Genomic DNA, 288,358 nt, shown 5'->3' on the forward strand with positions numbered 1-288,358 from the left:
CAACCAAGAATTGTGTATCCAGCGAAATTAAGCTTCAGGATGGAAGATGAAATTAAAACCTTCCACGATAAACAAAAGTTTAAAGAATTCGCAGCTAGAAAACCATCTCTTCAAAACATCCTCGCCAAAGCATTACAGGAAGAGGAAATGGAAAATAACAATGAAAACCAACAGTGGGAGGTAGGACAGTAAAGGGGGGGAAAATAATCAAAGAGGAAAACAAACCATGTTTAGTAACAGAAATAAACAAATATGGCTGGAAGAACAACCCATATCTCAGTAATAACCCTAAATGTTAATGGCTTAAACTCACCAATTAAGAGACACAGGCTAGTAGAATGGATCACAAAACAAGACCCAACAATATGCTGCCTACAGGAGACGCATTTGATAGGAAAAGACATACATAGGCTGAAGGTGAAAGGTTGGGAAAAATCATATCACTCATATGGACTTCGGAAACAAGCAGGAGTGTCCATACTCATATCAAATAAAATAGATTTCAAGCCAAAGTTAATCAAAAGGGATAAAGAGGGACACTACATACTGCTTAAGGGAACCATACACCAACAAGACATAACAATCATAAATATTTATGCCCCAAACAATGGTGCAGCTATGTTCGTCAAACAAACTCTTCTCAAGTTCAAGAGTCTAATAGACCACCATACCATAATCATGGGAGACTTCAACACACCTCTCTCGCCACTGGACAGATCTTCCAAACAAAAGTTGAATAAGGAAACTATAGAACTCAATAACACTATTAATAACCTAGACCTAATTGACATATATAGAGTATACCACCCAACATCAAGCAGTTACACTTTTTTCTCAGCAGCATATGGATCCTTCTCAAAAATAGATCATATATTATGTCACAGGGCAACTCTTAGACAATATAAAGGAGTAGAGATAATACCATGCATCTTATCTGATCATAATGGAATGAAACTGAAAATCAACGATAAAAGAAGGAAGGAAAAAGCATACATCACTTGGAGAATGAACAATAGGTTACTGAATGATTGATGGGTTATAGAAGACATCAAGGAGGAAATTAAAAAATTCTTAGAGATAAATGAAAACACAGACACAACATATCGGAATCTATGGGACACATTGAAAGCAGTTCTAAGAGGAAAATTCATTGCTTGGAGTTCATTCCTTAAAAAAAGAAAAAAACAACAAATAAATGATCTCATACTTCATCTCAAAATCCTTGAAAAAGATAGCAAAACAACAGCAAAAGAAGTAGAAGGCAAGAAATAATTAAAATCAGAGCTGAAATTAATGAAATCGAAACAAAAGAAACAATTGAAGAAATTGACAAAACTAAAAGTTGGTTCTTTGAAAAAATAAACAAAATCGACAGACCCTTAGCGATGCTAGCGAAGAGAAGAAGAGAGAGAACTCAAATTACTAGCATACGGGATGAAAAAGGCAATATCACAACAGACATTTCAGAAATACAGAAGATAATCAAAAACTATTTTGAATCCTTATACTCCAATAAATTAGAAGATAGTGAAGGCATAGATAAATTTCTTAAGTCATATGATCTGCCCAGATTGAGTCAGGAGGATATAGAAAACATAAACAGACCAATATCAATTGAGGAAATAGAAGAAACCATCAAAAGACTACCAACTAAGAAAAGCCCAGGACTGGATGGGTATACAGCAGAATTTTACAAAACCTTTAAAGAAGAACTAATACCAATACTTTTCAAGCTACTTCAGGAAATAGAAAAGGAGGGAGAACTTCCAAATTCAATCTATGAGGCCAACATCACCCTGATACCTAAACCAGACAAAGACACTTCAAAGAAAGAAAACTACAGACCAATATCTCTAATGAACCTAGATGCAAAAATCCTCAATAAAATTCTGGCGAATCGGATACAAAAACATATCAAAAAAATTGTACACCATGATCAAGTAGGATTCATCCCTGGGATGCAAGGCTGGTTCAATATACGGAAATCAATAAATGTTATTCACCACATCAATAGACTTAAAAATAAGAACCATATGATCATCTCGATAGATGCGGAAAAAGCATTTGAAAAAGTACAGCATCCCTTTATGTTCAAAACTCTAGAAAAACTAGGGATAACAGGAACATACCTCAATATTGTAAAAGCAATCTATGCTAAGCCTCAGGCTAGCATCATTCTGAATGGAGAAAATCTGAAGGCATTCCCTCTAAAATCTGGAACAAGAGAGGGATGCCCTCTCTCTCCACTTCTGTTCAACATAGTTCTCGAAACACTGGCCAGAGCAATTAGACAGACGAAAGAAATTAAAGGCATAAAAATAGGAAAAGAAGAACTTAAATTATCACTATTTGCAGATGACATGATTCTATACCTAGCAGACCCAAAAGGGTCTACAAAGAAACTATTAGAGCTAATAAATGAATTCAGCAAAGTGGCAGGATATAAAATCAACACGCATAAATCAAAGGCATTCCTGTATATCAGCGACAAATCCTCTGAAATGGAAATGAGGACAACCACTCCATTCAAAATATCTTCAAAAAAAAATGAAATACTTGGGAATCAACCTAACAAAAGAGGTGAAAGACTTATACAATGAAAACTACAGAACCCTAAAGAGAGAAATAGAAGAAGATCTTAGAAGATGGAAAAATATACCCTGTTCATGGATAGGCAGAACTAACATCATCAAAATGGCAATATTACCAAAAGTTCTCTATAGGTTTAATGCAATGCCAATCAAAATCCCAACGGCATTTCTTGTAGAAATAGAGCAAGCAATCATGAAATTCATATGGAAAAATAAAAGACCCAGAATAGCAAAAACAATGCTAAGCAGGAAGTGTGAATCAGGCGGTATAGCGATACCAGACTTCAAACTATACTACAGAGCAATAGTAACAAAAACAGCATGGTACTGGTACCAAAACAGGCGGGTGGACCAATGGTACAGAATAGAGGACACAGAAACCAATCCACAAAACTACAACTATCTTATATTTGATAAAGGGTCTAAAAGCATGCAATGGAGGAAGGATAGCATCTTCAACAAATGGTGCTGGGAAAACTGGAAATCCATATGCAACAAAATGAAACTGAATCCCTTTCTCTCGCCATGCACAAAAGTTAATTCAAAATGGATCAAGGAGCTTGATATCAAATCAGAGACACGCCATCTGATAGAAGAAAAAGTTGGCTATGATCTACATACGGTGGGGTCGGGCTCCAAATTCCTCAATAGGACACCCATAGCACAAGAGTTAATAACTAGAATCAACAAATGGGACTTACTCAAACTAAAAAGTTTTTTCTCAGCAAAAGAAACAATAAGAGAGGTAAATAGGGAGCCTACATCCTGGGAACGAATCTTTACTCCTCACACTTCAGATAGAGCCCTAATATCCAGAGTATACAAAGAACTCAAAAAATTAGACAATAAGAGAACAAACAACCCAATCAACAAATGGGCCAAGGACCTGAACAGACACTTCTCAGAGGAGGACATACAGTCAATCAACAAGTACATGAAAAAATGCTCACCATCTCTAGCAGTCAGAGAAATGCAAATCAAAACCACCCTAAGATACCATCTCACTCCAGTAAGATTGGCAGCCATTATGAAGTCAAACAACAACAAGTGCTGGCGAGGATGTGGGGAAAAGGGTACACTTGTACATTGCTGGTGGGACTGCAAATTGGTGCAGCCAATTTGGAAAGCAGTATGGAGATTTCTTGGAAAGCTGGGAATGGAGCCACCATTTGACCCAGCTATTCCCCTTCTTGGTCTATTCCCTAAAGACCTAAAAAGAGCATGCTACAGGGACACTGCTACATCGATGTTCATAGCAGCACAGTTCACAATAGCAAGACTGTGGAACCAACCTAGATGCCCTTCAATAGACGAATGGATAAAAAAAATGTGGCATTTATACACAATGGAGTATCACTCTGTATTAAAAAATGACAAAATCATAGAATTCACAGGGAAATGGATGGCATTAGAGCAGATTATGCTAAGTGAAGCTAGCCAATCCCTAAAAAACAAATGCCAAATGTCTTCTTTGATATAAGGAGAGTAACTAAGATCAGAGTAGGGACGAAGAGCAGGAGAAGAAGATTAACATTTAACAGGGATGAGAGGTGGGAGGGAAAGGGAGAGAGAAGGGAAATTGCATGGTAATGGAAGGAGACCCTCAGGGTTATACAGTGGAGGGGGTAGAGAGAGAGGAGGGGAGGGGAGGGGAGAGGTGGGGAGGGGGGAGCGGGGAGGATGGGAAAGGCAGCGGAGCACAACAGACACTAGTATGGCAATATGTAAATCAATGGATGTGTAACTGATGTGATTCTGCAATCTGTGTACGGGGTGAAGGTGGGAGTTCATAACCCACTTGAATCAAAGTGTGGAATATGATATGTCAAGAAATTTGTAATGTTTTGAACAACCCACAATAAAAAATTAAAAAAAAAAGAATTTAAGGATAGCATTTCAAATGAGGAGAGAAAAGATGTATTATGACATATCTCCTAATGTTTAGGCAATTGGAATAATTGCCTAAACATTAGGAGAAATACAGAGTCCTACTTAAGAAATATAATCCAAAGTTTGAAAAGTTAAAAATTTTAATATAAAAAATTTAATTAATGCATAAATTCCTGAGAAAAATATAAAAATATAAATTCTCTTAGATTACTTATACAGTTATTAGCATAGAAAATCTTTTTTTTTCTTTTTGCAAAGCAACATAGGCCAGAAGAATAAAGAAAAATATATTATGCATTTGCCTGGCATGGTGACGCTCACCTTTCATTCCAGCTACTCAGGAGATTGAGGCTAGGATCTCAAATTTGAGGTCAGCCTGAGCAACTTAGCAAAACCTTCAGCAACTTAACTAAGCAAAGCTCTCTGCCACTGACTGAGCTACAGCCCTAACCCTGGATTTATTTTTTTGAACAAAATTTTATACTAGCACAAATAAAATTCTTCATTTTATATTTTATTTTTGTAGCATGATAATGAAGATGGACATTTTAACAAAAATGTGTATGAGGGTTTTACTAGCTTTCCCCAGGGCCTCTCGATTCTTTTATTTTGAACTAATTCTCTGGAAACAACTCTGCTGTCACCATCCTTCTAGATGTTTCTCTGTAGCTGTAGACATCTCCATCTCCATTTTGATATCTAAGAGTCTTGTCAATCTTAACCCGTTATGTCATATAATCATTTATATAGGACACCTATTAAAAAAAAAAAACTTAAATTGAGGGCTGGGGCTGGGGCTCAGTGGTAGAACACTTACCTAGCATGTTTAAGGCACTGGGTTGGAGCCTTAGCACCACATAAAAAATAAATAAATAAAGTTAATATAAGGAAAAAAAAAACTTAAATTGAGCAACAAATTTACCACTTAGGGTCACTTTGAAATAAATGTTTTAGAGTTCCACATTTTTTAAAAATTGTTGTTTTGTTTTTTAATGGACCTGGGGACTGAACCCAGGGGATCTTTACCTACATTACCTGCCCTTGTGTTTATTTATTTATTTGCTTGTTTATTTATTCATCCATTCTTTTTTAATGCTATTGTATTTTTTATATTTTTATTTTATTTATTTATATGTGATGCTGAGTATCAAACCCAGCGCCTCACACATTCTAGGCAAGTGCTCTACCACTGAGCCACAACCCCAGCACCCCCATTCATTTTTTAAAGAAAGTCTTGCTAAATTGCTAAGACCAGCTTCAAACTTGTGATCCTCCTGTCTCAGCCTCCTGAATCACTGGGATTAGAGGTAAGCACCATTGAGCCCAGCTTAGATTTCTATTGTTTTAAGAAAAAAAAATAGGTGAATGCATATATATATGTATATATCTCATATCATATCAACTGTAGGTTATGATTTCTAACCTATTTTAATGTTCCTGTGTCAATTGCATTGAAATAGTCACAGAATTGAAAACTTGGGACTTAGTGGGTTCATGCGTTCAAAACATAACCTCTTGATCCCAGTATTCCCCACCCCTCTTCCCTGCCTCCATCCTATATTCTTCTCTCCTACATCTGCTCAAGGTAAATATCTACAAGTTATCCTTGGTTATTTTCTCTCTTCCACATACTACATCCAATCCATGAGCAAGTCCACTGGCTTTGCACCTGGAAACCACTACCAAATTCTTGCTCCCTCCACCACTGCCTCCCAGGACCAGCCCTATCAGCTCTTGCCTGAACTACTTTAGAGGTTTTCCAAACACACTCCCAGCTTCTACTCTTCTTCTCTCTCTTTCTCTTTTTTCCTGTGTGTGTGGTGCTATGGATCAACCCCAGGGCCTTTCACTTGCACATGCTAGGCAAGCACTCTACCAGTCCCAGCTTCTTCGTTTTTTCTCTATAAACATGTTTATTGGGCTGGGGTTGTGGCTCATCGGTAAAGCACTTGCCTAGCATGTGTAAGGCACTGGGTTCAATCCTCAGCACCACATAAAAATAAATAAAGGTCCAACAACAACTAACAAAATACTTTTAAAAAAACATGTTTATTTGCTACTGAAAATTAAAATAGTATACCAAAATTTCCTTTTATTGTGATTCAAATTTTTAAAAAACTAGAAAACTAATTATTTGCCCTAATTATTATGTTCCAGTGAAACTCCCCAATGTTTCTCATTCTTTCCCCATAAGTTATTTTGCTTAAAATTCTTGCTGTTGAGTTTCATATCACTCAACCTCTAAAACACAGGGCCATACTTGAGATTTATTGGGCAACTTCTACTCTTATGTTCTTAAAATCCACAGAGCAGCCAGGGTGATTTTTAAAGGGATATTTTTTATTAGGTACAACATTTACATGATCCAGCACTCAACACACTATAGAAAAATAGCAGAGAAGTCTTACACCCCCTCCCACAATCCTTACCTCAACCCTCTGATGATAATCGTGTCCATCTGTTTTTTAATCCTTTTAGGGTGTTTAAGGCAAATACAAGCATATATAAACAAATTTTCTCCCACCTTATTACACAAAAGATAGCCTACTACATACACTCTTCTGTATCTTGCTTTTGTTCACTTACCAATATGTCCTAAAGTTCTTCCACATCCACACATGGAGATCTTCCTGGTTTATTTTTACAATTGCATATCATACCATCATTTATTTAATCAGGTCCCTTTTACTGAACATCACATTGGGTCCATCTTTTTTTCTCTGACAAATAGTGCAACAACAAACAACTCTGTACATGTATCACTTCATACACCAGGAGATGCATTTATGGGAGAGAATCACAGAAACATAATTACAAGATCATATATTTTAGTGTGAAGAATGAAAGATTTAGAGATAACTCTGATTGTTACTTCCTCTGCTTAAAGGCCTCCAAGATTTCTCATATTGATCAGAATGAAAAGGATTAGTGACACTCACAAGGCCCTTGTCTACCTCTTTGATGTCATCTGTTAAAAGAAAAACTTGAGACAAATTAAATTTAGCAGATTTTATTTGAGAAAAGAAGTGATTCATGGATGGGGCAGCAGTCTGGACCAAAATTAGTTGACAATGTCCCACCCCACCACTGTGTAGGCTATAATTAAAGCCAGAAAAATGAGTGACATACAGAAACAGCCTGACTAAATGGTAAATGCATTTGGCATTTACCTTATCCGTGGTCATTTTTTGGCAAGTTTCAGCCTCTGGTTGGCTGGAGGTTCAGCTGCTATGATTGGCTGAGACTCTGCTACTTTTGACAAGAGTCTACTTCCTGGTTAAGTTATAGTCTGTTTACATATCAAGTTAGGTTAGGCCTGCTGAACACTGCAGCATGCACCTATAATCTCAGCTGCTTGGGAGGCTGAAGCAAGAGGAATCCAAGTTCAAGGCCAGCCTGGGCAACTTATTGAGACTCATCTCAAAATAGAAAGAGTTAGAGATATAGCTCAGTAGTAGAGGCCTTAGGTTCAATTTCCAGTACTGCATAAAAAGCAAAACAAAACAACAAACACATCAAACAACAAAACCTTTTAGGCCAAACTTAAAATATAAACCGCACATAAGTCTTTTCCCCCTTTTCACTGTGGAATAAACATATTAGCTTTCCTTCATCAATATCATAGAATTCTGTACCTTTTGAAGATGGGCAGTTTCACTTGGTAGTTGATTTGTGTTGCATTTGTGCTGCATCATCAATGTGTATAAAAATTCAGTCATCAGCTAGAGATCTGACAAAGGAGCTGACTTGGAAGGGAGAAAGCAATGCTAATGTTTAATGGAAGTAAGTGTTTAAATTTTATAAGCAGTCATTTGACAAGTAAACATATCTAGGTTATGATGACTTCCAATCTTCTACACAATTTCAAATATCAAGGATTCTGATAAGGAAAGCTGAGATACTGTGGACTCTATCATTCTGCTGCATGGTGACCATGGATCTCTGAGACATAAAGATAAAACACTATCCTTCTATAGAAAGGTTAACAAGGTCAGGAAAGAGCATTGGGCTGGAAATTGCAAGTCCTGAGTCCTCTTGCAAAATCTGACACTAAGTAAATTGTGAGGGATGAGACAAGTCATTTAATCTTTTCCTGCTTCATTCTATTGTCTGAAAAGGAAAAAAAAAACGGAATTTAATCATGATTCTTAATTTTTTACTTCCAGTGGATTTATTTTATTTCTCCCCTCATTTCCATATATTGAGAAATTTCTTTCCTTTCTTTTTTATATTATTTGTTGATTGATTGTTTCTGGGGATTGAATCCAGGGCTTTGCACATGATAGACAAGTGTTCTACCTCTGAGTTACACTCCCAACCCAAGAAATTTTGTCTATTAAAATATGCTCATTTACTACATCAACTAATGTATGATCATTAGTTAACATGATTATTGTTCATTATTAACATTTTAATTGTTGATAAAGATGTACTATATATAATTTTAAATTCTACTTAGCATTAACAACCAATTGCCATTGGTTGAGCTGGTGTAATAATATCAATCAAAGCAAAGAAACTAAGTTTTAACTGGGGTGGTTTTATCCTGTTTAATTCCTAAAAATTGAGAAGATGCACGTTAGGAATCTGGACCCAATTGAATATAAATTTCCTTATGAGTCTGAGAGTCATGTTTTTTTATATTTACATTTTTTTCCATTATTAAAGTGAGATTTTGTATAATATTTTGAGCTAGCCTTATGTGTTGTCCTAAATTCTTCAAACATCTTATCTTTTTATATTTACATTTATATTCACATTCATATCTAGTTTGGTGGTTTTCAGGTGAAAGAGTGTCCTGGGGCTCAGCAAAGTGGGCGAGGAGCAGAAATGGGCATGAAAAGGAGGAAACTTAGTTCTCCCAAACCCACTTTATCTAGAGCAGCCTTTGTTCTATGTATTGATCTCTGTTTATGATTTTCTTTGAATAAAGGGTTTAAGGTATTAAAAATAATTAGAGAAAATGTAACTTAACAGTTATCTAGATGAGGAAAATTAGACTTAGAAATGTTAAGCAAAATTTGTCTGATTATAGAGATAAACAGCAGAATATTTACTCAGTCAACAAATATTTGTTGAACACCATGGAAAAAAAACTATAAATACAAAACTTTGATATTATCTTGATTTTCTGTTTTGGTTTAAAAATCCTATGTGAGTCACCATGGTATCTGATCAGAAGTCTTTAAGATGTAAAGCTCTTGTTTTCATAAATTGATAGAGAATTTGAATTGACATTATTTTGTTAGTACTGTTCATTAAAACAAGGAAGAGAGAATAGGAAAATATTTGCATTCTGGTAACTGAAGGAGAGTAAACAGAGGAAGAGCCCTGCTAAGAGACAAGCCAAGCAGGGCGCAGTGGTGCATGCCTGTAATCCCATCGGCTTGGGAGGCTGAGGCAGGAGAATTGCAAGTTCAAAGCCAGCCTCAGCAACTTAGCAAGGGCCTAAGAAACTCAGCGAGACCCTTTCGCTAAATAAAATATAAAAAAGAGCTGGAGATGTTGCTCAATGGTTAAGCACCCCTGGGTTCAATCCCTGCTCCCCGGTACCCCACCCTAAAAAAAAGAGACAGGCCAGATGGGTAAAAGATCTTGCTTCAGTTTCAATCTATGGTGGCTTTGTCAATAATTGTCACATTATTGTTCTTATTGGTATCACAGGGGAGCAATCAGGAGCCCTACTGCCACCCAAGATTAACCTTGAATTTTTTGTTTCATTTCTAGGATTAATCTAATTTATAAGATACACTTGCAAAAGTCAATTTGTTGGATTTGTTCAATTCAAGCTGTTAATAAATTCATTGATCATTAAGATAATTTACACACACCTGGGTTTTGATAATGTTCCCTTATTAACCTGGAAGCTGCAGATCCCTGGGTTCTAGCTTTCTCTTTTTAGACTAATTGAAATAAGGGATATCTATGATAGATTCAAATACAAACCCTCATTTTTTTCTTAGCATTGGTCAAGAGCCAGCCTTTTCTTAGGCATTGAGGATGCAGCAGTAAACATGTTGGAAAAGCTTCCTGTTTCCATGGAATAGAATTAGGTTGCTACAGATTGAACCCAGGATCTGATGCATGCTAGGCAAGTGCTCTACATTCCTCCACCTTTTAAAAATATTAGTTTGAAACAGGGTCTTGCTCAGGCTGGCCTAGAACTTGCCATCAAGTTCGACTGCCGCAGCCTCCAAATTGAATTTTCAAGTATGGCACATGCCCATCCTAGAATTGGGTCTTTTGATTTCTGGTGTCTTGATTTGCTATTTCCACTACACTGTGTAAAGGTGAAGGCACATTCTACCGTTCTGCAAGTACCTGTCATTACAGAATATACTTACATCTTCCCCACATAACTTATTCATTTATTCAACAAATATTTATTGAGTAGCTTCTATTATCAGACTCTATGTTAAGTGCTAAGCATCCTGATATGAATTAGCTCTCAGGGAGCTCACAGACTTATGGGAGATTTGTACACAAATTTCATATCAGCGTAACCCAGGAAAAACAAGGTAGCGACATAATACACAACAAGAGCAGATTAACTCCCTCTGGTATGATATTCAAATTTGGATTTGAAAGGTTAGCAGAGTCAGGCAACCAAAGATACGAGGAATGGGAATGGCACCCTGGAAGGTACAGAGGCAAGAGAGAACCTGGCATGTTCTGAGAACTGGACACTGTCTCATATGGAAGGAACACGAAGAATGAGGTTCAGGAGGCAGGAAATTGATGGGCTTTCTATGTAATGGTGTCTGTTTTCTTTGTGAAATAAGAGACTACATTTTTTTTTTTTTTTTTTTAGAATGAAGGAGGCAGAGCCCAGGTAGGAACTTTGAAGGGAGACTTAAAAGAGCTCCTGCATTGTTTATAAAATAGGATTGGGACAAAGTTAAAGGAGTCTATCAATAGAGGAGCGGTTTAAGCGATTTCAGTCCACTCACATGGTGGATCGCCATGTTGTTGGGGGGCAAGGCAGGTGGGGAGAAATGTACTAATATATTCTGGTATGAAAAGATCTACAAGATATAAATTGTTTAGTGGGAATAAAAGCAAGATCGGGACTGTATGTGCTGATCTGTTTTGTGCAAAAGGTGATAGGAGAAAAATAATATTTCCTTATAGGCATAAAATATCTCTGGGAGCATACACAAGGAACTAATAGCTTTGTCCACAGGTAGAGAAGCTGGATGGATGGGTGATAAAAATGAATTAAAATGAAATCACTAAAATCTTCTAGATAAAATTTTAAAATTTTTAGAAGAATAATTTCTAGGAACAATAGAAAATAGGTGCTGGGTGCAATGGCACACTCCTGTAATCCCAGTGGCTCTGGAGGCTGAGGCAGGAAGATCGCGAGGTCAAAGCCAGCCTCAGCAAAAGTGAGGCACTAAGCAACTCAGTGAGACCCTGACTCTAAATAAAATACAAAATAGGGCTGGGGATGTGGCTCAGTAGTTGAGTGCCCCTGAGTTCAATACCTGGTACCCCTCCCACACCAAATAAAATTAAACAGAATTTGACTTCATGACTATGTTCCTTGTAAACCTTGTACTTCAGCCTAAATTGGGTAGGCATAAAAGGAAATATTTCTTTTCATTAGGGGTTCCTATTTAGAAAAGGTGACTTGGTTGATCATGGGGACTAGAGTTAGAAAATATCTACAGAAAAACCAAGACTGCCCATTTGGCCCTTTATAGCCAGGGTCTCAGCTAGGTTCTCTTCGCTGTATTAGCCATATTGCTTTGGTTTATAGCAAAGCAGCACCTCAAAAAAGATTCTATTTGTTTTATTGCATTTGTTGGTACCAAACTATTGGTACAAGGTGAGTTAAAAACAGAACTCTGCTCTTTGGGATCTAGGAAATTCAAAAGACCCTAATTACCACATAACACATTAACAAATAATAACAACACTGACTTTTGCATGTGGATTGTTGTCTTGGATTCATTATTTTGTATTCACACCCTTTTATTGACAAAGAAATATTCCAGGTAATCAGCAATAGGCCTATGAAGTGTGGCATTTGAGCCAGATAATGTTAGCCAACAGCAATACAAGGACAGCTAAACCATGGTCCCTGTCATCTGGGACCACACAGGGCAGGAGAGAGAGAAAGAGAAAATTAGAATAAAATGTGATCTCTTAGAGAGGCATGAACAGAATTCTATGGGAAGTGAGGCAGGGGTCACTTGTCCTGGAAGGCATTAGAATGGTTTCATTGAGGAGAAATTATGCAAACCAAGTCTTAAATGAGGAGTCAAAGTTGAGGGAAGATAAGAAGGGTTTGGAGCTGGAGGCGATACTTAGGGGTACAGAACTCCCCTAGCCTGAAAGGCTCTGGATTTAATCCCTAGCACTGGGAAGAAAATAAATAAATAAATAAATAAATAAAAAATGTCTTTGTAGGCAAAGAGGATCCTGTTTGCAAAGGCTCAGAGCCCAAAATAACACGGTGTGCTCGTGGCATCCCGAGAGTTTGATCTAACTCCAGCATCAGGTGTTTTCAGGGAGTGGCAAGAATCAGGCTGGAAAAGCAGGTTGGGACAGGGTTATGAAGTACCTCATGTGTCTGTTAACAAGTTTAGACTTTGTCATGCCAGCAGAATACCATGTCTCAGCGCAATGAGAAGATCTGCCGTTGCTGTCCAACCCTTTTCAGGTAGGCTGTCCTTCCCTCAGCCTCCATAGTTTTGTTAGCGGCAGAAGGATGATAAGGAAGGCAGTTTGCAAATTTGGCATTACCTTCCCCATTCTTCCTTTGTTTTCTTCCTCCGCATCTAGTTACTAGTATCTGTGACCATTCTGTCATAAGCTCTTTGGTCTCAAATGACCCATGGAGACTGCACTTACCTGTTAAGGACTTTGTATACAATGTCTTGTTCAATCCTGAAAACTGCCCTGCGAGGTTGTGTTCTCATAGGGTTCTCAGTAACAAACAGCAGGTAACTTCAGAGAAAAAGAGTTTATAGGATGCTGTCAGGCAATCTCAGCAAAGTGGAGGGAGCCAAGAAAAGAAGCAGAGCACAGAGTTAAGATTCCATCTCAGGAACAACTACCCAGGACAGTTTTTATGCCCAGGACACAACAACTGCTATGTTTCTGGACCCTCCTGCCCACCACAGAGCCTTTCTCAGTTTCAAACTGACCATAGTACCTTTGCATGTCTACCTCCAAGTACAGAGAGGTGGTATCAACTGACCTGGCCTTACTGCCTGAGGCAGACAGAGGAATGGCTTGATTCACTCATATCAGAAAGGATGTTCAGATAACAGAAAACAGAAACTGACAAATTCTCACTCGTGTACTATTATTTTCTGCATTTTTGTGGATAAGGGAATAGATTTAGAGTAGGTAGGTTAGTTACCCAAGTAACACAGATAGCCAGTGGTGGAGCCAGGACTGGAGTCCAAGTCACTTTGTCTGCAAAGCCCACGCCGTTATGCAATCAACTGCATTCCCTTCTCTAACCCACTCTGGCTACATTTCCCACCCACGTGCTAGTCCAGCTCCCATCACCTCGTTTGCATTACTGCCTCCTACCTGGTCTCCCTGATTTGTGCTCCCCCATCTCAGTTCATTCTCTACCCAGTTGCTAAGATAATATTTTTCCGGTACCATCTATTTCATGTCAGTCTCTTGTTCAAAAAAAATCTGTGACTCATACCTTCAAGAACCTGCCCTGACTAACATCATTCCATGTTGATCTCTCACTCAGTAATCAGTCAGATAATGCTGCTGCTATGCCGTCACAGATGTGCAACTTATACTATACTATCTTATACTCATTAATAGTCTCTAGTGGCACATTTATATGTGACTTCACCCAGATCATAGAGCCCGTCTTCTGCTGCTTTTGCAGCTATGATGGCAAATAGTAGCATCTGACACTGTGACTGTCTCCTCTCCAAATGCCAAGAATTTTTGGATGATGATGATGTTGATGATGATGATTTTGGTACCAGGGATTGAACCCAGGGGCACTTAACCAGTTAGTTACATCCCAAACCTTTTTATTATTTTATTCTGAGACAGGGTCTTACTAAGGTGCTTAGTGCCTTGCAAAGTTGCTGAGGCTGGCTTTGAACTTGCAATCCTTCTGCCTCAGCCTCCTTGAGCCACTGGGATTAAAGACATGCATCACCATGCCTGGCTCATCTATATATCTATATATCCATATATATGTCTCCACATTTTTTTTTGATACCAGGGATTGAACTCAGGAGCACTTGACCACTGAACCACATCCCCAGCCCTATTTTGTATTATATTTAGAGACAGGGTCTCACTGACTTGCTTAGGGTCTTGCTAAATTGCTGAAGCTGGCTTGGAACTCATGATCCTCCTGCCTCAGCCTCTAGAGCCACGGGGATTACAGACATGTGTGCCATGGTGACCAGTGGCTCATCATTATTATTAATATTATCAATATTATTATTTACAGAGCACTTCTTTTTACTAATTCATTATTAGTTTCCTTAAAATTGCCCAATTGCTTCTTGTGTTTCTGTCATATACATCACACCCTAATAAGAGTAAGTGTATTAAAAAATTGATAATGATAATAATTTTGTTTCATGTTTTAGGAATGTTTGATTCTTTACCCTTAGACACTGTTAATTGAGTAGAGGTAAAAGCGGTATGCTTTTCTCAGAGCTGTGAGGTAAGAGGAAATAGTACGTAGAGTATGCTCCCCTTTTATCGTTTAGATCTTAAAATATCCCCCAAAGGCTATATGCTTGATCCCCAACTGATGGCGTTGTTGGAAGGTAGCAGAAACATTATTAGGATGTGGGGCCTAGTTGGAGGAAGTAGGTCACAGGGGGTTTGCTTTTGAAGGATTATGTTGTCCCTGGCCCCTTTTCTCTCTCTGTCTCTCTTTCCCTTTCTCTCAGCTTCCCTGCCTCCATGATGTGAGCAGCTTTGTTCCACGACATGTTTCCTGCCATGATGTTTTGCCTCACCAAAGGCCCAAAGGAATGGAGCCAAGTGTCCATGCACTGAAACCTCTGAAACTGTGAGCCAAAACAAATCTTTCTTATTTAAGTTGATTTCCTCAGACATTTTGTCATAGCAATGAAAATCTAATACGCCCCCCCCCCTTCTAATTTGGAATAATAAAAGTAACAAGCATGGAGCTTAATGTGCACTTAGGTGATCTGGTTGACCAAGTTACCAGCTTGAGGTTTCTATAAGGAAGCCTCTTGCCTGATTTCTGCCTTTATATAGCAGAGGGCATTACTGTCAATAATAATTCCCTACATCCTCAAAGACCTTTAGATTCTTCCACATCCATACGAAGGGGACCACAACTAGAGAGATGCTATTTTATTTCCAGTCTGTCTATATCCCAGTCTTCAATTTATTTTTTTGAGGACTCTTTCTTGAGTATATGATGTCAGAAGAGGTCACACATACACACAGTGCACACCACTTGGTAATTAATACCTCCAGGAGAACTAATAAAACCCACAATGTATTCAAGGGATACTTGTATATCCTCTGGTCATTTCATAGGTGCCAAGGATAAAGATAAATATGACAGGGTTTCTGTCCTCACAGAGTTAGCCTTATATCTGATGAGACAAATCTGTCCAACAAGCAGTTGATAAATGATGGGTGAAGGCAATTAATCAAATCCGTCCCAGGTATAAGAATGACACATTGGCCAGGCACAGTGGCACACACCTCTAGTCCCAGCTACTCGGGAGGTTGAGGCAGGAGGATGGCATATTCAAGGACAGCCTAGGCAACTTAGGAGATTCTGTCTTACAATAAAATAAAAAGGAATGTAACTCAGTGTTAGAGTGCCCCTGGGTTCAATCCCAGGCAGAGGAAAAGAGTGACACATAGGGCAGGGGTGATGGGGGTGTAGCTCAGTGGTAGAGTGGTTCACCTGGCACGTGTGATGTCTCTGGCTTTGATCCTAAAAATAAAAATGAATGACACACAGATGGGAGTGACCTGTTCTATTTGGGGTGAGAGATCCCAAAAGACTATACAGAAAATGAAATACTTGCGCTGGGATTGAAGGAGCAGTGAGAATTTTCCAGACCTCCTCACACCCTGCATCGGTAAAAGACCATCCCAGGGCAGGGAAATAGAACATTGCCTTACTCAGCAGTTTAGCTGTTGTGACTTAAGGACCGCCCCCCCCCCCCCCACTGCCCCGGCCCAAGAACAACTGTAAAGGAGAAAAAGGTTATTTAAGGGCTCATGGTTTCAGAGGTCTCAGTCCATATACAGCCAGTTCCATCATGGCAGAAGAGTGTGGCACAGGGAAGCAGCTCACATGATGATCATGAAGCAGAGAGTGAGGCCTCCACTTGCCAGATACAAATATATACCTAAAGCCACACCCTAATTCCCACCTCCTGCATCCACTCAGTTAATCCCTATCAGGGGATTAATTCACTGATTGGGTTAAGACTCTCACAGTCCAATCATTTCCCCTCTGAACCTTCCTGCACTGTCTCACATGAGAGCTTTTGGGGGACACCTCATGTCCAAACCACAGCAATCATGGACAAGAACAGTAAGTAGTTTGGATTCTGGAGTTGCTTGTTCAGCATCCATTCTCTCTTCCCCTCCAAGTTTCCCATCCAGAGAGTTTAGTATAACTGACCTCATTCCCAGTGTCAGGATGGGCCCTGATTGGCCTCAGCTAGTCAGGGTTGTAAACCATTCTCTTTGCCACAGCTGGTTCTCAGAGGCATGTCCTTGGGGACTAAAGCAAATTAGCCATTGTTTGCTCAGGAATATTAGTTCAGGGCTGGGTATGTCCAATCAGAAAGAAGCTAGGGCTTTGGTTTGGGGAAGAGACAGGCTAACTGCAACTGGGTGTGGAAGAGAAAGCATGGAACCCCCAAGAGCTGCTGCTTTTCATTTTGTTACCACAAGGGAAGCTAAACAGATGAGAAAGATGTCACAGAGCTTAGGGGACTGCCAAGAAATGGAGCCGATGACCTGACCAAACTCTGATGAAGTGGCTGCTGGTCTTCCCTTCTTAAATCATCAAATAGAATGACTTGCAACTAATTCATTCTACTCGGTGCCATGTCACCAATGCAGGGTATGAGGGGTAAAAGATGGGGAATGGGACTGCAGAGGGGAGGGGACTGTGGGCCAGATGATGAGTGATCTAGAGACATGGAAAGCTCTTGAAGGCTTTTAGGTCATGTTAGGAAGTAACATACTCTCACATGGTTTTAGAAAGATAACTCTAGTAGTCATGAGGATAGCTTGGAGGGAGCAGGGCTGGGGACAGTGAGTAATCTAAGTCACATTTCCTTTCCCTTTGGCACCACCCTCAAGAGTTCCACTTCTAGCTCTTTTTTTTTTTTTTGCACCAACATCAAAGGGAATTATCTTTTTTTAAAAAAAATTAATTCATGAATATATGCTATAGGATATGAATCTTTTTTGGATTTTTTTTAACCCTGGAAGGAAAGATGTATGTTTTAGAATCCCATAGGCTTTTTCTGGGATTTAATATAGAAGCTCAAAGTTTGCAGTATACTACCTGGTCACTAATAATATCTTGGCCTATTTCTGGTTCTCTGTAGGACTCAGAATTTGTTCTATACTCTAGCCGAATTCTTTTTCCTTACTTGTCAATACGGTTCTTTTTTTCCCCCTAATTGTTTTATAGGGTTTTGTTTGTTTGTTTGTTGTTTTTGCCCCCACCCCTATTCCAAGACACAATGGCAGTTACAGAAAAAAAATATATAACATTAAATCCTTCAGCACAAAAACCCCTTTTCCCTTGGTATTTGCTGCTCTTGAGGGAGATTAATCTGATCCTAACCAATTTTACTCAAGAGGAGGCATCTTTGGTAACAAACATTAGTCCTCTTCTCTTCTACCTCTATATGATCTGCAAGTAAATTCTATTGATATGAGAAACACAGGTAAATGACTGTACTTTATTTCTCTGGAATCTGTTCTGCAAAGATCCTAAGATTCCGTCTGTCCACGTATTTGTCATTAGTGAGCTCCCTCTTCATGCCCTGTGCTGTACTTGACGCCAAGGGAAGTCCAATAGGAGGAGAAAGATGGGTCTCTGTTTATAAGGCATTTATAACATGGAGTCTGAGGATGAAAAATGATTTTCCTAAAATCATGTTGTAAGATCTAAGCATATACAATGACAGCTGGCTCATTTGTAGGATGGCTATGCTGTGTTGACTTTTGAAGCTTATGAAAAGTTTACAAAAACTGTCATCAGATATATCCAAAGAATTCTGGATGCTATTCTCTCAGGACTCCAGTGATAACATTAGAATTTTGGTCATTAACCTCTCTGGCCTTCAATCCTAATCCTAGAGGAGAAAGATGAAATCATTTTTGGTTCAATGAACCATTTATCTCCCTCATGTGTACAAATTTTAGTGTAAAATTGAACAAAAACCAGGAACTTGTTGAAAAATATGTTATCCTCAAAAGTTGTCATAAAATTCAAATTGTCCATTTCTTAGTCAAGCAACTGCAGTTATATTTGTTTGCTTCCAAATGAATAAATCATTTTGCTGAAATGACAATATATCTCACACACCCCTCCTATTTAACTATTCATATGGGCAATCTTCATTCTCCTTAGGTCCCAGTTAATTCCTTCATACTTTCTATTAACCATTGTTGATGCAGAACACTTATAGCATCCCTGACCAAAAAATTAGGCACTACAAACTCAGTATAAACCTGACCTTGTTTTTAAACCAAATGCTTGTCACACTAACTCTTCCTCTTTGCTTGCTCATTGTGCAATAGAGCCTGAGGCCCTCAAACTTGAGAAACAACTGCTTTGAGCTCTGCCCTTGACTTCACAAGAGCTGTTAATCTTATCCAGCACCCAGCATACTCGCTGGCACATAGTAGGCCCTGAACAAATATTTTGGCGGTGGTGGGGGGGGGGACATGAGAGTGAATGAAGATAATGTTTATGGCATGATGAGTTAATTTGAGTTTCCTTGAACTAGACCAAGGACTTGAATAGATATAAGACCCTTGAATGGCAAAATGAGAAGTGGAGGTTTGCGGTCATGCTTTCAGTTAACCAACATTTTTTAAAGCCACTATGTTCTAGGAATAATAGATTCCCTTCCTCTTGACCAAACACACCTGTGTCTTCCCAGCTCTGTGTCTTCTAAGAAGCAGGCTTCATGGGCCACAGTCTTTGCCTCTCACTTTAGCCCAGTTCAGGAAATGGTATATGGGAGAGTCTGTAGTAATATGGAAGTTGCTAGTAATGGGAAAGAAAAATAAAGAAGGAACAGAAATGAAAACTCCCTTCCTTCCTTCCCTCTTTTTGTTCACTATTTCACACTACTGCCCTTTCCTTAAGGTTGGTTTTCACTCTCACTTTATTCTACCCTGCTCTGCTAGTTCTTCTGAAGAAAATTCTAGGACAGTTGGTTTGATGATTCCCCCCGCCCCCCCCCCCCCCCCAGAACTTGGGATCGAACACTCAGGGCCTTGCGCACACCAGACATGTACTCTACCTCTGATCTGCATCCTTAGCCCCTCCTCTGAAATTTAAATAAACCTAATTCTCATTCATTGCTGGTGGGAATGCAAAATGGTTCACACGCTTTGGAAGATAGTTTGGCAGTTTCTTATAAAACGGAACACGTTCAGTCTTACTGAACATCCAGCAGCTATGTTCCTTGGTATTTACTTGAATGAGCTGAAATCTTAGGTCTGTACAAAAGTCTGCACATGCATGTTTATAATTACTTTATTCGTAGTTGTTAAGACTTCGAAGCAACTAAGATGTCCTTCAGGATGCAAATGGATAAATAAATTGTGATACATCCAGACAATTGGAATACTATTCAGTACTAAAAAGAAGTGAACTTTCAAGCCATGAGAAAACATGAAGGAAGCTGGGTGTGCTGGTGAACACCTGTAATCCCAGGGGCTCAGGAAACTGAGGCAGAAGGATAACAAGTTCAAGGCCAGCCTTGTCTTACAACTTAGTGAGACTCTGCCTCAAAATAAAAATAAAAAATAAAAAAGGGCCTTGGATGCAACTCAGTGGCAGAGTGTCTGCCTAGCATCCATAAAACCCTGTGTTCAATCCCCAGTTCTGCTAAATAAAGAAATAATTTTAAAAATAATGTACATTTTTAAAAAATGGAGCTGAAAGTGTTTAGCTCAGTGGTGGTGTGTGTTTAGCATACTCAAAATCCTGGGTTCAATCCCCAACACCAAAAATAAATAAATATAAAGAAAGAAAGAGAGAAAGAAAAGATAGACCTTATTGCAGTCCTTTGTATGTATGGAGACTATCTTTGGCACACACTTGCCTGATTTAGGGAGAGTGGAGAAGACTGAGGAAGATTAAGAGAAAAACCTAGCAAAAAATTTGTGCCATCTTTCAGCACACGTGAGGAGAGGAAAAACCACAAGCCACTGTTTTGTTACTCTATGGGCAATAGAAAAGAAACACTGGTCTGGTTGGGAACACTCACTAACAGTAGAGAAGCAAGCAGTTTGGCTAGTACTCTACAAAGTGGCAAAGAAGGAAATGAGAGAAAATGTGCCACGCTTGGAGGCCACACCCTTCATACTGCTGCTGGTCACTCATTCTTCCTGCGCCCTTCAGTGGATTTTTCAGGGTTGTGGTTCTCAGACTAAGCATGAAAGGTCATGCGTTAAACTCACATGGAAATACATTATTAAAAAAATCAGGTTCTCAAGCTAAGCTCCCAGAAGACTAAATTCAATAGTTCAGGGAGTGGATACAGAAATCTGCATTTTCAAAAAGTCCCCAGGCATTGTGGTATGAAGCCAGACTTCAGAACCATAAAACCTTGTTTGCCGAGGGAGCCCATGTGACTGCTGCCAAGAAGGGAATGGGAAAGGAGGAGGAAGACAAAATGGAAAGATGTTTTCTGATGTTCCTGGTTGTAACTAAAAGATGTTCTTCCAGGGAAACAGTATTCATCAAGGTAGTTATATACCAAGGGGCTGTTGGTTCTGTACTGCAGGGATTTCGTGAGATGTCTGAGAGCTACCAACACACACTTGAGTCAGCAAGAATAGTCACTCAAGTTTAAAACAATGAATTCTAAAAAAATAGCCTACAAATACAGATGGAGGTTGCCTATAGTTCTCCATTCTTGGATATGGTCTGGCCCAGACTTGTGACCCAGTTCTGATCATTAGATTCCTCCCTTGGGTTGGGACGAACTTATGTCATCCCCAACCCTTTTCTTTGGTCTCCTACTGTGGTAATCTTCTAGTTCCTTTTCACCTTTTCTTTCTTCTTTTGGATACTTGCCAGACACTGGGTTTCTTCTGTCAAAAGAATGATCTTATTTATGCTTTACAACAGCTCTGTAAGATTGGTGCTGTGATTATCCACAGCTACAGATGAAGAAGAGGGGGTTCCAAGAGATTAAGCGATTTGCTGCAGGGTACCCTGTTAAGTGCTCTCCTCCTACCTTGTACCCTGGGCTCAGAACACCAGCTCCTTCAGCCCCAGGGCCCTGCACTGCTTTCTTAAGTTGTCACCACACATTTGAATCTTGCTCTTGAACCTCAGCCTGGAGGTTGGTGCACAGCTGTCTGTCAGATGTTTTTCTTTTGCTGACTAAAGGAACACCTCTCAGGGTCTCAGTACACTGTCTGCTCCTAGATTCCTCTTCTTGTGGGTTTCATCAGATGATGTCAGGAGCCCAGGAGCCCTATGCAGCCTTCTATTGCCAGACTAGGTTGCTGCAGATACACCAGAAAAATGCATGCTGTTTACTACTAGAAAGGGCTTTGGAGTCTGTTGTAGGTTTTCTCTCCCTGTCTCATATTCTTCCCTAATTAGCCTTCCAAGGGTGAGGAGTCTATCTAAAAGAAGTCATCTTAGTCCAATTATTAAGAATAATTCCCTTAATCCACCTCCTACCTCAAAGCTCCATCCACCACTGGAGCAGCAGCACATCCCCCCTCCCCCTTTCTGTTTCCTAGATTAGAGGAGTCCAAACTGTGACTTGTGTAACTGGTCTGTGAGAACTTTCTTGCGGTACTTCGACAAGCATCATTAGGGTAAACATTTCCAGATCCTTAACATTTAGAGGTTCTTTTCCCTAAAATCTATTTGTGTGAGGATGGGCCAATGTTTGCATCACATATCTTTTTTTTTTTTTTTTTTTTTTGGTACCAGGGATTGAACTCAGAGGCACTCAACCACTGAGCCACATCCCCAGCCCTATTTTGTATTATTTTTAGAGACAGGGTCTCATTGAGGTTCCTTAGGGCTAATTTGCTAACACTGGCTTGGAACTTGTGATCCTTCCACCTCAGCCTCCCAGGCCACTGGGATTACAGGCATGAGCCACCACCCCAGCCCATTTCATATCCTTTACCCACTCTAAAATGTACTCTGATGCTTTGCTCTAGGTTAGAGAAGAAAGCTTCCTCAGCAACAACAACAGAATACTAAAATGTTGATTTGGGGAAAATTTTGATGCTTAATGAGGCAACTTACCCTATAGAGCTTTCTGATGTTTTAGTCTTTTAGCTTTTCTATTAAGGGTATTTTGGCTCTCCTTGAGATGTTCTGAATTTAAAAATAAAGGAGAGTGGTAGAAGTAATGACAATTTTCGTTTAATGATTTTGCCTCTTCTATTATCAAAGAATGCATCATTCTGGAAGGAGAGAACTATGAAAGCAAAAGGAAGTGACCTGCGATTAGAAGATGACATGCTCAAACATCTTTTCTCATGCATTTTACAATTTTTTTCTTTTTATATATGACAGTAGAATGTATTTTGGCAAATCATACATACATAGAGTATAACTTATTCTATTTAGGACCCCACTCTTTTGTGGTTGTACATGATGCAGAGTTACCCTAATCCAATTTTTTTATTGGTGCTGGGAATTGCTTGTGTACCATAGGCAAGCCTTCTACTACTGAGCCATCCTCCCAGCCCTTTTTTGCATATTTAAACTGAGCAGCCTTTTCAGTTACTCTCAATACTTGTCCCTAGCATGAGTCCTTAACTAGAAAGAAAAAGACTGCAGAGAAACCCAAGTAGACAAAATTAATTCTTCTAATTATTTTCTGTACAACAAGAATATTTTCTGGTACTACCAAGTTTGCAAAGTACACTGAAAAACACCCACTGTTAAACTTGTTTTTTTTTTCAAATTTAGTTACTGTTATTCAGTAAGATGGTTAGAAATTGTTCATCAAATCATGAAATATTTATGATTAATTATAAAATGATTAATATTTTCTACTTCCTATTAGTAAAAAGCATATTATTATGCTAGTTCCAGAATATTCACTTTTTATTTTGGTGGTGCTAGAGACTTAAGGGCCTCATATATTAAGCATGAGCTTTACCACTGAGCTACAACTCCATTCAATCAGACTAGGTCACTTTTAAGAAGTACGTACCTCACTCTTTCATTAAATCTATGAAAAATTTGATTATGATTTCTAACCAAACTAATGGAATCACTTATGATTTTTATATTTGATTCCTATTTAATTATTCTCAAAAGTTCAACATCAAAGTTCAACAGATACACAATTATCATACATTTTATTGCTTGTTTCACAAAAGTTTATTACTCAAGCTACACATTATATTATACAATAATAAAAGCAGCTGGGCGTGGTGGCACACGCCTATAATCCCAGGGGCTGGGGAGGCTGAGACAGGAGAATTGCAAGTTAAAGGCCAGCCTCAGCAATGGTGAGGCACTAAGCAACTCAGTGAGATCCTGTCTCTAAATAAAATACAAAATAGGGCTGGGATGTGGCTCAGTGGTTGAGTTTCCCTGAGTTCATTCCCTGGTACAAAAAAAAAAAGAAAAAAGAAAAAAAGCCATATTGGTTTATTATATATCTTAGCAAGTTATTAATAATTGATTAATTATATTAGAACTACATTGTAATCTTGACATTTAATTATTCATCTTAAAAGATTTCATTATTTTTACAATATTTCTCAAAATATAGATTAAAATTTATTTGAATAGAAAAATGAAGGCAGAATTTTTTTGACAAAGTCTAATTTACCTGATTGACTTGACAATATAGCTTGATAATTAGGCTACATGCTACACTTTTTCCATAAAAATCTACAGCTCTAACATTTGGAGAAAAATTTATAGAGATATGTAATAAGATATAAACATTATATTTAAAAATGCAAATTTACCCATTTATTTGAATTTAAAAGTCTAAATTTTCACATTTTCCCCCTCAATATATAGGGCTAAACAAAGTGCCTCTAACTGAAAGAATGGCATGTAAAAGGAATAGTGATATAGTTTTGTACAAGTCTCAGAGATTGAGAAAATTACTTACTTTATGGATTGTATAAAAAATTCTTCCACAGGATAAGATCATAGCACCTTAATTTTAAAACATCATTGATTTTTAAAACAGCAGAGGGGGAAAATAGCAATAGTAAAATATTAAATAGTAAAATACATTACTAAAAGAAACCCATAATTGCTGAAAAATATGATAAAAATAATAAATATCATTAAAAATCCTTCCACAATTCAAGTATTTTCCAGTATTTTACTTTCAATAAGATTGTTGGAAATGCATCAGTCAGCCATCAAAAATAGGTTTGGATAATAGACACCATAATTCACATAGCATAATTTTTACCATTTAAAAGTGTATAATCCAGTGACTTTTAGTATATTCAGAGTTATGCAACTACCACAACAATCAATTTTAGAATATTTGTTTCATCCCAAAAAAATGCTGGTACCCCTTAAGCCAAGGTCCTCAACCCTTTTTATCCCCACCCCCTACACACTCACACTGGCAACTGCTAACCTGATTTCTGTCCCTATAGATATGCCTATTCTATAAATCCTTTAAGACTGGTTTCTTAGCATATTGTTTTCAAGATTCATCCAGGTGGAGCATGTTATCAATATTTTTTTTTCATTCTACTTTTTTTTATTGTTGTTGTTAATACCCCCATTGTACGGATATATCACATTTTATCAATTGACACATATTTGGGTTTCATCAATTTCTTGGCTATCAGGAATAATGCTGCTGTGGATATTCAAATGTTCAGGTTTTTGTATGAACCCAACTTTTTCATTTTTTGGGGGTATATATCTAGAAGTGGAATTGCTGGGTCATATGGTAATACTATTATTTACCGTTTGAAGAAATGTGAGATTGTTTTCCAAAGAGGTTGCACCATTTTACATTTCTAACTGCAGTGCATAATGGAGATCCAATTTCTCTACATCCTTGTCAACATGTTATCTGTATTCATTCTTGTACTGTTCTGATGAAATCACAGCTGTCCATTTTCTGTGGAGAAAACTAAAAAGGCTGGATTGCTTCGGAATTGGAAGACAGGACTAAGAGCAGACAGGTCTGAGTTCAAGTCATGGGGCAGGGCGGGGCTAAAGTAACCTTGGCCTAGCCATTCAGCTTTCTAATAAAAAGAGGAGCCTGACACTTCAGGTGGTCTCTAAGCTCTAAGATGCCTGTACGAGAAAGTCTCTTTTCCTATGCTTGGTGCACCATTAAGTCGGGCAACAGCCTGACCCAGGGAGTAGCGACGTCCTGCTCAATTAGGACTGCCCTTTACTTTCCAACCTTGGAGGCCAGTCCAAAGCTGAATTGGCCAATAGCTCCGGAGAAGCCGAGCTCCCTAGGCCCGGATCGCTGAGAAGTGGATGACAGGTCATTCCAGGACAAGGAAAGGAGGCTCCAAGAACTACAACTCCCAGGAGTCCGTGGGGGTGCTACCCAGAGGCCTGAGCCAGGTGCCCGCTAGGAGCACTAAGCAGCCACCCCGCCGCGCTTCATTGTTAAGACCACTGAGCCAGGTAACCCGAGCGCATGCCCAGTCACATCCCAACTAGCTCGGCTTCTTTCCTTCCTTCAGGCCTCTTCTTTTCCGGTACTGCAGAAGCGCATTACCCGTTCCACTTCCGCCCCCTTGTCAGGACATGTGGAGAGGGCGGGGACTCTGGCAAGCGCGTTGTCAGGGGTGTATACCCGCGCGTTCACGGGCGATTTAAGAGGGAGGGGACTAAACTTTGGGTGTGGAAGGTTTGAGACCGCGGTGAACGGACAACGCATGCGTCCGAGCAGTGCTGCCAAGCTCCAGGAGTTGGAAAGGGGCGGGGCGGAAATGCGCTGTTGGGCTGACGCTTGCGCATTGGCCACCAGTGCCCCGCCTCCTTTTACAGTTTTCCCCTCCTCCTACACCACCCTCCCGGAAGTGGAGCCGCCCTCGCGCCCACCAGCGGCCACCTCTGCGGCAGACCCTGCCCCCTGCCCCGCCCCTGCCCCGCCCCCTGGCTCTCCGCCCCTTCTTCTGGTGGTGGCGCCCGGTGGCATCCCGGGTAGTGGCGGTTTTGGTGCCCGAAGCCGGGAGCGCAGAGTCGTTCCCGGGCGAGGCGGCCAGGCTATGATTGCGGGTCCCCGGCGTCCCGCTCCGGCCAGCCAGCGTCCCTGTCTCAGCCTGTGCCGGTGCCCGTGCCCGAGCGATTTCCTCAGCCCGGCCCCGAGGCGCGGTTGTTGGCGGCGCCCCTGGCGCGCCCCCTCCTCCGATGGCGGCGGAAATCCAGCCCAAGCCGCTGACCCGCAAGCCGATTCTGCTGCAGCGGGTCGAGGGGTCTCAAGAGGTGGTGAATATGGCTGTGATCGTGCCCAAAGAGGAGGGCGTCATCAGTGTCTCAGAGGACAGGTACGGACTGCTGCCACTTGGTCGCGAGGAAGGCGGGACGGGCCGGCGGTCCCCGAGCGCGCGTGCCTCCACGTCGGCGCGAGTGTAGACAAGCTTTTCCAAGTTTTATTATAATACGCATCCTTGTAGTGCCTGTGTCCACCCGTAAGCTGCTGCATCTGTGTGGCTCCGCGAAGCAGAGACAGGACCCGGTCGTGCGCTCTGGCCTCATCCGCGGCCGGGTGGAGCCTGGGAGATCCGGGATGACCCTTGAGCTAACGGTGCGCCAGACACCGGACCTCGCTGCAGCTCTGGGCACGGGTGGGTTAGAGAGAGAAGCCGCTGGGGCCTGCAGGTGTGTGCCTAGGGAGGATGCTCCGAGCCGCCACCACAAGATAAACTAAAGATTTGGGAGTTGTTCTCTGGTACAGTTCTTAGGGCCCCAAACTGAGAAAGCAAATGCCAGTGCTTTCTCCTAGACATTCTCCCCTAATCCATACTTCCCGGACATCTTACCCTGAATTCAGGGAATATTATAAGTTGTGGAAAGAGTAACTTTGGGCTTCTGCGTGGTGCCTGCTCTCCTCTTATCTCTTCTAGCTTAAGGGGAAGCGCCTAGAACTTGCTGGGGACCACTGCTGCAAATAGCTTTTTGAGTTCCTTCCCTTTGCTTGCTTCCTTTATTTTTGCTTAATTTTGCTTAATTTGCAGAAGTGGAGCTGGTTGTTCTGCCTTCATTAGACTCCTTTGCATTGTGTTTTTACTTTAAGTTAATTCCCTTTAGTATGCAGAAATGAGGCTGAGGAAGGTAATTTCCAGAGGAATGCTGCTTGAATATTATAGTTATGGTAATGTATCTGGAAGTGTTACTCGGATGATATCTCAAGCATTCTAAAAATGTAACTTTGTAGAGATACAGGCAAGGATTTTTTTTTGTACCTTAAAACAGTAGTTAGGTCTTCTTAATAGAAGTTCAAATTATGCTGATGTAGAGAAAATTTCTCCCATGGTGGCTTCTGCAGTTGCACAGGTAAAGCAATAGTGTTCATTATTCTCTTTATGTTGATTTCAGCACTTTGTTTATAATGTGGCCTTAAAACTTTTGCTTGATAGATATGTTATATCTAGTTAAACTCACATGTGTATTATACATTCTAGTTTTCATCATGGCTCATACAAATGGCAGCTAACTCATTTCCCATCAATATCCAGTGGAAAACATTATAAACATACAGTCTGCAATGAATAGAAGAAATTCAGTGGCTGACTGGAATACATGATATAGGAGCCTTTTAAAATTCACAAACAGGTCTTAATAAGAATATCTAGTTTTTCCATAGGGGCAGAATTCTATTAAAAGAGATTGCTTCTGGACCTACAGATTCTATCTCATAGAACTATTTTATGGAATACATTCAATAAAATATATTGATGTCACTTTCTCACTATAGATTAAATTGATCAATTCCTAACTATTGTAAGAAAATTCTAAGTAAATTCATTGAAATGAGTATGAGAAGGAGAAAAGTAGTTAAATCTAAGCTCCTTTAATACTAGTTTTGAAACTTTTGATTTCCATTCCACTGCATTTACCTTAAAAGAAATAGCTTTAATGGTGTATATTTCAAAGTGTTTGGAGAAGCTAAAATTGTATGTATGGAAGAAGCTGTAGAATCAATTTCATTTTGATTATAGGATAAAAGAAACACAGTGTTTAACTATATTTTACTTTTCACTTTCCTAGTTTGTAATGTAAAGAATAGAAATTATTTTATCAGCATTACTATTAAATAAATAAGATCCATACAGAAATCCAGTATTGTTATTTAAAAAAAATTTTTTTTTTAGTTGTAGTTGGACACAATACCTTTATTTTATTTATTTATTTTTATGTGGTGCTGAGGATCAAACCCAGGGCCTTACACGTGCTAAGCAAGCGCTCTACCACTGAGCCCCAGCCCCAGCCCCTATTGTTCTTTTTTATATATTTTATTTTTACTCAGATTGGCAAGTCTGCTGCTTTACGTTATGCATTCAAGTCTGAAGACAACTGTAATTTAGAGCTGTTTCACTTACGGTTTTTATTAAGAAATTGATCTATATTCTTGCTTTTCAAAAATCCACTGTTAATGTCACCTGATATAATACTAAAGATATGAAGCTAGAATATTAATGTTCATGAAAACCTATAAATCCATGACCATAACTACTTCAGCTGGTAAATAGTCATCTTCATACTTGAATTATAAGGTTAAGCTACAAATAATGTCATACCTGAACACTGAATGTCTTATAAGTTCTTATGAAACCCTGGTTTTCTTTTTGACCTATGATTCCCTAAAAAAAAAACACTTAACATTTTCTGTTTTAAACAGTAATGTATATACTTCATGTCTATTTTATCATCTGTGAGTTCTCTAGGGAGTTGTGTGGGTTTATTCACTATAGTATCTGTAGGGCCCACACAGTGGCACAAACTCTAGGAGTTCCTGGATAAATGTTTATTGTTTCAGTGTAGTTTTTAGTTTTTTTTTTTCCCCCTGTGAAAGTGCTAAGATGTGGCGTCTTAGCTGTTGTAGACATTTAATTGGTATTTGTTGAATGAATATTTTGATGACCTACGAAAACCTTATACGGACAAATGTACACTGTGGGAAAAGTGTTGGACTGGGAGGCTTTAAGGTACCTTAAAATTCTGAAAGCCCACACATTACTTCATTTATTCCATCAATAAACATTTGAGTTCCTGTTGTGTTATAGTCACATGTATACACAATGATGAAAATGACAAAGTCTTTTGGGATGGTCCCAATACTAATTAGTGTGGAACATTTTATAATAATATTGTTTAATGAAACTCTAAGAGGTAGTATTGAAAGGAAATTTTTCAGATGGGGAAGAATGGCGGGATTCCATAGTCCTTATTGTCCTCTAAGTTTTACTTTCCTTTGGAGGATTATTTCATTTGGATTACCATTTTAACCCTCAATCAGTATCTTGGGATAATATTACTTAAATTTTCAAGCTCAAGAATGGATGAGAACTATTACCTTCAAGTTCACTTTAGAAAATTAGGACAACCTGGAACTTTTATTGTTATTAAAGGAGGAAACTTAAGGGAATATAAGAACTATAAAAACAATTTGAAATAATTAAAAAAAAAACAATTTGATACATGAGTAAAGATTTCTGGTACTACCATAACACAGAGCCTATTCCCAGAACTCACTGCCCTTTTCTGAGTTTGTTTTGGTTGTAACTATGGTCTATTTTCAAAGGATGCACCAAACTTTGGGTTCCTCATTTCCTAGCATCTTTTGGACTGTCTTTTCTGAGTAAATGCCATTTTACCATTCTGTGCTTAAAAACTTTATCTCAGACATCTTTGCCTTGTTTTGGTTAAGACATATGCTTGTAGTTTATCTGGGTCTTCCTTGTTTAGTGGCAGACTCTTAAGTGATAAAGCCAGGAGGGACTTCTCTCCAGGTGGGATCCAGCCCCATTCAGACCTTTATCTTTATTTATCTTTATAAGTTCTTTATTTGCTTGTCTTCACACAAGACAGCAATCTTACCATTCATACAGAGAGTTTCAGTAACTAGGTAGTTTCTATTGGACATTTATGGGAAATTTTTCTTTCCCCAGGAGATGACACAGTGCTCTGAAGACAGGTACAGAATTGCCTTCTGGAATTGCCAAAAAAAAATCTTCTCTGCTTGTGGTAGTTAGAGAAGACCAACAATCTCTTGCCCATATGGTCCTTGCAGGATGAGTGGGAGTTCATATGAAAAAGCTGGGATAATGGAAAGCAGTAAAATGCTAGGTAGAGGGGTCAAGAAAACTCCCATGTATTGAGAAGCATTGGAATGAGTTGATGATGACTGTAGACTGGAGCCATGTTTGTTTGGAACTTAGCTCAGCATTGTCACACTTTGAGCAGTGTGGAAAATCAGTGTCTCCAGGAAAGTAATTGGGTGCAAGGGTGCAGAACTTTTTCTGGAGAGTAGGTACTGTGAAGGGAAATGTTCTGAACCCCTACAGTAAATAAAAGGGGGTCAGATTTTCATCTTTTTTTGTTTGTTTTTTGGTGGTATAGTGGAACCCAACCCAAGAACTCATGCATGCTAGGAAGTGCTATATCACTGTGCTGTAGCCCTCAGATTTTCATCTTAATTGAAGGAGATCTGATGCTCAGTGCCTGGCATAAAGGAGATATGAAGTATATGTTCTTTTAACAAATCAAGAAACAACTGTTTGAATGGAAATGGGCTTGAGGCAGATGAGTTTCCATGAACAAGGACTCGTCAATTGAGCTTGAGAGAAATTTAGCAGCTTGCCTTGGGATAGAGATAGGCTGGAACAAGGAGGGGGTTGGATATTTTTCTCTCTATATGGCCTTTTGAACTACTATGATTCTAAGTGGCCATGCATACTTGACTATTTCTTGAAAAGATGTGTTAAAATTTCATTTTATCTTATAAATCTTGATAGTATTGGTTCATTTACCATTCACACTTCTTTTCATTGTGAAATTGTACTTAATTCTCTGCTTTAACTATTAGTTTCACTAATAATTAGATCTTGGCTCAATTAGTTTAGCTTTTGATAGAACTTTATGCACCATGTATTTTATAAGTTTTGCATAAATTTTTTAAGAAAGTAAGCATAGTTGTGAAATTGAGGACTTCTTGGAGTGACAGAGTGAGGTCTCTGAAATCAGCAAAATTAGAGCCCATCTAGATTAAATTTTGAGTGTGTGGAATCTCTAATGATATAAAATTAATAAATTTTCAACTCTGTATTTGAGACTTATCACTTAGCATTAATAATTGCGGGTTTCAAGGTTCTGAAGAGGGAACTTACCCCAAATGTTTTTTGAAAATCAGACTTTATTCTGAATTCAAGACATGCTAGTGAATCTGTCTTGAGACAGAATGCTTGTTTACCTTCTCTAAAGGTCAGCAAGAAATTTGACTTTTTTTTTTCCCCAATGGACCTTTATTTTATTTATTTATATGTGGTGTCGAGAATCGAACCCAGTGCCTCACACATGCTAGGCAAGCACTCTACCACTGAGCCACAACCCCAGCCCAAATTTGACCTTTTTTTAAAAGGAAAGATTACCGTGGGAAAGCTTGTTTAAGGAGGCTGAGTGTTGGAGGAATAGCTTGAGGTGATTCCAAAGTTCCCAGTGGTTCAGCATTTGTCACGTATGTGTTATTAAAAATGATTCTATGCAGGCTCTCATAGATCTCATTCAGTCTACATTCATATTTGAATATTGCAACACCATGAAAAATGTTAGAGTAGCAATTCTGACACTGACACTCCTAGAATGAGCAATTCTCTGATTACAACATACTGAACAGCTTATATCTCAGGCCCTACAAAACTTATATTGAAAAAGAAGAATAGATAAAAATCATAGATTGAAAGTAGTGGATAAGATTTAAGTAGCCCAGTAGCCTGGAAGAGACTTCAGAGAGGTAATCTTTTCCAAGCAAACAAAAGTCAAAATTTTTAAAAAAAAGGAAATCTGGCCAGGCGTGGTAATCCCAGTGGCTTGGGAGGCTGAGACAGGAGGATCATGAGTTCAAAGCCAGCCTCAGCAATGGTGAGGCTCTAAGCAACTCAGTGGGACTCTGTCTCTAAATGAAATACAATATAGGGCTGGGGATATGGCTTCCTGGTTGAGTGCCCCAGAGTTCAATCTCCGGTACCAAAAGTAAAAAAAAAAAAAAAAAAAAAAAAGGAAATCTGATATATTATTTGCACAGCATTTTCCCTGGCTATCTGTTTTCATTTTGCATTTGGCTGTGGGAGACATTTTTCTGTTTGTTGTTAAGAATCATCTTGATGTCATTAAAAATAATAAAAACATTTTGTGGCATTTAGAAATCAATAAGTAAATTGTGATTTAAGACTATTATAAGTAGTGATCTGTTGATATCTATGCCACTAAACAAAATTACATACATTTACCTGAGAAGAAAATGACCGTAAGACAAACTTTTCTTCCTAGTTATATCATCAGAATAGAAAAAATTCAGGAGGCAACGCTATTATTTTTATATGAATAGGTCTCCCAAGGAGAATGCTACAGTTAATCTAGAAATTCCCTAGCACAAAAAAAACAAAAAACCAAAGACCAAAAAACAAACAAAAAAACATCCTTGTGCAGCTTTAGAAAGCAGATTCTTTAACTAACTTTTTTTATTTTTGTTTCTGCCCTAATGGGGATTGAACCCAGGGGTGTTCTACCACTGAGCTGCATTCCAGCCCTTTTTATTTGTTTTATTTCAAAACAGTTTGCCAAATCTGGCCTGGAAATTGCAATCCTCCTGTTTCAGCCTCTAAGAAGTTGGGATTGTAGGTGGGCATCACCATGCCCAGCTTTTTTTTTTTTTTTAAAGGGCAAATGCTTAGTGGTCCAACACTTAATTTAGTCGTTAATGAAAATTAATTCAGAGGTGTAGAAACCAACCAATAAGACCAAAAGAGAAAAAAAATCATCTACTTGACCTTGGCAAGAAGTGCTGCTTTGTGCTCTCCAGTGGCTTTAATTTAAGATTCTTGGAAAAGAACTGGGACTAGGAGTCTCAGCCAGCTCTACTCTGCAGTGACCTTGGCATTCATTTCCTAGGGCATTTCATTGCTCAAACCCTCAGTTTCTTCATGTGGCAAAATAGTGAGTTGGACTTCATAGCACAATGATAAGTGTACATAGGGACTACATGAGTGTAAAGTCTCCGTAACCACGTCATCCTGCTATGTGAAGTGGAAGAAAGTGTGCAGAGTGCTTATGTGAAACTGTCCTTCTTGGCTCAGCCATAAAATGATGCTTCCAGAAGTCTTTGAATGGCAGTAGTTATTTGTTGCTGGATTTTAACAGAAGTATTAGTTTTGTACTAGTGCCTGATACCCAGTTGAACTGGATTCACTGCATTCCTGCTTCTAGATGAGTCCTTTATTTTCAAGTACTAAGCAGTTTAGCTCTGGATGGTTTACTTGCCCTGCATTGGTGTGTGGGTTGTCAAGAAAATGCTTTGGAAATTTTTTTGACTGCAAATCATAGTTAGAAATCTATCTGATGTTGTTACCTAAGACCCACATACTGTCACACATATGCACATGTATAACTGAAACAAGTTTTATGAAGTGATAGCCTTTTCATGTGACATGCACACTGAAGTTTGCTGTCCTTTTGTAGCCCATGTAAAATTCTAGTTAAAATCCTTTTCTTCTGGGTATGGTGGTGCATGTCTGTAATCCCAGCAGTTTGGGAGGCTGAGACAGGAGGATTGCAAGTTCAAAGTCAGCCTCAGCAATTTAGCAAGGCCCTAAGCAACTTATTGAGACCATGTCTCTAAATAAATAAAATACAAAAAATGACTGGGGATGTGGCTCAGTGGTTAAGCTCCCCTAGGCTCAATCCCCGGTTACAAAAAAAAAAAAAAAAAAAAAAAAAAAACAACCCAAAACTTATCAATTAAATCATAACACAATAATGGGTCATGCATTAGAGGATACAGTGCATATAGTACATTAGAGGAACTGTTAAAGTTTTGTGCCTTCTTTTTTTTCTCTCTATGTAGTTTTGGTTTTCCAGAAAATGGAAATGTAGTTTAACTTGGGGACTGACACCCTACTACCTTACCCAACCCCTGGCCTGCCCTGCCCTTTTGAAATTCCCACTGTGGTTATAGAATTGACCCAGTCTGACTGGAGGCCTCTATCCAAGTCAGGAGTTAACTATTCTAAACCTTTTCAGATCAGAGCCAGAGAATTCACAAAAAAACTAGGACTGCAGCAAAACTTAGTTGTTTGGCTGCATTTTGGCTTCCTGTGATATGTTCATTTATTACTGATTAAAACTTGAAAAAATGATGTATCTCATCTAAATTATGCATGTCATTGCTAACTTCTGTATGACACTCATTTTCCTTTTGACTGGACAGTTTATGGAGGTACTTGAAAATATTATGTGTTTCTATTAATTTTTAATTTTTTCTTCTCTTTAGTTTTCTAAGGATCAACTTAAATTTTAAGATATCATAATAATTCCTTTGGAGAATTGTTTACATTTTAAATAAAGATAATATAACCACAGTGAAGAATAACTGCTTATAAACCTCTCAGCATAATGCCTGTTAATATCATATATTACCTCTAGTAGTTTTTCTGATGCAGTTTTAAAATGTGATTTTACATAACTTATACTTTTAAATTCTTGTACCCACTTAAAATTGTATCAATAGCTACCTAATTTTTACTCATCTTTTAGGTAGGTGTATATTTTTCCTTTCCTCCAGTGTTTACTCATATATATTTAATGCTTGGACTATATGTACCTGTCCCTGGATCTCTCATCATGAGTGAAGTTTAGACTATATTCAAAGAATTTTCAATATAATGAATATGTTAGAATCTATCCATCCCATATTGTTGACTAGTTAGATCATTTTCAATTTTATAAATGCTATGATAAACATTGTTAAGCTTATAGACATCCTCCCTCCTCAATTAAAAAAATTTATTTTGGAAAGATTGTAAGAAGATTGCCATATTAGTTTTCAGAAGGCTTGTGTCCCTTTAAAATATTTCTAGTAATATGACACATGAAAATATTCATTTTGCCACACATGACTAACCATGGATATTATTTTTTTAAGTTCTTCATACTTGTTTAAAAATGGTGGCATTTCATTTATGTTTAATTTCTCTATTTTGACTGGCTACTGAATGTTTTTCTGTTTGTTTGTATACAAAATTGTTTTTCCACTTGTGAATCATCTGTTCCTGTCCTTTGTCTATTTCTCCATTAAAGTCTCCTGGCTCTCCTTAGCAATTTCTTGTACATATAGTCTATACATAAAGTAAGACTGTTGATCCCTATGCCTGTTGTATATCCAGAGAGATTTTTTCCACTTCTTTGCCTTTTATTTTTTATATAGAGAAGATTTACCATTTAGTTCTCTTTTTTTTTTTTTTTTTGCTACCAGGACTTGAATCCAGGGATTCTGGGGGCACTTATCCCCTGAGCCACATCTCCAATCCTTTTTTATTTTTATTTGATAACAGGGTCTCACTAAGTTGCTGAGGCTGGCTTTGAATTTGTGATCCTACCGCCTCAGCGTCCCAAGTTGCTCAGATTATAGGCATGTGACATTATGCCTGACTCTGTCCTTCTTAGTAATAGAAATTTGTTCCATCACTCCTAATTTTTAAAAGAATTCTTTCCCCAGAGATTCATCAAGTATTCATTTTCTGTTCATCATAGTTATATAATTTGATGAAAAATAACTTTTTAATTTATTTGCAGTGCATTTCATTGTGTGGCATAAATTGGGGATTTGTCTAAATTTGCTGTTGATTATTTGAACATTGCTTATTGAATGGTTATGTTTTCTTTTGTATGTATTTTTGAAACTACCTTTAATCACAAAATTAAGTTCTCATAATCTGCAGGACCTAACTTGGCCTCTGTTGTATTTTACGAATCTCTTTGCCCCTTTTAATACTAGTTCTACAATTTTAATTATTGTAGCTAATGAGTTATTCTTGACTGCTTGCCATTATGTGTCTGCAATAATAGCCTGAATCTCTCTGACATGGTCAGTAAGTTAATGGGAAATCATTTGGCTTCAGACATTGGCTCTTTCCCAACTTGATGATTTCACAGATCCATTTTCCACATTGGGAATAGTGATTCTTCTGAGGTTGTAAGAGATAATCTTCCTACAGCATTTGGAGGTACTTGGAGCATAGACGGTGCTCAGAAAAGTTTGTTTTATTCTTTGTTTATGATCCCAACACGCCTCTGGGTAGGTAAGTTTTTCTGTTGTGGTTCCAGTAAGGCTTGGCTGTTCTGAGTTACCTTGGATATACAAAGATTGAGCTTTTGAACTTTTTGTTTTTCACAGTCAGCCCTTTTTTGTCTTATCTAGATTTACAAAGGTGAGGTTAACTCCCTCACCCCCCTTTTTTTTAATGCTTATTTTTTAGTTGTAGTTGGACACAATACCTTATTTATTTATTTATATGTGGTGCTGAGGATCGAACCCAGGGCCTCACACATGCAAGGCGAGCGCTCTATCGCTGAGCCACAACCCCACCCCAACTCCCTCATCTTTTTATCACCACTTCTTAAACCTGTCCTGGGAAAGCCAGTGTTGTAGGTGGGCGCTGTATTCTTGGCAGCCTTCTCTGTCTCCATTTACTGTCTTGCCTGAAATAGTGTGCTCATTGTCCCCACAGGGCTCCTGGATGGCAGGTGCTTTATCTTCCATGTCTTCTATGGAAATAAATTTAGGGAGAGAGAAAGCTCTAACTAAACTTCAGTTGGAAGACTGAGCATTATAAATAGGCAACTAGACTTCAGTCCACTCTCAGATTTCGTGTGGTCCACACATAGTATTGTTATTTTTTTTCTATTTAGTTTATTTTTTATTCGTTCTTTTTAGTTATACATGACAGTAGAGTATATTTTGACATATTTATATAAATGTGGAGTACATCTTATTCTAGTTAGGATGCCATCTTGTATTGTACATGATGTGGAGATTCACTGGTATATTCATATATGTACCTAAGAAAGTTATGTCGGATTCATTCCACTGTCTTTCGTATAACTGTCCTCCGTCCCTTCCCTTTATTCCCCTTTGTCAAATCTACTGATCGTCTATTCTTCCCCTCCCCACCTTGTTGCATGTGTAGTGTTTTTAGTTTTGGGTTTGTAGGCAAGGTTTAAAATAATGGATTTCACATAAAAATCCAAATTGCCTGTTTCTTTTTTGACAAACTGGAAGATGTAGCTATGCCAGGCTGTGAATCCCCCTCCCTTGGACCCCTTGCTTTTTCTCTAGCCACTTAGGCTAAAGTCATCCTAGTCTGGCCCTAAGAGATATAACCTGTGCCACCCAGCGTGCCTACTGCTAAGAAAATGGCACATGAGACCCACAGAGTCTTCTCCAAGATCTAAAAGGCTTCCCCTTTTATGGAGTAAGTAGTTAGAGCTTTTTTGGCATTTTGGAAGAAGAAGAAGAAAAATGAAATATCAGGAAAGACTGTTTCTAAAAGTCTAAGTGCAGGTGAAGGGAGGAAGCACATACATTAAAAATTCAGACACATTTTATAACAGTTCCTGATGTTATACTCAGTAAATATATAAATAAAGATATGCATTGGTAAATTAGGGCTGGCATTTACCCTCCCTGTTTCTTCTCTGGAGTCTTTGTTTGGGGCTGGGCACTGGAGTCTGGGAATCCTGGGTTTGACATTTAGTTGCTGCCACTTACTAGCTAGGGGATCTTAGGCTAGTAAATCTTCTCGGCTGTAAAATGGAAGTTAAAATAATACCTACCTCAGAGGATTATTCTGAGTGTTCAGTTGTCCCACATTATAAAGGGTTGGCACCAAGCTAGTCTGTTAGTGTTCCTCCCCTTTCCTCCAAACTCTGTTTTTCTAATTCCTTAACTACTGTCTTACCTAATTCTTCTTTGTTCTTTGTCTTTAAATCAGTCCTTGTGTGCCCTTTTCCTCCCCACTCTTACCTTGTAAATCAGTACTTCTGGAAGAGTCCTCAGGCATCACACTTGTTCAGTGACCTTTTCCTTCATCAGTCCTCATCTGGAAATGACTTCGTACAATTTTTAAATGTAATTTTATTTATTTTTTTGCAATGCTGGGGATTGAACCTGCATGTTAGGCAAACGTTCTGCCACTGAGCTGCACCCCCAGCCCTTCTCCTAATAAATTGCATAATATTGTGAACATATTTTCTATATCATAAGGTCCTACAAATGTTAGGGATTGTTATTATTTAACTGATCATAAATATGGAAAATGAAAGCACATGTTTCTATCTTCATTTGGAAAGTATTTATGGATGTAATATTTAAATACATTGAAATTCTAATTTTAGAAAAACTTAAAACTACTTTGTTGTTTTTTATTTCCTAGATCTGGATTCATATTTTAATAGAGTCATCCCATGCCTTCCTCTTAGAATTTCATTAATCTGTTTTAGTGTTTATTGACCTTGTTGAACTTTGGAAAATGCTACCTGTTTAACATTTTAGAGGTTGATTTTGTTAGGGGAAAATGAATTGGGAATGGTTCATTTATTTCATTATATTTTGATTTTTGGAATAATTTTGAATGTATAAATGGAATGATAAATTCTCATTGCATTTTAAAGTTTAGATTGTTAAACAATTGGAGGAATAAATACTTTTTCTTCAGAAGGTAGAGTTAAATTAGGAAGGTTTCTTAGACTTAATTTGAATAGTTAATTGAAATAGCATGCTGTTTGGATGGATTAAATTGGCAAGGAATTTTGGTTGCAACATTACTTCTCTGATTTATTTTTCTTGCTGAGCTTCCATTTGGGAAGTTTCTGTTGTTATCAGACATGCATGATGTAGATCTTTGAGCTTTGACTGGATAGGTAAAGGTTGAAGAAACCAAGTTCACTCAATGTGAAAGGTTCTAAGTAGCCTAGGGAGAGGATGAGGCCCTGGCAGGTGTTCTTGAAGGTTCCGGAAGCATGTGTGGATGTGCCTGCAGTTACAGGTGCAGTTTCTTCTGAGTGGACTCCTCCCTCTCCCTATTTTAAGTTTTTTGTTACTTTTCTTTTTAACAGTGTTCTACCTCACTCTTTAATAATTTCTAATGATTAATTTTTAAGAGTTGCATTCTTGAAGTATCAGTATCAGTTTTGAACCCAGAAGAACTATATGTGCCCCAAAATGTTGATCCATTAGGTGAACAGAAGGTTTATTTCTTGAGATTGCTGTATATATTTCTTGAGATAGCTTCCAGTGGTCAGAGACACTTTTCTAAGTGTGCATAGTTTAATTGAAGCTTTTGCATTTTTGGATTAGGCTCTTTTTATTGCCAAATAAATACCGAGAAATCACATTCTTGAGCATCAAGAACTAAATTTGAACTTGAAGACTGGAAACAATGAACAGTTTTTATATTGCATAAATATGAAGTTTGTCCTTTTGGGGATGCTGCCCTGGTCAGTATTTTCAGTGCTCGGAATTGCTTATTTCTGCTTCTCCAAAACTTTCAATTACAAAATTGATCTGTCTGTTGCTTTAGTTGCAGACTAGTCATCCTTATATATGTGGGAAAATATGAGGTTAATGCTGGTGACAAATGCTTGATGAGTCAACTGGCAGAGAGAATGGGATTGAAATGACAGAAACACTTAGTTACTTGAAATGGAATTTAGCTAGGAGATTATTAAATTGAATATTAAATAATCATAGTTGAGAAGAAATATGGTTTGCAGGTTACAACAAGTTACTGTTTAGTAGTTCATGTCCCATGGGGATTAATTAATCCATACCATAAGTGAAGTTCTAAATATTTGAATAAAAAAAATCAGGTAAAAATAGGTAAGATACTGGCAGTTACATCTAAAAAACAAATAGCCATGCTTTTAAGTTGATAGTACATGCATATGTAAAATTCAAAAGGCTGTGCTGAGAAAAGGCAAGCTCCCTCTCTCATGGGCTTTAAGGTTTTATGAAAGAAAAACTGATAGGACTTGCACGTGTTCTGACCTGCGCCCTGGTGTAGATCTCTGTGGGCATTTCTGTTTTAACAGCTGCAAATTTTTTACTTAAAAAACTGCTCTGGGGATTAGCAATGCTTGTTGGTGTCCATCCTTCAGTAATCTCCTGCTCCCCCTCCTTCTTCCTGGTTCCTTCACTCTCTTCTCACTCTCTCCCATCCTCCTCCTTCTCCCTTCTCCATCTGCTGATAGCTGCATTCCCTCAGCACACTTCATGTGTTTAATTATTTATCTTCCGCTCTGGTGTTCTTATCACCCCCCACCCCCACCCCTCGAGTCTTCTAGCTTAGGATTTAAACCTAGTAGGCAAAATTGGAGACATATATTGGAGGTTTGCATTGTGTGAGAGATTGCTGTGAGGGAGGAAGTCACTGTGTAAAAGCATTTGTCTTCTAATGCTGTAGAGTGTTGGAGTCTCTTAATTCAATACAGAAACCAGTTCTTGAATTTCCTGGCAAGAGTCTCAAGTATCTTGCAGAATCTGAGGTCAGGGATGCATGTGAACCTTAGGAATAGAAATAAAGACTGGAGTGGCGCACAGTGGCGCACTCCTGTAATCCCATTGGCTCAGGAGGCTGAGGCAGGAGGATTGCAAATCAAAGCCAGCCTCAGAAACTTAGTGAGGCCCTAAGCAACTCATTGAGACCCTGTCTCAAAATAAAATACAAAAAAGGACTGGGGATGTGGCTCAGTAGTTGAGTGCACCTGAGTTCAGTCCCTGGTATAAGGAAAAAAAAAAAAAAAAAAAAGATTGGAGCACACAGAGAACCAAGGAGTCCCCTCCCCCTGCTACCCATTGGGTCCCCTGTATCTGCTTCATTCTTGTTTCTCTTAGTCACATTGACTTCATATTTTTCTTTCTTAGTCCACATGGCAGAACATGGCTGCCAGCTGCATTGAAATATCACATGTTACAGAATCTAGATAAGCATGGAGACACTGATGTTGAGTTCCCAGTCCTAGTTCTAGAATTCCTTAGGAAGGGACTTGGTGATCCAGCCAAGGTCAGCTGTCCACTCTGGGCTGTGATTAGAAGTGGGTCATGTTGGAGGAATATGGCAATTCCTGCTGCCACCTATGGATGGGGAGAGAAGGGAACGGGTGAGGCAAGCCTCAGAAAAGGGATATGGTCCAGGAGGTACACACTGCTAGGCTCTGTGGGCATGAGATGCCTGTGTTCTTGTAGCTTGGTTATGTTGGTTATTGCTCTGGTATCAGCAGGATAATGAATACTGACTCTTGCTTTGCTCCTGACCTTCATTGCTGTTTTTCTTGAAATCTCCTTTTGTAGCACTTGATATGTTCAGGTAGCCATTTTCTCCTATTGTGGATTTGACGTGTGGTCTACTATTTTCTTGTAATGACTATAAAATGAGGAAGGGTAGGTGTTTTACCATGAATGTATATCAAGCAAAAGCCATTATTATGTGACAGATACCACTCCTGTGTATACCACCTATGATAATCATATTTCCCAAACTCCAAATCAGAACACATGGCTCAATAAAAGGCCTTTTCCCCTGGATGGATGAACTTATTAAATTGCATTTTGTGATACATTTAACAAACAAACTGAAATTTTTAAAACAACATGAAACTAGGCTGTCAAGCATTATGGGCACAGTATATATTCTGTCTCAAGGAGAAGACTCAGAAACCTCAAGTTTAATAATACTTAATAGCAAACTTTTTCTGAGCATATACTGTGTGCCAGGCACTGTGTTGAGCACTTTATGTGCTTTTTAAAAATTTTTTATTTTTATGTATTTTTTAGTTGTAGATGGACACAATATCTTTATTTATTTATCTTTATGTGGTGCTGAGGATCGAACCCAGCGCCTCACACATATAAGGCAGGTGCTCTACCACTGAGCTATAGCTCCAGCCCTTATGTGCCTTTTTTTCATTGAATCCTTAAGGTGATTTTGTGTGTCTAGTATTTCACTCTGATTTTAAAGATGAGACAGATGGGAACAAGAAGAGGCACCATGGGGAAGTGGACTACATTGCTCTTCCATTCGCTGCTCTGTGCTTTGCTACCTGTCTATGATACTCTGCGGAAGAAGGTTCAGAAGGTCAAGAATGGAGGCTCCGTGGACATAACATTGTGTTGAAATTTTGAGGGAAAGCTAACAAGTCAGCTAACCAATCAGGATAGACACCACTAAGAAATCCCTTTTATACTCTTGCAACTCCCTTTTTTACTGGCTCTGAATTCAGTATTGGTGTTACAAAACCATAGTTGGGACTATGAATTACATCAGGAATGGCTCTGCATTTAGTGTCAGGTAGTAGGTTTTTTGAATGAGAAAAGCCTTCTAGGCTGCACTGGACCTTTATCAGTTAGATGTAATCAAGAAAAGAATTGATTTTTCTCACATACCAGAACATGCAGAGATAGGTGGTTTTCATATCTTTCTGTTCTACCATCGCTAGTATGTTGCTTTCATTCTTCTAGTGACTCTATGGTTGAAGATGACTCTTTGACCTTCAAAGATCACATCTGGCCATAAGTGTCACAAAATGGGGACATTTGTTTGTTTATTTTTAATTTTTAAATTTTTTTTGGTACTGGGGATTTAACCCAGGGTCACTTAACCACTGAGTCACATCCCTAGCACTTTTTAAATGTTTTGTTTAGAGACAGGGTTTTGTTGAGCTGCTTAGGGCCTCTCTGAATTGCTTAGAGCTTTGATAAGTTGCTAAGGCTGGTTTTGAACTCATGATCCTCCTTCCTCAACCTCCCAAGCTGCTAGGATTACAGGCATACACCTCATTAGTTTATTTATTTATTTATTTTAGCTGACTACAATGACAACAGAACAACTTGGAAACTGGGGAAAGTACTTATAGATAGTCCCTGACTCACTGTGATTTGACTTAATAATTTTTTTACTTTATGGTGGTGCAAAAAGATCTACATTCAGAAGAAACCATATTTTTGGATTTTGAATTTTGATCTTTTGCTGGGCAGCAATATGCAGTACAGTCCTTTCTTGGAGCAGGGTAGCTCCAAGTCAGCTAGTGTGAATCACAAGGTAATCACAAGGTAAATAACCACTACTGTACTGTGCTCCACCATTTTGTAGATACAGGTATTCGATAAATTGCATGAGATATTAAACACTTTATTATAAGCATTGTGTTAGATGATTTTGCCTGACTCTAGGCTAATGTAAGTGTTCTGAGCATACTTTTAAGTAAGACAGATATTTAATAGGTTAGGTAAATTATATGAATTTTTGATTGGTTGTATTTGCAATTTACCATGGGATTATTGGTGTGTAACTCCATTGTCAGCCCAAGAGAACCTATAGATTGATCTCACATGAGGCCTTTAGCTAGAGGAACTCCTGTGTTTACTTGGACCAATGCTGGCTTCTAGGTTTCAGCAGGTTTGTCTCCAAATGGGTCCCATTTGAATTTCATGCCCTGAAAAGTGATTATAACTTCTCCCTCTCCCCAACTCTGCCTTTTTTGGTTGTGTTGTGAGACTATCTTTGCTATTTGGAATCTATTCCCAAATTGGATGGAATGTTGTAATCTAAATCTGTATATCTGGGTACCTGTATATTCTTGGGTTCTTAGATGTAGGCCTGAGACTTCAGTAATTAATGTATTTGTATGTTTTGGCCGAGTACCACCCTGAAGTTCATCAGTTATTCTGTCAAATAGAATTAACAGAAAGTTGGCCAATTCATGACAGCCTTTAAGAATCACCAGAATTCACTCTGTTTTCTTCTTATTTAGACAACAAATATTAAATTGCCAAAAGATTTCTAGGTGTTAGCCATTGTATTTCTAACAGTATTTTCATTCCAGAACATCTGGAGTAGAAGTTCCTTTGAAGGGGGTCAGCCTTCAGGGTTGCTTGGCCCAGTCTGGAGCATCTGGAGTCTGTAGGCTGAGTGCTGTTTCCTGGGAGAAATTTGTCTAGCTACTTTAAAGGACTGAAAAAGGATAGAAGTCACCTCACTGGGGATACTTTTGGGTTTAATGTTACACATACAATAACAAAATCATCAACCTGGCCACATTTTCTCAGTGATATTTTGAGCAAGATAACTGAAGGATATTTTCTTTACATTATAATGTAAATAATTTGTCCACAGTTTAAACCACAGAATTGTTCTTGGGCTATTGGCAAGCATTGTGCTGTGGTTGAAAGAGCTTTGGAGAAGGATTTTAGGACCTGAGTTAAAACCACTCTGCTCTCACTTATTCTAAATCTTTCTGAGGGTCAACTTCCTAAATTATAAATCAGGAGAATAATATAACCTTCTTCATAGATTTTTGAGAAGAATTAAGTGAAACAATGGGTATGAAAATTCTGTTCTGGTGTGTGTGTGTGTAGTACTAGGGATTGAGTTTGGGGTGCTCTCCCACTGAGCTACATCACCAGCCCTTTTTAATTTTTATTTTCAAGACAGGATCTCACTAAGTTGCCAGCCTGGCCTTGAACTTGAGCACTCCTCCTGCTTCAGCCTCCTAGTAGCTGGGATTACAGGTGTGTTCCATTGCTCCCTTGAAAGGATTTAAGTTATAAGTGTTGTGAGACCTATGAAAAGTCTTTGTGAAGCATTATTAGGGGTTATAGACTGGTCACAGGGTGAAAGGCAGGTAACATAAAGGAGTGTGGTGGCATATTTTGCCTGTGTCAGAGACTGAAGAAGAAGTGGGGATTGTGGCATACTGGAATGCATGTTTGCTCTGTCAGAATGCAGAAACAGTGTCTCTAGATCCCTGGATTTTTCCAGAAGCGCTAGAAATCCAGATTTTCATGTGAAATCTTTTTTTTTTTAATATTTTTTAGTTGTACATGGATGCAGTCTCTTTATTTTGTTTATTTACTTTTATGTAGTGCTGAGGATCGAACCCAGTGCCTCATACATGGGAGACAAGTGCTTTACTGTTGATCCACACCCCAGCCAACCAGAAAATCTTTTGATTTTAAAAGTTAGTGCAATTTTGTTTTAAACATTTCACATCAAGCATAATGTAATAACTAGAGCCAGCCCTTTGTGTTATATATATTAATTTTTAAAACAATGCATTCCGATTTATAATGTTTATTAATAAGGTTTTCAGTTATTTAGAAAAGACATTTTTATTAGGGTCGCCTCCGTCATCTTGCCCCCTTAGAAGTTTCTGCTTCATATTTTCCTCTGAAAGGTATTCTCTGAATGTGTTGAGAAGAACATATCACTATGAAACTGATGCGGAGAGGCCATTTTAATAGTTAGGAAGCAGCCTAAGTCTTGATTTTTAGTTAAGAAACGGAATGTTCCTAAAGCCTTAGAAAAGGGGAGTTTATTATGAGCTCACAGAATAACTCCAGGAAGCCAAGGACAGAGGGAATGGGGCTAGGCCTTAATGAATGCCAAGACTCTGGAACAGAGATACTTGAAGACTGTGTGGAGTGATGCTATGCAATTATTTAAGTTTAAATTTAAATTGATTAAAATAAAAAAATCCTTTAGTGGCATCAGCCATATTTCAAGTGAAATAAATGTATTTCAAAGAGTTATGAGGATTAAGGGATATAATATATAAAGATGTAATAAGGGGCCTGGTAACTAGTAAATAATCAATGGATGTTAGCTCTCATTATTAGAGAGATATTAGAAAGATTTTCACCTTTCTACCCATGAAAGATGAAAGTTCAGTATTGAATGATAGAGAATCATGGTGGATGTGGATTGTGCAAATATGAACAATTTTTACAAAATATGTATGATTAAACCAAAGGACATTCTGTCAGAAATTTATGAGAAGAAAACAACTTTGATGTAAATGAAGAAGCTGTACTTTACAGTTATTACTTGTGGAATTCTTTGCAGGGCATTGTAAATATTCCTGTTAGGAACTAAAGTTACATAACTTATTGGAACTAGAACTCTCCCAGCATTTTTTCATGGTATATTGTTTCCAAAATGACTTTTTTTTTCATTATTACTCTGTAAGGTTTTTCTTCTCTTTTATTTTGGTATGAATTGCAAATTTTCATTTATTTTTTTTTTTTTTTAAATCCGAAAGCATAAAGCAGAGAGGGCAAAAGGTAATATTGGGTTGTGGACCAACCTGGATATTTCTGCTACTCAACCACTCACTGTGTGACGACTTCTCTCAGAAGTCATTTAAAAAATGAAGTCATTTTAAAAATGCATCATAGTCCTTGTGAGGATTAAAGGACAGAAGGAGTTTGTATGTATGTATGCTACAATTTTTAGACATTACAAAAATGTGTCCATTCAGATAATATTTGCAATTGAAAAATTTATATGATTTGGTTTTAGGGGGAATTTTGGGTCCCTAATTCCAGGTGCAGCATCAGGTATGTTTTTGTAAGCACTTATATGTTAAATTAATATTCCAGGAATTTATGGACTATTCATTGGAGACAAGATTGCCTGTAGATAAGACCATCATTCCTCTTGCTTATTTACCTTAGTGCTGTATCTAGGTCAAGTGTTTTTTATAACTAGATAATTGGGAAACAAACACTGTAAATGATAGCTTTGTAATAATCTAGAAACTGGATTTTAAAGCATCAGTGTAGAAAATTACCCTTCACAGTGGCACTGGTATTGGGTCTTTTGTTAATAATTATATTTTGTTTCTATCAATTGAATGTGAACAGGAAGGTGAAAAGGCCCAAAGTAGAGTATTCATAATAACACATTCAAAGCATTGACAGTTGATCTTGCCAAAATTATAGAAAGTGGATATAAGAACTAGAAACAGTTTTGGGATTTTTATTTTGAGATTTGGGACATTTAGTGTTAGGACAAGCAACCCTCTGTGTAGGATTATAGCTCCTGGGACATCTATATTTAAGCTATTCAGAAAAAAAAAATAAAGAGTTTAGCTTATATTTAAGGACACAGAAGATATTTTAGAAAGAGTTCCATAAAAGTGATAAGGGCTGGGAATTCGGCTCATCAATAGAGTGCTTGACTAGCATACATAAGGCCCTAGGTTTAATCCCCAACATCAGCAAACAAACAAAACAATTAAAAGAAAGAAAATTACAGTGTTCAAAGAGTCTTCTGTTTGTTACCTTGAGAATTCACACAAGAGATTGATTCAGTGTGCTGAGACGTCAAATATATGCATCCATTATATGGTGCATTAACCAACCCAGTTTTCCATCTTTAAAGGCTAAATTGATTCTAAAGGGAATTCCTCAGAGAATTTGTGTGTGTGTGTGTGTGTGTGTGTGTGTGTGTGTGTGTGTGTGTGCAGTACTAGGGATTAAACTCTGGGGTCCTCTACTTCTGAGCCACATCCCTAGCTCCCCCACCTTTAAATTTTTTTTCTTTTATTTTTAATTGGTGCATTATAATTGTACTTAATGGTTGGTTTCGTTGTTGCATATTCATCGGGCATACAATATAACAATATAATGTGGACAGTATCATTCCTCAGTATTTCCCCTTTCCTTTCTCCCCAGTCCTTTTATTTTGAGATAAGGTCTTGCTGAGTTGCCCAGGCTGGTCTCAAACTTTGCAGTCCTCTTGTTTCAGCCTTCTGAATAGCTGAGATTATAGGTGTGTACCACTGCATCTGGCTCCTAGGAGATTTGATTTAAGAGTAGCCCTGAAGGTCTACTTGTAGTTTGTTCTGTTTTGTAAACAACCCCAAAGGAGTTATTTTGAATCAGTGTTAATTGTTTAAAAATGGAATTGAATCGTAGGTGCTTATAATTCTTGTTTTTTGTCTGACTTATACCCAAGTCCAGAGGGTAACACTAAAATGGCAGTGACAAGTTCCTCTGTGTGAAAGGCATGATGATTTCTGGGTTTGGGGTGATGAATGCACAGGGCTGGTTGTGCATAGACAGAAAGGGAACATTTCTCTCCTCAAATAGCTAGAGCTGGGTATGTTCTCTAAGTTGGATTCTGGATGGTGTATCATCATTGCTGTTTTGTCCCAAATTTATTTGACCTTCTTTAGCCTAATAGTCAACTATCTTAATTCTTCCATTGGTGATTTTGTTGTTGTTGTTATTGAGATAGGTTCTTTCTGAATTGCCCACCCTGGTCTCCAGTCATGGGCTTGGGTGATCCTTCTACTTCAGTCATCCAAGGAGATGGGACTCAGGTATGTGTCACTATGTAAAAGGTCAGTGGTGATTTCTATGAATAGAAATTTTCAGGGATTTTGGGAGTACTAACAAAGTTAAAGATGAAGGCTTAAGGGGAGAGTAATAACAGTTTGCCAATTGATTCCCATTTAATTTGTTGTACATATTAATGGAAACAAAGAGAATAACTTTGTTGACACAAAGTAATGCTTTCATACTGTCCTCTACTTTAAACAGATATAGAGATAAGTTGGTATCACCTTGAGTGATTATGTCTAAAATTAAGTAAAGTGAATATCTTAAAATCCCTGCCGAGTGCTCATTTATTTAGGAAATTTATGGTTTTCCCCTAAATAAATGTGCAAAAGTAAGGCATTATGTATTACTTACTATTATATATTCATTACTTATTATGTACACATAAATGTGTATATGTATATATTTATATATGTGTGTGTGTATATATATGTATATGTGTATATATATAATATATATATAAATAATGTGATCAATATCATTCCCCAGTATTTCCCCTTTCATTCATATACATATATTTTTTATATATATATATATATATATATATATATATATATATATATATTGAACTTACTAGAGGAAATTTTCCTAACTAGAACCCGTTAGAATTCTCTTAAATAGATCCTATTTGAATTCTTGCTTATGCACATAAACTATTCTCATTAAAAAAAATTTTTTTTTAGTCGTATGTGGACACAATACCTTTATTTATTTATTTGTATGTGGTGCTGAGGATCTAACCCAATTCCTCACTGGGTTCACCACTGAGCTACAACCCCAGCCCAACTATTCACATTTTTAATCTGTGTACTTTTGTATCATTTAACTCATAATTTGCAGATATGAGGAACAAACAAAGTTGTTTGCATCCAGTAATGTTACTTACCTTGTTTTGGTGAGGATTAGTGTGAAAGTAACATACTACTTGTAAGATTCCCAGATAAAAGTAGAAAGTCAGATCTACTATTTACAGAAGGCAATCGTGGAAAACATATTGTTCCTACGACTGATTCTCTGGTTATCTGTATTTTGATTGCTTTTGGACTATAGATATCAGTGCTATTTTAGTTTCTGCCCTTTGCAAGAATCATTTTCAGAAATGATAGCTGAAATATGGCTCTGCCTTTTGGCTTTAGCCCAAAATTGGGAGAAAAAGACAATAGAGGAATCTGGTTAACTATTCCTTTGTTCTGTTGGTGAATACCTGTCAATTTTTTTAATAGATTCATAATTTTATTTTTAAGTGGTATAGAAAAGTACACAAAAACCAAAGTTATATAATTAATTTAAAATTATATGTGTTCTAATTTGAGTTCAACCTCTTGGTGATTAAGAGTGCTTGTCTTCAGGGGCTGGGGCTGTGCCTCAGTGGCAGAGAGCTTGCCTAGCATTTGTGAGGCACTGGTTTGATCCCTGGCATCACATAAAAATAAACAAATAAAATAAAGGTATTGTGTCCATCTACAACTAAAAAAATAAAAAATAAAAAATAAAAAGAGTGCTTGTCTTCAAAAGCACTTATATAGGTAAGTGTATGGTATAAGAACCAACTGCTTGCTATAGTATCCCCAGTGCCTAGAATAGTGCCTGATACATAGTAGATGCTCAGAAAATATTTGTCAAGTGGAAGTCTTAAGTGTACAATGGTTTTATAACCTATTGCTGATGCTTCATTTGCTCAATCTGCGTATATTAAAGAATGCATATATTAGTAGTTCAGACAATAATTTACTAGGATTGAATGACGGTCATTATAGTTTGCTATTTGTGATTTTTAAAAAAATTATTCTTTATTTTCAGTGAATCTATTTCAGCATGGTAATTTTGCTGTCAGGCATTTTTTGCAGTTTTTTTTTCATGCTTTATCATTTGATCACAGTACATATATACTGTGGTACTGTGTAGTAACAGGTCCCCAACCCTGTGGATTATCTGCTCAGTTGTCTACTTCATTCTTTCTGGCTGGTTGAACCCTAGTTTTGTTTAGGTGCCCACTCTGGTCCTACAGGACTCAGGACAAATCCTGATTAGTCCAAGCCTGTTATAGTAAGTTCATTTCCTTTGCAGGGAATTGGTTTAGGAGTAGGCACGTGACCAGCAACATGAGAGGGGAAGGATACTGGGGATAAAGGGAGGAGGTACAGGCTGCCTCCCAGTTTGAAAGGGATTCACTCGGAAAAAATGTTTTTCTGCTGCTTCTAGTCTTGACTGATTGTGACCACCTGGAGCTGCTATAGTAGTGTCACAACTGGGAGGAGAGGTAGCCTGGAAATAAGTTGACATGCTTAATTGGCAGAAAAGAGAGAAGAACCAGCTATCAAATTAGCCAACCTGGAAGTTGCCTTACGGCTTGACTTCTAGTTACTAGAAAATGAATTTTCCTTATTTCAGTTGAGAACATCCTATTTGGTATTGGCATCATTATTGCCATTTTACAGTCAAGGACACCGAGATATGTAGTGCTTTAACTGGAATGCTCATCAGTTGACATGAATTTCCTGTTGAAGTCAGGAGAATTGAAACATGAATACTAATTCCTAGTCTAGAGGCCTCCTTGTTCCACTTTGTAGCTTCTTCATAAACAACCTTGCTGCCCTATGTGGGAGGAACTGGGTTACCAAATTTAGATATTTGCATTTGAAATTAATTTTAGACAGTTCCTAATTTTTGGTGCTTGGTTACCTGTGACAGATATTGCTTCAAATTTCTGCTTTTCTGAATGTGGCTGACATAAATTAAAATGAAATCCTTTTACAGATAATTTTTTTCACTGTTTTCCACATACACATTTCAGAAAGTTTGTTAAACTCTGCCTAAGCTTATAGATATATATTTCAAAAAGTGTATTGAATTCTGAGAATTGATATGTGCCATTTGTAAAATGAAGAATTAAAATAATAATTGCCTACCCCATTGGACTAGATGGGAATAGGGACTTTATGGCTTGCTTTGGAGGCTGTGTTGATCCTCTTTACTATGGAAAGTTTATTGTTGACATGATATTTTATGTGCTGCCATTCTTTGTTGACTTTCTTCTCTGTCTTCCATTAGAATCTTCTCTCCATCTTCCTTACCCATTATGGGTAGAGGAAAGACTGTGATCAAGAGCATGTGGTACATTCCTTTGTATTGCAGAGGCAAATCAGTTCAGTATTCAGTCGGAGTAAAGAAGTTTTTTATTCATCGTTGAAGAATTTCTGTTAAAAAAAAGTCTAATGCCATGTGAAAGTGACTTTGATGGGGGGAGGTATTCTTGGGGGAAGACAGTGGTGGCTGCAAAGATGACTGTGATAGTCCCCAGCTTCCTGGAGCTTGCTGTTTGGGAACAGGGGACTCCCAGTTGCCTCCTTTTCCAAGCTGAAGCAACTGCCATGTTGGCTAAGACCTCTGTCCAGGGCAGAATCTGCTCTTCTTTGGGCCCTTTTGCCCCTTCTTAAGGGTTGGAGGCTGGCCAGCTGGAGTGAAGGCTGACACAGGGCTAAATTTTGCAAAACTTCTCCCCTAGAAGCAAGAGTGGTTAAATAGTTCCCTCAGCTTGTTCTTTTCATTCCTCATCTAGTGAAGTACTTTGAAGATTATGATCTTAGTGACGGGACTTTCATTTTGTACCTTCTGGAATATTTTCTGCATTGGAAATTGTTTAATGACAAAAAATTTAAAAATTCAATCTTGTGTAATTGTTAGGAATCCCTCATCAGGGCTGGGGTTGTGGCTCAGTGGTAGAGCACTTGCCTTACATGTGTAAGGCACCGGGTTCGATTCTAAGCACCACATAAATGAATAAAATAAAGGTCCATCAACCATAAAATTAAAAAAAAAAGAATCCTTCATCAGATGTGATTTTTTTTTTTCACCGAAAAATCTTATGTTCTTAAAAATTTGTCATAGCTAAAATAAACCATGTGGTATCCTAATAAGGGTATTTTCCCCCCAGTGCTGGGGATTGAACCCAGGGCCTTGTGCATTCAAGGCAAGCACGCTACCAACTGAGCTATATCCCCAGCCCCTGATGAGGGTAATTTTAAAACCAAAACTATACAGGTGACTCCCATATGTTGCTGATTACTAACTTCTCCTTAAGGGTGCTCTTGAATTTCTGTTTGAATGCTTAATGGTTTGACTTCTCGTTTTTGAATTAAATACATCTGTGAATGGAGAACTTGCCCTTCAAGCCAGTATAATTTTTCTTTGAGAACTTATTTCAAGGCATGAAATTGGAAAGGGTGTTTTAAAATCTATATGAAGATGTTGGGTGAATCTCTGTGTGTAGTTTAAATAATACATCTGCTTCAAGGAACAGAAAACCTGACTAACAGTGTCTCAAACAAGGGAAGGGGGTTATTTTCCTCTTGTAACAAGAAGTCCAGGGGTGGCTCAAAGAAGCCATCAGAGACCCAGGCTGCTTCTGTCTCTCCATTCAGCTATCCTTAGTGATCTTGTCACTTTGAAGTCTCATGGTGGCTGCTCTCCAGGCAGCATTGCATCTGCTTTCCAGGCAGGAAGGAGGCGGAGGGCAGATGGCAAAAGGCATGTACCAGCTGTGCCTGTTCTCTTTCAAAGAGCTTCCTGGAAGCTCAGTTCAGTGACTTCCGCTTACATCTCATTAACCAGAACCATGTCATTCTGTCACCCCTAGCTGCACACAGGCTGGGAAATGTTGTTTTGGATGGGTACATTGTCTCTCTGAACATCATTGGAATTCTATTGGAAAATATTTTGAAAAAAATCGTGTATCTCTTGTCTCTAAACCAATGGAACTCAGGAAGAATAAAATAAATGAATGTTTATTGAAAACCCACTACACACTGGGGGCCGTGTTGGTTGTTTTTGAGCAACTTAGCACTTAGACAGGTTATCTGTACATTGATGTAAAAGAATAAAGTGAGCTCAGGGTAGGGGTAAGGAGCTTTTAAAAAAAGTTCTTGGGTTGGGGCTGGCCAATTGCCTAGCCTGTGTGAGACCCTGGGTTCGATCCTCAGCACCACATAAAAATAAATAGATAAAATAAAGGTATTGTGTTTATCTACAATTAAAAAAATATTTTAAAAAAGTTCTCTTAACAGACACAGTAAGCTTGTGGTTAATTTAAAGGACCATTTCTTAAAAACCAGAAACTATAATGGGAAATTTTAACAAGTTTAACCATATTAATTAAGAAAAGGTCTATGTGTTGAAAGTCAGAATTCATAAGTGATGGCTTATAGAAAAACTATTTGCAACAAAGATTAAAAAGCCTGAATATTTATAATAAAAGTCACTATAAATACATAATTAAAAAACCCCTAACTTTGTTAAAAAAATAGGTAGGAGATAACTTTCCAAAGAAAATATAGAGATAATTTTTAAAAAGTTGGAAATAAATAATTAAAGAGAGAAATACTGAAATACCACTTTATGATTCCCATCCAGCAAATATTTTTTTAAAAAATTGTTAATATCCAATTTTGTAAGACTCTGAAGAGAAAAGACACTTTCATATACTGTCAGTACTACCATATTTTGGAGAGCAGTTTGGCAATTCCTATTGATTTGAAACATAACATACCATTGACCTCAGCCAGCCCATTTATTGGGATAGATTTTACATACATGCTACCATGGGTTTACATGGTGTTTACTGTAGCACTGCAATTAAAAAAACAAAACAAAACAGGTAGAACAAGCTCAAATGTCCATCAGTAGGGACATGGTTAAATTATGTCATGACCATACAGTATGGTTATTAACTTCAAAGTTGTCTTCAGACTGTTAAATATGACCATCTGTAGTGAGTACACTGTTTTTGTGGTACCTCTTAAAAAAAAAAAAAAAAAAGCTGTGTATATAAAAGAATTTGGGCAAGAGGTATGGTTATTATTCACCTTAATTGGCTATTAATGGAATTGTTTTGCAAGGGTGAATTACTGTTTTTTTTTTATGAGGATGAACCATTAACCAGCAATGATTTTATTTCAAAGAATTTTTGAAAATTAAAATATATATATTTATGACTCTTAAAATGTTAAAATGCAAATAGTGATTTTTATGACTTGTTGCTGGGAGAGAATGGGGAGCAAATGGTGTGTGAGGCAAGAAAACAGTCTGGGTTAGTAAAGAAGCTAAATTACAGAATATTCGAAAAGAAGGGCTGTCTTCTTTCTTTCCACTACCTACTCGTCACCTGTGTCAGTCAGGATGGGGTGGATTAAAGTGCAACAACAGGCAACTCCCAAATCTCAGGGTCTTAATGCCCCAAAGATTTATTTCCAATTCTTGGTCTGTGATTCTTCACTTATCTGTGACACAGCTGACAGAGCTGATGGGTTAAGCCATCCTCCATCAACCTGAGCATTACCACTCACCATGACAGGGAAAGGGATTTGGGAGATCCTACACTGGCTTTGTTCAAATGCATTTCCAGCTTTCTCTCCTTAGCTATGTTTGTAGGGTTTAGCTAAGTGTCCGTTATGAGCAAGGAAATCTTTTTTAGACAATCCAACACTCAAGAAGTCAAAGAACGGAGTTCTTCACTTATTGTGATATCTCTCATTTAGTAGAAAGTTGTCCTTATCTGGACATCATAAAGTTCCTCCTCCCTCTGATCTTCTTTCTTTTCTTTTCCCATAATACTTTCATTCTTTTTTATCTTGACCATACTGTTCTGCCAGGAGTGAGCAGACATTTCAAGACAGAACTTTCTCCTAGAATCCAGGAGGTAGGAAATCCCTCCTGCCATTTTAATAACGTGGTGGGTTGAGTTTCAAGAGATTTCAAGAAATGTGTCCATAGTTTGATTCCTTTGAGATACAGGCAGACTTTTAGGTGCTGAAATTCTGTGCTAACTTGTTGACTTACTGGTTTTATTTTTTTTTTTTATTTTAGACATCAAACTGAAAAAGCTCTTTAAGTATTTGCCATACTTAAAGAAACATGTTTATAAAAGATGAAGGTGGCCCATGTGTTTGTACTTATTGTTCATTTCACCTGCAATTATTCAGCAGTCTTGGTCTGATTATAAAGAGAGTAATCACACCTTTGTTGTTATAGACATGTACTTTAATGCCCAAATTTGGGATGTCTCTACAGTACCAGGGATAAGCACTCTCTGAATAGATTCAATAGATTTTCGTGTCATTGTCCTCAGCCCCTTGTGCTTAGTGTTACATTTTGGTAGCACTTCCTTTGAAGTATCAGATCAGTACAGAGAGGGCAGGAAAGAGAATTAGCATTTTTGTTTTTTGAGGCCTGACTATGTGTTAGCACTGTTATTATACATCTTACCTCATTAGAAGTTTGCTTTAGGCTAATAGATGGCCTAGCTCCTCACATTAGTGGCAATGCTACTGATAATAAATGGTACTTTTCTAATCTGTTTCAGCTACTAGCTTCTGAGCTTCTTGAGGATGGAGATTATATCCTGCTCTGATGTATATCCATAGTGGTGTTGCTTGGTGCGTAATCTGTAAGTTACAGATGTCCCTTGACTCATGATGGGGTTATGTCCCAGTAAACCCTCTGGAAGTTGAAAACATCTTAAGTTGAAGATGCACTTAATCTCCCTACCCTACTGACTATCCTAGTTTAGCAACACAGCACGCTGCAGAATGCCAGTTGTTTACCCTTGTGATCTGGAGGCTGACGTGATCTTGTGGCTGACTCTGTCTCTTGGCTGAGTCAGAGCTGCAGTCCCTGCTGCTGCCCCTGCTGCTGCCCAGCATCCTGGGAGAGGATCAGACTGCATGTTGCGTATCTCTGGCCCAGGAAAAGACCCACATTCAAAGTAGGGTTTCTACTGAATGCATCACTTTGCACCATTATAACACTGATAAATCAGGGATCATCTGTAGTTTTAATGAATGTCTATGTGAATGGATGAATGAATGGATGAGTGGACTTAGAGTCAGGTGTACTTCCTGGTCCTCAATCTGGAGAACTTTATCATTCAGAAATAATTAATGGATTTTGAAAATGATGGATGAATGTTTGAAGAGTTTCCTAATTGGTGCAGTGCAGTTTGTTACCTTGTGTAAAGTGAGCCTGCTTGTACCGGTCATTCGTGACACCATCCCAAACCCTCATTGTTAGTATATAGCATCAGACTGTGGCTGATGAACTCATATTCCCATCGAATGTTGCTGGAATTTCTCTGAACACAGAACATCACAGTTCTAGAAGAAGAAGGCTTGCCAGTGCAAAACAATGAAGGCTTAGAAGGCCTCCTCCCTGCCTGTCCCCATCCTGAATCCTGGAGGAGGGAGTGTGAGGAGGGAATGGGCAGTGCCACATACCTTTCATCCAGCAGCAATCACAAGACTGCTGGAGCTTATCCACCTTCAGTGAGGCTAGAGGAGTGAACAAAATGTGCAGTGCCTTTGGCTGGTGTAAAATGCTATTACTGTGATGGTGAGCTACAGAACTCAAAGTGGGACAAAGCAATTGTACCTTTTTATTTTCTTTTGCATACAGAGGATTAAACCCAGAGATTCATACATACTACTAATAATAAGCAAGTGCTCTCCCATTAGTTACATCCCCAACCCTCACTTTCTTTCTTTGACTCTACTTTTTTTTTGGGTACCCAGAGGCTTTTAACCATTCAGCCACATCCCCAGCCCTTTTTTATATTTTATTTAGAGGCAGGGGTCTTGATGAGTTGTTTAGGGCTTTGCTAAATTGCTAAGGCTGGCTTTGAACTTGAAATCCTCCTGCCTCAGCCTCCCAAGCTGCTGGGGTTATAGGTGTGTGCCACCAAGTCCAGATTCTTTGACTCTACTTTTTTTCTCAGCTGTGTCTTTTGTCTCATTGCAAGACCTACTTCTGCCATCTCCCCAAACAGGTAAATATAGAACTCCAAAATGTGTTTAGTAGAGATTCCTCTTGCCCCTTTCAAAATTAGATAATGGAAGTAAAGGCCTCCAAATAAGGTTGGGGAGTGTTTTCCTAGTTGTATATCATATTGTGAGCAATCAAAATAAGGGTCAGAATAAACAATAGTTACTTATGGAACACACAGGACAGAGAGAATGATTCCTTGTTTTCTAGTCATCTGGGCTGATCTTCCCTACAAGCTCTTTCCCAGCACAGATATACAGGGAGAGAGGCAGTGCTAACAGGCTCATTGCAATAAAATTAGTCTGATACAATCATTTCAGTAGTTTTTAGGTAAACGCTCCTTTTTTAAAATGACAGGTGCCCAGATTCTCATATATCCTCTCCCTCCACATTCTTCGCTAAGATGGTAGATATTTGGATGAGGGGTGTGTGTGTGTGTGTGTGGGGGGGGGCTGCAATCAGGAGACTATGGGTGGATAGACTCCATTGACTTATTAGTGACTTCTGGATCCTTTTTGGTTCAGCCATGGAACAGCTGCTCTGGCCTGTGGCCTGGATTCAAGATCACTGAGCGATGACATGCCTCCCTGATGCCCTCTGCTGAAGACTCCTGCTGGCTCTTGCCTGTCCCCATCAGGTCATGGCTGCTTATGCTCCTGGTCAGCTCCACTCCATTAGCTCTTGCAGCATGTTTCTTCCCTGGGTTTCTGTCATTCTGCTCATTCCTCATGGTTCCCCCCCCCCCCTTTTAGCTTCACTGCTCCCCTTGCCTTTGTGGACTTCAGGCATCCTGGCTGAATCTGCTCACTCCTACCTGCCCCCATTCAGGCAGGCTTTTGAATCTCGTGGAAACAAAAGCCAGGGCTGTAGAGGAAGGATAAATAAACTGCAGCCATTGTTCTGACTTTGCTGTAACATTGGGTTTTCTTTGATATGGCTGACCAGGAGGTGGTGTGGTACGCCCTGCCAGGCAATCTTTTCCTGGAATCTCGCCATAGCAGATGCCTTCTGCCCTCAGGATTTCTTTCATCCTGAGAGTGAGCACAACTTCCAGAAGGGAAGGGTAGACACACTTCTCTCATCCACTTGCTCCCCTAGTTCTGGCTTTTTCCTTCCTAGTCCTGTTAGCATCAATGATGAAGTTAAAGAGATTTAGGGAAAAAAAAAAACACATTTTCTTATGAGTCTTACCCTAGGCTTCCTTTCTTCTCCCTCTTCCCTTCTCCAGCATGTGGTAGTGGAAGCCTTGCCTAGGCAGATGAATACCCTGCATAGATTGGGGGTTGATTGTGTTCAGTACACATTCATACCTTTCAAAAATATTTTCTTATTAGAACTGGAAGAATTAAAGGGCATTGATTACCTGGGAAAGTCAACCTAAAAGCATGTAGGACAATTTTGAATTGAAGATTCCAAAGGACTTCATACGTTAAAACAGTTTTGAGAAATAAAATAGAAGCTGCCTCAGGTCTCTGAGTGAAAGTTGTGTGTGTGAGTGTGTTGGGGGGTAATACTGGGGATTGAACATAGACCTTTGTGCATTGAGCTACATCTCCAGCCCTTTTTAAAATTTTACTTTGAGACAAGGTCTTGTTAGTTGCCCAGGCTGGCCTTGAACTTGTAATGTTCCTTCCTCAACCTCTTAAGTTGCTGGGATCTTGATGTGACTCCATCACCAGGCCACTTTCACTTTGCTTATTTTAAATTATTTATTTATTTTTAGTTATTGATAGACCTTTATTTATTTATATGTGGTGCTGAGAATCGAACCCAGTGCCTCACACATGCCAGGCAGGTGTGCTATCACTGAGCCCCAGCCCCTTATTTTACTTTAATTTAGCCTATGTTCAACAAGTATTAATTGAGTCCTTGACTTTGCTCTGGGCACTATAAATGAAGAACCTTGCCATCGTGGAGCTTCTATGCTTCTAGACAGAAATGAAAGTCATGATCAACAAGTGATAAGCACTATGGGGGAAACAAAAACAGAGAACTGAGAATCTAGGTAGGAGTGGGGAGATGGTGACCTTTCTACTTTTAAAAAGGAATGGCCAGTGTACTTATTACTTCTCTCTTTGTTCAGTATTTGAAAAGAAATCTGAAGGAGGGGAGGAGGTCAACCATGATGTTATCTGGACATGAATCTTCTGGCAGCAGAGTCCTGGTGTTCAGCAGGGAGGCCTGTTGCCCTGGAGGAATCAGAGGGGAGGAGAGTGCTGGGAGGTCAGGGGGATGTCACAAAATGAAAGATGATGTGTGGATCATTGTGAAGATTTAGGCTTTTATTCTGGTAAAATAGGGAGCCAGTGCAGAGTTTGGAGCTGAGCAGCACTGAGGTTTCACTTGTTTAGTAGTCTCCACTGACCCTTGTGAGAATGGACCAGGTCTGGGCAGGATGGAGGTGGTGAGGCTAGCAGCTAGAAGACCAGATAGGAGAGGTGAAGGTGGCTCTGACCAGAGTGATGGTGGCAGAGGTGGTAAGGCTCAGAATGTATATACTTTCATAACTCAAACTTGACTTGGCAACTTCTGGTCAAGTTGTGGTATTGTGAACTACTGTATTTATTTGGTCTTTCTCTCATTTCTTGGCATACAATTGCTAAAACCCTGGGAATCTCTCAAGTGATAAGAATGTCTTGTTTGCTAATGGAATGGCTGGTGGTTATGGTTTCCTATATAGTCTCAGGATGGAGGCTGGTCACCAAAGATGAGATGTGCCACACCTAATCCATATTGGTGGATCCATCCACTGATTAGGTTAAGCTCTCATAATCTGGTCATTTCATTTCTGAATGTTCTTGCACTGAGGACTGAGACTTTTAGCCCCAATCCTGAACTTCCAAGAGGGGCTAAAAGTTAACTAGATCACCAGTGGTCAGTGACTAAACCAAACAGTCTTATGTAATGAAATCTTGTTAAAAACCCAAAGAAATAGGTTTCAGGGGGCTTCTGGATTGTAGAACATGTGGAGGTGCTTAGGTGCCTAGGGGTGGCATGCCCAGGGAGGCAGGGGACCTCTGCATGTCAGCTCTATGAATGCATCTGTTTTAGTCAACTTTGTGTCTCTGTGATCAAATGACCTGACAAGAACAATTTAGAGAAGGAAAAGTTTAAAAGTTTATTTTGGCTCACAGTTTCAGAGTTAGCTGACTCCTTAGCTCTGGGCCCAAGATGAGGCAGAACATCATGGCAGAAGGGCAGAAAGGTGTGACAGAGGGAAGCAGAGAGCTTTGCTCATCAGGGACAAAATATCAACCTCAAAGACACACCTCAGTGACCTCCTTCTTCCCACCACACCATAATCCATATCAGTGGATCAATGCACTGATTAGTGTAAAGCTCTCATAATCTAATTATTCCACCTATGAACATTCACACATGAGCTTTTGGGGGACACTTCGTATCTAACCCTAAAAGTATCTTTCCTATCACACTGTTCACCTGTATCCTTTGTAATGTCCTTTATAACATATGGGCAAAAATGAAGTGTTTCTCTGAGTTCTGTGAGTTGAATTAGCAAATTAATTGAACCAGAGGAGGGGGTTGAAGGAGCCCTGATTTTTAGCTGGTCCTGCAGAAGCACAGGTCATAACCTGAAGCTTAGGACTGGTATATGATGGAGGGAAGTGGTTTTGTGGGACTCGGCCCTTAATCCTGGCATCTGTCACTATCTCCAGATAGAAAGTGTTGAAATTGAACTCAGATGGTGTCTGCTGGAGAATTGTTTGTGATGTCAGAAGTGTTGTGTTGCATGACTGTGAAAAGAGTATGAAATACACTTTATTGTTTTCCTGTCTTAATAACTTAACACAAATATATTCTGGCTATACAGCATTTAAGCCATACACTTTCCTAGGGTGTGGTGTTTCCTTTTTAATGAAGAGGGCATGTAGGGTTGGGGTTGTATCAGGGTGGTAGAGAACTTGCCTGGCATGCCCAGCACCACACACACACACACACACACACACACACACACACACACAAAGGGCATGCACACAGCACTGTGTATGTAAATATTTGGGGGTGCAAAACACTTGTTTCTTGAATTTTAACTTGTTTTCTTTTAAAGCTGGAAAGAATGTAGCTATTCTTAGCCCCAGTTATGTAATAAAAAGGAGTACCTTTGTCTTAAAAGTAATACATCCTTTAAAAATATTGATGTTTATAATATTCAGAGCAAAATTGGTCTGCTATGGTCTGCCTGACCCTAGGCAACTACCATTAAAATTTGGTACCTGTTCTCAACAAGAATCAATTAAAGGAGTCTTCAATTTGGAGGTTTTCAGAAGTTCAATACAAAAATGGCAGTCATTTATAGAAAAAGTCTCTTTGGACTTGAGAGCTAAGCAAAAATATTACTGAGGCCAACTAAAATCATGTGGAATTCAGCCAAGATTATCTCAGAGAGCTGCTAGCCCTGGCTGGAGGTGGAATGCTGACAGGGCAGGGGTGAGAAGCTGCCAGGCCTGGAGAAGGAAACTGGTATCACTGGAGGGTATTTTCACCTGATGCAGCATTTAATACTTAGTACTCCAGCAAGTTACTTTTGTTTGGTTTAATATTGTTATACCTTATTTATATATTGATAAATAAGTCCAGATAAAGATTTTTAGGAAAACCTTCTATCACAGTTGTGTTGCATTCCACCTGATTAAAACACTCAAGGGTCACTCCAGGGGAACTGGGCTGCATGAAATAACCACACAAGAAACAGAAATACCTTTTTCTTTGGGGGTGCTGTGACGACTCCTCTGACCTTAGGGGTCCAGAAAGAGCGAGTGTGTGCATGCTGACCCCTTTTATTGAGGAGAAGCCATTCAAATGAGGCCAGGGTTCAGGTTTCAGGGGGCTGAGTCTAGCTTCTTGATGACATCTTAGATGTCAGCAGGTTGACTGACATCTAGGAAGGCCACACCCAAGGGCAGAGTAAGAGAAAGGGACACACAAAGGGCATTTCCATGGAACATTCTATCCCAAACAGGGTAAGGGGTAATATCACAAAGGAGCAGGTGAGAGTAGCTCCACCCATGGGGCTGTAGGAAGGCATGCCCATGCACAAAGACACATTTGGTTGCATTATTTCTACCCTCAAGATCTGGGCTACCGTCTTCAGCCACTTAAAAGTAGCCAAATCACCAGGGTGACCCATAGTGCCTCAAACCAATCAGGAGGGGACACATGACTTGAAGGCCTCACACACTGTTGGGTGGGCCAGAGCACCATGGTAGCCAGGTGTGACCTGTGCCTCGCCAGTGGTGTGTCTTCCAGTGAGGCTCAGAGCGAAGACAGATGCTGAAGAGAAAAGAATATTTTAGATTTTCACTTGGAGTCTCATACTCTTCAGTGAGGGAATGAGATCCAAGTTTGTATTTAAAACATAAATGATTCAGAAATAAGGCCCGAATCTTCTTCCATTATTAAGTACTTTTGGCAGTGTTTGTACCCTAGGAAGAAGGCACGGTTTGAGGTAATACTGATACGGTTCACGTTCAAGCTTCTCTTTCTGTTATCTGTGAGTCTTGAGCAACTTAACTGGCCAAGTGGCAGTTGTCTTCTTTGGAAAAGAGGGTTTTGAATATCTACGTGTCAGAAGCGTGGTAAGGATTGTACCAGGAAACACACACCAGAATACCAGAGCAGCTTCTATTGTGCAAGGCTCAATAAAAGAGCTCCTTCCTCTTTCTTCACCAGTGGGGCTCAAAGCATTAAGTTTGATGGACAGTTAGTATCTTAGATGTTTATAATTTGTGTAGTTTCATATATGAAGTATGTTACACTTAATGGATTACATGGTTAATGTGGCAGGGCCTAAAACAAAATGAAATAAATCTAACAAAAATTTTATGTTATTTAATCTTTTTGAATACACTTGGCTGTTTACAAGTCCTGTCTTTAATGCCCCCTGTCATGTTAGTGAAGACAACTGCAGTAACAAAACACGCAAACACTAGCTTCCATTCCTTGTGGGAGGAGAGAAGGATGAGCTAACAGAGCCTTTGATGCACCGCACATGCCGATTAGCTGCTTAACCCTATGCATTGCATTTAAGTTTTTAATTTTCCTTTTCCCTTTCTTTTCTTTCTTTCTTTTTCTTTTTGTGATACTGGGGGTTGAACCCAGGGCCTCATGCTAGGCAAGAGCTCTACTCCTGACCCCACCTTGCACATGATGTTCAACCGAACGGAGTTTTCTTACCAGAAGATTTCTAATATCTAGAGCCTTAGAAACTGATTGACCAACATTTCAACATAGGGTCACAGCTTTGAGATTGAGCAACAGGATACATTGTTGCAGGGTTCAGACCTCTTTTGAAGATGATATCTTTGTGTGCTCCATGGAGCATTTCTTTCTGCTATATATGTTTATTTTGATGGCTTTAAATTGTACAGTTTCCTTGGGTCTGAAATGAGGAGGTTGAATTGATTATTTCTTGGATGTTCCTCCACCTTTAAAATTGAAAAGCTGAGACCCAAATTTTTAGTTTTAAGCTGGAGAAGACAGACTTGGTCACCTTCTCTGAAACCATTGAAATAAGTGCTGGTCTGCTCGTGGGAAGTGGCTCAAGCTGTTCTCTCTGAGTGGAGAAGGTGAACAGAAGGAAGTCACTGGAGCACACTAAATGGATGGTGTGGGCTTCTTCCAGCCTGCTCTGGTTCCTGAACATTCATTTTGTCTCCAGTAGATTCAGGAACACAGATGGTTACTGGTATTAATTAAATATTGGAAAGATTGAGCTCCTTGGGAATTGATGCAATATATGGATTTGTTTTAATATTTCTGAAGTATGATGCATGCTACTGGGGCCGACTGTATTTAAGTTTTCCGATTTAATGTGACTGTGGGATAGGCCCTGAAATGATTAAAGTTTCTAAGTTCTCATCGCAAAAGACTTTGTCTATTTTAAGTTTCCTTATTCATCTATAAGGTCTATTGTCAGTAATGAAAAAAGGCATGTAAAATGCTTGGTGACCTGTTTGGTTTATACTAGTGTTACTCTATAGGTAGAGGATACTCATCAACAATACCGTGAGCTTCCTTTGGGTGGTGGAGAATTAGTGAACCTCATACAGACACAAAACAAATCACATATAAATCAACCTGAATGAATCCTAATTGGGAAACAAGGAAAAAATACCTATGACATTATGGCCAAGGAATAATTGAAGCCCTTCCTTCCTTCAGTCGGCACATCTCTTTTAGTTCACACACACAAACACACATGCCGCAGTCTGGCTGGGCACAATTCAGGAGCCACTTGTCAAAAGAAACAAACTTTATTTTTAGAACCACACAGGCCAAACAAAACAGCTCCTCAGGAAAAACCTTCAGAGCCCAACTGCCACCACCGGCTTCCCACCAGCCTCTCAACCACCCCCACTCCTCCTGCTCTTGAGGCCCATTGGCTGGGTCGCGTGGGCAGAGCCAAAAAAAGTCCCCCAATGAGTAGCTCCGTAGTCTGAAAGGGCGGGGAAACAGCCCAATGAGCATCACCGCAGAGGAGCCAATCAGCTAGAAGTTGCTGGGGCCTTGTGAGCCAATCATCAGCTGGCAGTCTGAAAAGTTTGCTGGGGCCCCTTCGGCTGTGACTCTCAACACACACATGCACACACACACACACACACAGAGTTTTCTTTTATAGTTTATACAAGTATTACATTCTTATGAAAACATGAAGAGTACAAGAAAAAGTATAAGAAGCAGATTATTAGAAACTATCCTTGATCATGCCATCTTGGTGCAACCACTGTTAGCAGCTTTCACTCTTTTTCTTTGATGTTAGTATATATCATATTTTATATACAGTCTTAAAAGCCTGGTATTCATATAACATGATGTCCCTCAAACTGTGAAGGCAACACAGTGGAAATATGGATTCTCAGTTATTAAGAGATTGAGTTACTCAGCCACTCTGGAACCACCTATCTTCTAGTTCTTATTTTTAAATCGTATCTTTTGTTTAAATCACTTAAGTTGAATATTATTTGCAGCCAAACAGCATCATAAACTGTCTTTAATTTATTAATTATTCCCAGATGTGAATGTTTTACAGATGTGAATATTAATAAACATCTGCAAGTAAAATTTTGGAATCAAAGATGATACCCTTTCTGTGTGTGTGTGTGTGTGTGTGTGTGTGTGTGTGTGTGGTGGGGGGTGCTGGGTTAAACCCAGGGTCTCATGCATGCTAGACAAGTGCTCTACTACTGAGCTCCACCCCAGATCCCTTTTTTTGAGGATTTCCTCACTTTTCCTGCCAGCTCATCATGAGACTTTAAAATATTTTTTATTTCTGTGAATTTTTTTGTAGCATTTCTTAGTTTTCTTTTTAAAAGTTTTCAGCTTACCACAGTGTCTGAAATGTTCTTTTCTTAATATACACTTTTTGAACAACTATGGCTGTCACTTTTTTACACATTACTTCATTTAATAATCCAGGAAGATGGTGGTATTTTGCTTTTTCACCCAGTTTGTGAGGCTTCTTGTTTTCGAGGGACATTTAACCATCAGTGTTAAGAACTGGATGTTCTTAACCCTGGCATCTTGTGTTAGGTTTTCAAATTGCTGTGTTTTCTTATTATTTACATTTTTTCTGAGTTTCGTTTCACTTTATAAGTTTCCCTTTTTTAAAGAAAGAAAAAAATTTCTGTATGACTTGAGCTATAATTTTTGTTACTCTTTTATTTTATTTTATTTTTTTAAAGAGAGACAGAGAATTTTTTTAATATTTTATTTTTTTAGTTTTCAGTGGACACAACATCTTTGTTTGTATGTGTGCTGAGGATCGAACCTGGGACGCACGCATGCCAGGCAAGCGTGCTACTGCTTGAGCCACATCCCCAGCCCCACTCTGGGACGTTTAAAATTTGAACTTCTTATGCAGTTGAACAGTATTTACGGAGTCCCCCAAAGCCTGATGAGCACCTCAGCTCCTCTCTTCCTTCCTCCTCCTTTTCTTCCTTTTATCTTTCCTTCCCTCTTTCTTCCTTCCTCTTATCTCCTATATTTTGTTGAAATGAGAAATATTTGTGCATACTATTTTCTTTTACAATACCCTCCTTTGAGCATCCTGTCTGAATAATTTCAGCCCTTTAGCATGCATTATTTTAGGCCACTCTAATTTTTTAGCTTTATTTAATATTTTTTTAAAAATATTTTTGTTTATAGATGTACACAATATTTTTATTTTATTTATTTATATGTGGTGCTGAAGATTGAACCCCTTGCCCCATGGGCACGTGTTAGGCAAGTGCTCTACCACTGAGCCACAACCCCAGCCCTTGTTAGCTTGAGTATGCCTGTACTTTTGTGTGTCTTTCTTGATTTTCCCTTATTTATTTATTTATTGCTTGATTGGATAGCCTCCCTTCCCTAAGAATATTTTTCCAGCTGGGATAAACAGAAAATATATTTTTGTGTCCTTTTATGACTATTAACATATTTCTTCTGCTTTATGGTAATAATGGTTACAGTATTGATAATTTAGTTAAATTTAAAATTCATAGGTCACACTCCTTTCCTTGTAGAGTCCTACAGATCTTACTGTGGTCTTTTATCCCTTAGTATAGTCTTGTTGGAGATCCAGCTGTCTATTGGATTTTTTTCCTCTTAGTCATTTACCAATTCTCCTGGGGTACACAGATCATTTTATGATGAATTCTACTAAACCCTGAGTGGAGTAATACTTTGTCTGAAATACTCATTCTTTTTGTTGTTGTTGTTGTACACAATACCTTTACTTTATTATTTTATTTTTTTATGTGGTGCTGAGGATCGAACCCAGGGCCTCACACATGCTAGACTTTACCACTGAGCCACAACCCCACGCCCAAGAAATACTCATTTTTAAGTTCTGTTTTCCCCATTATGTATTACTTCTCCTTTACTTATTATTTCTTATTTTTTCCCCTTTCTTTTTGAAATTCCTACTGTATAGTGCTGTGATTCAATGTCCCCTCAAAACACATGTTAAAATTTCATTGCTATTGTGACAGTACTAAGAGGTGGACCTTTAGAAGTGTTTTTGTTCTGAGGATTGCACCTCAAGAATGAATTAATGCTAATTCTAAACGAGTTTGAGACTGTGCGTTCAATCTCTTGCTCTCTCTTGCCCTTCTGCCTTCCATCATAGGATGACACAGCAAGAAGGCCCTTGTCACAGGCAGTCTCTTGATCTTTCTTGGACTTTACAGTCTCCAGAAACATGAACCAATAAATGTGTGCTCATTGCAGACTACCCTTGTATTCTGGTAATAGCAGCACCAAGCAGACTACAACCCACATGTATTTGATCTATATGTTCAGATGCTATATATATTTTATACTCTTTCTTGTTATTCCCTTTTCATCTTCCTTTATGGTAGCTTTTGTGTTAGTGAGGCAGAGTCCCTTTGAATCTCCCTGAAAATGTATACTTAAAAAATTGCAAATGTATCTTGTTTCTTGCAGTTATGCTAATTATTCAAATTTCCCCACATCTCTTAAAATACTGGGTCTTTTCTCCTGTCTGGTCTGCTAGCTTCTCTGTTTGCTCATCTGCCAAGTGAGGTCCTCATTGGTTTAAAATTGGTAACTGAAATATGCTCTGTCAGAGATTGTGTAGGTCATTGTTCAGTTCTTTTCCAGGCAAAAATGGGGGTAGATTTATTGTAATTTTTTGTTGGCAGCTTAGAGTTGTAATAGTTTGTGTAGGGTAGGGATGGGGCTCTAGGCAGTGGGAGACAGCTGCAGGCAGAGCATGCCTTTGTTCAGAAACAGTGTCCCTTTTGTGTCTGCCTTGGCCACTTGAAGCCCCCTGGGCTAGTCTCCCTTTCCTCCTGGATGGCTGCCTGGAGCAGAATTGCCAGCACAGCTGGTTCTCCAGCCTTGGTCTTGTACCCAGCTTCTGCTCCAATGGAGGAGCTGTCCCAAGACTCTGAAGAGGGGATCCTGGTGGACATGGCCCCTCAACATATAGTGGAGTAATTGAGTTTAAGCTTGAGTCTGATGGCCATTGTGTTCCAGTTCTGGCTTTGCTTCTTATTGGCTTTAAAACACTGGTCATTTTGTTTAACCTCTGAGGGAAGGTTTTCTTACATGAGTAATAATATTGAAATTTGTTGAAGAATGCAAGCACTTAGTAGGGTGTCTGGCTCTCAGCGATTGATGGATGGCAGTTTTTATTGTTTTATTGCTGATCTGGAACTGGCTGCAGAGTAGGCTTTCCACTCAATATGCTCCTTCCTGAACCATTCCCTGATGATTCTAGTCAAGGGTTCAGGTTTATGGATAAGGGTCTTGTTAGTGAGCTGGTCTGTAGTGGAGAATTTTCCTATCAAATTAGTTGTGTCATCTTATCCAGAAATGATGACACAAGAGAGTCAGCTATCTGCATCATCTTGGTTGCAGAAATTCATGTTATTCTTTAAAATCACCTGAAATTTATATTAATAAATGGGGTGAGGTAAAGTTCCACTTTTGAACCAAATAATTAAATGATGAAGGCAGCCCCTTTTATTGTATAACTCATCCATTCCCTCATTATTTGTAATAAATTTTTAGTATGCTAGCCACTCCATATACATAGGTCTATTTCTAAGCTTTTAGTTTGTTTGTATATTCTGTTTAATCCATGATATTTGGGTCTTATTCAGTGGTAGGAGAGAGTAGTTGTTAATGGCATGGGATTTGAGACTGGCTTTCTGGGTTTGAATTCTGGCTACTTTTTAATCCTGCGAGGTTAAGTAAATTACTTCTCTGTGCCTGTTTTAGCATCTCTAAATAGTGTCATTTTTTTTTTTTTTTTCCTTTGGTAGGAGGCGTTGAACCCAGGGCCACTTAAGCATTGAGCCACATCCCCAGCCCTTTTTAAAAACGTTTTATTTAGAGACAGGGTCTCACTAACTTGCTTAGGGCCTCACTAAGATGCTGAGGCTGGCTTTGAATTTGTAATCTTCCTTCCTCAGCCTCTGAGTTGCTGGGTTTATAGACCTGCACCACTGTGCCTGGCAATAGTGTCAATTTTTAAGAGTATTGTAAAGATTAAAACAAAGAATTCTCATAAAGTAATTAAAAGTGTATGTGGCTCTGTGTAATAAGAGCCTAATAAATATTAGTGTTACTACATTTCAAAATTTACTACCATGTATAACATAGACTTTTTTGGCAGGAGTAGGGTACCAGGGATTGAACTCAGGGGCACTCAACCACTGAGCCACATCCCCAGCCCTATTTTTATATTTTATTTAGAGACAGAGTCTCACTGAACTGTTTAGCACCTCACTTTTGCTAAGGTTGACTTTGAACTCATGATCCTCCTGTCTTGGCCTCCTGAGCCACTAGGATTATAGGCATGCGCCACCGCACCCGGCATAGAGTTTTGTTTTTGAGTCCAGCTCTCAAAGTTGAAGAGCAAAAAATTGTAGAGTCTCCTCTTTCATGATTTTCTTTCTGTTTTATTTCCAAGCAGCATCTATTAAATGTCTTTAACAACACCAAGAACTAATAGTGTAGGCTTGGAAAGCCCTGGTGTTTTTAAGAAACAGTAGGTGAAAATTTAGTTCTATGGACTCTTGTTTCAGGTTCACATTTTTTAATCCTTCCTTGTGTTTCTAATACTAGGTAAGTACTCCATACATACTTTTGAAAATGAAGGAAAAGCAATATTTCAGACTTTTAATAAAGATTTAAAAATATCATCAATCCAGGTAAGAGTTAATTAAGCTTTTGCATATTTACAATACCTGCCAGCACTTTCAGATTGGAAACAGCTGATTTTTCTTATACCTTGAGTACCTAGAAATAGCTTTACTAGAGCAAGGAGGATTTATTTATTTATTTATTTTTTGCTGAAAATTTTATGTTAAAAAGCAAGTGGGTGTGTTATGGTTGGATTAAGTGCATTTTATCCACACTGACAAAGCTCTGAGTTGGAGAAGAAGTATGTAGGGAAGTATGTAGAGTCCTTCCAATAAGGGAGCCCTAAACCTTTCAAATGGCATAAGAAGAGGTGAGAGGTAGATTATGATATGATCATCATTTTCCATGGCAGCCAATAAAGAACAGCAGCATTGTTTAACTGAGAGAATTTCACAGTGCAGTTTTTTGTTTTTTTTTTCTGTCTCCCGGACTTAAAGGCATATATTAGAAGTGATCAAATCCAGATTTCAATAATGTACTGAGCAAGGTGCTTAAATGCCTATAAGCCATTTTCTTGACTTCCTGGCTTCTGTTTTGTAAACAGTGAAAACTTTTCACCAGACTTCCTTCATTTTCACATTTGTCCTTCTGGTCTGAATTATTTCTCTCTCTAGGTATTCAGACAACTTCCAAAATGGAAATATTGCTTCTCTTTCATTTTCAAAAGCATGTATTGAGTACTTACCTAGTTTTAGGTAAGTACTGTGGTACAGGCTGAGCAATCTTAATTTAAAAACCTAAAATCCAAAATTTTCCAAAATTGGGAACTTTTTGAGCAGCACTATGATTCCATAAGTGGAAATTTCCACATCTGACTGTATGTGGTGGGTCACAGTCAAAATGCACATGACTAAAAATAGTGGTAAAATCACCTTCAGGTTATGTGTATAAGGTATATATGAAACATAAATAAATTTCATGTTTAAATTTGGCTCTCATTCACAAAATATCTTATTACATATATGGAAACATTCCAACATCTGAAAAGAACCAGAAATCTTAAAACAGTTCTAGTCCCAAGCATTTTTGGTAAGAAATGCTGCCTGGGGGTTAGTCTTGGTTCTTCCTGGTTCTGGTATGGGGGAGATCACAGGCAGCTTAGCCTCTCCACAATGTAGTTCTCATTTCTGAAATAGAAACATAAATAGGATCTCTCTCCTAGAACTTTTGTGAGGATTAAATGTAAAGCAAGTAAAGTAAAATGTGTCTTAAATAATGAATGTTCAGCATGTTGTTACTATTTCTTCTCCTACTAGTATTTAACTTTCTCCGCTAATACAGTGCTGTGGTCTGGAAGTATCCCCCAAAGGCCGGCATGTTAAAGGCTTGGTTATTAGCATGTGGCTTGTTTGGAAGGTAGTAGAACCTTTAAGAGGTGGGGCCTAATGGAAGGAAGTTACTTAATTAGGGCGTGCCTTTGAAGGGGCTATCAAGTATCCTGCCCTTTCCTCTTTCTGATTGCTTCCTGGCTACTGAGGAGGTGAATAGTCCTCCTCTGCCACATGCTACCACCATGATGGACTGTATTATTCTTTTTATATATATATGTATATTTTTTAGCCGTAGATGGACACAATATCTTTATTTTTATGTGGTGCTGAGGATCGAACCCAGTGCCTCACACACGCAAGGCAAGTGCTCTACCACTGAGCTACAGCCCCAGCCCTGGACTGTATTATTCTAAGTGTATCATCCATCACTCTTTATTTGTCCAAAATATTACTCCCCTTTTAGACTGTGAAAATGCCCACATATATTTTATGAGAATCTGTCTTGACTCTCACAAAGGAAGGGGTACACTTTTGACTTTTCCTAGGTTTTGCTTATTTTGGGGTCCAGGGTTTGCTGCAGCTACTGTTGTAAGCCATATTCATACCTGCACACTTGCATTGACACTCTTGCACTCACTCTTAGATTTAAAACTTTCCAATTTTGCAATTATCTTATTTGACCTTATTTTGAATAGTATAAAAAAAAAACCCTGGAAGCCATGATCATTATAACTTGGGACATGTCAATCCTAGCAGAGAGGGCGAAGAGGGAGTTAACCTTGACCCATTTAGGCAAGATGGAAAATAGTTGTTTGGCTTTGTGGTAAGAAAAAGTCTTGTAGTCATGGAAAGCAAAATCATTACAGCAATTACCCTGGACTGGTTAATTGAAAAGACTCACAAGACTTTGCAAAGTGTATTTACCTAAGGCTAATAAAGGCAAAGGATACAATAAAGCAGAGGAAAGAAAACAGGCAAACATCAAGGAGGCCAGCCAGGTTCCAGGTTCTCACTCATTTGCACAGACTGCTCTTTGTCTTTGGATCCTGAGTCCCATTGAGATACATGTCAGATTGCTCAGCCTAGGCAAATAGGTAAGTGGAAAAGAATAGAATGTAGAAAGAGACCCACACATATATGGTCAATTTGATTTTTTTGTGTATATGTGTATGGTGCTGGGGATCGAACCCAGGGCCTGTGCATGCCAGGCAGATGAGCCACATCCCCATCTCTAATTTGACTTTTTTAAAAAGAGAAAGGGCAATTCATGGAGAAAGGATAGTCTTTTTAACAGATCCTGCTGGAACAATTGAATACCCACTTGTGTGAAATGAACTTCAATTCAAACCTAATACCACCCACAGACATGAAAGCAAGTCATAGACTTAAATGTAAAAACTTACATTAAAAAACTTCTAGAAAAAACACAGAACAAAATATTTGTGACCAGAATCTGCAAGATGCCCAGCACATATTTATGGAAAAGAACAGCCCTATAAAGCAAGTGTTGAAGGATGTACTTATAGGCAGATGGAGAAAAATGGGGATGAGAGGTCAAGACTTTTCAGCAGATGGCCAGCAGATACAGGGACATAAAGGTATGATGAGTTGGGGAAGTGCTTTTTTTTTAATATTTATTTTTTAATTGTAATTGGACACAATACTTTTATTTATTTTTATGTGGTGCTTAGGATCGAACCCAGGGCCGCCTCGCACATGCTAGGCAAGCCCTCTACCATTGAGCCACAATCCCAATCCCTAGGGCAGTGCTTTTATTGAACAAGTTCATGTTTTTTACCAGTATGCAAGATAATGTGACATGCTTTTCATGTTTAAATTTTAACTTCTGGTTTTAAAAATTGTAAGATATGTCCTTCTTAACTTTTTTTCTGGTAAAATGAAAGTGGTAACATTGTGATTTTGTTTTTATAAATTTTTTTCCTTGGCAAATAAAAAGTTGGCAGTCTTACGTGTAACTCACCACCCTTTTAGTTGTTTTTCCTGACCTTCAGGATCCAAAAGCTTGGCAGCTACTGATTTAGAGAACTAAGAGCGGTTTGGTAGGGTCTGGAGCTTGTGGGGGAAGGGCAGGAAGAGCAGGCAGAGGTGAAATGCTGAAGCCCCTGGTAGAACACAGAGTTGCACTTGATCCTCAGGATCATTACAAGGTAATGATTATTACAAGGGCTGTAATGTAATTAGATTTACGTTTCAAAAAGATGATATAGTGGCTAGGTGCAAAAAGAATCAGAGAAAGGTGAAATAGGAGTTAGGAGTCCCTCTAGGAGACTTTTGCAGCTATATAGCAATGAGAGTGTAAACTAAGGCAGTGTGGAAGCTGAGAGAGGACAAGTTATAGCTAGATTAAGGAGGTAGAATTGACAGGGGTTAGCAACCTATTGAATGGAAGCAGTAACTATTTAAATTATTCTGACTTTAAAAATTTTGGTGAATTTAGTATGCCCAACTAAAGTCAGTACATTTCTTAAAACTTTTTCATGGATTGATTTAAATGACTATAGAATGATCAAGCTTCTGTGCAGTGTAGTCCCTCAAAGACAAACTCATTAAAATGAGATCAGAGTTAATCCATCTTTACACATAAGTGCCCATTCATGAAAAGCTATGCCGTGTGAGTCAGAAAATGCTGATTTCATTCATTTTATTATTTTATTTTTATTCTTGCGAGGATGCTGGCTAGTAAAAATCCTGGATACTGCTAAGCTTCTCAGACTTTTACTTTTATAGGCCTCAGGTTGATACTGGTGCATATTATGTAGAGCAGTAATTTACTTCTCAGGCTTACATTACAGAATGGCTTCTGATGGCATGGGACTGTTTTTTGTCAGCCATAATTCAAGATTCTTATAGATTTCAGAATCTTTTTGCAGTTTAGTAAAACCTTGAAGAGAATTTTAAGAAATAATTTAGTTGCAGCTATTTTTACCCCACTTCCCCCATAAACACATAAATAAAGGTTTATTAATAAATAGAAGCCTGCTTTTCTGTGCATTTAATCGATTTACTTTTTCTATAGGCACAGCTTAAAATCAAGGGAGGTTGAGATATAATGAATCTTTTCTGGTAAATAGACTTTTCTGACCAACATGGAGAAACTGTTTTATTGTAGATCCATATCCACTTTTTATATCATGTACTTTGACACATCAAGAACATCGATACACATTTTTGTAAAAGCTTATAGAGAAAGTTCAACATGGAAGAAAAGTTAATGTGATTTTGATCTATAGGATTTATTAATATTCATTTATTAATATAATGTCATGAGTAGACATTATATATCTCAAAAACTCACAGGAAGAAAGGTTGATTATGGGGGGGAGGGGATATATTGTAGTTTTTCAAGATAACAGAAGAATTTTAACCATTCTAACTCATTACTTTATATTAAGCAAAATTATAGAGGGTGTAAATAGCTACAGTTGTATTTTTTAAAATAATCATTTAAGCTTTTTATATGTATATATGTATATTTATTTATTTTTTAGTTGTAGATGGACACATTGCCTTTATTTTATTTATTTATCTTTATGCGGTGCTGAGGATCGAAACCCAGTGCGAGATGAGCATTCTACCACTGAGCCACAACCCCAGCCCCCAGTTGTATGTTTATTTGACTTGGCAGAGTAAAGATGCAGTATCATTGTCTTCTTGATTTTCTTGTTTTATATTTCCTTTGTAGTAATACAAAGCATGTCAGATGCATTTAAATTTGTGAAAAATATGATTAATCTTACTTAGTTTTTAAAATAGACTGAATTATAGCGGCTTTTGTGATTCCATCTAGAAACTCAGTACTTGTCTCTTTGGCATAAAGGAGAGTAGATGGATTTTCAAAACAATGTAAAATTATTTAACATGGAATCTGAGTTATTTTGAGCCACTTAGTGATATTCAGTTGTGAGAATTTAATTTCCCAAGAAAATATGTATGAGCCCTGCAGAAAGACATTTTCATGTACTCTACTAACTCCAAAGAAGCTCACATGCTATTGTTTTCTTTATATTGACATTTACTACTGTAATTTAAATATATTGAGAATATTTGACATGAGAGCTTTAAGAATTTCTGGCAAGATTATTCTGGTACAAATTTCTTAACATTTGGGCATAAATGCTAGGTAATTAACCTTAACTATTGGAAATTTTTAAAGCAAAGCCTATTCAAGGTTATTTGTTCTTTTTGGAGGAACAGAATTTGTTATCTATAATTGAAGGGCATTTCATTTGTGAACTATTTATTAATATCAACAAAAGATATTAAACCAATGTAAATTGCTAAGTGGATGCCAAGTGCTTAGTACTACTTGAATTAATATTTGCTACTTGTTTCTGTTCCTAATCTCTGTGCTCCCCAAAGAGGCTGTTTATATAGTTACAGACAGTGTTGATATGCATCAAGAGCTCAAGATTTTTAAAAACAGTTTATTATGGACAATTTCAAACACGTACAACATACAAAAGAGTGATATATTCATCACCCACCTTCAGTTATCAGCCTTTGCCAAACTTGTTTCATATGTGTACCCCCTCCACGTATTACTGGGTAGGGATGCTAGAATTTTCTTTAACCAAATTTCAGGGTCAGGGATATAGCTCAATGGTAGATAGAGCATGTACTTAGCATGCCTGAGGCCCTGGGTTCAATCCCCACTCCTCCCCTGCCAAATGTAGGTTTCAATGTTATTTCACCTCTTCATGCTACAGTATAATCTTATGTAATGGATAACTTATTCTGTGGACCACAGTGTCATTATCACACAGAACAAAGTTAACAATAATTTTTTAATATCATGTAGAGAATGTTTGAATTTCCCTAGTTTGAATGTCTTTTCATAGTTGTTGATTTATTTAAATCAGTGTCTAGTCAAGATTCACACACTAGACTTAAGACAGTGGTGTTTTGGCGTGGCTTTCCCCACCATCTATGTGATTTTCATCAAGTTGTTTAATTCTTTTAGAGTCCTGGCACCTTTACTCATTCACCAGGGATGATTATAGCTTTGCTTTTGCACAACTATGGGTGACTGGTAAAGAGTAAAGAAAACAGAGGAGGGGCAGTTAGATTGGATGAACTTTGTTTTCTGCACTGCTCTAATTTTATTAGTGGAAGTTATATCTTAAAACCATGTTCTGCCCCACTTGGGTCCATCTTATTCCTGGAGCCTTTCTAGTCACTACTGAGGTGATATTAAAAAATGTGTTTGCATGTTTCTTGGGAAAATAAATCCATAGCAAAGAAAAGTGGTGATGATCTAATGATACATGATTGGATTCCTGTTTTCCCTGATGAGGTCCGCATGCATTCCTAGAGAACATGAAGTTCCAAGGTATCAGGAAAATAGAAGTGTGACTAAGTTATGTCTTTATCATAGTCTGATCATTTCGTCCGGGAACGGAAATGATAACTTTGGCCTGTTCAGAGTGAATTTTCTGTTATTCATTATCTTCATTTTAGCATCTTTCAAAAATTTTGTAAGAGTCTGAGCCATTATCTTTCAACAGTTGCCTTTTCCCCCATTCTGTTATTTCTTAGAGCTATATGTATCTTAGATCTTCTCATTCTAATTTTTCACTCTATCCTTCATGGTTCTTTAATTTCATAGTTTCCATATTTTTGTCTCTGCTTAGGCCCATGCGTTAGATTGCTTTTCATTTATTTTCTAGTTTATAAATTCTCTCTTCAATTGTATCTCATTGTATAATGAGATACAATTATTTGTGCATTGAGATTTTTCTCCATTTATTTGTTTGTTTTAGATGTCTGTGGCAATAGAGTGTATTTAATTTTAATTATAGTTTTTTCCATTTTCAGAAGTTCTATTCTTTTCCATTTGTACCTGTTCTCTGTCATACTTTTAAGCTTCTCTTATTATTAAAACAAATGTGGTTATTTATTGTTCTATTTCTGTTAATTTTAGTTTCTTTGCCAGTCTCTCTTCATTGTCTTTTATATTCACTGGTTCTGACTCTGTGATATCCAGTTTCCTGTGGGTTTTGTCATTTGTTTGTTATTTAATTCATTCATTACCCTTTGAGCTTCTTTTGGGGAAACTCTTTTGGGGGTCTCTTTGAAGTTGACCAGTTTCTCTAAACTGAATTTGCTTTTGCTTCTTCTGGTTGCTTGAGGATATTAAGCTGAAACCACTTTAATTCTGTGCTTGAAACTTTTTAGATGATACAATTAAATTATACTGAACTTTTATGAGGGCCAACTTTGGGAAAACAGCTTCATTTTTTTCCTCCTTTTAATCCAGAAAAATTCTTTTTCTGTCCCTTTTCTTTGCCAGGAGTGGTGAGATGAGGGGTGGGGGGGTGTTATTTTTCATTCACGTTCACAGTAAGGGTTAGCCTTTTGAGATTTTAGCCTAAATAGATTAGAGTTCTTATCTTGATCTGGATGTTGGCCTTATCTTCTATATCCCATGCCCAATGTGATGTTAAAATGGATACCTAGGGGCTTGGGATATAGCTCAGTTGGTAGAGTGCTTGCCTCACATGTACAAGGTCCTGGGTTCAATCCCCAGCATCAAGGAAAAAAAAAGGAAGGAAGGAGGAAGGAAGGAAGGAAGGAAGGAAGGAAGGAAACCTGGGATCTCTGGGGTTCAGCCTGAGCTCTTAAGGTTAAAAACTTCAACATTGTTAAAAACTCACATTAGCTAGCATTTGGGGGGATCTGCAGATTCCTTACTTTCAAGTAAGTTTGCAAAATTTAAAAATAACAATTCAACCAAATTTCACTACATTTTACTTTGCATTTTGGTTGCTTTAATCCAGAAAGTCTTTTAGAGTATCTATTTTGTCACACTACTGGAAATCAATGAGATTTTTCTAATTCTCTCATGGAAAATTGATTTGACTTTGGGAGGCCTTTTCTTGTTTTTAAAATATGGGTTAACAGTGCTTGCTTAACATGCACAAGGGCCTGGTTTCAATCCGCAGCACCACCAAAAAATAAAATAAGGGCTAATGACATCTGTTGCAAACCTGCTTCTAGACTAGAAAGATTGTAACCACTTTTGGTTCCTTCCCCTTCTCTTGATTTCTTCCTAAAGATATATCCGGAACTTGGTTCTTCCTCTCTGTTCCCTTGCTACTGTTACATTCTAACACATTGATTACTATAGGAGGCTCTCAACCATCTTGCAGCCTTTAATTTTTCTCCTGCCTAATCCAAGTTGTCCACTACTGCCAAAGTAATCTTTTGAAAACATCCCCTTCCATTATGAAATTCAAGCTCACGTTTTAGAAACTTTCCTTTGTTCATTCCTTTGTAGTCCAATTCCTCCTTACAAGTTCCAGTTGAATTTGAATGCTGGATAGGTACCCGGTTGCCCTACCCTGCTGGACTGGACAAGTGAATTCCTTTCATATCTTAGTCAAGATGCCTTTTGTGAATTTGTTCCAGGGCCAGTCTGCCTGCAGCTGTCTTCTAATTGTTATGTCTTTGCAAGTGCTATGAAAAGTACAGTTTGAGAGAGGGAGTGTTTTTCTTTTGTTTTTAAAATTTATGTCTTTTAAAAAAATTTTATTGTGGATATATATGTATATAAAATAAAAATTACCATTCTAACAATTCTGAGTGTACTTTTCATTGACCAAGTATGTTCACAATGTTGTACAGCCATCCCCACTATCCACTTCCAGACCTTTTCATCATCTCAAAAAGAAACTGTACCCATAAAGCAATAACTCCCTCTTTCCCTCCCCCATGACTCTGCTGTGACTTTAAAGTGACTACCCTGGAAGAGTAGTTACCTGCAGATTCACAACAGAAGCAGCCTGGGGCACTTCTGAATCACTGCTCTTGACTGTTTCATGAAGTCCCTCCTGAGCATTTTTTCTATGTCTGCCACTGTAGGAATATAGTGGTGAGAAAGATGATAATGGCCATGTCCTCCCACTGTGTAGGGAGCCAAGAACAATATTTAAATCTATATTATTCCTCTGATGATGTCACCCATCTTCCTCCTATGGGATAATATTGATGCATACTCCCATATTGTTGAATTGCTTAGGCTGACAGTTTGCCGTTTATACTCACAGTTCTTTTGCCAGTGAGGGACTCTTACTGAGGAGCAGATGGCATCTCTGATGCTGATAACCAGGACCCCGTCAACCTCTGAGCCTCTGGTATAATGCTCCTAGTGCTTCCTTTCACCCATGGTGCCAGTGATGTGTTTATTTTTCTCTTTTATTTCCTGTTCTTTTTTCTTTCTTTTATGTATTTGACCTTTGAAAAACTATTGCTGTGTGCCAAGTATAAAAATCAAAGATGAAAATATTCAAGGTTCAAAATTTGAAAAATCCTCAAGGAATTATTTCTCTTTTGGGAGGATGGACTTGCTCTAACTAGTGTTGACAGTAACTTGTCATGTCCTAACAGGCTTGTGTAAGGTACAGTGTGGTACTGGGCTTAGTTTTGCCTGAGGAGTCCTGAAGGCCTCACAGGGGTGTTTGACATACAGGAGAAATGATATGCATGTCACACTGAAGAAAAGAAGGGACTCTGGGAAGCCTAGCTCCTCACTTACACAGGACAGAAACTGTGCTTATTCATTAGCCACAGAGTCAGATTACCAAGAAAACAAAATACACGAAAGCAAGTTCACAGTACAAGGACATCATCCATAGGCAGAATAGTGCTTATTACTGATAAAGCTGCTCAGAACTAAGGCCTAATGGGTTTTTTTTTGTTCTGTTTTCCTCTCAAAGCCCCGTTACTGACCAATAAAGACAATACAGGTGTTTTGTATGTGTAACTTTGTGTTTGGGTCAATTTTGAGGCTTTATTTTTTTATCCATTCAAAAAAAACAGTGAAAATAGCATCACTTTGATTGTGTGAATTCTAAATTGTGAAGATTTTCACAGCCTTTGAATTAAGAGATGTGACCCCATTGGTTAAAATGTCGAGGGAAAATATTTGTCATATGCATACCTTGCTGATTGCACATGACTGCAAGTGATCAGAAGGGCTGTTAATGTTTATAGAGCAGGAATGCCATTAAAAAGCCAGGCTCTGTGGTGCATGCCTATAATCCCAGTGATTTGGGAGGCTGAGGCAGGAGGATTGAAAGTCCAAGGCTAGTCTCAGCAATGTAGCAAGACCCTGTTTCAAAATAAAAAACTAAAAGAGATGGGAATGTAGCTCAGTGATAGTAAAGTGCCCCTGGGTTCAATCCTCCCCACCCCCGCCCCAAAGGAATGCCATTACAGCCCCAGGTGGCAGGACACATAACAGCCACATCTTTTCTCCAGCCACGGATTGCAAGACTGCTACAGCTATGAGAAAAAGGAAAAATAAGAAAAAGGAAGAAATCCAAGTGTCTGTAATTCAGCAAAGTTGTTTTGGCCTGTCAGAGCAGAGTCATTAATTTGAGAAACTGATTTGTTGGCAAAGGGGATCAGAAGCTGGACCCACTCAGCTTGAGCCCCTGTCCTTTAAACTCCTGGCTGCCTTAGTGCACTGAGTGTCCACACAGAAGCTTCTCTCTATCCATAGAGAAGCCCTGGATACTGAAGATATACAAGGTTTTACAGAAGATTGGGTTTATTTACTATATGTGATCTGAATATGTTTTTTGGCAACAACACAGTAATCAGAGAAATCTAGTAATCATAGAGAAATAAGCTTTTTTGTGGTTGTTGTTAATCATTCAGGTTTGTTTTCTAAGAATCTCTGCAATATTGTCTGCATTAGAAGCAATCCCCCCGCCCATAAACCAAACACTGTAAAAACTATAAAAAAAGGCATTGACTGACAATCTCTTGCCCAAACTTTTTCTTTTCATTTGTAGACAGCCAGCTAGGGGCTGGCTCCTGTTTGTATTGCTCTTGTGGTGTGGGATCTATTACAGAAGTATTCCCTGGAAATCCAGGATCTTCAAAACATGGTGGGATTCACTCCCCACCCCCTCACCCTAAGTTACTTCAGTGGTGGCAAAAATAACAATTGTCCCCTGGGAAATGAAGCTCATCGCTATGGTAACTAATGAAGGTTGCATCATTCTAGGGCACATTTTTAAAAGCCTGGATTTCAACATGGATAGACGCCCTGTCTTATTTTATTCAGTAGCTTAGCAACCTGTGGTATAGTGTTTGTCGCCACCCCCAACCTTCCCTTTTCTCTCAGAAAAGTGACCTATATAGTTAGTATTTTATTGTAGGCACATTTTCACTGTGAAATTGGTTCATTTCTTAGGTATGTTTATGATAATGATGACCTTATTTTCTGGACCAAAATAAGGACACTTTGTCTGAAGGATTGTTCTGTCGTTGGTGACCCACTCTAAAGTCTCTCTGCACACATTTTTCTTTTTGTGCCCCTTAGCTTTTGGTGCTATCCAAGGGTTTCTCACCAGTCTTCTTTTTTATTCTTATTCACTGATAGCTACTACTTTTGTGCTGTGACTCCCAAATCTTAATTTTCAGCTCAGGTCACATCCCTGAACTCCAGATAGGCAGTAGCCCTGACTGGATTGTCTCCAAAGATTGTCTCCAAACTCAGCACGTTCAAGATGATGAACTCAATGTTGCTGTCCACATAAATCACTTATTGACCTTTCAGGTGGTACCTGCAGCCAGTCGGCCCCCAAGCCCAGATTCTTCTACTTCCTGAGTGTTCTAAAATCTGTCCTCACCCTTCTTTTAAGGACTCAACCTTTTTTTTTTTTTTCTTTTAGATTTTTTCTTTTTTGTGAGACTAGAGTCTCACACCTGTTAGGCAAGTGCTCTAATCACTTACATCCAAGCCCCCTTGTCCTGTTTTGCCTGGGTTATTGCTCACTTCTCCACACCATTTACTTGAGGGTAACTAGGTTGTTTCCTGGCTTTCCCCAAACAAACAAATGTGATTGACTCCTTATCCTCAGTGATCTCACTGACCTTAAAGTGAAATTCCAACTCCTCTGCATGGCCTTCAAGGATCTTGATGGCCTTCTATCTGCTCTTTTGTCCAGGCCTGTTTCTCACTATTGCTGCTTGTTCTTGCCTCCCTGGGCTGCCTGTTCTGCTCTGTTACCAGGACCATGCTCTCATTCCCTCTCCACTTTCCACTGGCAAATTTTGATCCTGTATTTCTGATCCATCATCTCAAAGATGCTTCCTCTGATACTACCTGACCCCACCAGGATCCATCCTTGGAGTGAGACCTACATGTGCTCTTGTATTTTGCAGGGCCATCTCCCCACTGCAGCCCTTACCTTGTTTTGTAGTGTTCTGCGACCTGTCTCCCCCAGCAAGCTGTGAACTTCCTGAGAACAAAGGTAGCTTGTTTGTCTGTGGTTACAGTGTGCCATTTTTACCTATTGAATTGTGGTGAGCTTTATCCAACATATAATTAAGAGTATGTTCTTTTCAAAACAGCCCAACTGCCGAACTGATTGAGACCTCTATAAGGGTACCTTGTCTTGATTTTTTTTTTAAGATGAGCATTGCCTCTCCCCCAGTGTCTGCTTTTGCCTAGTGCTAGGAGCTTGGAAGAAAGGAAGAGGTAGGGGAAGAAGAAATAGGACAAGACAAAGTGGATAGTATGATAGGATTGGCGCTGTCGGGTTCCTGAGAATCCAGGGCATTGCCTGGCTTTACATGCATTGTTCTTCCTCAAGAAAATGAGATCCACTGACCTCTACTGGCTCAGGTATGTCTTGTAATCAGTTGTATCCTCACCTTCCAAACACTGGGCCTTACATATGCTAAGCATGTGTTTTTACAATGAGTTAAAGCCTTCTTCCTTAGCCACAATTATTTTCTGAAAAAATTTTTTTTTCAAGGAAAAAACTTTTCACTTACTATTGAAAACTTTATGTGGGGTTTTTAAAATATGTGTTCAGAAAAATTAAAACTTCTAGGCTTTGTACAGTGGAATTTACATCTACTTAGGAAATTTATAGCCATTCAGATTGTATTTTTTAATCTCAAGGATGCAGTATCTTTTTTCTTTTTTAAACTGCTGTTGTATCACAGGATACAAAAAAACAGATTTTTTAATATAGTTTATTTTTAGATGTAAAAATTTGTCAACTGCCCTTAATACAGGTTGGTTTAAGGAAGGCGGTTGAAGGTAGTGTTCTGTATATGTCTGTTGGTCTAATTGGTTTATAGTGTTATTTGGGTCCTCTGATTCCATATTGATCTTCTGTCTAGATGCTCTATACATCATTGAAAGTAAAGTACTAATGAATTTTATTAACTTTTGCTTATCTGAAAATGGCTTCGTTTCTTCTTCATTTTTGAAAGATAGTTTATCCAGATATAGAGTTCTTTCTTGACACTTTTTTTTTCTTAGAGTACTTTAAATATAGTATCTCACTGCTTTTAGTCCTCCATGGTTTGATGAGAAATTGACTTGTTCATGTTATTGATAATCTCATATGTGATGAGTCAATTTTCTCTTCTTGCTTTCAAGATTTTTTCTCTGATATTTGACAGTTTGATTGTAATATGTCAGATCTGGGCTTGTGGTTTAGTGGTAGAATGCTTGCCTAGTGTGCATAAGGCCCTGGGTTTAATTCTCAAAAACACCCCCCAAACCCCCACCCCCACAGTCTAGGTTTGAACCTAGTTGTGTTTATCCTCCTTGGAATTCATTCAGTTTTTTGGATGAGTAGATTCACATCTTTTGTGAATTTGTGGGAGTTTGGGGCCATTTTTCCCCAAATACATTTCTGAACATTTCTCTGTCTCCCTATAGGACTCCTATATAGAGCATCAGTATACTTAATGATGTGTTAAAGGACCCTTAGGCTGTGTTTATTTTTCTTCATTGTTTTCCCTTCTTCTAGACTGATAATTTCAGGTGTCTTATCTTCAAGTTTGCTTATTCTTTCTTCTGCCTGCCCAAAACTGCTGGTGGACTTCTCTAGTGAATTTTTCATTTCGGTTATTGTATTTTTATAAAGCTTCTGTTTGATTCCCTTTTATAATTTCTAGCTATTGATTGATATTGCCTATATGTTCATACATCCTTAGCTCAGTTTCTTTTACTTCTTTGTCTATGGTTTCTGCAGCTCTGATTATATTTAGGACAGCTAATTTAAAGTCTTCATCTAGTAAGCCCAATGTTTGGGCCTCTTCATAAATGTTTTCTGTCAGTTTATTATGTTTTTCTGTGAATCGGCTGTACTTTGTATGCTCTGCAATTGTCTGTTGAAAATACACATTTTTAATATTATAATACAATAACTCTAGGAATCAGATTCACCCTTCTCTCCAGGGACTGCTGTTTTTGTTGAACGCCATAGCTGTTTAGTAACTTTTCTAAACTACTTTTGCCAAGATGGTATTCCTTGTTGTATGTGATCATGGAAGTCTCTGTTGTTATTGCTGTGGCCCTAATGAGGAAAAAGAAAGTTCCATCTCTTCAATTTCTTTTGAAAGACACTGCCCAGGAAGCCCTTTGGTTCTAGGGAGTTGAAATAATGAGGAGCCTGTGCTCTAGTCTAGATTTAACTTCCAGTTAAATCAAAATATATCTCCAAATTGTAGAGGATATGCTTCCTACCCTGCACCAGCAGGCTGCCCTACCAAGAAGAGCCACTGTCTCCATTGCCTGCTGCCAGGGGCTGGGGCATGGGTGACTGCAACTATTAAATGCCAGTGTTCACTGAAATTTACCACTTTCTTTTTTATTTCACTTTCCAGGACACTTAACGTTTAAGTAGACATTAGAGTTCTGAAGTAGATGAATCTGCCAACTTAATGGGTATTCTTGCCAGTCTTTTTTTTTTTTTTTAATATTTATTTTTTAGTTCTCAGCGGACACAACATCTTTGTTTGTATGTGGTGCTGAGGATTGAACCCGGGCCGCACGCATGCCAGGCGAGCGCGCTATCGCTTGAGCCACATCCCCAGCCCTCTTGCCAGTCTTAATAGTTGACTTGGTGGAGACACTAGTTTATGAAGTTTCTGCTCTTCCATATTCTGTGATGTCTTGTCTTTATTGATTCTTACTAAGACAATAGTACCAATATTATAATGTCACGCTAATAACATATACTATAAGATTTTTTTTAAGAGTGATATGTCTGAAATATTTGTTTGAGTAGGTTCAGAGTTACTTCTTACAAGGTAGTAACAATTATACTTGTCCACCTCACAAATTAGTGTGGTTGACCAAAAAGAATTTTGCATTTTGAGTTTTCCATGTCTATCTAATGTGTCCCTACATAGTACTATATCATAATTGAGGTTGTTCAGAGAAAATCATATTTCTTTATTGTGTCTATAGTTACTCTAGATTGTTTCTTGCTTCTGGTTTATAGGAGACTCACTGATTCGCTGGGGTGGGGGATATTTAATACAATTTGAAACTTAGTTCAATATGACGACTTCAGAAGTCTCATTAGGTAACAGCCAACTCTTTCTGAGATAAATGCTCAGTCTCTGCTTCTCACCCTGGGATGGTGTGGGCTAAGGTGTATAGCCTGTGTGTTCTCCTGGCATTGGGACGCTGTTTCCCTTGGTTTGATATGTTCACTATTTCGTCTGGACTCTGGAATAATGTCCCTTGGTCTTCAGTTGTGTTTGCCTTACTGGCATATGCTGATGTAACTTACTGCTGAGCCTTTCTAGTTGGTTAGAACCTGGTGGTACTCCCTAGTCTCTCTTCATTTCTGGCTTTCTGAGCTCTCCTGGGTGCCTGGTTGCTGTCTGAACTGCTGACCTGGAACTTCATGCACCCTTTGCTCCAGTATCAGTCTGTTCCACAGTGGGCCCCCTGGTCGGCCACTGCCCTAGAAAATCTGAGTCTCAGACCTTACCATTGCTTGACCATGTTTGGAAAACTGTTCCTCAGGATAGGGCATCTTTTGCAAGTATGTAGACTTACTGTGTAATCCTTCTGTTTGTGTCAGATGCTGTATATTATTCCATTTGATCTCTTTGCACTTTCTTCACTAGAAAAATCTAATGAGTCCCCCAGGAAGATGGATGCTCCCAGCAGACTAGGGCTGTTTTTGTTAGCTCTTTCCTCTCTGTAACCAAAACACCCAAAAAGAACAACTTAGAGGAGAAAAGGTTTATTTGAGGCTCATGGTTTCAGTAGTCTTAGTTCATAGATGGCCAATGACATGGCTCTGGGCCCAAGGTGAGGCAGCACATCATGGGGCAGAAGGCTGCTGAGCTCTTGGCGGGGCAGGAGGCCAGAGAGGGAAGGGGCCAATGGGAGGGTGCACGCCCCAGTGACCCACCTCCTCCAGCTCCACACCACCTGCCTACAGTTGCCAAACTAGGATGGACTGATCAGGTTATAGCTCTTACAGTCCAATCATTTCACCTCCAAGCATCCCTGCATTATCAGGAGCTTTAGTGGGGGACACCTCATTTTCAAACCATAGCAAGGGCAAAGGTCAGACCTTAGAAAAGTAAAACAGTGAAAATACTTTTCAAATGCTATCATGATTCATGATTAGACTTGTGTATATACATATATGAGGATGACATTTAAAGAGTCATGTAATTCTAAATGTACAGAAGCCTTAAATTTAAGGATTCTAGGGTGTTTTTTTTAGAGGTATTCGTAATGTCACCTAAGTGTGTGTGTACATATATGTATATAAAATGCAAAGTTAAGATACATATGTGTAGTCAAAATGTCAATATGTATATAATGTTAAGAAGTTTGCTTTCTGTGTATCACTATTTTCCTGTGACTAAAATACTGTGATTTCATGCACATATTTTCTTCTATTGTAGGACAGTTCGTGTTTGGTTAAAGAGAGACAGCGGGCAGTACTGGCCAAGCATATACCATGCAATGCCTTGTAAGTATCTGGGTCTCTGTCTTGAAAAAACAGACCTGTACCCCAACTCCCCTTTCTTTCCAGATTGCCTTCTCTGTATTTTCTTTTTGAGTAGAAAAGATTGAATGTTGGAATCTCATTATAATGAAAAGTACCATATTAAATCATTTTAGATTTTCCAAAGTTCTCACTATGTAAAGTAAGAAAATTATTCTGAAATTGACTGTATATTCAGTTTCTGAATAAGATCAATGGAAGAAGGACTACAGCACATAGGCTCTCTGATGACAGCAGTCTCCCTCTTCTTGTCAACTTTTTGTTTCACTATTTTGTAAAATGTGTTCATTGACAATTCAAAATTTTATCCAGTGATTACATTTGTGAAGTAAATTTATCCTTGCATTATTGTTGTAGCATTTATTCAAATCCAGGATACTGAACATTGAACATTTAATTAATTCTCAAAAAATTTTTTAGGATTAAAACATTCTAATTAGAAATAGATCTAATTTCCTCAACAGCATATCAGAGAAATATGTCCTTGCACTTACTGACAAATAACCAGTCTTCCAGGGAGAGTTGTATGGTGAGGGAGAACACAGAAAGACAAGTGTCACAGGTTTTCCTTCTTACGTTGAATCTGGGTTTGGGTGGTAGGAGACAACATGAAAGTAGCAGGGAGACTTTTAGAGACGAAGGGGATCAGGGAGAGGGGGCAGAGTGGTCAAGGGCAGGGAATAATCATCAAGGTATGTTATTTCCATGTCTGAGTATGTCACAGTGAAACCCATTATTCTGTATAATTAAAATGCATAATTTTTTTTATAAAAACGATGTGTTTCTTAGACCTACAAGTGAAGAAGAAATGGCTCCCCAAATTAAGAAATTTATTTTTAGTCTTATGTTTTATCTTTTTTTAAAAAAATATTTTAATTTAATTGCCATTCAAAGTTATGGTTACATTGGTCAGTCCTTTGAAGTGAAGTCCATTTAAAGAAAAGTGGATTGTTTTATATACACACACACACACACACACGTATATATATATATATATATATGTATATATATATACACACACATATGTATATATATGTATATGACAGTGGATGCATTACAATTCTTATTACACATATAGAGCACAATTTTTCATATCTCTGGTTGTATACATAGTATATTCACACCAATTCGTGTCTTTATACCTGTACTTTGGATAATGGTGTCCATCACATTCCATCATCTTTAATATCCCTATGCCCCCTCCCTTCCCCTCCAAACCCTCTGCCCTAGAATAGACAAACTCATGTTTTATCTTTTAAATGAATGAAGTGTGAGCATTCTATTCCATGTTTATTTTAATGTCATAATTATTTAAGTTCATTATCAATTGTGCTAAACATTTTCTTTATTCCCCTGCCTTAAATCTTAATTAAAAGCAGCAGAAAAACTCCCAGGTTTGTCTTTTGCTCATATATCCTCTGGCTTGCTGCACCTCACCCTTAATATAAGTATCCCAGTTTGAGAAATACATGCCACTATACACAACCAAAATAAATTCATGCTGAATTATAGATGTGATTAAGTTTATGCCTCTGGCTATAGAATAACAATTTTCTCTGTTTATGAACAAATGAATTATTAAGGATATAATGGTTTTCAGTGAGTTTTGAATTATCTTTGAGGCTTTGCATGACGTTAGAATTTTTAGCATATAGATGGTAACCACAAAGCTGAACCAAATATTCAACTTCCTTTTCTGTGAAGAATAAATTTCTTGGAATTCTTTTTTAAAATTTGTTCTTATTAGTTATACATGACAGTAGAATGTATTTTGGCATATTATACATATATGGAGTATAATTTCTCATTTTTCTAATTGTACATGATGTAGAATTACATTGGTCATTTAATCACATATGCACTAGGATAGTAATGTCCAGTTCATTCAACTATTTTTCCTATTCCCATCCTCCCTCCCTTCCCTTCATTCTGCCTGGTCTAATCTAAAGTACACACACACACACACACCCAGGAATATTACTCAGCCATAAAGAAGAATGAAATTATGGCATTTGCTGGTACATGGATGAAACTGGGGAATATCATGCTAATGAAATAAGCCAATACCCCCCAAAACCAAAGGCCAAATGTTTTCTTTTATATGCAGATGCTAACTCACAATAGGTAGGGGGATAGGGAAGAATAGATGTACTTTGGATTAGACAAAGTGCAATTCTTAATATTATATTCTCCTTTTATCAGTTGTGCTTCTAGCACACACTATTTATTTATAGGCTCTAGGACCAACATTATAGGTCCCAAAGAAAGATGAGCAATAACAATGATGAGGGTTCAGGAAAACAGGAAAGGAAGAGAATTCTTCAAAAATTTTTTTCCTGGTTTTTAAGTGTTATAACCATTTTTTTTTTCCTTGGGTATTGCTTTTGCTTCTTTATCAAACTTGATGTAATATTTAACTGGAAGAGGTGGGGTAATGCTGTAATCTAGCAAGTTGATGTTGGCCCCAGAGATGTAGCTTTCAACTTGTCAGCCAGAGAAGAGGCAGACATGGGTGATAGTTTGAAGACTTGGGAACCTCATGAAGGCACAGGGTCTTAAGCAATTGCTTATCCATCCCTTTCCCTACACATATTTTTATCACTCTGTAGTGTTCTCTCTCTTTTTTACTTTTGGTACTGAACCCAGGGGTGAACCCAGGGGTGCTCTACTACTGAATTACATCTCTAGCTCCAGCCTTTTTACAATTTTTAATTTTGAGACAGGGTGTCACTTAGTTGCCCAGATTGGCCTTGAACCTGTGATCCTTCTGCCTCACTCTTGATTCAGGAATTACAGGCACCTGTGCACCTGGGCTTTTCATGCTCTTTTTATTTGTCCATCTCTAAGAATACAGAGAAGCCTCTAGCTGCATTTTCACCATTAATTAGGCTGTGTGTAAGAATGACTGGCATAGGCACTCTATAAATACTTATGGAAGGATTGAGTCTAATAATAAAGATGATTTTCTCTGAGAATATTATCATCCATTTCCCTAATGATTAAACATGAGCTTTGAGAAACAGGGCCTTCTAATTATTAGCATATTTGTCTATGATTTTCTACTAAAGGGAGTAAAAATGTGACTATTCAAATTGTTGTTTGTGGTCCAGCCTAATCAACATGACCTGAGAAATTAGTAGAACTGCACTATTGGTTTCTACCCTGGGGCTACTAAATCACAATCAGCACTTGAATAAGATCCTTTCATGATTTGAATATACATTAACATTTGAGAAGCTTATCTTGTTACATCATAACATATATATATATATATATATATAATATATATATATATATATATATATGTTTAAATGAACACATGAAAGCCTCATGGGTATATAATGGTAATTTATAAATATGTAGCTATATGTGTATATGTTAGTAGTCCCTCAGACGTTTACTGCATAACCAGTATAGAGGGACACAGATTAGATGCCAGGATTTGTAGATGAACATGGTCAAAATGACTTCTGTAATTTTTCATTGTTGGATGGTTTTTACTACTGTGTACAGATATAAGTAAAAAGGTGATATTCTTCACAATTGCTCAGAAATTACTTATTTTCCTAGGAATTGTGTGCATTCAGATGACATAGTAACTAACTTCTGGGCAAGAATTTAAACTTTGTTTAACTTGAAAATGGCAGTCTTATTGCATAAGAAAAGAAGCTATGTTTTGATCAGAGAACCTGAAATAAAGATTTGAGTTTCCAAAGGATTGCTTTGCAGTCTTTTCTGTTGAAAGGTTTTTTTGTTAAGAGGTTATTCAGTATTATGCTTAAGCAATGTGGTTAGTTACAAATTATGTGGTATTAATTACAAAATAAGTGAAAAGGAAATGGAATAAATCTAGAGGCTATAAAATGGACACCAGAGGCAGATATGACCATGTTGTACATTTATAGTAGTGCATGATAAGTAGTATTCCAAACACAGGAGAAAACATTCTACACATTTAAAATATGGCTTGTTTATTTTGTTAGCTAAAATACATTTTAAATAGAGTATTTTTCATGTTCTGGGCAGGAGAAGAGATGTTTGGCAGCTTTGAGAAGAAGTTTAATGAAGGAAAGGAGCAGGAGGCATTGAATGTGAAGGAATGAGTAGTGAAGGCTACTCATAATGAGTGGATGATGGGAGTCAGCCTGAAAGGACTTTGACAAGGTTGAGTGACCTTGGGGGAGTGGCAGGAGAAAGATGAAATGCAGAGGGATGCCTCAGGGTAAAACTCTAGCACTGCTGTGGGGTTGTCTCCATGGTCTGTCTCTTCTGAGCTGCTCCTCCTTCCTGGGGAGGGGAGGAAGGAAGGAAACCTGAGAAACCGGACTTGCCTGGCTGAAGCTGTTTGCCCCTGGCCAGTCTGGTTTTCCCAGGAATTTAGCAGTTGGACCTGGGCAATGCTAGTCTTAGGGCAGACAGGTCCTGTGAACTGGGAACATATAAGCCCAAGAGCTGTGAGACTTTTTTGTACCTAGAGAAACTGATTTTCAGAAAAGGAAGGATGAACTCGGGAGGGAGGACCCTCTGACCTCTGAGGGTGGGAAAGCCCAAGCAGTGATTCCTGAAGGTTTTCTTCCTTATCTTCCTAAACTTCACCCCCATTCCTGGCTGGGTTTCTGCCTTTAAGAGAGAGCCACCTCCTGCTGGGTATGCCCATTTGTGTTTAAGCTGGCACAAGTGAGTTTCCCTTGGTTGTAGCTACAAGTATTTGACTAAGCCCAGCCCTAATTGTACAGACCTCCTAATTCCCATCTGTTAAGTTTTTCCTGGGTCTCTGATCTTTCAGTAGGAAGGACTTGCCATGGGTCCTGTTGGTGCCACTGGGGTGTTGAGCTGTACATAGTCTGGGAAAAGTAAAGGCATGTAAAGAAGAAAGGCAGAAAGTAATATTTTGCCCTCTTTCATTTGTTTGAACAGTTCACCAAACAAATGTTAAACTTTTCCTCCATAACGTGACCTATACCATGGCTATAGTGATTAAATATGGCAGCTTGTTCCTTTGTATTCCTTACAATGTCATGGGGAAGCAGGCATTAAATGAGTACCAGCCCTGGTTAGTGATAAAGGTGATGACAGGGAAAGAGGCATGTTAAGGACATGGTCACAAAGATTCCTTGAAGGAGGCCCATTTGAACCCTGATCTCTTTAGAGATATATTTGTTTGTTTGTTTGTTGATTGATTGATGGTGCTGGGGATTAAAAAGGACCCAGAGCCTTGTGCTTGCGAAGCACACACACTACCACTCCCAGCACCTCTGTAGAGAGAATTTGGGATAACTGTTGACTTGTTTTACAGTTTCCTATAAGCTAGCTAATTTTATGGATGAATGAGAAATCCAGGCTTTTCCTTATCAAATATTCTTTCAAAATATCCTTTTGGTGTACCCATGTAGTAGCTGCTAATTGCCTATGATAATATCATCTTACAATCAGCCCACCTGGGCCCCTGCCTGAGCTTGTCAAATGGAGAGGGACCTTCCTCTGGGTGCAGTGTTAAGATTTCAGATGCAGCCATAAATGTGATTATTTGTTCTAGGCTTCTTATAGATAGAATTTCAACCACCACATTTGCATCACACTACAGAGAAAAAGCATGTGAAAAGCACAGGCGTTCCAATTTTCATGGTTGAGATCTTTTAGATTTACTTTACCAACTAGGATTGCAGCTCCTGGTCAGACAAAGAAGATGCAGGGAGGAATCTGAGGTACAAGCCAGGGTGGCAGGTGGTGGAGGCTGTTCTTATTCTATCAGAGGATTGGGTATCATCTGTGGGCCTTAATTACCAACTTCTCCCCTGGGTATGGAGAATAGGTAAAATCACCTTTGTTGCCAAATATGTAGTGAATAGGAGGCTGTTAAGGGTAAAAGCCTTGGTCTGGGGCATGTTGGACAATTGGAAAACCTCTGTGGGTTCTGTTATTTCCAGATAAGGCAGATAAAATTTACTTGACTCCTAAGTTTTTATGCATTTGCCCCCAAAGCAAATCAGAAGACCTTTTTTCAAAGGTAGTTGCAAATGAATAGGTGCACCAAACATAGTCATGAGGTGTCATGTTTTGGCATTTGTTCAGATCTCTGCTTTGGTCTGGAGGGATGGCATCTGTCCAGTCTGAAGTTGTGATTGGGCCCCTCAGTTTTCACACAAGTGTGGCCACCTTAACCTTGAGTTTTCACCGGAGGTGAACACATCATTTTGAATCATCCGCTTCCCAGTTTTTATCCAAAGCCTGGGGGAGAATGGCTGTGGCAGATAGTGTGAATGTCCACCTAACTTCTGCGTGTTCCCAATCAAGTTAGCATTAGCTTGCTGCAGACTGCCTTTGTTCATTGCATCTCACCTCAACGGACAGGTACAACCACATGAAATGTGTGTGTATTTTTTTTATTTATTTTTTCTTCTATAATCATGACTTTTTGTTTATTTCTGTTGTTTGGTTTTGTCATATCTGGTTATTTAAAGTGATTTCAAATTCTTTGTGAAATGAGGTAAGGAGTATAATAAATGAATTATATTAGTTAAGATGATTAAGTGAAACTTGAACATGATGAAGTCCATGGTTTATATTAAATTCACTCCAGTCCAAGTGTACTGCTTTAGATTGGAACATTTAAAATAGCTTGTAGGTTAGAACCTGTGCCTAGGTGGGACACTGGAATTTTTTTTTCTACCATTTTGCTGAGTCACTTTGGGCAAGTTCTTTATGTTTGGGCTGCCTTGAGCCCAACAACAGATAAACAGTTCATTTTCTTTATTCTCAAATAACTGTTTGCACAATACTTTTCAAGGCCTGTTGTTTAATCGTATATACTATCATTATTATTAACCCAGAGTTATTCAGAAAAATTGGCTATTTCCTGAGGTTGTAGCTGGGTTGGTTTCCTTTTTCCATTTGTTGGGACTGTAATGTTAAGGTGACAGATGACTTGAAATTGAAGATTTGAAAAATGAAGTTGATTAATATGTTCACATGCTTTTATATATTATATCTGGAATGAAAATGAATTATTTTGTACATACATTTTAAATGTTAATTTTCCCATTAGAGAAGAAAACTTTTATTTTTTTATTTCTATTTTTTTTTGGTTCTAATTAATTATACATGACAATAGAATGCATTTTGACACATCATACATACATAAATGGAATATCACTTCTCATTCTTCTGGTTGTACACATATGCACATAGGGTCATAATGGGATGAAAACTTGATAATTCTGGATGTGGGAGGTGGTTCCTGTCATTGTTCAACTTTCCCCTCCTTGCCCATCTCTTCTGTTGTGCTGATTTAGTATTTAAAGTTATAAATGTAGCAGTTCTGTTTTTATAAGGTAATTATTGTTTTGGTGACTTTTAAACATCATTAACTCAATTCAAAGTCCCATGGAAGACTGGGGAATCTGTATATGATTGGGAAATGCCTATCCTACTGTTTCAGTTTGTACTTTATTTCAAATAACTCCTTGGTTCCTGGTGGTTGTGAAGTATATTGCTGCATTTATTAGTTTCTTTTTCATAGGGTATATTATGGAACCATTTGCAAACAATTTATATGTGTAAAATTGCATTTTTTAAAACAGTGAGGTAGTGATTAATTCTGTATTTACTAAAAACAAAAGGTACCCAAGAAACTTGCTTTTTAATGGAAATGAAGGAAAACAGATTATCCAAAGTAAAAATATGAGATATTAATAATCTGAGTAAGTACAGCATTTATTTAACATACTTTTGTTTGATATTGATCTGGCAGAGCATTATAAAGTGTACTGTAGTTAGATCACTTTATTGTGACTTAAAACTTGCTGGGAGAAAAAGCAACCATTTCTTTTTTAAAAATTTGTTCTTATTAGATATATGACAGTAGAGTGTATTTTGACATATTATACATACATGGAGTGTAACTTCCCATTCTTTTGGTTGTACATGATGTGAAGTTTCACTAGTTGTGCATTCATATATGAACACAGGAAAGTTATGTCTGATTCATTCTACTGTCTTTTCTATTCCCATTCCCCCTCCCTTCCCTTCATATCCCTTTTTCTAATCCAGTGAACTTCTTTCTCCTCACTTATTCATGATGACTTTGTTGATATTACTCAGACTAGATCCAAAAAAAAGGTCAATTTTGGTAGAGTGCATAAAATGTTTGACTTAAATGAAAAATACTTTTTAGTACTAGACCATCAAATTCCTCAATATAAGTATGCTTAATGAAATAAAACATGAGTAGGGTATTGCACATCTAATAAACATTGTGCTAGGACAAATAAGGCTGGATAAAATACTGTCTGTGAATCCAGCCTTTGCTTTGTTTGGGGTGTGTTACTCATTCGAGGTTCAACTTGAAAGGAAAGTGACCACAACACTCGGAGCAACCAAAAGATCTTTATTGCAGCAGTGCAACAAAGAGAAAGGAAAGAAGGAAAGAGAGAGAGAGAAAAGAGAAGAGATGAACAGGGAGAGAGCAAGAGCAAGAGAGACAGAGAGCGCGCGTAAGAAAGATAAAGAGCAAGAGAGAGAGAGCAAGAGAGAAAGAGCAAGAGAGAAAGAGCAAGAGAGAGAGAGCAAGAGAGAGAGGGGGCCTGGCAGGAGGGAGTTTTTATAGCCCAAATCTAATAGGGCCTCTGGGTCTGCAGGCTGCCTTGTTGGCCCAAGGGGGGGTTAAGTGTTCAGCCTTAAGCAGGGTTGAATGTTCAAACTTGAGGCAAACAGGTGATAGAGGACCAGAGAGAGGGGGGTTTGAGTGCGTGGGCTATCTTGCAGCCAACATCTGTTCAGCCTGCCCTGCACCCAACACAACTGATCCCCTTATTGTGGGATCCTGACATTTAACTTCATCAAGATGCCTTTAATGCTTGAAGTTTTATTCACGGAAGTACCATTGTTTATTTAGTTTTAAAGTTCCAACCAGAACATCTCTGAAGATTAGTGTATCCTGCCAAATAATACCTTTAGCATTGTAAAGCAGACAGTGTGATTGAAATCCAGGACTTAATCTTCCATGAAACTTGTGTTTATTCAAGCAAAGTTCAACTGGTCAGCAAAGGACAAGAATAAATTAGTTATACAATGAAAGAATTAGTGGTATAAACAATAGAAATTAGGAAACTTTTTCCCAATTATTTTGAAAATACCTCCTCTCAACTACATTTATTTATTTGTGTATTTAGAGAGAGAGACAGAGAGAGAGAGAATTTTTTAATATTTATTTTGTAGCTTTCGGCCGACACAACATCTTTGTTCGTATGTGGTGCTGAGGATCGAACCCGGGCCGCATGCATGCCAGGCGAGCGCGCTACCGCTTGAGCCACATCCCCAGCCCTACATTTTTTTTTTTTTTTAAAGCAAGGGTAATGGCTTTTTCTTATGCCAATTGTGGGATAACAATATTAGAAACACAAGTCACTTTTTCTCCAATCCATTTCATTATTGACTTATCGATGTTGGTCTCTTGAGTCTTTTATGTCTAGGGTTCTTGTCTCTTGAGGATTTTCCTCCTTCAAATTATGTGAGCATTAATATAATCACCTATACTGGAGCTTCTCTTTGTTTTAGTTTTCCCTGAACTTAAAGCTGAATGTATGGCTTACATTACAAAGATTTCATTTTAAAACTTACTCAAATGTTACCAAAGTGTTTAAAGGTGAGACTATGATAGGCCATGAAAGTCTAAAGTCCTGATACTAATAGAAGAGAATAAGAGGTCCCAGTACACACAGACCTGTACACATTGCTTTCTTTCTTTCTTTTTATAATATTTTTAGTTTCAGACAGACACAATACCTTTATTTATTTTTATATGATTCTGAGGACCAAATCCAGTGCCTTACGCATGGCAAGAGCTGTACTACTGAACTACAACCCTAGCCCTTTCTTTTTCTTTTTTTTTTTTTTTTAATACCGTTTGTTATCTTGCTTCCTAAAATTTTGCCAGACACTCCCTTTGGTTATTTCAGACCAAAACAGAAAAGGTCGATGGCAAATCTTTTTCAGATGTGTGGAAAATTAATTCTATACTATTTTCTTGAGAAATTGTGACCATTTCCACCCCTACTACATGTTTTTATAAAACTGTTGGGGGGGGGCGGGGAGTAGGAAGCAAAACCAGTGGCAAGTCCTTGAATTTCAGTTATTTGGTTAATGCAGGAGAAGTCAGGCCATCTGCATATGACATGGTATACCTGGGAGGCGTTAACAGATGGGATCACCCCATAGAGCTTACTTGGTATGCTTATCCTCACTGGGAAAGTTAAACATGCCATGGAAGGAATGAGTATATCTTCTGGATTGTGTCATGTTGTATTTATGTCATCTAGAGCTCAGGGTTGTGATTTAGATTGAGGAAGTCAGCAGAGGGACACTGTGTTATAATTTTTCAGTTATGATCAGCCACTTCACTCTTTGGAGAAAGCATTTTTAAGGTGAGCAAATAGAACAGTTGCCCAGCCAGTTCATCTCTAAGTTGCACTTTAGCCATGAGATTAGTTATTTCTGTATTGCCTTATGAATTAATAGTTTTATAGCATTTGAAGCAGACTTTAGTAAAGTGTCACATGTTTGCAAACTATAACAACTTATTATACCTAAATCATATTTTATTTGTTTCCACCTTATTCTTCCTGCCCAAAGTTCCCGTTGCCATTTGACCATTACTACTTTTACTCTGTCTCATTATCCTTTCCCAGTTTTGTCCCTTTGATGTTTGTCTTGCATGGCTAGGAGTTTTATAAAGCACTAGCCTTTACAAAAGAGATGGATTTTTTGCGGTAATCTCTGTACTCCTCTCACCCCCAAATAAAAGATTTACTGTAGTTAACAAATTTAGGCTTCAGAATTCTTTTGAGACCATTTGTTGCCTGGCCCTGCCAGGGCTTATGGGTATCCAACTCAAGGTTTGTTCCTGTGGTAATATCTCAGTTGAGAAATCATTGAGGAGCATCAGGCTCAGATACCCAAAGCCTTTCCTTCCCCCCTCCCCCACCTCCCTCTCTCTCTCTCTCTCTCCTCTACCCCAAGTTTGCCTGATGTTTCCCCATAATACTTCTTTGAAGGGTGGCTGTGCCTTAGGGCATCTGGCAGCTAATGCTATCAGCTCTGGAACATCTTAGGTTCAGGCACATGGGTTATAGAATTTCGGTTAAGATTTCTTTATAATTGCATTTACAAACAACAGGGCTTTTGAATTCTGGTAGTATTTCTTCCTATACATAAAGTGATTTGAACTAAGAAGATGAAATTGAGTCATACAGTTCTTACATGTAGTTGGTATCATAGTCTAAATTTCTTGATGGCAACGGGAATACCTTATGTATCATTGTATCACATGCCTGGAACATAGTGAGCATTCTAAATTTTTGTTGAGTAACAAATGGGGGAATAACAGGAATAAAAAATGGCAATATAAATTTAAGAATAGCTTATGCAGTGTTGTAAAAATGTCTTTTAAATGATGTTTAGGAATCAGTGGATCCTCTGTGGCATGACCATACATGACCTCTTAAGGAATTCACAAGAACATACTTATAGAAGGTCAGGTGGACAGCTAAATGATAAGGTTTGTTCCTGTGGTAGTATCTCAGTTGAGAAATCATTGATAAATGATAAGGTTGTTCTTGGCTAGCATGCCGCTCCTTGGGGCTACAGTCAGATTTTCTTCATATGCTCATGCTTAAATCATAATAAATAATTAGATATTTAAAATTAATTTTAATAAGAACAACAAAGTGACAAGATTAAAGACAAATTTTTTGAAAAAAAGTACGAGGCTTAGTTTTACTACATATTTTTTATGTGTGTGCATAATTCATATAGCTGTATTAACAATATATTTTTTCTTGGTTTTTTTTCCAGCTAACATGGTAATTTTCCATGCAATCAATATATTTTAATTCTGCACACATATGAGATTATGCAACCTGGCATCTTAGCATTTGTGTAGAAATTTTGCCAAATTATTTATATAGGCCAAGGGTGAATAAGACTGAATTTCTTAGGTTAGTACATTAAATATAATTTGATTGCTTTTTTTTGGCAGTATACTTTTGGGAATCTGGTTTTATTTTGTGGCTAAACAGAAAGAAGATAGTCCATACTGGTGGGAGTTTTAGGGAATTTTTTTTCTTAAATGTATGTTTCTGTTTTCTGAGTATGTCGTGGTTGAAATTAGAAAAATGTAAATTATTTATGCAGCTGAGGAGATTCTTTATGTTGTTGATTTGTTCAGGGCCCTTTTATAGAAAAAAATGTTACTAAGTGATGTGTTTACTAGGTGAAGTGAGTCTTTCAACAGAACTTGAAGTTCTTTTATAGTTCGATATTTCTAGATGAGTGTTTGAAAATGGCACTGTTTATTTGAATTATGTCTTTGAACCTTCTCCAACTTTTTTTTTTTCTGTGTGACCTGGATGAGACATCTAATCATAACTGAAAAAGTAGAGATAAAAAAATTTGGTGTTGTGATTATGATTATATTGATAAGTTCATATTCCATAGGGCTACTGTGAATAGAGGGAGCATTTAAAAATTGTGTTGGGGCTGGGGATGTGGCTCAAGCGGTAGCGTGCTCGCCTGACATGCGTGCGGCCCGGGTTCGCTCCTCAGCACCACATACAAACAAAGATGTTGTGTCCACTAAAAAATAAATATTAATTTAAAAAAAAAAAAATTGTGTTGGGCTCTTTTGAACAACTTTTTCAGTGTGGGGTAAATTGTTAAGAATCCCCCATTCTTAGGAGGAAGTGTAGATAAAGACGACAGGGACCTAGAAGCTATGTAGTATGTCCTTATTGATTACAGGTTTCTTCTGAGCATAGGACTTAGTAGACATAGGCATTTGGTCTTGTGGATCAGGGAGTCCCAGCCCAGGACTGGGTGTGCTGACTCATCTGGTGTTTTTCCTGCAGTGCCTAGCCCTGTGTTGATTGGGTGGTTTTTTTTTTAGCTTGAGAAAGATCTGTCATCATTTTCAACTAGCAGCTTCCACCAAACCTCCTGACTGCAAAGAGTAGAAGACTTGTTAGTTCCCTTGCCCTGTATCATTGATAAATCAAATATAGATTTATGTGTGTATATATGTGTGGGCATGGAGGGCTGGGAGTAAGATCTTTCTATTCAGAAAGAGTGGGTTATTTCTATTGAAGATGGGGTTTGAGTGGAAGAGAGAGAGAGCCGTGATTGAAGGCTTACACAGCACAAAGTATTGTTAATCTAGTGGAGCAAATTTAGACTGAATACTGACAGTGCAAGCAGAGACCAGGCCCTTGGGAACTTGTCCAGCTTGAGAATGTCTTACTTGCTATAATCATTAAAAGGACAACTTAAAAAACTAGGGATTGGTTGTAAAATTACTGTATAGTTTTGGTGAGTGGGAGTTAAATGAATTATTTCAGAAAATAGTGGGGAAAAAATAGCCACACATCCTTAGCTAGAGTTAGGCACTCCTGAATCAATGAGAACCGTCATTTTGTTAATTTCATCAACATGTTCATTTCTTTCAGCTCCATGTTCATGCATGTCTTTTAACCCGGAAACCAGAAGACTGTCCATAGGTCTAGACAATGGTACAATCTCAGTAAGTACACATAAATAAGATTTCCAGTTGAAATACTTCCCTTCCTGTGGAGTATGTATATGTATTGTGATGAGAGTTATTTCTTAGTTTTTTTCAAATTAACAGAATCATTTTCTTGCTAAGTAAAATGGAAATTACAGTGAAGCATGTTATGGTGAAGGAAGTGATTCTACATAGGAAGAGCTGTCATCAGTCTACTGACATGCTGATGAAGCTCAGCATGACCTATCACACGTACAGTAGCCAGGCTAGGGAAGTTCGGAGGCAGATGAGTGAGCTGCATGAGTCTGCCTTACTAAGAGCAAGCTGAGATACTGAACTTTGATCAGATGATTAAACATGGTGTTAACTTTCCCACACAAGCAACAGAACCCAAGAGAAATGTCTTTTTTTTTTTTTTAACATCTGCATGTCTGATCTTGTCTTTGATACTCTGTGTTCTCCTCCTTCTACTTCCTGATTTCCCAGCTCCCTCTAGCACGTGAATAGAATTCTGTAAATTTGTATGAATTTGTCAGGAAAGCGCAGAATCTAGGTTTTAGTCTGTAGGATAGATCCAGATTAAATATCAGACCCTTTGATTGTAGATCTTGAGGGAATTGAAGTGATTAGAGATTGGAATTTCAAGTTTTATCTACCTTCTTAATCTGACTTACTGAGTTTTAAGTAGTAAAAAGTCTCCTCTGTACATTCTCTATTTGATTAGCATTGCTTTTAGTCCCAGGCAAGAGAGGCTGTGCTTTGGGACTTGTGAATGAGAAAGCACTACTCTGGCCACACGTGCCCCCAGCATGAAAGGCCTGAGGGCCTGAGGGGTATGACCAGCCTGAGCCTCACTCCCTCTCTCCCTGCATCCTCTGTGCACTGAGACTGTGGAATTTCCTGCCCTCAAATAGCTCAGAGCTCCTTCCAACATCTTCCTGGGCCTTTTCCCTGGGTTGGTCCTTAGGAAGGTAAAACCAGTGAGTATATCCTTAGTTCTGAGGAGTGCCTAAAGGGGAGCAGTTTGAGGTCGTAGGATGTTCACACGTGTATGTAGGGCCCCTCAAGATGTTGACAGAACTTGGGAAAGGGAAGAGCAGAGGGCAGGTTGGCCACAGTGATGCAGAACTTCAAAGAATCTAAGAACCTGTATTGTCAGGTAATTGAAGGTCTGTTTGTCAGTGTTAGAGATGAGGCCACATGTTATTTAATGGTCTAACTTAATAACCCTCTAATTTTTCTTTTTTGGCACTGGGGATTGAATCCAGGCCTCACACATCCTTAGGAAAGTGCTTGGCCAGTGAGCTATTTTCCCAGCCCTTTTTGTTTTTTATTTTGAGGGTCTTGTTAAATTGCCTAGGCTATATTTGAACCAATGATCTTCCTACCTCAACCTCCCAAGTAACTGAGATGACAGTGTTCGCCACTGTGCATGGCTTAGACATATGAAATATGGGCTTCCATTTGTAGTCTTAATCCTAGTCCCTATCAGTGTTAAAGATAGGCCTGAAATTTTCTGACCTTTGGTCAAAACATTTGTGGAGTGGCCTTTATGGAAATATTGAACAATATTGTATATAGGAGCCTCTTGGCAAATATTTATGGAATTTCCGTAATATCCAATGCATTTGGTAGGTCAAATTTCCATATGCATTTGGTAGTTAAGGGAAGATATAATATCTACCTTTATATACTTTAAGAAGAGCCATTTTTAAAAGGAGGGATGTGTTATTTATAGGATAAATTCATTTTTAAAAGATTAGAGGAAACCGGGCATGGTGACATTTGTCTGTAATCTCAGTAATTTGGGAGGCTGAGACAGGAGGATTGCAAGTTGGAGGCCAGCCCAGGCAACTTAGCAACCTGGGCAACACTGTCTCAAAATAAAAACTTTAAAAAGGACTGAGGATGTAGCTCAGTGATAGAGTACTTGCCTAGCATATGTGAAGGTCTGGGTCTAATCCTCAGTACCACAAAACAATAGATAAATAAATAAATATTAAAGGGATTGGATTGTTCAATTTACTAAAGTATTCTTTACAAAGGAAATCTGAAAAGATAAGCTGAGATTCATGAATTACCTAACAGTTCATAGAATCATGTGTATAACATTCATTGTCCCTGAAAAGACTTAGATGCATCTTTCATATGGGTGGTTCTTTGCACTTTTGAAATATTGGTGATTAGTGGGAGCTGATAAATGAAGGCAAGATAGGAAACCAAAGCAAGTGATGGAGAGTTCTAGCTGTTTATTGTTTAGAAGAGGAGAAACCATCTTAGCCATTATTCCTTTTAGTAAATGAAACTGCCAGAGAGCTGGAGCGTCTGTTAGGTACAGGGACTTGGTCATTTCCCTGGCTGTCAGAACAGTCGAGATACTAAACCTCACTGTACTTTGATCTTTCAAAAAGGATTGTGGCCCTGGTTTGTATAAGATAATTTCCTTAAAAGTGCCTCCTTTATGTTATTGAAGAAAATGAATTGTACACCCTATCTGAGGAATTGTAAAGAGCTCTGAGTTAAGGGAAGATACATTGAGAGAACAGCATGTTTAACATTCAAGATTCTCATTGATCACTATAATAACACGTTCTTTGCTGAAAATAGACTTTCAGCTGTTAATAGTTTACTTTCTAGACATGAAGCAATCCTGCTTCAGAGACTATACATTCTGTTTCCTGAATATAGCAAATTTGAAGAAGAAATACTGGTTAAATCTTTTAAATAAAGAAAAGACACAACCAGAAAGTAAATCCATGTTTCACTTTATTTTGCTAGATACAAAACATATTGTGAAACCTTTGAATGACAATTCAAATTAGGTTACTGAGTAATGAATTACAGATAAAGTAGAGATAACAAATGCACCTACTCTTTAAAAAGATCTTGGCCACAGGAAAGGAGAGGATGAGCCCTGGAACTAGTCTGGAGAGGAGACAAATAGCAAGAAAGTACACAAGAATTTGGAGAATTAGCTATGGGCAAGAATAAGGGCAATTTTGAAATAGAAGGGAAAGAGACAGACATTCAGTTTTTACATGTAGAAGAATACCTTTGCCCTCATGAAGTAGCAGATGAGATCACCTACAGAGAAGAGCTTAAAAATAAAGAGTCTATTTTCATACCATATCTTTTACTTTTTCTGATTATGTCGCTCGGAATTCTCTTCTTGGTCTACAAAGTCCTTGTTATCTTCTGAGGCCTCATTCAACTGGTATTTTTCCTATTTTATTTTATTTTAGGCATATGATTCCTATACCCTACTGATTAAAATTAATCACATATATTATTCAATAGGTTAGCTATTTGATTGCTTATTTAATTTCTGCTTTGAAATGTTTTCAAGTCTGTCTCTTCTATTAAAGTGTTGAATGTTAAGGATTTGGCCAGTCTTTTTATTAGTGTGTGTGAGTGTGTGTGTGTGTGTGTGTGTGTGTGTGTGGTGCTGGGGATTGAACGCAGGGCCTTATGCATGCAAGACAAGCACTCTACCAGCTGAGCTATATCTCCAGTCCATTAATCTCTTCTTCAGCAGATCTTAGTATGATTCCTTATATGAATTAGGGATTCAATGAATAATTTGTCTCAAATAAATTTACTGACTAGAGTACAAACTCTATTATGATTTATATAGTTAGTTGTAACAAGCACCTGCTTAAATTCCAAGATAGTATATTATTATAATTCTATTACTACATAAATATTTTTCAAATGGAAAAGTTGTACCAGTAGTTTAATTCATCTTGAGTTTTCAGAAATGTCTTGTATCCATATTGAAAGCACTCAAATTATGCTACTATTCATGCCTAAGCAGGACTTTAAAATTTTCTAGCCAACCAACAATATCTAAATATCAATGGTGTACAAAAGGTGAAGCTCAGTTCTAACATAGTGTGGCTCTTGGATTTATGATACAGTGGAGGAAACCTTAAAAATGAAGTATGAATAAATAACCGTAAACAAACAACAGTGCACTAATACTGAGCATGATGTTGGCAGCATAGTAAGGTGAGAGGATAGAGGAAATGGAGGTCTGGGATAGCTCTCTGGAGACTGGATGTGAGCTGGATTTAGAAGAAGGGCTATGATTTGATTAGCTAAAGAGAGGAAGGTAAGGTATTTCAGGCAAAATTGCTGACATGGGAGAAAAAACATGGAGGTAAAAAGGGCAAGGAATGCTTGGAGAGAAGCCAACCCATGTGGAAATAGGATTCATGGAATATTGTGAAAGCCTTGACTCAGGATGAGTGGATAGCATTGTGTAAGGAACGAGACCCCTAATGTGGTTCCTAATGTGGAAGAGTCTCTCCACTCCACCCCAAGACTTTCTGCTATATTTAGAGGGGATAATTAACTGGAGAAGAAATGTCAACATAGAAATAAAGAGTTTCTATTATCTTCAGAGCTGTTCTTATCACCTGAGACCAGGATTTTAAACTCAAGATGTTCTATTATATTCGGAAAGCTCAAGATATTACAATAGTTATAATAATCCTAATACCCAGTAGTTCCCTCTTATACACAGTTCCACTTCCTAAGGTTTCAATTACCTGTGACTTACTGTGGTCCAAAAATATAAAATAGAAATTCCATAAATAAATAATTCATAAGTTTTAAATAACTTTTGTTTTTTTGAGGTACTGGGGCTCAAAACTTAATTTTCACCAATCCTACTGGATAGTCATAGAGATGTTTATGTGTTCATCTTTATGAATATATGTTTTCTTCTCCATCATATGGAGCCAAAATTTTATTAATGTCTTGCCAAAATAAATTTATAGTCATTGAAGAGTTTGTGAACACATCCTTGAAATAATAAAATTTCTCCCTTCCCTGACAATTACTTTTATGTGTGTGTTAGTTGAAGCTTGAGACGAGTAGAAAAGATTCATCTATGTAATAGTTAACATTCAAAACAGAGATTATTGTATAAAAATAAATGTTATTGATCAAGTGTGGATTTGTTGTTGTTTTGATCGCTCCTATGATTTTTATACTCATAACATATATATTACTGTTAGTTCACCTAGGTTATCCAAGGGAATGAGAACTAAACGTTTCTTGAACATTTACCATGGGGCACTCTGGGTTGCCTCATTCCAGCTTCACAATTGTCCTGTGATGTAGGTGGGGTGTGTCTCAGAGAAGGAAACTGAGGCCTGGAGAGTTTATAGGGCTTCACCAGCCTATTAGCTAAAATAAACAGCCAGCTGACATGGGAACTCTGTATGTCTTGAAGCCTAGATATGCTCCTCACTTTAGGGGTCTCTTTTCTTAGAATGGACTACTGTGTCTGCTTCAGTTTGGGGTCCTAAGGGGACCTCTATATATGCTTTGTTAACATGATCAGCTAAATGGAGAAAAGATATTTCAATTCATCTTCAGGGTGTGTAAAACAAAATTAAGCATTATGCCAGCAGAATTTTACTATGTATGCTCAACATATGACACAGTATGAACAGATCCTGGTTTAAATGACTGGTTTTGACATATAGAAGAATTTGCCATCCATTTTCTGCTTCTTGAAATTCATACTCAGAGATACAGTAAGCAGTCATGTAAGACTGGAGGTAGAACATTTGCTTAGCATATGAAAGATCCTGGCTTTCATCCCTAGGACCACAAATAAATAAATAGAAAGAGAGACCTAAGTAGAAATATAATGTGTTCAGGACAGTTTGTGAGACACTAAAATATGCTACTAATAAGCCATCGCCTCTTGGGCTAGGGTTGTAGCTCAGTGGTAAAGCACTTGCCTCTCATGTGGGGGGCACTGGGTTCGATTCTCAACACCACATGTAAATAAATAAATAAAGGTCCATCAACAACTAAAGAAATTTTTTTTTAAAAAATAAGCCATCGCCTCTTTTTCTTTGAAGACTAGAAATCTGATGAACTTTTGGCATTATTGAGGGAATATACCTTCTCACATTTATTATCATTTAGAGGTGCATGTTTTGCTGATTAAATGAACACCTTAATAAGAGTATCACTCTCTTTTCATGTATTTCACCACAGTGGTATTCTTAGATGAAATGGTCTGAAATTGTGTCATGGGGAACTCAAAATGGTCCATCTTGTCAGAGTCTCATAGGCAGGGAATCATATCACAGATGACAGAAGGTACTCACTCAAGCAGAGAGTCTCTTGACGTAACCGCGAAGCAAAAGTGCCCCCACTCGAGCAGTTTCAAGTGAAAGGGATATAGTTTCTCTGAGAGTTTTTCAAATAAAAAGGAGAAATTACCTCTTTGAAAACACAATATTTAACATCGTCTAGAAGGAAATTCAAGCATCTTCAGAGATGTTCTTATCACCTGGGACCAGGATTTTAAACTCAAGAGTGTTTTATTATATTCAGAAAGTTCAAGATATTACAATATTTATAACAATCCTAATACCCAGTAGTCTCTTCTTACCCGGTTTCACTTCCTAAGGTTTCAATTACCTATGATTTACTGTGGTCCAAAAATATAAAATAGAAATTCCATAAATTAACAATTCATAAGTTTTAAATAATTTTTTTTCCCGTACTGGGGCTCAAAACCAGGGCCTTGTGTATGCTAAGCAAGCACTCTACACTGAGCTAAACCCCTCAGCCATTGAATAACTTTTATTATAGTAGATTGTTAAAATTGTTTTATTATTAATTATTGTTGTTAATCTCTTCCTGTGCCTACTTATAAGCTATACTTTATCCTAGATATGTATGTATAGGAATGAACATAGTATACAAGGTTCAGTACAATCTTCTTTTAAAGGCACCTACTGGGGGTCTTGGAAAGTTCCTCCTATAGATAGGAAGGACTACTGCATTTCCACAGGAGCAATCAGTACCTGGTAAATTAGTTTTCTAGGGTTGCTATAACAAAGTACCACACACTGGGTGGCTTCAAATAACAGAATTTATTTCTCACAGTTCTAGAGTCTAAAAGTCTGAAATCAAGATTTGGACAGACCATGCTCATATGGAAGCCCATAAGGGAGATTCCTCTCTTGCTTTTTTCCCAGTTCTGATAGTTGCTGGCAGTACTTGGTGTTCCTTGACTTGTAGTTGCTTCAATCCAGTCTTCATGTGCATCTTTACATTGCCTTCCCTTTGTGTTTATGTGGCTTTCTTATGAGGACACTAGTTGTTGGATTTAGGGCCCCCTAATTCAACATGACCTCATCTTAACTTGTTGTACCCATCTTCAAAATTTTTCCAAGTAAGGTCATATTCTCAGATTCCAAGTGGATATGAATATTGGATTTATCCAGTTGACATTTATAAGTTCTCATCATGTTTGGTGAATGCAGCATTTAGCCCACTATTTGCTATTTCTTTCTGAAATAGTCCCTTTTTGTTAAGTCATCATCATGTTTTGACTTCCCGGTAGCATTTAACACTATTCATTGTTTCTGAAATAGTTTCTTTTTAAATGTCCATGATAATACTTTTCCTGATTTTCTTCCTGTTTTCTGTTTCTATCACAGAATGTTCTTTAACCCCCTTTGGTTCAGTATTGAAGTTTCTCCACATTTGCTCTTCGACCCTTGCTTCTTTTCTCGGTAGGCAGTCTCATCCATGTCATGGTTTAACTTGCTACATATATGACAATAAATTTTTTTTTTTAAAGAGAGAGAGATTTTTTAAATATTTATTTATTTATTTATTTTAGTTCTCGGCAGACACAACATCTTTGTTTGTATGTGGTGCTGAGGATGGAACCTGGACCGCACGCATGCCAGGCGAGCGCGCTAAAGCTTGAGCCACATCCCCAGCCCAATAAAAAAAAATATTTTTTTATCTCTATCTAGACCTTTTCTCTGAGGTTCTAACTTTCTTATTTTTTTTCTAACTTTCTTTTTAATATTTTTTATTGAATGTCTTCAAGGGACCTCAAAATAAGTCCAAAATCAGCCTCATATTCCTCCCCACTACCTAGTCGTTCTCAGTGTTCCTGCTTTGGTAACTGGAATCATTGTCTGTCCTGTTGTACAAGCCAAGGATCTTTGGAGTCATCATTCCTCCTCAGTTGTATCTAGTTCATCACTTACTGATTTTTAACTCTTAAGTACCTTTCAGCTTCTATCCCTTCTTCTTCGTCCTCCTCCTTCTCCCCACTTTCCATCACAATCACCCCCATTATTCTGCTCCATAATCTCTTCCTTGGATTCCTCAATTGCTCCTCTCACTTATCAGTTCACATGCATCCTTCCCCCTCCAGTCTGCTTTCTGTATTGGAATTAAAAGGATCTTTTCAAAATACAAATTTTAACCTTGTCATGTCCCCTGGGAAAACCTGTATAGTGGCTTCTCACTTGCTGTTAGTACACAAGCCAAAATTCTCTGGCCCTGCCCACCTTGCAGCCTTGTTCTGGACAGTGCCTTTTCTCTTGGAATTTTACCTTATCAGCTCTTTCCATCCCTTCTATTCAACATGAGCCTTCTTTTCACAGGGCCTTTAGCATTGCTGCTAAAGCAATTTGCAGCTTTGCAAATTATGTGGCCTGTGCCTTGGATATGCTTCTGTCTTTTCTTTGCCGACTTAACTCTTAGTCTTCATATCTCAATTTATTTTCTATTTCCTTGGGGAAGTCTTCCCTGATCTTCCAGCAACTTAGTCCCTGGATTAAAAGTGTTCTTAGCTGAATGCTGCTTCTTTGTAGCATTTTCATAGTGCGATTTGTGGTCATTGGGGCACTTATTTGACTCATGCATATATTAAGGATAAGCTCCACAAGGCAGGGATTACTTCTGCTTGACTTGCTGTTACATGTCTGGTGCCAGTACAGTGTCCATGCATTTTATGTTCTCTGTGAGCATTTATAGATTGAATTAATGAGTGAGTGAGTGAGTAAGTGAATAATTCAGTAGTAAGATGATAGCTGATAGAGGTTAGGAGCACAATTTCTGGGATCAGACTGCCTGAGTTAAATCACAGCACTGTCCCCCTGAAACTGACACACTGGGCAGTTTGCTTTACTGTGTCTCAGTCTCTTTACCTATACAGTGGGGATAATAATAATATCCATTTTATAGAGTTGTTTTAAGGATTATTGTACATAATACATGTAAAGCTTCTAGAACAACCTGTATGTGTCATTGCTGCGTAAATATTAGCTCTTGTCAATGTCACCAGCAGCATCAATCTCTGTTAATTGTATCCAGGAAGCCTCAAAATCTATGTCATACAGATTTAGTAGGCAAGTTCCAAGGGGAAGAAACATTTTAGTGGTGGCATATTCCATTAGATGATTCACCTTATTTCTGTTTTTCTCAGTCTTTGCTACCTCATCACAGTAATTGTCATGTAATTTGAAAAACATGGGCTGTAAAAACATTTGTATTTTTCTGCAGAAGAGTTTCTTATCCAACTTGTTGCTGTTTTAATCATCACCTTCCAGAAGAGAGATGGGCTTGGAAAGAAATACCGATTACTAAAGATATTATGAATGGACAATTGAAGAAGATGTGGCACATTTCTAATAACAGTGATTCCCTTGCTCTAGTGGGTTGAGAGAATAGAAGTGGGAAAGCTTACCAGCCATCAAGGATTATATTTCTGTTGCTTTAGGAATCTGTAGTTGATAGGCTAATACCAGGAGAGCTCTGTGGTCCTACATTTATTTTTCAATAATAGGAACCATAAGTCTTTTAATTATTCCTGTCCAAATATTTAAGAATATCTCTGTATTTGTAAATATGTTAGCTAATTTTTATGCTGATATAATACCTTCCACAAACTAGAGCCAGGCCTTGGTTCTCATGTCACTCTCATTTAGATTATAGGGCTCAGAACCCAGATGGGCTGGTGTGGCATTTCCAAGTTAATCACCTTCAGAGGCATTCCTCTCAGGACAACCTCGACAACAGCTCTCCCAAGAGCCATCTGACATTTATTCTTTTGCTGTGAAGTTTGAGAACCCACTAGAGCCAGAACATGTAAAGTAAGCAGTTGTCTTTGGTAGCCCCGGTGGTTGCTGAGTTGCCATCGCTTGGCATTGGGATCTGAGACAATGTTGGAAAATTCTTGTCCCCTGGCCAGCTAGAAGCTTATGTTAGCAGAGAGGGGATGGTAGTAGGTCTGCATTGGTCCCTAGGACTCAGTGCTGGCCCTGTGTGTCTTTGATTGCACTCTGATGCTGCAGTGACCCCGGGTGGTGGTAACCAGAGTACTTCTCTTTTCTAAGGTACCTGTCCCTCCTGTTTGTGTCCTTCTCCCCCTGTGCTGCTCTGCAGGCTCCATGCCCCACTCATCTCCAGCTTCAACCTATTACAGATGGAGGAGTAAAAGAGCTCTTCTCAGTTATCAATGATAACTTTTTTTTAGCTACATACTCAAGTGGTGTAGGAAGAAAACTATCAGTATTGACCTCAAGCTCATTGGAGCAAATCAGGCAGTCGCAGATCACTGCTTACCACATTGACAGGGAGAACAGCACAGCTATCCATCAGCAGCAAGCACACAGGTCGAGCTGGCCTCCTGGATGGAGAGAAGTCAAAATCTAAGGGCAGTATCTTTAGCCCAGAACTTTTCTGATTTGGGAGTGGAAAGAAAGGAGCTGGAAAGGCACCACCCAGCATGTTGAGTGAAGTGATAGCTGGATATTTGGTGTGATTGTCTCAATTTCTGAATTCCCTTCAGATTTCCCTGCTGGCCCCTCCTTCTCTGAAGAGCCTTGGATGTGATGCTCCCCTCCGTGCAGCCCGGCTGCTGTCTACTCTTTCTTGGTGATCTACCCTGGGGCTGAGGACATTGGCTAGTCCTGAGATTTGAGTCAGAAGTATTATAATGTTCTGTTTTTCTGCAATAATTATCTGATACCTCCAGTTCTCTGAACTGTGACCCATTCTGACCTCTTGAGCCTGAGACTCATATTCCACCTGCTTACTTGGTATTTCTGAGATGCCTCTGATCTAGGAGATTCTAATTAGAAAATTTTCCCTCAACATGTGCCTTTGTCCTGTGTTCCTTCAGTAAATGGCATCACTGAGTAGCTCCAATCAGAAATATGATCCACATTTTCCCTCAGCCTCAGAACTGTCTCCAGTCTGTATCCCTTTTTGTCTCTGCCCACTAGACATTTTAAAATTTCCATCCCTTGCAGCTTTTGCTTGGACCATTGCCCTAGACTGGCCCTACTTTCTATTGTCTCTATTTTTTTCCAGCTACTCTGCCATCAGATATCCAGAATTCTGGTGTAATTATGCTACTCCACTGTGGGTAGACTCTCAACAACTTTCGAGAGGACAAAGTCCAAAGCCCTTAATTCCTTCCCCCTTTGTCTGCCTCATCTATCACAGCTCTTACCAAATAACAGACTTACTGTTTGGTTGGCCCATCCTGGCCTGTGTATGTGAGTCTCGCTGAATGAATAGTGTTAGCTCTCACTGACCTGCTCCCTGGAACTTCTGCTTTTAAGAGTGACCCATAAGCCCAAATCCCATTCCTGTGAGAAGCCTGTCCTCTCTAGGGCAGGGTTTTTCTTTTTCCTTTTCTTGTTCTGTCGTGCTGCTAAGCAAACTCTCTACCACTGAGCTGAGAGGAGGCTCTTATAAGGCTTCTCAGAGTAGTGGGTTCATATTTCTTCTTTAGTATTTATATGATAATTACTGATTTAGATATATACTTCACTTATATATTTGTATATTAAAAAAGACATCCCTGAGAGTGTTTGGTGAACAGGAGGAATTTGGTAAGTGCCAGCCGGACGGAGCAACTTGAAGGTAGGAAGCATGTGGTGTTCACTGGCATTTTCCATACCCAGTAGAGAGTCCCAGGAAGAGTGGAACTTTGGTGATGTCTTTTTGAAAGAATAAATGAGTGTCATTTGTTTCCATCCGTTAGTTCTTCCTTCCACCTTCATTCTTGAAAATCTGGTCACCCTGCTCACACAGCCCTTGTTTCTGCCAACTCTGACGAGGAGGAACCAGTTGTCTCCCTCTTTTCCCTCCTCACTTTACTAACTGGCTTTTACTCACAGTTCCTGAGAGAAACCATTATTAATATGCTTTGCCTTCCTATAGAAGGGGCGGGTGTCAGGTGGTTGACATGTGAGTTTTCCTTCTAGGGAAGTCTGCATCTGCTCTCCAGCTCTGCCATCTTTTGGTTAGATGATCAAGGACAAGATGGCTGACTTTGCATAAGCCTCAGCTTATTGTGTCAACTGAGAATAATAGTGGGTGAGATTGTGGTGGGGATGTGCAAGTGCCTTACCTGAAGGTCTTGGCTCCCAGTGAGCTGAATTGGAAGAAGGGGGCAAAGGTCACTTCCCGGCCATGCTCCTGTTCAGCCAGTATACATCAATTGCTGTTATCTGTGGCTGGTGGCTCTTCTGATTGGTCAGTGTCTGTGGCAGACCAGTTGGTCCTTCTTCCTGGTTCCAGACTATAATAACAGGGGTCATGATGGGGGCATTAGTGGTGTGTGGTGCTTAGGCTTATCTCTCAGGTGTGTTGTAATATATTGTTGTCTGGATTCTCTGATAAGTGTAGTGACCTCAGAATTTCACTGTAATATTTTCCTTTGCTCATGAAAATTCAATGAGACATTCTCTCAGGTTTCAATATCATTTTGAGGGTTTTTTTTTTTTTTTTTTTTTTAAGGTTTGTGTGAATCAGAAGAGCAGTGGATAAAAAAATCAAAAGAGACCCAAGTTTTCAGCCTGGGCTGGGCAGAGGTAACCTTGGAATATATCCCTGAGTGTCCTTGAGCTGGATAGTTCAAGAAAATTGTCCTTAAGGTTCTGAAATTTGCCAGAGTTAGTCTTGGAAGTGGCTGTATCCAAAGGAACACGTCTTTTCTCTTTTACCCTCTTCTATTGTCTTGAGAGAGATATTGTTGAAAAGCCAGCTGCATCTGTGTCGGGGAGTTTGGGGGGTAAGAGAACACAGAAACATTGAAGAGAAAAGACGTATAAACCTTGAAGCACCCGGGCAGACTAGAGGGGTAGCCGCCAGACAGTTAGGCAGTTTATATGTGGAGAAACCTTGAAATTAATGGTTCACTGTTTTGCATGTAAAACTAAATTTGAGGGAGAATTTGTAGAAAATGCTGTTTGCCAGCTTTCCATCACTTGACAAAGTACCTGAAAGAATCAACTTTAAAAGGAAAAGTTCCTTTTGACTTACAGTTTTGGAGGTTTCAGTGCATGGTGGCCTTGTTGGTTTGGGCCTGTGGAAACACATATTTCATGGTATATCATGGCAGGAGCATGTGGCAAGCAGCCTGTTTACCTCATAGTGGCCTGGAAGCACAAAGAGACACAGGAAGAGGCTGGTCCCAATAGCCCCTTCAAGGACATGCCCCCAGTGACCTAATTTCCCTCTGCTAGGTCCCATTTCCTGGAGGTTTCACTAATAATGCCACCCTGGGGACTAAGCCTTTAACATGTGGGTCTTTGGGCAGGGGGCATTCAGAATTCAAACTATAGAAATTTGTAAATCTGACTTTGTTTCTTATAGGTGGAATTTTGAATCTGGAGAACCTAGTAGCTGCTGCTGTTGCCTACACCCCAGTTTTCTTATCTTCTCTTGTTCCGGATGCTTCTGGTGATTGCAGCATATGTTAGTCTTCATAGAAGTGTGACTAGAGGCTTCTTACAAAATCAGGAACTGAGACTGAGGGTTTGCAGCTAAAGCTTTTTTTCCCCTCTCTTCTCAAAATACACATAGTCAGGAAAGATCAGGTCAATAGTCCTTTGACAGGAATGAAAAAATGCACCTATCCTCTCAGTTCTGGGTAAAATAATGTCCCATTGTTTGGTGGCCAGTGAAGCCTCTTTTTATTATCATAAACAAATAAGAATAATTCCTTGAACTCTGCAGGCACACTGGCAGAATCTGAAATGAAGATTAAGTGAAACCTAAAGTCACGTTCATCTCTGAAACCAGTGGTTCTCAAACTGGTCCATCAAGTGGAAGTCATTTCATCATAATTCCAAAACTTTATTTGCCTTTTCCACTCCATTTGCTAACAGTCATACAGATTGAATTTAGAACCAGAATGAGGACCCAACTGTCTTCTCTTAAGAAGACATTAATGAGATTTGCTAAAATGGAAAACAGTGCCACTCTCGTCACTAAATTTTTTGTTTTGCAGAGAATCATTATCTTTCAAAGATTATCATTTATATTAATACATAATAAAATCATTATTTTAGTGAATTAACATTTTAAATTTTTTCTCAATTTTAATTTCTAATATGATAAATGTCAACTAATGCAATTCATGTAAATAAAAGCCTTTCAGAATCCTAAAAGATTTTTAACAGTAAGGGGAACCTGGGACCAAAAAAAAATGGAAAGCCACTGATTTAAACAAAAATATAATTAAGGGTTACAAGTTCTAGGCTTCTGATTGTATGGAGACAGCCATAATTAAGAGGCCTAAGAATTTTGAAGCTTCTTAACATCATTTTAGGGGATTTGAGGGTGTTTTTATAGATTTCTTTGGAGCAGTGTTAGGTTCACAGCAAAACTGAAAGTGGCACGTTCAGAGATTTCCTGCATACTTCCTGCCCATCCCATGTGTAGAGCTTCCCCTTTATCGGCATCCCCCATCTGAGTGGCACCCTTCTTACAGTTGATGAATGTCCACTGACTGCCCTTAGTTTACATTAGGGTTCAGCCTTGGTGTGCACTCTGTGGGTTGGACAGATGTAAAATGACACATATCTACCACTGTAGTATCATACAGAGTAGTTTCACTGCCCTGAAAATCCTCTGCTTTGTGATGGCCACATGGAAGTTCTAGTGATGAGAGAACAGAAGCTGAGATGTCAGAAGAGACCAGGTGCCGAGAAGGACAGTAGATGATTTCACTGACAGAACAGCAAAGATCCCCAAGCTTGCAAGAGACAGAGGCTGGCTAGCACAGCTTCCTTGGTCTATATCTTTTCCCTTACTGCTGCTGTCTCTTCCAGTAAATCCTCTTTTCTTTAGTGGCTTGAGTTCCTTGCAACAAAAAGCCTGTGTGAAACTAGAATAACCCAAATATGCATATTATTAGGACCAGCACAGTCTGTATGATTATGACTTGAATTCGGTTCTGAACTTCATGGTAAGAGAGGCGATAGGGAGACACTGCTAATTTTGAAGACATACAAAAAAAAAAAAAAAAAAAAGAGGGCCGTTTTCAAGTTAGTAATACTTGCTTAATGCCACTTTAAGTCAATCACCCTCTTATATATGGAGGGTCCTCAAAAATTAAAAATAGAGCCAGACACGATGGCACATGCCTGTAATCCCAGTGGCTCAGGAGGCTGAGGCAGGAGGATTGCGAGTTCCAAGCCAGTCTCAGCAACTTAGCAAGGTCCCAGAACAACTCAGTGAGACCTTGTCTTGAAATAAAATATAAAATCCCTGGTACCCGCCCCCCAAAATTGCCATATGATCCACTAGTCCCACTTCTGGGTATATATCCAAGGGAACTGAAAGGATCTGGAACAGATATTTGTACACTCATATTCATTGCAGTATTATTCACAATAGTCAAGAGGCAAAGCAACCTAAGTATCCATCAACAGATTATTGGATTTTAAAAAAAATGCCCCCCCCCCACACACACATACACACAATGGAATATTGTACAGTCTTAAAAAAGAAGGAAATTGTGTCACATGCTACAACATAGGCAAACCTTAAGACCATTGTGCTAAGTAAAATAAGCCAGATGAAGGAAGGAAGGGAGGGAGGGAGGAAGGGAGGAAGGGAAGGAGGGAGGGAGGGAGGGAGGAAGGAAGAAAGGAAGGAAGGAAGGAAGGAAGGAAGGAAGGAAGGAAGGAAGGAAGGAAGGAAGGAAGGAATTTCTACAAGGTCTCAAGTAATCAAAATCATAGAAACAAAAATTAAAGACTTATTACCAAGAGCTAAGAGAAAGGAGGAGGAAGAATTAGTGTTTAATGTTTTGTTTTTAAAATACATACATACATGGTTGTATTTACAACCCCACTGAGCTGGGGTTGTAGCTCAGTGTTAGAGCACTTGCTAGTATGTGTGGGATACTAGGTTTGATTCTCAGCACCACATATAAATAAAATATAATAAAGGCCCATCAACAACTAAAAAATCTTTTTAAAAATACATACATACATACATACATACATACACACACATATAGATCATTTACATTTATTTCAATTAATGGTTGAGACATTGGCAATATCTTGGACATTTATAAAGAAGATACAGAGGTGGATTTTATTTATATATGTAAAGTGAGAAATTTGCCATTATCAGGCTTCCCAATCAGACTTTGTCTTTAGATCAACCTCTCTTTTATGGAAACAGATGCAGAAAGAGGACACATTGGCCCCAATCTGATTGTCTCCATAATGCTTTTGGTATTATTCCATAATATTTCTGATTCGTGAAACCTTATATGTGTTTATCTGCTCCTTCAGTAATGACTTTGTGTAGGCTCAGGTATATAATTATTTCAGAGCTGAGTACTTTTATGCAACACTTTTGGTAGATAAACAGATTACGTTATTTCTACCTTCCTTTATGGGGGTGAGGATGAAATATACTAGGAATGAAACCCAGTGCCTTGCACATGCTAGGCAAGTGCTCTACCACCAAAATATACCCCCAGCCCTTTTTAAAATTTTGTTTTGAGACAGGGTCTGGCTAAGTTGCCCAGGCTGGCCTTTAACTTGTGATCCTCCTGCCTCATCTTCCCAAGCAGCTGGGATTACAGGCATGTGCCACTACACCCAGCTCTCTCTTCATTCTTTGTAACATTTGAAATGAGGTCTTGTTTAATTTTTTTGGATGATCTTGCTGGTTAGTTTGAGATATTTTTTGGAGAAGAGAAGAATACTTGTATGGGGAATGTAACTACAGGTCAGTTTTCTTCATAAAAATTAAACTTATCAAACATTCAGTGTATGTCTCTGACATGTAACAAACATGACAAAGAATCAGTAGCTGAAATTTTAATCTTAGACTCTATTTCTATTCCTAAAGTACTGCTGTGTTTTAGGAAATAAGATATCATTGGCAAGCTTTCAAATAAAGCAAGAAATTAATTTTTTAAAGGATTAGGAATTCTTGAGGATCTTTTTCATTGACTCAGTGTTAGTAGGTGAGCAGGCAGGCAGTGTTTGGAACTGTGTGGTATTCCTTGACTGGTAAAGAGTGGAAAGTCAGGGTGATCATGGGAACAGCAAAGGACCCAAGCTCATTGCTTTCTAATTAAATTATTATTGAATATTTTAGTGTTATGTTTTGCAGGGGTTGAATATTAGAAAGAACTGATCAATAAAGGTTATTGGCCTTGCTGCACTGACTTGTACATGAAATTGAGATCCCTGTGGGTGTTGCTGCTATAATAAATACCAGAGACTGGGTAATTTACAAACAGTAGATTGATTTCTCATAATTCTGGGGGCTGGGAAGTTCAAGATCAAAGTGTCATCAGTTTTGGTGTCTGGTAAGGTTAGTCTGGTCTCTGCTTCCAAGATGGCACTTTGTAGGCTGCATCCTACAAAGGAGATGAACTCTGTATCTTCTGAAAGGAATGGAGGGTGAATTTTCCCTTGTACCTCTTTGATTCAGGCTCCTAATATCGTTTAAGAGGACTCTTCCCTGTGACTTAATCCCTTCCTAAAGTCTTCATAAATACCATCACATTGTCAGGTAAGCGTCAGCATGCAAATTTTGGGAGGGACACACGTTCAAACTGCACCGCACCTCAGACCAAGCTCGCTGGATGGGACCAGAGGCCACAACACAGCATTTCAACCCTAGTCTTCCTTGCTGTTCCTTCCTGCCTTTCACAGAAGGATCCAAGATACCACCGAGAACTTACACTACACAGGAGCCTAGGGATGACCAGAAAACATGCATTTGAGAAAAAACATATAGTACTGCCTGTTAACTTGTGTAGACTGCAAAAGCTGAGTACCAGTTTGATTCAGCTAAGGTGACCTCTGTCACAGACAAAATCCCTGGCATCTACCTGACAGGTATATTTTTGTTAGAAACTATTAGAAAATAATGACAGTTCTTATGAAACATTCCACAAGAGGGTTGTGATTGGCATGTGATGTGTGTACTTAGATATGAGCCTGTTGTACTTTCTTTAAGGATAGGGCATGCTATCAACTTTTAAAAATATGTTGCCCGATTGATTGATTCTGCAAGGCTGAATTTTCATAGGAATTCAAAGAGACAAAAGAATTTTAAAAAAAAATCCACACATTGATAAATGTTCAAATACAGGTGGTACTTTTGGGCCAAGCTGAGAAATAGTGATAGCACAGTTCCTGGAAGGCTCACAACCTCGCTCCCTTTCTCCATTTTTATTCTTTACACTTCTCTAGCCCAAAGTGTTGGCTACTAATAATGTTGCAACTTAAATAACCTCACCATTTTTCTTCCTCTCTTCTCTTTCCTTAATTTGATCCCAAATAGCACAATAGCCTTTTTCTTTTCCATCTAAATTTTAGGAATAGAATGATGCTCCATTTTGCCTGTAGAGTTTCCAGTGTGTTAAGTGTTCTAGGTAGCCAGTGCCTTATCCAAGATCCATTACCTCTAACTGCCATGAATCAGGATATTAAGTGGTAGGTAGTGAGCCTCCCAGGAACTGTGCTATCACTATTTATCAGCTTGGCCCCAAAGTACCACCTATAAATATGTCTTTTTTTTTTTTTTTTTACAAGTTGATCAAGTAATAGGAAAATGATCCCATTCACAAAAGTTAATAACTTCTTAAGTCTAGAAATAATTTCAAAAAAAGAAATATGTGCAACTTAGATGAAGAAAATTATAAGTTTGTTAATATACATTTAAAAATATCTTTAAATGTCAGTAATACCCAGTTTGTAGGATTAATGCAATTCCAATAAATGCTCTTAATATGATATTTCTTTTTTGTTATTTAAAAAGATTATTTTACTGATCACCTAATTAACATTTTTATTGGTCTAATTACATTTTTAAGATGGGAAATTAGGAAATATATCATTTATGTTAATGCATATTTTTTATTCATAGCAGTCAAATCATTTTTCTTGTACCAAAAAAGATTAGCAGTCAACAGAACAGAGTTAAATGACATCTAAACAGACTCAATTATGTGAAGAATCTAAGAAAAGGAAAAGAAGACATCTCAAGTGTGGATGTGAAAAAGACTTAATAAATGGCATAAGGCCGTTGGTTCACTCTTAAGAAGAAGGTCAGTTTAATCCTCTCCTTATGTCTTATGCCAAAATGAATTCCAGGATATTCAGAGTGGCTCTATATGTATAAAACAAGGCCTTAAACAAAGAAAAACCAAAACCAAAAAGTAAATAAAGTAGACACTTAACCTATGACAAGCAAAAAAAAAAAAAAAAAAAAAGTCATTGAAATTCTATAGAAGCAGGAAAAAAAGCTGGGGGCAATGCCAAGGACTAATAAATATTGATGTGTTAAAAATTTTTAAGTTCTTTTTTATCTAAGTTGTGATTTTAGAATGTACATATTTACTAAAGTTGAATAAAATAGTCACTCTTGTACACTGATGTAAGGGGACTTTAATAGGCACAATTTAGAAAAGATGTTAGTAATATTTATCCAGAGTTTTAGAAATGCTGCACCTTTACATTGGTAATTTAATGTCTGGAAAACCACCCTAAGAAACTAACAATATAAACACAAAATATTATTAATAAGTATATTGTTATTTAATAGTAAATCATTGGTGTCTTAGAAATATAGTAAGGACTAATTAGATCAAAATCCTATATGTGGCCTTATTAGCTGATATTATGTAGCTATTAATACTTCTGATTTCAAAGACTATTTAATCACATGGGAAATGCTCGTGTGACAATGTTAGGTTAAAAGGGAGAACTTCAAAGCAGCACAAGTGTTGGTATAGATACCAGTGGTGTCATGGTCTAGATAGGAGGTGTCCCCCAAAAGCTCATGTGTGAGACAATGCAAGAATGTTTGGAGGAGAACGATCAGGTTCTAAGAGCCTTAACCTAATCAGTACATTAATTCCCTTGATAGGAATTAACTTGGCGGTAACTGTAGGCTGGAGAAGGTGGGTCATTGGGGTATGCCTTTTAGGTATATATTTTGTCCTTGGTGGGGGAAGTCTCTCTCTGCTTCATGGTGTCATGTCCTGAGCTACTTTCCTCCACCACACCCTTCTGCCATAATGTTCTGCCTCACCTAGGGCCCAGAGCAATGGAGCCAGCTGTCTATGGGCTGAGACCTCTGAAACCGTGAGTCCTAAAAATTGTTCTTGTCAGGTCTTTTGGTCACAGCAGCAAAAAAGCTGACTTAAGGGGGAAAGATTAAAGAGCTGAATTTTCTCCAATTCTGAGTTTTTCAGTTTTATTTCAGAGAATTTTTAAAATAGGGACAGCTCCTTAAATTTATTGTACAAAAGATAATATTTATTTTGCTCTACTCTTCATAGAATATGTACTTACTGTGTACCAGATACTGCTTTATATGCTTTATAAACATTACCTCAGTCTTCACAATAGAGGAAGAAAATGAAGCAGAGATTCAAACAGCTTGTCTAAAATCATATTACTAGCATGTGTTTTAGCTGGGGTTTAGATCAGACAGTTTGTCTCTAATTGTTCAAGCTCTTAACCCCTGTTCTGCTTTTCTTAACTTTAAACCAAAACCCCAAAAAGCACCAAAATGGAAAACTGCAGACCAATAATATTGTGGACAAGTGTGTGTGAAAATTCTTTTAAAATATTAGCACATGAACTTCAGCAATACAGTAATAGAAAAGTATACACCATGGCAAGTTGGGATTACTTTGGGAATTCAAGAATGAGTCAGTGTTAGGCAATTTATTAGAATAATTAATTCTATAAATTGAAGGATGTTTTAAAGTTTGTGTAATACATACCAAAAACACATTTAATTAAATTCACCAGCTACTATTAATGAAAACTCTGGATAAAACTAAAATAGAGATGAGTACCTAAACTTGGCCAAGGTTGTTTTTCTGACATCAACAATCAATGCCATATTAAATATTATGATAACATACTAAAATATGTGTTATTCCAAAAGCTGTTTTTAGTATATATGAAGTTGAAATGAGAAAAAAAAAATTTCTTTCTAACTAGTAAAGAAAGATTGTGTTGAACAATCTGAGTACATTCCTCATGGTAAGCAACTGAAATACAGTTTTTTCCAAAATTAAAACTTCAAACATCTAGTACAATTTCAACTCAGAATGCTACGATTATTATTTAAAAATTTTCAGTACTGCAGAATATTTATTAAGTAATATCAAAGGCCAGAATATCAGGAGAGAGAATATTGTCAATGTATGTATTATGTAAGGGATTACTATCCCTAATAATCAAAGACCACCGGAGACAAAAGGGGAAAGGGAGTGCCTAGGCCACGCCATATCCCCTGCTTCCGATTTTCTCGACTTGTTTCCTAGACCCTCTGGGTTTCTTGTTACACCCTGAGCCTAAAGCCTAGAATGTCTGGTTCCCCTGCTACTTTCTAGATGCACAGAAAAGAGCACTTTCAGAGCACAGCACTGCTAGGCTGAAGATCTGACTTCCCCAGTGGCTGCAAACGGACTAGGTAGTACAACTTTCTAGAAGGAGGGGGAAGCTAATCTCCCCTGAGCTATGATCAAAATTCAAAGGGAGAAGGGAGAGGGCTGGCAGATAAATTTCTTCTCCATCCCTCTATCCCTTAGTGAATTCTTTTCAGACCTAGTGTTTCAGTTCTGTCTATCTAGAAACCTCCTGTGAGCTCAAGAATAGCCAACTTGGGAGTGATACACTGTTCATCTTTTTCTGCTTTGCTTTGCTGTTCCCTCACTTACACTGCTGATATTGCACCTCCAAACAAAGCATTAGACTTAAGCTTTGCCTGAGGGAACAAAATAAAACAAGATTTGAACAGAGATATCATAGAACAAGAAATTAAAGAGGCAGATAAACATTACAAAAAAAGTTCCAGTTTATAAATGGAGTAATTAACACCCATTAAACCACAACCAGGTTCCTTTTGTGTGAATATGTGCATCAGTTTGGCAAAAATTGAAAAGATGGGTAACATCCAGTACTAGTGAGATGTGGGAAAATATGCCGTCTTACAAAATGGGTAGGGGTAAATGACTACGGCACTTCCTAGAGAATGATCCAGCATGTTTAATAAAACACTAAATGTACATAACCTTGAGCCAGCAATCTTTCCCACATCTGCATTAATTCATATGGGTATATGTGCAGAAACCTTTCCAATAAAAAATGGTAGATGAGTGGAATGTCCATTTTAAGGAGCAAGGACTTGAATAAAGTATGGCATATCCATTTTGTGGAGTATTATAGAACCATCAGAAAGAATAAGTTAGAACCATGTGATTTCTAGAAAGGTAGCTATGACATATTTTAAGTGAAAACAGCAAGATAAAGGTACCATCTATAATGTGATCCTAGTTTTGTACAACAAAACAAAACCCTATCTACATGTGTATGTTTATAATATGTCTAATAAGTGTTTAAAAAATGGTGTGGAAAGATAACACCAGACTGTTAACACTGGTTCCCTCAAAAGGAGTGAGATTGAAGGTAGAGACAATTATTTACTTTTCCTTTGTATATCCTATATTGTCTTATATATTAGAATGAACATTAAAATTAATTGAGTGATAGACTGATAAACAGTTGGATAGTAAGGAGGAAAGTAGAATAAAAGAAAGAAGAATAGAAATTATTTTTATCCAAAATAATTTAAAATAATTTAAAGTGTGTGAATGTTTGATCTAATTTTTCTTTGATTGGTCAGTCCTAAGGAAGTAAACTAATTTATAGTCAGGCTTTTATATTATATTGTTTGAATGTTATTAGATACAGTCTTTTTAAAACTCAAATTTAGCAATGTCTATCAAAATTTTAATGGTCATACTCTGATCCAAAAATCATGCTACTTATAGAACTTTTATAGAACTACTACTCGATTTACATAAAAAACAAAATACATTTAAATGAGAAAAATAGGAAACAATATAAATATATTCCTCAGGGAAAGAACATTCCAGTATTTTCTGTGCATTCATTAAAAAGAATGAAGTTTATGAATACGTAGTCCTTTAGTAATTCACATGATTTGTTAAAGGTAAAAAGTATGTCCAAGTAGTTTAACATTTTGTTTTATTATAGGTATTATTACAATAATACTTTTCATAATATCTTATCTAAACAAATGGTACCACAAGGGACCTTTAAATGATTATCCTTGTAGATTTTTTAGAAGAGTTTCTGTGATCAAAAATAATAATGGAAAGTGACAAAATCTCCAAATTTTATTCATGATTATGTATTTTTATTATCATAGGAAAAGCAAATGAACAAAAAATTGGGTTCACTAGTGTCATGAAATGGTAATATTTAATTTTGTATGTATATTTTTAAATTCTAATGTGCAAACCTGCATTGAGTTCTTTTATTTTGTATTTTGCCTTGTTCCAAGAGGAATTGAGGTATCTTTGCCCAGCCAGAGAACCCTTTCAGTATATTTAAAATAACATGAACTTTATGAACTCAGTAAACATTTGTCCAAATAGTAGTATCTTTGGATAGCAAAAATAATGGGGCGGGGGGATAGTTCTATATAGCACACTATATCTATCCTTTGTAGGGACGCATAAAAGGTGAGTGTGTGGGGTTTCACCCAAACATCTGTGTAGACAGTGATGCACATGTGGAAGTGTGTTTGTGTGTGTATGTGTAGATATGTGGGCCCTCTGACATGTGGTGCTCAGTGCTGTGACCCGTTCCATGGAATGAAAGGTTTCGTAATGAGCTGCTTCTTGGGCCTGTGCAACCTTCTCTACCCACACTGTCAATCAGCTCCTTATGGGCATACTACTTTATTTCTTTAAAACTTAGTCTGCTCTGCTCAGTTGTGAGTCTAAACTCTTCAGAAATGAGAAATGGATATGGTGCTACTCCTTGAAGGAATAATGATATGAATTTTAAAAGTGACAGGTTGAATAATGTTATTACTGAGAAAATCATTGTGAAGGAAATCCATTTGTAGACAGGCTTTGTAAGGGGGCTGGGATGGGAAAGTGGAGAATGAAAGAAGCGTGGTTGCCTGGTATATTCTCTCACATCACCTCCTGCTTTATCTTTGTGACATTTATCACAGTAACAATAAAATATTTTTTTCTAAAAAGTTACATAATCTGTATGAACTCAGTAAATATTAGATAGCAATAAAGGAGTTTATGTATCTGTCCTCCCACCTTTCTTTTTAAAAAATCATCAGAGAAAAATTCTGGATGCTTCCAAATGTTGTGAAAAGATTTATTGTTCTGTTTTTAAGCCCGGATGAAGGCATTGCTTTATTATACTTTGCAACTTTCCTTGTGTTTGACAACTTTTTTTTTCTTTTTAAGAATAAGTGAATATTTTGCATGTGGGAGAAGCTAAAGGAGTCAAAACAGGGCTGGGCCTCCTGAATATTTGGTTGACTTCCACATGTGCATCACTATCTACATAGATGCGTGGGTGAAACCCCACACACTCACCTTTATGTGTCCCTACAAAGGGTGTATACAATGTGCTATATAGAACTGTTTATCCCCCCAGTATATTTGCTATCCAAACTAATCTCATTGGATTGGGAGGCTGACTAATATTGATCTGTTACTTACTATGCCAAGGTACTATGTCATGCACCCCAGAGATACAAGGAATGAGTAAGATGCAGTTTCAAGAAGTTTATAGTAAGGGGAAATAAATTGCTAACATTAGCAATATCTACTTTATTTCTCTAGTAGAAAATTGCCATCTATTTGCTCACTGACCAGAGCCTTGCAAGTTTTCAACTGTGGCACCATTGAGAGGAAAGGATTTGAATACAGTTTAATCTTTAAAATTGACCAACATCAAGACTCTGAACTTGATTCAGTTTTCTTCTCTGTATGCACAAAAATAGTCAACTTAAGAGTTGTAAGATAAAAATTATGATGCTTACATGGATCATAATTATGGTTGCTTTTAGAAACAAAAATGCTGAGGCAATTGGCAAAATAATGTTAGGTATAATTCTGAGATGATACAGACTTTCTGCAATCTGATTTTGCCAAAACATAGTTATTCACTTAAAGAATTTCCTTTTGATTAATATTTTTCTTTTCTTTTGCAGGAGTTTATTTTGTCAGAAGATTATAACAAGATGACTCCTGTGAAAAACTATCAAGGTAGGGAGTTAGTGTTTTATTGCCCAGACTTTAATATATTACTTGGTGATTTTCACTGCCACTAGAAAAGACTTTCTTGTCGTGGTCAAAGGAACAAAGCAGAGCAACCTTGGAGGTAAATATCACAGTTTGTGAATTAAGTTGCTGAGGCCCAACAAGTTTGGGTGACTTGCCTGTGATCCTGTAGCATTGTGTCTCAGAGGAGACTTTGGACTTAGACTTTTGAGCAGTGCTAAACATTAAGATTATGGCACTCTTGGAGATGGACTATATTTTGCATTGTGAGATGGGCATGAGCTTTTAGGGGTCAGGAGTGGAATGTTATTGTTTGTTCTAAAATGTCCCCCAAAGTTTCATGTATTGAAAACTTGGTCCCCAGTGCAACAATGTCCAGAGCTGGAAATTTGGAGAAGTAATTGTATCATGAAGGATCTGACCTCATCAGTAGATTAATCCATTGATAGCTGAATGGATTACTGGGAGGTTGTGGAAAATATAGGCAGGTGGGGCACGGTTGGCAGGAGTGGGTCACTGGGGGCATGCCCTTAAGCCAGGGACTATATCTTGTCCCTGACTTCTCCCTTGTGAGCATGTGCTTGCTCTCTCGCATGCACACTTTCTTGCATGCACTCTCTCCTTTTCTCTCTCTCTCTTTCTCCCCCCTCCCTCCCCCCTCCCTCCACTCCTTCCTGACTGCCACAACTGAGCAACTTCCCTCCACTATGCCTTTCCACCTTGATGTTTCTGCCTTGGAGCTAGTGGAGATGGATTTAAGCCCCTGAAACCATGAACCAAAATAAACTTTTCTTCTTCCAAGTGATTTTTCTCAGGTGTTTGCCACAGTGATGAAAAGCCAATGCAGCTGGAATAGCTCTGTTAATATCAAAGTATATTTCAGAGCAAAGAATATTACCAGGGATAAAGGATATTGTTTCATAATGATAAAGGCCAGTCTGCCAATCCATCACAATGTCATAACAGTCTCAAGTATTTATGTATCCTATAATATCTTTATGTGAAGCAACACCTGATGAAACTTTAGGGAGAATTGAATACTTCCACAATTATGGTCTGAAATTTTTAATAGTCCTCTCAATAATTTGTTGAGTATATAAATATTTGGTATGACAGATAAGCAGAAAATCAAAGTATAGATGACTTGAACAACAAAGCCAATGATCTTGGTCTAATCGACATCTGTAGAAATTCCATCCAACTAAAGCAGAATATGTGTTATTTTTAAATGTACACATAGTGTTTACCAAGACAGATAAATTTGATGTCATTAAAAAAGGTTCAATAAATTTTGGTGGATTTAAGTCATATATATATAAGGTATGTTCTTTGATCAGAATGAAATTAAAGAAGGAGTCAATATTAGAAAGATCTCTGGAAAATTCCCAAATATGTAGACACTAAATAACATTGTTGATGGGTCAATGAATAAAACAAAAGAGGAATTAGTGTCTTGAACTGGATAAAAATGAAAGCAAACATACCAGAATTTATATGATGCTCTTAAAGCAGAACTTATAGGTAAATTTATAGCATTAAGCACCTGTATTAGGAAAGAAGAAAGATCTAAATCAATGACTTTGGTTTTCACCTTAAAAAAGGGAAAAGAACAAAAGAAAAAAAGGACAAAAGAAGAGTGAGAGAAACAATCTAAACACAAGAATGAAAAGATAATAACAGAAGTTCATAAATAGAAAACACAGAAAAGTTAATGAAACTGAAAGCTAATTTTTATAAGATTAATAAATGTGATAAATCTCTAACCAGACTTATTAAATTATCTGGAATTTAATCTAGTACTGGAAATAATCTAAGTGACATTACTACAGAGACTGGGTATGTTTAAAGGAAAATAAGAAATGTTATTAATGGTTTCGTGCTGATAAATATGAAAAATGAAATGAATGAGTCTTTGAAAGCACAAACTGCAAAAAGACATTCAAGAAGAAATAAATAATCCTAAAAGCTCTATGTCTATTAAGATTAAATAATTTATAATCAAAATATCCCTACAAAGAGAGCTTTTGCGCCAGATAGCTTCACTGGTGGATTTTTGAAACATTCCAGGAAGAAATAATATTATGTATACACAAACTCTTTTGAAAATTGAAGAAATTAAAGACTTTCCAACCTGTATCATTCAGCTATTTGTCATTGTGAACAAAATACCTGACAGGAACAACTTTGAGGAGGAATGGTTAATTTGGGGCTCGTGGTTTCATAGGTTTCATTTGTGGTCGCCTGACTTCCATTGCTCTGGGCCTGAAGCGAGGCACAAACATGGCAGAAAGATGTGGCTGAGGAAAGCTGCTCAGCCCTTGGCAGCCAGGAAGCAGGGCTGTGACTAGATAAACCCTCTCAGGGCAATTCCCAGTGACCCACCTCCTCCAAAGTACTACTACCTACTATCTCCCAGGAGTCAATTCACCTGTCAATGGATTAATCCAACAAAGAGTCAGAGCTATAATCATTGCCTAAAAGCCCCACCTTTGAACTTTGCTGGGTCAAGGTCCATACTTTCAAAACATAATCTTTTTTTAATATTTATTTTTTTAGTTATAGGTGAACACAGTGTCTTTATTTTACTTTATGTGGTGCTAAGGATCAAACTCAATGCCTCACGCATGCTAGGTGAGCGCTCTGCCACTTAGCCACAACTCCAGCCCCAAATGTTTTTTTTTTTTTTTTGAGGTGGGGGTGGATCTAAAACATAACAGTATTTCCTAACACTAAAATTATACAGAAACAACACAAGAAAACTATAGGCCATCGTTCTCCATGAAAATAGATGTAAAATATATTATCAAAATTTCAGCAAATTCACCATTATGATCAAGTGAGGTTTATCCCAGGAATGTAGTGTCAGATTAATACTCAAAAATTATTAAGTGGTATATTCCACAAATAAGTGAAAGCAGAGGCTCAAACAGATATTTGTATGCACTTGTTCACAGCAACATTATTCAAAATAGCCATAAGGTGGAAGCAACCTGAAAGTCCACTGAGAGATGAATCGATAACAAAATGTGGTATATTCATACAATGGAATTATTCAACCTTAAAAAGGAAGGAAATGCAGACACATGCTACAATCTGGATGGACCTTGAAGACAGTATGCTCAATGACATAGCCAGTCACAAAAGGCCAAGTAGTAAAGGATTCCACCTCTGTGAGGTACTTACTTCAGTCCCATTACTAGAGACAGGAAACAGAATGGTGGCTGCCAACAATTGCAGGAAAGGGGAAATTGGGAGTTAGTGTTTAACAAGTTCAGAATTTGTGTTTGGGAAGATGTGGAAGTTCTGGAGCTCCAAAAGTGGTGATTGTTATACAACAGTGTGACTGTAGTTAATGCTACAGAACTATATACTTAAAAATGGTTAAAATGGTAATTTTATGTTATGTATATTTTACCACAATAAAAATATTTTTGAAGACTGCATATGTAAATTATGTAGTGCAGATGTAGTGCAGTACCTAAAACATAGTTGAGTTTTTCAGTAAATATTGAGAAATAAATCAATGTAGATTTTTTGTTTGGGGGTTTGGGGGTTCACATTTGTTTATATGCTTGTGTGTGTGTGTGTGTGTGTGTGTGTCTGCGCGCGTGCACTGAGGATTGGACTCAGGGCCTTGCACATGCAAGGCAAGCAGTCTACCATTGAGCCATATCCCCAGCCCAATAAACCAGAATTGACAAGAATGTAGAGAAATTAGAACCCTCACACATTGCTGATGGGAATGTAAAATGGTATAGCCACTTTAAAAAACAATTTTTCAGTTTCTTAATGAGTTAAAGCTGCCTTATGATACAGCATTTCTATTCCTAGTTATATACCTGAGAGAACTGAAAGCATATATTCTATAGCATGAATGAATGCTAAGAAGCCAGACACAGAAGGCCACATATAGTATGAATACATTTATATGAAATGTCAAGAATAGAAAGATCCATAGAGACAGACAATAGATTATTAGTATTTGATTAAGGATGGGGGAATAGAGAATTGGGGATATTCCATATCTTTTTTTAATATTTATTTTTTAGTTATAGGTGGACACAATATCTTTATTTTATTTTTATGTGGTGCTAAGGATCGAACTTAGCATTGCCTCATGCATTCTAGGTGAGCAATCTACCTTTGAGCCACAACCCCAGCCCAAAGGCAGTATTTTGATCTTGATAGTGGTTGGGACTCTGAAAAGGAGGGATGTATTGTAGAGAGGTCACAGTATTAGTACTTCCATATCTTCTAAGATTCTCCATGTTTCAAATGTCAGGTTTCACAGTATCAGGCATTTGTTGAAATGAGTATCCATGGGTGTTCCCTGTGGTTCTGACTATATTGTATGGTAGCCAATCTAAAAGGGCCATCTTGTGAACTTCGGATTTGTTGTAAAATCAGAGCACCCACTTTGCAGGGTAATTGTAATGATTAAGAGACAGAATGCGTTTAAATACCTGGCACCTGTTAGGTGCTCAGAAATTGGCAGATGGTGTTACTGCCAGCAGAGTTGCATTTATCTCTCCAGACTCTCTGTGTGGTAATCAAAATGGGAAACTTATGTCTTCACTCACTAGCATGCTCCTGCCCCATTAGACTGCCAGACAGGTGATGTTCATTCCAGTCAGCTCTGCAGTGACTGCAGTCCTCTCCACCTCACTCTCTGGAATCGTATAATAAGAAAGCAAAAATCCTCCCATCTGTTTTGGTAACTGAGAAGCCACGAGACCTCAGCCTAAAGACTCCGCTTTATTGTTCCTCACTTTGCCCATGTGTGAAATAGGGAGATGTATACTTTGGTGTAAAGAATATTTTATTCTCTTTTTATAATTCTGCCCTCCTTTCTAAGCATTTGATTTCCAAGAGAAAGCTGTTTATCTAGAATTTTGTTGAGTTTATAAAACAGTCTACATCAGAAGAACAGTGTGCTCTTTACTGTTTTTGGAAGTGCATATAAACTGACTACAGTGACTGCATTCAGAAGTCATCCCTGATGTGTTTTGTGATCATATTGGATCTGATGCTTTCTAGTCCAGCAGCCCTACTGTGTTGAAGGTGGTGGTCTAGACCCTCGGGTAAAGAACTTTCTGAGTCAGTAATTCTTGGATTATTGACTCTTGGATTGGCAAAAGAGGGATAGAAGGGGAGCATTGGGAAGAGAAAGGATCATTTTTAAAAAGTCATAAAAATTCAGGCATGCCTGTCTTTAGAGGCACATTCCTACCTCCGACCGCAGCCACTGTTATTCCCTGTCCCTACAAACAGCTTATATCGTCAGCTTTTTCCAGAATGGGGAGAGGAGAACAATACAACTCTGTGGACCATGCTATTCCAAACTCTTTGGGTTGCTTTATAGGTTGTCTTCTTGTCTCTTGGTTTTCAGCACATCAGAGCAGAGTGACGATGGTCCTGTTTGTCCTGGAGCTGGAGTGGGTGCTGAGCACGGGACAAGACAAGCAGTTTGCCTGGCACTGCTCTGAGAGTGGGCAGCGCCTTGGAGGTTATCGCACCAGTGCTGTGGCCTCAGGCCTGCAGTATCCTTTGCTGGACAGAATCCCTCGGTGGGAACTTAGCTGTTGACCTCTTTGATTCTTGAAAATTTGAAGTATGCACAGTTTGAAAAGTTTTGGTGCATTATTTGTTGAGTTGTCCCCATGTGAATAAGATGCTCAGAGACTTTCTAAGACATTAGTCATCAGGGCGTCCCCAGGTGGAGTGGACTGAGGTAACTTCATTGGGTCAAATACAACACACCCACATCTATAAGCCTCAGCTATCAGAAAAATTATGGTCCATGGAGAATAAACAATCACCAAAATACAGACTTTGATTTTTGTCTATGAGTAATTTATATATAAATGTGAATGTTGTAAGCAATTCCTTAGTGCTTGGGAAAAGAGCCACAGGATTTCTATTAATTTTTAAAATATTTATTGAGAAGCTACCATGCTGGGACTAGAGTGGTTTAGCTGGTATCTACCTGTTAATGCTACAAGATTTGTTCTGGGCATGAAACTTCTCCAAGATATGTGGAATAATATTCTTATCTCCCAAGCTGCTAGAGTCCATTTTCTCAGTATGAAGCCCTGCTAATGCTGGATAATCCCCACTTCTGGGCTCCAGCAAGCAAAGTGTCAACTAGCGCAAAGCATGTGTGAATTATGCTCCCATGGCCAGGAGTAGAGGACTCTGGGATTCTTAGTTTAAAAAAGTAGAATCTCTCCATCTTCTGACAAATGAGGAAGTAAGTGGAATCAGATCACCTGTCAACAAAAGTAGGACGGCCTGTTTTTTCATTTTTATCTCCATATTTATGAAACACCCAGTCGTTGATGCTCAACAACATGACAAAGTACATTGCAGTTTCTTTGCAGATATATGGCTCTAAGTATATTTAAGTGTATGTATATAAGCCAGTGTCATCTTATTTTTCTCACTGGAAGGGCAAGTAAAGAAGCTAAGAAAGAACATTGTAGAAGGTTATAAAAATGACAAGTTAAAAAGATCAAAGGCAAGGGAATGGAAAGCAAGATAAGCTTATCTTTGAGAAGTTAGTACTACCTGTGAATACAAGAAACTCCAGACTTGACTTTCCTAAAGCCAGTTCAGATAAGTATGATGCTTCAGTTGAAATACATGAATTTGGGGCTGGGGGTGTGGCTCAAGCGGTAGCGCGCTCCCCTGGCATGCGTGCGGCCCGGGTTCGATCCTCAGCACCACATACAAACAAAGATGTTGTGTCCGCCGAGAATTAAAATAAATAAATAAATATTTAAAAAAAAAAAAAGAAATACATGAATTCGCATGTCTGTAGATTAGTGATTTCTTATAGTTCTAATGCTGGGGCCCACCCTCTCTTAGTCCAAGTTGCTTTAATGAATTACCATAATTCATTAAGTGGCCTCTAAATACAGGTTTATTTTTCATAGTTCTGGAGGCTAAGATCAAGTTTCCAACAGTTTCCATGCCTAGTGAGGATCAGCTTCCTGCTTCATAGATGACCATCTTCTCATTGAGTTCACACAGTGGAAGGGGCAAGGGAGCTCCCTGGAGAAAGTCTCTCTCTCTCTCTCTCTCTCTCTCTTTCTCTCTCTCTCTCTCTTTACTTGTAGATGAACATGATTCCTTTATTTATTTATATGAGATGCTGAGGATGAAACCCAGTGCCTCATGCAGGCAAGTGCTCCACTGCTGAGCTACACCCCCAGCCCCATCTGGAGTCTCTTTTATAAGGACACTAATCCTGTTCATGAAGCTCCACCCTCATGACTCAACACATAAGCTCTACCTTCTAATACCATCATAATGGGAATTAGGTTTCCACATGTGACCTTGAGGGTGGCATACTTAATCCATGCACACCCGTGAACATACACACACATTCACGCACAAAACTACGGATGGTGAAGCATGTATTAATTAATTGGATTATGGTAATCATTGTACCATATATACATTTATCAAATCATGACAGTATGCCTTGAATGTATACAATTTTTGTCAATTAAATATATATATTTTTAAAAAACAGGTCTTTAACTCCCTCATTTTTCTGATGAGCCAGTTGACACCCAGAAGATGTCCCTTGCCTTATTTGAGACCATCTACCTAGTAGCTTGGAGATTTACCACCAGATCCCAGGTCTTCTGCCTTGGACTCCTGCTTTTATCCCATTGTACTGCACTGGCCTAAAGAGAGCAGAACTACTGGCACCTTAGGCTGGCTTCTATGTTACTAGCCAGACCTAATGATGCTTCTTCCCTATGTCTTTTGTTTCACTTACCCAAGCAACGGAGTGTGGGAAACACTGCAGGTCCTATCTTCAAGATGGTGACTTTTTAAACCATCTGAAAATGAAAAACAAAAACCAAATAAGCAAGAATTAAACTTGCCCTGACGGTGATAGTCTATGGTATAAGATTATCACCACCAGATTCAAAAGTCATCATTTTGTAACTTTTTCTTTTGGCCATACCGTGTGACTTACCATGCAGAACATCATGTTATCAGATGTCAGAAGCCTGTGCCTGTGTGTGTGTACTTGTGTACGTGTGTGTGTGTGTGTGTGTGTGTGTGTTATAGTCAGGTGGTGGTAGTGGTGCTGGTGCTACTGGTGGTGGGTTAAGCCTCTGGGCTTCAGTTTCTGGGCTGTGACCATCTAGCTACCCTCACTGTGAAGGCAGAGGGGCGCTGCAGTACTGCTGCAGACAGGCTCTTACAGAAGGTTCCCTGACCCCTGCAAGCTTTGCCTTGCCAGATCCAATTTTGGAGCCATACTGCGAATCCTTGCTCCTGGCTATTTTTCCAAGGCTAAACACTGATGGCATGATAGTTTTGTGTTTTTGCCAGAGGTCTGAGCCAAGGACTGTGGGACTTTTCTAAAGCTGGAGCTTTTTTCTTGCAGCTGGCAGGTGGATGGGTAGTTAATGAGCAAGCTACTGTAGTTCTAGGGTTCACCTCTCCTCCTTCCCCTTTTCCTGCCATCCCACTATTTTACAGAGTTTTTAAAATTTTGTTTGTTTGGAGAAGCAAATATGCATTTAAAAATAGTCAAAGTTCAGGCCGGGGTTGTGGCTCAGTGGTAGAGCGCTTGCCAAGCATGCATGAGACACTGGGTTTGATCACGGCACCACATAGAAAAAAAATGAACAAAATAAAGATATTGTGTTCATCTACAACTGAAAAAAATTAAAAAAAAAAAACAATCAAAGTTCAAGTAGAGAGTAAAGGAAGACAAACAGACCAACCATTTCTCAAATTGAATTTTGAATTTCTGAATAACCTTAAATACTTTGGTTCTTTGGCTACATATGTGAAGCTTCAAATATTAAGTGATCTATAATAGTAATAACACAATTAACAATCATAATAAGGAAGAAAAGAGAAAAGAAGAGGAAAAGGAAGAAAATATATATATTGCAGTCCCTGAGAATATATGAGGTGATTTTACATACATTACTTCATTTACTATCAAACAATAGTGTGCAGTAAAGATGAAATAACCTTATCGTCTCTTTTTATAGTTAGCAACTAAGGCTGGGTGAGAATGAGACTCAGGAAGGTTACAAGTGGCTTGCCCAAGGCAACGACTGTTAACTGGCAGAACCAAGATTAGAACTCGGGAATTATAATATTTGGGCTAGTCTTTTGCACACTGGATATAGCAGAATGGGGATATTTCCCAAAGATCCAACAGCAAGGAAGTGGCAGGAAATAGAAACAAATGTATTCCTTCCCTACTTCACTTACTAATCTTTAAATTTGTAAATACTTTCTGTAATATTCAGAAAGTATTATAATGGATACTCTCATCCACTGTTAATTCTTCTCTGCCTCTTTGCTTTCTGCCTCTGTTTTCTTTTTTATTTACATATGACAGCGGAATGCATTACAATTCTTATTACACATATGGAGCACAATTTTTCATATCTCTGGTTGTATACAAATTCACACCAATTCGTGTCTTCAAACATGTACTTTGGATACTAATGATCATCACATTCCACCATCATTTATAACCCCTTTCCCCCTCCCTTCCCTCTCCAACCCCTCTGTCCTATCCTCCCATGCTCCCTCTCCCTATCCCACTATGAATCAGCCTCCCTATATCAAAGAAAACATTCAGCATTTGGTTTTTTGGGATTGGCTAACTTCGCTTAGCATTATCTTCTCTAACTCCATCCATTTACCTACAAATGCCATGATTTTATTCTCTTTTATTGCTGAGTAATATTCCATTGTGTATATATGCCACATTACTTCTCAGAAGATGATATTTAATCAACAAATATATGAAAAAATGTTCACTATCACTAGCAATTAGAGAAATGCAAATCAAAACCATCCCAGTCAGAATAGCAGCTATTATGAAGACAAACAACAGAAAGTGTTGGTGAGGATGTGGGGGGAAAAGGCACACTCATACACTGCTGGTGGGACTGCAAATTGGTGCAGCCAATATGGAAAACAGTATGGAGATTTCTTGGAAAATTGGGAATGGAACCACCATTTGACCCAGCTATGCCTCTCCTCAGTTTATACCCAAAGGACTTAAAAACAGCATACTACAGGGACACGGCCACATCAATGTTAACAGCAGCACAATGCACAATAGCTAAACTGTGGAACCAACCTAGATGCCCTTCAGTAGATGAGTGGATAAAAAAAAAAAATGTGGCATATATACACAATGGGATATTTCTCTGTTTTCTAGAACAGTTTAAAGCATATTCTAGACCTGAAGGAAGACCTGTTGGTATCTTATTTTTGACAGTGTTTTGATCATATTTTTTTTAATGTTTTCACAAAAAAATAATTCAAGAACTCTTCATTTTAGGATTTTCTTCATGTTGGAGATATTTCCAAAATGTCACTCTGTATGGGCTAGGGCTGTGGCTCAGTGGTAGCACACTTGCCTGGCATGTGTGAAGCACTGGGTTCGATTCTCAGCACCTCGTGTAAATACATAAAGGTCTATCAACAACTAAAAAAAAAAAAGGTTACTCTGTAAAGTGAAATGTCTTCCCTCCAAATATAATCTCTTAGATTTATTCATAGGCAGATACACAGTTCTGAAAAGCTATTAAGATTATCTCAATTTCTTCACATCATAGTTGATGGCAGTCACTCTAAGCTTTGAGGTTGTACTACCATTTTATTCTAACCCTTTTATAAATAGGTTTTGTTGGATTCATGACTTTTACAGAATAATGCTATTCACTTGTGATTGTAAAGACTGTTTAGTGTCAATTGAGTTTGTTTTCATCTTCATTCTTATAATTAAAATAAATGTAAAGCGGTCATTTTCCTTATCAACCTTATTAACTATTTTACATATGTCTGATAACTTTCTGGCTCATCATGTCTTAAGATCATCTTGTCCCTTTTTTGTACCAGTCATGTAATTATCTGTTATTTAGTGAGGAATAATAATCACAGATATCTATGAAATAATACATATGTGTTACTTTTTAAAATAAAATAACTCATTTTTATTTCTAATTCAAAATTTCAAATTTAACATGGTAGGATTTTTAATATATTTTTATATATTTATTTTTTAGTTGTAGATAGACACAATACCTTTAATTAATTAATTAATCAATTAATTAATTAATTTTTATGTGGTGCTGAGGATCAAACCCAGGGCCTTGCATATGCTAGGCGAGCACTTTACCACTGAGTCACAACCCTAGCCCCACATGATAGGGTTTTTACTTCTTCCTTTTTGAACTTGTTTCTTTGATCTTGGGCTGAAAATCTTTATTCTTAAAACATCAACATAACTCCTTATTTGCTTTATCCGATGGCATTATAATGATAATAAGACTACTGAATGATATTTTGAGGTTTAGATGTTCTTTTATCCTCAGAGTATATTCTAAGTATGTACATTCAAAATGTTGTGTTTTAAAGTCGCGTAAAATAATTTCACTCAACTATGTGGTTATATCACCAGTTTGGTAGTTTCATTTATTTTGCTTTGTTTTCAAATTGGGAGATTTTTCATATATATATATATATATATATATATATATATATATATATATATATATATATATATATATAGCTAAGCACTGTCAACCAGAGAAGCTTGTAAGAATCTCAGTGTCTAGAATTTTTAGTGAGGGCTGGTCATGTAGACAGCTCCCACCTGGCACATACCAAAATTCCTGATGCACAAAAGGAAAGCAGGTATTCAGCATAAGCTAGTTGGAATAGTTAAGACACATTGAACCACTCTGATCAGTTAATGGTGGGAACTTGCCCCAAATCCAGGTTCCCAGACACAATGCCAGCTTTGTAAGCAGGCTTGCAAAGGATAGAGTCTGCCTGCTGGGTTAATTCTTTTCACGCAGCACCATTTTTATTTCTTCTTGAACTATCCATTCAGAGTCCCATTCAGATTTTGCCTATTTTTCTGTCAGATTTCTGGTCTTTTTTTCTCCTTGATTGCTCTTCTATATTAGGGATTTGGGCCCTTTGTGGCAGAAGTTACAAATGTTTTTTCTAATGTATCTTTTGTCTTTGTTTATATTATTTGTTTGTGTTTCTAAGGTATAGCTTTTCCTACCCCAAAGAAACCCACTCTCTGGAACTTAATATTTTCATTTCCTACGTGGAAGTTCCTAATTGATTTGGAATTTACCTTGGTATGTGATGTGAAATACAGTCCCATTTTTTCCCCCAAATACATATGTAGTTTGTGCCAACATCATTTTATTTCAATCCATCTTTTCCTTACTCATTTGAAGAGCTGCCTTTACCAGACATGTATTAGATTTCTGTATGTTTATTTCTGGACTTTCTCTCTGTTCTCTTGTCTCTTCATGTCCCAATACCACCTTTTTAACTAAAGGAACTTTAGTTTAGCAAGCAGTGCCTGTAGAAAGAACAACTACTACACTTGTGGTGGGGATTTTGCACTATTTCAGAGGTCCCAGAGAAATTACAGACTGCAACAAAAGCAGGGGAATTTCATTTGTACAGATTGGATTCATGACAGATTTACCAAATTAAGAATTTCAGATCAAGTGTTTCAGCCTTCACCTGCAGATCAAAAAATTAAGGATACACAGCACCCTTACAAACTGCATATTGTTAACAGAATCAAAAGTACAAAAAGGTGTCCTCTTTAGGGAAAATATAATAAAGATGTTTGGACTAGAAAAAGCACATACCCCTCACGTTCATAAGAGTATTACATCAGTGAATGCAAAACTGAAAGTGGTTAAGTAGGTGATCAAAGTCAAGCCTCTTAAGTGGCCACCAGGACTTTGAGTAGAGGAGGACATGTCTAGTGTGTGCCGGAAGAGCACTAAGGAATTAGCAGTGCGGTGGCATCAAAACTTGTTGAACAGCAAGCAATTAAGTCCTAATGCCTCAGCAACCCAAGAGCCGAGGCAGGAGGGTCACAAGTTTAAGGCCAGCCTAGGCAATTTAGCAAGACCTTGTCTCAAAGTAAAAAGGGCAAGGGATGTAGCTCAGTTGCAGAGAACCCCTGGGTCCCTGGATTCAACTCCCAGTAACAAAAAAAAGCAAATCCTTTTTATTTAAAATTGGGTGAGAAAGTGTTATCCTTAAAGTATATTTTAATTACCCTTAAGAGAGAAACTTTATAACATGTTTTAATATCTAGTAGGGGTGACTTCACTTCATCACACCCATATTATTTTCATCTCAAGAGTATTCCTTGCTTCTCTTGCTTATGTATGTTTCCACAGGACCCATGGAATGAACATAGCTCAACAACATGTTGATATTTTTACTGAGATTATATTAAATGTATGTTAATTTATTAATATGCTAAGAAGTGACATCTTTGTCATATTGAGTCTTACTGTCCAGTAACACAATATGTCCTTCATTTGTTAAGTTCACTTTTGTGTCTTTCAGCACTGTCTTCAAGTTCTCCAGTGTGGGATTTGTACATCTCTTGTTAAATTTATGCTTTTTTTTTTTTCCCAACTGTAAATCCCACCCCACCCCACCCCACCCCTGCTTCAATTTTGAGAAACAAACCTTAATGCTTACATGATAGATTTGATGTTGAAACCCGGCACGTGTTTATTGGTGACCACTCAGGCCAAGTAACAATCCTCAAACTGGAGCAAGAAAACTGCACCCTGGTCACAACATTCAGAGGACACACAGGTAGGATTCAAAGCAAAATCACCACGTGCTAGCATCGCCTTATGTTATCGCCTATTCTATACTACAGTGTTAAGAAAATATGTTTTGAAAATGACAGAGTACAACCTGTGCTCGTGAAAGATGCATATGATATGCTTGACTGATTTCAGGATGGTGTAGTAAGAGATAATGTCAAAAGTTTTCTCCATAATCCAAACAAAAGAGGAACCAGTCTCTTTTGAAAATGTTGGTAATTTAGTTTTTCGTCAGATTGCACTAAAGAAAACCAGTGTTGGCACGTGTTCATGGGACAGTCTTTGAGACTGCGTGGCAACTGCTCAAACCACAGAAGGCTGAGAGGACAGATGCCTCAGTCTGGGAGTGAGAAGGTGGTGTGCAGGAAAGATTCCCCCATCCAACACGAGTGAAAGATACACCATCGTGGGTACCTGGCCTAATAAAAAGTGACAAGTTTCCCTTCCTTTTCAGGTTCTTTTCTGTGTATAACCCAAGGGTCCCCTTTGTGTCACTGGTTTGTTCCAGGATTATTTAAGCAAGGTGACATAAAATAGTCATTCTTAACCTTTGAAAGATTTGAATGATGATGGTGATGATGACTAAAAGTTTTACTCATGTTTTTAAGATGTGACATTGGCTTGAGAAAATGTCAACCCTGAGAAATGAGCCACTGTCTATTCTCAGGGTCCTTAATAGGCTTTTCTTTTTTGCAGACTATCAACCCAAGCTGTAGTGTAAAACGAGGATAATACTCTGCGTGGATGTCATATAAGAACAGAAATAGGGATGGAGGATATCTAATTGCAATCATAAAGGATTTCATAAAAGGAAAAATATAGAGTGCTAGGATAAAACAAACAAACCAACAATAAAGGGAAAATTGAATCCAAGGCAAAAGATTCATAAGAGATCATCTTTTGTCTGTGCCTTTGCAAGGAAGAATTCATAGAAATATTCCCTGTGGGTAGGACCCCAGTCTTTCCTCTTTGGATGTGTGTGTGTAGTTACTGGGGATCAAACCCAGGGCCCTTGCATGCTAGGCAAGTGCTTTACCACTGAATCATACCCCCCAGCCTTAGAGGTCTCTTTCTAGCCTCCTGTACCCTGGCCAAGCCTGGGCCTGGTAGAGACCCAGAGCTGTCTCACTTAAGAAATCTTCTGCTTCACTGCTGACTTCAGTCTCCTCATCTTTCCATCCCTAATTTATCTACTTCACTGCATTTGTTGATTCCAGTCTTGCACTTCCTTGGTGTCTCAGCCCCTGTATCCCTTCCTTCCTGATGGTGCATCTCTTCAGCCATGTGCTTCCCAGCATTCTCCCTTCTATGATTGAGAGGGTTCTTCTTCGTAGAATTGGAGTCTGTGATATAAACTAACTGTCCACATTCTTGTGCAGTCAGCGGCTAGGGCAGTAAATCATGTTTCCATGAGACTTAGACCATCATTAGCATTGCAAGGTCATGATTTCCCAACTAGACTCACAAAGTTGCCTAATAATTCCTTTACACTTCTGCTGCCAATTCCCTAAAAACCTTCTGCAGATTTTTACCCCAGCCATCTTCCCAAAAGCTATCAGATTGTTTGGTTGGTTGGTTTTTAGTTCTGGTGATCCTAGCTACACCCCAACTCCAGATAGAAGCTCTTTTAAAAAATGTATTTCTTGCCCATCTGTACCCCCGACTTTGTGACAAATTTTTCCTGTGTCTCTCCCTCCTCTGAGATGAGGAGGCTTGCAAGAGCTTGCCTTTCTCTTGCCCCAGGCGAATTCTTTTCAGGATCTCCTCACTAAAATGGATTCCCTTTGTCTCCCTTCTGACTAGCTTGCGCTTCTCAATGTATTCACATGCTTAAGTATCTTGTTTCCCTGCAAAGAAAACAAACCCAAACCCTGTCAGTCTCATGACCTATTGTAGCAATTTCCATCTTTTTCTCTTAACAACAATGGTACTTAAAAAAAAAAAGACTAGTTAAATACATATAACATAAAATTTGCCATTTTAACCATTTTAAATGCCCTCCTATTTAGTGGCATTGAGCATATTCACATTGTTGTGCGACCACCACCAGCATCCATCAGAGTAGTTTTCATCTTGTGAAGGTGCAGCTCTGTGCCCTTGCAGTACTGAGCCCTTCCCCCAACCCCTGGCAACCATCCTTCTATGAATTACTCCAGGACTCTGGTGTAAGTAGAATCATACAGTACTTGTCCATTTGTGACTGGCTTATTTCACTCAGCATAATGGCATTAAGATTCATCCAGATTGTAGCAAACAACAGTGTTTCTTAGAATATAATTTTCCTAACTTCTTCAAAGTCGTCATCTCCCATTTTCCTTCCAGCCCCTGCAATCTGGTTTTTGTCTCTACTTGAGGAGTTCTTCTTGAGGTGACCTGTGATCTGCTAGGACATGTTTAAACTTTTTCATACTTGCCCTATCAGCAGCATTTTACGTTATGGCCATTGTTCTTGCCATCACTAATATCCTTTCACTTCTGTGAACTATCTTCTCCCAATTTCCTTTCTGTGCTTTATGCCTCAGTCTGCCCTGGGGATTCTGGGAATGGATCCTCTTCTCTTTATACTCTATGCTTTCTCTCCCTTGTTCATATCAGCCACTACTGCCAGTCACAGAAATAAAAGGCATAGTCATTGTCCCCGATTCCTCACAGCTCAGTGAGAACACAAGCTAACTGTAATTATGGTGCATGGTGGCAAAGCAGGGGAATCAAGCATCAAGCACTTCCAAGAACATAGAATGGGAAAATTACTTGGAAGGAGGAGGGGGAGGCAGTCAGGGAAGGTGTCCCTAGGAGAGATGTTACCTGACCTGAGATCCTTGGGGATGAATAAATGTTGAGTTTTTGGAAAAGAAGTAAGAAGAGCAGTCCAGACAGAAAACCAGCACAATTCAAGGCACATGGAGATTTGTAAGGGCGTGGGCACTGGTGGTCACCCTCTCGTGGCTGGAACACTGGGTATGAAGGTGGATATGGGGAAGAGGTGGTGGAGGGGGAGCCAGAAAGAAAGGGAGAGTCACTTTAGATTCTTGAGACTCAAAAAAAAAAAAAAGTTAACCTGATTAGATTTTAAAACTTGGTTCAGGCATTACAGAGTATCATCGGAAAGCCAGTGAGAACCATCCCGGGAAAGCAAGGAGTGGCTGAAATCAAAGTAAATATAGGAGGTTGCAAAAAGCGGAGGAACACACAAACAAACAAACCAACAGGAGCTGGGGAATGGAGCTCAGTGGTGAAGGATTTGCCTAGCAGTAGGGCTCTGGGTTCCATTCCCAGCACCACACACACAAAAAAAAAAGAGGAGAAAGAGAAAGAAAACTGTTCAGCAGGCTTGGTTTCCCAGGTTTGATTTAGACAGAAGGAGAGTTAGACAAGATAATCTGGACTCATTAGGAGTCGGTCATTGACCATGTGGTGGCTGATAGTAATCCTCTGAGTTTGGTATCATCTCCAGGTCAAAATGGGTAAGTAAAGCTTCTAACCACTGTCTTGTCAGCCAGATGTAGCTCAGGGGACTCATGTTTTGGAGGCCTGTTTGAATATAAAATGTTTCCTTGGCATCGAGTCTTATCTCTCTCAAGGAGTTGAAAGCATTTTCATTTCATTTTTATCTTGAAATGTCTTCAAGGCAGACAGAACGTAAAAGGTCAGTAACTAACATGAAGGCAAATGGAGCAATGAGGTATTTAACTTGTGATTGTCATTTGTGGAGAGTAGGATCTGCCCAGCACTAATCTGGCTGCAGTGCAGCTCATTCATTTAAAGGTACAGTGAGGAGGACATTGACAGTCCATGGTGATTCAGAGGCACTGTTGAGCTCTTCTATGGTAGGCCCATTCCAGGCTCAGGGTTTCAAAATGAGCCAAACAGTTTTGAGAAAGGAGTTTTTGTAAGGAACAAAGACCTTAATATAAACCCCAATTTATAAAAGATTTTATTAGTCCAGATCCAAACTCAGAAACAGATAAGTCTTTGGTAGATACGTGTTTGGAGTCATGGCCTTTTGCCTCATCAATCTCTTACACAGTATAGACAGCCGTAAGAAACATGGATTGATGATGGAATTGGCCTAATAGTCATGCCCAGAGACCAAAACATAACGTTTTTTCATCCATAGGGATTTAGAAAACTAGTTTTAGATTCTTATGCTCCCTCTGCTGGTTTTCTTTCTGGAGCTAAAGGCCAAGTATCATGGTTTTTATTATTTCTACAGAACTTTGAATTTCTTTGTACCAAAAAGCTATAAACTGACTTAAACAAAGCAAGGGTAAAAATCTTACTTTGCCCTCTAGAAATTAATAACACCAATAAAAGCTCTGTTTTCTTTTATTTCTAAGATTTTTTTTATTAGCATGAACATGTTAGAAATAGGACTTCAGTGTAAATCTCCCAAAGCATACTAATTAGTGAAAAATCAAACATAGACTTTGTTATTAGCTATTGGGAGAATTATTAAAAAGAACAATGTAACTACAATAAAAATAAACAAACCAAGAAAGTTCAATGCAAATATGCAAGTTCACATAATTAAATTGAGAACTTTAGTGTTTGTGTACAAGGGAGACTTGCCTGCAGATCCGGTTTACATCAAGTGCAAGTCAATAGTTGCAGACTGCCATCAAATCAGGCAAGCCCTCAGCTCACTCTTTTGTGATGGGGGCTGCTGTGTATGCAGGTAAATAAAAACGAACATGATCTTTGTCTTTACTCACTTCTAGTCCAGCATGGAATACACATATTAGACCAATAATTCTAGACAATTCCCGACAATTCATCAAGATATTCTGTGAGTAGCAAGTGCTGTCAGCCCCTGAATGCTATTCACTGCCTGCTTGGAAACAAATAACAAGAGGGCATTTCCTTGTGCAGAGTCATAGAGAGGCTTCCCAACCCTTCCTTATCTCAACATACACTGAAATGTCACAACCAAGAGATCAGATATTTTAATCAAGAGGCTCTGTGGTATGAGCACTAACTCAGGCTCTTCTTTAGTCACACATTATAGCCTGTCCACCTTACCCTTGAAGTTGTGGTGTAGTGCTCTTGTTGAGTTACCACGTCACTCCCTGGTAAAGGCAGACCCAGCAGTCACCAACCCTGATTTGCAAACTTTCCGCACAGGTCTTTCATTTTTACAAGGTATGCTATAAAATCTTAAAAATTTTAGTTCACCAAGCATTTTGGTCACGTTACATTTCTGAAAATATTTATATGCTTTGGTTCAGTTCCACATTTGAGATTCTCTTCTAACTAATCAAAAGTTCATTATTTGATTAATCAAAAGGAGCTAGGCATGGTGGAGTGCCTATAGGCCCAGCTAGTTGGGAGGCTCAGGAAGAAGGATCACTTAAAGCCCAGGAATTTGAGGCCAACCTGAACAACATAGCAAGACCTCATCTCTTATTTAAAAATAATACACTCTCTAGTCATTAAAGGATAACTAGTAACCTTTATTTTAAAGACTAATTTAATTAAAAGTCTTGTAGGTCATATCATAGAGGTCAAAAGCAAGCCAAAGTATAAAAAGAAACACTGAAGGAGAGTTAGAAAGATGAATTAATTTGGAACAAAATAGAATTAAATGGAAGAAATTATTTTTGTCATTTAAAATATCATGAACACTGGAAAACCACAACCACAGTAGCCCTTGGCCCTGCCCTTGTTGCTGGCTGGGGCATGAAGTCCACCGGACCTAGCTCCTTGCAACATGAGTTCCCTGCAAGTGATTGGCTTTCCCCGACTGCCCATGTGTTGAGGAGAAAGAACTACTATGTATCAGGAAGTCCCGTCTGCAGAGAGACACAGAGAAAGTTCCACAGAAGGATGAGGCTGTATACTGCAGGGACACTGCTACATCAATGTTCATAGCAGCACAATTCACAATAGCAAGACTGTGGAACCAACCTAGATGCCCTTCAATAGACGAATGGATAAAAAAAAAAAAATGTGGCATTTATACACAATGGAGTATTACTCTGTATTAAAAAATGACAAAATCATGGAATTTGCAGGGAAATGGATGCCATTAGAGCAGATTATGCTAAGTGAAGCTAGCCAATCCCTAAAAAACAAATGCCAAATGTCTTCTTTGATATAAGGAGAGTAACTAAGAACAGAGTAGGGAGGAAGAGCATGAGAAGAAGATTAACATTAAACAGGGATGAGAGGTGGGAGGGAAAGGGAGAAAGAGGGAAATTGCATGGAAATGGAAGGAGACCCTCATGGTTATACAAAATTACATACAAGAGGAAGTGAGGGGAAAGGGAAAAAAAAACAAGGGGGAGAAATGAATTACAGTAGATGGGGTAGAGAGAGAAGATGGGAGGGGAGGGAAGTGGGGATAGTAGAGGATAGGAAAGGTAGCAGAATACAACAGACACTAGTATGGCAATATGTAAATTAGTGGATGTGTAACCGATGTGATTCTGCAATCTATATACGGGGTAAAAATGGGAGTTCATAACCCACTTGAATCAAAGTGTGAAATATGATATGTCAAGAACTATGTAATGTTTTGAACAACCAACAATAAAAATTTAAAAAAAAAGATAGTGAAAAAAAAAAAGAAGGATGAGGCTGTTTCCATCACCTGCTGTCCCTCCTGCTTTTCTCTGTGCCTCCAGGACTCACTGCACAGCCTTGCCATCAGCCTCACCCCCAAGGCTCTCTCATTTATTATTCCCCCATTCCTCTCTGCCATCCAGTAGAGTGGGCCAGAAGAGTAAGCATTTATTGATCACTTCTTGTATACCAGGCACCATAAGCTGTGCTCAAATACAAAGATACAGAACCCAGAGTCTACCGAGTCTACCTTGAGCACAGATTTATAATCCAACAAGTTGAGTGTAGTGGGGTCAGTGTAATGACAGAGACATGCACAGAGGCTGGAGCCTCACCTGAATTGAGGGTGTTGAGGAAGGTTTCCTGGAGGAGAGGGCATCTGAACTTGAAGAGGGAGAAGAGGTTACTTAGGTGATAAAGGGTAGGACAGGCAGAGAGAGTAGCCCCATGTCCTAGAGAGAATGGTTCCACCATGCAAATTGTGTGCTCTTCTTGTTCTCTAAAATAATTCTATTGTCTTCTCATTGTACATTTGTGGTGGTAGAGGGTCCATGTCTTCAGATAGCCCACCATGCAGTGTTTGGTGCATGCTTGTTGATCTGATTTGAAATGGATGTTGTGGTTTACAGTTTGTAAGCCAGCTTTCAGCAGGCCTTATTGTTAGGACATGCACTTAGAACTGGCCTGGGACCACAGAGTTATTTGCTTTCCTTCTCTCTCTTATCCTTTTTTTATGAGTTCTTTGAGAATCTGATGAATATACCCTGCCATGTGTTAACTACGTTATCAATTTTTCTCTTCCTAACAGCCTGTGTTACTAAGAATTCCCCTTCCCAGAGGGCCCTTTCAGTGGGATGTAATGGGTAAAATTAGACATTGGTCCAATTTCTAAAACTTCAGTTGATCTCATGATGGCTGGGATAGCATGGAGACAAGCTTGTCACTAAGACTAACTCAACAAAGCACACCATCATGGGGATTGTATAGGTGAGGTCTTCTGCCCTGTAACCGTAGCTGACATTTATTGAGTGCTTCCCATCACTGGGCACCAAGTTAAGGGCTTATTTTAGCAACCCATTTAGTCACAAAACTGTGAGTTAGGTACTGTTATCATCCCTGTTTTACAGATGGGATTTCTAGGGCACAGTGACATTAAAAACTTGCCCAAGGCCACATACCTTATAAAGATACAGCTGGGATTCAGACTTAGAATATGGTCCCAGAGCCTGTGCACTTATAATACCATAGCTAAACTTTTACCATAAAACATCTTCATTTCATAGAAGCCAGCAAAGAAAGCCAGAGAGCCTGTGTCCTGATGCAGCATTTGTAGATGTGTAGGTGGATTGATTGATTGGCAGGAGTGCAGGGTAGAAGTATGTATCTCCTGGCACACTGTAAACCTTATTGAGGTATTTCCATATTGATTCTGATTTGGTGAAGAGCACCTCCAATGAAGTCTTTAAATGAGTTAATTAAGCCTTTCTAGACATTCTTCCTACCAGTGCTCGCCTTTATTTAAATCTAACCAGGCATGGTGGCATTAGCCTGTAATCGCAGCAGCTCAGGAAGCTGAGGCAGGAGGATTGAGAGTTCAAAGCCAGCCTCAGCAACTTAGCAACTCAGGGCCTCTCTCTAAATAAAATATCAAAAAAGGCTGGGAATGTGGCTCAGGTTCAAGGCCCCTGGGTTCAATCCCTGGTACCAAAAAAAACTCCAAAATAAATAAACAAATAAACAAAAAACCTAAGGTGGTGCTTTAAAAAAAACAGGGCTAGGGCTGGGGTTGTAGCTCAGTGGTAGAGCATTTGCCTAGCAAATGTGAGGCACTGGGTTCGATACTCGGCACTACATAAAAATATAAATGAATAAAAAAAACAGGGCTACCCACTTTACATGTCTTATAGGGGAAATCATGTATTTCTCACCTTTCTCTTATCTGTCCCCCTAGTTATAGTGGCACCACTGGTTGAGCAAGACTATCTCAGAGATCCTCCTTGAGAACCTCTCACCTAAAGATAGAACAGACAAAGGCATCATGTCAACAAAGCTGGTCAGCCAGGAAACATCTGTCATATGCGTGTTTCATCTGCTGAGAACAAGGCCAAGAGCGTTTCTTCACATGCTTCCTCCTTCAGTCAGTCATTTGAGCATCTGTGCAGGCTTATTGAATACCTGTGTGAGCCAAGCAGAGTTCTAGGAACTGGGTGTACTCTGGTGAACAAGCCACAGCTTATATTGTTGAGCTCTGATATTGTGGCCTAATTATATCTGATGTTTAAGATTAAATAGTCTATAATAGGTATTTCTCAAAGACAATCAACCCACCAATTTGAGGGAAAATAAAAACAATAAGGAGAAGAGTGGTGAGGTGAAGGAGGGTGTCTCTAGAGAGCAGGCATTTAGGCAAGGACTTGCGTGAAGTGAAAGAAAAAGTTTTTTTTTCTTTCATTCATCTGCTTCTTTATTCATTCAACAGCCAGTGCCAGAGCCTGTCTGCACTAGTACTGTGCTGACTGCCTTTATTGGGTGAATGATGGTGGAAGGGGGTGTGGTCTGGGAGCTATAGGGGGTGGTTAACCACATATGCCCGAGGGGCAGTGATGTTTTTCTTCCAGGATCAGGAGTGTTTGCAAGCAGAATGGTGTGCAGGTATAGGAGGAAGCTAGTAAGCATAATTCAGAATAGTGGGGTTTTTTCTTTTGGTCTTTAAAAAAAAAATCTGAGACAATTATGAGAGAAACTTCCCAACATGCACTTAAAGTAGAATAACTTGATAATCTAAACTTTTAAAATGTCAGATTCCAACAAATAAGAAACTATTTTGCATCCTTCTCAGAATATATTATTTTTCAATAACATTAAAATAATAAGTATTTCTGACATTCATAAGTATTTATAGGCTCTGTGAGCATGTTATGTGGAAAAACTTATTACTGCTCTCAGTACACAAGGAGTTTGATTTATAAGGGGACTACCAAAGAAGAAAATATGTCATAGAATTTTGTAGCTGCACCACCAGAATAATTCTCATAACTAACATCTATACAGCATACTACAATTTACAGAGTGGGCCTGTGTAATTGATCTGATTATTACCACAGTCCTACAAAGTGGGTAATAGGATATTATCATTAGTAGGAATAGTTGTAGTGGTCTTAGTGTTACCATTATCCCCATTTTACAGTTAAGGATATTGACACTAAATAATATAAGTGATTTTCAAGGAATGTATAAATTCAAATCCCAAAAAAGGTAATTTTAAGTTTTGATATTGTGGCCTTATTATATCTGATGTTCAAGATTAAATAGCTATAATAGGTATTTCTCAAAAGAAGATATACAATCAATATCACTGATCATCAGGGAAATGCAGACCAGAACCAAAATGAGATGTCACCTCACTCCAGTTAGAATGGCTATTACCCAAAAAACAAAAATAACAAATGTCCCCAAGGATGTGGAGAAAAGGGACCTTTGCACACTGTTGGTAGGAGTATAAATTAGCACAGCCATTTTGGAAAACAGGATAAAGGTACCTTAAAAAATTAAAAGTAGAACCACCATTATGGTCTAGCAGTTTAGTTACTGGTATGTATTCAAAGGAAATGAAGTCAGTAAGTTGAAGAGATACCTGAATTCCCATGTTTACTGCAACACTGTTCACAGAAATGGAAGCCATCTAAGCTAAGAAATGGAAACCATCTAAGTATTCATCATATAGAAAATGTGGTACATATATACAATGGAATACTCTTCTCCCATAAAAAGAGATGAAATTTGTCAACAATATGAATGACCCAGAGGACATTAAGTTAAGTGAAATAAGCAAAACACAGAAAGAAGTACCACAATTTCACTCATGTGGAATCTAAAAAAGTTGATCTCATAGAAATAGTGAATAAAACAGCAGCCACGTACCGGTGTGGTGGTCCATGCCTGTAATCCCAGTGACTCAGGTAGCTAAGGCAGGAAAATCCCAAGTTCCAGGCCAGTTGGTAAGATCCTGATTCAAATTTTTTTAAAAGAACTGGTGATGTAGCCAGAGGTTGAATGCTTCTGGATTCAATCTTCAGTACCTCATACACAAGAAAAAGAACAATGGCCAGCAGAGACTGGGGTGGGTAGGAGGAAAGAGTGGGAGAGGTTGGTCAAAGGGTACAGAGTTGCAAGTAGAAAGGAAGAATCAGATCTGGTGTTCTGTTGCACTGTAGGGGAAATGTGGTTAACAGCATGGTAGTGTTCATCTCAATACAGCTAGAACAGAGGATTTTGAACGTTCCCACCACAAAGAAATGATAAATGTTTGGGGAGATGAGTATGCTAACAACCCTGATTTGATCATTACACCGTGTATACTTGTATCGAAGCATCACATTGCATCCCATAAATATGTAGAGTTTTGTATGTTAAAAAAAAAAGAATTAAAAAAATCTAATTGAGCATTTTTAAACTCCATTTACTTCTCATCTGTTATTGTCAGAGTAGGAGGCAGGCAGCAGTTAAGAAAATATGGTTAATATTTCCAAATAGTGCAACATTTTCCATTCTTCTCAGAATTATGTCTAGTTTTTGAAGGTCAATTAATTGTCTTTTTTTTCATTTCCCTTTGGTCTTTATAGTAATTGATTTTATGGTACATTAACTTTTGAAGTGGGGGGGCTGGAAGAGTAGAATTTTTACTCGTGGAGCCAATTTTTCTCTTTTGGGATCTACTCATTTGTTCTTTAAACAGACATTTATTAGATGCTGGGAACTGCACTGCGTCCTAACTCTTTTGCATTCCCATTTTGTTGATGAGTAACATTATTATGTTGTGAGTAATACCATCTGTGTGTGTCCTTCCAGGTGGGGTGACCGCTCTCTGTTGGGACCCAGTCCAGCGGGTATTATTCTCCGGCAGTTCAGATCACTCTGTCATCATGTGGGACATCGGCGGGAGAAAAGGAACAGCCATTGAGCTCCAAGGACACAAGTAAGTCTGCTGGTGCTTTTTTAAAATCTCTGGAAAAATATTCCTGGCTGAAAGGCGGGACAGAGGAGTGCGGTCCAGTCTCAGTGGGGGACCTTCGAGTAACAAGGAACATGTCAAGAATATAGTAACGGGGCTGTGGCTGTGGCTGTGGCTGTGGCTCAGTGGTAGTGCACTTGCCTGGCATGTGCGAGGCACTGGGTTCAGTTCTCAGCATCACGTCTAAATAAATAAAATAAAGGTCTATCAACAACTAAAAAAATATTTAAAAAAAAGAACATAGTAATGGCCACCTTGATTTATGTCTATACTAAAGTGTCTTTATATATTTATACCCTGTTTTATGTCACAGGATTTGAGAGTGCTTATGAAACCATAAAATGAAATAATGGCAACAAATAAATAAAAGGTAAAAATTAGAACCAGGGAGAATACAAAAGTACAAATTTGAATAAGGGGGGGGGGAAAAGAGCTTAAAAATACAAGCCAGGAAGCCCTACAAAATTTCCATGATTGAGTTCAAATGTGGCTTGAAGCTCCCTGGCAGCTTGAGGAAGAGATAATATCCTTACACAGTACATTTTGTACTTCACCAAGTATTTATTGAGTGCTTGCCTTGATTCCTATCAGACCTTCTTCCTTGAGGGTTGGGCTTTCACAGGCTGTGGAGAGAGCAGAGAAGCCTTGTTTCCTTGGAGCTGATCTCACACTTGGCTTTGTACAAAGAATCATTGAGGAATTTGTTAACAAGTAGATTCCAAGCTAAGATTCTGGTTGTTGGTCTGGGGCTGTGGGAACCTGTTTTGTGACAAGCCACCTAGGCAACTCTCTGCTGTGACCCTCAGACCAAGTTCAGAGCTGCCCACCATCTGCTGCTACTATCCTGGGGGTAAAGCCCAATCTTTTTGCAGAAAAGATAGATCCGTGTACAACTGCAGAGCTACTGTGAATTGTGTTTTACTTGTGAAGTTTTCAAAATGATAATAAAAGTGACCCTAAGCAATTGTTAATAAACATCAGTAATGTTCCTACGAGCTAACTGGTTTTAGGAAGCATTAGCCTTTCCTGTATATCTGCCTAGAAACACTAGTTTCCAGATATTCTCCTAAGTGTTAAAGCTATGATTTGGGACTATTGGGTAATAACCAACTAAGTTTTGGAGGGCCCATGCACAGTTATGTCAGGTTTAGAGCTTAGCTCTTTTTTCCCTCCTTCGAGAACACACCAGCTATGTGAGTCTCTCCTGGTGTGTGGGGCTACATAGGCCTCATCAACTCATTAGAGCAATTGTTCCCTTATATTTATCTCCCTAACAAGGGGACAGACATCCAGGTCATATAGAAGGAATTTACATCATCCATGTAAAATAGAGAAAGTGAGAAGTCAAAACATACTTCCATTTAATAACATTCAGTTATTATCTAAATTGCCAGATAATTCCTGCCAAGTCAGCTTCTCTCAGAGAAATAAAATGCAAGTTTTGAATGAAGATCAGTAACATTTGTTGGACTCATTCACTTTAGCTCCTAATAGTTTTTTTCTTTTTACTCCATAAAGAGCAAGTGTACAGTCTTGCACAATTTCAGCCCTAAGAAATTAAACCTTGCATTGCTCAACATCAGCACTGCTGTATGCAGAAAGCCCTTGTCCTGCACTAAACTGTGGCTGTGGGAAGCTTAACAGTTTGTTTAGAAAGGAGATATAAGGTTTAGATACAGTTTCTCAGTCCTAGAAAAATAAAACCTAGCTGGAGATAGACCCTCCAGCTTCTAAGGTATACAGACTTTTCATTTGAGAAAATAGAATCTATTTGGAGTTCATTTTGATAGGATTGTACCCTTAGACCTTAGATTGGTGGGCAGGCAAGCCTACTCTTGGGATGGGGAGCCACCACACAGAACTAGCATTAGTGTCATTATTATTATTTTGGTACCAACCCAAGGATTGAACCCAGGGTCAGTTGTTCAACTACTGAGCCACCTCCCCAGCAACCCCCACACACACTTTTTTGAGATAGGTACCATTACATTGCTGAGGCTGGTCTCAAACTTGCAATCCTCCTGCCTCTGCCTCCTAAGTCACTGGGATTACAGGGATACACCACCACGCCAGAACTGACTTTAAACAGGAAAAATGGCAGCAGGCCTTTGTCTGGGGCCTTATTTAATTGAAGCCTAGCAGTAAATACAGTGAGATCTCTGAGGCTCTTTGTCTGCAAATCTTAGCCTTCGAGGGATTGCCCTAGTGTCAGGGAGCTGGAGAAATGAACTTCCTTTGATCACTCACTGTCATGCTGTGTCTGACTGCCAGGTGGGGATGGGGGCTACTTGGGCTGCTAGAAATAATAGGTTGAGATTCACAAAAGACTGAAGGAACAGTCAAAAGAGCACCAGGCAAGTAGTCCTGGCCCTTTCTCAGCAGCCATTCCTTCCCTTGAAAATGGGCCACTGGAGTGGCTTTCGGTGATTCTTACATTTGAATAGCACCTATGTTTTGTCAAAGATCTCTCAAAACCTGAAAACCCCTCGGTTTATTCTTATAATCATCCAAAAAGAGAGGCCAGGTGCTATTTTTAAGATAGCGCACCAAGCCTTACTTCTCTCAGACCCAGAGCTACCCTGCTTCTGTGGCTCCAGCACCATGGGGCTGCAACAGTAAATGTTGGCCAACAAGTGGTATCTGCTGTGCCTGCGGATGTTTTCTGTTTCTTTTCTGCTTGAGGCCCAAGGCTGTCCCTTCCTCTCTACCAGTCTTAATTTTCCTTCCTTTCCCCAGGGGCATTCATGGTCAGAGTTCTAGATCAGGGACATACTGGTGGGAAATGGGGAGAGCAGGGGATCAGCCTTCCCTTGGCATGGAAATGGCCACTGTTGTATTGAGGGGCAGCTCCACTAGTCTCCCGTCCTGTGCTGCAGCAACAGATCCATGGTTAGAACTAGTCATGTGCTACATAGGGACGTCTCCTACACCATGGTAGTCCTGTGGGATTATAATGGAGATGAAAAATTCCTTTGGCCTAGTACTTTTCTGTTTCTTTTGTACATTTAGATATGCTTGGATACACAAATACTGTTAGAAATCCCTGCAGTGTTCTTTATAATAACAGGTGGTGGCACAGGTTTGTCACCTAAGAGCAGAAGGCTCCACTATATACCCTAGGTGTATAGCAGGCGACACCATCTAGGTTAGTGTACGTGTTCTCCATGATCCTCATGTGTCAACAAAATCACTTGTGATTCTCAGAACATGACTGTTATTAAGTAAGGACTCTGATTTGATTTGATTTGCTGTTTAAAAATCCCATCAAAGCAGAAACTTTTAGCATTAAATACATTGCTTGATGACAGTGAAAATGTTTCTAAGTCTGAAGGGAGAAAGCTAAGAAAGTATACTTTTACACAGTATTATCTGCATCTGAACAGTTTTGGCATTTTTATTCCCTGTGCAAGTGGAATGTGGTTGTATGTTATGCTGGTGGTGTGAGAGGAAAAGCACAAAAAAAAGGCTTTAGTTCCAGGGGCCGGTTACATTTTTCTGCCATCAGCCACCAGTTGTATGGATATTAGAGAAGCATAACCCAAACGCTACTGTGCTGTGCATTATCTAATAATGGTACTTGTCTTTTTTTAGATCATTTTTTATTCCTATATACGACCTGTCATTTCATGACCAACTTTGTGACTGTGATTTTTCTAATAGTATAGTTTTGGGCCTAAGACTTTTTGGAAATTTAATATAATTTTATTTAAATCACTGATAAAGACCTGTGCAGTGACTTATGTTGGGTCCTTCCACCAAGACTGGAACCTACAGGTTGCATGAATCTTGGTCACAGCCACGACTCAGCACCTGTGGCCTGTGTGTTTGCTTCCTCTTTCTAAAATTCCAGCTCTTGGTTTGTCTCTTTTAAGACTTTTGTTATGAGTGTCTGCAGACCTTTTGGTAAAGAAATGAGCAGCTTGTAAATAAATATGCATTGGGAGGATTTGTGTTTATCCTCTTATATCAAGTATTGCACTTAACATTATGAAAGGAGTAGAACTCTTGCAATTCTTCTTGAGTTTGGGGCAGGGAAGGCAGGCAGGGATCAATGTGTGTGTCAGCTCTCCTTGCAACTCTCTGGGATTTAGGAGTATTTCTCAATGTAGGATTAGGAAACTAATAGGCAGAGGAGAAGAGAGGTTGATATTTCTAATTATTTAGCTAAATGCATAATAGAATAAAAATTGGATAGTAGTTTTCATAGAGGGTAGACATGTCATAAAGTGGGACTGTCTAGTGTGTTTCTTTAATGTGCAGAGCTGGGGCCAAATCAGACCGTATTTAAGCCAGGTCTTCTGCTAGCAGCCATGTAGCCTGAAGCAAGGCACATCACCTCTCTCATCCTCCATTTCCTTATCCCTAAAATAAATTAGAAGAAAACCCCTCACAAAATTATCTAAAAATAAAATGATGTAATATGTGTTAAATAATCAGCCCAGGAGTAAAGTCTTAATAAATGGTAGTTGTTACAATTATTCTTTTCTTAAAAATTTGTTCTTGCCAAGCACAGTGGCACATACCTGTAATCCCAGCGGCTTAGGAGGCTGAGGAAGGAGAATTTCAAAGCCAGCCTCAGCAAAAAGCGAGGCACTAAACAACTCAGTGAGACCCTGTCTCCAAATAAAATACAAAACATGGTTAGGGATGTGGTGCAGTGGTCGAGTGTCCCTGAGTTCAATTCCTGGTACCAAAAAAAAAAAAATGTTTTTATTAGTTATGCATGACAGTGGCATGTATTTGGCTGGAGGGGGGGGCGGGATACTGAGGATTGAACTCGGGGATCCTTGACCACTGAGCCACATCCCCAGCCATATTTTGAATTTTATTTAGAGACAGGGTCTCACTGAGTTGTTTAGTGCCTTGCTGAGACTAGCTTTGAACTCCTTCTGATCCTTTTGCTTCAGTCTCCCGAGCTGCTGGAATTACAGGTGTGCACCACTGCACCAGGAGTAGAATGTGTTTTGACATATAATACATATGGAGTATAGCTTCCCATTCTTCTGGTTGTATATGATGTGGAATTATATCGCTCATGTATTCATACATGCACATAGGAAAGTAATGTATGATTCATTCTACTCTTTCCTATTCCTGTTCCCCTTCCCTTCGCTTCATTCCCCTTTGCTTATTCCAAAATACTTCTGTTCTTTCCTACTACCCCCCTTAATGTGACATAGCATCCACATATCAGAGAGAACATTCAGACTTCAGGGGTTTTTTGTTTGTTTGTTTGTTTTGTTTTTGGAATGGCTTATTTCACTTAGCATGCTAGTCTTCATTTCCATCCATGTATTGGTAAATGCCATAATTTCATTTCACTTTATGGCTGAGTAGTATTCTATTGTTACAATTATTTTTGTTAGCAAAATTTTAAGTCAAAAAATCACACTTTTGGACATAAATGTTATATCTCTGTTTGTAGCATATCCTATGGAAATATTGCCACATGCATCTAATCCTTCTATTCACAATTCATTCAACAAATGTTTGTGAGTTCCAGCTGTGGGCTGGACTTTGTATTAGGCACTTAGGACATGACAGTGAGTAAGGAAGCAATCTCACCATTATGGAGCTATGCTAGGAGGAGGAAAAAGGGTAGTATGGGACAGTTTGTCAGTTTTACTAGAAAGAGGGTGCATCAGGTGAGGTGTGAAGACGTCACTCTTGAGTTGGATCTCAGGAGATGAAGAACGTCTCTGAGTTCTCAGAGTTAGGACATTTTCCAAAACAGATCAACATGAGTTAAAATACAGTGGGTTCAAGAGATAGATGCAGAAGGACAGAGAGGCAGTATCTTATCTGAATTTCCACTCTCACCAATAAACTACAGAATGTTGCCAGTGCTCACCAGGGGTCCCAGAGTTCCCAATCAGTTTGGCTGTGGCCCAAGGATCACTGTGGATGCAGATCCATTTGACATGGGATGACCATAGGGAACATTATCTGGAAGACCTCACGTATATTCTTTGCTCACGAACCTTCCTTTATTCCTTGGAAGTTTGGGTGACTTATGAATATAGGAGAGAGAGAGAGATCTCTGGTGGCAGATGCATAACTAATTGAGCTTTAACTATATCATGTAGACTTTCATCACAGAGATGAAAGATGCTGTACATCGAAGTCCCCACAAATCCTCCTGGGAAACCTCTAAAGCAACCTTTGGGCAGACTGTGTCTGTTTCTGTAAGGAGGATAAAGGCTTCTCTGTGCTTCCCCCTCAAGCTTCAGATGCAGAGTGCGCATGAGTGTGTGACCTGTGCAGTCCCTCAGGCCCCCTTCTTGGAAGGGCCCCATGCTTGGTTTAAAGCCTCGTTGTCACCTGCTTGCACTAAATGTTTAACAAGGGGCCTTGTGTTTTCATTTTGCACTGGTCTCAAATGATTCAGATGGACCCAGTCAGTCATATGTTGACCTTAGGATTGGTAAGAACAGAAATGAGGCTATCCTACTAAGTGTAGTGTTTATAGAGGGCAGATCCTGGTGCTTTGAGAAGTGGGTTTTTGTGCACAATGAGAGCATTTGCAGTGCAGTACCTGGAACACACACATCCACAAAATAATAACCAGTTTTGAAATGGCTTTCTAGTGTAAATGCTGCAGTGATGTCATATGAAACATGAAAATAGAAGAGGGTATCTTTTCATTCTCTGAACCTGGAGGGACATTCCCTCACCTAGTTTTTGACTGTGAGGTGGTTACATTTTGAATTCATACATCATGACAACCCTGAGTAGCTTTATCATAAAGCTTGGAATCCAGTATTCATCACTGTGTTCCACACTTCTGTGTTGGAATATTAACAATCCCAGAGTCCCATAAATTATGTATTTGTTGCTGAATGTCACTGCCAGCTATGTGTGGCAAAGCAGTTCCTTCTGCAGAGCATTTTGGTTTGACAAGATTGCTGATGTGTGTGAGGGTGCCTTAGCAAATGAAATGCAGTTCAAATCACAGTTACGAGCCTGTTAACTAGGTAGATTTTCCTTCTTGCCCTTTGAATGTCAGAAGGGTGGCACTCCATACTTTTAAAAGTGTGAAATAATAACCAGGAAAGAGTGAGAAAATGATTGACTTTTAGAAAAAAATGAATGCATGTCAAAGATTTATAGTAGCAGTTAATAAGAGAAACCCGTAAGATGTCACAGCTAGCCCAAAGGTAAATATCCAAAGAGAGACACATACATAGGTAGTGGTGCATGCTGGGGTGCATTTGTAAGTAGATGCCCAGCTGGCTTCTTCCATGGGTGGGCTGGGGCCCAGGGATAATAGTGTCTTCACTGGATAAGACTAATTTGCAGTAATGTCAGTTTTCTATAACACAGAGTTATAAAATAACCCAGTTAAAAGTACTGAAACCCTTATAGAATCAGATAACCTAGAAAGGTGTGCTAAACACCTAATATTCCATTGGAAAGTTGCCTAATGATCTCTTTTGAACCATTTCAAGTCTTTCACTGTCTCTTAACAGTCATTTCTTCCTCCTGCCCTGTGATCATAATAATTGCAAAGATTAGTTTTGATCACACACACAAAGAGGCTGGCTTTATAGGTTTGGTCTGATTATTTACATTGGTGCAGTGTTAATCAACCATATAGGCTTTATTGGGCTTGCTTTGCATATCTAGAGCCACATAGTATTCCACAGCTGTTAGTTAATGCCTGCAAAATTAGCCTTCTCCTGGACTTTGTTACAAGGGATCAAGGACTGAACTTTTCAGAGCCTCTATTATTTGCTCTCCCAAGGCTAAGAAATCAGGCCTTGAAAAATCTTCCGCTGTATTTCACCTGTGGTTCTTAATGTTTTGGTAGAATTCCTGAAAGTTTCCCATATTTGGTGAGCTCCCGGTCTGGTACCTTCTTTACTGCCTAGACAGCCAGGACCAGCCAACCACGTTACCATGACTGTTTTCCTAGGAGGGCTTTGTAGGCCTTAGCTCCATGAGTTCCTGAAATGGAGGCTCATCTCTGATTCAGTGACCGTCATTCTAAAATAGACACTCCAGCAAAGGGTTTGGTCGTACAATTGGTTTGCCCATTTTTATCTTGGGGCTAGATTCTTAGTAGACCTATGCAGGTAACTATTGTGCCATGAGAATTAAGGAGACTCAGTAACAATTTTGAATTCTGGGTAATTGATGAGCATTAGATAACATTTTTTTAATATTTTGATTTCAACTATAAAAAAGAGTTTACTAAATTGAGGTTAGAGATGACTTAAAAAATAAGAGAGGGATTGGGGTTAGGGTTGTGGCTCAGTGGTAGAGTGTTTGCCCAGCACGTGTGAGGCACTGGGTTTGATCCTTATTGCCACATAAAAATAAATTAAATAAAAGTATTGTGTCCAACTACAACTAAAAATATTTTTTAAAAAAGTAACAGCTGGGCATGGTGATACATGCCTGTAATCCCAGCAGCTCACAAGGCTGAGGCAGGAGGATCAAGAGTTCAAAGCCAGCCTCAGCAAAAGTGAGGCACTAAGCAACTTAGTGAGACCCTGTCTGTAAATAAAATACAAAATAGGACTGGAGATGTGGCTTGGTGGTTGAGTGCCCCTGAGTTCAATCCCTGGTACCCACCCACCCCCGCAAAAAAAAGAAGAAAAAAGACATCCTCATATATCCAGATAATAGAATATTAAAACACTATCAATAGTATTCCAGACAAATATACACAATAAAATTTCCCTCTTCTGTTCCTTCAGTCCTGTGAGTGAACTGTAATTAATTCTTATTCTACTGGTTCTTGGCTTAGCAGTCCTCATTGATGAAGTCATCTACATCCAAACAAAAGTCCAGAAACCCTGACTCAGTTCATTGGCATAGCTTAAAAATTGTCTAAGCAATGTCAGCTCAGTGGTATGTGCCCAAGAGTATTATTTGAAATATTGATATGTTAAAATACCTGGTACATTCTGTCCTTTTCCATGAAAAGAGGTTGTCTTTGCCACAAACTCTGGTCCTTGCTTACATCAGAATCTCATGCAAGTATCAGACAGTAATATAAAAGTTATCTGTAGATTAGTGACTTGATGGTTAATATGTCACTGTGACCAATAATGTCAGAATGGGAATAAAATTTTGTACTAGAATATCGTATGTAACTATTTCCCAAGAATTTTGAGCAGTATGTACCTGTAGGATAAAAACCATATTAGAGACAATGAGGACATTGGCAAATCTCCAAGATCTTCCCACAAACATAAAATTTCTGAAATATTTATATTAATAATATTTTACTAATACTGACTTAACCTAGGAAGGACTGAAAACTCCTTCTATGTATTCTGTTTCTGTGGTGCTAGAGATAGAGTCCAGGGCCTGGTGCATGCCAGAAAGGTGGATACCACTGGGCTACATCCCCACCTCCAACTCTTAAAATAGTGACACATCAAATACAATTACATATAGCATCTCTCTTTTTTTTTTTTATTAGGTAAAGGAACAAATCTTCATGGTTGTCCAGGATCTCTCTGTCTCATAAAGAATTTTAGGCATACAGCATACTCTAAATACTTTATTTCTTCAAAATAGAGAGTTCAGTCTAAAAAAACAAAGCCAAAGATTACTCAGAGGAGTCTTAAATACTTGGTTAGAACAATAGCACAATTGAAGATCAATAAAATATTTTAAAATTGACATTGAAAGTAACATTTTTTTAAAAAATTTTTGTCTTCCCTTTCCCTTCTAAAAAATATCAAGGACGTTAATCCGTCAACATAAAGCACTAGAAATAATTCTGGTGAGACACAGAATCTCTTCTAGCTAGGCAGATTCCACAAAAGGTAAAGAATTTGCCTTTTCATTATAGTCAAAGGCATTAATCAGTTAACCAAGGAAGCAAGTCATCAAAACCAAGAGAAATGCTTTTTCTAACCTTTTTTTCAGACTCAGATATTATAAACCAAAGCAAATAAAATTCTCTTTCCAAGTTGTTTTCTCCATGTTTCCCTTTCATATTCTGGAACAGATTGACACTTTAGGATTGCCTTTGAGCATCCTATTCTCTCAAAAGTATACAGCAGAGTTTTTCATAGGCTACATGATGAGTGATATCATTATAAATGCACAAAAATGTGAATATCCATCTCTATCCATTAAGCCAGACATTAGAAATATTTGCAAAAACATTAAAATGACATTTTTCTCAGCAAAAATTTTTTTCTCAAAGTGTTTTTCACAAAATACATGTAAAGTTAAAAGGAATGGATTCATTAATGCAATTTTCAAATGAATCAGTATCTTTAAATTGTTCAGTTTTTATTTAAAATACAGTAAATTTTGGTAGTTATCATTTATTGAAGCTCTTTGATGTCCTGAAATAAGTTCCAAGAGTCTAAAGGGGATCCTCATACCAAAAAAATTTGAGAACCACTGATTTAAGACAAAATTATTCATACAAGATATGGTGATTCAGGGGGATGCTAAACTCAAAGCTAGCCTGGGTAATATAGTGAGACCTTGTCTCAAAAAAAAAAGGATACATTCACACTTGTATTTCTTTTTCACTATTGCATCCAGCATAATCTTGATCACTTATTCCAATTATAAAAATTACCAAAACAACTCACTTCTATTTCATTCAAAAAAATTGGGGGGAGAGTGGGAATAGACAGTTGACAACTGTTCAGCCTAGCAAAGCTCATGGACACACAACCATGTGATATAGCATTACCTTTACATCACCAGTCTGGATGTTAAAGAACTGGTCTCCTTCCCAATGAACACACATTTCTTAATGGATTTGAGCTCAGAATAGACAAACAAGCCAGACATGGTGGCACGTGCCTGTAATCCCGGTGACTTGGGAGGCTGAGGCAGGAGGAGCATAAGTTCAAAGCCAGCCTCAGCAAGTTAGCGAGGCCCTAAGCAACTTAGTGAGACCCTGTCTCAAAATAAAACATAAAAAGGGCTAGGGATGTGGCTCAGTGGTTAAATACTCCTGAGTTCAACCCCTGGCACCAAAAAAAAAAAAAAGAAAGAAAGGAAAGCAGTAGACAAACATACAAACAAAATGTCCAAGACCAGATAACCCTGTTCTCTCTTTCATCCAACAGAGGATAGATCTCTTTAATCCATTGCTAGCAATCACCAGATTATCAAGCCATAAAACTGAATTCTCCTCCATTTTTACCACTGAGGGGAAATAACTTGTCAGCCATGCACAAATGAGAAGGAAAAATAAAACAAAATGAATAAAAACTAGAGACAGAGTCAGTGAAATTCAAGTCTATTACCGCTTTGGATTTATTCTGGGAGCCAAAAAGAGTGGCTGTGCAGCTACCCAACTTGGTCAGCTAAAGCCTGTGGATATCTCTAGGCTGACCTCCAAAGTTCTTAAAGGGTAAGTTTTTCAAAGGTAAAATCATAAAATGAACATGTGGATTTTAATAAAGAGGAGAGGAACCAGTAAGCTATTACATCCATTCGTGTTTGATCAGCTTTTTCCTTTAAGTGTTGGTAACTGACAGTAACTACCTCCTTCTGGGGCCTGAGCAGGTGAAAGCAGCATTTAGACTTATTTTACATATTGGATATGCTTCTCACTGACAGCGTGTTGAAAATTCCACCAGGTTTCTAAGGTCTACACGTGGGGCTTGGGAGTGTGGACACACATTGGCTGATTTTACTGGGGTTTCAGTCATTAGACCCATCATTTGCTCTCCTAAACTGTGACCAACTCTTGGTTTTTTTCAGTGACAAAGTCCAGGCTCTCTCCTATGCACAGCACACACGACAGCTCATCTCATGTGGTGGTGACGGTGGCATAGTCGTCTGGAACATGGATGTGGAGAGGCAGGAGGTAGGTGTCCCAGTAGGCCGGGTTTAGCCCTGAGGTCAAGCTCTACCTCCCTCCTTATTTCTTGATACCTTATAATTAAACCATGTAATAAGACATGTTAGAGAATTTTAAATTATGGTGTTAAAGGAGCTCTTTTTTTTCCCTGCTCCTTACGAACTGGCATGTTACATTAATATGATTACTTTAATATGATTTCATGAGAATTTTCACTGAGACTAAGCTGTTTAGACTTTAAATCTGTTACACCATTCACAGCAAAAATACAGGTGAGAAAAAGAACCATCTAATTTTTGGTGATTAGTCCCAACATAAAATGCCCCAGGGACACCGAGAGCTCATGTGCTTTCTGTCATTGAAGGAAACAGTGGTTAAGAAGTAAGGACCTTTAATTTGGTATTAAGAGAAATGCTAGAAATAATTTATTTGGTGCTTCTTTTTGAGTCATGTTCTAAAAAAATCCCCAGTTACATATACTTTGTCTTTTTTAAGCACATATTTAAATTTTATCAGTACTCTTTTCTTAAATGAGTTTTGCTTTTAATCTTTGAGCATCTTAACTAGTATGTTTACTGAATCCCCTTTGACAAGTACTTTGAAGTTAACCATCTTCCCAGTACCCTAGAATGTCTCTAGGTAGACTTTCCCTTCGATAGTGCAGTCTTTGAACTTATTTCTGGCAGGATGTAAGAATTAGGTAGAAAAGAAACACTTTGAAAAGACAAAAGCAATTTTCCAAATTCTTTCCATGCCCTTTCCCCAGTCTTGTTTCAAGAGGGAATTTTCTGTTACCCACAATGTAATGCCCTTCAAATGCTAGTAATTAAATGCTTAAGAAGATTAAAGCTTTATTTGCTCAAACCATAAATCCACAGGAGTTCTATTAGTAACTAATTAAAATGATCATTACTGTTAGGAAGTGGGGAATTGTAGAATATTGCTTTTGAAAAGCACTTGGCACCATCCATAAAAAGCCAGAGAATTGTTACCATGAGTGCTGGTCGTGCTAACCAGGCTCCCCTGTGGGCGTCCCAACTTGTGTTGTGCATGATAGTCTGCCTTAGGTGAAAGATGTCATGCCTCATCTGGCCTGGCTTCTTTCCTGCCCTAACTGACCGGACCAGGGGAGGGGAGAATGGTAGGTTCTTTTCTCTCAGTGCAGGTAGCCTCCATCCTTTATGAACAGAGACCCAAAGGTCATTTCCAGAGGTGAAACCAGGTAGTTGACAGGCAATCCTTTGAACCATCTGGCTTAAGTTATGCCTCTTGACATGCAGATATATGAGCACTGGATACTTGTTGATGGATTTAAAATCTTGTTGAGTAAGTCGAAGTTCTAAATAAGCAGTGGAAATGGTTCCATCCATCTTTTTCAAGTGTCATATTTCATAAACCTAAATCTCCAGAGATAGTGTTTGTAATTCATTATCTGGGGAGCTGCCTGCTGGCTATGGAAAAGACTGTGGGGGGCTCGCCTTGGGAGGCCTAACACTATGATGAAGCAGTCCCTAACCCGAGGTGCCAACAGATTTTCAGAAAGCTTCAGAATGCTATTAAATTGTATAAATAATGAAATTACAGTCAGTGTAGGAAGAACATCAGTGCTGGGTATTCAGAAGGAGCATTAATGTCATTGGCCAAGGTTATCAGGGAAGGATTTATGGAAGGACATGATGCTAAAATATTAGTAGGACTGGCCGTGTTCTTCTAACCAGGAGTTTCGTGGGCTTTGCAGACTAAAAAAAAAAAACTCCAGAGTAAGGACAAGGTGATGTGAGAAGAGGTGTGTGGTGCGTTAGTGCTCATGAGCAGGTGGGCAGCAGTCAGAGATGAGAGAATGGCTAGGGGCAGATGATGGAGGACCTTGAGTGGCCAGATGCAGATCAGGTCAGCATTCCATATGTTAAACCTGTGTTTTTCTATACAGTTAATAAGCCCATTTTTATAAATGTTCATCATTTTATTTTTTACATATAACATTTGGATTCATTTTGACATAAAAGCATATATAATTTGCTGTAATTCAGGCCCCAGTACCTACCCCACTTTGCCTTCCTTCTCCCTCTCCCTATTCCCTTCCCTCTACTGATCTTTCTGCTATTTACTTATAATTTGTTTGTTTGTTTTTTCCACTTAGTGTTTCTTGGATATACTTGATGGTGAGATTCACTGTGGTATATTCATATATGTATGTTGGAAGGTTAGGCCAGATTCCTCACACTGTTCTTCCTTTATCCTGTTCCTCCTTCCTCACCCTCAGATCTTCTCCCTACACCTTACCTTTCCTCTCCTCCCATCTCCCCTCCCCTCCCCTCTCCTGTTCTCTCTCTTTCTCTCCCTCCCTCCCACCCTCCCTCTCCCTCTCCCTCTCCCTTTCCCTTCCACCCTCCCTCTCCCTTCTTCTCCCCACCCCCTTATTTTGAACTAGCTTCTGCGTAACAGAGAAAATATTTGATCTTTGACTTTCTGGATCTGGCTTATTTCACTTAGCATGATGTTCTCTAGTTTCATCCATTTATCAGCAAATGCCATAATTTCATTCTTTCTCTCTGAGTAGTGCTCCATTTTGTGTGTGTGTGTGTGTGTGTGTGTGTCATATTTTCTTTATCCACTCATCTGTTGATGGGTACCTGGGCTGATTCCATAACTTGACTATTGTGAATTGCACTGCTATAAACATTGAGATGACTGCATTACCATAGTATGCTGATTTTATGGATATATACCAAGGAATGGGATATTTGGGTCATATGGTGGTTCCATTCCTCGTTTTCTGAGAAATCTCCATACTGCTTTCCAGAGTGTTTGTACTAATTTGCAGTCCCAACAAAGGTTTGAGTGAGTGTGCCTTTTCCCCCACATCCTCCCAACACTTCATATTATCTGTATTCTTTTTTTTTTTAATATTTTTTTTTTGCTGGTTGGACACAGTACTTTTATTTTATTTGTTTATTTTTATATGATGCTGAGGATTGAACCCAAGATCTCACACGTGTGAGGCGAGTGCTCTACTGCTGAGCCACAACCGCAGCCCTTTATTTGTATTCTTGATAATTGCCATTCTGACTATAGTGAGATGAAATCTCACTGTAGTTTTGATTTACATTTCCCTAATTGCTACATTTATCATTTGAAAAGTATGTTTTATATATACTACATGTTATATACATAGGAAAGTTAAGATGCTTATTAACAAGTAGAAGCCAGGTCAAGTACTTATAATACCACTACCTATAAATGGCAAAACATTATATTTCCTTACATTTTTCCCTGTATGTACATGTGTACAAAATTTTTTAACAAAAATTAGAATGCTAATATATAATGTTGATTTATTTTTCCCCTTTCCAGATCATTACTCCACTTCCTTCCTCTTAGGCACCCACATTTAATATGTGTCCCAAAGAAGTATGCATGTGTGTGTATGTGTTCAAGTTTACATAAATGATAACTACACTACAAGTCTGCTGTTTCCAACTATTCCCCTCAAACTTTTTTGGAGCTCTGTGTGTCTTGAGGTGCCTCTGTATAGGTTCTCATAATATATATCAGTCAAATTTTACCTTTCTGTTCCCCAAAGGGCACATAGATAGATACAAACTCTCTGGTACTACATACAGCACCAGATGACTTATGATACATGTCCCCTCACCAACCTGTGTGGGATCAATCCAGGTATATTCTTGATTTTTGCTAAGTAACAACCAAACTACTGTACCCACATATATTTCTAGAGGAGAGAACAATGTGAGGAATCTCTCCCTGATACTCCGCATCCTCACCAATAGTTATTGTTACCACATTTCTGGTTTTGCCCTATTGGAGACAGGGATAAATGAATGTCTTGTTTTTATTTGCATCTCTGCCTAATAGTAAATTTGATTTCCTCTTTGTATATTTTAGCTATTCAGACCACCCTGGCTATGAATTGCATGGTCGTATCTCTTGCATCTTCTGCCAGCTTTTCAACTGTTCCTTGTCATTTTCTTATTGATTTGCAGGGGTTCTTTGTATATCATAGATATTAGAAGGAATTCTTTGTTAGTTACAAACTTCATAAATATCTTCTTTTATTCTGTTAACTTTGGTATATATATAGTACTTAATACCTGGGGGGTTTCAGTTCATTATATATTGGACATTTTCCCTGTCTTTAAATATTTGTTTCTACTACATAATTCTTAGTGGTAAGAAAGTGATATTTGAGAATGTTCCATAAACAGCCATTAGTGCTGCCCCCTCAATTCTCTAAGAAGCATGTTAGTGTGTTTTTTACTATGTGAAATGAGTTGCTAATTCAGTTTTTTCAGGGCCCTAGAAGTTCCTGATTAACCCAAGTCTGATTATATACTATAAGCATTACTCGTTTTGTGTCACAAAGAAGTCTTTGCTTCTTCTTTTTTTAAAATTTTCCTGATTCTTCCACATCATATGTTCTGAAAAAAAAAAAAAATCACATAATCAGTCTTTTAGGGGTAAGATGACTTTAGCTAAAACTTTGTGTTATTATATTAAATCTGTTTTTAAATGGACTTGGTCATGAAAATTACAAATCAAATCAAGGTTTACTCTTTTTCTTTGGTTTAATAAAATAAAGAACAAAAGTAAAGTACTTTAAAATGTCCTCTTTTTATTTTGGGGCAAACTAGGTTGTTGGATTTTTTTGTTTGTTTTGTTTTGTTTTGTACTGAGGTATGAATCGTGGGGTGCTTAACCTCTAAGCTACATCCACAACCTTTTTTATATTTTATTTAGAGACAGGGTCTCACTAAGTTGCTTAATGCCTTGCTAAGTTGCTGAGGCTGGCTTTGAACTATTGATCCTCCTACCTCAGCCTCCTGAGCCACTGGGAGGGAAAACTGTAGTTTTAGGTTTGTGTCTGCCTGAAAGGTAGAAGAAGCTAAATCCTAACATCTGATCCGTAGCAGATATTCCTCAGAAAAGGGTCACATCGACCCTGAATGGACTTCAGAGCTTGACCATGCTCCTGTCTACTGTGAATGTCTAGAGGAGTAGGCTGCTGTTTATGACATTTCTCAAACTTGTTTGCTCTAAGGCCTCTTTTATAAAAAGAGAGTGTCCCGAGAGTAGGATGTTCCCTGGAATTCACTGTTGGGAAATCCTAGGTTGGATATATTTTCAAGGTTCTTTGGGTTCTGTGCTATATGGAAAGAGATGATTTCCTCTGCCAAGTAATAAAATCTGGAGAGTTGGACATGAACTCTGGAAGCAAATGTAGTTACCGTTTGCATAATCTATAAAGATTGCTAAAGAATATTTTTAAGTGAAACTCACTTTTAGAACCTGTCTGGCATAATTTAGAAAAGTTATGACAGGAATGAGAAATAGTGAACAAAGCTAGAATATCGTGTGACCTGTGAGCCAAGGAGAGAGCCTGAAACCCCACGGTGCCCTGCCACAAGTAGACAGTGGACAAGTAGCTTCCCTGAGTATGTGCTGGAGTCAGGTTCTGTGTCATCCGACGTGGGGGACCGTGTGTGTGTGATGTTCAGTTAGACATCATTGTATGTGATTGGAGCAAATGTAACTGCATCCATTCAGAGAACAGGAAATTTAGTCCTAAATCTTCAGCAAGGCTGCCAAGTGCCTGTGTGATATGGCCCGGGCTGAGCCCTGTGCTCTCATCCCTTGTTCTCCCATCTGCCCTCCAGCGTCCTGACATTGTCCCAGCCCCTTTTCCCAGCCTCCTCCACGCAGCCTTGGGTCTCAGCTTTCTAGCATTTGTCAGAGGACCTCAGCCTGGGTCTGAACCCCCTGTCACACCTCCACCATGGCGCTCTGCTTCCCCTCAGGTCCTTGTACTCTTAGAGTTATTGAATAGATATTAGTAATAATATTTCATGACCACTCTTCTCTGGAAATCATAAACTCCAAGACAATAGAGATTGTTTTATTTGCCACAACCTCCCATCCCGTCCCCAGGGCCTGACACATAAGAGGCGTTCCAGTAAGTACTTTTTGAATGGTTGAGAAATCACCCTCTGTTTTTGATAAACACATCCTGATTCCAAAAGTTTCATCAGTGTCACTGGTTCCATTGTCCACACCATTTCTCACTGTGACCTGTTGTGTGCTTTATTTGACAAGACACCTGAGTGGCTGGACAGCGATTCCTGCCAAAAGTGTGATCAGCCTTTCTTCTGGAACTTCAAACAAATGTGGGACAGTAAGAAAATTGGCCTAAGACAGGTAAGATGATTTGGATTCTTCATCAAAATACAGTTGTGTGGAAATAACTTAACCTTGTAATCTTAGAAGAAGTAGCACCCTGGGTGGGAGTGTGGTAGAGGTAAATTATTATTCTGGAATTGCCTTCTCTACTGTAGTTCATTCCGACTCGATTCTGTTTTGTGTAGTGATTTCGTCTAGAAAGTAGTTGAGGGATACAGTTTTAGAATTCTAATGGCATCTATTGAAATACATCTTAAAATCAGAGGTATCACATGCTTAGCTCACATTGGTTCCAAACCATTAATTTAGACAAGTGGTATTTATTTCTTCTTAATTATTTTGCTTTCCTTCCTCCTGATATGGTTTTAGTTATTTAGATCTGCTCATAATATAGTTTTCAATCAGATTACATAGTTCAGTTTGGTCTTCCCCAGAGAAATCAGATGTTAGGTCACCTAGGTTGACCATGGCCAGAGTTACAGACAACAGGTTGAATCAGTTCTCATCCACATCCTCCTTCATCCAGGCATGATTTCAAGAGATGGCACCCAACCCCAAAGCCCCTGGCCTCTGTGGCTCACAGCAGTGGTACTAGCACAGGGTAGAGGACCAGGAAAGGAGGAGAGGGGAGGTGGCACTGTCTGGGATATTTCCCAGCAGTCCTCTTTCAGAGCACAGTCTGAAAAGAGCTGGTGTGCTCCTGCTAGGGTTCTGGGGCACTCTTGCTTGGCATCTTCACCTGAGTGTGGTCACTCACGTGAGTATGCCAGGAGAGTGGCACTGAGTCACAGCCACCTGTTTTCTGTCCCTCCTGCAGCACCATTGCCGCAAGTGCGGGAAAGCTGTCTGCGGAAAGTGCAGCTCCAAGCGCTCCTCCATCCCCCTGATGGGCTTCGAGTTTGAAGTGAGAGTCTGTGACAGCTGCCATGAAGCCATCACCGATGAAGAGTAAGTTCCAGGGGGTCTGCAGGACTCTCTAGGTGGAGGAAAGAATCCTGTCTGAGAGCAGCACTCAGCGCTCCAACCATGACTCCTGAGGCCCTTGTTCCTGCCAGTTTAGAGTGTAGACCATGGCAAAGAGATTTTTATCTTTTACTGGCACATTATAATTGTAATAGTGTGATTCATCGTGTCATATTCATACACGCAACAACACAATTTGATCAATCTCATTCCCCAGGACCCTCCTTTTCCCTCCCTCCTCCCTCAAGAGACTTGTGTTATCTTGAGAGATAAATGAAGAGAGAATAGGCTTGAAGAATTCATCTGTGTACACTTCTTAATCTCAGGGAAATGTGCATTTAAAGTAGATGCTCTCCACACAAATCCTTCTGCCTGCTCATTTTCTTGAGAATTGCCGAGGGGTGCAGGGGCCCAGAATTTGCTTTATAGCCTGAGCTGCTGTCTTTACAGGATTTGAATCAGCTTGGGGCTCTAGAAGGTTTCAATTTCTAGGAAGAGCTAAACTGCTTTACCTAAAAGGCAAATACTCCCAGTTGCTTACTACTCAGCTGGCTGCTTCTCAGTCCTGCCCAGTATCCTAGGGTCTCAGGTGTGCTTTGGAAGGTGAGGCAAATCTGCATTGTCTCTTTAATGTTAGCTAATTAAAAATTGTCCCTAGATGCAAACAGAATGATCTGGAACAGGTTTCCCTGTTGGTAATTTACCGAAGGACCAATCTCCTAGGAGACTTTTCTTCCCAATCCTCCCAGCACCTTTTAGTACAATAAAATTACTTGAAGTATTCTTTGTATACTTATATCAAACAAAAATTAAGATGACCTTTTGTAAGTAAGCATTTATACTCATTGGTTATTTTCCACTCATCATGGTTGTATGTGTGTGGCAGGCGGGTGCTGGGGATTGAACCCAGGGCATTGTGCATGGGAGACAAACACTACCAATGAGCTACATTCTCAGCTCCAGTAAGAGTTCTTATTGAATAGAGTGCTGCAAGAGACTTCAGGTGGTCCATTTTAATTCTTTTTATAAAGACATAGACAAAACAAAGAAGAAGAAAACTGTCTTCAGGGAGCCCACTGTGGCAGAGTGGCACCCCTTAAAACATGACTGGAGAGCAACCCTCTATTTTCCCCTCCCTGACCCTTCCTAGGGAATCACTGTGACTTCTGCCTCACTTGCCCTACCCCTAGAGCACTCTAGGGACACTTGATAAACCTTCCTTCAAAACAACCAAAAAAGCATAGACTAAAAATGCAAAACAGCTGGGCATGGTGGCACTCACTGGAGACTGAGGCAGGAGGATTGCAAGTTTGAGACTGGCCTCAGCAACTTAGGGAGACCCTGTCTCAAAAAATAAATTAGAAAATAAAGGGGAGACTAGAGGTATAGCTCGTAAGCACCCCTAGGTTCAATCCCCAATACCAAAAAAAAAAAAAAAGAGAGAGGAAAAAAAAAGAAAAAAACACAAAATAGTGATGTTTGTTTCTACTTTGTTTCACCTGTTAAAGCTTTAGAAAGAGAAAAACTTAAGTCAGCAGTTACACCAGTGAACAAAGAAAGAGAAATTGATGGATTTCAAATAGAATGACAGTAGTATCTTAGGTATTTTAACAATTATGCCTTTTTTTTTTTTTTAAATGGGCCACTTAACCTGCAAGCCCTTCCTTCTGAGTGCAAACTTAGCAAAAAGCACTGTGGTTTTTAAAAGATTTCTCAAAAGGTGCAGGTAGAGATTTTCAGATCATCAGAGCAACATGTGTGGGGGTTTCATCTCTCATTTTGGAGAATAGGGATCCTTTTGCCTTATTATCTTGTTAAAATCTTATAAGAGATCACCAGAGAATAAAGGCAGATCTGGGAAGTGATTCTAATAGTGAAGCAGTTTTAGCCATTAGCCTAAAAATTAGAGCACAATGTCACCTTGATCTCTGTAATTCCTAGATCCCACCTTTTATCCTCTCCTTGGTCTTTCTAGACGTGCACCCACAGCTACCTTCCATGATAGTAAACATAATATTGTGCATGTACATTTTGATGCAACCAGGGGATGGTTACTGACTTCTGGAACCGACAAAGTCATTAAGGTAAGACACCATCTTAAGCTTTCCATTTGTGGCCTTATGCGAATACACAGGAGCCCAGAACACGTGAGGCTGGGCTCGCAAGGTTATCCTTGGCACTGAGCATTTTTGAGAGCCTAGTACATTTATGGCTCCAAAGTGCATGGAACAGATAATCTACTTGGGACATACTCTTTAAAAGACAAATAGTAGGTCACACATACAGCAGTCAGAAGATTCACACAGACAAGTTCCATCAGCCGGGCACAGTGGCACATACCTATAATCTCAGCTGCTCAGGAGGCTGAGGCAGGAGGATCACGAGTTCAAAGCCAGCCTAAGCAACTCAGTGAGACCCTGTCTCTAAATAAAATACACAAAAAGGGCTGGGGATGTGGCTCAATAATTCAATCCCCAGTACCAAAAAAAAAGTTCCATCCGGGAGACAGAGATGCTGGAGCAGGCTTCCTGGAGCAGGTGGGAGTGCGCGGAGCACTGAAAGGCAGGACAGGAATAAGCCAGCAGGTAGTCACGTCTTTTCCCAGTGAAATCAATTAATCCAGGCACATTCATCCAGGGCCTCTCTGAGGACTGCGGTAGACCACATGGATTCAGTGTCACAGCAGAGGCACAAACAGAAGGGGGCCTTTGTGTCATTTCTGTCCTATTCTTAAGGGCAGCAGTGAGATGATGTAGTTAAACTACCCTGTTTGAAGCCCCCTTTGTGACTTGGAACAAGTTTAAAGCAAACTCTGGGAGCCTTGATTCCTTTATTTTTGAATCTTATAGAGTTCTTTGGAAGATTGGCAGAGACATATGGAAAGAACACAGCCCAGGCTTGGTGTGCAATTTGTTCCCGTCACCCTTAACTGGCTCTGATCTGCCTTTATTCTCCACACCTGGGTCAAAATTTCAAGCTGCCCTTGTCATATTAGTGGAGTATGTAGATTCTTCTCTTTATGTTTTTTTTGGTACCGGGGATTGAACTCAACCACTGAGCCACATCCTCAGTCCTATTTTGTATTTTATTTATAGAGACAGAGTCTCACTGAGGTGCTTAGACTCACTGTTGCTGAGGCTGGCTTTGAACTTTCGATCCTCCTGCCTCAGCCTCCCAAGCCACTGGGATTACAGGTGTAGATTCTTGTTAAATGAAAAAATACTCTCTTGGCTTCAATTATAAGGACTGTTCATCCTCAACCCAATTTGACTTAATTCATTTTCTACTTTTTCTTTTCCCAGTTGTGGGATATGACCCCAGTAGTGTCTTGATGACTCTCCCAGGAATCAGAAAGATGTAGTATTTACTAAAGAAATGGTTGTTCTGATCCACATGGCTACTGAAGCACCAAAGCTACATGCGAGAAGTAAGAGAAGCTGAAGACCCGAGGTGAATCTGCACCCTCCCTACACAGTCAGTGGGAACTAGCAGAAGGACACTCAGTCCAACTTGTTCATATGATATAAAAGAAGATATTTTTTTAACAAATGGTTTATACAGTCTGGCTGTGCTACATTGTTTTGAGTATACTGAAAAATCTGTGTGGGGTGTTTCATTTTTATATTTTCCAACCCTCCATTTTACTTGTTGCTTTGTGTGTTGGAGAAATAAGAGAATCGTCTCCCTGTTCAGGGGGCGTTGGTCATTATAAAGTAGTTTCCACATTTTCCTCACCTCGGCATGTGTCATGTGGTCAGCATCTTTTCTCCTTTTCTGTCTTCATCTGTTTGCACCTTCGCTGCTTTTCTCCAGAGTAATTGTATTTACACTCTTCACTCCCAGTGTTCCTACTTTCGTGTCCTCCTCCGTGGAGAGGAAAACCGTTTGTGTGGATCCGCCAGCCAACTTCTTGAGTCCCCTGAGGAATGAGCCGTCTGTCTGTTCTGACCTATTCATGTTCTTGCCGAGTAGGAGTGCCCTTGCGTTTCTGCCTTAGTTTTCTTAAAAAATGCTGTGAGGAAGCTGCTCCCAACCATCGTCATCCAGAAGTAGATGATAGGACTCAGAGCTTCAACCATCAGTGCCTGGATCAGTTACCATTCAGCTGGGGCCTCCTGAGCCTTCTGGGTTTTAGTTTTTTTGGATAGCCCTCCCCTCACAACATTCAAAACCAACTGAAACCTAAACCTAAATAAGTGTCTTTAGGCTATTTTTCGGTGTGACATCATCTCTGAACTTGAACCTTTATTATTTCAAGATTGTCATCCTGCTCTATTCTTCACTATCTGTATTGTCTTCCCCTTTAAAAAACAGTCATTCAGACATCTTTATCTTAAGGTAATTCATCAGAACATTTTGCACACTTTTATTTTAAGACCCTATGTGACCTGAGACACAAAGGTACTGAAATCCTACAGTTTGTGCTGTGTTCCTGCTGGGAACTTAAAAGAGGACTTTAGAAACCTGAAGAAGTCTTACTTCTAAGGGAATCCTAGCAAGCTTGATAAAATGTAATAAGTGATGCACCTAAGGATATTGAATTCCTATTTTAAAATCTTACTTTCACTCATAAAAATACAATTAGATTTAGTGGCGAGGATATGCCGGGGACCTGTCTCACTCTAAGCACTTTACCACCTCCTCGGATCCTTACCTGGCACACATACTGGGGGATCACAGTCTCTTGAGAATCACCTGTCTAAATAAAGTCTTAAAACAGGCCACCTGTTTGCCCTTCCCTATCTGTGTCCTACCTCCAGTGTCTTTTTCAGTTCTGATTTGAGTTTGGGGGTGGTAGGTAGGAGTTGAGTGAAATTGAAATCCTCCCTGTTGTTTTTCTTTTTAGGTTCGAAAACAGTTTTCCCCTCATGATCATTCATTACCTTCCTAACTGGGGGACATGCCACAGGCCATACTTGGACAGTACCCCTGGTATCCACCAAGTCTGCTTGCTGGAAATGGGGCTTCCTGCAGATGATTCTGCTGGCCAGTGTGTGTGTTTCACACAGCCACTGACGACACTGTCACCGGAGTCTGGAACTCCAAGGCTGTATTCCCGCACATGCGTGCACTCACAAGTCACACCTCTTGTGGCTTCACTGCCCCTTTCCTTGCACTTGCTTGCACTCAAAGTTGCTATTACTGCATGAATGCTCTGTGAGAGAGCTTTCAAAAGGGAATTACATTTAAAATATTCGAATATCTATTTTGTAGTTTATTACTAGAACCTGCAGCCACTTCCTCGCTGTACCTAATAGAGAACTGCATGTTGGAAGTAATGGAAAGGAATCGCTTCATTTTCCCTTCCTGAACTTCACAGTAAGGCCTGCATACAGAGAGGGTAACCTAGGATCAGGGAGGCTGGGGTTCAGGACATTGCATGGATTCCCAGTTAGGTACACATGAGTTCAGACCTCCCTTGGGACGCCGAATGGGCCCATTAAGTGACACACATACACTCGGCTGCTCTGTTCCGTGTCCCTGAGCTTTGCTTCAGCCACCTCCCTCCCAGGATTGCTCTGGCCCAACCCACAGAGCCACTCACACATTGAAACCTCACTGATGATGAGAATCATGATCAGAAACTAGATAAGTCAAGATAGCCCTTGTTCTGCCCTCTCCTTTCATCTATGTGGGAGGTGGATTTGGTGAGAAGTATTTGGCCAATTGGGTGCATGAGTTTGTGATACTGTGAATTCTTGAGTTTTGTATTAAGTATCTTCACCATTTTTTGCAACTTGTGGAGAAATCCATGCTGGTGTTTGGTGTCTTCCACGCAATTTGTGGAAAAGGAGGCTCCATTTATTAGGAGTGAAAGCGGCTCCAGCACTTGGCTTTTCTCCTGTGTCTGAGAAACCCTATTGGATTTGTACTTTACATTTATTTTTGCTCTATTACTTAAACTACAGCAGCTCTGGCAAATAATACCTAACATGGCTATGTTGGGAAAGTGGCAAAACTGTACATATCATACACAGAGTTGTCCCCTATTTGGTAGACCCATCTCATGCTCTTGGTTCCTGTAAAGGAATGATGTTACTAGAGCCTTCAGCTGCCTGGGTGTGTGTCCATAGTAGCAAAGATGGTTTTAGATTGAGCACTTGGAATCTTGTGTCATTTTATATGAGGTCAATCACCCATAATATGTTTCTCATTGAATTGTTTGAAGTAGTCAGAGAATCATAAAATCACAAAACTGAAAGGGATCTTTGTTTTTTGGTACTGGGGATTGAACCCAGGGGGACTTTTCCACTGAACAACACCTCAGCTCTTTTATTTTTTATTTTGAGACAAGGTCTCTCTAAGTTGCTGAGGCTGGCCTCAAACTTGTGATCCTCCTACATAAGCCCCTGGAGTCCTTGGGATTACAGGTGTGTGCCATCATGCTTAGCTCTAGAAGGGATCTTGAGATCTAGAATGTTCCAAGCTGAAAACACTTTAGTTATATTAAGCAATTAGCTATAACTGGCATGTAAACAAGAAAAAACAAGAGAATATTAAAGGAACAATTGTTTTTTGAAAACTACTTAGGAGTGATATGAGTGGGAGAAGCTGTGTCAGTACCCTGAGACTCGGAACTCTCTGGAACCAGGTTTGTTCCTCTCGGTTGTAAGCATGTTTGACACACTTTTGGACCTGCTCTGTGGTAATGAGTGGGTGAGTCCTAGATCAGCAGGCAGTTACTGCAGTTCTTCACCCACATATGTTCATCTCCACACTGTCCCCCTTGACCACCTCAGGGGCAGGATCAACTTAAAAATCCAGGGCCCTGAAAATACACACTGCCCTCATTGTTGAAGGCTGGTCTCGGGTCCCCGGGGTCTGATGCATTTGTCCTTCTTGTGCAACATCACTTTTTCATCTTCTGAGTCTCATTTCTAAAAGCATAATTATTTTTGTTTAACATCAAACCTTAAAGCTTGATTTTCAGCTTTTAAAAAGTACCAGAATAGCTCTAAACTATATGTCACTGTTAGTGGACATAAATATTCATTAAGTGAGATTTCTTTGGTTTTGCCTTTTCATGGTAGTTTAATTGCATGTCAGTGAGCTTGTTCAGTCAGATTTTTATTTTAAAATGGAAGAAATTCATTTTGCCAAAATGTTTTCTCTTTTAAAAATAATGTTAGGTTGAGGGACTGGGGCTGTAGCTCAGTAGTAGAGCACTTGCCTAGCACGGGTGAGGCACTGGGTTCTATCCTCAGCACCACATAAAAAATTAATAAAGAAAAACTAAAGTTATAAAAATATGTTTAAAAAATAAATAATGTTAGGTTGAATTTTACCTGGTGTGAAAGTAAATGTTTAGCAACTTGATTAGAAAACACAAATCCATTTCCAACATTGAATTATCTAGATGATCCTTGAGATTCTAGTCCAGATCATGCCACTTTCATTGAGGGGTCACCAGGTCTCTCAGCCCCTCCCTGGTTTGGCAAAAGCCACACAGATGAGTAAATGGGTCGTTTTAGCACTATGTGATTAGTGTAATGATAGAGGTGTGTTTGGGGTGCCGCCCCAGGGGGTGCCTCTAACTCAGCAGGCAGGGCAGGAGGAACTTGGCAGAGGAAGGGAATTCTGTGCTGAGTGTCACCTGATAAGGAGTGAGACAAGTAGGAGAAGAAAGGGAAATCCAGGCAGCAGAAACAGAGCAACCAAGTCCTAAATCTGCTCTCCACCTGGTGTGCCCAAGGACTGAAAGGGGCTTGGCATTGCCAGGGAACTTGCGGTGACTCAGCTGCAAGCCTGAAGCCTGAGCCCATGCGGCTCTTAGACGCTGATGTTTCAGAGCCTCAGAGGGAGGGCAAACACAGTTTCCATGATAGGTGTGCTCAGAGCTCACCCTGTAGTCAGTGCTAGTATCAATTTCTTTTTCCTTGGAAATCCCAGAATTGGTATCTGAAAATGACCTGTGGTAACTAAGTTTGGGATCTTTCCAGATGCACTGGCTTTCACTGGAGGCTGTGAGGTGGAACAGGGACCATTACATGTGCAGCCCTTGCCTGGAAGAATCCAGACTCATCCATAAGTGGGCTGCACTCAGCTGCTCTGCTTTACAGAAGAGAAAGTCTGGACCTGCCCTACTGTGGCACAGCACTAAGTGTCACAGGGCATGAACAGGCAGTTGCTACTCTCCCTGTCTTCAGCCTCAGACCACTCTCAAAAGTCACAGGTCATTTTAGTACAATGTGGTAGAGGCGGAAGGGCCTCATCAGGGGGGCACCTGCCAAGTGAAATAGAAAGATCTTTCTCAACTTAGAGTGGAAGGAACTCACTCAGCAGCCGCCATCTAGGGGACCCTCTCTGCAGAGGCAGGAGCACTTGACAGGGCTTGGAACAGGTATTTCTTGCTATTACACTTTTTGCCCTTTTTTAAGACTCAAGTATCATATGTCCATAACTGAATTCTAGAACATCTATGTTTACGTTTAAACTTTAGCTTAGCCTTACAACCAGGAACCACATATCAAACCCTCAGTGGTTTTAGTTGACAGTTCTACCTACACATTAGCCTTTCCACCACGAAGCTTCTTTAGGTCTAACCTGGTAGCAGTATCTAAGAATTAGATCTGTGCCAATTGGAATAGAGTCCCTCCCTTATATTTTCTGATTCAAGGGAGTTTTTAACAGTAGGTAGCCCTTGTCAGAGATGTTGAAAAGGAGATTAAAACTTTGAGTGAAATATGAATTTGATAGTCCTTCTTAAGGTCCCTTCTAATCTTGTGATTTCATGATTCTGTGAATGTTCTTTATTACTGGACTAACCTCAACCGTTACTAGTCACATGGCTGATGTCACTCAGACACATGAGAGCATATCACCATACCTTTTTTGGTTTCTGTCACATCAAATGCATTACTTTCTGAATTTTTCTGTCTAGAACCTGATAGGTTTGGTTTTAGAAAAAAAAATGGTGAAGGTAGAAATTAATCATGGTACCATCTCATTAAAAATAAATACCTCAAAATATTCACCTTTATTGAGTCCAGAGTATCTGACTTCCTTGAGAGAAGTGTCTAAGAATTTCCAGTTGGTTCAAAAGTTAGATTTGGAAATTGTCCTTGATATTTATGATTTTTAAAAAATTCCCTTGGTTCTCTAGGATGCCTGAGAGGGGAGCTATAACTCAAAAAAGAGAAATCTTGTTTAAAAAAAAGCATTTCTCATATATATTTTGCAATCACTTAAATGAAAGTCAGCTGTCTGTCAATAGCATACACCAATATGAAGAATGGACCAAAACACTTGTGTCGCTGTTAGCCATTGTTCTCAAATACTCATGTCTTATATGCCATTTGCCTTGCTTTTTAAATGACTTTGTTTTTCAAGGTACTGTCAAATTGCAAAAGAAAATCTTTATATAGAAAGTATAAAAACTGTTCCTAACTGGACGACAGGGAAGGTGCTAGCTAGCCCCACATCAGTGCCTGCCCACCACTGTGTTCATAACCAGGGTTGCTTTTCCATGCTGCACGGCCCACATCTGGACCTGGCTGCAGCAGGCATGTTACTTTATGGTTTCTTTTTCCTTTTTCTGGAATGAGATTCTCTGAGGGGTCAGGCTGAGGATGTCATAAGCCTGAAGCTGGACCAGCTCTCTCCAGGGTGGTTCTGGCCAACCTCCTGTGCTCTATGCCACAGATTCCCCCAACCAACCCAACCAGTCCTGACATTGACCTCCTGATGAAGTGGTATGAGCAAGAAGGTCCTGTGATGTTGAGATGCCTGCATCCAGCCCTCCATTCATTGCTGCTGAGCGTTGTGAGTGTGTTCACTCTGCTCATTTCCCCACTGTGCTGCCCTCTAACCTCTAATATGTACATGTAGCCATTACCAACATTAAGACTCTCATGAAGAGTTGCCTCCATGGTTTAAAATAAATGTCTGTGAATACCTGCCTGCAATTGTGGTCTCATCGTTATTGTTACATATGACTGCATAACCCCACAACCCTTGTGGGTTCTTGTCCCTGAGGGTGGGTGAGCTTCTGCTTCTGACTCTAGACCTCAAGGAGAGCCACAGGCTGGAGACACAGGTGAGCCAACATCCACGGTGGATGTGGTCACGTGGTCTTTACCTTTCATATAAGTCTGCTTTTACTGTTTTAATAAACTTTCAAAATGAGAACAGACTTCAGGGAAAGCCTCCTCAGAACTGATAACGTCAGGGCTGGGTTGTGGCTCAGGGGTAAAGTGCTTGACTAGCATGTGTGAGGCCCTGGGTTTGATTCTTGGCACCACATATAAATAAATAAAATAAAGTTCCATGGACAACTAAAAAATATCTTTTAAAAAAACTGATAACGTCCATTTTGTGGAGAAGAAAATTGATGTAAAATCAAGTGACCAGTTGGCCCCTGGTATGGAATAGCCAGGAAGTAGGGTGACTCGGCTCTCCAAGGACCCTGTTCCTGGTCCTGCTGGTTCAGCCTCAGCCACACCCAGCACTTCAGAAAGCCCTGTCTTCCTCCTGCAGACAAGGAAGGAGTGAGGCTGATAGTGGTTCTGGCCTGGCCTAGGAAGCCCGTACTTGCTAGGTGGTGTTGTCACTTGTCAGATAGACACTGGCCTTCCAGGCAGGTGTGCCCAGAAAAATCTCTTTGTTGGGGTCTCTGTTGGCTGGTGGTTCCCGGATGTGAACGTCTCAAACCCCACCAAGGAGCCACACCCATCTGGGTTTTCCTCTTGTTGTGGGACTAATCATATTTATTTCACCTGAACACCAAAACTTACAAAGATGGGTCAAAATCTGTTTGTTGGTTTTGTTTCAACTTTCTCTGCAGTGCCTAAGAGATACACTGGTGTAACTTAAGAGCTGTTATCAAAGTCCAGCACCTGAGTGCCAGGTGCATTGTTGAAGCTACTCCTGATCTTAAACAAATGTAAACCAGGCCTCATTTAAATTGTTTATATAAAAACACATCTTGCCTTAGTTATTCTGTCCTGGGGAGACACATGGCCAATACTGTTCCAGTCTTCTCTCAGAGTACTGAAGTAGTCGCACAGTGAGCAGCCTCTGGGCCTGGAGGAGTCAAGAAAGGGGAGGAACAAGAGTCCAAGGAGGTGGTGCATGGTCCTCCCACCTGTGCCCCCTCTAACTGACAAAAGTGGTTAAACTTCAACTCAGAAGACTACTTTCTGAAGCTGCCTCAGCAGATCAAGTTTCACTTGCTCAGACCCCCAGTTACACTTATTTTAAAGCAAACGTTCCCAGGCTGAGGAGGTAGCTCAGTGGTAGGACTTCTTGCCTGGCATGTGCAAGGCCCTGGGTTCAATCTCCAGTACAGCAATCAAAAAATAAAATACAGATATAGCTCAGTTGGTGGAGTGCCTGCCTTGCATGCATAAGGCCCTAGGTTCAACCCCCAGCACCCCAAAGGAAATAAAATATGTTCCTGTTCCTCATTGCTACAGCAGTGTCTTCAGGAGGAAGTGGAAGTGGAGCCTAGTCCACACCTTCTTGTATTTTCTCAGGTGATTCTAGCCTGATAGTGGGTCTGGCCTGGCCTATTTAAATCTCTGAGCCAGCTGATCAGAATCTCAGTGGGTTTCTCCTCTCCAGCCAATGAGGAGGGTGCTATAATAGGCAAGTGTGTAAAACTGGCTTCTGATTTAAATATGAGAGGGAATGGCAAAGATACATGAGCCCCTGCAGCCTGCCATGTCACTGACACCTGCTGGGGTGGGGTGGAGGGGCCACCCACCCAGGAGTTAGACACTGTCCCTTCCCTCAAAGGTGCTATGCATTACGGGCCACTGTAGCATTGTGGAACACTAGCGAAGCTAGAACTGCAATGTTTTCATAGATGTTCTCCAGGCACGGGTGGGGTTTGGGAGCGAGGGTTGGATGGAGGAAGCACATATGGGTGGCCAGTGGGAGGTAGTTCTACTATCCTGGCCACCCCAGAGGTCACTCAAGCAAGGGTGATTGTCAACAATAATGACAAAGAAAACCAGAGAGAAGGGGCCGGCTTGCACCTAAGGCCAAGTGTTCTCTTCCTACCATGTCTACTCTTTTAACACCTGCCTCCCATCTTGGACGTGCACCCTTAGGGGCCCACCAAAATAGAGAGCAAAACCTGAACAGGTAAACACTTCCGAAACACAGGAGCACTGTCACGATTCCTTCATGTGGCTGCTATGGACAGTTCCTGACCCCCTGGGACTCTAGGCTTCCTGGACGTCCTCCATCTCCAGCTAGGATTACCCTCTACCCCATCCCCACAGGATCCCGTCTTGCCCAGCACCTGCACACCAGGGTTATCACAGGTCTTCAGGTGAATTCAAGTTCATAAAGATAAATGGAAAGGGAGGGGCTCCAAAATCAGGATGAAACCCCTTCCAAAACTAACCCCAGTAGGCAAAGAATCCTCTCACCATTGAAGCCCAGGCGCAATCACAGGAAAGCAGTCCCACCCTGTTTCCTGGGGGAGAGAGCACCTTGGAGGCAGAGCTGCGGCCAGAGCCCTGTGTCAACTGTTCTCACGGCCTGGGGGGAGTCACCTTGCAAGAGCAGCTGCTGGGCTGCAGGACTGCTGCAGGGGAAGGCGGGCTGCAGAGCACAGCCTGTCCCCAGCCCTGCATGGAACCCCAGCATGGTCAGCCTCACAGCTGGGAGAAGGACAGGGCAGGCTGATGAGGGACGTGTTCTCCAGTGAAGGGATTCCATGCAGTTGACTTCTTGTTGATCCCAAAAAAGTACTCAAACAGTTGAAGAGGGGTTGTGAACTGCCCTCTTGTTACCTCAAAATAGCATTTATTCAAGCTGCTCAGAACTTAGAGCAAAGAATCTTGTTCTAAAGCCCCTGAGATTCCACCAGCAGAAAATGATGCTCTCCACTGCCTGAGAGTGTGTTGGCCCTCGTGTCCCCCTGGGTTCCAGAGCACCTGCACCTAGATCAGCCCCTCCCTGCCAGCAATCACCCCCTCTTTCTATGCTAAGAAGCAGGGACTGTAATGAGGGGTGAGGCCCAAGGAGATTAAACAGTCACTAATCCCCTCCTCCTGCTCTGCCAACTTCCCTGAGGATGCTGGCCATTGGTTTTGTGGGCCGTTTTAGTATTTTCTTCTTTTTAGGGAGGAGGATAGTAAGAAGGGGAAGAATTTGTTTGCTTCCTCTGCGGAGCTCCTCTGCCTCTCCCTCCCTCTGCTCGCCTGCACGCCTCCCTGCCCAGGCCCTGTACTACAGGGGGCCCGCACACCCACCCATCTGCCCAGATGCACCACAGACTCTGCCAAGCTCTGGCTGTAGGCTGCACCCCCACCCCCAGACCTCAGGGAACGCAGTGTCTCCACCAGGAACATGTTGGGAAAAAAATAGTTCTTTCTCAAAGCCAAGGAGAGAAAGGAAACCAGGGAAAGAAAATAACCTTTAAGGGCCTGATTGAGATCATAGAATTCGAGAGAGAAGGAATCATCTGATCCAAGGACCTCATTTCTTAAATTAAAAATAAACATTTTTTTTCTTTTTGCAGAAAAGAAAAAAATACTTGTTTACCATGGAAAAATTATGATATACTGAAGAGTTAGAAGAAGGAATTTGAAACTCTCTGTAGTACCCCTCAGAAAGAATAGATGTCCACATGCTCCAACCCCTGCCCAGCACTCTGGGCCTCTTTGGCCACAGACAGGCCAACAACACAAGAGGCCCATCATTCCTCGATGACCTGGGGATAACAGAAGGTGACCTGCACCATCTAACCTAGATGTTAGATCCCAGCAGTGGACGTGATGGATACAGATGTAAACACACAAATAGATGCTGGAGGTGTCAGGATGGTGAACTTGAAAGTGTAAGAGGCTGGGACGGGATGGGAGGAACCAAGCATGTGTCCCACTAGGAAGAGAGAAGAATTGAGAACTCACCCTCTCAAACACCCACAGCCTCAGTCTCCCCAGATGGCCAGGAATATCCTCTTTGTATGCACGACACCAGGCTGCAAAACCTCCTCACTTTGTGCAGCGGAGGGCTGAATTCTGCCAAGTCCCCAGGCCAGGTCTCCCTGGGATGCTGCACTACATCAAAGTATACCTTTCTATAGGGGTGTAGTTGAAATAAAAAAAAAAAAAAAGATTATAAGCTGTGTACTATTTAAAACATGCTATCTTCATTTAATGATATGGTGCACTCAGGGTTATTTTTTTTTCTCCATAGATACTTATCAAACAGCAGTTTTCAGCCTGAATAGGTTTCCTTTGCGCAGGTATTCCAGGATTTATTAACTTCTTCTCCTCCCACCAGTGCTGCGAAGAGCAACTTATTTTCCATAACTTTATTCCTTAGGATGAATTCCAAGGTGTCTGTGCAACATTAAGGCCTAACACACAAAAGCTTTCGGAGAGGTCTCATCAGCAGGGGACAGGAGAGCCTGCTTCCCCAGAGCTGTGGCAGGACCGTGGGGTTTCCTAGCCCCTCCGTGCCCCTGTTTACTCATCCATAAATGGTACCATGCACTGCATGCCCACCTCACAGGGGCTATGAAGCCACCCAAGTTAGCACTGAGACCAGCACTGCTTTAGGAGGGAGAGGAGAGCTGCAAGGAGCCGAGGTGAGCTGCCCAAGGTCATGGTCCACTGTGGTGAGCAGATCCAGCAGGGTATCCTGCCCCTCACTGGTGCTTCAACACACTTCCAGATATTTCCAGCTGTCTAGTTTACCTTATTTTCCAAAACCTGGGGAGTGGTAAGGTGGCCTGGGATTGTCCCCAGGTCCCCAATCCCCTGACTTCCCTCTGGCCCTGCTCATTCCTGTCTAATACAGAGGTTAACAAGGTTCACAGCTCCCTCCCTCATCAGGACTTTACTGTGAAGATGTGGGTACATGAGGGCAGGGTCCCCCAGGGAAAACCCAGCCACACCATGTGCCTTCCCTGGCTGAGACGGGGACAAGCTGAAAACAAAAGCTCTGTCCCTGAAAGGAGGTGGCTCCCTCCCTTGTCCCAGCGCACCCCCCCACCTCCCCACCCCACCCCCTGTCAAATGGCAATGAAGTGACTGGATCCTCATTACACAGGTTTTAGGTCATTCCTGGGGAGGTTCAATCCTGCGGCTGCTCAGATATTTTTAGATGAAACGTAAGCAGCTCAGCCATAAAAGAACAGGACAAAACTGAAGTGCCAACCCAGCCAGGAGGCACTGGGGGGAAACGGAGAGCCGGGAGGTCTGGGCCAGGTGCTTTGGAGCCTGTCACTCAGGAGTGAGAAATGAACCTGGAGGTGTCAGGCCAGGGAGCTGGCAGCAGGTGCCTGGGACAAGCCCTTCCTGCCCTGCAGGGACTCTGGAATACCTGTCACCCCTGGATTTCACCTTACTCCTGAATCCGTCTTCACCCAACAAGATTTGTCTAGGACGCAGTGGTAGCGCCTGCCTTCTGTGGGAGGCAAGAATAAGCAATAAGCAATATTCCATGAAAAGAGGGAACCACAGGCTGTACCCCAGAAACTCCCTGACCCCCTCATCCTCCAGTGAAATTAAATACCCTCTGCACCCAGATCTTCCTCTTCTCAAGTCATTTCTGTCACTATTCTTTGCTGCTCAATGACAGCAGGACTGGAATCTGACCTGCTGTTCCTCAGGCCCCCAGCACAGGCTGGCATGGGGCAGGTGTCCAGTTAACCTGGGAATTAGCTCCTGCCCTGGAGTGTAGCAAACAGACTGTTTTTATATAAACAGGCTAGTGCCCTCCCAGGCAGTTGGACCATGCTTTGCAAAGAAATCCAGCTCTGGGCCTCAGTTCTGATCAGTGGTTGGTTTATTCCCATGTCCTCTTGGAAAACTATAAAAAATTATAACTCTTTCAGATGTCAAGATATGGAGTCATGAGAGAGACTTGGCCTAGACTGGGGGAACAGGAGCTGGTAAGCAAAAGTGGGACACACCAAGGGCACACAGTGGGTGGAGGTGGAGGTGGGGAAGGCACCTGCAGGGCTACCTACCGAAGGCACACAGCACCAAAGGAACTTTTCAAGCACTGTGGGTGCTCAGGTGAATCTGAGATAAAGAACAGGAAGTGGGGAAATTGTATATACGGTAGTTTCTCTTTAACCTTAGTTTTGTTTTTTCTGTAGTTTCAGTTACCAGTAGTCAGCTGCAGTCCAAAAATAGTAAATGAAAAACTCCAGAAATAAACAATATAAAAATTTTAAATTATACGCCTTTCTGAGTAGCATGATGAAATTGTGTGCTACCCACTCCATCTCTCCAGGATGTGAATCAGCCCTTTGCCCAGAGTTTAAACTCTGTATATGCTACCCGCCCATTAGGCACTTGGTAGCCATCTTGGTTATCAGATCAACAGTTGCCATATTGCAATGCTTATGTTTAATTAACCCTTATTTCACTTAATAATGTCCCCAACACAAAAGAGTAGTGATGCAAAGGAGGTACCAGGGCGTAACACAGAGAGACAGATGAACTCATACTATGTGCCAATGCTGCAGGGCACATAGGAAAATCATAGTTATCAGAATTTGGTCCATCTGCAGTTTCAGGCCCACCATTGGGGGTCTTGGAACAAATCCCCCATGGATTAAGAGGGACTGCCATACCAGGATGCTAAATAGAGCTGTAATCAGCTGAGAGGTGGCGTACAACGTACTGTCCATTAATGACAGACACAGAAACTGAACACTTGCCTTTTCAGATCTTGAATCCAGGGAACCTCCAGAGGTTCTTAAGGCATCTGTCTAGACTACCCAGAGCACAGAGGAGTGACCATCCACCTACCTTGTTCCCTCTGAGTTGCACAGGGCAGAGGATACCCCTGAGGGGCTGTCCTTTCATTGGTTACCACTTTTCCCTATTTTCTGAGCTGGTCTGGGAAAGATGCAGAAGACAGGCAGTAGTTTTAGTGGCTGTTCCCAGGATGGTGCTGAAGGCCCACCTGGGCCTGAGCAGAGTCATGCTTGGCTCCTAGTGGAGATGAGGGCTTTCTTCTTGGCCTGAGACATGTCCAGGTACTACTGTGACCTACCAAGGTCCAAACTGACCTGCATCCTAGAGTTCACCTTGGGTAAGAGCCCATGGGGCACATTAATAAATTCAGCCTTGGGAAAACCAGTTCCCTTGCCCTGTTTTGTGCCTGGGCATAGTTCCATTAATGCCATCCTTGCTGACTGGAGATCATGGGGTTCCATGTCTGAACAACTCTCCTCCAGAGGATACTGGTGTCTGCAGTACACATAACAGACTTACAAACATCAATTTGTGGCATCTCCCATTCTTCTCTACCTGGAGCAGTGTGGGGTTTTTGTTGTTGTCGCTCTTGTGACAAATGACCAAAACAGAGACTTAAAATAACACAGCTTTATTCTTCTGGAAGTAAAAAAAAATCTAAGATGGGATTTATGGGGCTAAAATCCAGTGTCCACAGAGCTGTGTGCCCTCTGCAGGTTTTAGAGAATTCGTTCCTCACCTGCTCCAGCTCCTAGCAGATTGGCTTGTGGCCACTTCACTGTGACCTATGCTTCCATTGTCACATCTCCCTCCCTGACTCTGGCCCACCTGCCTCCCTCTCACGAGGACCTCTGTGAGGATGTCAGGTCTGCCTGGAGAATCCAAAATGCTCTTCCCATCTCTAGGTCCTTAACTTCAATGCCTCTGCCAAGTCCCTTCTGCCATGTAAAGGTGACATGGTTACCAGTTCCAGGAACTAGAACAGGGACATCTTGGTGTGGCTGAGGAGGGGTCATTATTCTGCCACCCCAGCAGAGGAGAGAAGGCAGCCTGACTAAACGGCCTCCTCCCCGACCTCTCTGCTCTGTCCTTCAGACCGGCTCAGGAATAGGCTCCATTAGCCAGTCTCTTCCCTCTGGTCAGAGTGGACCCAGGACGCACAGCTGCCCTCACCTGAATGCCTCCCCAGTTGCTCTTGACCTTCAGAAGCCTCCTCCCGTCTTTGTGAAGAGAAGCTCGGTGACAGCAGGAGGACCACCTCCAGAGAGGGCTGGGCTCCTAAACACAGCTCTTGGCCCAGTCCTGCCTTTCTTTTGGCCCTTGGACAGCCCTGGGGTTTCCCTGTGGATGTGGACAGACGGCCCTCTGGGACAGATGGGCAGCAAACCTAGGTCAGACTTCCCAGGGGGAACAAAATCCATTAATCTCAAGACATTGTAAAAGGTCAACTCACCTTTTTTTCCAGCCTGGGGATCAGGGAGGTCACGAGAACATACACACCTGGGGTTGCAGAAAGCATCTTGTGGTGGTGGGATTCCCCTGGAGCCTCTAGTCGGGGAGCCCTGCGGGGAGGGGCAGGAGGCAGGAATGTCCATCTGCCTCCACCTCAGCAGAGGGCAAGCAGCCATGTGAGGTGCAGTCTCCCTCCCCTAAGGACTCTCACTCAACCTTGGAAGAAGCGGGGTGAGCTGTGGCTGGCTATTCCGATTCTTCTCCTGTTACATCAAGTTCTCCTTCTGTAGGATTGGAAGAAAGACACCTCAGAGCCCCGTGTACTGAAAGGAAGAGACATTCTTGCTACAGGAACGCAGATTGTGGAAAAGCAAACTCTGAAGAGCCCGCTTTGTGGAAGGGAGATTGATATGTGAGGGAACAGACAGACAAGGATGGTGGGAACACGAGGTTAAGAGAATAATTCTATAAAATGGGCCCACTGTGCTGACTCTCACATGCTTTCTTTTCCAAGAAGCAATTTACCTGCAGCCCTCCCTGCCTGGCCTCTGTGAACAGGATATGTTGCATTCCTCAGCAAACTACCTGTTCACTGCAGGAGAAATGCAGGCCCCAAATAATGCTGATAAGAGGAACCCATGTTACTGACTCCCAAGGAGACTTCTGTGCCCAGATCCTGAAACTCTAGGAGATAAGGATAGTTCCTCCAAACCATAAAATCTCTAAGAATGTATGGTTAAGAATCCAATTAGAACTGCTCAGCATGGGCCAAAGTGACCTAGAGCTTCCATGACAGTGGAGACTTGAAAGTCTGATGTCACCCTGCTGTCAGTCAAAAGTCAAGAGGTGGACCTGGGCAGGACTCTCTGGAAAGTTCCCTGGGATCACCAACAAAACTGGAATGCAGGAGAGGTACATTGTCTCTCTCCTCTCTGAGAGGATCCACTCTCTGCCTTGAGAGTATCCCTTTCCCTTTTCCTATACCTTTAATAAACTCATTCCTTTTACTCTGAGCGACATGTCTGAAATCTTTCTGATTTGATTGCAAGATCACAAGAATTGGGATTTGAAGAGGGGCTTAATGTTGCCTCAGTTTCTTGGAAGACCCCAGTTCCATAAGATTTTTTTTTTGTGTGTATATATATATATATATATATATATATATATATATATATACACACACACATACATATATACATATATCTATCTATCTATCTATATATATGTATGTATTTATACAGATAAAGAGATACATGCACACATTCACATATACATGCATGTGTATATATACATGCATATATGTCTAGTCTGTGCATAGAAAAATATGAATGTGAAATTTAGCAAAATAGCTTACATCTCAAGGGTGGGACTAAGTAAAACTTTCACTTCCTTCCTCATACCTTTCTGGGCTGTTCAGAATTAGAACTTTTTTTTTGGTGGATGTGGGGCGGTATTGGGGATTGAACCCAGAGCCTTGTGCATGCAAGGCAAGCACTCTACCAATTGAGCTAGATCCCCAACCCAGAATTAAGAACTTTTACAATGAGCTAGCTTTTCATTTTATGACTATTCCTGCAATCAAGAAATACACAGACTACATTTTTAATGGGTGAAAAAAAGTGGTGACATGTATTCGACAGGGAAAGCCACTCAATATATCCTGAACAAGAAGCTGCAGAACAGTGGGGATATCACCACTCTGTTTTTGTGAGGAAAAAATGGGTCAAAATGAAGGGAACATTTCCATAAGGATGGTGCTTGGGGCACAAAAAAACTGTTAAAAATGCTTATCTTTGGTGGAATTATCATAAGAATTATGGTCTTATACCTTTGTATATTTTTTTCTTAAGCAATGAGCACACATTGCTTTGGGTTTAAAGTATGTATGGGGGCAGTCAAGACCCTCACCCCATGCTGAGGTGGGAATCAAGCGAGGGGTCTGAAGAGGCAGATATTGGAGGTAGAGGATACTGGAGGTGGAGGCAGAGCCTCCGTCTGGGCCTGGGCCATGGGGTGACCGTGGGCAGTCACGGCACTTTCGGCCTTGGTCTCTACTTGTACTTGTGGAAGGAAACTCTCAGCCAGCACCCGCCTCATAGGATCAAAGGGTTCTGTGATGAAATAAAAATATGTATATGTCCTGGAAGACCCCGAAAGCTCTCTGGGCAGGTCAGTTTTGTCCTCGTTTGCAGTTCTGGGTGGTGACTTCCACCCCAGACAGCTTTCCTAGCTGCCCATAGCCCATTTTACTTACGGAGGGGCCTGTCTTCTTGGATCTGTGGATTTTGAAAGTCTCCTGAGCCCTTGGTCTCTAACAGCTGTTAACCTTCATTCAGCATCTTGGACATTTTTCACACTCTCTGCTGGAGGCTTTCTCTGTGATTTAATTTGTGGGAAGGAGAAAGGGAAGCTGTCTGCCCCTCAGCCTGCCCTGAGGGAGTGCCACAAAGGCGGCCTTTGAGGAAGGGAAATGAGGGCTCCAGGTTGGCCGGCTCCTCCCCCTGCCGGGAGGCCCAGCCTCTCTCCAGGAAGGCAGGGAGAGCCCCTCCGCCCCACTCCAGAGGTGCTCCCTTGCTGCTCCTGCCTCCTCCTCGGTGGGAATACAGGTTATCAATTCAGAAATTAATAGTCACCTGCAGGAGGATGAGCTGGGCCGGGGGCCCAGGACACAGCCTGGTGGCCCAGGTCACAGCCAGGTGGCAGGTGCTTTTTAACAATGCCACCCGCCTCCTGGGAAACAGGCCTTCCAGATCTTTTTAAATTTCTCCTTCCCAGTCTGCAAAGGGAAGTCTCTACCCTTTAAGAGCTAAGACAGCATAATTTCCTTTTCTGTGTTATCTTTGTGGTCTAGGGACCACACGCAGAAACTCTCGATGCTAGGCCAGTGCCCTACCTGTGCTGCACCCAGGACAACATGTATCTCATCCCCTTCATCAGCTGGGTGACCAGAACATGCTTGTTGTCTCCCCACCCCCAGTTCAGGAGATCGAACCCACGGGAACTCTATCACTGAGCCACATCGCCAGCTCTTTTTATTTTTTATTTTGAGACAGGGTCTCACTAAGTTGTTGAGGCTGGCCTCAAACGGGCGATTCTCCTGCCTTAGCCTCTGGAGTCCCTGGAATTATAGGAATGGGCCATCCCGCCAGCTTGGAAGGCACATAAGTCTAAGGCCAGCAGAGTAAGCAGCTTCTGTCCAACTCAAGCTATGTAGAACCTCTACCCTCCCAGCTGCCTTCGAACCCCTATCCTCCCAGCTTCCTTTGGAGGCCCTTCTTGTATACCCTTCAGAGTCACTTTTGGCCAGCAAAGGAAAACACAATAACAACCTATTGAAATAATCACATACAAATATGTAAGACTGCATGTCTATGTATGCATATATAATCTGTTATTCAAAGAATTGTAATTGTAGAATCTCAGGGAGGTTCAATGACCATCCAAGGTCCCCACAGGTCCCCACAGAGTGAAAAACAGTTGGGACATCTCCCTTTTCTTGAACCAAGAGAATAGGAAGGTGTCCCACTGCTTGCAAGTCACGGCTCCCTCAGTGAACATGATGCCAGTTGCTCTCTGCCTGGCTCCAATCTGTCATATGAATACACAGCCAGTGAAACCCCGCATCATGTTCAACCACAATCCTGTGAGCCAGTGTCACTCCTGCTCCCAAAGTCCTTCAACATTCCAGATTCCCACCAAGTTAAGCAGACAAACGCCGCAGCACTACTTCCTTTGGAGACATACCCCCTCCCCTCCCATGCCCCATAGCCCTCCCAGCAACCTGTGTATATAGGTACATAACAAATCATTTTTAAATTCTTCTTTGTTCTTATTAGATATACATGACAGTAGAGTGTATTTTGACATGTTATACATACATGGAGTGTAACTTCCCATTCTCCTGGTTGAACATGATGTGGAGTTTCACTGGTTGTGTTTCCATATACAAATATAGGAAAGTTATGTCCAGTGCATTCCACTGTCTTTCCTATTCTCCTCCCCTCCCTTCCCCTCATCCCCCTTTGTCTAATCCAAAAAGTACTTTTACACACACACACGCACTGCTTATTGTGTGCACACAACAAAATCTTGACCCTGGGTCAGGCACTGTGTTTGTCCATGTGGCCTTGACCCCAGAGTGGACTGAGCCAGGGCCAACACCTGATCTGAGCTACGCAGTAGTGGCACCCTCCCCTCAAGAGTGTGGCAATGAGACCTTGAACCAGGGCAGCTTGGCCCCTTGGCCCCTTGGCAGCTACAACTGGCCCATTCTCATGGAAAAACAGAGTTTGCTCCCTGAAGGGAGAAAATGAAGCCCTTGCAATGAGTCCCCGGGAACAGTCCCAGACAAGAAGTTCACCCCATTGCTCAGGGCCTCCTGTCCTGGCCCTGATCCTCCCAAGGCCCAGCTGTGCCTCTGCTTCTCTACTTCAGAGTTCTATGAGCGCTACTTGTAGCTTATTGATAAATTATTTTGTTTAGACTGCTTGAGTGGGTTCCTGTTACTCATAGAGTACAATCCCTAAGACACCTGGCTTGTCTTAGCCAGAAAGTCCAGGAGTTCATTTTATTTTTTATGGTACTGGGGACCGAACCCAGGGATGCTCTACCACTGGGATTACAGGTGTACCCACAAAAAGTTCAGTTCTCCAGGGATGATCAGCTACCTTTTAAAATATGAATGTCTCAGTCAAATGTGGTGGTCCATGCCTGTAATCCCAGTGACTCAGAAGGCTGAGGCAGGAGGATCTCAAGTTTAAGGCCAGCCTCAGTAATGTAGTGAGGCTGTAAGCAACTCAGTGAGACTCTGTTTCAAAAAAAGAAAAAAAAAAAAGAAAGAAAGAAAGAAAAGAAAAAAATCAAAAAGGACTAGGGATGCAGCTCCATGGTAACACCCCCTGGGTTCAAGTGTCAATATCTAAATAAATAAATAAGAATGTCTCTAAAGACACACACACTGTGCATGATTGGGAATGGCTAAAGGGTGCTTTCAGTCATTCACATTTTATGAACTAGATCAGGAATTTCCTTTCCTCCAAGACTTCCCCCAGCTAATATTGGGGACATTATGGGATTCAGGGATTTGAAGAGAGAAAAGCAAAGGACAAATATTTTAGGGGGAAGGCAGGCCAGGGTGTAGGACAGGCACCATCAGCTACTGGAAAACTTGCCCAAAATTAGTCCTGCTTCCAGTTATAAGGCAAATAATTCGTTATCATTATGACTCATTGGTATTTTTAATTTACACAATGCCTTCCTTCCAAAGAACTCATTATGTCGTGGAAGTTCACAATGAAAAGGAGATTTGGGAATGAAATTATGTTGGACCTAATCTTCTAAATATGGCAACAAGAACTTTTATTACATGGATACATGACTTGAAGCAAATCTCTCAATAAACTAATTAAGAAGGGGAGTAAAACTGTGTCAAGCCCTCAGTAATAGAGAAGGAAAGATTCTCACAGCTCTTAAAGCATCCTCCAAATACTAAATTCACAATGACCCTGAAATTAGATAATATGTCAGCATAGTTGATTTTAATAGCATTATAGACAATTGGGTTTTTTAATTAAAAAATTTCATTTTATTTATTCACTTTTTATGTGGTGCTGAGGATTGAACCCAGTGCCTTACACATGCTAGGTAAGTGCTCTAACACTGAACCACAAACCCATCCCAGCAATTGTTTTTTGATGGTAAAAATATATTGCTATTTTTAAATTTAGCAAAGAAAAACCAATCGGAATTTCTAAGAAACCATCAAATCTATCTTGAATTAAAAGTTACTTTTGGGGGGTTAGGGTTGTGGATCAGTGGTAGAGAACTTGCCTAGCATACATGAGGCCCTGGGTTGGATCCTCGGCACCACTTAAGAATAAATAAATAAAAGAAAGGTATTGTGTCCATCTACAACTAAAAATATATATATTTTGAAAGTTACTTTGGTTACTATCCATTGGGTTATATGTTTCTACCAATTATGCTATCTCCTGGGGAAACTCATTGTCCTTCTATCCCTGGGAAGTTATTGGTGTCACTTCAAAGGAGCAGACAGCTACACTGGCAAACACCATTTGGTACTTCTCCTTTGGTACAGTAAAAGAAACATCCCAGAGTCAGTCCCGGAGGATTCACACACTGACCTTACAAATTGAATAAAGACGAGGTCTAAGATCATATTACCTGAGGGAAGCCAGTGGGACAAAGTCCCAGAAAAAAAAAAAAAGAGCCATTCAGAGCACTGGAGTCATGGGGCATTCTGGGTCTGAGTGAGAGAGTGTCAGGTCTTCCCTTACCGCCAACCTCAACCCACCCCCCTTATCCAGTTTCATTCACTCAACAGGAATCTGTCAAGGGCCTGCTTATGGGAAGGACACAATTTGAGAGCACACAGTGCTCACCAGGCCTCAGGCTGGTCTTACCAGGTGGCCAGGCTGCGCTCCCCGTGCAGCTCAGTCCCAGGCCAGCAGAGGGAGCTACTGAGAGCACACGGTGGGGCCAGGGAGGGAGGCTGCGCGGGCCAGGGAGGGAGGCTGCGCAGCCCAGTGAGCAGGCGGAAGGCCAGGCTGAGCCTTAAAGGCCGTCAGAGACCTCAGCTCCTGTGAAACCAAGAGTGAACCGGGGCAGAACAAAAGAGAAGTGTGTTTACGGAGCCTCTGTCCACTTCGGATAGGAGGCAGGCACCAGTGAGCACAGAGAGCCCGGGTTACCAACAGCACCTTGACCGAGGTGCTGGGACAGAGCTGTATCAGTGGCACTGAAGAAAGAGAAGGAGACAGACTAGAGACAAGTTATGGAGGCATCTCAAAAGCATGGTGACTGATGGTGCATGGCAGAGGACAGGGAGGTGGCTGCTGTGGTGGGGACAGAGGCTGGCTACTGAGGTGGGTACCGTTGGAGAAGCAGCATTCTGAAGAGGGATGATGAAGGTTCCATTTGGCCATGGCGAGCTTTAGGCATTTGAGATCTGAGCTCAGAGGAGAGATCTGGGCTTGGGGGAGATTCCGGAAGCCTGGGCGCAGGACAGCACTGGGGCTGGAGGCAGGGATGAGGTCCTGATAGAGCATAGAGGAGAAGGGGAGGGCACAGGATCTGGCTGTAAATGCCCAGGGAGGAGGAGCCATCCCTGAGCGGGTGGCATCACAGGCCTGTATACAAGGCCTGCCTGTCAGCGTGGGCCGCTGTGGCTAGTGCTGCCCAGGGAGCAGGAATGCAGGGGGGAGGCTCACTCCCTGGATATAGCACATGAGGGTCATGGGCGGCCTCAGCAAGACAGTGGTCAAGGCTGGGGAGAAAATCCAACTGGGGCGGGGGGGAAGGTTGTAGCAGGACTCATGGAAAAGGTGAGATGGGGCTGCATAGAAGTGCTGTCACTCGCTGTCCTCCTAGGTCATCCACCTCAGGGAGGCCATGGGTCAGCTCTTGGTGTCAGGACCTTGCTCCTGCTGACTTGCAGTGGGGGCTCCACAGGACACAGGAGAGAGCAGGGAGAACTCTGCCTGGGCACATAGGTCTCGGCTCATTGAAGGACCATGGAGCTTACTTGGGATTTTGTTTTAATTATTTTATTTTATTTTTTTGTAATGGGGATTTAACCCAGGGGTGCTTAACCAATGAGTCACATCCCCAGCCATTTTATTTCTTAATTTAGAGACAGGGTATTGTTAGTTGCTTAGGGCCTCACTAAATTGCTGAGGCTGGCTTTGAACTCACGGTCCTCCTGCCTCAGCCTCCTGAGCCAATGGGATTATAGGCGTGGGCCACCACACCCATCAGGATTTTGTCTTTAAATCTCCCCAGATGAATGCCCATTGGTGGCACTCCTTTGGGAACACTCCCTGAATCCTAGCCAGATAATTGGACAAGATCCTGGTGACAGGATGACTTACTGGGGTTGGAGTTGTGTTCCTGGTGGAGACACCAGATATGGAGAACAGTCCCTAAGAGCCCAAGGAGGGCTCAGACGGACCCAGGAAAGGGAGGCAGGCAGGGAGGTGGGTCCCTGCATGGTGCTCACCTCTGGGAGGCTTTTCTATAACATCAAAAGCAGCTCGATGGCTAGCAGGAAGTTGAATGCTACTGACTTCTGAGTTTATAAACTGTCTCCCCTCAGGACCTTCACCTCGATGGGGGCTCCATGTCCCTCTGGAGGACAGGGCTCCTATTTGGGGTTTGAGGAGCTCCCAACCCTGGTCTGAAATCTGCCCCCCACCAGATAAAGAGGACATGGTTCCTGTTTCCAGAAGCTCACTGATCACTAAGAGAGGGCTCTAAAATACCACCATTTAAAAAAACCCCTGCTTCTTACTAAGAAATGGATTTACTATGTGCCAGGCATGGTCCTGGGAGTTACAGTTCTTTCCTTTCTGTTTTCTTTCCTTCTGCATACCTTTGTAACATAGAGCAAAATTCTGTGCACGCGTGTGTGTGCGCGCACGCGTGTGTGCAGTTCTCTGAGTTTTGACAAACGCACAGAGTTGGGTAACTCCATGCATTACACTGCGGTGTGACACGACAGTCCCCTCAGCCCAAGCATTGCCACACAGTCACAAACCCACCCCCAACTCCAGGCAGCCATGATCTGCAATCAGTTCTTTTAGTTTGCCTTTTCTAGAATGTCACAGGACGGAAATAGGCAGGCTGCCTTCTGACTTAACTTCCACCAATGTATTCAGGATTCGTCCTTGTTCCGTATATCAGTGTTTTGTTCCTATGTGTTGTTGAACAGCATTCAGCTGTAGAGAAGCACTGTGGTTTATTTACCCGTTGAAGGATATCTGGGCGGCTTCCAGTTTGGGGCTTATGAATAAAGCTGCTATTACATGCATCCACACATTCGTGTGAGAACACAAGTTGCTTTCCTCTGGTAAATAACTCCGACCTATGCAAGTATCATTATCCCCATTTTACAGAGTGGCCAAGGAAGGTGGAAGAGGTTTAAGTAATCTGTACCTAGTCACGTGCCTGGAGGAGCTGAGAGTCAGCGGCTCAGCTCAGTTAGCACTCATTGAGCTCCTCCTGAGAGCCAGGCAGCTCCCCTGTCCCCATGGTCCCATGTTCTGTGCAAGAGCCAGCGTTGTAACTGATGTCTCTCTGGTGCTATGGTAAATGCACAGAAGGTGCAGTGGGAACCTGACCCCAGAGGAATAGTCAAAGCTCACCAGGTGGGGACACTGCAGGCAGATGAACAGCAGAGACAGAAACACAGAGGTGGCATTGCTGGTGGCATGTCCCCCAAATACTGGGCTGAAATCTAGAGGATCCATGGGGAAAAACAGTAGGAAATATGTTTGGATAGGTAGGTGGGGTCCAACGACAAAGGGCTTCCCTTCTGGGTTAAGGAACTACCATTTCTGCACCACAGTCCTGCGTTGCTTATTAACTGGGGTCTGAGAAATGTCACTAGGCAAGTTCATCCTCGTGTGAGCATTGTGGAGAGCACTCACACAAGCCCAGATGGCGCAGCCTACTACACACCTAGGCTATGGGGGTAGCCCGCTGCTCCTAGGTTGCAAACCTGTACTGAACACTGCAGGCACATGTGACACAGTGGTAAGTATTTGTGCATCTAAGCATATCGCAACACAGAAAAGGAGCAGAAAAACACTAGGCCACGGGAGTTTCTCAGCTCCAGTATAATCTTGTGGTAGGTTATTGTTCAATAGTGCTCACTCCCTCCTCCAGCCCTCCAGGGGAGAAATGTGTTCCCCGAGGCTTCATTTTGAGAACTGTGAGATGATTCGCTTCAGACAACTGGAGGTTGGCAGATGTGAAGTGAGGAGGGGGCTGGTATTTCTTACACACTAGGGCTTCTGCCATAGCCACGAGAACACACCCTCACCTGCCTAATGGTCCAAGGAAGATGGAGGACATCTGGGACATACTCCCAACTCAACCTGCTCCCCAGAGACACATCCAAGTCAAGCTGAGACCATCCAGCAAATCTGTGGAACTTAGCAAACGATATGTGCTTAGAAACTTTTGCTTCTAGATTTTGGGGTTATTTGTTATGTAGCACTAGCTGAAAGATACAACCCTAGACTAAAAAGACCCTACATATAATTGTGTTGTCCTGTGTTTAGGAAGGTGAGTCATAGACTGTTGTTAGAGTACCTCTGACCCTCAGTTTCCTTATCTGTAAAACCTGTAAAATTGTTTTGAGGACTGGATGACAAAATCCAAGGAAAGCATTTAGCACAGACCCTGGCACATGGAAAGTGCTCAGTGTGTGCTATTATTATTAAGGGGTTTTGGGACCTTGGGTCCTTGTGCTGAACACCATTTAGCACTGGATATGGGGATATGCAGTGAGTAGAGAGCTCCATGTGACAGAATGTCAACAGACATAATTTACTATAGACAGAGGTACCCCCTTATCTGTGGGGATACATCCCCAGATCACTAGTGAATGCCTGAAACTGTGGATAATGTGTACTGTGTTTCTTCCCTATACATACCTATGATAAAGTTTAATTTGTACATTAGGCACAGTAAGAGATGAACAATGACGACTAATAGGACAGTTGTAACAGCGTACTGTAATCAAACCTCTGCAAATGTGGTTCCTCTTTCTCAAAATAACAAAGACAAATATCAATATTTTCGGACCACAGTTGACTCCGGGTAACTAAAACCACAGAAAGCGAGATCGTGGATGAGGGGGGACTGCTTACTGACGTATGTCCTTCTGAAGTGACCTAAAGTGAATTTCTCCACCTTCTGCCAAAGCGCTAAGGCACTGCGGCCTGTTTATTACAGTCCATTAATTGGTGACACAGCTGTCCTGCTGAAGGCGGAATTCACGTCCTCATCTTGTGTCCTGTGGTGTGAGGGAGGCAAAGATGGGGGTGAGAGATTTAATCTGCTAAAGCCAGGCTGTGGCAGGCTACCAGCAGGGCACTCAGCACGGTGTCGCCACCCTGCCCATCTGTCTTCAGGGACTCTTAATGCCACTGGACATTTTAACAGCCCAAACGTGTATGAATGGGGAGGACCCAAAACACAGGGGCGAGACCAGCAAACACACGGAATCGCTCTCCTGTGGCCTCCTGCCTTCCCTGCCCCTCCCCAGCACAGCTTGTGTTTGTCCCTCAGTAGGATAAAGCATGAAAATCTCTCCATCCCCAGCCACCCCCACAGAAGGTTAAGGAAAATGATTTCCAAACTCCATCTAATCCATATACTCAACCAAGAGCTGGGTGCAGGCATGGGCTCTGAAGGTATCTTGCGTTTAACTGATCCACCAGCTCCCAAACCCTGAGGATTTGGTGAGAAATGCTGCAAATACCCATGTATGATCTCTCCTCCGAGTCCCAGGAACCTACTGGTGTTTGGCTGGGACTGAAAATGTTTCTGGAGGCTCAAAGGAATCTTGGAAAACAGAAAACAACCTATCCCACATTACATAAGAGGGCTGGGGAAAAACATGTTTCCTATTAGAAAGGCAGCCAGCAATTTCCCAGGACTCAGACAGTGGTCTGGGTTTTTTCACTTGGCCCTGGACCTGCTCAAGGATGACAACATTTTAACCTCCCCGCATCTCCTCATCGCTCAAGCACAGACACACCAAGCTGCCCACGCTCCGTGGTTGGTGGCCTCTTCAGATATCATACTATGTCTCTCATGGTATCAAAACAAAAGAACTATTATGCTTCTCAGAGAGGATGAAAGATCAAAAAAACATTTTTTTAAACACAAATAGGAAATGAAAATGAAGAGATGTTAAGGTTCTTAGGAGCAGACAGGATCTGTCCAAAAGCGCAGTGCCACCAGCTACATAATTAAAAAGCAGTCCCTTGCCTATCATGAGTCTATCATGCCTGCCCATGTCCTCAAGTTACTCAAAGGTCCCCAATTACCCTCCTCTTCATCTTTACTGAAAACCTTTGGGCTCCTCCAAGAAGCAACGCCAGCCCTGACCCAGTCTCCCCTGGCATGGCTGGTCACCCCCTCCCTGGTATTCCTTTTAGCACCTCTTCCATGTGAATTCAGTGGCAGGTGTGCTGGAGGAAATGCTGGGGTGTCAGAATTCTGTACTGGTTGGAAACACAGGCTGTGGAGGCAACCAGACTTTGGTTCAAATTCTGGCTCCTCCACTTGACCTTGGGCATGCTATATAACCTCTCCATTTCAGTTTCCCTCATCTGTAATGTAAGAGATAGGAACACCTCCATACCTCCATTGCAGGGTGATTGTGAGGGTTAAGTGGAATATGTGTTTGTAAAACTTGTACTAGCACTCAGCACATAGTGAGCATGCAGTGGAATTTTCTGGGTGGTGGGTGGGAAGAGGCGGCAAAGTCGGGCATCCTGTGCAGGTGCACTGCATTTGATTTAGTGCTCTGTCGTCACTGTGCTGAAATCCTTCGTGATTTTTTAACACAGACCTCCACATTTCCATTTGAAACCGAGGTCTACAAATTATGTAATCAGCCCTGCTGAGAGGCCACATGGGAGGCTAGCTGTGTCACCCTAGGAACATTTGCCATCCTGAAGAGAACCAATCTCTGGCAAAACCCCAGATACAAAGGCACATTTTGGCACTTTTGGTGATTTGGGCAAGGGTATCAGTTTGGAATAAAGTCAGTGATGGAAATATTTTGTACTAAAGCTGTGCCACTTCATAGCAAGCTTCCAGGTATTTATTCGAAACAAAGCCACCTCCCCACAGGGGAGAAAGCTTCTTCCCCACTCCTAAGGTTTAGGATGATCCTGGCCTGCCTGGGCCCTTCCTCCCTCCATGGGGAAGTGAAGCACTTTTCAATAGCAAATTTAGCTAATGTGGGAACAAGGAACTGAGGGTCCCCAGCTTTGATCCTCCCTTTCTTCTCTCCCTGGGTGAGCCTTAGGTGTCAAGGAGTGGGGTCTTTCCAAATCTTGGGTTCCATATTAGGAAACCCATTTGGCGTGCACATGGAACCACATCCTTCAACTCGCCCTCTCGGAAACAGGGGTATTTTGGCTTTCATCTGTTCCTCCATCATCTTGCTCCTCCATATGATCAGGAATGGGGCAGAAAGAGGGAGGCTACTTCATGGGCACTCTCAATGGCTCCAGCAACCACATGCACCCCTCCACCCATCTTTTGTCTTAGTAACTAAAACACCTGGCTAAATGCTTAACCTATCACAGGTACTGGTAGTACGCACCATAGCTGCAGGTACTGGGTGGGATATTAGATTCATTGAGTCTGTCAGCTGAAAGGCACAAGAGCTCTCCAGACCTCTTAGTTCAAGAGGGAGAAAATCCAAAGGCATATTGGTTCTCAAGCTTCAGTGTGCGTCAGAATCATCTGGAAGGCTTGTTGAAAAGGATTAACTCTCAGTCCCATCCCAGGGTTTCAGTAGCTCTGGGGATGAAACCCAAGAATATGCCTGTGTACCCAAGTCCTAGGTGATGCTGCTGATGTGGGAACCCCACTTGGAGAACCAATGGACTTACATAAAATGATTCCAGCCTGTTATTACAGAGCAGCAGCCTAAGCCCAGGTATCGTGTGCTTTAGCAGGTTGCCCTTCTCAGTCCATCTTCATCTAGTAGTTGTGCCTTCTCCAGCCCCAGCCGGAAGTTCCCTTGACTATATTCTTATATTTTCACTCTCCCTACTTGAGCTGAACTTGTTCTTTTCTTCAAAATAATGTCTACAATGAGCCTTGAACTTCCTAGAAAAATACAACTTAATAAATACTATTTCTGGCACTGAAATAAGAATCATGAAAAGAGAAGGTGTTTTATGAAAAAAAAAATCTAATTAAGGATGGATAAACTTAAAGCAAATGTAATTGTACCAAGGGCCCAGAATACAAAAAGTTAGCCAGGTGTGGTGGTGCACACCTATGATCCCAGTGACTTGGGAGGCTGAGATAGGACGATTAAGAACTCAAGACCAGTCTCAGCAACTCAGCAAGACCCTGTCTCAAAAAAAAAAAAAAGAAAGAAAGAAAAAAAAGAAATGGATTGGGGATTTAGCTTCATGGTAAAATGCCCCTAGTTACAGTCCCCAGTTAAAAAAAAAAAAAAAACTGCATAGAATATTAGTAGTGAAATTTTTTTCCCCAAGTCCATTTTCCTGCATTATTGACTTAGAAATTCCAGTGCCCATTTCAAAATCAAGAAAAATAGGGCCAAAGGGCCTCTTTCCAAACATTCACCACCCCCTCGTCCCGGATGGCTCTTTCTCCACATGCAAGTGATAAAGACAATTCTGCTCAATTTCTTGAAAACCTCTTCCAAGAAAGGCCACTTGTGCCACAGAACTGTGCAACAATCTCCAATTAACTGGGTTTGCCTGGGCCACTTAATTCACAAGCATGTGCTCTGGGAATCTCTCTAGACCAGCGATGTCCAATACAAATATCTAATTGCCAGTTTTCTAGTATCTGTGTTCCTAAGGTAAAAAGAGGGGTTGGGGTGTGGTTCAGTGGTAGAGTACTTGCCTGGCTAGCATGTGCATGGCCCTGGGTTCCATCCCCAGTTAAAGAAAAAAAGGTATAAATAAACATGTAAAATAATTTTAATGACATGTTTTATTTAGCTAAATATAGCCAAAATAGCATCATTTTGACATGTAACTAATATTAAAAAATTAGCCAAATAGCATATTTGCATATTTTTCCACATTAAATCTTCAAAATCTGCTGATTTTTATACTTAGAGCACATCTCAACTTGGACTAGCTACATTCCAAATGCTCTATAGCTACATTTGATGGTTCTGACCTGGCCCCAGATAACACTATGGAACACATTGGAAACGATTTGGCAGTCATGACATGCCTGTAATTCCAGCAACTAGGAAAGCTGAGGCAGGAGGATCACAAGTTCAAGGCCAGCCTCAGAAATTTAGTGAGGCCCTAAAAACCTCAATGAGACTACGTCTCAAACTTTAAAAAGAAAAAAAAAATTAAAGAGCTTGAGATGTGGCTCAAAAGTATAGCACCCTGGGTTCACCACCCAGTCCAAAAAAAAAAAAGAAGGAAAAAAGAAAGAAACTCTTTGGATAAAAATGTAACCTCACTCAAGCTGACTACCTGGAAGGGTAAACTGGCTATCTTCCCACCAGAGTTCTCCCAGGCTTTCTGTGCAGTCTTACACTGATGAATTGATGATGTTACTAACAGGTTTGCTTCTCTGTAGCAGTAATCTTTTGAACTAAGTTTTTTTCTTTTTCCCTAAGCCTCTAATTTTGATACACCAATCCCTAAATCTGTAGAACCCACGAATAAACAAATCATCACTTTATGAAAAATAGAATGCACTTGTCCTCCCATGACACCTACCCAGTGGACAGTCCCTTGCTTCCCTCTCAAATTTATCCAACAAGCTGGGTCTCCTCTTAAATCCAACAAGTAAACCTACTTATATATGAACAGGTACCACTGAAAAGATTTGAAGATCCATACATCAAGACACACCAACACATATAACACTGCCTCCACACCAATCAGAAATGTGTAAACTTGAACTTTATTCTCTACTTACATTTACAAAGCCCACCAAAATATCAAGTTTATATTCCTGCCTGAAATCTTCAATACATTTCCAGATGTTCTTGGGATCAGACAAGTCCACAGTGCATAGAAAGATGTTCTAAACCCGAGAGCAAAAAAAAAAGAAAAAAACTCGTACATGAACAGAGAAGTCAAATGCATGGGCATGTGATACACACCTGTAATCCTAGTGACTTGGAGGCTAAGGCAGGAGGATCACAAGCTCAAGGCCAGCCTAGGCAACTTAGAAATCTGTGTCGCATTCCCGGGGACAAAACACTCAGGGTCACTCCAGGGGAACTGGGCCGTGCAAAATAACCACACAAGAGACTGAGATACCTTTTTCTTTGGGGGTCTTGTGATGGCTCCTCCGGCCTTAAGGGGAGAGAGAGAGAGAGAGAGAGTGAGAGAGAGAGAGAGAGAGAGAGAGAGAGCTGACCCCTTTTATTGGGGAGAAGCCATTCAAATGAGGCAAGGGGTGAGGTTTCAAGAGACTGAGTCTAGCTTCCTGATGTCTGCTGTCAGCAGGCTGACTGACATCTAGGAAGGCCACACCCAAAGGCAGAGCAAGAGAAGGGGACACACAAAGGGGGTTTCCATGGAACATTCTATCCCAAACAGGACAAAGGGGTAATATCACAAAGGAACAGGTGAGCATAGTTCGACCCTTGGGGCTGCAGGAAGGCACACCCTACAAATGCATGAAGACACATTTTGCTATATTTTTATGACTTTCAAGATCGGGGACACTGTCTACGACCCATTTGATGTGGCCAGACCACAGGAAATGACCGACAGAGCCTCACCAATCAGAAAAGGAAAATGCTGGTCATATAGCTCAATGGCCTCCCACAAGAAAGATCCTATCTAAAAATTTTTTTTAAAAGAATACGTTGAAATGATATAAAACAAAAAAAAAATAAGAAGTGAACCATTGTTCACAGTTTCTTACAAATCATCTGAAAAAATTTTGTATGCTACAGAGAAATATTTAGACACAAACACACTATGTATTTTTTTTTCCTACAGAGAGAGAACCAGACAGTATATTGGCCTACATCTTCCTTTTTCATTTAACAATATCTTTTATTTCGTTGTGATGATGACACTTAACATGAAATCTACCTTAACAGATTTTTTTTAAAGAGAGAGGGAGAGAGAGAGAGAGAAAGAGAGAGAGGGAGAGAGAGAATCTTTTTTGTAGATGGACACAACACAATGCCTTTATTTTTATGTGGTGCTGAGAATCGAACCCGGGTCCCGCGCATGCAAGGCGAGCGCTCTACCGCTGAGCCACAATCCCAGCCCCCTTAACAGATTTTTAACTGTAGGACAAATTGTGTTGATTATAGATACAAGGTTATACAGCAGATCTCTGGAGAGTATTCCTCTTGCCTAACTGAAACTCTATGCCTGTTGATCACTAACTCTCCTCTTCCCCCTTCTTCCAGTCCCTGGCAATCACTAGTCTACTCTTGATTCTACTAGTTTGACTATTTTAGATAACCTTGTTTAAGTGGGATCATGCATCATTTGTACTCCTGTGACAGGCTTATTTCATTTAGCATTATGTACTCAAGGTACATCCATGTTGTCACATAAAGCACAGGATTTCCATTTCTTTTTAAAAGCCAAAACCAATACTCCACTGTATACTGCACAATAATATCCCAATGTATTTATTACATTTTCTTTATCCATTTACCTACTGATAGACATTTAGGTCATTTCTGCATATTGCTATTAGCTCTCTGGAGTCTCGATGTCAGTTCTTTTGGGTAAATACCTGGAAGTGCAATTGCTGGATCATATGGTGGTTCCTTCTACTTTCATTTGTAGAGGATCTTCCATGCTGTTCCCCATAGTGGCTGCACCATTTTACATTCCCACAGTGTGCAAAGGTTCCAATTTCTCCTTGCTTATGATGTTTATCAATTTCTGCTTTGGATTATGGGTATCACTGGGCACAATGACCTCCCCCAGGAGGTGTGGAATTCCTTGATGAAGAAGTCACATCTACTTCCCCCCTTTCTCCTACAGTAGCACCTTCAGCCATGTGTATGGTAAATGATTAGTATGCGCTGGTTGTGCCCAGTGCATGGATCCAAGGATATTCCTTCGGGAACGGTCCGTAGACAATGTGACTTATCACCAACCCACGGCAGAGATTCCTGCTATTGCAGAGACTGGAGGACAGAGCTTACAGACAAGGATCTGAATGAAAGTCACATCTCCTTTGATAAAGCAGAGAAGGCAGTGCCCTGCCTCAGTTTCCCTGTTAACGGAACACAAAGTATGGTCAGAATTGATTTCTACTGCTTTTAAGATATATTGCTTTTCTCACCCTGAGACAAAGGCCCAGAGATGACTCAGAATGTCTGTAGTCAGCTTGAATACCATATTTGGCTGAAGTGTGACACAACAGAATAGTCTACCTTCAAAGGATAGGGAAAGTATTGTCTGTGCAGGACTGGGCTCTTTTATAATGTCTGTCATAAATATGTGCAATTATTATGTGTCAATTAAAAAAGAAAAATAAAAGGTGTGTGAAGGCCCTCACCCAGCCAGAGCAGACACCAGGCTGATGACTCATACCTGGGTCAGTCCTGAGCCTGCACCAATGACTGCAACCTGAGTCTAGACACCTAATCCTTCCTCCTGAGGCCTTCTCCACAGCTCCCTCAAACCCCTGCCACCCAGCAACTCGGCACAGCACTTATCCGAAATTCAGGTTAAAAACCACCGCCACCCCACGAGTCAAGTGAACAAAACCAATTTTGTTCTGAACACTCCACAAGCTCCCTGAACTCTCTGGAAGCATCCTACGTGTCTCAGAATGAAAAGGAAATACCAACAAGGAAGAGAGAATTATCATCCTAGACAAAGAGCCACAGAGCCTGGGGAAGTGAAGCATCCTGTGGAAAGATGAAGGAAACCATCTGTCTCCCTCCAGGAGGACCTAGAGGAGAGGCTAGCAGTCTGTCAAGGCCAGATCTGGGAACTGAGGGACTATGTACAGAAATCCCAATCTGCAGATCCAAGCAAAAGAAAGACTGATCCCAGGAGCCACTGGGCCCCTCTGTACTAACTTTTTAAACCCTGGGAGCCAAGTGTGGTTATTGAAATGGAAGAAAACTCAACTGGGATCCTTTCTGTTGGCAAGCCATTACCTAGCTTCCATGTGGCCCGCAAGTCATGAGGTAACATCATAGAGGGGACCCACATATGTCAGAGCAGTTCCCACAATGCTATAGTCTGAATACTGAATGTCCTCAAAGGCTCCCAGGTGTTGAGGCTTGGTTCCTAGAGTGGCACTAATGGGAGGTGATGGGGACTTTGGAAAGTGAGGCCTACTGAGAGGTCTCTGGGTCATGACCTTGAGGGGTATGTGGGACACTAGTCCCCCATTCTCTCTTTTGTTTCCTGGCCATGAGGTGAGCAGTTTTCCTCTATCATATGCTCCCACCATGATATACTACCTTACCACAGGTCCAAAGCAATAGAGCCAACAGATCACGGACTAGAACCTCCCAAACTCTAAGTTTATTTTGACTTTTCTTTTTATAAGTTGATTATCTCAGGTATTTTGTTATAATGATGGAAATCTGACCAACATATTTAATAAGCAAATGTCAACAATGTATGAATGTGTTCTCAGAAGTAGAAATCACTATGCAGGGATGAAGCAACATTTAATCTTAATGTTGAGTACCTGGGGTGCTAAACCATTCTCGAGAAGCTGGAAATCCATGCTAACTTGGGACAACTGAAGAGTAGAACTCCCTAGTTCTCATCTTGGTGTTTGATGTTGATGGGGCCAATCTCCCAAAATACTTAAGGCATTTGACAGGACTGTCCATGCATATCAGGAGGGTGAAACGAGTTAAAGTTCTGCCCAGACACCTGTCCCTTTGAGATCTTTCCCTCTAAAACCCATAACTCCAGTTTAATCACAAGAAGGACATCAAGCCAGGCATGGTGATGCACATCTATAATCCCAGAGGCTCAGGAGGCTAAGGCAGCAAGATCGCAAGTTTGAAGCCACCTTCAGGAACTTAGTGAGACCCTGTCTCTAAATAAAATACAAAAAAGGGCTGGGGATGTGGCTCAGTGGTTAAGAGCCCTGGGTTCAATCCCTGATACAAAACAAACAAACAAACAAACAAAAAGGACAATAACAGATCCTAACTGAGGGATATTCTACAAAATACCTGATTATTACTCCTCAAAACTGTCAAGGTTCTCAAAAACTAGCAAGTCTGAGAAACGTTAGAGCCAAGAGGATACAAGGAGACCTGACCACTAAATGTAATGTGCATCCCAGACGGGAACCAAAAACAGAGACAGGATATTAGGGGAAAACTGAGGCGATCAGAATAAAGCATGAAGAAGCTGGCTGCAGGGTAAATGGGAACCCTCTGTACTATTTTCACAATTTCTCTGTGCAACTAAAATTCCTGTAAAATAAAAAGTTTGTTTTAGAAAAAACTGCTCAGAGAGGTAACTTCCAGAAAGAGGTCTGATATCCTCCTATGCAGGTAGTAAGACGGTGATTAACCGTAACCAGAAGCTGAAGAAGGATCCACCTGGTTCCCCCCAACCCCCGCCCCGGGAGCATTGCGCCAAGTGGACAGGTGAACAGGAAGTTTGCTCTGTGAGAACAAGCTCATGGTCACACACAGCCACTCTAGAAAGGTCACCTTGGCATGGTATTTACCCTTCCATAGGTCTGCATATCTGATCTCACTAAGCCAGTGTGGACAAGAAGCTCAGCTCTCCACGACCTGAAGTCTTATCTGGTGTCCTTCTTTCCATGCTTACCTGACTCAGCTGGCCTGCTGCATACCAGCCCCCAAGGGACCTCTGATCCTTGAGGTCCACTCAACCAGGCATGCGGCTAGACCAGCCCTCCAGTCTCTCACTGCTGGGCCACACATATCTTCTGCTCTGGGGAGCTCTCCGGCTTGCAATTCCCACAGAGCAGGGCATCAGCACTAACTAAAGGGAACTCGAGAACTAGAGGCAGGGTATGTAAGGTGGGGAGTGGAAATATCAGTGTAAACAGTAATGCTGACACCCGTAAGACAGGCTGAGTATCCCTAGTCCAAAAATCCAAGATGCTCCAAAATCCATAATTTTTTGAGTGCCAACATGCTGTCACAAGTAGAAAGTTCCAGGCTGGCCAGGGTGGCACATGCCTGTAATCTCAGCTCCTAAGGAGGCTGAGGCAGGAGGACTGTAATTTTGAAAGACTCCTGATCACATGTGACAAAGTCAACATGCAGGGGATTTAAAAATATGTATAAGATGTCCCTTTAGCTCTATGTATAAGGTATATATGAAACATAAATGAATTTTGTTTTCGGACTTAGGTTCCATTCCCAAGATATCTCATTATGTATATGCAAATATTCCAAAACCCCCAAGAAGTCTGAAATCCAAAACTTTTCTGGTCCTAAGCATCTTGGATGAGAGATGCTCAACCTGTAGTAACAACAGCTACTCCTCTTGACGGAGACTGATACCCTGAACACCTAATGCTGTAGCTTTTATCATGATAGGTCAAGATCTAACAGAAATCACTGTCAAGAGAGGGAACTGAATGCAGGGGATACAGGATCGTGTTATGGTCTGAATATGAGGTGTCCCCTAAAAGCTCCTGTGTTAATGCAGGAATATTCCAAGGACCAATGATTCAATTATGAGAGCTGTAACCTAATTAGTCCCTCCTTGTTTGAACGGTCTAACTGGGTTGTAACTGCAGGCAGGTGAGGTGTGGCTGGAGGCGGTGGGTGCCCTAGAAGGGGACATTTTCCCTGTGGCCCCTTCCCCTGGCTCTCTTTACTTCTTGGATATCATGAATGGAGCCGTGCTTCTTCACTTCGCCCTTCCACCATGATGTTCTGTCTCCTTTAAGTTGTTCTTGTCGGGTATTTTTCTCACACCAATGTAAAGCTGACTAACACAGGAGGTGAGAACTCCCATGGAGATGGATGAAATAGCCCAGAGATTTAGATAACAACAGAAAGCTTCCATCAGCCTAGATCAAGGACCAAAGGAAGACTTCAGTGTGACTGGAGCCCAGAAGCCCAGAGAGGAGGTGCAGCATCCTAGGGAGGGTGATATCCTGGTTTCCCCTTCCTCCCACCTACCAATCTTCCTCTAATACTTGCCATTCATCAAACCCAGCCAGAAGCTGCCTGCTGTATGAGCTGGAGGAACAGGGGTGGGTTGGGGTCCGTACCATCTGTCCCCAATGCATCCCTGCTGTGGGCAGGCACACATGTTCCAGAGAAATTGCTCATTAGTCACTTGTTTGCTGCACAGCACTGTGAGGGGCTGTCTCTTTTGTTGTCTCTGCCTCCAGCTCCTAGCACACTGCCTGATGTATGGCTCACATTCAAATATATGTTAAAAGCTCAGTAAAGTTCTTAACCCCTGTTTTTCAGATGAGAAAACTGAGGTTCAGGGAAGCTAAGGACATGGCCCAAGCTCACAGGGCTATGGAGTGCAGAGAGCCCAGCTCTTTCCTGCAGGCCATGATTTGTGTGGGGGCTCCTACTCATGGGAGAGCAGGTGAAGTAGTGGAGGGGGGCCCCTTCCTCAACAGGCAGGAGAGCCTATGGCTGGCAAAGCCTGGTGAACAGGCACCCTGAGCCCTGAAGCTCTGAGTGCCAGAGGCCACTTACAAACACAGCAGTGGACTGGAGCTCCCGGAGTGTGTATGGGGGCCAGGGGGGCAGGAGGGGTGGGACTCACCCTCTTCTGGCCCCTGGAATCAGGCTACTCCCCTCTCAGTTCTCTCTCCCTCCCAAAGATGGTGGAAGTGGTTATAAAGATGGCTCAATATGATAAATAGAACCATATTATCATTGTTTTCCATATAATTTACTTAAAAAAAAATATGTCCCAAACCACAGTGGGCTGGAAGCCAGGCAAACCTTCTGCCCACGGCCTGAGATTAGTATTCTTGTTGTGTCACTTCGCAGCGCAACTGAAAGTTATCAGCAGGCAGACAGCCAGCATTCAGCCCCAACCGCTGCGCCCCGCAGACATTAGAGGAAGATTTAGAGACCCTCGTAGTCACCACCAGCAGCACCAAGCCTCTGTAAAGCATCTGATGGCGTGAGACTAGGGATGCCTGTGAGAAGGAAAGAAACAGCTACTGGCTTGGAAAATATTATTTAAAAAATAATAACCATCATCATGAGCCTTGCAAAATGTTCCATCTGAGATTGGGACATTTTTCTCTTTGGGGGTGCTATCTGCCCCTCCTTGGCTCCCCTTTTACTCCCACGGGCTCCCCAGTTGTGAGGCCTGCTGGACAAGGAAGTTCTCAGGACAGCTCTGGAAATGGAATGGGGTGAAGATGCTCTTGAGTGGCAGTGAGCAACCAAGGTGACTGACGGTCGTCTCCAGAGGCCCCTTCTCTCCACTCTTATAGTGGAGGAGGGGCGTCAGGGTTTCCATCCAGGGCCGGCCTCCCCAGCGGGGGCATGATCCATATAGCTGCCCAGGCCCTGTGCTCAGAAGGCCCTGCAGTCAGAAGACCCTGTGGTCAGAAGAACCCTCGGCCTTCGCTGCCTTCATGTTCTTTTTACATGGTATCCCACAATTTCATTTTGTACTAAGTCCTGTAAATTCTGTAGCCAGTCTTGGTTCTGACTCTTTCAGAAGAGAAAGACCACAAGATGTTGGCCAGGTCTGAAAGCTCTTAATAGAAAGTGGCTCTCTCACATACAGAACGGGAGAAAATCTTTGCCACCTGCTCCTCAGATAGAGTATTAAGCTCCGGGATATAGAAAAGACTCAAAAAACTTAATATCAAAAAGCCAAATAACCTAATCAATAAATGGGCAAAGGAACTGAACAGGCACTTCATAGAAGAAGAAATACAAATGGTCAACAAACATGAAAAATGTTCAACATCACTAGCAATTAGAGAAATGCAAATTAAAACCACACTGAAATCCATCTCACTTCAGTCAGAATGGCAAGTGTTGGTGAGGATGTGGGGGAAAAGGTATACTCATACATTGCTGGTGGCACTGTAAGTTGGTGCAACCACTTCGAAGGGAACCACCATTTGACCCAGTTATCCCATTCCTCAGTCTATACCCAAAGGACTTAAAATCAGCACACTATATTGACATGGCCACAACAATGTTCATAGCAGCTCAATTCATAATAGTTAAGCTATGGAACCAACCTAGGTACCCTTCAACAGATGAATAGATAAATAAAATGTGGTACATATACACAATGAAATATTACTCATTCATAAGAAGCATGAAATAATGGTATTTGCCAGTAAATGGATGGAACTGGGGACTATCATGCCAAGTGAAATAAGCCAATCCTCCAAAAACCAAAAGCTGAATGTTCTCTCTGATATGTGGATGCTGACTCACAATAGGTGGGGGTTGGAGAGTAGAGGTTCAATGAATTGGACAGGAGAAATCGGGGAAAGAAAAGGGGGATGGGTATGGGAAAGACAGTAGAATGAATTGGATATAACTTTCTCATGTTCACATATGAATACATGACCATTATAACTCCACATCATGTACAACCACAAGAATGGGAAGTGATACTCTATGTATGTGTGATATGTCAAAACGCATTTTACTGTCATGTATAAAGACCAAAATGCTGTTGGTTATTTCTCTTCATTATAAGGTCAGAGGACCAATCAATGTATGGCTTGGCTTGATACCTGAGTCACCCTTGATGTGTCATTGACATGGGCTCCTTCTGGGATGGAAAACCTGGACCACTGTTCAGTTCAAGGCTTGGCCTCTGCTTGTTGGCCATGCTGGCTTCACAGGTAGCCCAGGCCCACAGGTCAGATTGCAGCATCCCAATAATACTAGGTCAGATGCAGCTGTTCAAGTGGGGCTCAGTTCTACAAGAGCTGTGGCTGCCTCCAGATCAAAGCACGAACACAGGCATTGTCAACCTAGAGAAAGTGGGCAAGGGCCCAGCCTCCCTGGAGTTGAACACCAAGGCAAGAAACCCCAGCAGGAGGGGCGGAGAGCAGTCCACTTGGTAACCACTCTCCTGATGATCTCACTTCTGGCACCTTCGGCTCTTCCTTGATCACAAACCAAGTGAACTGTGCCACCTGGTGGAATTCAATGAAACCATCTGTGAGTGACAGTGTAGCTAGGGAAACCAGCTTCTCCAAAAGAAAGATTAATAAGACATATGGACCCACAAAAAGAATATGTGAGATTGAGACTATTCTGGAAAATCTAGCTGGTCAGTCCCCACAGCTTGAGCAGAAAGAGTAATAGTAAATAGTGAGGGTGACACTGGAACCTTCTCTCCTGCTTATCCAGATGGAATGACAGCATCTGGGATCAGGTCCTAGTTTTGTTAAGGGTCTGAACACATGAAGGATAAGAAATGTCAATCTGGAGATTTCTATATCCCTAGCAACTAGGTTCACACCTAACTCAGAAGCTGAGCCTGGAGAGCTTTTAATGATCCAGATGATAGGCCCTGGCTCCCTGGTGATCTCCTCTTCAGCAAAACTGGAGAATCACTGGCCTAACAAGCAGTAGGGACCCAACAGTTATTGGATTCTGAATGCACAAATGGCCCTCGTATTCCAGAAAATGCCATACAATAACTACTCAAGGTTTCCTTAACGGGAGTTTACTCCAATGTTCACTTCCAGGGCCAAGGAGGCAAGTAAATATTAGGGAGTCTGCTTTCTTCAATAAAAATAGCACAGTTTATTAAAACTGGGCCTGTTTTATGGGAGGTTCTGAGTTCACTGCAAAACCAGCCCCTCTCCCTACTTCTCTCCACAACTCTTCTGTGTGATTCCAAGTTGCTAAGACACAGTCTTTCCTCTCCTGGACTTGGCAGATAATTAAACAAAGCTCCAAATGATAAAACAGCCCCCTGAAAAATGCCTACCTTGGTTTTAGAGAGAGTGGGATAAAGGAGGGAACATCTTTAGCATCTTGAAAAGTGATAAATTACCAATCTATTTCGCCAACTTCTGCAGAAACATCAATTTCTCCTGGAGAAGAGACTCAGGAGAAACACAGCAAGCTTTTCCAGTGACCACAGTGCCACTTGGTGACCCAGGGAAATGGGTTCATGCAGGAAATTCTGGCATTTGTGCAATTCTGGAAGACTTCTGCTGATTGAATAATCACAGGGCACCTGGAGGGCCTCTTTGCAGGTAATTTAGGAGGTGGAAGGTCTGCTCTGTCCCTGGAGGCTGGACACAGGCAAGGAAGATGTTACCTTGATGCACCCCAAGAGGAGTTATTTGGGGGGCACCTGTTCTTAAATAGGGTCCACATTCAAAAAGCACTGGACTTCCAGGATTCCCCTTCATGCTCACTACCCATCCCTCAGATTCTCATTGAGGAGACATAAGGTGGAGACCAGGTACCAATTGTTTTTAGTCCCATTGGTGATTTTGATGAACAGGGTCAGCCCTCACTTTTAATCAGAAACCATGGCATGTGTGCAGGACTTGAGCTTTTCTATGAATTAAATGTCAAGGAAAGGACTCCAGTTACTTCCTTTGTAGCTCAACATGAAGCTCCGAAGGTGAGCGGCTGTGCCCACAACCAAGGGATTGCTGTCCAAAATTTGCTGACCTACAGGTGACATGGGGTGCTCTCCCCTTTGTGGACCAGCTGCAGACTGGTCCCAGGGTTCAGTGGACACATGGTTAGCAAGCTGCCCACCTCGCTGCACGGTTTCAGTGGCAGTTACTTTCTCTGGTGATCAAGAAGGCTCTTCTGGAACTTGACCTCCAGGTCACCAGGACAAAGATGCAGATTCATGGCCACTCCTGGAAAGAGCAGACCCTATTGAAAGAATGGCCCTGGGAACTGGGACCACAACCCCTGCCGGCAGGGAGAAAGCCTGGAGTTGGGTCATTGCTCCTTCCAATCCCTCCTTCTTGGTCTCCCTGCTTTCCCTCCAGGTCTCACAAACAATGGTGTCTTCTCGGAGCCTAAATTTTCTGGGCATTTATCTTCTTGAACTTTTGGAAATATTCGGAGATTCTAACGTTCTGGCATCTCAATTATCTTTTCCTGTCTGCCTCTGATAATGGGAAGGGCCTCTTTCTCTCCTGCTCTGTCTCTGTTTCTCTCTCTCTCTCTCTCTCTCACACACACACACACACACACACACACACAAACACACACACACACACACACTCCTTAATAGATAGCTTCTTCCCATTTGGGTGAGGAGAAATTAATTTAGGAGACCACTAGCATCACGCTTATTGCATCTCACACACAGAAACCCTGACCCAGCTGGAGAAGCAGAGCAGATTGACAAGTAGGGAATGAAAAAGGAGAAAGGGAGTGTTATCGAGCAGCTCTGCACCTGCTCAGAGGAAGCCAAAGCTCCTACGGGGCTCCAGGGTATGTGTGGCACAACTCTGGGGTGTGCCATTAGGATCACAGTGGTAGGGAACTTGTGTCTGAGCAATGATCATTTTCTGCCAGATAACAGCGAAACACATTGAGCATTTTTCTAATTTGCACGGAGGCATCATACTGAATAGATGTAACCCACAGTTTCTTAACGGTTTCTCCCCTTCCTTCCCCTTCTACCCTCACTTTTCTAGTATTTCCTGGTTACAAAATTGGCTGAAGCCAGTGGAGGCAGAAGGGAGGGACTGGCAGGAGCCACCCCCTGCCCGACCTGCACAGGCAGACAGGGGCCCCAGAGCTTGTACCTCTCACCCATAGGCCCTGGTGAGTTCTCCCCCGCAATGCAGAATGGGATTCTAAACTGAAGGTTCCCAAGTGGCTGAGGGCCTACTCCCCGCCTCCCTGTTTACACACACATTGCCAGTAGCTGGCCTACTGCCCCACGCCCTGGCCTGGCACCACTGCCAGTTATACACCCTAGACACGGGGGAAGAGGCCAAAGGATGTTTATGAGCTTGGGTTTGGTTTAGAAGTTATTGCCATAGGGCAAGCACTGCCCCCTGTCTCAGTCAAGCCAGAGAGACTTAAGAGAACAGGAATAAAATTCCTGTTTGTATCATCTGTAGCTCTCCAGACCAGGGCCACTCAGAGAATGCCCTACCCATTGCCGCCTCTATGAGAAGCCAGTTAGTGGGACAAACAAGATTTCTTATTCCAAAGTCTTCCTGAAAGTTTGACTTGAAACTAAAAATAGTATCAATAACAAAGGCTTGGTCTAAACAACCTGGGTTAAAATCGCAGCTCTGACTCTTACAAAGCTGTGTGAGCTCATGTGTTGATTTAACCTTTCTGAGCTCCTGTTTCCTCCTCTGCAGAAAGGTGATAAGAAGAGTTACCTCTTGAGTGGCTTGAACAAGATCATGTATGTAAGTCACATAGTATAAAACTTGGAACATATTAAGAGCTCAATACATAGTGGTTACTATTATTACTATTTAATAAAGATACTACCTTCCATGTTCAAAATTGAACTCATTTGCCCACCCTACCCCTATTTTCAAGTCAGTAAGGAATTTGAGAGCATTTAAAATATAAACAATGATGAAGTGGGAAGATTCATTTTCCCCTGAGAGCAGAGTTGTCCTAAAATCTCTGTGAAAGGTTTTTCTGATAGAGGCCAGGGGTTTATCAGAAAGAACCAAAGGCCTGTGTCAATGAATAGGGAACTGGTCAGGAGCAGGTATTGTGAGAATGAATAAAGACTCTCCCAAACCACAGCAGAGCCAGAAAAAAAGAGCAGGCCACAGGGAACATTCTGGAAGGAGGCCTGGAGGATATCCCCTGTAGGAAGGACAGAAAACCTTCTCCTGACCAGCCAGAGGAGACATTAGCCTCCTGGCTACCATATTTATCTGCATTAGAGTTTGCTGAGGGTGGTTCCTGTAGATTAAACTTCTTCCTAACTCCAGGCTGGGAGCACTGCCAAGCAGGCAGTGCTAGGCTGGTCTTTGGGATGTGTCCTGCCTGCCCTCTGTCCTCTGCCTTAGATCTTTGCCTTTTATACCAGAATTCCATCCTAGTCCAATCTGCTGTTAAAATAAGACTTGCTTTTTATGTATCCTCATGCCCCCTTTTGGGGAAGATTTTATCTTCACAAATTCTTGACATCCTTTATTTTCCAATGCAGACAGATATAAATGACTGCCTAAGGTCACAAGATTGTAGGTGATAAAGCAAAGGAAGTTTTCCCTTTCATTAAACACTCAGCCTAGGTGCTCGAAAGGTGTGCCCCAAACCAACAGTGTCAGCCCCATCTGGAAACCTGCTCAGACACCTCAGGATGTCACAGCAATCTGGCTTCACACACCCTCCAGGTGGTTTTGATCCAAGCTGAAAGAACCCTTGTCCTTAGTGTTTCCTGAACACCAGATGACAGGGGGCAAGCTGGAAGGTATCAGTGTCTCCCATTTACCCAAATAAGGAATCTGCTTGGGTCTCACTTACCCCTGCCAGGCTTAGGAGTCTTTTAAAACTGTTCCAGATAATGACTAGGTTCAGACAAGTTAGGAAACAGTGACTAGATCCTGCTTCCTGGGGAGGCTTTATAAAAATCCTGGCAAGCCCAGAAAAACATCATAAACCCTATAAGCTTCACCTTGAAATCCAAAAAAGGTTGCCTTTCCTTCCAATTAACTAAGTGCACAACAAGGAAACCCTCTTAGATTTGCCATTTCTCTTTCCCTTCCCTGAGCCGCTCAGGATGACTTCTACCTTCAATGCAAGGTGTGAAAATCTGAAGAGTCCAGAGTACAAGGGAAAGATTTTTACAAGCCCGTTTTCGCTGGGACCAGCTCCAGCTCTGGGGTTGGAAGCTGATTACTGTTCTGTGTAACATGGAAATATCCACAAACTGTGGCCACTGCCAGAGGACACTCCTTTGAAAGAGAGTGGTTGCCACTAAACTCAGGATAGGGCTGAGGGATTATTTGGGAAGCAGGACTAACAGCTACACTTCTCACCATTCTTTGCAGGACTGGGTCCTGCGGAAGGTGTGAACTTTTCCCAAAAGGATGTGGATGAAAAGAATGAGCGTAAACCCGATTATAACGGAAACTTGCCCAGGCTGCCTTAGGAACTGATAAAACCTTAGTGCAGGGAGGAGAGAAAGTCTCTCAAGAGATGAAAATGCCAGTCTAGGCCCCATGCAGACCCATAGCATCATCATCATCTCTAGGGGTAGGGCCCGAAAACTGTATTTTTAATTCTCTGCCAGTGATTCTGCCGAGCAGGCAGGGCTGGGAAAGACTGGTTAGCTGAATCCATTCTAAGATAACTTCCATTCCTCCTCCACCGAAATGTCACCCCTTAAAATCACAAGGAGGTGGAGAGCCGCCTAGGGCACATCGAGCGTGAGCACAGGCTGGAGCAACCATTAGCTCCACCGACCAAGCGCACACAGTGGGTGCAGAGCCGACACCAGCCCTAACACCCACGCCCGAGCGAGCGGTCGCAGTCCACCCGCCGCAGCTTCTTAGCCGGAAAAACACGCAGGAAAGTACTAAGACCGAGTCTCGGCCAGCGATCTGGAACTAGCCGCGCGTGACACCACGAGGAGCCCCAGGAACGCAGCGCTGCCAGCGCATCCCTCGGAGGTCATGCTGAGCAGGTACCGAGGCGCCAGGGCTGCCCTTGCGTCAGTGGGCCGGGCCCTGCAGCGGCGGAGCCCCGCCTCCCAACGCAAGCCCCGCCCCTCAGAAGTCGGCCCCCTTTCCTCCTCGGAAGCAGCTCCGCCTTAGACTCCAGCCTCGCTCCCTTGGAAGCCACCTAGCCCCGCCCCGCGGAGGACAGCCCGGTTTCCTCGGGTCCAGCTCCGCCCCCTGGATGACAAACCTGTTTCCTTGGAAGCATCCCACCGATTGGGCGACAGCCCCGCCCCTCGGACGTCAGCCCCGCCTTCTCAGGGGCCAGTCAGTCCAGCACTTCGGGCAGCCCCACCTGAGATCGTCCAGGGGCGGGACTCCGGTCACCGCCGCCACTCCCACCCTCTGGCTGCTAGTACGCGGGCGCCACTGTAGCTCAAGACTCGGTTGGTCCACTCAGCTAAGTGGAGGAGATGCGGGCGCGTCCCCAGCAAGCCCGCGCGACCGCGCTGGACCACGTAACCGACCCTGCCCCGCCCACGGCCCTACGCGCTGTGCGTGGGCCTCCCGCCGCCTTGTCTGATGCGCGCCTCGGCGATCCACACCGCGCGGTGGCGGGGTGCATGCTGCACGCGGTCGCGCTCGCGGTGCCCCCTCCCCAGCTTGAGAGCAACCCGCGGTTACGTCATCCGGCTTATGTAAGAGCCGCAGCTTCCGGGGCTTTTCCCTAACGGGAGGGGGAGCAGGGTCTAGGAGCAGAAGGGTCTGCCCCCCACCAGCCTCTCAGGGAAGCCTGGTGGGGTACCCGAGGTCCACAGAGGCACGTTCGGGTTGAGATTCCAGGCCCGTCGCATTTGCTAGAAATTGATAACCTAGAAAATCATGTGCAATAGAGATGAGGCTTATGATATTAAAACAATTTCTTCATCCAATGGTTTTTTTTTATCATAATTAGCATTTCTACGCATATTAGTTCACTCAGTGTCCCAAGTACATCTCCCCTCTTTAGCGACTGTCGGGCAGAATTAGATTGGCAACAGTTGTGTGCACACAGTAACACAACTGCCCAGATGCTGGACGGGGTCTCCCACTTGAGGTAATTCTGTCTCCAAAGTCCAGGCTTTTGCCACTAGTTCTGCAACTTCGTGCAGTGCCACGGAGGTTCCCTTGATTTCCCCAAATCTTCATCAGCTTCCCTCCATCAATGCCCAAATAAACATACAGGACAGGTTAAAAAAAAAATTATGGTTCCCGCCTGAACCCAGATCCCAGACAACTCATCCAGCTCTATTCCCAGCCCTGTGATGTAGAACTCATCCTTGCCCATATCTGACTTCCATCCCTAATGACACAGAAGGGTTGCTGCTGCCCTACCTCCCTGTCACTCGGTTTAATTCTGCCTTGCTTTACCTCACTCACCCAGAGATTAAGCACTCTTACATAAGATGTGCAGAGGCCAGCTGCTTTAATGGCCTCATTACCTCAGACATAAGATCACTGCCTGCCCCCACCCGACAACACCGACCCCCGCCCCCTTGCGCATATTTTTACTTTAGAATAACTTCTGAAATAAATATCTGCTAACATTCTTGCTCCTTCAGCAGGACTCTGAAGCTCCCCTGCATTGCACTTATTTCTGTCAGTGTGATGAAAGGAAGCTTAAACAAATGACAGTTTGCAAAACCACCCAGCCGGGTGTTAGCTTTCAATGTCCGGCTTGGCTGGGAGAATATTTTAGATTCCCTAGGTTACACACTGTGCTTTGTACACTCTGCTTTGTGTCAGCAATGGAAAAAGGTGTCAGTCTTCTCTGACTCTCTCGCACCAACTCAGGGAATAATGCTTTTGGCTCACAAAGAGGGAACAAGAAATTGTTATGAACTACAAAGTCCCTGAAGTAAAGGGTTGGATGGAAACTTAGCTCTTTCTTTTTTAAATATTTTTTTTTTTAGTTGTAGATGGACACAATACCTTTATATATTTGTTTATTTTTATGTGGTGCTGGGGATCGTACCCAGTACCTCGTGCATGCTAGGTAAGTGCTCTACCACTGAGCCACAACCTCAGCCCAGAAACCTAGCTCTTTCAATTATCCATGTGAACCTGGGTATGCTGCATAAACACTCAGTCTTGGAGGTTTCTTTATTGGTAAAATGGGAATTAATATGTCCACTTTGTGGGGTGGCTGGATGACCAAAAGCATTATAAAGAGCTTAGTTTTATATGAGATGATCAGAAATGTTTGTTGTCCTCAAGTTTTCTCATTCCTATCTCCTCCCACACTCAGAACCAGTTGTGTACATTCAATAGATGTTCTGTGCATGCTTGAAGTGTTAAATGTTTAGCCTCACATTAACAAGCATCCACAAGTTATTTAGGGTATGTATTAGACACACTTCCATAGGAGGTTTTAAGAAAAGCAACCCCTGTCACAAAAGGGAGTTTCCACTTTCCCTTGGATGACAACACACAAAAATAAACAAAAGGCAGCTCTTGCTATTACCCCTGTTTTACAGATCAGCAAATTGAGACTTAGAGGGGTTTAATAACTTGGCTGAAGTCAGAGAAATTGTGTGGTGGAGCCAGGATTTGAGACTAGTTGGTATGACTCTAGAGCCCCAAGTTTTCCCACCATATAATACTATGTGGAGGCAAGTCAGCCTCTTTGGTCCTCTATTCTGTCATAACAAAAAGGAGGGCAGACTAGGTGACATCTGGGCCCCTTCCAGCTCCAACTTTCTACAGTCTAACAAGAGTTATATAAAGATGTTACCATGGTTTGGGTGTGTTTAAGTGCATTGCCCCAAAGTTCTGTGTTAGAGGCTTGGTCTTCAGTGTGTCAGTGTTGAGGTGTTGGACCTTTAAGGGTTCCTTGGGTTGTGAGGAAAAGCCCTGGAAGGGATTGGGTATTTCTGGTGGGGCACTAGTTAGTTCTCCCTAGAGCCTGGTTATAAAAGCTGGAAGCCAGCCCCTCCCATTCTCACTGGCTTCCTATTTGGAGATCAGATTTCTTCCTCCCACACTGGCTCCCTTCTCCTCCACCAGGTGATTTCAGTGGGGGAGGGGAGCACCCACCAGAGCCTGCACCAGACTATCTGTACCTTCAGCCTCCAAATTGTGAGCTAAATCAACCTCTATAAAATTAGTCTGCTTCAATCAGTATGGAGGTTCCTTCCTCAAAGGACTAAGCATGAAACCAACATGTGACGCAGCTATACCACTCCTGGTATCAATCCTGAGAAATTGAAAGTCATCATGCTGCAGTGATACATGCTTACCCGTGTTTATAGCGACACAACGGACAGTAGCCAAACTACGGAAGCAGCCTGGGTGTCCATCAACAGATGAATGGGTCGAGAAAATGTGTTATACATACACAATGGAGTTTTACCCAGCTTTAAAGAAAGATGAAATTCCGTCATTTACAGGAAAATGGATGGAACTAGAGACCATATGTAAAGTGAAATAAGTCAAACTCAGAAGGTTAAGGTCTGTATGTTTTCTCAGATGTGAAAGTTAGAGAGGAAAAAGGAAAAGAAAGATAGTGAGAGCAGGGATCTCATGAAAATCAAAGGGAGATCAGTGGAGGAAAAGGACCAGGGGTAGGAAGAGGGGAGGGAGGGGAAAGTCCCCGGGAGTGATATTATATAAAATTATAATTATATTGTTATATTGTGTGCCCTGTGCAGATATGTAACAACAAATCCCATCATTATGTACAACTATGAGGCACCAATTTAAAAAAAAAAAATTGGAAAGAGAAAAAAAAAAGTCTGCCTCAAGTATCTCTTTTTTTCCTTTTCTTTTCTTCCTTCTCTCCCTCTCTTCCCTCCTTCTGTTCTTACTGGGAATTGAACCCAGGAATACTTTCCCACTGAGCTATCCCTCCAGCCCTTTTTTTGTATTTTATATTTTGCTACAGGGTCTCCCTAAGTGGCTCAGGACCTTGCTAAATTGCTAAAGCTGGCCTTGAATTTGCAATCCACCTGCCTTGCCTCCTGAGTGAGATTATAGACTTGCACCACGGCACCCTGCTCAAGTATTTCTTTATAGTAATGAAAAACAGATTGATACAGATGTTAAATACATGTTTTTGGGCCCAAGATGCTCTTAAGAGTAAAGTCAATGGATGTGGTTGTTCATTTCACCTAGTTAGAAAGCCTCTAAAATATTTCTTATATGTTGCTGGTTCCAATTTGCCATTCTAAAGGCCAAAGAGTTTGTCCCTCAAAGCTTTTTTTCCAGGTGATTTCGATCCTGCACAAAAGATACATGATGAGAAGTCTGCGACCTTTTACATACATGCAGGCTAGCATGCGCACGCACTCGTGCGCACACACACACACCAATGTTCATATTGCCTTCCACTGATGCGCAGTACCAGTTTCTCTAGCCAAGTTGTCATGGCAACACCAGCTGCCAATGAGATCATAGAAGACAAGGTTGTAATGGCAATGGTGCCTTAATATTTTACCTGGCAAAGCCACTTAGTTAATAAGATGAATAACCATAAATCATAAGTCCATAGGAAGCAGCCAGGCACCATTCACTGTACATGTTTAGTGTGTTATTGGGGGTGGGGAATAGAAATGAAAGCAAAGGGAAAGGAAAAAAAGGAGGAGGATGCGGCAGGGGATGGAGAAGAAGGCCTCCGATGCTGTCCTTGTTTTTCTTAGTGTAGACCATGCACAGGTCCAGACCCTGCCTGGGCATAGATGAAGGAACTGAGCTCTTCTCCACAACAAGTAGCAGGTGAGGGATCCCAGGCTCGCAGCCTCCATCATAAAAGTCTTATAAGAAACCCAAGGTGACTATTTTCTGGAATTCACACCAGTGGAGGACAGAAGCAGCCCAAGGAAGATGCACATGGAAGACACCAGCCACCCTCCTGCTCTCAGTAGCTCAATCACCATTTAAAACACTTTTCTCGTTGCCTCCCTAAGTCCCTTGATGCTTCTTAGCTTTTACAGACTCATTCAGTCCAGGGCTGTCTGTTGTCTATCTAAAGCAAATTCACAAAGGACAAATCAGTTTGATTTAAGGGTTTTCTTTCTTTCACAAGAAGTTAATCACAGTGCAGGCCTCTGGCAAGAACTTTGGCAGTGGGGAGCCAAGGTGGGAGAGAGGCTCTACTTACAATGAGTACCTTTTTATCCTTTTGAATTTTGTACCTTGTGCAGGAACCACATATTCAGGTAGAATCTATGCAAAAGCTCCCCCTTCTTTCTCCAGCTTGACCACCCTGCAGGGATCAGACACGTGGGCGGTGACATGGGCCAGACGTCAAGAACTGGGATCCAGAGTCAGGAGACTTGAATTCAGCTCTGACACCTCTTCAAAAGAGGTTCTTAATCTCTCTGAGCCTCAATTTACCTTCTAAATAGGAGTAAGACTGGAAATTAGATGGTATAGCAGTGAGGATAAAATAAGGGAACATTTATTTAATAAATGCTACACTCCACATACTATGACCCAAGACTTGTTCTAAGCTCTTTAAACAAGGCATGGAGAACTGGAGGGGTGTGTCTGAGATGGCAGGCATCTAGAAAGGAGCAGAGTCAGGATTCCAGCGACAGTCTGTGTGTCCAGAAGCCACATGCTTAACCCCTTTTTCGTTAAGGACAGGAGACTTGTCCCTTGGTGGCTTCTTCTTAGACTCTGCTTTTAGTAACTTCGATGGGGCTAGAAACTTCCCCTTCCCTTTACTGGTTAGTTGATTTGTTCGCGTGTGTGACAGGGTAATTTATAATCCCCCCTCTCAGTTCCCCCAACCCCTAAGCCAGAGTTGAGCAGTGCTTCGAGGTGGCACTCAGACCACCATCAGCTAAGCATGGGATTGGGTTTTGAGCCTGTGGTGTGTGTGTCCTTACATATGCACAGGATGACCCAAGGACCTTGCGTTTCTGGCAATTTAGTACTGTGTGATTTAGCCATTCTGTAACATAAAATTTGCCATTTTAATCATTGCTGAGTGTACAGTTCAGTGACATTATGTGCTTTCACGTTTCTTTGCAGCCACCACCACCATCCACCTCCAGAACTTTTTTATCTTCCCAAACAGAAACTCTGAATCCGTTAAATAGTACCCCCCCGCTTCTTCCTTTCCCCAGCCCCTCGGGAAAGTCACGTGCCTTCACCCAAAAGGCTCTGACACAACCTTCATCAGGAGTTCTGGCTCGTCATAGGCTTGCTTCCATAGACACATGAAGGTGGAAATGACAAGTGAGCTCTCAGTTTTCATGAGGCAAAATAAAATTTTGCATTATAACTTTTCCCATTTTGACTCACAAAAATGATAGACCATGCCAGTTAAGGAGACTTAACTCCTTGGCCATGTTGGAAGCAGATCTCTTTGTACTGGGAAGAACCCATGGAAAGAAGTCCTTGATCCAGGAAATAGAAAAAGAGCAGAGGACAGGATGATATGAATACTTGGACATAAGTTATGTAAAAGTTCCTATAGGTGCTTAAATATACATATTCAAGTATACATAAATATTATATTCTGGAAGAATACAAAAAGAATTAACACTGGGTGTCTTTGGGGGGACTGATATTTGGAGGCTGGGGAGGCTTGAAATATTTTGCACTTCCCCAGAGGACATGACCTTAGGGGAAAGCAGAATGACTGACGGTGAGGGAAGGAAGGCTGGAAAGGTGGCTCCCAATAAAATCATCCATCTTCCATCTGATCCTGGGGAAGATGTGGGGATCTGGAGCATGAGGCTGACCTGGCCTGAAACAGGGAGTTGGGCTTTCCTCCCTCTCCCTTCTCAGCTAAAGTGAAGGGCACCTGTTCATGAGAGCGAGGAGCAGAGCAGTGATCTCAGGCAGGGGGTGGGGAGCAGTCACTCCTGTCAACAGGCCAGGCCCCTGGGACAGGGTCGGGGAACTGGGTAGGTGTTAGCAGCAAGACCTGCTTGGAGGCCACTGGGCTGATAAAAGGAATCCTCAGGGAATCTGGGATGCAATCCCTTTCCCCAATGACTTGGGAATTGAACCAAAACTAGCCATTTTGCAGTTGTGGGACAGTCATCATAAGGCTGGGGAGAGGCTGTGTGCAGCTCAGAGCTGCTCGGGATGGAGGAGTATTCCGGGGAAGGTCGAAGGGGAGGCTGTCTTTGTTTGTTTTCTAAACTTTATAGATAGTGTATATCTTATTTGCTTTTTCTGCTTTGGTTGTGGAGAAAATTCAAATCCAGGACTAACTAACCCATGAAATAAGGCCAAGGTAAGGCAGGAATTGACTGAGGAAGGTGCCTGGTAAGGCCTAAAGTTTCATGGGCCACCTTGGCATCTTTGAGTTTCACAAGGGCCCAAAGACCTAAGCCTGAGCTCCCCAGCACTGTCCCTGACCCAGTGGGAAAGGGCTCCGCCTGACTGGTTTCACAGTCAGCTAGGCTGGCTGCCCTCATTCAGTCAACAGTCTAATAATGGGTTCCACCTGCCTGCCAGTCTGTAAAGTTATGTGAACGAGCCAATCACACACTCCCAAGGAGACGTCTTGTGGTTACTGCAAAATGTGACCCTCCCTGCTGATTCACTGGGTTCCTGAGTGTGACCCCCAGGTGGCCCAACATAGTCCAGCTGTGTCCTTCTGCCCTGGGGCTGTGCGTCTATGTGAATAATAAGCTGCTATTGATATCATCTCTCCAGGGTAAGGGATTGTGTGTTCTGCCATCTCATACCATTTAGGGCAGGGAACCCCCCCTCACTAATGGGTGATTAGGTGATCAGAAAAGGGATATTTGAATCACCAGGTTTTTTAGGAGTCCGATTAGAGCATGTTGTGTGTATAAGCCTTAATTCCAGCAGAGCCCATGCTGCTTTCGAAGCACAGCTTTATTTCTGAATAATGCAGTAAGTTTAATTTTTTAAAGAAATATATATATATATATATATATATATATATATATATATATATATATATATATTCCTTTAAAAAATTAAAATTAAAAAATTAAAATAAATGAATTGTTTTATTTATTTATTTTATATGTGGTGCTGAGACTCAAACCCAGTGCCTCACACATGCTAGTCAAGCGCTCTACCACTGAGCTAAAAACTCAGCCCAGTAAGTTTAAATTTTAAAACCTGAAGGATGTAACAAAGGAAGTATTCAGTCAAAAACAAACAAACAAAATGTACTTGAAAAAATGTCCCCCTCCTATTTTACTTCTGCTCACAGTGGCATAATATGGCCTCCCAAGATATCTCACACAACTTGCTGACCTGAAGAGTGAACTCTTAAAATTTGATCTCTATAAAATAGATTTATTTTGTTCTTAGTTCTATATTCATATAAAAAGAAAATACCACTAGAATCACTAGGCAGGATTTTCTGTTCATTCAATTTTCTAGAATCTCTACTGCAGATCACCCACCCACCCGAAGATGATGAGTTTGATGGAGAAAATTTGCCTCCACCAGGCTCTGATGGTTGCCAGTGTCTGTGTGCATCAGCTGTAGCCTCTGGAATCCCACTGGAAGCAAGAACAAGCAAAGCATCCCATAGACTGGAGGATTCTCTTCCCCAGGGATTATTCAAGGAAGGCGTGGGAACAGCGTGTACAAACTTGGTTTCATCAACCCTGAAGAATGGCCATGAGGAAATGCAGCACAAGATTCAGGCAGGCAAAAATGAATGCCATGGACCATTTTGCTTCTTCTTCTTGTATGAAAATAGAGGGAGACAGTGTGAAGTACTGGAATTAAGATCATATTATCCTCCTGGTTGGAACTGAGATGGCCTGGCCTGCGTCAGTTCACGCCTCATCTGAGGTCTGAGGGCATATGTGGTTCTCTGGCTGGCTGAATCCTAATCGGTGAGCCCCACATATCAGAATGCCAGGGGGCTCTGACTGTGCATTTGAAGCAAACTCTTGGGTAGTTTTGAGGGTTTGCTGAGGTTTGAGAACCACTGGTGTGGCTGCTTGTAGTGATATGGTCCCATTTTTACTGATTTCAACTATCATTTCTATCAAGCCAGGCAAAGAATATTGACTTCAATATACAGTTTATCTTTTGCTGAAAAGATACAGTTTATCTTTTCTCAGACAGGAACAACTGATTATCCCTCCCTTGAGTTTTCATAGCTTCCAAAAGTTTGGGTTCCTTTGTTCATTTTCCTGGAATATCTCTGCCTTACCATGTTCCCACTGAGGAGGGATGATGGCCGTCTCTTTGGGTCAGTCTTGGGTAGACACTTTATTCTGCAGGTACACACAGCCCACTCAACACGTACTTTGGGCCATACTAGCAATTACAACCATGAGCTTCTTGTGCTCATCTATCAAAATTTTCCCCCAGGCAAGGGAAATGATTCTACCAGGTAGCTCATCACTTTCTAGTAGTCCAAATGTCAGCTCTAGATTAATCCAGACCTTCAAAAAAAAAAAAAAAAAAAACCCAAAAAACACAATTATAGACCATTTTTTTTCCTGGGCCCTGGAAATTCTTTCTTGAACTCTGTCTCATTATACTATAACAGGCTGCAGATGTCACCCCCTGAGTTGATGCATGTGAACATTCTCTCATACTTAGCCTGTATTTCTTTTCTTTTTCTTTTAATTTTTTTTTTTTTTTAGTACCTGGGATTAAATCCAGGGGCGCTTAGTCACAGAGCCACATCCCCAGCCCTTTTTAATATTTTATTTAGAGATAAGGTCTCGCTGAGTTGCTTAGGGCCTCACTGAGGTTGACTTGGAGCTTATGATCCTCCTGCCTCAGCCTCTCTAGCTGCTGGGATTACAGGAGTGAGCCACTGCGCCCAGTTTAGCCTGTATTTCTCCAGAGGTGGTGCTTTTTACTCCAGGAAAAAAGGTGCGATTTATAGGGAATCATCAAATCGTCCTTCTGCTTTGGTTGCCAGGAAATTCAAAGCCAAAAATTTGGTCCAGGTTTTAATAATGATTTAGGATCTCTGATAGATGTTCTCCATAGCAAGGGAGGGAGTGTACAATAGAATGAGCACACCTTTTCCTCTACTACTCCCTCTGGGGCAAGAGACAAGTGTGTGGAAAACAAAAAAAGATCGAGAACCTCTGCTTCCTAACCATCACAGAATTTCTTATAGTTCTGATTTTAACTATATGGTTTCCTTTTAATTTTTTATATCAAACGTAGTATTTAAAGACTTCAAGTTTGTTGTGAAAAATAAAAAGGTATAGAAAAAGAAAAACTCTTTTACCAAGACACCAGTTTTCCACTTTTTTAAAAACTTTATTTTATTTACTTATTCTTTTTTTTTTTTTTTTTAATGTGGTGCTGAGGATCGAACCTGGGGCTCTCACATGCTAGGCAAGCGCTTTACTGCTGAGCCACAATCCCAGCCCCCAGTTTTCCACTTTAACGGGTGTATTTGATAAAGCATTTATATCAATATAAAGACTCTGCAATACTCCATGAGTATCCAGGTCTATCAGAAACTGGGAATGTCCAACATTTGAAACAGGACACTACTCATGGAACCAAAACAGTAGCCCATATCTGGCATCTGCAAACAAATATTCATTCATTCATTCATTCATGAACTTGTGATCCTCCTGCCTCAGCCTCCCAGGTGTCTGTCTCTGTGCCCAATCAACAGCCATTTTTATAGCTATGATTTTCCACAATCTCTTTGCATCTTTGTCAAACTCCAGTGGCAGCAGCCTCAGAAGCATTCAGGAGGGAGTAGCTTGGGGCTCCAGAGGCTCAGGTCTTTGATGTTCATAGATTAGGGTGAGTCAGTGGTAGCCTCTCCTCTGGATGAAGGGGTCAACTGTGCATCCTGTCCTTCCATACCCTTCTTCTGGGCAGACTCCATGTGAGTCATTCACAAGGCCCAGCAGAATGTCTTGGCTTCACAGAAAGGCAAGGACAGTGCTGGGATATGAGTGGGAGAAATTCTACTTGCTTGGCCCTCAGTATTCAGGAGACACCACCAGGATGGGTCAATCACAGTCCAGTCATTTCCTCCCTCTATCCGTGACCCAGAGGGGTGTGAATTCCACCTCAATACTCTCTTGAAACCTCAGAGTCATTTCCAACATAAGCAAACATAAGCAAGCTTCTAACTGAAGCAAACAGGAGAGAACAAAAAAAAAATGAGTACCAAATTGGCTTTTTAAAAAATTGTCTATGTGGCCTTGGCTTATTATTTTAAGATGGAACCTGAATATTCTTTAAAAGTTTCTGCACAGGAATTAGTATCAGGGACATGAAGGAAAGTACTGGTGGATGTGTGGCCTGGATTGAGCTTTGATATGGGTTCTGTTGGCTTTCAGCTTTGTTTGTGTCCAAACATTGGCTAAGTGACTGGGAGTGGCTGAGACCCCCTCGTGGGGGTGGGGCATGGAACACCTACCTGCCCTGTGTCTGAGCCCAGAGTCTGTCTCAGCCCTCGACTTGAGACACAATAAGGATGGAATCAGGCCTGCATCTGTACAGATGATGCAGGATCTGCAAGCTGCACACCTTACTGTCCTCAGTAGCTCACGGGAAAACAGTAACTGCCCTGAGGGATGGGGCAGAATAAGGACTGTTCTCCTTTTTCCCAGCAGAGGGCGCACTATGCACCTTCTCGCCTGGGAGAAATGTGGATCAAAGGTGACTCCAGGGGACAGATCCTTGGAGAGTCCTTCCAAACTCAAATGGGAAGCTTCCTTGGCACTCACAGTCTCTTTTCTCTTAAAGCCATGGAGAAGAGTGTGCTTCTTGGTTTGAGCTCACACTTCTGAGACAGGCTGGTGCCTTACATTGATGGCTACTGGGGCTTGGTTTGATTATAAAGCAGCCCCCACCTGCCGTTCCCGACACACACAGACACACCAAAAAAGAAAGAAAAAAGAAAGCAGCTTGGCACCACAGAGAGATAAACTGAGATACAAGCACAGTTAAGCAGTTGCTGTGCTCTGTCTGGGTGCTTTCCCTAATAACACCCACGACAGTGTCTTCATTGAAAATTCTCAAGTAAGCCAAGTGCTGTGGTATATAGGCCTGCAGTCCCAAGGACTCAGGAGGTTGAGGCAGGAGGATCACAAGTCTGAGGTCAGCTCAGGTGACGGGTGACTTTGTAAGATCCTGTCTTGAAATAAAAAATGAAAAGCTCAATGGTAAAATAAAACACCCCCACGTTCATCCCTAGAACTCGAAAATAAATAAAGAAAAAAGAAAATTTGAAAGAGTGCCTTCCACAGGAGAAACTACCCACTTGCTAACCTGGTACCGAGGCTCCCAGGAACTTCATGTTACAAGGACAGCAGCAAGATGGGATGCTAGGGGTTGCTGTTTGGTATCATTCTAGACTTCCAGATGATTAAATTAGAAAAAGCTTCCCAAGCTGACTCTGTCATTAAACAGAGAACGGCTGTGAAATATTTAAGCTCAGAAACCCAAAGCACCTGCACTAATGGCACCTTAATTCATGTAACCTGGCCAGATTTTGTGGGTTTTTTTTTTTTTTTTGGTACCAGGGATTGAACTCAGGGGCACTCAGCCACTGAGCCCTTTTCATATTTTATTTAGAATCAGGGTCTCGCTGAATTGCTTAGGGCCTCACTAAGTTGCTAAGGCTGCTTTGAACTTGCAATCCTCCTGCCTCAGCCTCCTGAACCACTGGGATTACAGGTGCGCGCCACCATGCTCAGCTGCAAGACCAGTTTATGACATGGAACTGTCCACAAAGCACACAGATTACCAGGAATAGAAATGGACTCCATGCCGAGCACAGAATATACAGTAGTAGCATCCAGAAATGAAGATGAGAGGGACACTGCTCACTGCAAGGTCCCCTGGCAGACCAGCCAGAGCCCCTCTGTGGAATCTATTCCTTGAACTTGCAGATTTTATAACTGCCCTTAGGATGTCCTCAGTTATCAGATCAAACCTTTTGATCTGGGGTTGGGGATATCCTGACTTCTTAACTATCACAAAAGGCAGTTGGAGTTATTAATGGGCATCTTTCCTACCACTCTGCAGTGCTGGTGGCTGAATGAGCTCAGCAGTAGCAACAGTAACAACTGTTACTGTAAGAAACCTTGTTACAGTAAAAAACCTTGCCACAGGGCTTGGAATTGCCCTGTGATTGAAAAAGATCACCCTTCCTTAGCACTCCTCATCTCCTCCCCTCCAAAGAAACATCCTTTGAAAACTCATGAGTACAAATTCTCACCCAAAGAAGAGTCAAAATGCTTTCCCCACATCCAGGCAGGCAAGATTCTCTTTAGTCTGGTAGACTCCTTCAGTGCATTTTTGTTAGTTTCTGAAATGCCCGTGTGGAAGGTTCTATTGACTCACTAGCATGCTTTTCTCCCCAAATTGTGCATGTGTGTCTATGTGTGCACACGCCGGGAGGAGTGGCTGTCAGTCTTCATCACCAGCAAATCTCCACCTGGAACACACATAGACACAACCGCTGCACAGGACCAGTAAGATCAGCACAGTGTGACTGAGCACCAGGACCCCTACTGCAAAGAGGTACAGGGTTTTGTCACAGTATGCCTGGGGCTGCTGGAAAGGGGGAATAAAGTCAGGCAGGTACACAGAGAAGACCCAGTAATTCCCCAGAATAAACCAGAGGAAGAGGAAGAGGCTGAGGATGAGATGGACGTAGTATTTGTGCGCGTTCTGTCTCCAGGGATACTCATCGTCGTCGTCGTCATCAATCACCAGAGCCTTAGACAGAAGCCGCCTCATCCTGGTGGAGTCATACAGCAAGAGAGACACCTGGATGGCGGGAGGGGTGAGCGTCATAGGGGAGGGTGGAAAAGTTGTGGGGAACAGAGGGAGTAGAAAGGGGGAAGATGGGGAGAGAGACAGAGAGAGAGGTTATGAAAAGTACATATACTGGAGTTGGAAGATCTGCCAAAGAAGGACATTTCATTTGAAGAATTAGAATTAGAACTTGCATGAATGAAGACATCAATCCATAGTCAGCGAGCTTGCTGGCGTCTTCCTCCTGGATGCAGGAGCCGGTTTGGGTATGGGATTAGTTGGCATAAACTTACTCTATAGTGAGGCTTGGACGGACTGGCCTTTCTAGTTTTCTAGCGCATTTGCATGACACCTAACAGTACAGGAATGATACCTGTTGGATGCTAACGCACCTCCCAGCCAGGCCCTCTGTCTTAGGAGGAACTATTCCCCTGTCACTTGCAGGCCACATCACAGGCGTGGCGGCCCAAGCATCACTAGTCCCTTCCTGTCCTCCCCCTACCCACCCAAACTGCTTTTCTTTGGGCTGTTTCCACCCTTCTCTGTCCCCAGGATCTGCATCTTGAGTGGGGCCATGGAGCGAGAGCATTGTCCCCGCTGTCCTCACACATCCCTCAAGTCAAGAGCACACACCTTCTCCTTTGAGCAATACTCTGGGGGGACAAAGACCATCTTTTCCCCCGGCAGATGGCCCCTGCCTGACTCCAGTCTGACACCCCTTAGAAAGTCAGTTTCCACTTGATTACACAAAGAATCCCCAACTTGCTACCAACCTGACTGGCCCCCCCATGTCTCAGTGTCCCCTTGGAAACACAGCCAGGGAAGAACATAGCCTTCTTTGCTGGGGAGACCTTTGGCCATTCCCCGGCTTCCCTGTGATTTCCTCTGAAAACTGAATCTGCTTATCTGTTCTATCCCAGCTCCCCACCTCCCCTATGGCCAACCTCAGTGCACCCCTAACCCAAGGACAGCAGGGCTGAGAGGGAATCCTCTGATGGCCAAGAGCATGCAGGTTGGTGAGGGGAGAAACTCAGAGCCCGAGTGAAATGGAAGGGTAGGGACGAGTCAAGAAATGTCACCAATGGGATCCAAACTGGGGCAGTGATGGGGACAATGATATCAAGAGGGCTGGGGAGCAGAGGAGCCCGAGCTGTGCATTTGAGGAGTGTGACAACCTTGGGTTTGGACTTGCTCCATTTAAAATTCTGGATGGACATGCAGGTGATGGTGGTCAGCAGGGGGTGGTCAGAGGCTGGTGGTGAACAGAGACAGTTGAGGGCTGTGACTGAGATATGGGAGTTATCTTTGTGCTGGTGACAGTGACTCTGGAAATGGACATTGCACAAAAGGACACCCTGGTGCTGGGTGAGGTGCTTCGTGTACAGTACCTCATTTAATTCTCTCAGGGTCATAGGGGAGGGTGCCAAATAAATTTGTGCACAGAAGGACCAAAAGGCTACAGAGTCAACAGTGATGTTTGTTTGCTGTGTGGTGTAATTTACAGGTGATTTTGATGTTCTCCTTGGTACTTATCTGTATTCTGTTGTTTTTCGACAGTAGAGAGCTATTATTTATGAAAAAAATAGCAAAACTTAATTAGTTAGTCCAAAACTTGGCACTTATGACTGACTGCATTTAATACCTATACTAACCTATGAGCTATATATGACTAACTCTGCTTCCTGGTCGAGGACACTAAGGCTCAGAGAAGTTAAGTCACTCTACTCAGTCCACAGTGAGTGCAACAATGAGATGGAGCCAGTCTGGTGGCACATGCCCGTAATCCCAGTGACTCCAGAGTTTGAGGCAAGAGGACTGCAAGTTCGAAGCCAGCCTCAGCAACTTGGCAAGACCCTCAGCAAACAGTGAAATCCTGTTTCAAAAATAAAAAAGTAAGAGGACTGGGGATGTAGTTCTTTGGTAAGGAGCATCTGGGCTCAATACCCAGTACCAAAAAAAAAGAGATGGCCATTAGCCCACACTTGCCGACCACTATATGTACCATACCATGAGGTGCTGGAATCAGAGTGGTTCTCTCCTGTGTCAGGAGAGTCCTCCCATTTGGTAGTCCTGTTCCAGCTCTCTAGGAACAAGACCTGCAGCTTGGCTGGGAGGCAAGATGTTTCTCTAAGAAGAGCAGTGGGACACTTCAAGGAGTCTGGCATGGAGCTGGCTCATCCAGGAGGGCTTCCTGGAAAAGGGGACATACTCAGAACCCCTCAAGAGAAAAGAGGAGGGAGGACCTCCTGGGAGGGAGAGTGGCATGGCAAAGACAAAGGGAGATGAGAAAGCCCCTCGACTGGAGCAGAGGCCTTGGTGAACACCACCTTTCTTTTCCTCTGGACATTCTAGAACACTGCCCAGCAGACTGCTGTGAGCATCACCTCATTCTTTGGGCAAATCCCCTACCCATCCTAGGTCTAGAGAGGATAAATTGTGCTACCTGCCCTCCGGGAGGTCTGTTCCCTTGCTCTTGGCACACAGCGAGCCACAGGACACCCAAGGTCCTTGGTTCAGGCTGTACTCTTCAAACTGGTTCTTGGGCCCAGTGACGCCATGAGAGAGGAACTAGGTGGGGCTCATGCATTCTGCCACTGACACCAGGAAGCTACAGTAAGGGGACCTGCCCCAGGCTTTCTGGCGCCAAACTTGTCCCTTGCTTCTCCACCAACATTTTGAGTTGTGAGTTCTTCCAATAAACTATCTCTTAAGTTAGAGTTGTTTTCTTTTTCTGTTATTGGTGTTCATTGTACTCAAAAGAATCCTTCCTGATGCCAGTTCCTGCCTCATGGGGGCGCTATGAGGACGGAATGAGTCCCAAATGGGGGCACAGATGTCAGCACAGCACCTGCAAAAGGCAACCTGCTCATGGTGGCACTAGGAAGAGGGACACTGGAGGTGAGGTGGAGTGTTGGGTAGATAATGGCCACCAGATCAACCGGGTTTTTTTTTTTTTTTTTTTTTTTTTTTAGTTGTAGTTGAACACAATACCCTTATTTTATTTATTTATTTATTTTTTTAATGTGGTGCTGAGGATGGAACCCAGGGCCTCGCACGTGCTAGCCAAGCACTCTACCACTGAGCCACAACCCCAGCCCCGGATCACTGTTTTTGAAACTTTCTTTTAACATGATCCAAAGCAACAAATATATTTTACATCATGACCCAGAAATTGGGTAATTTGAAGTCCTTGGGAACTCAGAGAAGTCCTAGTCTGTGCTGTTGTCCTGGCATGATGATTATTAGAGTCCCCTTGTCCTCTCAAAATTATTTCCGTTTGGATGACAAATGATATGGTCAATTCACCCAAACAGGCAGGTGTCCATATATAGTATCACACAATACTTATTAGGCACTCTCATATTTTCTGTTTTATTTTATTTTTAAATCAGATCACAACCTGCTAAATGCATTTTGTGACCTAGTAGGTCATGACCATCAGCTCTTTTTGGTAACTCCGGGAAATGCCACCTCATTTCTCAGATTTCTCTTTGAATGCGATACCTTGATGCTATGTGGTGCATTTCACTAAAGATGCTGGGCTGGGCAAACTGTGTTGGGGGGCGAGTGTTAAATACAAAGCATTATCATCACAAGTAAACTTGGGCCTCTGGGGGCACCATAAACATGTTTGCTGCTGCTCTATTGTTATGGACTCACTGTATATTACCTCACCATGTTGAGCACCAAAATTTAATTTGGCTTCAAGCAGTTTTAGATTGCCAGGAAAAAAAAATCGATGCTGTTTATTAGAGCCCTGGTATGTTCATTAAAATAAATTACCTTTGGGTTCTGAGCTGGCTTTTGTAAAGGAAAAGCTGGCTGTTATTAGGAGGCTGACTCTGTGGACAGTAGCAGCTCTACAGGAAAGTTCCAGGTAGCAACCTGGTGATGAGGCAGTCAGCTGGGGATGGATGACACAGGTAATTACTGCTGAAAACTTTGCTCTTGTTTTGAGCATCTCCTTAGTGCCCAAGGCATTGCCTAACACCTGGGGTCCACAGGGGATATGCAGCCTCACTGAGCTGACAGCCTCTGGGTTTCTTTGGAGCCAGACAGAGCCTCAGGAGAATTCCTGGGGAATGTTGTTATAGGGATGATAACGTGTATCTGTACATTCCAGGACATTGCCCACCAGAACATTGCTGTTGGGAAATGAAGCTCCAATGGTTTGTTCAAAATCAGACATTTCCCAAGATGTCATAGAGCTTATAGATATCCATTACATACGAGAACACATATTTTTAAAGACATTCTTTGATGTCTTAAATCAATAGCATGACCAGTGCCTCTGGCCAAGATCTTTTGAAGGATCCCAGCACCAGGAGGAAGTTGGCAAAGAAACCAGACAGTGACTCTGAATGAAATTTTATATATGGCAGTCTTGATTCTGTTTTCTCTATTGTGTTGTTGCTTCATTTTTATGAGTCCTCTTTGGAAAAAATAGATACTATGTTTTCTAGTTTTGATAGGAAGCTGTGAGGTGGGCTTGGAGGTTAGGAAGAGTCACTGATAAGCACAGGTTGACCTGAGATACTTTTGGCATGTGTAACATTTCTGTGACCAGGGATTTTGGAAACCTAAGTTTCAGGTCTGCATGCCACTTGATATTTCTTCTTTAGTCACTTTAACAGATGCCAATACAACCCATGAGCTAATCAGGTCTCTACATGGGCTTGAGAGTCAGAGAGAAGTTCTCTTAGTACCAGACACCAGAGTTTAATGGTTGGTTGACGACTGAAGCCAGTTTAATTCCACGTGGTCAACTGACACATAGCAAAAACAGAAATACAAGCCCCTAAACAACATACATTTCAGCTGAGTGTTGCGGTGCATGCCTACAATCCCAGCTACTCAGGAAGCTGAGGCAAGGGGATTGCAAATTCGAGGGCAGCCTCAGCAACTTAGTAAGATCTTATCTCCAAATAAAAAGGGCTGGGGGTGTAGTTCAATGGCAGAGTGCCCCTGGGTTCAATCCTCAGCACCACGCTCTCTCTCTCTCTCTCTTTCACACACACACGCACACACACACACACACACATACACACACAACCCACCTTTTCACCAAATGCAAACTCTTCTGCCCTAAACAGCATACTTTTTAAAAAAGAAGCACAAAAAAAGGTCGTGATGAATTCAATGGCCAAACTGGCTAGTCAGTTGGTCACTCCTCTGTTGGTCACTCTCTTGTTAGATCCAAACTAAAACTTAGCACATTGAACTCAATAGCAGGAAGAAAGCTATTGCAAAGATATCCAACCCTTGGTGAAGGCCCCTCATCTGGAAAAATCTGTGATTCTGACGCCAACCCTGTCACTTCAATGCTCACTTAGGGGGATATTGTCCTGGCACCCTGTGAGTAGCTGAATATTAACAGGTATGTTCCACCCTGACAGTAAGTAAAACTTGAGCAAGAAGGACAAACCATAGTTTAAATACTGAGATTTCATCTCCAGTCAGAATGGAATTTTCAAGAATGCAAGTAACAATAAATATTGTCGAGGATATGGGGGGGGAAAGGCACACTGATACATAGCTGGTGGGACTGCAAATTGGTGCAACCACTATGAAAAGCAGTATGGAGATTCTTCAGAAAACTTGGAATGGAACCACCATTTGACCCAGCTATCCCACTCCTCAGTCTATACCCAAAGGACTTAAAATCAGCATACTACAGTGACACAGCCACATGGATGTTTATAGCAGCTCAATTCACAATAGCTAAACTATGGAACCAACCTAGGTGTCCTTCAATAGATGAATGGATAAATAAAACGTGGTATGTATACACAATGGAATATTACTCATCCAAATAAGAGAAATGAAATTATGGAATTTGCTAGTAAATGGATGGAACTGGAGACTCTCATGCTAAGTGAAATAAGCCAATCCCAAGAAACCGAAGGCCAAATGTTTCCTCTGATATGCAGATGATAACACACAATAAGAGGCAGGGTTAGGGAAGAATAGAAGTTCATTGGATTGGACAAAGGGGGATGAAGGGGAGGAAGGGGGATGGAAATAGGAAAGACAGTAGAATGAATCAGACACAATTTTCCTATGTTCATATATGAATACATGACGAATGTACCTCCCACATCATGTACAATCACAAGAATGAGAAGTAATACTCTATATATGTATAATATGTCATATATAACTAAAAAGAACAAACAACCTTACCTTTAAGGCACCGATGATCCCACCCACTAGCAAATATAAGGGAATGAGAGGCTGTATGGGGCAGTCCTCCAAAAACTTCATTCCTACCAGGGAAAACAGAAAGGGATTGAGAGATGCATTCAAGAGCACCAATCCTGGTTATGAAGCTGAGCTTAACACCTACAAAGGCCAAAATGTTAGTTCCACAAAGCATAACTCCATTCCCTGCCCTGCTGGTGGGATCCTCTTGGCCTCATGGGCCACCCCATCTTCAGGATGCTCGGTGGGTTGACTCTGTAGATCCCACTCTCCTGGCAGAATGTATATCAGGAAGCAGAGAAGTTGCTCTTTTAAAAGCAGTGACGCTTCACTCGGGCCTGCAGATGCCCAATGGGTATCTAAAAGCAGGACGAAGATTGGCATCTCAGCCTTCATTCTGTGTCTGTCTCCTTTATTATCTTCAACTTTGGGTCAGGGGTCTGCTCAGCTTGGCATGTAAGCCATATTAATCCCTTAAGGAGTGTTCATCTCATAACTAGTAATACAAGGTTTGTTAGCCCCAAATTTACCTAACTAATCTCATTTCCCTCTGAGACTGAGGCAGGATTTGCAGCACCCTGTTTCAGATCCATGGGGTGATGCCTACAAGGACTACCTTCCAGGAACAACTGGAGCAGGACATCAACCCATGATGAGACCCCTAAGCAGGAGCCATCATCTCATGGAAACTGAATTGCCTCCTTCCAGGATCCCAGGTCCTCTCGAGAGACAAGGACTTCTCCAGAGCCCCCTTGCAGAACAAGAACTGAGAGAATGATCAATCAGACCACTGAATTACACACACCTCTTGCCCCTGCCCCAGTTCTTCCCCTATTTAAAGCTAAAGCTCCTGCCAGCACCCAGAAGGCAGGGCTGAGCGGCTGCGTGTCACTTTGCCTTCCCAGTGTGGCCCTATTGTTTGTAGTTCTTTTCCTGTTCTTCACCATCACCTTTTTTTGTTTGGTGTTTGGGGCAAGGAGGTGGATCAGGTTTGTTGGGATCCCTGGCGTCAGGCCTCTGGCCTACAATTCCAGGAACAAATGAATCATCAGACAAAGCAGGGACAGACGTCACTGCACCTTTTATCCGGGTACTAAGTGGTCATGAGTGTACCGTGCTTTTATGAAAAGCTGGTGTATGTATGACAGTTCATGCTTTCAAGGATTCTTTTCACAAAAGGACTTAAAGAATCCCTTTAAACACTCAGTTCCCTTGATATGCTTAAAATAAGATTCAATTTATGGGTCACATTCCCAAAATGCATCCACCGAGTAAAATGAGGCCTTTATTCTTCCACTGCTTCCAGGGGGCAGAGGAGCCAGCAGGAAGCCCCTCCACCTGTGCAAGGCTGTTGTCATGGTCATTTTGTCGTTACCACTGACCATTTTGCTCACTGGACCCCCAAGCTGGGAGACATGTGTTTCCTGAGGCATCTTTAGCAACTGGGTATGGAATACTGCTGACCCCCACAGCTCAGACCTCCACACTCTTCCTTCAGGATCATATTTCTTCCCAAAACAATGCTTTCTCTACTTTTCTTAGGTCTTTATCTTCTAAGCCTATTATTAAGCAATAATATGATGCATCTTTTTTAAATACAAGAAGGAAATGTCTTATTTCCCTCATTAACAAAACTAGTTCCAATGACCAGGCTGCAGAGGGGTTCAAGCACAAAACTCTTCTGTGTAGAGGCATGGATGGATATGTGCCTTCATATTGCCAAGGCCACTGTGGGCACACAGGGCTGTGTGACTAATTCTGACCAAATGGTTGTGGGACATTGGCATCAACCATTTTAAAACTGATACACGATCCTTCTTTCGCCTCCTGCTTTAACCACCTGGAAAACAATGAGCTGAGAGGGCGTCTCTCTCAGGACTGAGGCAGTTTGTAAAGCTAGGGGTCATGTTTATTGCCTTGGGGAGTCTCCTGAGGCTCTGGGATGACCCCTAATCCACAATGGAATTTTCACAGCAAGATATAAACCTTTACAGCTGGGCACAGTGGCACATGCCTCTAATCTCAGGAGCTCGGGAGGCTGAGGCAGGAGGACCGTGAGTTCAAAGCCAGCCTCAGCAAAAGCTGGGCACTAAGCAACTCAGTAAGACCCTGTCTCTAAATAAAATACAAAATAGGGCTGCGGATGTGGCTCAGTGGTGGAGTGCCCTTGAGTTCAATCCCTGGTATCCACACCTTCCCCCTCCAAAAAAAAAAAAAAAAACCCCAAGAAATAGACATTTACAGTGTTAAGCCACTGAGATTCAGGGTTAATTTGTTACCACAGCATAATTAAATTACTTGATTAATTTGTCAACAGAGTTCGAAGAAGGGAATTCTCATGTTGAACCGGTCTCCTGTTTAAAACACATTTGATTTGACATTTTATTTCTCACAAATGCCTGGATATGGGAACTTAAGCAGAAGAAATTTTTTCTATGACTACATCATGTTTCATTGACATTATTGAAAATTTCTAAACGTACAGATATAAATATAAATTCAGGGCCCCAAACAGAGTAAAATCCTCCACACACATTGGTTGGATCATCAACCTATATGACGTGCCTTTCCAGTTTCTCTGATGTTTGTCTGAATCCATTATCAGATGGAAATGCTCTCCAAGTCTCAACACAACCTTTCCACACAAAGACATTCAAGTATCGGATGCCAAATTTGTTGGGTATGAACTGCCTTTACCATTCAGAAGCCAGCTGTGTAATGAACATTGAGTAATGACTTGTATATCTGCTCATTCCTAATGAATAAGAACAGCTGCTGCTCACAGGAGAGTCGATCCGTGCACAGATGGCTTGAAAAGATCCCAATCAAGTCAATCAACACAGTTTTCCTCTGTGTTCTTCACGTGTTGCTTAGGTCCTACCTGAACCCTAGATTTTCTTTCTGTCTGATCTGCAGTATCACAATGACACCCTTTGGCTTTTTCGAACTCTCCCCAAAGCAGTTCATACTATTGCTAGAGATAGCGATTCCCTACCCACACAACAATATTATGGTGTGTGTGTGTGTGTGTGTGTGTGTGTGTGTGTATGAGTGTTGACAATTCTTATTGTGACATAATAGCCAAACAAAAAATTTTAACCACTTAAGCGTACAATTCAATGGCATTGATTTCAATCAGCATCTTGTGTGACCATGACCATCATCCATTTTCAAGAACTTTTCATCACTCCAAAGCAAGCTCTATAACTGCTACGAAGCAACTCCCCGAGACCTACTTTCTGCAACGGATGTAGTCGTTTTAACATAGTGACCATGTCAATGAACTCATGGAAGCTTGTCTCATCGTGCAGCTTGGTGAGTGAGTTGTTAGCTGGCGAATGAGTTGGTGAACAACTAGCCACAGCTCCACAGTCTCTCTTACACTACCGATTTTGCATAGAACACTGTCTAAAGGGCATTTCTGATCTCCCAAGCTGGGTGTGACTAACTTCTTATAAACTCTTCTTGAAAGAGCAGAACCATAAATGGAAGTTAATTTCCAAACTAACTCTAATAATGGTAGCTTCCAGATTTGGGCAAGTGGTTGAATTGTTTTCCTCTTATATTAAATGGCCCCAGAATGTTTTGCTCTTTTAGTTCTGGGCAACTTTGATATTTTATTTTATTTTCTCTCTCTGTTGTTGTTTAAGCTGTTTGTATTTTTTTGGTACCGGGGATTGAACTCAGGGCATTTAATCATTGAGACACATCCCCAGCCTTTTTTATAGTTTATTTAGAGACAGGGTCTCACTGAGTTGCTTAGGGCCTTTCTAAGTTTCTGAGGCTGGCTTTGAACTTGCAATCCTCCTGCCTCAGCCTCCCCAGCCTCTGGTATTACAGGTGTGTACCGCTGAGCCCAGCTCAGGCTATTTATCTTTTTATTTCTCTTTCTCTCTCTCTCTCTTTCAAAAAAAAAAAAAAAAACAACAACAACAACAACCAGGGTACTGTTTTTGTTTATTTCTATTTTCAGAGTTGTATTTTTTCAGTATAAAATTTACGGGACATAAAATCAACTATTTTAAAGGGAACCATCCAGTGGCATTTAACATATTCTCAATGTTGTACAAACATCCCCTTTATCTAGTCCCAAATAGCTTCATCACCCTAGAATGAAACCTTGTACCCATTAAGCAGATAGGGTACTGGGTTTGTTGTTGTTGTTTTCAATAACTCCTGCACCCTTTTAAAATTTCTGCCCCATATCCTTTGAGCTTGGAACCTAGAACACTGGCTTGCTAGGCCTCAGGGTAAATAGGGCATCGACCTTCTGCATGCAGATCTCAGGGGCTCCTATTAGCAATTTCAAGAGCATGAGATTAGTTCCACAGACATGTGCCAGTGACTTTTGGCTTCTCAAGGAGTCCACTCCTACTCCCCTGCCACCTCCCTGTACTTCACACTTGCAGATTATAAAGTTGTTTAATCCGTGCAATTAGGGGAGCATTTATTATTCACTCACTCCGCAAAAAACATATTCAGTGAGCCCATACTTTCCTTGAGCCTCGGATGCATTTTTCTTATTGTTCACAATGGGCTTCCTCACGGGAACATAGGAACCGGGAAGGGGCCTCGGGCAAATTGAGCCTCGTGACTCCTAAACCTGGGCTAGGAAGATCAGAATCTTCTTCTGACAGTTTTAAAAGCAGTGCCTGTCCCCACCCCAGACATACTTCATCAATATCTTCCAGGGCGGGGACACCAGGAATGTTCACCAAGTCACTCTGTGACAGCAAGCAGATAATTGGGGACGACTGATCTTGCCAGCCCTGCCTAAGCACAGTTGATGCTTAAACATTAAGTGCTGTCACCCCGCTCCACCCCCGCTGACCTGCAGCTTCCCGCAGCTCAGCAGCCAGCTCACCTGTGAAGGCCATGGACAGCGGCAGGACCAGGAGAGCCATGAGCGCGAGAATGAAGCAGGCTGCAAGGAGAAGGAGCTGGGTTAGGAACACGCCTTTTCATTTCCTTTTCACTGGGGTTTACTTTGCATCCTGGGAAACCCAGGCCTCTCTCAAGTCTTCAGTCGGCAGATAGGAGAAGGTCAGAGTTGGCCTGGGACTTGCCCAGGTGGGTGCCTTTCTGAGAGGGCCTAACACCTCTGCGGTCAGGCTGCCAACTCGAAGGCCCAGGCTTCCTCTGTGACCTCTCCAAGTCTGACAGCTTACAGAAAAGGGATTCGTCAACCGCTGCTCTGCTCACACAGGAGGCCAGAAGCCAGTGGGCTTCCCTGAGCCAGGCAGGAGTGACACTGTGCTTCCTGTACCCAGGGAAGATGGTTCTTCTCTTTCCTGAGTAAAATTCACTTTATCACTTAGAGAATTTGCTTCATGAGATCTTCCCTCTCCATTTAGTGATATATATGGCTTGAAGATGGTTTGAACATGTCCCAAAAGGTTCATGTGCTGAAAGGTCGGTTTTCAGTGTGGTGATGTTAAGAGGTGGTACCGAGAGGGGGTGAGACCTTCAGGAGGTGGGGCCTAGGGGTAGGAAACTAGGTCACTGGGGGAACCGCCATTGGAAAAGACTGTTTCCTTTTCCTCTCCTTTGTCATGTTGTGACGTAGTCAAAGGAGCATCACAGGAGGCTGAACAGATGTGGCCACTCAGTCTTGGACTTTCAGACTCCAATGCTGTAAGCTAAATAAACCTTTTTCCTTTATAAAGTACCCAGCCTCAGATACTTTGTCATAACAACAGAAAATGGACTAATACAAGTAGTCTCCTGTCGCATCTCACGACTAAACACACAGGGTCACTCCAGGTGAACAGGGCTGTGTGAAATAACCAGAGATAGAGAAATACCTTTTTCTTTGCGTCCTGTGATGGCTCCTCTGACCTTAGGGGTCCATGGAAAGAAAGAGAGAGAGAGAGCATGTGCTGAACCCTTTTATTGGGTAGAAGCCATTCAAATGAGGTAAGGGGTCAGGTTTTGGGAGGGGTGGGTTGAGTCTAGCTTCATGATGTCTACTATCAGGAGATTGACTGACATCGAGGAAGGCCACTCCCAAAGGCAGAACAAGAGATGGGGACACTCAAAGGGAGTTTCCATGGAATTTCTATCCCAAACAGGGCAACGGGGTAGGATTACAAAAGAATAGGTGAGTTAGCTCAACCCCAGGGTATGCCTAATCAGAAGACTGGCCTTGCTATCCGGGCAGGTGAAAAGACTGAGTCACGAGTCATGGCACTACTGCCCAGAATACAGTGATCTTTCAGGTCCCTGTGGTGCATCAGGACTGGAAGTCATGGTAACTCAATGTGGCTCCCCACAGTCTCCTAAAACCTCTTCGTGACACAGTGTGACAGAGCTCTGAACTGACTTGGAGCTTTTTCTCCTGTTCATGACACCAATTCATCCTTTAGACACTGGGAAAGAGCAGAGGCATGGGGACTGAATAGGCCTGAGTCCAAATCCTGGCCCTGTCACTCATTACCAATGTGGCTCTGGGCAGATTTGTTGACCTCCTGAAGCCTCGTCTCCCTTTCTTGTCCAATGTGTTAGCAGAGGCACACACGGAGTTCAGTAGTGGCAACCATTACAATAAGGCCTTTACTATTCCTCTTTGGTTCCTGACCTGTGAAGTGGCCGGCAGATACAGGTTTTGCTGGGCCAGCATTATTTTAAATTATGAATCTGAACGTCTTTTGGGTAGAAATGCACCCAGTTCCCACTTCCAAAGTCTGGACAGCATCACACACTTACATTTTTACTGTGTCCTCTTGCCGGCCCTGAGAACTGAGGTAGGATTGCTAAGGTGGTAGGTGGTCTCTGTAGTGTTTATTTCTTCCCCTCAAGGTCATCACCCCAATTTTTTGCTCTGGTTTCCTCCTCCCCATTCTCCTGTGCTGTGTGTGACAGAAGCTCACTCCATCCTGGGTGTGGAAAGGGACATGACAGTTTAACTCTGAGTGGACCAGCACAGTCCCACTCACTGGATAGGGTATCATTTGATGGGTGGGCTCATGACTCTTTGGGGGAGCTTTTACTGAGAACAAGGACAAAGCTTTCTCACTCTTCTGATAGAAAATTTCTCCCAGTTGCTCTAGGGATTGTTGGTACCCATTTTGCCACCCCGAGGGACAACCAGCCTAAGAATGAAGCTGACATCACGGGAGGCAAGAAGAGAAGCAAAAGGAAACTGGGTCCTTGATGACATTTGTCACACAGTGAGTGACACTAAACTACTTCTAGGATTTCCATTCACATGAACCAATAAGCCCCTTTATTAGTTAAGCCAGTCTGAGTTGGGTTTTAGTGACACTGAACTGGCTGCAATTGGTTTAACTTTATAAGGTCCATTCGGATTTGAATTATGAAAGATCTCAGATTTATTTGCTGATTTCAGTCATCTCTGAGATCCAAAGCTACACCTCACACGTCCCCCAAATGACACGAGTCCTGACTACTCAGTCATCCAGAGCAGAAGGGACAGGACAGGGGCTGCCCCCTGAAGTCTCCCTCCATGCCAATCTTGACCTTCACCTCCAGGAAATGTAGAGGAGAGCAGGCTTACAGCATGCTCTGCCTCCATCCCACTGCTCCCCTCAAACCATCTTTCTCTGAATTAGCTTTAATACTGACCATCTGTACAGTCCCACAGGCCGTGTGCTCAGGAAAACCTAGCATTTGTCGCCATCTTGGAATTCCAAATGACTTTATCTTTGAACTTGTGTTTTCTAAGTGATGTCTGATGGGACAGTGAAGCATGTGAGCAGATTATAAGCAATATTCTTGTCTGCCATCCCTTTGCCGCTGCCTCCTTTTATATATATATATATTGCTCTTGAATTCGGATGCACCCACGATATGTGGGGGTTCAGCAAGTCTCAGAATGAATTCAAGGTAAGTGGATTGTGACTAGTAAGGAGAGGCCTGGCAACCCTGAGAAGCCACATCCCATTTGAAGCAGAACTGATTCAAATGTAGACCAGGCAAGGAGGTTTCAAAAAACATGAGCCATCAAGAACCCTTGTCTTCTTGCTGACCAATGAGTCTCCCCATACCCACCAGCCCCTCATCCTGCAGTTGACGCAAATGAAGCCATAGCTCCTTCCCCTTTGGGAGGTCTTCCCTCAGTAAGCCAAAGGTGGAGTGTCAGCAGAATGTGTGCATATCAAAAAGTGAAATGACCACAGTTAAAGTTAATTTTGTGTGGTGTGTCCACTGTTCTGGTGAAAACAGAAATGCACGTTAGGTCATGCTACGAAACACAAATTGTGTCATTTTGATGACTCCACATATGGGTTAAATGCTCTTATAGTTGCACTTAAAACTAGCATGTAAGGACAGGGGACGTAGCTCAGTGGTAGAATGCTTGCTGAGCATGCCTGGGTCCTGGGTTTGATTTCCAGCATCACAAAAAGCAAACAGAAAACTTACCCAATATTAAGATGAGTACGAAAATCTATGTGAAAATTAAATGCTTGATTTTCCTCTACTTAAAAGGACATTAAATAGCAAATAAAAAGTACTATGACAGGTCAAAAGAAAAAAGTTTTATATTTTAGAAGCTTAAACAATGCTTCCCCTATCCCCTGCTTGTTCAAATGAGGTGTTCCCAATTTTCATTTTGCACTGGCCCCTGAAAATTATAAAGCAGGCCCTACTGGTCATGGATGACACAGCACAGCCCATTAAAGTGAGAATCTCACTAGCAACCTCTGTCTTAAATCTAAATTTAGAGTAGAGTCAAGAAATTTCTTGCTGCTAAACAATAGCAAATCAAGAGGTCAGTGAATCCCATTCTCTATTTCTGACTTTGCAGCTTGTTGCCAAGATGAAAAAGTGATTGACATCCTGGAAAACCCTCATTGAACTGCAAACTTGGGACAGATGGTGCCACCTGGGCGCATGTGTAATCCAGGTGCTCAGTGACACAGAGACACTGAGCACCTCCCAGGGGAGCCACCTGCCACTCCACCTTTCCCTCTGCTGGGTGGCAGAATACAAACTATGCCATTCTGGCATGAGGATTATTTTGAGCTAAAGTCACTGAAATAATTCTGGATGCCCTTCCCCCCTTTTTTCCTGAAAGCTGAAGATAAAACCCCACATGAAAGATGTCCTCTCTATGCCAGAAGGAAGGTAACGTTATGGTCACCTAGGATGAGCAATTGAGACCAAGAGAATTCTGTACATACAAATCTTGTAAAAATAGTTCTTATCTTCTGTTACCTCCCCCACCCCATGTAATTTGGTTACTTTTCCACAATTGCCTTTCTTTGTTCAGCCTAGTATAAAAGCATTTTAAAGGGTTTGCTACTTCTTTTGGGTCTTCATTCCTTATTAAATAAGTTTGTATGCTTTTCTCCCTCATCCTGCAGTTGACGCAAATGAAGCCATAGCTCCTATTATTAGCTTTTCTCCTATTAATTTGCATTACCTTGTGGGAGACCAACCTTGCACCCGGCTGGGTGCTGAGGCGCTCAGTCACAGAAATGTGGCAGAGCTTTCCCCACCCTTCTTGGGTTTGAGGGTCGGTGTCTCGTGCATGGGTGTGTCTTGCTACAGCCATGAGTGGAGCTACGCTCACCTGTTCCTTTGTAATATAACCCCTTGCCCTGTTTAGGATAGAATCTTCCATGGAAGTGCCTTGTGTGTGTCCCCTTCTCTTACTGTGCCCTTGGGTGTGGCCTACCCAGGTGTCAGTCAACCTGCTGACAGTGGACATCATGAAGATAGACTCAGTCCCCTGAAACCTGACCCCTTGCCTCATTTGAATAGCTTCTCCTCAATAAAAGGGGTCAGCACGTGCTCTCTCTCTCTCTCTTTCTTCCTGCGAACCCTTAAGGTCAGAGGAGCCATCACAGCAACCCCAAAGAAAAAGGTATTTGTGTCTCTTGTGTGGTTATTTTACGCAGCCCAGTCAGCCCAGTTTAACTGGAGTGACCCCTGAGCCTTTTAGTCGAGAGAACAGAAACCCGGCATTACCTCATTTTAATTCTCAGGCCTAGATGAAAAACCCAAAGAGAGTAAAGATAAAAATTTGTCTCCCTACGCTAGCTCTGAGCAGGGCAGGGAGAGAAGGCTTAGGCCAGAACATTCCTGATGACCACCCAGAGGAGCATGTGGAGACTCCCTGCTTGGAGCCACACACCTGGACTCACAACCCACTCCCTTCCTCACTTACTTGTCCTGTGGACTGCAAGAACCAGGCCCCGACGTTTCAATGTCCTCATTTCAAACATGAACCTAATTCCAGGTCTTTCCTAACGTGTTAAAATGATCAAATGTCATAATCCAAAGCAAGGCACAAAAATACACTGTCACATAATAAACACTTTCAGCCATTAACAGGATGATTGTTGTGGTTTGGATATGTGATATTCCTGAAAAAGCTCATGTGTGAGACAATGCAAGAATGTTCAGAGGTGAAAGGGTTAGATTATGAGAATCCTGACCTAATCAATGGCTTAACCTACTGATATAGATTAACCAGGTGGTAACTGTAGGCAGGTAGGCTGTGGTTAGAGGAGGTAGGTCACGGGGGTGTGCCTTTGGGGTATGTATATTTTGTCCTTGGTGGGTGGAGCTCTCTTTCTCTGTGTGCTTCCTGTTGCCCGCTCCTGAGCTGCTTTCCTGACACACCCCTCCACCATGTTGTTCTGCCTCACCTTACCTCAGGCTCAGAGCAATGGAGTTGGCCATCTATGGACTGAGACCTCTGAAACCAGGAGCCCCAAATAAACTTCTCCTCCTTTCTGTTTTCTTGTTGGGTCTTTTGATCACAGCGATGAGAATGCTGACTAAAATAATAATTATTATTTTCCCTTTGTGATGGAAGGAGACTGTGATTTCTCCTTGTATTTCAACCCTCGCATAGTTATCAAATGGAGAACTGTGAAAGCAATAAATGAGGGATGCTCTGTGGTCATCATGGATTTTGAATGGGCTGAGAGTGTTCTAAGCCTGATCTTCTTCTACGGACCTGACTGCATTTCTTCACCCAGGTCTAAGCTTCATTAGAATCTGTCTTTCTAGATCATCACTGTTAAGGTCAAACAAGTTCACCCTCACTCTCCAAACCTTGGAGCAATGATTCTCAGACTCCCACAGGTCACTCTAGACCTGTCAAACCAGAATGGCAACAAATGGGAGCTGGTATCTGCATTTAAGGTAACTCCCAGGTGACAGTGAAGTAGCCACATGTCTGTGACCCTGTTTGCACAGAACAGGGTGAGGCACTGTGCTAGGCTGGCCCGCGGGGTTCACAGGATGGAAGCCATCAGCAGTTAATGGTGGTCGGGCTTCCTTACCCCTCAGTCCTAATAAAGACTCCAATCCATAGTTCTGACTCCTGGGGGATCTGGGTACCTTGTCCTTGGTCACAAGAGTTCTCTGAAACAGAGGTTGAATTTCCTGGTGATGTCACTACATCAAACAGTGATCTGACAGCACTGACCACTACCAATAAATACTGCTCTACCTTTGAGTTTATTAATACTGATTCCAATGTAGCTCAGAGTACCTACCGTATTCTGTCTCTGAAAAAAATGAGAATTTCTAACCATAAATTCCATTCCATAAGGGGTATGTGAAACCAGCTAGATCCACTGAGAAACCCAAAGGAACAAGTAATTCTGAATGAGAGCAATGGAGAAGGATGTTTGAATCAACATGTTGGAGTAGTCATTCTTCATGCCAAGAACACAGATCAACTGATTCTTGATTTACGTGTGAGACTGGGAAAGGACCACGTGGGAGTGCACCCTCCTCAGGCCAGCTTCTGGATTTCTGGTTCAGGATTCTTGCTCACATCTTAAAGTGGATTTGATGAACATCTGGCTGCTCTCATGCTGCTGTCCATGATTGTCAGAGGTCTAGGCATATTAGTAGGTGACAAAAATATATTATTACCCAGAAGTAGGTTAAAATAGGTAGCTGCAAGCATTATAAGCATTCTTTTAAGCGGGTAATCTTGGCAAGGAAAGTGGGTAGCCTTTGGATTAGTGTGTTCCCAAGGATGCCCAGACTCTGTTTCCTATAAACAACAAGTGCACCTTCTACTTTCTTGCCTAAACAGTTTTAGTGCAGAGACTGAGACCAGAATCCAGTAGTTTTTCTCTGCAACACCATCCTTTGGGAGTTCCTCTGAGCTACCTAATACCCAGGAGACCACTGGCAGAGTGCAGGAGGATAAACCCAAACTATGCTCCTCTTTCAAGTTACCCTCTCTACTTGCTGTATCTATGATAGAACTCAAACCTCAATCTCCTAGGCCACTTCTGCCCTCTCCTGGTACTTTAAGTAATGCTGCCTTATCTTTAGCACCCATCCCTTTTATCCCTCACCCAGCACTCTGTGTTACCCTATTCCAGAGGCTCCCACCAATCTCCATGGTCAACAGCCAAAGTTGGTGACATTGGGGTGGAGAGATCAGTGAGGAGGCAGATAGGTAATTTAGCTCCAAACCAATCACAAGACACAGCCAGACGGGGCCTTGGACACCAATGAGGTGCAGAACTGAAGGAAAGAAAGGAGTAAAAAAATAACTCTAGTGCTGTGCTTGGATAATAAGAATGGAAAAGATATGGACAGAAATATGACAGATGGAAACAGGAGAGCTTTTGGGTAAGGGCGTTTCAAATTCATTGCATTTAATGTGCCAGGTGAACCTATTAGAATCTGGGATTCCAGAACTCCAGGATTTTCTAAAACCATCTTCATTGGTCATATTCGTAACTTCCTAAAGTTTCAAGATTTTCAATTATTTATGTATTAGGATGAGTTAGTAGGGAATATCCTGGTGTTTCTATCTCCTTTGATCCCTGAAAAGAGATAACAACCTCCTGCTTCTTGGAGCCCACAGGAGCAATTCCATAGGAACATCCTATGAGAAATAATGAGTGGAAGAGCCCAGGAGAGGATGAGCAACAGAGGGGGAACTGATGAGGACCGGAGTTCTCTGGTGGAACTTGTGGTTGGTCGAACCCCTTCCTGTCAGGGAACTGCTGCAAGGAGTTACCTGGTTTGAGGCCCTGCCCCATCATGAAGACCCTGATGCTCCAAGTTGGACACATGTGTTGGCCCAAGAGGAAGGAGAGTGTGCTGCTGTGCAGTTTTGCATGAAAGAGAGGGCCTGGGTGGGCTAAGGGATGAGTGAGGGGGAAATCCTAACTCAGGGAAAAGATGCCATTTTCTTCCAATGAAAGTGCTATCTGCTACCTAGCTCTATATCCTGAGGTTGTAGCTGCCAAGAGGGCACCTTTTAAAAAGTTGCTGCAGGGATTTATGTGGCCTTGCCCAGAGAGCAGGATCAGACTCTGCCACAGAGGCCCAAAACAGGTAAACATGACCCCTAACCCCAATCCTACACCCTGAAGTCTTATATGATCCACAGTGACCAAGATTGGTTTTCCTACTACTCTGACACATGGGAGCTTAGAGTCAGATTAATTTTATTTTCAGGGGGAGCAGTCTTAAAGTTTCAAAGGTACACCAAAAATAAAATAACATAAGGGCTATGGATGTGGCTCTGTGGGAGAGCATGTGCTTAGCACGTGTGAGGCCCTGGGTTCAATCTCTAGCATCAAAATAAAGACAATAACAAAATTTTAAAAGTGCTCTTTCTCATAGCCAGAATTGTGGAATAAAACCCACGGGTCTCTCTCAGCACATGGACTTGCATGAACCCTCTCATCACTGGGGGGCTATGAATGTCACCTAGCATCACAGTCCTCTGGGTCCTGTCTCAAGCAGAAGGCCTCTCTCCCAGGGCTGGACACCTCTTGGCTGATGTATCCTTGTGGAGTTAAAGAAGACTTCCCAGATCCTCTGACAGGTGAAATAGCCCTACTCCACCATGCCGCTGGCATCTGATTGGATTATCCTGTGAGGGCTGGAGGCCGCTCTGCACACAGCTCAGGAATTCATTAAGGCTTCCCAGTCGTGAGAGTGATCCTCGGGGCAGCAGCGGGTGTGGGCAAGTCAATGTTCCAGAGCAGGGGAGCTTGCCAGAGAGACCATGCCAGATGGCAAGGACAACCAGGGCAGCAGAGCAGCCCAGGAGGGCTTCAGAAAGCTCTGCCAGGTGACTCACCTGAGCCTGAGGGCACAGGAAACCCTGCCTGCTTCCTCAAAAGAATGAGCAGACAGAAGCAGCACTTCTCTCAGACCCCAGCCCTGGCCCCATCACGTAGTTCACTTCACGCGTGGATACGGGACAGCCACAAATCAACCTGTGGGATACCTGAAGCTTGCTCTTAAAACATAACTTTCCCTGCCCCCAGTTACCTAAGGATGTAGGTAGGACTTGATGGGAAATGTGGAAAGTGTAGAAAAATCTTACAGAAGAAGATTTAATAGTCACCAGAAAGGAAAACCCGTATATGCATCTAGAGCAGTATGGGATCAAGTTTAGGATTAGGGCAGGGTGGCCAAGTTTTCTCAGCCTGAATTCTAAAAGAAATGTTAATTGTGAAAATTCTTAAAAATTCAGAATAGAGAGAAAAGGAGCAAATGTTCAGATACCTGCCACTTTTTTTTTTTAAATATTTTTAGTTGTAGATGAACATAATACCTATATTTCTTTCTTCTTCTTCTTTTTTTTTTTTTTAATAAATGTGGTGCTAGAGATCAAACCCAGAGCCTCATGCATGCTAGGCAAGCACTCTACCACTGAGCCACAACCCTACTCCCACTCGAGGTTTTATGTGCAGCTTTTTAAGTGTTTTAACATTTTAGTCAGAACTAATCTGTTGTGCATTTGGGGGGGTTAAGGATATTCTCTTATATAACCTGAGTTCAATTAGAGCTCCTTAAATTTACACTGATACAGTACTTTAATCTACCGTTCATTTTCCAATGTTGAGAACCTACTAAAGTCCTTGTCTCCAATCTAGGGTGAGGTACTACATTTTGTTATCCTATCTCTTTTACCCCGACTATACCAAATTTCACCACATAATCATTGCAGATTTTATGCCTTGTTTAAAAAAGTGGAGTAAGACCATTATGTGAAACTTTTTCTTTTTAAATTTGTTGGTATTACTTAAGCATCATTTATTACTAAACTGTCTTTGCTCCCATATTAGGATGCACGGAATTCTTATGCATATACGTTAGAATTGAATAGTCCAAATCAAGGCACGTTATTATTTCCTCCTGACAGTTTAGTGAATACTTCTCCTGTGTGGAAAAAAAAAAAATACTGTTAACACAGCTGATATTCATTTGTGCATTATAGTCAAAACATCACACTTTTGAGAAAATTTACTGGAGTGCTGCAAAGTATGAACTTCACAAAATTTAGTCTTTTATGTCCAAAGTTTCTGACAAGATATCATTGGTTTCTTTATCCAAGGCACGGTCCTCAGCGCCACCCACAGGAGACGTTTTCCAGTTACTAAGTACTGCAGCACTCTAACCAACCTGCACAAACCGGTCTTTGGAAATATGCTGAGATGCGCATGCGCTGAACATTCTAGGCTTATGGCTCAGCAGTGTGTGGAAGACAAGAGAGCGTCCATATACCACTGGTGGGTACAATGCTGCTCGGTGTACCTTTTAAGTAGTATGATGAAGACAATTATACCATGCACAATGACCAGTTTTGGGGGGTGAAAAAACAGGGTACGATGATTATGCAGTGAAATATGGTAGTGTGAATGTTTCCCCACAAGTTCAAGCGCTGGGAAACTGACCCCCAATGCGTCAGTGTGGGGTCTAAGGATAAGCTGTGTATTACATCGTTACCACAAGTGTGGGTTAGTTACGAAAGGGGGTCCTTTCTCCCTTTTTCTCTCTTTTGCCCATATGACACTCAAGAAGGCTCTCATCAGATGCCCGCCCCTGATCTTGGACTTCTCAGCCTCCTGAATTATGGGACAATAAATTTCTGCTCATAATAAGTTACCCAGTCTGTGGTGTTCCATTACGCAGCACAAAATGGACTGACACTCTCTGCCCTTGACTCTAGAACATTTCTACAGCCTTTCTTTGTTTCGTATGATGTTGGAATTTTTGAAGGATTCACACCTCTCCATTCAGTTTTAATAGAATGCTCCTCACTTTGTGTTTATCAGATGTCCCTTGTGTTTAGGTTAAGGTTATGCACTCCTAGCCTGATTCCTGCATAGATGGCAGCCATCTGTCCCTTGTTGGTGATGTTAATTTTAAACCCCAGAGTTTGGCCCAATTTCTCCACTGTATAATTACTATTCTTTTTCTCCCTACGGTCAATAAGGAGTCTGTTAAGACAATGCAAATATCCCGCTTGTCACCAAAATTTCCTCTTTGGTTCAATATCTATTGATGATTCTGGGCATAGAGAGGAAAACTCAGGAGAAAAATGGAAACTTGCCCTTTGGGGTAAGTTGAAATATTTTTGTCCCATTGAATATTCCAGAGTGAGAAAGAAGGCAGTGATGTGAGAAGAAACAGGGGCCAGACTACAAAGGGCCTGAAGAGGTTTGGAGTGTCTGTTCTCTTCTGCAGGAGGTGGTTTGGGGGGTCACTGCACAGGCTGGATGGAAGATAGGAGGGCAGTTAGAGGCCTCGCCATCATCCAGGCTGAGTTGGCCTAGTTCACAACCTGAGGGCCGGGAGCTCTGGGTCAGGGAGACCACAGATAGGGCAGCTCAATGTTATACCACTTCAGGGGCATGTGTGGAGTTAACAGCCTAGAGCGCTGGGTTTACTGTGAGTACAGGAACCCTTGTTTTAGTCATCTGTGTGCTGCTGTGACCGAAAGGCCCAACAAGAACAATGCAGAGGAGGAAAAGTTCATTTGGCGCTCATGGTTTCAGAGGTTCATTCCATAGTTGGTTGACTCCATAGCTCTGGGCCCCAGATGAGGCAGAACATCATGGTGGAAGGGTGTGGCAGAGGGAAGCAGTTTAGGACATGGCACCAGGGAGGAGAGAGAGAGAGAGAGAGAGCGCTCTGCTCACCAAGGACAAAATGTAAACCCCAAAGGCATGTCCCCAATATCCTATGTCCTCCCACATGCCCTTCCTGTTTACAGTTACCACCCAATTAATCCATATCAGTGGATCAAATGTGAGCTTTTGAGAGATACCACATGTCCATCCTATAATAATCCCTTTTTTCCTGAGTAAGTCCTCTCTTGCCAACCTGATGATCCAGGTGGGTTCTCATTGATGGACAGGAAGGATGCATATGTGTATGTGTGTAGGGATGGGAGGGATTAATTTCAGGAGGATCTAGAGTGATGGTGTAGCTAATGGTGTCTGTATCCCTGCAAGCAGTGAAAATAACCCATGTGTTTTCATTTCTAGAGCAGCAGAGCAGCACCTGACAGAGGTGCCAGCACTTCTGCCCCACCCTGGCCCTCAGCAATTCATATATATATATATATATATATATATATATATGGTGTGGGGTGTGGGTATGTGTATGATAGTTATATTCATCCAAGGATTAAGGGAGCTATAGCTCCCAGAACTTTCTGTGGAAGAACAATGTTAGGAGTGTCTCAGGAGAATGAGATGGATGTTATATTATGTTGGCCACATAAGCTAAGGGAGAATTTATAATCTGGCAATTCCATTCATGTACCCACTTGGTCATCTGGCAGCTATTATTGAGCTCCTACTATGTGTCAGGCATTATTGGAGATCCTGGGGGTGCAGGAAATCTCCTAGGAGGAGTGGTGGGAGGTGGGGAGTTCATGAGAGTACATGAGTACCAAGAGGTAAGCATGAGGAGGCAGGCACCCCTCTATCAGCCTCTTGTTCCCCACTCTACCATAGCCCATTCTGTGCACTGACTGCCATTTGCTGATAATGCCACTCTAAAATTGATTGCTCAAGGCTTGCCACAGTGTTCCCTTAATTCACATTTCGTCAGCATAAACATCAGACACATCCCACTGTGAGGTAAATAATTCCATCTCAAGGAGTCCTGAGGCATGGGTTCTGCCTTGGGGATATCCCAAATGTCACAATAGAGACTGGACTTTGTGTAATGTGGCCCAGTTCCTCTGAACACAAAGGACCCCAGCAAGTGATGGTGCAGGAAAGTCCAATTTGTCAAGGACATGAAGTGGGGTACAGGTGAGCAAAAACTGCCCAAAATCCAAATCCAAAGTTTCCCATCTCCTTGCCATGTTGCCCAGCTCTGGTGCCGTATACACTGGTGTCTCGGTGCCTCCATTCACAAAAGCCTGTACGTGAACTCACAGGTGTCTGAGCTGAACGCTTTGTCCTGGAGGTTAATAAGGAAGGAGTAGAAGCAGCCAGCAGAGAACAGGCCACTTCCCCAGCTCCAACCTGGGGCCAAGCATGGACCATTCACAGGACTCATTCTGGCTCTAGCTCATCCTGTGACTCCAGACACCCAAACCCTTTCACTAGGGCATTTCCCAGGACCATGACTCACCATTGCTGGCGATTTTAGAGATGCACTGATGACACGCCTTCTCCAGGCCGCCTGGCATTGTTCTTGCTCACTGGCAAAGTTATGGGGATAAAAATAAAAAATAATTCATTAGCAAGGTTGAGGGAAGGGTGTTCTAACACCAGTGACTGTCTCTGGGCGGGTCTCTGGGGTATGCAGGGTTGCCTCAGTCAGCATGGGAGCCTGGGTGCCAGTGTCAATGTGGGTCCACCTGCAGAGATGGCCTGGTTCTTGGGGCTGAGAGAAACATCTCATATTTCACAGCTGGGGAATGAAGCTGCTGGAGGTTAACAGGCTCATGATCATACCCAGCCAGGAAGACACAGAACTAGAGAAAGAGAGAAAAACAGCTGTGGCTTACTACACAACCGCTCCACGCCAGACATTGTGTGACCACTCTCATATTTAGTCCCTGACAGTCCTCTAGTTTAACTCTATTTTATAGATAGAGCCTGGGAGGTTCATTTAGGTTCCGATTTGCCCTAAAGCCAGGGCAGACAACTGGCAGAGCCCAAATTTGATCCACATATGTGGACAGAGCTGGGGTCTTTCTCAATTCCTGACACATGTTCAACTTCTCTCCATTATAATGTCGCTCTCTGTGGACCTGAGGCTGAAGAGTCACCATGAACTTGACCATGTATCATCAGCCTGGAACCAAGACCTAAGTGCCACTCAGGTTTCACTGTGGATTTGCTGTCATCTGAGCAAATTGGTTGACACTGGGAGAAAGGGATTTCCCTTCCTTGGAAGAAACATCCATGAATTTAAAACACACAACAAAAATCCAACCAATCAAGGCAGCAGATTTCCCTGCCCAGTAACATAAAGACATTAGAAGGGGCAACAGCTGGAGGAAGCGGGAGGGTTCTTTAATTCCTTCATGCTTGGTGCCTGGGTACAGGTAGTTCTACCATTTTCTACCATTTCATTGCTTTGAAATGAGGCCTCAGTGGGGCCTGGAAGCTCCAGGCGGAATCTGGGTGAACATCCTGACTTCTCTCACACAGCCTCTCCAGGAACTGTTCTGAAGGCATGTGGCTCCGCAGGAAAGCAGTCATTGTTCCTAGTATGGAGGAGGAGGTTTGCAAACCTGGCCACCAAAACCTGTGAGCAATGCTGCTGGCAGGGCCTCTGGGGACAGAGCGGGGTGAGGGTGGCAGCTGGAGAGGGGCCAGGCAGTATTGGGCAGGATTGGTGGAGCAGATACAGAGGGGAGGAGGATGATAGTAGCAGATATGATCACCTCCACAGCCTGTCGTGGGCACGCACCTGCTGGCAGGAGGCCACCCTGGCAGGCAGCTCTTCTGGCAGTGTCTCCCCTCTGTTAACTTGCAGGTGGCATGAGTTAGCTAGAGCTGTAGGCTCTGGGTTTTTTGTGTCCCATCCCTCTGCTTCTAGGATATTCTGTGCTCCAAGCCGGCTCTGTACCTGCCGGGTCTTCTGTCCCCCAGCGGGAGACAGTGTGCTAGGAGGGGGCTGGTCCCAATGGAGGCAAATCACCATGCCCTGCCAAGGTCCTCCCCGTGTGGCCCTCCTTTAATCCTCCAGGGCCCTCAGAAGGCAGTTTTACAGAAAACAGAGATTCAGGTCAATTCATTTGCTCAAAGTCACACAGTAAACAGTAAAACTGGGGTTGGAAATGAGGCCCTGGGACTCCATTCATACTTCAAAGTCCACAATCTCTCCACCTGACACCAGAGCAAGAATAAAGGGGGGAACCTAGATAGGAAAGGCTTCCCAGAGCAGGTCGGGGACTCGGCAAGAGCATAGCGCCTTGTGGATTAGACCTGCAGCTGCCGGATCTTATTTAGCCAGGTAAGCATTATTATCCCCATTTACAGATGAGGAAACTGAGGGTCAGAAAAGTTAAGCACCTGCCCAAGATCACACAGCCAGACTGGATCTCAGGTGTCTTAAGAACTGCCAGACTTGCTCTGTCATGACCAGACAGACAGTTTTCAATGCGCTCAGATGACAGGACACAAAGCAGCAGAGCTGAACACAGAGGAACTTGCAGCCCTGATCCCCTATGACATGTCACACTAGGTCATTCCCAGTGGGCCCATTGCTGTTCTCCTGGAAGCAACTGTGGAGGGTGTATGAGTCTTTGTCTTCTGGGCACATAGTAGGTCTTCAACATATTTAATGAATAAGTCCACAAACTACGATTCAAATCTTCCTTCACAAAACTCTATTTTTCCACCCTGCTGTGCAAAAACTGTCCCCATGGTGTCCTTGCCCACAGAAAATCAGGGTAACTGTAGTCCTGCCTAAACATCAGCCTCCCCTGTATCCTTTACTCGGCTTTCCACCCATCAAGGCGAAATTAGACCAGTTCTCTGGCCTAATGGGGTCAGCCAAGCGCATGCCCTTTTGTTAACCAGGGCAGAGGCTACAGTCATTGACAGCGGTGTGAATTACAGATTAACAGTTGGTGTCCACACTTAATGAGGTTGTCTACCTCGGGAGTGCCACACTAGCAGAGTCACTTGAAACCCCGTCCAGAAGCACACCCTCCCATACTGGGTACAAACACTGTTACCTACAGGAACAGGCAGGTTCCAGTCTGGCCCTCATCTGGGCTCCTAATGGTGACAAGGTTTTTATGTAAAAAAGAGAGGAATCTTGTGTTACAGCACAGAACTTTCTCCTCTCCATCCCCAGGGAGGCCTCTGCTGTGTCTGGGGCAAGTCTAAGGGGGTGAGGAGAAGCCACATCACAGAAAAAGTCCCCAGTCCCTAGCACTGCTCTTCTTAAGGCAGCCCTCTTGGAGTTTACAACTGGGGAGCTTTGACCACACAGGCCTGGGTATCATGGACGCAGCAAGCAACTAACATTGAGAAGCTGGTGGAACGTTCTTCTCCGGGGTTGGTGTGGACTTCACATCTTCTAGCCACACATGCTCCTCAGGTCACAGAAGGGAAACTACACCGGGAGGGGAAACGACTTGGCTCTCGTGCAGTTGAGATGACACTGTTTGAAACATGGGGACTGGTTTCTATCGTACCCTCAACCCAAGGCACCTGGGTCTCTAAATCCACAGCAGCTTCGTGGAGACTGCCTGTGTCATGATATAACAATCCAAACTGTTAGCACAAGGAGACTGGGCAGGACACAAACTTCATAGATCATTTCAGCCTTTATTCAGGAACCGGACTACACCTACAGGAATGGACCCACTTTCCTGGTGGAAAATGAGCCACTGAACTAAGAAAAGGACTGGGCTTATCTAGGTTATCCTGAGAGGTGACTTAATGAATGAGCGTGTCAGCTTGGGCACTCAGGAATTTGGGGTCTGTTTTCCTGGTTGAAATGGGAGGGAGTCTGGCATTGAAGGTCAGTCTCAGGGATTTATCTTACTGGGCTGGATGGAGGGCCTGGGGTCAGTGATTGGTGTCTGGAGAGTGTTTGTTTAGGGAAGGATTTAATGCTTTAGCCCCTTCCCAGAGACTGCCTTTCTAGGTTTGATGGACACCTCCTCCCCAAGGTTAGTTTTATCACCCGGAAAGAATGTACTGGGAAAGGATCAGTGCCTCCAATTTATGGCTTTCTTTCTCACTCCCCTTTTCTCAAGCCTCATTATTTTGGGGCTTGTGATTTCCCATGTCTAATGCAAACATTTGTGCTTTGGCCCTTTAAGGAGGCCCAAGCTCCAGTTTTCTGAGAATCTTGAAGAATGATGTCAAACTACGAAAAGTAATGAAAGGCTGAGTATAGATTTTTTTTTTATTTCAAGTATCTCAAATTGATAGCTCTCTTTAGCCACTAACTGCAAATAATGGTAGAAACATTACTTTATAAAGCAAAACAAACAACGACAAAAAAAAAAAAAAGGTATACTTATTGGGATTAACGTCAGACCAGATCCATTTTATAAATGAAACAGTTCTTATTCCTTCAAACTCTTTATTTTCATAAACTGACAAGATGGATGAGAACTAAGAAAAGAATGATGTGCTGTTAATCTGTCACGCCTTAAAGACTGTTCCCTAAGAGACAGGTAGCTGTGACAATGGCACTGAGCTTTGGCACCCAGCTGGAAAGGAAACATGGAATTCCCACCAAGAGCCCCAGACACTGGCCATCAAACTCGGTGTACTGTGTCCAGCTTCCCTTACAAGGAATGAAATGTCAGTAAACCAACCGCGAGGTGTCATTTCCCACCTATTCTATTGTCAAAGATCCAACAGTTCAGTGTTTTAGAAGGGGAAGGGAAACAAAGCAAAGGATACTCTGAGAATATAAATGGTGACACTTTTTTTGAGGGCAATTTGGCACAACCTATCACAATCATGTTAGGCAGGGTGTTTTGTATTATACATATAAATTGTTTTATATATATATATATATATATATATATATATATACACACACACACACTTATTATATATAAAATATATTATATAATGTATATATATTTATATATAATATGTATATAATAAATACATATATACATATATGTATAATACAAAATATATATGTGTGTGTGTGTGTATATATACACACACACAATTTCATTCATGTGATAATGTCTACATGTTTGTGTAAATGCCGTAGGAAAACATCAGAAGCACACTCACCAAACCTCAGTTGATGATCCTTCCCTGTGGAGACAGGTACAGGGAAAGGGGGCCTTAGAGGATAGGGTATTGGAAAGTTTTAGAGGCAGGCATGGGAAATATTTTTATTTCCATTCTATCCCCTAGTATTGCCTGACTTTTGCTCCTCCCCCAACATGAGCATTTATAATTTAAATGAGGGGGTGGGGACATGTAGCTCAGCGGTAGAACTTTTCATAGTATGTATGAGGCCCTGGGTCTGAGCCCCAATACTAAAAAACAAAACAAAACAAACAAAAACAAAACAACAACAACAACAAAACCCAACCCTTTTTATTTAAACCCTCCTAAAGTTCAAGAAGAACTATTCAAAAAGAAAAGAAGTTTAATTGTTTTCCAAAATTCCAGAGCTAAATAAAAAAAGTAGCATATTAGGAGGATAAGTAAGGAGAAAGTCTCCTTGAGAGCAGAAATCAAAAGAGAGATGATGTGATGATTGATGGTTTGGAACAGTGTTTCTCTTTGGGAATATTTTCTTTAAAATTTCAAAGTAAATTGGCAAAAAAAAAAAAAAAAATCTCATGATAAACAACTGCAGACCTCCTAGCTCAACAACTGTTAGTGGTTTGGTGCTTATCTTTCAAGGATGCACATATTTGGAGTAGCTCAGTGCTAGTGCACTTGTCTAGCAGGTGTGAGGGTTCTATCCCTAGTACCGAGAAGGAAACCCCACATATGTATGTGCATATGCAGACATACACACATTTTAGAGTTGCAATCATCAGGCTTTAGGCACATTAAATTAACTCTTCACATTTTGACATAAAAGGTGTTTTTTTGGTTACCATAGTGTCTTCATAGCTATCGTTTTAACAGATGCATCATATTCCACAATATAGGTCATTTATACTACCCTTGGCCGTATCTCATTGGATATTTTCTTATCATTTGTTACTATTATGATTACATTCCTAAAAAAAAATGACCCTTTCATTTTTCATGAAAATTGCTTTCTTTTATACATTACATAACTCCTTTAGAATAATTAGATGTAGGATTATTGAATTAAAAGGGTGAATAATTTTTTGATTTTGAGAAAAGATTGCTTTCCAAAGCAGTCGTATCAGTTACAGTACTACCAGCTACACATAAGAATGCCGGGTTTACCACACCTTTGCTGGTATTGGGTATTACCAAGCATGTGATTACTTTTATAGACAAAAACAGAATGGATTTGCTAATTTAATTTACATTTTTTTATTTCCAGTGACGTCACACATTTGTTTATGCTTATTTCCTGGTTGTATATTTCCTTTATGAATTATTTTCATGTCCTTTGCTATGGATTTATTTCAATTCAAAGCTAGAACAAGTATCTATTGAGTGCTTAAGTCAACCAAAAAAGTTGCAATTGGAAAGAATAGCAGAAATCTGCTTTTTTTGAAATTTAGAGAACTCACTGTGTAAACTTATAGATCCAAAATATGCATGAAAGACCTATTCACTGTGATGGTGGGAAATTTAAAAATTCATAGGGCCCATCCATATGCAGCACCAGCCTTTTCAACTGGAACTTCTTCTAAGCCAGTGTGAGTCCCTCCAAAGCCGAAGATGCTTCATAGAGTGGACCTAGGCTAGTAATGGTGAAAATGACACGGACTTGGCAATTTCTATACAAAAATGAACATTTTTCTTTATTTGGTAGGAAGTTTTCTTATCTGGTAGAAATCTGAAACAGGAAGCTTGGGGTAGATGGCTGGCAGTATCTTCTCTTCAGTGTAAACAAGCAGTGACTCAGAGGTCTGTCTTGTGCGTGACCGTGATCAGATCGTGTGTCTCACGCTTGCTTCTACATCAGTGAGCATAGCAATGGTAACCCCTGTTGCTTCCTCTCCAAGAAGCTGAGTGACAGTAAAGGGTATGAGGGAATTAACTGATCATAAGTGCTAAGTGATATTCTCAACACACTTCCAATTTTCAATCTAAGTGGTATATCTCAGTGCTTCTCAACCAGGGGGAATTTGTCCCCAGAGGACATTTACAATGTCTGGAGACATCGTAATAGATGGGGTGGGGGCTGTGGATAGAGAAGAGAGATGCCATTAAACACCCTACAAGGAACAGGGCAGTCCCCCACAACAAGAAATTAATTATCTAGTCTGAAATGTGTAGTGCTGAGCCTGAGAAATCCCTTTATAGCTGACTACCATTTCTAATCTTAGCATTCAAATCTATAAAATACTATTTTATTTTAAACTTTCAATCATGTTATTAAATCAATATGGAGCTTGTATGTATAGATGGTTAAGTTTTTGACATTTAGCATCAAGTCAGTATTTAGCATTAGTGATTTTCACCCTAAAGTTCCAACCTGAATCAAGAACACATCTTTGCCCTGGTGATTGTGTTTGGAGTGATGAGCTAAGTAAACTAAATTGTTTACTCCTAAATTCAATGTGAGGATGACCCCAACTTATTGTTCGATTTTGAATAACGCTGACTATTAAACATTAACCATCTTAATACCTGTTTCTCCAAAGGTGGATGTTAACAGGTATCACTGGATATTTCCAGCAGTGCTTTGGGCATTCAGGACACGATCCTTTCTTTCCTGGAGCTCTCTATGTATCCTGTGCTGTTTCCTTAGCAGAAGTCAGTGGAGGTTATTATACACCTACTGCGTGTCAGAGTGATTCAACCCCCTCCCAGGATGCCTTCACTGTTTTTTCCCTATTTAATGAAAATGCACTTCCTTTGAGCTCTACCACACTTTTTAAACGATCAGGTCAAAGCCAACTGCTCAGAGATCCACCAGGTAAGACGTGGAGGTGATTTCGTGGTCCCCAACTCTGGCCCTGTACTTAGCAAGTGGTTTCTAACCAGCCAGCATAACTCACTTTTGACCTTGAGTTCCTGTTCCTTTACAATGGTTCTCTCCACGAAAACCAAAAAACAAAAATTTCCCTTAGATTCACTGAAGATTTAAGGTTTTCTTTCCCTGCACACAACCAAGAAAAGCACTTCCACAATGCTGTCATTTTCTTTCCAGAAAGCATAAATCAGCAAGCTGTCATCTTCCTATGAACGATGCCCAGAGACCCTGTGCTAGGACTGTCTCTCCAACTTTAAAGGCTGCATGGGGCTGTCGGGGACCACTCACCTGTAAGCTGAGCAAAGAGTCACATCCAGAGCCCAGCGCTGGGTCTCCTTGGTCCAGGGCTAATCTGTGGGGCTCCTCTTCACTTGCAGCTCCCCCTTTCTCCCACCCTTGCTTTCTTTCTCGCTTCGGATTTCTCTATTTCTCTCCTGTAGCATGACAGCAACTCGTGCCTTTTCCTCTAAGGGGCGGATTATCTGTCTTACCCACTCCCACGTGTGGGGAGAGCACCCCACACTCCGCGCCGACAGCTTTCATACCCTGCGGTATCTCCCGAGGCCGCCAGGGGGCAGCAGAGCCACCCCGGGAGGCTGTCGAAAGCCCGCCCGGAGCCTGGAGGGGGCTCTGCGCTGGAAACATTTCCATAGGGTACGGTGGCTGTAAGGGTGCTGAAGCTCTTCTCTTTGCTCTCTCTGTGTGTTGGTGGCACATGGAGGGAATGAACTGAATAGGTTCTTATTAGTAAATAGGGTGAGCTACTCAAAGTGGGGGTTAGATCATGATAGCTGCCTTATGTACTTGAGAACTGTCATATAGAAAAGTCCCTGTCATTCCAGACCAAGAGTGAAGTTGTTCAGAGGCAGAATTGTGCCCAGGAGAAGAAACTTTCTAACAGCTGCCATCTTAGACCAGAAACAGGCTGCTTTGTGAGACCCCGTGTTGCCTGTCCTGGAGGAGCATCAAGTAGGGAGAGTTTTCGGCTGCTGATTTCTAAGAAGTGCCACAACCCTTTATTAAGATGCACATTCCTGCCCTGCCTCCCAAAGATTCTGAAAGTATGGTCCTGGGCTTGGGCCCAAGAATCTGCATTGTAGACCTTGCTAAGTCTTTGGTGGGTGCTCCATGGATCATACTTTGAAAAACAGTGGAGTCAGACAACATTAAAGGCATCTTCTAACAATGACTTTTTATTGTAAAAAACCATTTCCAGGGTGTGAGACTAGGGTGAGGCTAGAGAGGCACCTTTTGCACACACTGTAAGGAGCTGCTCCTTCTGAAGGCTACCCCTGCCCTTGCAAATCCCTGGGAGTGATACCTCCTTAAATCTTGTGTCCAAGTCCCTCCTTGGGCCCACTCTAGTCCTGGCCCTGCCCGTCTCCTAGCCCTGAATCCAAGCTGACCACCTTACACCACATGGTAGTGCAGGGCAGAAAGCAGGAGGGGAGAGGACCTGTTGGAGGAAAAAAGTTAGAGATGCTCATGAATCTCTAAGGTTTGGCCACACCTCACACTGAGCAAGTCAGAGAGGAGTTGTGCAGGCAGTGGGGCAGAATCGTAAGGATTTCTTAAGATGTTGAAGTCTGGGAACACAGCAAGTAAGACTCCAAACTTTTGAGGGTGTTTTAGCCCAGGGATCAGAACAGACAGAATTCCAAGTGATGGGGTAGTCTTCCTGAGAAATCACCAACTGGAGGTCACCCAGTACCTGTTCCAGAAGAAGCAAAACATCAAAGACTATTTTGTCCCAAGCCACACAACTGCATATGTTAAGTACAGAAATGGGGGCAAGGGGGTGAGGAGGCCAGAGGTTTGCAAGATCAGGAATCTTTGGATAGTAATTATGAGTTTCCAAAACTAAATGATAGATGTAATAATAATAATAATAATAACAACTGTATCTTTAAGAGAGCAGAGGGAAAATTGACATGGAAAATTAGTTACAAAAGCCATGGGGGAGCCAGGTGTGATGGCACATGCCTGTAATCCCAGTGATCTGGGGAGGCTGACACAGGAAGATTGCAAATTCAAGGCCAGTCTCAGCAACCTACTGAGGCCCTAAGCAACATAGTGAGACCCCGTCTCAAAGATGATGAGAAAATTGCTATTGAAATGCTGCCCAAAGCAAAGTAGCTGCTACAAATAAATACCCCATCTCACAGATGAGTAGCATGAGGTATAGACAGACCAAGAAATCACCCAAGGTCTGATGTTAATCATGCCATAATTTTTTTGTGTGTCACAGGATCACACCAAGATGCTTAGAGCCTCACTAAGTTGCTGAGGCTGGCTTCGAACTTGCAGTCCTCCTGCCTCAGACTCCAGAATTGCTGGGCTTAAGGTGTGCGCCACCACATCCAGCTAATAAATTTAAACTCAGGCAATGGGCTGCAGAGTCCTTGCTCTGAACCTCTACACTTATTGCCATGTGAATAAAGAACACATTGGAGAAAATAATAGTAGAACTGAATGATAGTTGAATTCCATACATAAATTTGATTATGCATGATGTTGGTTGAGGTGGCTGTTTTAATCAGCTTTGTGTTGCTCTGGCCAAAAGAGCTGACAAAAGAAGAGAGGAGGAAAAGTTTATTTTGGCTCACAGTTTCAAAGGTTCAGTACACAGTCAGCTGACTCCATAGCTGTGGGCCTGAGGTAGACTGAGGTGGATCAGAACAGAAGAAAGTTGCTCAGTTCATGATGCCCCAGAAGCAGAGTTTGAGTACAAGAATCCAGGGATCATATAACCAATCCCCAAGGACAACAATGCAGCCAGTGACCTACTTTCTCCAGCCATATCCTACCTGCCTACAGTTACCACCCAGTATTCCATTCAAATCACTAATCCATCAGATGGATTAATCCACTAACTGCGGCTCTCATCATCTAATCATTTCACCACTGAACATTCCTGCGTTGTCTCACACGTGAGATTTTGGGTGACACCTCGTATCCAAACTCTAATAGTGGCCTTGCTGGTGTATGTGAGTTTGTTCATTAGTTGAACAAATTCCGCTTACTTCCAGACACCATGAGTAAAAGGATTAGCCCATAAAGCCCAATGTATCCCATGAGGAATTTTAATTCAAAAGAATAATGAGTTAATGAGTTTTATGGTTTAAATATGAGGTGTCCCCCAAAAGCTCATGTGTGAGACAATGCAAGAAAGTCTAGAGGTGAAATGAGTGGGTTATAAGAGCCTTAACTTAATCAGTGCATTAATCCACTTGAATGGATTAACTGGTTTATGACTCTAGGCAGCCAGGGTGAGGCAGGAGGACATAGATCATGGGAGGCGGGCTTTGGGGTTGTATATTTTGTCCCTGGTGAATGGAACACTCTCTGTTTCCTGATTGCCATGTCCTGAGCTGCTGTCCTCTGCCAAACCCTTTCGCCATGATGTTTTCTGCCTCATCTTGGGCCCAGACAACAGTCAGACGTCTATGGACTGAGACCTCTGAAACTGTGAGCACCGAATAAAACTTTCCTCCCCTAAAATTGTTATTGTCAGGTCTTTTGGTCACAGTGACAAAAAACAAAAAAAAACTGGACTAAAACAATGAGCATATGCCTGAGTTTGATTACAAAGGAGTCAAAGTTAATGAAGGTATGCCTGATGTTTTGACAGAAGCCATAGAAATGAAGGCAGTCTTTAAAGTTGGCCAAAGACCAAGTCAAGCACCCCTCGAGGGGCAAAGATTCTAAAGTCTAACTTAATTCTCTCCTTTTTATTTCGCCAAATCATCTTTAAATAATGTTGCTCTCACCCTTCCTTTCTAATATTCATACCTCTTATTCTATTTCCTTGTCAAATGCACTGTTTACAGAGTCTTTTGTAAACAAAACACTTTGTTCTTAATTTTAATGTTCTCAGGTATGTTATCTTTAAAAATACTTAAAACCCTGGCCAGTTGGCAGGGCATGGTGGCACACGCCCATAATCCCAGTACCTCAGGAGGCTGAAGCAGGAGGATCGCGAGTTCACAGCCAGCCTCAGCAAAGGTAAAGTGCTAAGCATCTCAGTGAGAACCTGTCTCTAAATAAAAAGCAAAATAGGGCTGGAGATGTGGCTCAGTGGTCAGGTGCCCCTGAGTTCCAGGGGGTACCCCCCCAACACCAAAAAACAAAACCTGGCTAATCAGAACAGACGCCAGCTATAGACAATAAAGCCAAACCAGAGTGCAACACAGGCACAGAATAAACCCCAATTGTTTTTAGCATCAAACATGATGATGTTTGCTGCTTTGTAATAAATTAAAAATGATATTTTAACTCTTATTTTCCAAGAATTTTTTCTCAATATAGAGCCAAAGCTCCTCCTAAGCTGGATGCAGCCTTTCTGTTCCGACACTGCCAAACATGGCTCCTTAGTCACCTGTCCCCATCCCAATCCTTCGGGCTGTGCAGAATAACAGGATGCAGTCCACTCAAATGGAACAGGGGCCTCTGGACCTGATTCCTGTGGCCCCCACATCCTTCTTATGCACTGGAACCTTCTCCCTAGTAACCTGGAAAGGCACCTGCTCTTAGGGCCTGGAGCACACATCCTTTCTGAAGTCTTCCCTAACCTTTCCTGCACTCTGAGCACCTCCACTCAAGAAAAAATCAGCCCCTGTTCACCCCCAGCTTATCCCGGGAACACTTCCTGCATGGCCCTTTCTTCCACGCTGTATTTGTGTTTCACTCTTTGCTTTTTGTCTCCATTTGTGGGCCGTGAGCTCCTCTGTCCTCAATGCCAGGCTCAGGGCTTGCTGCTTCATTCGCACCCAATTAACATTTTTGAATGAATGAGTGAAGCCAAGAGGAGTGACTCTCACTCTGAGTGTGACCATTGATCACGTAAAGCTGATATCTTTCTTAGAATGATAAATGGATGCGTTTTCATTTCTTTTAACTAATGATGCCAGAAAAGAGCAAGTATCACTGTCCTGATTATCTGTTCTGTTGGGAGCTCTCAGTTCTGGAGGCTGAGAGGGCCCAGCTGGAGTCTCTCAGATCCTTCATATGAACCGCAGGCAGTTGGTGGCTGGGGCTGCAGTCATTGGAAAAGCATCCTCACTTGAGAGGCTTATGATTTCTGGTTGACTCACCCTTTGTGGTGCTCACCTAGCTGCTGGATGCGCACGGTGGCCTGATTCCTCCATCAAACAACGATACATTTTGCTTAAAAATGGAGCAAAATCTAGGTGATATTATTTGGGGGACAATATAAATGTCTAGTTCTCCATCAACCATTCATCTAGTGCTTTTAAAATCAGTGACTTGCCGGGCACTGTGGCACACATTATCTATAATCCCAGATATTCTGGAGGCTGAGACAGGAGGATTGCAAGTTTAAGGCCAGCTTCAGCCTCACAATGAGAATATGTCTCAAAATAAAAATAAAAACCAGGGAGCTGGGAGTATAACTCAGAGATAGAGCACTTGTCTATTATGTACGAGGCCTTGGGTTAAGTCCCTAGCAAAGCAAACTAAATAAATAATAAATACAGCAAGAAGTTAAAATAAAAAAAGAAAGGATACTAAAAAATAACAAAATCATGGCATTTGCAGGGAAATGGATGGCATTAGAGCAGATTATTATGCTAAGTTAAGTTAGCCAATCCCTAAAAAACAAATGCTGAATGTCTTCTCTGATATAAGGGGGTTGACTCAAAAAGAGGAAATTACCTCTAGATAGGGAAGAGAGGTGGGAGGGAATGGGAGGGAGAAGGGGAATTGCACGGAAGATGGAAGGAGACCCTCATCATTATACAGAAAACAGGTATGACGATATGAGGGGGGAAAAAAAGTGTGTCACATTAGATTGGGTAGAGAGAAGTGATGGGAGGGGAGGGGAGGGGAAGGGGGATAGGAAGGGCAGCAGAATAGAATAGACAATATGATTGCTGTATGTATGTAGGTGACTCTATGACCAGTGTGATTCTGCAATCTGTACAATCAGAAAAATTAGAAATTATACCCCATCTGATTCAAATGTATGATATGTCAAGATCATTGTACTGCCATGTGTATCTAATTAAAACAAATTAAAAAAAAGAAAGGATAAGGGGTGCAGCACAGGGGTAGAACACCACTGGGCTCAATCCCTGGTACCAAAAACAAAACAAAAAGCAAACCCGTGGGTCATCTTTCCAAGCCAATCATTTAATTAGGAAGTGAACAAAAAAAAATTTTTTTTCTGTTTATATCAATTCCTCTTAGAATTATCAGCAGGGTTCTCACTCAGTCAACTTTCCCACATCACCTAGGATTACTTTAGTATCAGGCTTTAATTTTTTCTTTTAATTTTTAAATATTTTTTTAATTTTCAAATTTTCAAAGAAGTTGACTTAAATAGCCTCCTCAACTTACACGGTGACAGATGAGCTTTTCCTCTCTCTCTCTCTCTCTCTCTCTCTCTCTTTTGATTATGGACTGGTGGATTTTTAGATTCCATAAATTTCAATCTTTCTACCTCTGGGTGCTTAAGTTCTTGCAATTTTGCCAATGGGAACCCATTCAAATGGGCTCCTACGTCCTTTTGACTTTGCTTCCTGGGAAACTACATCCAAGATTCACTTGACACTCCCGTCTCAGTCTGCCAGCTGCGGTCATTCACCAATGGAGGCTGAGCTCCCCTTAGTGGCAAAGAGTGTTAGAGTCCAAGTCCTGGGCACAGGGATGGTCGTTGCTTCTGGGATATTGTTGCTCCTGTCCTTCTCAATGAACAGAGCTATAAGTTATTTAATTTTAATAATTAGATCCCTTCTCTTTCACACTGAAATCCTGATTCCTAACATTTTAAACACAATGCTCATATTTTTTATCATACAGTAAAATTTCAAAATAATGGCAACAGCACCACTACAAATATAAAATTACTGAGTTGAAGTTTCAATTTTCTTTGGAGATCTTTTCATCTTTAGAATACTTCTCACTGAGGACATTCCCTGACTTATAATGGTTGGAACTATGATTCTTTTTTTTTTTTTTTTTTTTTTACTTTACTTTGGTGTGACAGTGATATGCAGTTAGAAGGAACTACTTTGTATTTTGAGTTTGGATCTTTTCCCAGGCGAATGAATGATACAGGATCCGACCCTCTTTTGAAATGCAGGGGGAAATGTTGCAGGGACAAACGAGGCAAGGCACCAAAGACAGCAGGAAACAGTTTTATTTGGCTGCAGCCAGGTTCAGAGGGCACAGCCTTTGCTGTAATCAATCAATACCCTGAACCCTGAGTTCAGGGAGTTTCAGAGTTTTATACCCAGCATGTAAGGGGAGGGGCTCAGAAGTTCACAGTCTGCAGAAGTTCACATAAAAGCAGCTTTTTCTTTCACTGTTCTGGACAAGTTAACTCTTCAAGGACAACACCTGAGAAGGGGAGAGCTGCTTCTCCCCTTTCTTTCCTCCCCCTGCCAGGTGTTACCATGGAGCCCATTTGTAACTTATCTTAAAAATGTAGACATCTCTGTGAAGCCCAGCTCAAGGCCAGAGGCCTTGTTTGCACATTTCTACAAAGTACTATACTAGATATGTTTGTGAAAACTAGTAAGGGGGTGTCCAGCACCTGGAGTGCTGGTATCTTCTTGGCCAGTGGCCAAGTAAATAGGGCGACACGAAAATAGGAAGTTTATCTACAATGGACTCTTTTGCTGACAGTCCTAAAATCAGCCATGGTGAAGAGGGCTTTTCTGTGGAGAAAGGGGATGCCACTTCAAAACCACCGTGGCTCTGCAGGGTGCTGTCACCGTGATGTTCCGGAGGTGAGGTGTAGTCAATGTGTTTTCAGCTTATGATGAGTTTAGCAGGATGCAGCCCCTTCCTAAGTTGAGGAGCATCTATAGAGTCAAAGCGAAACGAATCCTTCTTCTTTGTGAGTATGGAACATAGTTGCTGTCTGGTTATGCTCATGTATTTGTTTCCATTTTTTTTTTTTAATGGGGCTGGGGGTTGAACCCAGGTCCTCACACATGCTAGGCGATCACTCTGCCAATGAGTTACGTCCCATCCTTGTTACCAATTTTAAGATTTAAAAAAATAAGTTTCCACATTCATACTATTTGAAGATGAAACCTGTCTAGAAAGAGGTCTGCAGAGAAATTTTGCTTCTCTACTCTTGTCTACTCATTTCCCACATAAATAACCATCTTTATTAATTTAGTGTTTTCCATGAAGCATATCTTTGTGCAAATACCAGCAAATACCAGACATCTATTCTTAGTTTCTCCCTTATACAAAGTGTAGATCTATTCAATACCTTGTTGTTTTTCCTCACTTAATAGTATATTCTGGAAATCTCTCCAAATCCACATAAAGAGATCTTCACTATACATTTTTACAGCTGCATTGTACTCTGCCATGTGAATATGCCATAGTTTTTTCAAGTATGTTCTTTTCTTTTGAGTAAAATTGGATATTTCCATTCTTTTGGAATTACAAACAATTCTTCAGTGGAACCTTTACAAGTATCATTTTATAATTGTGTAGTGGTTCTTACCAGATAGATTTCCAGAGATGGAATTTTAGAAACAAAAGGTAAATAAATGCATGTCATTTTGTTAGTTACAACAAATTCCAGGAGCCATAACATTTTGTGTCACTACCAGTGCTGTAGAACACAGGCTATTTTTTTTTTTTTTTTGTACCAGGGATTGAACCCAGAGGCGCTTAACCACTGAGCCACATCTCCCGCCCTTTAGAGACAGGTCTCGCTGCATTGCTTAGGACCTAGCTAAGTTGCTGAGGCTGGCTTTGAACTTACGATCCTCCTGCCTCAGTATCCTGAGTCCTTGGGATTGCAGCCATGTGCCACCACACCTGGCCACAGGCTATTTCTTTACAAATTTGCTAACAAAATGTATTGTCAAACTTTTAGATTTTTGCCAATCAGGTGAGAAATGCAAAATTTATTTTCAATTGTGTTTCTCTAATTAAAGTGTGGTCTGAAATTTACTGTGGATGTAGCAGTGAACAAAACAGTCTCTGCTTTCTTGAGACCTGTTTCCCATGGATGGTCCCTTGCTATGCTGGTGCTACCACAAGGGATTTTCTTCTTTCAATAGAGAGGCCAAGGCCACAGGCAGTGATGATTGATTGTGTTGCCACTGCCTTCATCTGGAAGCAATTTTCCTGTTTGACCTACCCTTCCAGGAAAATAACCCATCCCTAATAGGATAAATTAATTTCCCCCAAATAAGGAAATGTGCACTTGTGCAGTTATTAAGAATCATGTTCTCAAAAATATTTAAAGAAATAGGGACATGTTAATGACACATTATCACATGAAAGAGTGAGCCACAAAACAGCATACACAGCATAAAACCAGTTGTATAAGGTATATCAAGCCATAAGCATAGGATAAATATTAGAAGAATATACTCAAAAATGTTTACAGTGATTACCCCAGGGTACTGGGATTATGGGTTATTTATTTTCTTTATTCTCACTCTATTTTCTAATTTTTTTTTTTAACATTGAGCTTATATTTTTTGAAAATCAGCAAGAATGATAATGTTATTTTTAAAATTAATAGTACTGAACAAAATTTAAGCAAATTTTTTCTATCTTGAGTGAACATTAATTATTAATTTGGTGTAAAGTGTGTATCTTTTTCATTCCATGAGCTGACTGATATTGAGAATCCATTTACTTTCTGTATTCCATTCCCATTGAGCAACAGTGATCTTATTTGCTGTTTCCTCCAGAGGCTGTAAGTTTTACCTAGAAGAGCAAACATTTTATGAATCATGAATCACTGAGGATCACAAGGTTTCATGTAAGAATATTCCAGCACCCCATGTAACTTAGCTCCACCTTGGCTTTGAATTTCTGCCAATGCACGATAAACTTTCCAGATTTTTTTCTATTTTGTTGCATGATAGGAATTGAGCCCAGGGGCTTGTGCATTATAAGCAATTGCTTCACCATTTAGCTGCACTCTCAGCCCCCACGTTCCAGATGTTTTGGCTAAGAATCTGAGATTGGTCCTTGACTTTCTCCCTTCTCATGCTGTGCAACTTTTTGATAATCTATTGAATCTTTCTTTAAAATATTTCTTGAAGCTATCTATTCTTCTATTCAGCTGTAATTCCAGCTGTGACTCAGACTATCTGTTGCCTCCAATGTTACAGCAGCCTCCTATCCTAGAGAGGTGTGATCTTGGTCTGGGGATGCAACTCAGTGACAGAGTGCTTGTCTAGCGTGCATGAGGTCCTAGGTTTGATCCCCAGCCCCAAAACAAAACAAACAAACAAACAAAAAAACTGTACTTAGAGAGGTGTGATCTCTAAATAAAATTTTCTGGACTCAATCCTGGGTTCTGTATTCTGAGTAAACATGATTTAGGCTCTTAGGCAAGTTTCTCAACTTCTCTCTTCATTTTCTTCCTTAGGTATAAAATGGAAATAGCAATAATTTCTAAGCTGTTCATTTGTTGTCAAGATTAAATGAGTTGGAGGCTGAGGTTGTGGCTCAGTGGTAGAGCACTTGCCTGACATATGTGAAGCACTGGGTTCGATTTTCAGCACCACATATAAATACATAAATTAAATAAAGGCTCATCAACAGCTAAATATATTTTTAAAAAAAGATTAAATGAGTTAGTAAATATAAAAACACTTATGATAGTGACTGGGTACATAGCTAATGATCATGATCAATATACATGTTAGCTATTTTAATTATGATAATTGGTTATTATCCTCTACTTTGGCCAGGTCAATCTTCTGAAGTCTGGTGTGTGTCACTCTTTAGTAATAAATCTCCATTTGAGTTCTGTACATGGCAACAGCTGTTTAGGTTGATTTAGACAACATATCCTGTCTGGAACAACTTGAAGAACTAGATATCTCAGAGATACCAAGGTAGGGAGAATTTTTGAGAACCTTGGAACAAGAGAAGATCTGAACAAGGATTAAAGTAAGTAGAGGTGAGTCTGGCACTTGAAGATTCTTCTCCCTCAAGTCACTGTTGAGTCCAAAAGTGAAAGCAGTCAATGAAATCCTAAGTTTAAACAGTGATTTCAGCAATGTAGAGGAGACAATTGTAGCTAAGGGTCTACTAGATCTGAGAGGTTCTGGGAAATATCACAAACCTTTGGAGTAAGTGCCAACTGAAGAAGCATCTCTCGCAGGGAATGAAGCCCAGTTTAGAATCATCTCAGTTCCTAACTGGATTATAGCAATTGGCTCCTAGTCTCTCCACCTGCCAGAAGCAAAAATAAATACCTCTGGCAGAAGATAATATTATTCAGAGCCTCAAAATATTAGCAATCTTTCAAAATAACCAGATACATGAGAAAACAAGTTTTGTAACCAGGTGTAATGGCACATACCTACAGTCACACTTACAGACCCTGTTTCCATAAATAAAAAAATAAATGCCTATATAATTGTATACTTAACAAAGAAAGAAAAAGGAAACAAGTTTGACAGAAAGTCAAGAGAAAAAACAGACTACAATAATATCAATAGAAGATATAGATATTGAAGATAAGATATAGGCTTAAAATAACTACAATCAGTATGTTTGTGGAATTAAAAATCAGTGTGGATAAACTTGGTATGAAAAAACTTGAGACCTACATAAAACAATAGAATGAATATCCTATGCCTGAATAAAATTCAATAAATAAATTTAAAGACTGGATAAATTAAGCAGTAGATTAGACACAGCTGAAGAGAGAATAGTTAACTGAAACACAGGACAATAGAAAATATATGGACTAAAGCACAGATAAAAGCATGAAGAATATATAGAAAAGAGCATAAGAAATATAAGAAACCCAGTGAAAATGTTTAAAAATATGTGTTATTGATATTCCGTAAGTAAAAGAAAGGAGAAATCAAGAAAAAATATAACCATGAATGTCCTAAAATTTATGAAAATTATTAACTACACAGATAGAAGAAATGCTTCAAATCCAAGAATGACAAGTGCAAAGTGAAGCACATCTAGTCACATCAAAATAAAACAAAGACCAAAGGAAAAGTCCTAACAGCAGCTAGAGGAAAAGAGACCACTACTCCAAAAAGCAACAATTGGGAGGAAGAAGATGGCGGCGAGGGGAGTGCATTGCCCCCGTGTGCGGCGTCACTGTGTGGGAGAATGACGAGTCAGGACGGATAAAGGCTATCTTGTTAGGAATTTCCAGCAATAGTGGGGTGCTCCGGAACCTGGAGGAAGGATTTCCATCGCACGAGGATCGACTACGGGGACTCAAACGCGAGAGATTTGTCGCACGGAGGGTAACACTGCTTATTCAGCAAATCGCCCCGCGGCTAGAGTCTGCAGCGCGCGCTGGGAAACGAGGAGATAGCGACGCAGGGATACAGCGCTGCAGTTTCTGCCAGCCGTGCAAGCACCGTACTCAGTGCTGAATTCTGGGTTCGAGACGGGGGAAGGAAGCGGTCCAATTCGGTTCTCCACACCGGTCAGACCACAGAGGAGGCCAGCGGCCACCATCTTGGAGAGCTGACGTCACCATCCCTGTTTTCGACTGACCGCAGCTCATTTAGCCATAGAACAGGTAATTTCAGGCTGCCATTCACCTGCAGCTTGCAGACGGATTACTCAGGCTCAGTGCTAAATAACCCATGGAAACTGCTTCTTGGAGCCTGCTCTTATCAGAGCATACACCGAGCATGGAGCGGCCGAGTTCCGGCTCCCGGAACTGCTCTGGCCCAGGGCTAAGGAGCCCGCGGAAACTGCTTCTCGGTCCGGGTCCTGCTGAGTACTGTGGAGGTAAATACCAACAGAGCCTTCGTGGGCAATGGCAACAGGACTGAGACGGGGCCTGTGAGGGCCGGTCAGGACTCACCCGTTGCTTTGGTTACCCGGCAAAGGGAATGAAATGCTGCCATTCGCATAGGATACCAACATGGCAGAGATCTGATATCATCAGAAAGCGGCGGAGGAGAGAACTTCATCAATACCAGCGACAGAAATAGTTGGTCTCCTGGTAGGGAGGGTGAGTCACAGACACCCGAGTCTCTCTCGCTTTGTCGTCAAGCCAGAGGGGAGGAGACGGGCCGCCGCCCGTGCCCGGAGCAGGCCCAGCGGCTCGCTGGCATGGTGGTTGCGTGACCCCAATTGGAGAGGGGGCAGAGCGGAGCCGCCACCCGCGCCCGCAAGGTGGGCAGACCTGCGACCCAGTGGTACGCGGGCATGGAAGGAGGGGCAGGGCAGAGCCGCTGCCCGCACCTGCAAGGTAAGCAGACCTGTGACAGACTGGCGCGTCAGGCCCAGCGGCCTGCCAGCGTGGTACACACGTCACCCCAACTGGAGTAGGGGCAGAGCAGAGCCTTCGCCCGCGCCCGGATCAGGCCCTGCTGGTGTGGTGGTCACGTGACCCCAATTGGAGTGGGGGTGGAGCGGAACCGCCACCCGTGCCCGCAGGGTGGGCAGACCTGCGACCAACCTGCAGATCAGGCCCAGCGGTCCACGGGTGTGGTAGGAGGGGCAGGGCAGAGCCGCCGCCTGCGCCTGCAAGGTAGGCAGACCTGCGACAGACCAGCGGATCAGGCCCAGTGGCCTGCCAGCGTGGTACACACGTCACCCCAATTGGAGTAGGGGCAGAGCAGAGTCACCACCCGCGCCAGGAACAGGCCTAGCGACCTGCCGGCGTGGTAGTCACGACACCCCAATTGGAGTAGGGGCAGAGCAGAGCCGCCACCCGTGCCCGAAAGGTGGGCAGACCTGCGACTGACCAGAGGGACAGGCCCAGTGGCCTGCCGGTGCGACAGACACGTCACCACATTTGGAGTAGGGGCAGAGCAGAGCCGCCGCCCGTGCCCGCAAGGTAGGCAGACCTGCGACCGACCGGTGGAACAGGCCCAGCGGCCGGCCGGGGTGGTAGGCATGTCACCCCAATTGGAGTAGGAGAAGAGCAGAGCCTTCTCCCGCGCCCGGAACAGGCCCAGCGGTCCGTGGTTGTGGTAGACAAGTCACACCAATTGGAGGGGGGGCAGAGCAAAGCCGCCGCCCGCGCCTGCAGGGTAGACAGACCTGCAACTGACCGGCAGATCAGGCCCAGTGGCCTGCCGGCGTGGTACACTCGTCACCCCAATTGGAGTAGGGGCAGAGCAGAGCCGCCGCCCGCACCTGGAACAGGCCCAGTGACCTGCCGGTGTGGTAGTCATGACACCCCAATTGGAGTAAGGGCAGAGCAGAGCCGCCTCCCGCGCCCGGAATAAGCCCAGCGAACCACCGGCGTGGTAGACACGTCACCCCAATTGGAGTAAGGGCAGAGCAGAGCCGTCGCCCACGCCTGCAAGGTAGGCAGACCTGCGGCCGACCGGCAAAACAGGCCCAGGGGTCCGCGGGCGTGGTAGACACCTCACATCAATTGGAGGAGGGGCAGAGCAGAGCCGCCGCCCGTGCCTGCAAGGTAGGCAGACTGCCGCCCGACCCTGCAAGGGAGACTTTTCAACTATACAAGAGCAATATAAATATATAGGGGGAAAAAAACATTTCAGAAACACAACAATTTCACCAAGCAGAAAGAAACACAAGCAGTATGAAAAGACAAGGAAAGAAAGGACCACAAACAATGCAGGTCAACTCAACTTTAGAAGAGGTAACAGCTGCAGCAGATGGAATGTCAGATAAAGAATTCAGGATATACATACTTCAGATGATCTGGAGTATCAAGGAAGACATTAGACAGCAAAATCAGACAATGAAAGATCACTTCGACAATGAATTACACAAACAAATCCAGGAAGCAAAGGATCAACTATACAGGGAGATAGAGGTTATAAAAAACAAACAAACAGAAATCCTAGAAATGCAGGAAGCAATAAACCAACTTAAAAACTCAATTGAGAATACTACCAGCAGAGTAGAACACTTAGAAGATAGAACATCAGACAATGAAGACAAAGTATTTCAACTTGAAAAGAACATAGACAACTCAGCAAGACTGTTAAGAAACCATGAGCAGAACATCCAAGAAATATGGGATAACATTAAGAGACCAAACTTAAGAGTCATTGGGATACAGGAAGGTATAGAACTCCAAACCAAAGGAATGAGCAATCTATTCAATGAAATAATACGAGAAAACTTCCCAGACTTGAAGAATGAGACAGAATCCCAAATCCTAGAAGCCTACAGGACGCCGAATGTGCAAAATCATAAGAGATCCACACCTAGACACATTATAATGAAGATGCCCAACATACAGAATAAGGAGAGAATTTTAAAAGCTACAAGAGAAAGGAAGCAGATTACATTTAGGGGTAAGCCAATCAGGATAACAGCTGATCTTTCAACACAGACTCTGAAAGCTAGAAGATCCTGGAATAACATATTTCAAACACTGAAAGAAAATGGGTTCCAACCAAGAATTGTGTATCCAGCGAAATTAAGCTTCAGGATGGAAGATGAAATTAAAACCTTCCACTATAAACAAAAGTTAAAAGAATTTGCAGCTAGAAAACCATCTCTTCAAAACATCCTCGGCAAAACATTACAGGAAGAGGAAATGGAAAATAACGATGAAAACCAACAGTGGGAGGTAGGACAGTAAAGGGGGGAAAATAATCAAAGAGGAAAACAAACCATGTTTAGTAACAGAAATAAACAAATATGGCTGGAAGAACAACCCATATCTCAATAATAACCCTAAATGTTAATGGCTTAAACTCACCAATTAAGAGACACAGGCTAGTAGAATGGATCACAAAACAAGACCCAACAATATGCTGCCTACAGGAGACGCTTTTGATAGGAAAAGACATACATAGGCTGAAGGTGAAAGGTTGGGAAAAATCATACCACTCATATGGACTTTGGAAACAAGCAGGAGTGTCCATACTCATATCAAATAAAATAGATTTCAAGCCAAAGTTAATCAAAAGGGATAAAGAGGGACACTACATACTGCTTAAGGGAACCATACACCAACAAGACATAACAATCATAAATATATATGCCCCAAACAAGGGTGCAGCTATGTTAATCAAACAAACTCTTCTCAAGTTCAAGAGTCTAATAGACCCCCATACAATAATCATGGGAGACTTCAACACACCTCTCTCGCCACTGGACAGATCTTCCAAACAAAAGTTGAATAAGGAAACTATAGAACTCAATAACACAATTAATAACCTAGACTTAATTGACATATATAGAATATACCACCCAACATCAAGCAGTTACACTTTTTTCTCAGCAGCACATGGATCCTTCTCAAAAATAGATCATATATTATGTCACAGGGCAACTCTTAGACAATATAAAGGAGTAGAGATAATACCATGCATCTTATCTGATCATAATGGAATGAAAATGAAAATCAACAATAAAAGAAGGAAGGAAAAAGCATACATCACTTGGAGAATGAACAATAGGTTACTGAATGATCAATGGGTTATAGAAGACATCAAGGAGGAAATTAAAAAATTCTTAGAGATAAATGAAAATACAGACACAACATATCGGAATCTATGGGACACATTGAAAGCAGTTCTAAGAGGAAAATTCATTGCTTGGAGTTCATTCCTTAAAAAAAGAAAAACCAACAAATAAATGATCTCATACGTCATCTCAAAATCCTTGAAAAAGAAGAGCAAAACAACAGCAAAAGAAGTAGAAGGCAAGAAATAATTAAAATCAGAGCTGAAATTAATGAAATCGAAACAAAAGAAACAATTGAAAAAATTGACAAAACTAAAAGTTGGTTCTTTGAAAAAATAAACAAAATTGACAGACCCTTAGCCATGCTAGCGAAGAGAAGAAGAGAGAGAACTCAAATTACTAACGTACGGGATGAAAAAGGCAATATCACAACAGACACTTCAGAAATGCAGAAGATAATTAAAAATTATTTTGAATCCTTATACTCCAATAAATTAGAAGATAGTGAAGGCATAGATAAATTTCTTAAGTCATATGATCTGCCCAGATTGAGTCAGGAGGATATAGACAACCTAAACAGACCAATATCAATTGAGGAACTAGAAGAAACCATCAAAAGACTACCAACTAAGAAAAGCCCAGGACTGGATGGGTATACAGCAGAGTTTTACAAAATCTTTAAAGAGGAACTAGTACCAATACTTTTCAAGCTACTTCAGGAAATAGAAAAAGAGGGAGAACTTCCAAATTCATTCTACGAGGTCAACATCACCCTGATACCTAAACCAGACAAAGACACTTCAAAGAAAGAAAACTACAGACCAATATCTCTAATGAACCCAGATGCAAAAATCCTCAATAAAATTCTGGCCAATCGGATACAAAAACATATCAAAAAAATTGTGCACCATGATCAAGTAGGATTCATCCCTGGGATGCAAGGCTGGTTCAATATATGGAAATCAATAAATGTTATTCACCACATCAATAGACTTAAAAATAAGAACCATATGATCATCTCGATAGATGCGAAAAAAGCATTTGACAAAGTACAGCATCCCTTTATGTTCAAAACTCTAGAAAAACTAGGGATAACAGGAACATACCTCAATATTGTAAAAGCAATCTATGCTAAGCCTCAGGCTAGCATCATTCTGAATGGAGAAAAATTTAAGGCATTCCCTCTAAAATCTGGAACAAGACAGGGATGCCCTCTTTCTCCACTTCTGTTCAACATAGTTCTCGAAACACTGGCCAGAACAATTAGACAGACGAAAGAAATTAAAGGCATCAAAATAGGAAAAGAAGAACTTAAATTATCACTATTTGCAGATGACATGATTCTATACCTAGCAGACCCAAAAGGGTCTACAAAGAAACTATTAGAGCTAATAAATGAATTCAGCAAAGTGGCAGGATATAAAATCAACACGCATAAATCAAAGGCATTCCTGTATATCAGCGACAAATCCTCTGAAATGGAAATGAGGACAACCACTCCATTCACAATATCTTCAAAAAAAATAAAATACTTGGGAATCAACCTAACAAAAGAGGTGAAAGACTTATACAATGAAAACTACAGAACCCTAAAGAGAGAAATAGAAGAAGATCTTAGAAGATGGAAAAATATACCCTGTTCATGGATAGGCAGAACTAACATCATCAAAATGGCGATATTACCAAAAGTTCTCTATAGGTTTAATGCAATGCCAATCAAAATCCCATCGGCATTTCTTGTAGAAATAGAGAAAGCAATCATGAAATTCATATGGAAAAATAAAAGACCCAGAATAGCAAAAACAATGCTAAGCAGGAAGTGTGAATCAGGCGGTATAGCGATACCAGACTTCAAACTATACTACAGAGCAATAGTAACAAAAACAGCATGGTACTGGTACCAAAACAGGCGAGTGGACCAATGGTACAGAATAGAGGACACAGAAACCAATCCACAAAACTACAACTATCTTATATTTGATAAAGGGGCTAAAAGCATGCAATGGAGGAAGGATAGCATCTTCAACAAATGGTGCTGGGAAAACTGGAAATCCATATGCAACAAAATGAAACTGAATCCCTTTCTCTCGCCATGCACAAAAGTTAATTCAAAATGGATCAAGGAGCTTGATATCAAATCAGAGACATGCCGTCTGATAGAAGAAAAAGTTGGCTACGATCTACATATGGTGGGGTCGGGCTCCAAATTCCTCAATAGGACACCCATAGCACAAAAGTTAATAACTAGAATCAACAAATGGGACTTACTCAAACTAAAAAGTTTTTTCTCAGCAAAAGAAACAATAAGAGAGGTAAATAGGGAGCCTACATCCTGGGAACGAATCTTTACTCCTCACACTTCAGATAGAGCCCTAATATCCAGAGTATACAAAGAGCTCAAAAAATTAGACAATAAGAGAACAAACAACCCAATCAACAAATGGGCCAAGGACCTGAACAGACACTTCTCAGAGGAGGACATACAGTCAATCAAAAATTACATGAAAAAATGCTCACCATCTCTAGCAGTCAGAGAAATGCAAATCAAAACCACCCTAAGATACCATCTCACTCCAGTAAGATTGGCAGCCATTATGAAGTCAAACAACAACAAGTGCTGGCGAGGATGTGGGGAAAAGGGTACACTTGTACATTGCTGGTGGGACTGCAAATTGGTGCAGCCAATTTGGAAAGCAGTATGGAGATTTCTTGGAAAGCTGGGAATGGAGCCACCATTTGACCCAGCTATTCCCCTTCTCGGTCTATTCCCTAAAGACCTAAAAAGAGCATGCTACAGGGACACTGCTACATCGATGTTCATAGCAGCACAATTCACAATAGCAAGACTGTGGAACCAACCTAGATGCCCTTCAATAGACGAATGGATTAAAAAAAATGTGGCATTTATACACAATGGAGTATTACTCTGCATTAAAAAATGACAAAATCATAGAATTTGCAGGGAAATGGATGGCATTAGAGCAGATTATGCTAAGTGAAGCTAACCAATCCCTAAAAAATAAATGCCAAATGTCTTCTTTGATATAAGGAGAGTAACTAAGAACAGAGTAGGGACAAAGAGCATGAGAAGAAGATTAACATTAAACAGGGATGAGAGGTGGGAGGGAAAGGGAGAGAGAAGGGAAATTGCATGGAAATGGAAGGAGACCCTCAAGGTTATACAAAAGTACATACAAGAGGAAGTGAGGGGAAAGGGAAAAATAATACAAGGGGGGGGGGAAATGAATGACAGTAGAGGGGGTAGAGAGAGAAGAGCGGAGGGGAGGGGAGGGGGGATAGTAGAGGATAGGAAAGGCAGCAGAACACAACAGACACTAGTATGGCAATATGTAAATCAATGGATGTGTAACTGATGTGATTCTGCAATCTGTATATGGGGTGAAAATGGGAGTTCATAACCCACTTGAATCAAAGTGTGAAATATGATATATCAAGAAATATGTAATGTTTTGAACAACCAACAATAAAAAATTTTTAAAAAAAAGCAACAATTGGATGAGGCTCATTTCTCAAAGAAACAATGGAACCCAAGAGAACTGAAAGATAACTACAACCAAGCTAGAATTCTCTAACCAGTAGAAATATGCTTCGAAAATGAAGGCAAATGGGGTTATTAAAAAGAACGTGGTACGAAAAAGATACTGCTGTTTGAATTTCAGTATTGTATGACCCCAAATTATGTTTTCTTCTTTTCTATTAAAAATTTAGAGCCAATATGATAATATGAATCCATCAGAAATAATTTTGGTATTGTATGTTTACAGAGATTAAAATTCATTTTTTATTCATGTTTTAAAATATTATTTCCATAAAATTCTCAGTAATGCAAAGAATAGAGAAGTATATAAGGAGAAGAGGCATCTGTTTACACAATAGTGGAAACATAGTAAGCAAACTGGTTTACTAATAAAATTTAATGATAGCTGATATTTTTTAAATGAAGGCAAAATTAAAGTATTTTCAACATACACTGACATAATTCATCATAAGACCTGTACTAAAGAACCACCTAAAGAACATGATTTTTTGGATAGAAAGAAAATGATCCCAAACAAAAGTATAGAAATGAAACAGAAAGAAATGAACACCCACAAAGTAAAAATGTGGGTAATTATATGTGAATATTAACCCAGAGTCTTAAATATCTGTAGAATTAAAATTCATGAGAACAAAATGAAAAAGCTTGATGGTGTAAATGGAGTTAAAACCTTCTAAACTTCTAGCATTACCAAGAAAGTGGTAAAAGTAAAACTATGTTAGACTTCAATAACTTTGATGCCAACCATAATCTCTAGGATAATTGTAAAATAATATACAGCTAATGAAGGAATAGAGAGAAAATGGAATAGAAATATTTCATTAACCTGAAAGAAAAAATAAAAGTAACATTCAACAGCTAGTACTAGGAAAAAATGGTAAGATAATACATTGAAATCTAATATTGACCAGTAATTGTATTGTGTTAATATTTTAAAACACCCCAATTAAATGACAAATTGTATCAGAGTGGAAAATAAGAACTCAATTATATGATGCTTGAAAAAACATTTTAAATATAAGAACACAGAAAAGTTAAAAATGAATGGATGGAAAAGATACACTGGGCAAATGCTAGAGAAAGATGACATACCTATATTAATATCAAAGTAAAACTTAAGGAAAAAATAATACTAAGATAAAATCAAGGGCATTTCATAAAGATAAAAGTCAACATGCCAAGAATATATAACAATTATAAATATGCATGTACTTAATAACATTTTCTCAAAGTACATAAAGCAAAAACGGTCCAAATTGAAAGAAAAAAGCAATATGCAAGTATATCTCTCTCCCTCTCTCTATATATATATCCTCATCAATAGAGCAAGCATCCAGAAAAAAATACATATATGTAGATAGAAAAGATTTGAACAACAGTTAAAAAATTATCTTACTTTATATATATATATATATATATATATATATATATATATATATATATATATATAAAACAACTGAAAAATATAAATTATTTTCAGATGGAGGTGAAATGCTTATGAAAATGTAAATCCTAACAAATTGAAAGGATTGAAATCAGAATGTGCAAACCATATTCTTTGTGCAGAGATACAGAACCTAGTGGAGTGGTGCTAGGTACCAGTAACAAAAATCCTCATACATTTGAAAATTAAGAAATATACATGTAAATAGCAAATGCACCAAAGATATTACATGGATATTAGAAAATATTTTAATTGAATGGTAATTTAGATGTGACATGTGAAAATATGAGATATAAGTGTTGAAAATATGTGAGATTCTGATAATTGATAATCTTGAGCATATACAGTAGTTCTCCCTCTTCTATGGTTTCACTTTCTACAGTTTGTTACCCAGAGTTAGCCAGTCCAAATATATTAAATAGAAAATCCCATCAATAAAAAATTTCTAAGTTTAAATTGTGTACCATTCTGAGTAGCAAGATGAAATTTCTGGGGTTGTGGCTCAGTGGTAGAGTGTTTACCTAGCATGTACTAGGCCCTAGGTTCAATCTACAGCACAGCGCTACAAAAACAAAACCAAAAAACCCTTCTCGTACTGCTCTCTTCCACCCAGGACATGAATTATCCCTTTGTGCAGTGTATTCATGCTGTATACACTACTCACCCATTAGTCACTTAGTAGCCATCTTAGTTATCAGGTTAACTGTCATGGTATTGCAGTACTTGTGTTCAAGTCACACTTACATTACTTAATTAATGGCCCCAAAATGCAAGAGTAATGATATTGGAAATTCAAATATGACAAAAAGAAGCCATGAAGTACTTCCTTTAAGTGAAGAGATAAAAGTACAATCAGATATTTTGAGATGGAGGGCACATTTGCCGTAGTCCGGCTGCAGCAAAATAACCAGGGGGGGTGACGAACAACTTGAGTACATTGATACAGCAGGAGTGGGAGCCGTTTATTGTAGGACAGGAGGGGTATATATACATTCCACACAGCTTATCTTAATTAACATGAACTAGATACAGCAGTCAACCAATAAGGAATCTCGAGTAAGGGGAGATCCAACATGGCGGCGGGTGCGGAGAGATCAAGTCTCTGACCTCTTCAGCTGCGCGGGCATAGGGAGTCGTAAACCGTCTAAATGCTGTTTGCTCAGGATCACTAGGCAATGCTGAGCTGACGTGGATCTGGGGCGAACAGTCTGGGCCTCTCAGAACACACACTGAGCCCGGATGGGCTGAATTCAAGCTCCAGTTCGCCTGCTTCTCGCAGACAAACTGCTGTGACTCAGCACTAAACGATACCGCTGAAACAACTGGTCGGCCCTTCTGATCCTACGGAGGTTAATGCCAACCGAGCCTTCATAGGCAGTGGCCACAGGATTGAAACAGGGCTTGGGAGAGACACTCAGGACCCACCCGTTGCATTGGTCACCCGACAAAGGGAACAAACGGTCGCCATTTGCATGAGATACCACCATGGCAGAGAACTGACGTCACCAGAATGCAGAGGAGGAGATAACTTCATTGAAACCAGCGGCGACAGGTGTGTAACCCCCTAGCCCTTCCTCTCCACACAACGGGGAAACCTTAAGGGCCCCTCCCAGCTCTCCCATAAGGGCCCCTCCCAGCTCTCCCATGAGCGTGATAGCCAGACCAAGGGAATCAGGGGTGGCATGGGACCCGCGGCACGGAACTCAATCAACAAATAACCCAATCAACAAATGGGCCAAGGACCTGAACAGACACTTCACAGAGGAGGACATATAATCAATCAACAAGTACATGAAAAAATGCTCACCATCTCTAGCAGTCAGAGAAATGCAAATCAAAACCACCCTAAGATACCATCTCACTCCAGTAAGATTAGCAGCCATTATGAAGTCAAACAACAACAAGTGCTGGCGAGGATGTGGGGAAAAGGGTACACTTGTACATTGCTGGTGGGACTGCAAATTGGTGCAGCCAATTTGGAAAGCAGTATGGAGATTCCTGGGAAAGCTGGGAATGGAACCACCATTTGACCCAGCTATTGCCCTTCTCGGACCTTAAAAGAGCGTACTACAGGGATACTGCCACATCCATGTTCATAGCAGCACAATTCACAATAGCAAGACTGTGGAACCAACCCAGATGCCCTTCAATAGATGAATGGATAAAAAAAATGTGGCATTTATACACCATGGAGTATTACGCAGCACTAAAAAAATGACAAAATCATGGAATTTGCCTGGAAATGGATGGCGCTAGAGCAGATTATGCTAAGTGAAGCTAGCCAATCCCTAAAGAACAAATGTCAAATGTGTTCTTTGATATAATGAGAGCAACTAAGAACAGAGCAGGGAGGAAGAGCAGGAGGAAAAGATTAACATTAAACAGAGACATGAGGTGGGAGGGAAAGGGAGAGAAAAGGGAAATTGCGTGGAAATGGAAGGAGACCCTCATGGTTATACAAAATTACATATAAGAGGTTGTGAGGGGAATGGGAAAAAAACAAGGAGAGAAATGAATTACAGTAGATGGGGTAGAGAGAGAAGAGGGGAGGGGAGGGGAGGGGGGATAATAGAGGATAGGAAAGGTAGCAGAATACAACAGTTACTAGTATGGCATTATGTAAAAATGTGGATGTATAACCGATGTGATTCTGCAATCTGTATTTGGGGTAAAAATGGGAGTTCATAACCCACTTGAATCTAATGTATGAAATATGATATGTCAAGAGCTTTGAAATGTTTTGAACAACCAATAAAAA

At 41.0% G+C, this 288,358-nt stretch overlaps 2 protein-coding genes and 1 long non-coding RNA gene across 5 annotated transcripts; 2 read left to right on the forward strand and 1 right to left on the reverse strand.

Annotated features, from left to right (window-relative positions):
* The first annotated feature begins 26,813 nt into the window (after window positions 1–26,813).
* Window positions 26,814–180,295, forward strand: Wdfy2 (WD repeat and FYVE domain containing 2). 3 transcript variants are annotated; one of them, XM_027928754.2, is made up of 12 exons: window positions 26,814–27,179; window positions 87,337–87,404; window positions 100,937–101,010; window positions 126,124–126,178; window positions 131,583–131,733; window positions 139,740–139,852; window positions 151,276–151,402; window positions 163,133–163,238; window positions 169,344–169,445; window positions 170,245–170,375; window positions 172,366–172,474; window positions 173,693–180,295. In XM_027928754.2, the coding sequence occupies exons 1-12, from the start codon at window positions 27,043–27,045 to the stop codon at window positions 173,720–173,722; spliced, it is 1,203 nt and encodes a 400-aa protein (XP_027784555.1). In that variant the 5' UTR covers window positions 26,814–27,042; the 3' UTR covers window positions 173,723–180,295. The 3 variants fall into 3 exon arrangements, with proteins under 3 accessions (XP_027784555.1, XP_027784558.1, XP_027784557.1); XM_027928756.2 differs by lacking the exon at window positions 26,814–27,179 and adding an exon at window positions 83,222–83,281; XM_027928757.2 differs by lacking the exon at window positions 172,366–172,474.
* A 5,136-nt stretch (window positions 180,296–185,431) lies between these two features.
* LOC139705452 (uncharacterized) lies at window positions 185,432–189,528 on the forward strand. The gene is made up of 2 exons (XR_011707404.1): window positions 185,432–186,246; window positions 188,159–189,528. It is a non-coding gene; the product is annotated as an uncharacterized lncRNA (long non-coding RNA).
* Window positions 189,529–231,732: 42,204 nt separating this feature from the next.
* Window positions 231,733–264,657, reverse strand: Tmem272 (transmembrane protein 272). The gene is made up of 5 exons (XM_027928741.3): window positions 264,539–264,657; window positions 256,799–256,868; window positions 243,321–243,380; window positions 238,439–238,521; window positions 231,733–232,267 (listed from the first exon to the last, which is right to left on the reverse strand). The coding sequence occupies exons 2-5, from the start codon at window positions 256,854–256,856 to the stop codon at window positions 231,905–231,907; spliced, it is 564 nt and encodes a 187-aa protein (XP_027784542.1). The 5' UTR covers window positions 256,857–256,868; window positions 264,539–264,657; the 3' UTR covers window positions 231,733–231,904.
* Between the last annotated feature and the right edge of the window lie 23,701 nt (window positions 264,658–288,358).

The sequence above is a fragment of the Marmota flaviventris genome, chromosome 4 (assembly GCF_047511675.1).
Source record: "Marmota flaviventris isolate mMarFla1 chromosome 4, mMarFla1.hap1, whole genome shotgun sequence".
NCBI lineage: Eukaryota > Metazoa > Chordata > Mammalia > Rodentia > Sciuridae > Marmota > Marmota flaviventris.

What these genes read in the sequence shown, in the direction of transcription:
- Wdfy2 (XM_027928754.2), top strand. Translation starts at nt 27,043, where the DNA reads ATGGCGGCGGAAATCCAGCCCAAGCCGCTGACCCGCAAGCCGATTCTG. An exon ending in AACATTCAGAGGACACACAG is followed by an intron (nt 139,853 to 151,275) that starts GTAGGATTCAAA and finishes GTGTCCTTCCAG; the next exon opens with GTGGGGTGACCGCTCTCTGT. An exon ending in GAACCGACAAAGTCATTAAG is followed by an intron (nt 172,475 to 173,692) that starts GTAAGACACCAT and finishes TTCTTTTCCCAG; the next exon opens with TTGTGGGATATGACCCCAGT.
- Tmem272 (XM_027928741.3), bottom strand. Translation starts at nt 256,856, where the DNA reads ATGCCAGGCGGCCTGGAGAAGGCGTGTCATCAGTGCATCTCTAAAATC. An exon ending in GCTGTCCATGGCCTTCACAG is followed by an intron (nt 238,522 to 243,320) that starts GTGAGCTGGCTG and finishes TTTCCCTGGTAG; the next exon opens with GAATGAAGTTTTTGGAGGAC. An exon ending in GGATCATCGGTGCCTTAAAG is followed by an intron (nt 232,268 to 238,438) that starts GTAAGGTTGTTT and finishes CCCGCCATCCAG; the next exon opens with GTGTCTCTCTTGCTGTATGA.